The sequence below is a fragment of the Dipteris shenzhenensis genome, chromosome 28, assembly GCF_047967505.1.
Source record: "Dipteris shenzhenensis isolate YYH24624 ecotype China chromosome 28, Dip_SZ_1.0, whole genome shotgun sequence".
In the NCBI taxonomy this organism is placed as follows: domain Eukaryota; kingdom Viridiplantae; phylum Streptophyta; class Polypodiopsida; order Gleicheniales; family Dipteridaceae; genus Dipteris; species Dipteris shenzhenensis.
Window position 1 is genome coordinate 43,166,868 of NC_141623.1, and position 288,358 is coordinate 43,455,225.

The 288,358-nt window shown below is 45.7% G+C and overlaps 2 protein-coding genes and 1 pseudogene across 2 annotated transcripts; 2 read left to right on the forward strand and 1 right to left on the reverse strand.

Annotated features, from left to right (window-relative positions):
- The first annotated feature begins 4,119 nt into the window (after positions 1-4,119).
- On the forward strand, positions 4,120-7,327 carry LOC147883594 (pentatricopeptide repeat-containing protein At1g06140, mitochondrial-like). Its single transcript, XM_087399208.1, has 2 exons — positions 4,120-4,367; positions 4,564-7,327. Exon 2 carries the CDS (start codon positions 4,606-4,608, stop codon positions 6,952-6,954), a length of 2,349 nt encoding a protein of 782 aa, XP_087255334.1. The 5' UTR covers positions 4,120-4,367; positions 4,564-4,605; the 3' UTR covers positions 6,955-7,327.
- Positions 7,328-25,802: 18,475 nt separating this feature from the next.
- Positions 25,803-230,876, forward strand: LOC147883595 (uncharacterized). Its single transcript, XM_087399525.1, has 11 exons — positions 25,803-26,255; positions 27,748-27,807; positions 28,060-28,173; positions 28,291-28,371; positions 28,541-28,636; positions 72,926-73,028; positions 86,688-86,791; positions 118,426-118,482; positions 132,761-132,889; positions 164,948-164,995; positions 230,772-230,876. The coding sequence occupies exons 2-11, from the start codon at positions 27,790-27,792 to the stop codon at positions 230,874-230,876; spliced, it is 855 nt and encodes a 284-aa protein (XP_087255651.1). The 5' UTR covers positions 25,803-26,255; positions 27,748-27,789.
- LOC147883596 (uncharacterized) lies at positions 196,122-197,532 on the reverse strand (annotated as a pseudogene).
- Positions 230,877-288,358: the final 57,482 nt, after the last annotated feature.

A 288,358-nucleotide genomic window follows, 5' to 3' on the forward strand; every position in this document is an offset into this window, starting at 1 on the left:
GAACAGTGTGACTCACATGTGACCAAAGTCTAGCCATCATTGGCATGTCAAGTACCAATGACTAAGATGTGAAAAAAGTGTGACAAAGGTCTGATCACTCTTGACATGTTGCTCTAGAGACTAAGATGTGAACAAAGTGTGACCCAGGTATGACCAAGGTGTGAACAAGGTGTGACCTTGGTACGAGCCCTCTTGTGACTAATAAAAGTACAGCACAGGCCCTATGGACTGAATGTGTTCTCTGTTTTGTGGAGAGAAGTAAAGCAAAATGCTGTTGGGGCTTGGAAAACGTGCCTTGATATGATAAGATTTGTTCATGATTCCCTATAATGGTTGTAGGTTTTTATTTTGTGTCAAGATTGGTTGATGCTTGGAAATCCTGTGGCAAATTGATCAAGTAGAAGGGTAGGATGGGAATTAGGGGGGAGGCTAGCCTTCTTGAGGGGATGGAGTTGAGCCATCTTGTATCAGGAAAAGGTTGTGGCTTGGAAAAGGTTGTGGCTTGGATGGACTTGCAAGTGCCAAATCAACATATAAGAAGGGGTTCATTAGGCTGTGGTGAACTTGTGGAATCTAAGGAGGGCTTGCTAGAGAATGGCAGTGTCTGTCAGAGTTTAGTATGATTTGTCAGATAGGGAAATGGTGTTGATTGGGTAGTATTCTTGATGGTTGGCCAACTAACTATGTACACTAACTGTGTACAATCCAGTTCATGGAGGGTGAACCGGTGGATGGTGGGTAATACAGGATGAAGGAAATTTTTGCCTAGGGCAGTGTACAAGTCATTGATGGGTAATCAATCCTTAGTGGAGGCATTGAATTTGAAATGGAGTCTGAGGAATGGTGGAAACAATGGACTTTGAGCTTGTAGAGCAAGGCTCTCAAAATTGGGAGAGTAGGGTTTTTCATGTGGAAGGTGATGCATAAGTGGCTTCCTTTGAGAGGAAGCATCAAGAATTGGTCCAAGAAGAATCTTTGTGTCCTTTGTGTGGGAAATGTGTTGAAGACCTAATGCATTTGTTGTGGGCATGTCTAGTGACCAAAAGGGTTTGATGTGTGGTGGCTAGGGCAATTAAATAGGTTGGCTTGATGGAGAAGTTCTCTTTGTTCACAAAATGGAGGCTGGTGATCTTGGGGAATATCCAAGGGCTGTCGTCTACACCGGGTGCATGTTGGCAGCATATCCGTGCTACAGTGTTGTTGTCAATTTGGGGGCTGCAGGATGAGGTTGTGTTTAACCATCGAGTGGGGCTGGGTTATGAGGAGACTGTGATTTTAGGATATGCTAAATGCATGCTCGTAGATCTGGGGAAATGGGTGGGTAGAAAGGACTCTTTCGTGGGTGGGTATCTCAAAGATTTACATTTAGGGTGGGTTTAATTTTGCCTATATGGCATAGGTCCCTAGCACTTTGCCCATTTTAGGAGACCAAATTTTGTATATTTTTCCCTTTATTGTGATCTACTATAAGTCGGCCGATTTAATGAAAAAAACAAAAAAAGGTAAAAAGTTATCCAAAACATCTAAATGAGCTCATTTTTCATGGGTTTTCCCCACAAAAAAGTGTTTGGGAGTGGATGACAACTTTATGGCATCACATTGCATTAATGTTGAAGAAGTAAATAGACTCTACACTACATCTGAAAAGAAACGAGTTAGAACATAGCTTCTAGGGGGGTCGATAGGTTTTGTATTCCAATTCATAGAGGGCAAGGATATATAATGGAAAAACTCACATTTTCTAACACAAACTGAACTTCCTTGAACAAAAAAAACACAAACACTTTATTGTTGACATGAATGGCCATGGAAAAATGAAAAGGATTAAAAAAAGATGCAAAGCGAGAAGTCTGTCAACCAAATGTCACCAAATGATCAAACACTATTTTCATGCAATCAATACACACAAGATAGTTGCATGATTATGAAATGGATATGAAAAAGAGGCACATAATATGCTTGTGTTTTTTTTAAAGCTTGTGAGAAATTACACTAAAAATAGTCAACCATATGTGCCATAAAACTTTACTTCTGTCAATCATTTCTCAAGCATCAAAACATGAGCTTTCATGACTATGATATGTAAACAAAATAAGCCCTATGTAATGATCAATATGTAGACCACCATCAACGAATGCAAACATTATCTGTATTATGAACGAATAGATAAACACGATTGCGTTAAAATACTAATATGTAAAAAGATGGCATTCAAACATCCAACTTAACTTCCATTATGAAGAAATTGACCTCGTCGTAGAAGTTCAAATAACTACTACTATATACAACTCATGACTTGACCACATATGGCCTAACATGAATTCAAAATTTATTTCAAGTTGTGATTCATCACTCTATCACTTTCATATACATGAAAACATTATAGAGATGTTTTATTAACATTACATCATTTTCATATACATAAAAATATTATAGAGAGTTTTTATTAACACTACATCCTTATATGTAGTGCTATAATTGAAGATTTAGACATTTTGTGCTATAGTTGAGGATTAAAACTCATTTGTGAATTGCCTCATATATATATATTTTTTTAAAATTAATTAAGTTGTGTGTTTCAAATTGCCATTTATGGAGATCTTCCTATAAGATTGCCTTTTTATACCATAAAACATCACTTTAAAAATCATTTTTGCTTTCTCTTTTGCATCCAAAAGTACTTTCTTTATTGCTATACTATGTAGTGCCCATGCGCACTTTTACACTCTTGTTTACAATTACAACTAAGCAAGCATTATCTCAAAACATATTTCAAGTGCTTTCTTTGCCGCTATACTAAGAGGCAGTGCCCACACGCAATTGTGCACTCTTGTGTACAATTATAACTACACGAATTTCATCTCAAAACAAATCTCAAGTGCATGAAGAAATGCATAAAACTCAAAAAATCACCTTGTAAGTTGTATACAATTTTATAATGGTCAACAGGACCTATAGAAGTTTCTAGAGTCAAAGATATCAATCGGCAAAGGTGGGATCTAAGCCAAATTGTTCACTTGTCAAACTATGGCCCTGCTTTAATGAAAGGAAGAGTAGTTCAGGCAGTCCTTCAAAGAAAGGCAACCCATTAACCACTAAGTTGGTGCTTTTGGATGCAAAGGAGAAAGCATATGATTTTTTTAGTGCATTGGGCTATTAAAGGCAAGTTTAGTCGTGAAGGTTAAAGCGCCCCATAAAAGGTACTTTGAGATGCGCAAGTCGATTAACCCTTTTTAAAAATTACACGTGGAAATTCACAATATAGCACTTCCTCTTACAAGGCAATGCCAACAAACATCGGTCCAAAATTAGCGCCCAACTTTCCATAAACCCTTAGCAAGGCCACATTTCTTCTTTAGTTAGTTGAGTTGTTTGAGCATGCACGTCTTAATCAAAGGCTTGTGTGGTGGAGTTTAAATATCGGTCGTTCGATTTTAACTCTTTCTTAATAGTAATCTACACCTTGTCCTATCTCTATGTCTCAGCATCGGCTCTCTCAATGCCACCGATTCCTCAGTCTCACAATAGTTGGAAAGGGTGGGGAGGTCGGCCTCTCCTTGTTAGAAATGGGCTCATGAGCTTCGCATGCTTACCATTTTTCGCCTCCTCGCCACTCCATGACTCAACCAGTGTTCACAGAAAACTTGCAAACTGCGTACAATGAACCTACGATAATTTCATTGTTACCTATAAAAAATATTTTGTCAATTTGGTTAAATCTTTAAAACTTTAGGCAATTTAGTTATATTTTAGCTAAAAGATATATAAATTCTCAAGAAACAACCTTCAAGCTTTTGATAGCACAAGTTTTGTGCACTGCCTCACTAGGGGCAGGCTATAGCAACGAGAATGCAACCGACGTATTTAACATTAGAAAAGTGAATTTAACATTAGAATAGTAGAGTTTCCTCCACTGAATCCCACCCTCTCTCCCTCCATTGAGTCCCACCTCGCATCTCCCTTCTCGCCGTGTCTCCCTCTTTCAAGAGGTGTGAGCAAGAAAACCTATTTTTTCTAATTTTGCTAGACGGCAGTGTGCCGGGCTTCTTACTAGTATCTCCTCTAGTGCCTTTTTTTTTGTGCGTTATATTGAAATTGAAAGTGCCAATAGCAAGGGTGTTCCAAATGGGAGCAGACGTGCGTTTCAGGGTTTTGGGTTTAGGTGCTTGCACATGCACAGCGTTCCTCAATGCACATCAACATTCCTCAACAGTCGCCCTGCTCGGTGGCGATGTCTTCCCCCCGGCCTCCATGGTGGGCAAGCCAGGGAGGCAGTGGAGCGGTTATCCGCCAGGACAAGAGTTTTCCTACCCTTAAACCGATCGTTGAGGGCTCTACTCCATATACTTCAAAAAATTTGAGCTCAGGTATTTTAGAACAGAGCTCAGATTTCAGTTTTAAGCACCCAACGCACTCTGGCAAATGGATTTCATTCTGATCGTGCTTCGCAAATAGGCCAGAGTACTTCACGGATTCTGTTGCGAATGAGCACATTAAGTGTGGCAAAAAGCTCTAGGGATTTTCGTTCATATCACTAACGAGGTCTCTTGTAAACTATAACAGGCGTCAAATTTAAAGCATAAAACTACCAAGGAGTCGCTACGGATGGACAGCTGGTACAAGCCAGGTTTTCCTGAGGAGGGGTTCGGAAGCAAGGGAATGGAGGTGGCCAAAGCATTCACTGGTCAGGCCCGGCCAAACATTCAAGACTGTGGCTTCGTGGATATTTTCCTCAATCGCAAGGCCAAGGATAAGTTTGGAGTAAAGGTAAACGCAGCTAAAGCACAACCATTGCGAGGGAGCAGTGGCTGGGAGATCATCAGCTCAGAGGAGGCACTCACTTCTTTGGAATGGACGCCCCAGATGCCTTCGGTTGAGAACATTATGTGCATCTTGCAAAAGTGCAGAAAAGAGAAGAATCTAGCGTATGGTAAGCGCTTGCATGCCTACGTATGCAACAATGGGCTGGAAGTTCATAGATCTCTTGGGAATTACCTTGTCCCAATGTTGGTGGAATGTGGAAGCATGTGTGATGCTGTGCACGTTTTCAAGAGGTTGAATGATCCAAATGAGTATGCTTGGACTTCTCTCCTCACGGCTTATATCGAATGCGGAGAATCACAGCAAGCTCTGTACCTGTACCAGAAAATGCAAGAAGATTGTGTGCATCCTAGCAAGTATACGTTGGCGACTCTCCTTAAGGCTTGTGCTAGGCTGAAAGATGTGAAAAGAGGCCAGGAAATACATGCAGAGATAACCAGAAAGGGGCTGGAGAGTGATCCTTTTCTCGGGAACACCTTGCTCGATATGTATGTGAAATGTGCTTCACTTGCAAAAGCACGAGATGTGTTTGATAAGCTTGCAGTTCGAGATGTAGTCTCATGGACTGCACTAATGGCAGGCTATGCCCAACATGGGCTGGGGGAGGAAGCACAGAATTGTTTTCAGCAGATGCAACTGGAAGGTGTATCTCCCAATGTAGTCTCATGGAATGCACTAATTGCAGGATGTGCCCAACAGGGGCTTGGAGAGAAAGCACTTAAGTATTTTGAACAGATGCAACTGGAGGGTGTGTCTCCAAATGCTGTCACGTTTGTTTGCAGCTTGAAAGCTTGTTGCAGCGTGGGAGCCATAGACAAGGGCCGTGAAATTCACTTTGAGATCGCCAAGAAGGGACTGGACAGAGATCCTTTTGTTGGCAATACCTTGGTTGATATGTATGCCAAATTTGGCTCATTTGCAAAAGCAAGGGAATTATTTGACAAGCTTCCAGTTCGAAATGTAGTCTCGTGGAATGCACTGATCTCAGGATATGTCGAACATGGATTGGGTGAGGAAGCGCTGAACTGTTTGGAACAGATGCAACTGGCCCCAGATGCTGTCACGTTTGTTTGCAGCTTGAAAGCTTGTGGCAGCTTAGGAGCCATAGACAAGGGTCGAGAAATACACGACGAGATTGCCAGATATGGGTTGGAGAGAGAACCTTGTGTTGGCAGCACCTTGGTGGATATGTATGCCAAATGTGGCTCCCTTGCAAAAGCACGGGAAGTGCTTGACAAGCTTCCCATACGAGACGTAGTCTCGTGGACTGCACTTATCACCGGATATGCTGAACATGGGCTTGGTGAGGAAGCGCTGAGCTGTTTTCAACAGATGCAATGGGAGGGGGTGTCTCCGAATGCTGTCACGTTTGCTTGCAGCTTGAAAGCTTGTGGCAGTGTAGGAGCAATAGACAAGGGTCGTGAAATTCACGTGGAGATTGCAAGAAAGGGGCTGGAAAGAGATCCTTGTGTTGGAAACACCTTGGTCGATATGTATGCCAAATGTGGCTTGCTTTCAAATGCACAGGAAGCATTCAACAACCTTCCAGTTCGAAATGTAATCTCATGGACTGCACTGATCACAGGGTATTCCCAACATGGTCTCGGTGAGGAAGCACTGAACTGTTTCCAACACATGCAACGTGAGGGAGTCTCTCCCAATATAGTCTCCTGGAATGCATTGATTGCAGGATATGCCCAGCTAGGAGAAAGTGAAATGGTTTTTCATATACTTGAGCAAATGAGAGGAGAAGGGTTACAGCCAGATGGGGTCACATTCGTTAGTGTTCTTACTGCATGTAGTCATGCAGGTCTAGTGGATAAGGGCCAGAACTACTTCGAGGCCATGTGCAAAGACTATGGCATTGCTCCAAATATTGAGCACCACACTTGCATCGTTGATCTTGTTGGCCGTGCTGGCCAATTAGACAAGGCAGTAGCAATGGTGCAGAAGTTGCCTTTCCAGCCTGATCTTGCAGTATGGCATAATTTGTTGGGTGCTTGTCAAAAGTGGGGTGATGCGGACTTTGGAAGACATGCCTTTGAACACGCATTGCAATTAGATGTAGAGGATCCTGCAGCTTATGTCTTGATGTCTAACATCTACGCCGATGCTCACATGCAAGACAACTAAAAGTTTCAGGCAAGGAGATAGGTCCTTACATTGTTAGGTTAAGGACATTGTAATCAATTAAACTTTATTGGCTAGGAAATTAAAACTAAAAGATTTCATTGGTTGTGGGTGACAGCCAAGGTTAGTAGAGATGTTCCACGGACATCTGGACTGGTTGAAGCATGTCTAAGGCAAGCCATATGTGATTGCCACATGGACGTCAGAAAGCCTGCAAGCAATAGAGCCCCGAGCAAATGGGCAAAGCTGCAAAGCAAAGTCCGCATAGGGTCAGTAAGAAGATAGTGCATGTCGTGAAATGCACGGTAGTGGATGCAAGTAGTGATAGACCAAATAGGCATGCAGGCAGCATAGACTAAATGAGGCAGAACGACAAATGAAGCAGTAGTAGGTAAGTGGTTTGAAGTCATAGAGGACCACCAGCATGGGCAATAGGATAAAAGAAAGCCTCTGAAGCATTTTTTAAATCTCGATTGACATAGATGAATTCCACATAATTAAATTTATTGATGAGTGCCAAAGCTTGACAACAACCATCTCTCATGAATCAATCGAGCACTTGAAAATTGCATCTAATCTAATAAATCACCAACATGGAGTCATTGAAACTCGCATCTAATATGTGAAATCAAGAGCACAGTGTCATTGATGATCTTCAAACTCAAAATGCTTACCATCTTCACTAACCGTACTCTAGCCATCAAGGCCTTCCATTTGCTCATGTTATTAGTGTAATGTCACTAAGGGAAGATAAATTGGGACTTTTCCATGCTCAATAAGGAGGACAACTCCCATTGTACCTTCCTTATGAGTTCCCTTATATGCATCATTAAAGGATAAAATTGCGTCATATTTATAACACATACATGGCATAAATATTCAGAACTCGATTCTCTTTACATCTCATCCCCTTTCCATGTAACTAAACTCAAAACATAAATGATCATAATGCCTTGATAAATAAAAACCACATGTGTACATGAAATCATAAAAGAGAATACACAAATAGAAAAAGGACAAATATTGGCCCCTTGCCATAAGCTTTGGAATATCCTAGTTAAGAATCAAAGAAAGGATTAAGTCTCCTTTAATTGGAAGTCCATTGCTTTCTCATCATGATATTTCTTTGATTGCTTCTTCCAAGCAATAGCAATCAATTATGCTCTCTTTATTTGCTCATCTAGTGCATAGATTTAGAATATTTCTTTGCTTAATGTCCTTAGACTCTCCCAAACTATAGTTTGAAGTGTTGGAATCTGTATCTCGATAGGATAGGTGAGATTGTATGCCCATACTTTGAGGAATTTTTTGATCCCAAACCTTGAGATGAGGATTGACACTTTTTATGAGGATCAATCCAAGACCTTTCTTATGCTTTCCACCAACCCATTTTCCTTGGGAGTGTATGGTTTTACCGCTTGATGCACAAGACCCATAGATGTTTAGGTTTATGTAGCATAAATGCTTAAGTGTACTATCTAACTTTCATTGAAGACCACAATAGATATTCTTGGGTTGCTGAAGTTTTTGCTAGGTTTCAAGAGTTCATAGTCAAGATAGAGCATCGAATAGGCAAAAAGAGGAAAGTTCCAAGATTAGATCAGGGAGGTGAAATGAGCCCAGTGCTTGTTCATGTGATTGTTGGGTGATTGGGGTGATTGTTGTTGCCCAAAAGAGAACAATCACCACATACTCGAAAGGTGGTAGTGTCCTACATTTCTTTGAGATCCTTCCAATGCATGAGAGCAAGTTCACCCAGTACGTCAAACAAGTTCGACGAAGAAGGTTAGAGTTCATGGCCACAAGAACTTGTGGATTTTAGGACGCCCTCATGAAAGAACATAGGTCACAAATCAATGCCTTATACTAGGATGTGTTATATATCATAAATGCATTGGTGGCCTAAGTAGGAAAGTTGACATCATGCAAATCCATCAAAATGCACGCACAAGAATAAATGATGTACAACAATGTCGCGGATTAGAAGGCCGCCATCAAAGCATTCAAAATTTTGAGGAGAGTACGATATGATGAGAATCTAGCTATGAAATATATGGAAGAGATAGAGGTTGCACTTAGGCTAGTATCATAGGCTCTCTCTCTCCTTGTACATCGTCCATGGACCACATCTGTTGTAATGCTATTTTTACAAGATATAGTTCACTATTTGTCTTTTGGCAAGACTTCCATGTACACAACTTCTATTTCTTTTATAAATGAAATTTGTATTTGTTGATATCAATTTCTTATAATTTATCTATGGTATCAAATGTCTATGCAAATTTATCTAATGGTTTTATTCTTATTTGCAAAAAGTTTATCATAACCATCAATTTACATCTATCCAAAGTGGCCTCATGTGTGTGTTTGAATTTATTTATACATAGGTGTGTATGCATAGGAAATTCTATGGATCCTCCAGGACTACAAATGCAAAGTCTTTTCATCTTGAACCCTACGACACATGGAGTTGAAGTATGAATGTTCAATTTTTTGCATGTAGAATCTTTGTAATGTAAAGTAGCTTTTGCATGCCACATATGCATAGCCATGTCACAAGAGGAGGATCCTTCACATTAGTTGTAGGAGGTCAGGTAAGTTTCCACTAACACAAGAGGAGGCACTTGAGAATGAAAGACGTGCTGAGCAAACACTTCTATGCTTTGAAATAATGTGGAGAGTTGTAATTGCAAGTCCTAAATGGGTGCTAGAAACCATTACTCACACCTCCAAATATTTGTATCTTTCATGCTTGGACTCCTTCGGGTTTCAATTTCATAAGTAAATATTGAAATTATACTGAGAGCTTACACCATGTGTGCTGATGTTTTAGGCAAGCAATGGGAGGATGTCAATAAACTTGTAACAAAGCTAGCATTGTTGGTGATCTGGTCTTTCAAACTCAAGGATGATTTTAGAGCCCTAGGTGACAAAGGAGGACTTGGAAGGGACAAGAGGAAGCAGGTGTTACCCTAACCCATTTAACATGTGAGCATGGGAAGAAAGAAATCCTTGGAATAGATAAGAGAAAGTAGGTATTGCCCCCACCCAATTAATGATAGAGCATGGGCATTGGAAAATTACAAAGTGTTAAGATGAGTAGATCCAACAAAAATGATTGTGTCACAATATGACCTTTGTATTACACCCTAGTGTATCATTCTAGGGAATCTAAAATGGTTGTAACATTGTGAATTGGCCAATTCGGTGAAATGAAATGTAGACTTATGCATTATCTCCTAGGAGGTGTAGGAAAGGGTAGTATTTGCATGGATATTGTAGTAATTAATAGTAGGCATAATGTTCACTACGGCAACAACGGTTAACAGTTCATATGTTGTAATAGCAAGCAGAGATGTTGAAAAGGGTGTGAGGATTAGCTTATGCTATTTGCCTGGTATGGGCCCAAGTGTTTGTAACATGAGAATGAGAGAGGTACAAGAGAGTAGAAGGGTTAGCCCTCCCTTCAAAAGGTGGAATGTATGTAAGGCCAAAAGTTTGGCCTTGGTCTTCATTGTGTACTTGCAACATTGGAAATAGAAGCTCTCTCTTTCTCTACATTCTCTTGCATTTAAGTCTTCTTGTTTCATTTGCTAGTTGCCTTGTGATTGCCACTATCCCCCTCCCCCATGCCCTCCCTCTTCTCATTCTCATTCCCTTCTCCCATTCCCCTTCCTCTCTTTCCCCTCTCCCCCTTCTTTCTCGTGGAATCACTTGCACAAAATCCGGTAGACGCTTGGGTGACACACGTGTGAATTTCGCACATACGAAACTCCCACAAGGAGTTGTTTGGGAGTAGAGGCTTCGATAGCATTCTTCCAAGATCCCCACGAGACGTGAGTCACCACCGTTCTACACATTTTTGGCATTGTTGCTGGGGGCATCGATATATGCTTTTGTATTGCACATGCTCTCTACCCTTAACCACCCATTGCACAATGCTTCCAGCTTAACTAGGAGTGTTTAGGATGGGATTGAAGGAAGGAAGTGTGAGACTATCATTTTTGTCCATAGAGTGTTTTTTATGCATTTGATTGACCTTGTCTTTATTAGTGTTTTTTGCTGTCACATGGTAGGAATAGCCAGTTTGGACGATTGCTAAAGTGTATGTGGTGTTGAATCTCACTCAAAAATACTAAAAATTGAGGTTGGATCTGATTTAGTTGAGGTGTGAGTGAGTTCTCGTCCACCCCCTTTGAAAATTCCCATTTGTTGTTTTTGTGATTTGTTGGTTTGAGTATGTAGAATAGGTAGTATAGCATCCCATTGTGCTCACAAGCCTTGCACAAAAACTCAAAAATTCCTTGAGAGCACCAAAAACCAGTCGGCATCCTAGCCAGAATGTGAGTCATTGCTATAAGGTTAACAACACAACTCGGCCACAGTCGCGCTACTTTATAATCCTGCGACAATGACACATGGACTACCACTTGGCCAACCACCCCCCCCCACCTCACCTAACACCATGTGGCATTTAATGAACTCACAACTATCACTTCAAAGGTCAACCCTCACTTTAAGGTTAATATAGTGACTCTCAACCCGTTGCGTTAGGAGTCGCTGCTATATTTGACCCGCTGCATTAATCAATCATCGTCGTTGCTTTACCAGTCATCACTATTATACTATCTTTAACCACCCACTACATTAGAAGTTGTTGCTTTAAGGACCCGTCACGTTAAGAGTCATTGCTATAGAGCTAATGCAACGAGACTGTTGCTATAAGGCTCACGCAGTTGACTGGCAACGTAGTGACTCAAGGAGTCATTGCTTTAAGGCTAATGCAGCGATTGCTGTTTTAGGGCCAGAAAGGCACAGTGATGAGACTGACTCTAACTAGGCATCCACGCTGAATGCACTTGAGGTAGGGAAGGGTGATGGGTATTGAACCCAAGGTGGATCATAGTGCTTCAAAAAACTTCCTAACCTGTCCATCGGAAGCCACACTGACAGCTCCATCCGGGAACTCAACCTTAAGTTCCTATTTGGTACACGATTTTGCACACACAAAATCCTCGAGTTTAGAGGATGCCATGATCTTCGACACTGAAATGGGGGAAAACCCAAATCCTGGGGCCGCCATGGCTCCTAATTCTAGCTCTATAAGACCCCAATCCCCCACCCCTTCCATTACAGCCTCCCATGTGAGGGATTCATTCTCCAATTTTATGGGATGGTTCGACTGTCTGACCCTGACCTCCTGACCTAGTCAATCCCTTCACCAAGAAAACTAGAGTGACCAACTTTTGCATCAGGTAATGCACAAAGCAACCCCTTTTCCATCTCAGTTGAAGAGCCTACATGGCCACGTGTTTAGTTCTATGAGGGTGAACCATCCTTCACGAGAACTTCTAAGAAAAGGGTACCCAGGTTCTGGCCACCAAGTCCCGAAGGGTAGGGGAATGATCAAATGGACTTTGGGGAGAACACCTTACCACACCCTATGGCCCCTCGTCCTAATTTGTACACAACTTTGTGAGGAGCACTAGAAGGTACTCCCTTTCCCATGGCCACACCTTATAGGCCAATGGCTAACGTAAACATACCTATGCCAAGGCCCATAGCGGTGAGGCTAGTAAACCAAGCCCACCACACGTCCCGGCTCCAAGTCCCACGAGGCCAGGACTAGTGAGGACACAATTCCTATTCGATCGATAAACTTCTATAATCAACCCCAAGGACCACCCAACTATGGTACCATGCTAGCCCCTCAAATGCCTCCACCTGCATCACAGACAATACTTTATAGTGGGATTTGCTCCCACTAGCCCAAAATGGAATCCGATCAACCAGTTGTATGAGGTTAAGCAAGTGTTACTCATTCTCATATGGGCAAGACAATTGGCACAAGTGAGGCCAAAGATACAACTCTTCTGGCTAAGGGCACGAACATAGATGAGGCAGCCACAGACCTACTAAACCGAGTGGATCAATAGCTCAAGGGTGGACTGGGCAAAGAAGGCCCTAGTAACCTGCACTTATTTCTAAGATGAGACAATATGTGGTATATGCATGGGCAACCATCCTACAAATGAGTACCCTTGCCTACAAGCAAGGCCAGTGCTTTACTGTGCCCATTGTGCTAGATGGGAAAACCATGCAACTTCATAATGTCAGTACCCCAAGACAATGTCCCTGCCCATGTACTAGCAGAGGCAACCTTTGTCTCTAACTGTACCACAAAATCAATACAATCATGGCCAACTAGCTATACAAGGAGCCCCCTCGGCCAACCAAGGGCCACTATGGGCTCAAAACCTACCATTGCCACCATCGGTCCAAGGACCATGACCCCCATCACCACGGATCTCTACCATAAACCAAGTTATCAATGAAGAGCCATTAAGCAAGTGGGAGGACCCTGACTATGCCATACCGGCACCTGATCCATCTTCTTATGAAAGTCTTGTGTATTAAACAAGTCAAATAAGTCATTATGTCATGCAGGATGAACAATATATTCCAGTGTATCAAATGGCTCCCACAACACAATGAGCTAGGGACACGAACACCATAAATCGTAGATCGGCTATCCAATGCTACACTTGACAAGGTCTACACCGTGCAAGTGAGTGTCCTTATAAGGCAGTTGCCAATTAGACTATAGCCTACTACAAATGCCACGGACCTCACTTTCTTAAGGACTATTCATACAAGGATGACCAACCCATGCCTAGGACAACTGTGACCAATTAGAACACCCCATTATATTCGAGTTGCAGGGTGGATCATCTTAACCAGCATTATTTGCTGAGTATTGAGAGAGGCCGGTGTCCTCAGTGTCATTAAATGTGATCATGAGGGCCCAAGCTAAAGGAGCTCTGTAAATAGGCTAAGAGGGAAAGAGTAGCCACCTCTTAGTCTAAGGGTAAAGGCCACCCAAGTAAAATTAAGGTGGAAAAGGGCTCGGATCGAGTCATCATCCAGAGTGGGTGGATCAGATCAAGAGACCGTGATGGTCTCCACCTCCACATTATCAGGACCCGCCCAATTGATCATAGATGCTATTGCACCATGGCCTGAGGAGAAGGATAAGGTAAGTGAAGTACAGCCATGTAGACGGGATCTAAATCCAGTAGGCCAAAATGAATACCCCAATCCAGCCACTAAGAGACGATGCCTTACAGAGGTAGAGCAATTAGTCCGCGAATGTCAAGGAAGATTCGAGCAACTACTCAAGACTAAAAAGAGCATGGAGACCATCCATCCCAATCATCAAGCCCTACAAAGATCTCCCAAGCCCTTGCCTATCCTAGAAAGGGTGGACGAAATAGTCTCAAATAGCACATCGACAAGAAGATCACTTTTACGCCATAAGATGTTTGAAGAGGATCCTATATGGCACCAAGATGCAAAGGAGGACCATGTGTCCTTTTATGGATTTGAAGAACCACAATTTGAAGGGATATGGCAGGGCTTGCCGCATTCTTGTCCACAAAGGAAAGGATGCCCATAGCAGCCTTGTTAAGAGGGAACCCCATCCTTTGGAGGGACTTCTCTAGTTGGATGAATGGACAAATGGTCCCCCCGGAGGAAGTCGCCACCAAGGTAGTCAAAGCCCCTGTCAAAGAGCTAAACTTGTTGAAGTAGCAGTCAACAAGCTAGACCAGTACTTTGAAAGTGACGATATGAATGCTGTGATTCCGATCTTTTGCCAAAATAAAAAGGCCACTACAATATTGTATGGTAGAGTGGGTGTCAGCATTGTCACTAAGTAGAGCTGGGTGAAATGGGAAAAGCCTGAAATGGAAAGCACCAACCTAATCGTAAATTTAGCTAATGTTGCAATAGCACAGCCAGTGGGAGTCTTGAAGGACATAAAGATCAAGACCTTTGGTCTTACCTACCATGTTTTGTTTATGGTGATGGACTGCCACGGGCAGCCAGATGGTTGTGATGTCATCCTATGGAGACCCTTTATGCGCACTAGAGGTCTGGTGGGCCTCTAATAGAATTTATTTGCACAAGGATTACAAATTGTGAGGGTCGACCTACAAACATGGAAAGCCCACCCCATGATCGGCATATAAGGACTACCCCCATTAATGTGTTCCAATCCTATAACATATAAGGACATTGGAGAGGACCAGGATGAACACTGGTATGCATTGCTGGCCAAAACCTAAATTCTCTTAGAATTCCTAGCGACCATAGATGCGATCGAAAAGACAGGATCCAAAATGGTGGCCTATGATCCCAAGGTGCTAGGGACTATAGTTCCCCTAAACATGATAAATATCTTGAGGGCATTGGCGGATGATCAATGAGTGTAAAAGGTGAAGACGAATCTTCACTAGTTGAGATATGTGGGTGTTGTTTACAGTACACTACGAGTTCTCATCCAATTGGGGAGCTAGATTGGACAAAATTAAGACCCCCTTTGATCCCTTAAAGTAGAGTAAGCCCCTCTTATCGAGGCTAAGCTTCCTGGAGAAGAGAAACCACCCAAAAAGAACAAGGCCATGTGCCAAGGATACCAAGACTTCTCCCAAGGAGAAGCAACCTGCTCCAAAAGCTGTAGAGGACTATGGGGAGGAGATTTGCAGCAAGTCCGTAAGCATTTTAAGCCTTACACAAATTAGGAACGCAAGATACATCTAGAGGAGGTTAAACGGTCAGCAATTGGACCAATATGGTTATGATGGCCCAACTAAGGTCAAGGAAGTAGACATTGCTAATGAAGGTGAAGACCGTAAGCTGGTCTATATAGCCGCCAATGGCCTGACCCCTGAGCAAGAAGAGGCCTTGCTTGCTCTACTGCATGAATTTCAAGATTTCTTTTCCTGGAAGTACACGGACATGAAGGGTGTACCACCCGAGGTTGTATAGCATACTATCCCTATGATGGAAGATATCAGACCGGTGCGGCAGAGAACCTATGCAATGAACCCAAAGTATGCAATGATCACTCAAGAAGAAATACAAAAATTGATTTGACATAGGGTTCATCTACGAGATTGAGCATACAAACTGGGTATCCCCCATTGTCATAGTGTTGAAAAAGGACAACAAGATTAGAGTATGTGTTGATCTCAAGAAAGTGAACGCCGTGATTCGCAAAGACCATTACCCGCCACCGCCACTGCCCTTTATAGAGCATGTCCTGGAGAGAGTCATAGGCAAAGAGGCTTATAGCTTCTTAGAAGGATTCTATGGATATAACCAAGTGTCTATAGCATCACAGGATCAGTAAAAATCTGCATTCTCCATGGAAGGGGGGGTCTATGCATCCAAGGTAATGATCTTTGGACTCACTAAGGCTCTCGCAACATTCCAAAGGTTAATGATACAGACTTCAAAGAACACCTGAGGGATTTTCTAGAGTTTTTTCTAGATTGTCTTCATTCCAAATGGGATGATCATCTCAAATATCTGAGACTCGTGTTCGAGAGATGCCGTCTCTACCAATTCTCCCTCAATCCCTTGAAGTGCCAATTTTGGGTGAAACGCATGGTTATACTTGGTCATGTAGTGTCCAAAAATGGAATTTCCACGGATTATAATAATATTAAACTTATCTTGGAATTATCCCCACCCACTAATGCAAAAGGCGTACAAAGGTTCACGGGGCACATGGGCTATTATTACAGGTTTATCTACAATTATGCTAAGATTGCCCGCCCTTTGTACAAACTAATGATTGCATTTCATTGGATAGCAGAACACCAACTTTCCTATGAGACCCTCAAGCTAGTCTTGGCATTAGCTTCGATTTTGCAAGCACCTAACAAGGACTTAATCTTCCATGTCCATATTAATGCTTCAAAATTTGCAATAGGGTGTGTGTTGGCACAGCCAAGTGGGGCGTAGGAGATCAGACACTTCTTAGCTAATGGATTTCCTCAGAATAAAGCCCTCAACAAAGATAGGGCCAAGAAACTGATCAAGGATGCAGCTCCATATCAATTAATTACTAGACAACTCTATCAGATGGAGAAAGATGGCATTATGTGCCGTTGTGTCAGAGAGGATGGGTTCATGGAGGTTTTGGATGAAACTCATTTAGGCATTGCAAGCAATCATTTTGCTAGAGAGCTCACGGCTCATAAGGTATTGCAAGTCAGGTTACGGTGGCCTACGCTCTTCGTAGATGCGGCCAAATCTGTTAAGCACTGTGACTCCGACCAACGAGTCTCCATACCTCACAATCAGGATTATATGCCTTTAACCAAAGTTCTCATGGACCATCCCTTTGAGAACTGGGGAATTGATTTTGTAGGTCCAAGTAGTCCAGCCCCACAGACCCAAGCACGCTACATTATAGTGGCCACATATTATTTCACCAAGTGGGTAGAGACAAAGGCCACAAGGAAAGTGGATGCAAGAACAACCGCTAAGTTCTAGTATGATGGAAATATCCCGCTTCAGCCTCCCATTGGAAATCATTAGTGATAGGAAACACACTTCATGAACGACATGATTTGTATATTGATGAGTGAATTCCTCATTGTGCACCCATTGAGATAATGGTCAAGCCAAAAGCTCCAACAAGATCTTGTGCTGCACAATGATGTGCATGGTTGAGGCCAGTTCGTAATAATGACTGGGAGCACAAACTCACCGTAGCACCATGGGCATATCAAACAGCATACAAGGTCGCTACCAACTACACATCCTTTAGCCTAGCGTTTAGGGTAGAGGTAGTTATGCCGATGGAGTTTATTATTCCAAGCCTCAGAGTTCTAGTTAGGGATTGGATATCAAATGAGGGAATCTCTGAAAGGTTACTCAAGCTTGAAAAGCTTGATGAAACAAGATTGAGAGCAGCCTATGGCATAAAAAATGAGAAGCTACGTCGGAAGAAGTGGTTTGACTGCAACCTTTGAAAGAATGAGCTAAAGGAAGGTGACCTTGTGTTGTTATATAGCATAAGAAACACCAATCGTAAGTTGAAATATCAAGGAATGGGTGCAAAATCGGGTTGTCAAAATCACACCCATGAGGTCATGCAAAACCCTTGATGGTATCAAAATGGACGGTTACATCAATGGTAGTTAGGTTGAGCGCTACCATGGCCCATTAACGCTTCAAACATTAACTCAAAAAAGAAGTCGCTCAAATGAAGTGACAAGTAATAGAAGAAGCTAGGGTGCATCAAGACAAAGTGGGAGTATGGACACTCAAAGACAATTGCATGGAACACCAAAATATAACTCAACACAATGCCCTATCTATACAAGTTGGAGAGCTTCTCTTTATGCATGTAGGAATTGTAAGGCTCTCTCTTTGCATGTAGAACTTGCATCTAGGATGCACATGTAGGAGTTGCATGTAGAACATGTATGTAGGAACAGCATCTAGGACTTGCATGTAGAACATGCATGTTGGATTCCTAAGAGAGATTATTCCTAGCCATATGCATGTTCAATTGGATCTTTGTTTGCTACTCCACACACATTTTCTATGCTACTTAAGTCCATGTTGACATAGAGTTAACATGTTACATCACCCGAGATGAGGGGTCACTCTTGACATAGCTGATCGGATACAAAGGTCAAGGAGACCAACCCCTCTGCCACAGCGTGAGATAGCTCGATAGACATGGATTTGAGAGATCTTTGTAGTACATCAGAGAGCTACTACGGCACCCAGTTTCGATTTCCTATTCAAATCGCTCCAGCCTCTCTTATTTTTGTTTGAGCTTCTGAGTTTTAAGATTTATAGCTATAGCTTAAATTAGTATAACACTCAACAAAGGCCTTAGCGTGCCCTTTACTTCAACACTTTGAGACTTGTATGAGCTTCCTCTTCTATTTGGTGTACTTTGTCCCATAGGCCAACAAGGCGGGCGATAATATATCTTTCTTTATTTATTTATTTCTTTCTCTCTCTCTCTTCCCCATCACACATCTCTTGCTGTCTCTCTGTCTTTCTCTTTCTAGCCCTTTATCATCAGCTTGATCAAAGTGAAACCCAAATAGCAAACATATATAACCAGAGGCACTTGCATAATCCTTTTTACAAAGCTGCATTGAATATGTCCTCTTACCTTGTTAGTCTTTGACTTTGTAAAATTCGTTTGCACACTTTAAAATCTTTGATTTAGAACTGAGAGATACTTGATGTATTTGTTGAAAGAAAGCTCCTAGAATTACTAAAATTCTAATAAGGGAGGATTAGGATGTATATTATAATGATGCTTAAACTTCTATTAAGTAATTTGGCAAAGTCTTCCATTGATGTGCAAGATAAGGCTATGTCTTTCTTGATGTAAATAATAGCTATTTACTCACATATAGTTTCTTTCATTACATGGTATGAAGCTATCATTCTAATCGTTCATATATTTTAGATCTTAGTGTCTCTCTTAAAAAGGCATGTAGCTTGTGCAAGTAAGCATGTATTTAAAATACCACTAAACGTACATTTTTTCACATAATTTTTTTATCCTCTTTCTTATGTATACATATTTGGATATTGAATTTAAAGCTCCCCTCTACATATTTACAAAAATAATTGGATGTTGATGGACACCAAATGAATGTTAATATGCTTTTCTCAATGGACAACTAGATGAAGAAATATAGATGACACAACCTAAAGGGTATTCTCATTAATCTATTTTTACATAGCTAATGGAGTCCCATGCTTTCCCGTGCACCAATTCGTATTGGAACTTGAAAAGCGTTACAAAACAGGAGAGAATTAAGACACAGAATCTCATGAGAAAGAAAATGGAGAGTTCAAACAAAAAAGTATTAAACTTGTACACTTGTAAAGTAGTTTACACATATGACTTGGAGACGATGGACTATAAAGTACATTAGAGTGAAGAAGAAAGAGTATGTACTGTTGTTGCATGTGAACCCTATACAACTGAGCAATGTGCTCTTTGAAAGTTATCCTCCCTCACTCGGCCTACCATCAATCTTTTAAAGTAGAATGCCAAACATACAAAGGATTAAAATCCTTAGTGGCTATTTACATTAATAGACTGCTAAGCACGTTTACAATGATAATCCGGTTCAATTTCTTGTGGAATCAGGTAGGTCCAGTCCTTCCAAAGATGCCTTCTCTTGTACTCTTGAATATTCGATGGTTAGTCATCATGTCTCGCAAAGTACGAAACCCGTCAACATTCTCCCTTGTGGAATGTTGGGGCACTCATTGTGATAACGACCCTCATCTAAATATTGCTGCCCTTTTGAGATACCTTTACCCAAAAAGCTTATTGCAAGCTCATTTACCTATTAGCAAGTTTGACTTTGGTTATGTACCTTCAAGCCTTGGTTGCAATATGGGATATTTGTTGTGTCTACAAGGCTCAATCCTTGCTAATGCACTTATGGTTCAATTCCATAGCCTCTGGGCTAATTTTTTGTTTCTGGGCTTGTACTAGCTTGAGTCCTTTAATCTATACGGCGTGCCTCTTTAATGAGCGTTGTGAACAACTACCATGCTCTAAGCTAGAAATAATAAAGCTAAGGTGGAGATTTTTTCACCTTTATCCCTCTCTAGACGCTTTCTCTCCTTTGCTCTTAATATATCTAATATTAGATCTCTCACCATAAGATTGACTACTAGATCTCTCCCTTGCTCTTAATAAATTAGTTATAAGATCTATACCTTGCTCTTAATAGATCTATTATTAGATCTCTCCCGTGCCCTTAATAGATCTGTTATTAGATCTCTCCACTACTCTTCATAGATCTATTATTAGATATCTTTCTCCCCATGAGCTTCCTTGACACAAGCTATTGACCTCTTGAAGTAAGATGGGTATTCAAGGGTGTGGAAGAGGATGTATACAAATGTGTGGCTCCTAAGCCAAAAGAGTGGAACTCTTGGTCTCTATTAAAAGGGACTAAGAGAGACTTATCAAATATAGATTGAAATATCAAGATCAAGACTTTGTATAGAAAAAGTCTCATCTTATCCTTTATCTTCTCCCTCTCTCATATACGTTGACTTCTTGCTGTTCAAGTTCTTTCTATCTTTCACAGTTCCCGTTGTGCTTCAATCTTGCTTCTAGAGACTTAACATGGTTCTCCTCTCAAGTACTCTCCCCTCTCCTTAGTCTCCATTATAGGAGCCCATAGCCTACTCAAGTTTGTCTCCATTTTAAAGTCAGCTACTCAAGTAATTATTGCCTTCTCTAAATGCGGTTTCCTTTGAGCGAGTTGGCCTATTGCTAGTCCTCAATGCAAGAGGCAAACTAGCAAAGTTGTAGCAAAAATCAAGCAATAGTAGCCAACACAAAGCACATCAAAACAACAACAAGTTAGTAGGCAACAATATGAAGCACATCATAACATCAATAAGCTAGTAGCTAGCACAAAGCACATCAAAAAAATCAACCAGCAGTAGCCAACACAAAGCACATGAGAACAAGAACAAGTTAGTAGGCAACAATATGAAGCACTTAGAAGCAAGTAAGAAGCACAAGGCAACAGCAAAGCACCAAGCAAAGCAGCAAGTAAAGCTAGCAAGGAATCAATGCAACAAAGAAGTAGTGTAGCCTGGCAATGCAAAAAACAAAATCTAGCTATAAATAAGCAACGTGCAGTAGAGTCTAGTAGCACAAAGTAGCAACCATGCAATAGCAGAAGCAAAAACAAAGAGAAGCAATGCAACAAATAGCAACAAAATAAACAACAGAAACAAAAAAAGCAAAGAAGCAAACAAGGAGTAGCACAAGCGCAAGTAGTAGCAACCGTAGTTAGTAGCAATATCACAACATTAGATCGAAGCAAGGCAACAAAGGAGCAGTGCACATAAGCAACAAAACATAGCAACTAAGAAGCAATGAAGCCATAGCAGACAACAAGTTAGCATGGTGCAACCATGCCTCTAGCAAAAAGTATTGTCAAGATTGAGCCCCATATTCCTATATATGGCCACAATCCATGACTAAAATCAGTATATAGGAACCGTCCACATATATCACTCTAGTTAGTATTATTCATCCTACCTCTTCACTCCACCATGCAGGGTCTCTCCTAAACCATAAGTGAGTCATTAGCTAACCTGTTTAGCTAGGGATATAGCATTCTTCTCCTCTTCGAGTATTCAGATCCTCAGACATAAATCTAGAAAAGCTATTCTTTAGGTCAACAACCTCTCCCAAGTTGAATCTTCATTCAACGTATCTTTCCATTTAATACAATATGCAATACTAATGCTATTCTTGATTTGTTTTTATGTTTTAGGAAAAATCTTCCAACTCTATTAGGTATTCGAGAGATATTAGACTATCTCCATCTCCTCGCTTCTCCTTGATTCTTGATCAAATGGAAAGCTAAATGAACCTTGACATTGGAAGGGAGTTCTAAGTTCTTCTAACTTATAATACATCATATATTTTTTGAATGATTCAAAGAGAACCACAATACCTGTGGAAAATCTTTGAATACTTCTTAATCCTCAAAGTCTTAGAATCTTTTAGAATTCTAACATATACACACACCTTTCTTGGCAATCCTAGTGGTATGTTTCTAATTTACATTTTATAGAATCCATTTCTTACATATTTGTCAATAAATATTTAGCTATCTATACCTTCATATTCTTAAGGCCTAAGGCAATTGACAATCTAAGTTGGTGTCCATACATAAGTATAAATGGACTAAACCCTATAACATATATTTTCCATTTCTAGATAGGGAGCATAACGAGTTTATTAAGGCTATAAAAATATTTGAGAATATACTGAATGTTTCCTTAGCTCTGAATTATGTCGTAGCCTCTAGTCAAAGATGTGTTTTGCTGGGCTATGATTTTGATTAGGCTTATGATAGGGTAAGGTGGGATTTCATGTTAGCCATGTTGGACAGGATGGTAAGCTAGGATTTGGTTGGGGTTTTTGCAGGATGGTGAGTGCACTCTTCAATAATATGCTTTAGTGGGGGTTTTTGCAGGATGGTGAGTGCACTCTTCAATAATATGCTTTAGCTATTCTTTGCTTGAATGGGTGGACATGGAGGGCAGAGTTGATCTTCACATGTTAGTTCATCAAGGGTGCCCATTGCCCCCTTTTTTTACGTTGTATATGGTTCCTCTTATCAATTTGATGAAGAAGGGATTGGTTGTAGGTTCTGGTGCTCAAAATTTTCCATAATTATGGCATGGTAGCCCTCTCTTTGAAATCACAAAAAGAGTGTGCAAATTTTTGTGTAGTGCTGCAAAAATTCTATGTGGCTTTGGGCTTTGTTTGCATTTGGGTGAACACTTTTGGGATTGAGTCTAACCTGGATGCTCTACCAATAAAATGGGTTGATTGGGGCATGCTGGGCCAATATCTGGGGGCACCTTTGGGTGTACGTATCTCTTTAAGGTAGTGCTTGATTGGTTTAAAGAGAATGGCAGAAGAGTATAGCATGGATGGTGCTATGTTGGGGATGGAATGCTAGGGTACTAATTGTGAAGCACACATTGTCAGTAGCCACAACCTATCTAACCACTATCGGGCAGTCTAAAAGGAATTATTGGTTGGAAGTAGAGAAACAATTGAGGGGCCAAAGTAGGCATACATGGCACTATATTCCGTGGGATGCAATGAAGGTCTTGAAGGCTAATGGTGGTTTGGGCATTCTGGATATTGACTCCATAAACATTGCTCTGATTGGTAAGTGGATACTCCATTTGTTGAATGCCAAGCACCTAGGTTGAGTAATAAATGGTTTTTGGAGAATGCAAAAGGGAAGGGTGTTCGGATATGGAAGGATATGCCATGGCATGATACTTATGTTTGTGGTTTTCGGCTAAGGTCTCAAGGTCACATTTGATAGCGGGTTCGGTAGATGCCTGGAAGCTTGTAGTCATTCGATGTGTTGGAAGGGTAGGTTGGGCATTCGCGGAGATGCGAGCTTGCATGAAGGAATATGGTGGAGTTGGGCGGTCACACTATAGGGTAAGGCTTTTGCTTGGATTGATCTATTATCTGCTAGATTTGTGTATAGGAAGGGAATCAGGATGGGCCTCAGTTGTGGATGGTAGGAGAGCCTATTGGATGTCCAGTTTGTCATTAAGGGACTAGTTTGCGTTGTCTGCTAACAGAGAGGTGACTCTATGAAACATGGTGTTGAACAATATATGCGAAGGATGTCCTACTAACTCTATTCCCTCAACAAAATGGAGGGTGAATCAATGGAGTTGATGGGCTTGCCAGAGTTGTATGGTAGATCAATCTCTAGCTCCCAAATTGAATGAAAAGTGGAAGCTTAGAAGGTCTGGTGAGTGGTGGAAACAAAGGATAAGTGATATTTGGAAGGGATGCCAAATGGGTAAGGCCAATTTCTTTTTGTGAAAGGCTATGCACAAGTGGTTTCCTTTAAGAGGTTGAATGCTGAAGGAGTCCAAAGTTAATCTTTTCTGTCCACTATGTGGGACGTGTGAAGAAGATACTATGCACTTGATTTGGGCATGTGCAGTCTCTAGGAGAGTTTAGGGCCAAGTTGCAAGGAAGACAGGGTTCATGAGCCGGTCTTCTATTCGCATAAATTGGAAATTGATAATCTTGGGTGATACTAGTGGGCTACCATCTAACTTAGTGGCATGCTAGCAATATTTTTAAGCAACTATGCTCTTGGCTATTTGGAGTATTCAGAGAGTTTTTGTAATGACTTGGTGTTTAAGCAACGTTTTGGGATGGGGTATGAGGAGAAGGCTCTTTTGAGGTAACAAAAAGTCTGATGGTTGACTTGGGGAGTTTAGCGGGAAGGAAGGACTCCTTAGTTGGGTCTAGTCTTAGTAATCTGGTACTAGAGCTGTAGTAGCTGCTATGGAGTTTGTCGTGGGTATATACTTTGTGTCTGTTTTTTTAGAGCTATAGCCTATATGGCACAGGCCACAGGCAGTATGCCGTTCATAGTTGGCCACATTAAAAGCCGGCCGGCACTCCCCCTCCCCCCAAAAAGGAGAGAGCTCAACTAAAAACCCAAGCCACCTCCAATTAATATCCCCATGGAGTTCCTTTTGGCTCTTCTTTATTCTCCACCTTTGCCATGCCTAATAGGTTAAGGGCCAAGTCTGTGGTTACAATTGGCTACTTCACTCGTTTAACAAGAAAAATCATGCCAACAATAATTAATTGTGCAGCTGATGCTCAAAGCTCAATTATCAGAAGTGTGTTTGGCAGGTTAGAGGGCTTTCCCATGAATGGCTACCAAGTCATTTTGTAGCATATATGCCAAAGCTACAAACGAAACATGGTGAGGATCCCCAGGAGAGACGAATGCTCCAAATGTCTGCAAATGCCAGCAAATTTTGCCAAGAAGGGGCCCTCTGAAACAATCGGGGGATGCGACTCCCATTGTCAAGAATAGTCTAGCCCCGCAATGCCTAGTGGGAGATGGGATTTTCCCGTCTCCAACGAGGGGAAAATCCCATCTCCAAGCATAGTCTAATGCTCGGTTGGAGATGGGATATTCCCTTCTCCAATGAGCGGATAAGGGGTGGGGGGAGGGGGAGGGGGTTTCACATACATCCGTGACTTTGGCATTGAGAAAGACAGAATTTGCGGTGTGGGAACGATTGACGCGCCTGACCTGGCAACATTGGGTAGCACATATGCTAGCATGGGGAACGTTGGTTACCAAATACCACATGCCACAAAACTTTTTACTTTGAATGCACATACTATTTTTTGAAAAAAAAATCTAAACTTTTTACTTTGAATGCACATCTTACTATTTATTGGAAAAAAATTCTAACTAATGCCCTCCTAGTCAGCCCCCTCCATCTGTGCAAATTCTTGCAACCTTGGGAGGCGCAGAAAAAGCCACAGAAAAAAAAAAAACGTAACCGCCCTTTTGCTTCTCGCTCATTTCTCTGTTAATGTGGATACCGAAATTTCAAAATTTCAAACATCTGCACGATCACAGGAAGTAAGAACTAGAAATGTCTGTCGAAGTTTAACACAAGAACATGGAAATTTTTAGTCTGAGCCCTTAGCAATTGACATCCTACATTCTTTGAATTTCCAACTCAGCCTACTGGGCGCATGATTTCATTGCTCGTCTCTTTGGCGATCGAGACGCCAATTTTTTGGTTTCTCCTACCTCATCCATTCAGCCAAGTGTTTGATTGAGAATCGTAGAGTGCTAACGAAGATAATCCGCTCCGCGAGTGTGTTTCTGCGTATTTAGAACGCGGGCATTTTCCGTTGCAATCCCTGTGCATTTTTTAGCCGTACAAATTTGGATCTACTGTACAGTATTTCGCTTCTTCGTTCCCCAGGTGAAGCGAGACCGGCATGATCGAGAGGAGGTATAAGAACTGGCATGCCAGATGTGCGCGCACTCTCGCTTGTAGATGGGTGGGAGAGTTTAGGATGCATTGCTTCTCTAATTATAAATTCACATGAGGTATCTCAAACGCTCCAACCCATTTCTCTCTCTCTCTCTCTCTCTTCTCGAGGGACATAACAGACTGGCTGATATGCCACAGAGCGGGTCACCTCCAGCTTTAGGAACGTTTGTCTATAAGCTTTTCAAGCACAGGAACTCACCTAAGACATAAAGGTAGTTTCTCTTAATACCCTCCCCTCCAAGGGAGGAGTCTTTGTGTACGAGGATTTTGTATTGCTCAGGTCCCATAGGCCGATTTTTGGTCTTCAGAGGACGATAATATATTCTTCTTCTTCTTCTTCTTCTTCTCTCTCTCTCTCTATCTCTATAGAGAGAGAGAGTGAAAGAGAGCTCTATATATATAGATAGATAGAGAGAGAGAGAGAGAGAGAGAGAGAGAGAGAGAGAGAGAGAGAGAGCATATATATATATATATATAAATATATATATAGATAGATAGAGAGAGAGAGAGAGAACATATATATAGATAGATAGAGAGAGAGAGATAAATATATAGCTCTCTCTCTCTCTCTCTCTATCTATCTATATATAGCTCTCTCTCTCTCTCTCTATATATATATATATATATAGCTCTGCTATCTCTCTCTCTCTCTCTCTCTCTCTTGAAGTGGTGTGGACTTGACATTGCTGCTTAGCCAGGAAGCAAAGTATTTCAACCTCATGTACCATGTCTCTGGTCAACTCTCTCTCTCTCTCTCTCTCTCTCTCTCTCTCTCTCAAATGTACCATGTCTCTGGTCAACTCTCTCTCTCTCTCTCTCTCAAATGGATCATGAGACGTGTAAGTTTGTTTCAGAGATGGACGCTCTATGGTACCATTAGGTGATATCAGAATATAAGAAGAGAGCGTTCTGCTGGAGATCATTTTCAAGCTCAAATGTACCATGTCTCTGGTCAACTCTCTCTCTCTCTCTCTCTCTCTCTCTCTCAAATGTAGCATGTCTCTGGTCAACTCTCTCTCTCTCTCTCTCTCTCTCTCTCTCAAATGTATGGTCTCTCAAATGTACCATGTCTCTGGTCAACTCTCTCTCTCTCTCTCTCTCTCTCTCTCTCTCTCTCAAATGTATGGTACATTTGAGAGAGAGAGAGAGAGAGAGAGAGAGAGAGAGTTGACCAGAGACATGGTACATTTGAGCTTGAAAATGATCTCCAGCAGAACGCTCTCTTCTTATATTCTGATATCACCTAATGGTACCATAGAGCGTCCATCTTTGAAACAAACTAACACGTCTCATGATCCCTTTGAAAAGCTTAGTATTATGGAATCTGCAAATGTTTGTCAAGAAGTATATTATCTCGAGAAAGATGAGGCTGAAGTGTGGATTTACAGCTGGATTAAGACTTCAGACAAGCCTCTGCATTATAAACCGAAAGAATGACTATCTGGTGCTTCTCTTGTTTGGATGCATAGGATGAAATTAGCTGCCTAACCTTTGTAGCAATAAAGAACCCCCTGGTTGTACTGAACGTGTATGGATAAAAACATGCAGGTGTCTGACCTACAATAATTCTCTTGGCCTTTCAAGCAGACCATGGATGCGGACCAATCTGTAAATTCAAACTTTTGCTCAGTTTTGGAATTAGCTGCTGGAAATGCATCAAAGCCATACTATATAGCTTGAGAAATTTTACTCATCTCAGTGTTTCATTGCTTAGAGAAATCATGAGGATGGTGATAATTGACCATTAAAAGCAGGAATCCTTGACAGTTCAGAATGCAATAAAATGGCAGTTTTAGTGCGAGTTCATTTTTTAGAAGGATTATTGTTAGTAAAGGTTGTTTAAATTGGAGTTTCAAACAGGAAATCAATGAGAGTTTGGAGCACATCAAGGCATACCCCCTTTCAAATCAAGATGCCACATTGCCTGGGAAAAAACTTGGCCCACCATGTTGGAATTTGTTTGATTTTTTCTCTGTGAGTTTATTTGTCCCAAGAGAATTTCCAAAAAACTATTGCAATGTATTCTAAATCCGTGAGTTTGAATTATTGGGTACATATGATGACTCTTTCGTGGTATATTCCAAGCAACAGCAATCTTTCCTGGACTTACTTTTGAAACTAGCGAGGAATCAATCTGCAGATCTTCTAAAAATTCAGCATTCCTTTCAAAAGGTTGCTTCATTTCTTAAGTGTTAACTGCATCAGAATGATTGTTTTAAGCATCTCTTTTTCTGTAAAAAAATGCAACGGTTCCCCGCGACCACCCTATTTCGAAGAATTATCTGGAATTTTTTTGCTTCTAATTTTTATGTTCTACTTGGAATACACTTATTTTTTGCAGTTTAGGGAATTGACTTTTACACGATTTCACATGAGCTTAGAAGAAAAAGGTACTATTGATGCATATCACAACAAAATCTTCCAGCGTGAAGAGAAGGTATTATCTATTTCTAGATCTTGATTAATGATTCTGAGAAATGCCAGCAAGCATGGATCTTAAATTTGTCAAATCTCAATGCTCAGAACGTGTTCTGAATGCCCTCTCCCCCTCCCCCTCTCCCTCCCTCCCTGCTGTCCCCTCCCCGTCCCTCCCTGCTGCCCCCCGCCTCCCTCCTGCCTCCTGCTGCCCCAGCCCCTGCTTTGCCCCCATCTCTCTCCCCTCCCCCTCCTCCCCTGCTGCCTCTTCTGCCCCCCTTCTGCCTCTCCTCAACTTCCTCCCCCACTTACTCCCTTCCACCTCCTCTCCCCTTGCCCTGCGGGCTCCTCTCCCTCCCTTTTGCCTCCTCTCCCCTCTACTTCCTGCTCTCTCCTCCCATCTCCTCCCCCTTCCCCTGCTGCTCCCTACTCTCCCCTCCACCTCCCCTCCCCTCCTCCCTTCCCCCTAATCCCTTGCTGCCTCCCCTCGCCCCCCCCTTCCCTGCTGCCTCCCTTGCTGCCCCCACCCTCCCGCCTCTCTCCCTTCACCCTCTCAACCCTTTCAGCCCCTCCCCCTCAGCCCCTCCCCCCTGTCAGCCCCTCCCCCTCAGCCCCTCCCCCCTGTCAGCCCCTCCCCTCTCAAGTGACGGATGGATCTTCATTTTGTTTGAGTTGGCCTTCCACATTTGATTGGCGAATGGCTACCCATTCAACCACTTCCTTGGCCGCGTGAACATGCACATTCTCTAAAGACGAGTTGCTGCAACTTCAAAAGGATGTGGTGGTTGAGAGCTCCCCCACCCTATTCACATGCATCCATGGGTCCTATCCCTCTAGGAGTCATTCTAGGAACTAGATGCTTGCTGCCTTACCTCCAACCCTCATTTGCTGCTCATTTGTTGGGGCGAGGTTTCTTTTTGGTGGTTTTTTATTCTCGTGGAGCCAGGAGTACATTGGTCAAATCTAGCTTGGCACTTGGTTCCAGGAAGATCTTTTCCTCACCCTTCTCTTTAGGTTTCAACCTTGTGAAAAAGGGCAGACCGGTCAGTTCACTCCTCATCAAGTCCCTCGGTTTGCCTCCAGTCTACCATTAATTCCTCTCCATGATGAGAGCTTCTTTTTGGTTGGTCACATAGATCCCTCCCCTACCTAGTTTGCCCACTTCTGCAGTAGGCTATCAAGGTCCCTAGAGTTAGGGTCATTGTTAGTGACCCTAACATATCCGATGACCACATTATGCTCTAACATCCAGACGGCTCTCGTTTTTCCAGAGAGTTGAGATTGTGCGTAGGCAGGATTAGTGTGGGATTTGCAAGACCTTTGGGCACTTCGCTAGAGATTGCCCAATGAAAAGAAGAAAAGGGCCAAGAAGGCTTCTGGTAGGGGTCCCTCTTGTTAGAGTCATCCTTCAGCACCTCTTGCACGTTTGGCATTTGTTGTTCCTCGTCGGGTTGTGGTTAGAGTTGGCGCTCCTCCACTGTTAGAAGATCGGGTCTTGTTTCTGACCCTAGTTTGGTTGTGGCCAATAATGGCGTCCTTTAGCTCCTTCTCCGTAGCTTGGCCCTCCTCTTGAGAAGCCCCTATGGATTTTACGGATCTAGCATCGTGTTTGGTTCCGAGGAACTCTCTAGCTGATTTTGAAGAGGTAGAGTTTGTGCCGTCCACATTTGCTGATGATATTCTTCCAGTTTCTATGGATAGAGCATCCACTTCCACAGGTGCCAAGATCCTTTCCTCTTCTCTCCACTACTCTAGGAGATCTTCACAGGTGTTGTTTTTGCCACCAGTTTACTTTCTCCGGCCGATAAGGATTGCTAGCTGGAATATTCAAGGCTAGGCGGTATTTCTCATCGCCTAAGGTAGTTAATTCGTGATCTACTTCATCTAGGTGTCACTGGGGGTCTTATTGACATTCTCTTTATTCAGGAATACAAGTTGAATGTTAAAGACTATGCAAAGTCAAGTAAAGTGCTTTCTGGTTATACTTTTGTCTCCTTCCTACCGTGCTAGGGGAGGAACTTGCATTTCAGGTTCAGATTCTTTTGTTCCCCTTGTGGTTGGATATGGCATCATTACTCCCTCTAGAACACACTGGATTTTACTTCTTATTGGTGGATGTTCTCAATCTCTATACCTCCAACAATAGACATGAATGTGTCCTTTTTTGAAAGGAACTTGTTTCTTAGGTCCCAATTTCAACATGATGGAGTTTCCTTCATACAAAAAAAGGGAAGGGAAGGTGGCATTCACTTTCTTGAGAGAGTAGCTTTTCCAGTTTAGCGGTGGCAGAGCTTCTTGGAGAGACGATGCTTTTAACACTTTGCCCCACTCGCTCCTCTTCTCGTGGACTGTATAGGAGACGTCAAAAGCCCATCCATGCGCAGATTGATAGATTCTATGTTGATGATTGAACATTGGATAGAGGTGGCTTTGTTTGCATTTTACCAGAGGTTTTTCCTCAAATCACGTTCCGGTGTTTTAGATGATTTCTAAGCCTCGCTTGAGATCCCATTGTACCAATATTAAGATTTTGTAGACTTTGTATGTAAAGGAGGCTTCACAGCGGCTGTATTCTCAATTTGGGTCTCTCATATGCAAGGCAGAGTGCCTTATCCGTCACTAGTGGCAGCAGCCTTATCTTTGTCACTTGTGTGGCAGTAGCCCGATCTGGTATTAGTAATATTTATCATTCTATTGCTAGTATCAGCAGACATAAGATTTTTCGAAGGGAGGTTGGCCTTCGTCAGCAATTAGCAGCCCTAGAGATGGAAGAGCAGAAACAGCCTACAGATGTTTGGGTTCTGGAGTGCCTTGCTGCAGCAAGGGCTCATTAGCAGGTTCTTTTGGATTAGAGAGAAGAGTATGCCTTTCATGCATGGAGAGTTACTTTGGACTCAGATGGGAGGAAGAGTCAATAAACCCTTCTTCTCTACTCTTGCCCTGAGACATGGTAGAGAAAGTGTTTCTCAGCTTATTGACTCTGATGAAATATTATAGTCAGATCCCGATGCCATCTTATATATTGCTTCTGATTTTTCCTTCTTTCAGTAGATTCAGACACATGTGCCAGAGATGATGCCAGACATAGGGCTTGGCAGGCTATTCCAATATTGGTAAACTGGATATGAGAGTCTCACTTGATGTACCTTTTACCAATCTGGAATTTAGGACTGCTCTTTTTGCTCTTCACAAGGGCACTTGTCCGGACTCAGATGGGTCTATCTTCATTTCTTTTTGGGACATGATTGGGGACCACGTTACCTCAGCCATGCACAATGTTTGGGACTCTGGTGCTATGCTTACAAAGGGTCACATTTATCTTATCCCAAAGGGAGGTGGTACATAAATTGGTTTCTCATTGGAGGCCAATCACTCTTTTGGGCAGTTCATATAAGATCTTGGCAAAAGCTATCTGTTTGAGATTGCAGCCCTTTCTTCCCAATCTTATTCATGCTACGTAGACAGGCTTTGTACATGGCCAAAGCATTTTTATCATATTTTTTCCTTTTGGGAGGCTTTAGAATGGGCTATGTAGTATGGCCAGGGGTTAGTCATTCTACACTTGAATTTCGAGAAAGCCTATGGCAGTAGATAGAGGTTTATTTGGAGGGTACCCTTCTATGCTTTGGCTTTCCGAATGCTTGGATCACAGGGGTCTCTTCATTGTACATATCAGCCCACAACCAAGTGTTTATTAGAGGAGACAGAGGAGAGAGATTTCAGATTTTTAGGTCAGTCCGACAGGGATGTCCTCTTGCCCCTTTCTTGTACTTTTTAGGGGTTGGAACCCTGCACGTTCGCCCAACTGGCCACCATCAGTGTAGGAACGGTGTGGTCAGCCCAAATACTGGCCACGGTGTGTGAGGAGTGGACCTGAGATTCGTCATCTAAGGCCTCTGTGCATCTGGCCCTCCAAATCTGCCATGCAGTGGTGCTAGCCAGTATCTCCCAAGCGGTATCCCCATTAGCATATACTGGTCTATAGCAGGAGAGAGGCACATCCTCCAGAGAGCAAGTTTCGGCTAGGTGACATCGAATCGAAATGGCCCAAGAAGCATCCTGCCACTCAGAGAAGACCCGAGGCCCTGATAGGGAGAGCCAAGCCACTGATGCCAACGTCATGAAGGAACGAGAAGGAGCAAAAGTACTAAGGACCCTGGTAATTCCCATCCAAATGGCCCTTGCATGCTTGTAGTCCCATAGACAATGATGTATCAAGTCAGCAGCAGACAATCACCTAGGACAAGTGGGGTCTGCCCCAAATCTAGTGTTGGAGTTGCAAGAAGGGTTGAGCAAGTGAAGCAAAGGAGAGTTTATTCAAGAGAGATAGGCCCAATATATAGGCTACAGTTACATCCAGTAGTGACATCACATGTGAGCTCAGTAGAGTATCTAGATCCACAAATCTCTCAATCAGTTCCATGATTCTCTCAATCACACACCACACACCTAGATTCACTCAATCACACCTACTGACACCTATCCAGGCACACCATGTGTTCACACACTCACAACTTTAGACCTTAGGACTCTAGATATGACTCCATTACATCAATTTGTCCTTCATTCCCCCCCACAAATTGATGAGCTCAACCTTAGCATTAGTCCATGGGAAACTTCATGGCTTGCCCACCTCTAGTGGCAACACACATGATCCACAACCTGGTACTCACTCTAGTTGCATCAGCAGTAGACTCATTTGGGCATCCTCATCCCAACATGATCTCACTCTGACTTTGGTTTGTTGGTTTACAATTGGGAGATAGACAATGACTATGCATGGGAAGTCCCCATAGGTCTAACAAGGTAAACCATAAGACCAACAATCATTTGAGAGGGACATCCCGAGGCAGAGAACCCTTATTGACCACACACAAAAACACTCTAAGTGGAAGATGTGGGGAAATATCCCCCTTTATTGGCATATCTTGTCCTTTTCCTTCTTCTCTTCCAAGCTACCATAGTGTGAGGTTCATTGTCATTGGAGAGGTTCTTGGTGTATCCAATCTTGTAGCTTCTTTGCTCTTTGTCCTTCTCCACACTCGTTAATGTATCTTGTCCATATTATGCAATACAAGATCTTTGTAGTCCTTCACCTTCTTTGAGTGTCCAAGCCTTAAAAACATTTTGTGAATCATATGGACTGAAGAGGGTCTTACCACTTGTCATGCAAGGGCAATTTCTACTCTTGTACAAGAGGTGGTCATGATTGTATGGCAAGGTATAGTCAACCAAATGCGAGTACATTTCATACATCCTGAAAGATATTGAAACCATAACTAAGGCATCTTCAAAATAAGAATCATAATGGTTGTAGTTGAAACCTTTGTTCCAATCATATCCATTGGAAATCATCATGCAAGTCATGATATATTCTTCCTTCATGTAAGCTCTTGTGATGGTCAATCTACACTAGTCAACTAGTTAACTAGTCAACAAGATAGTATGACTCGAAATCCACTTCAAAGTATCATAATCTCAATCCTCAATATAAAAGATGAAAAAATGCATTCAACTAAACTTCAAAGAGCATTCTCAGAACTGAAAGAGCAATCTCTCAATCTCTGAATTGTACTTTAACTCCTCAAGCATCACCTTAGCATTTAGTGTAGCATCAAACTTCAAACTTTAAGAAATGTCTAGAAATGCTTGCAGAAAATAGAGGAACCTTGGAGGATTGCTACCTCACTCCACAAGGCATCAGGCAGAGGGCATTTTCTGCGCAATCAAAGGTACTTGGAAGTAGAAGACTCAGTGCAAGTCTCAGACCAAATGAAGCTTCACACCTTCAGGGGCAGCAGCATCTTCTCCACCTCCAAAAACATGTCTTCTTCAAAACCCGACTGGTTTTTCTTTAATTTCTCCTCATTACCTTGACCATTTGTTCACCAGCAGGTAGCCCATAGGGTCGCCTAAGTGCACCTCAAACCATTTTTGAAATGGTGGCTCCGGCAAGCTGAATTGACAGAAATGGCGCGGGATGAAGCGAGTATCAGCACGGGCTGTAGAAGGACAATTTCCAGAAACCCTATGGAGTAGAAGTGCGCCTATATGAGGGGAATCTATGGCTGAAAGGGTTTGGAGAATGGTCGCCTACATTGGGAGAACAAGCGCTTGGAAATTCTACTCAAAAGAGGGAAAAATGGAGAAGAAGAGAGTGTGAGGAAGAAGATGATGACATGGCACTCAAGGAGGTCTCAAGGAGAGTGAACCAATGCTCTGATACCACATGTTGGAGTTGCAAGAAGGGTTGAGCAAGTGAAGCAAAAGAGAGAGTTTATTCAAGAGAGAGAGGCCCAATATATAGGCTATAGTTACATCCAGTAGTGACATCACATGTGAGCTCAGTAGAGCATCTAGATCCACAAATCTCTCAATCACACACCACACACCTAGATTCACTCAATCACACCTACTGACACCTATCCAAGCACACCATGTCTTCACACACTCATAACCTTAGACCTTAGGACTCTAGATATGACCCCATTACATCAATTTGTCCTTCATCTAGACCTCCACCTGTTCACTGCAATCCCTCTGTGACTAGAAAGCCAAAAAAATAGAGTGACCTTTATATTCTTTGAGATCTCCAAAGCCTCTGCCAGAAGACCCTCTGCAAATCAGCGGAAACCTGGTAACTCTCCCAATGAGGGGCCCTGGAAGGTCTCCAACCTCTACAACTGATCTGAAACTTCTTAGCGTTACTGACTGTGTAACCAAAAAAAGGAAGGCTATTCTCTTGGTTCCCTGCAACAAATTATTCCCACTCTCCGAGGTCCCACTGAAGAAACTTTATGGGGACTCCTCCAGAGAGCCACAACATCACCATGCAGAGTCCTTGCCCTGATTCAAAAAGCTTATGATCCTGAGAGGCTGAAAGGGCATGCCCAAAAGAATATCTTCTGAAGAAATAACTAGTTTGCCACCTGCTTGTACATCAAAAACCAAGGCATCCTCGTGTGCTCCCAAAAAAGCTATAACCTGGAGAGGAATGCATGTCCTCAAGAAGGCCCCCATCCACACGGAACAAACAACGGGCGTGTCATTTGTATCCACCCAATCAAGGGAAAGGGCTGCATCAATCTGAAGTATCCTCCCTGCACATCCTCTGAGGTGACTAACCATTTGTTGTTGATGAACTTTTGGAAGCCTTTTGAAGGCTTTCCAAGAACTTACGGAAAAAGAGTCCAGATCTAAGCAAAAGACCTCCAAAAACTATTCAAAAATGCTTGAAATCAACTCCTGACAAGTCGTACGAATTCCTGGCAGCATCGTGCACCTGTCCGTACACGGCTGTACGGACGTTTGTACAACTGCACGAACAAAAAAATTTCGGTCAAAATGGTGCAGGACAGGTCGTTTGTATGCGGGCAGCTTAGAAATTTCAAAAAACGTTGAAATTGGACCTCAAAAAGTCAAAAAATAGTCTTGCTGGACTGTTTTTCTGCTCAAAAAACAGGTTTCTAGCAATGAAATGAGGCACCGGACTGAGCTAGAGCAAAACGGCAGGTAGGAGCAAGAGAACCTGCTCTAATACCACTGTTGGGTGCAAGAAGCAATGGAATAGGAGTGGAGTGCAGGAAGCAAACAACAAACTAGAACAAAACGTAGTACTGCTCAAATGGATAAGAGGAAAATACAAAGGGTGGCCTATATGGCCCCCAAGTCAACCATATGGTTGACCAAAGAAGTCAACTCATAGAGTTGACCTGACCTACAAGGCTCATACCAGGGCTAAGTGCTAAAAGTTATCTCTTTGTGGAAATAGATGGGGGTTGCTAGGAGCCTCTTTTGATGCTTCTATCTTTCATTGTTGACCTACATTGTTTAATAAATCGGTGGCCAACTCTTCCATGTTTAGCACCTTGGGCGTCATGCTTGCATCCTTAGTTGCTTCTGAGGTTGAATCCTTTGTCGTTTGGGACATATCAGAGGAAGCTAAGGATTTATCCTTTTGGGGCTTCTCCCTCATGTTATTCCCTAGGTGTATCGCCGTCATGCTACATAGCTCGAACGAGGTGGGATTCATAGCAAACAGATGATCATGCAACTTAGCATCCCCTAGCCCTATGAGGAAGCGGGGCAGAAGCTGCACATCACTCATCCTCTCGTGGGGTTCACATCGCACGAGTTCATATGTTTAATTCTGGCGATATAGTCTCTTAAGGACTCAATCTCCTTCTGCTTCACCTCATAATGTTGGGGTTAATCGCGCTCCACTTGGGACCATTGAGGGCAAACCCCATTATAAAAGATTTACGCAATGTGTCCCAATTTATTTTCTCCTCAGAGTTTAAGGCTCTGAACCATTGTCTAGCCTTGCCATCAAGGTTAAGCCAAAAGCATTGGTCTTGTCTAGATCTCCTATATCACCAAATGTCTCACGGATTTGTTCAAATCTCTCAACATGGGATTTTGGGTCTCCTTCTTCTACGAACTTAGTGTGATTAGCTTGGAGATTGTGATGGGCTTGCTCCTCAAGGGGTTGGCATCCCTTCTTGGAAAAGATGGAGGTGGTGTTGCGGCCCCCCTTTCTAGCGCTTGCACTAGGATTCTCATAGCTTCATCTGTAAGGACCGTTTGCGATACAGGAGGAGGTTGTGGAATGGTGGGCCGTGTCTCGTACATTGGTGGTCTTGATTCCATGTATTTGATGGCACAAGGTTGGGATGGGAGGATTCAAGTCCACTAGGCATTTGCATTGTGACTTGGGTCAAGTTGGGCCTAACAAGCTGGACTGTGGAGGTCCTCTGGGGAGTGGTATGTTCCCTGCAAGCGTAGGCCTATAAGGGGTGGTTGTTGGATAGGGAATGTTTCCCATGCCTTACTACCAAGGAGGAATCATAGAGGCTTTTGAGATGGAGGGTCTCAATTGTGGGCCTTCCAGGTTACTCCTATGCCCCCTTTGTTCTAGCATTTGGAACCGTTGTGAGAATCTGGGTCCAAATCCATCCCCATAGGACTGTCTATCATTAAAGAATTGATACAATGGGGGTTGATTGCCAGTAGGTATCGTGGGATTTGGTTCCTTGAGTATTGCTTGTGATATCGATGGTTGGGCTGGCATTTGAGACTCTGTCGTTTCCCTAGTCTGCTGAGCAAATGGGTTTAGCAATTCTATTGGGTCTGTCAATCCAAACCCTCCCTTTGATATTAGGAAAGGCTTCCCTTAATGTAGTTGCTGCTGTAGATGGGGATGGAGAGTGGAGATCATTGGGGATGGAGTTCAGAGCCACTGAGAGGGTTCACCCATGTCTCCGTCCTGACTCATGGACTTCCGAGCTGGATAATTCACCTGGTGGTGGTTCTTGCAAGGAGTGAGAACTGACTTTTGAGCTTGCCGACCCTGAGGCTAGGTATGAAGGTCGACAAGATGGTATTTGAGGCACTGTCTTCAGGATCAGGGTGAGCTTGTATGACTCTTTCTGATCTCAAGATCATGTGTTCATTGGCGCGGTTGAGGCTCCAATTCTAGGTTGAGTCCGCCTCGATGCGGGGTCAAGGGGTTTCAATTTACAGGTGCCAGATTACTCTTAGGTGGGATATAGCTAAAGCAACGATCCGGCGGGATAGCAAGTCAGCGGGATAGAGTTAAAGCAACGACCCAACAAAATAGAGCTAAGGCAACGATCCGGCAGGATGGAGTTAAAGCAACGACCCAGCATGATAATGTTATGGTGCTAGGTCAATGTCTGTTTGACTTGCGGGATAGCTGATTGACAGTAATTAATTAGGGCGGCGGGTTAGGTATAGACATGTGTCAGTCCGGCGGGACAGCGTTATGGCGCTAGGTCAGGTGGGATAGAGGCCTAAGGCGAAGGGTTGGCAGGATAGAAGCTCGTAATTTCACTGACTGGTTTTTGATAATTTTGAAGTTTTTGTTCAGTTTTTTTTGTGATAGGGGGATGCTAAACTACCTAGTCTACCTACTCAATGCAAAAAACAACAAAAAAGAACAACATTTGAATGCAAAATGAGAGATTTCTTAAAGAGGCGACTGTCAACACTCAAAACCACTTTGATTAAGCATGATTCCTCATTCTTGGTTGTTTTTCGTGAGTTTTGATAACATACACTCCTTAGCAATCTTCCAAACTATCTTCCCACCAACTCAAAATGCTAAAAAACATAAAAAACAAGCTTCAAATGATCCAAAATGCCTTCCAAAAGGAAAATGACAACTTCTAGTTTTCTTCCTAAACTCACACTTCTCCACTCATTCCTCTCCTTCAACTCCAATAACAAAGCTCCAAGTTAAGCTTGAAACAATGAGAAATGGGTAGATGACGAGAGAAAGCAAGTGCAATGCAAAAGCATACCTTGAACTCCCCGGCAGTGGCACCAAAGATGTGTCATCTCGATGGTGACTCATGTGTCGTGGGAATCTTGAAGGAATGCCCATGGAGCCTTTACTCCAAGCTACTCCTTGTGAGAGCAATGCAAAGCACAAGCCGTCCGCAAGTGTCACTCAAGCGGCTCTCGGATTGTTGCAATGTGTTTCCATGAGAGAAAGAGGAAAAGGGGAGATGGGAGAAGAGAGGGAGAAGAGAAGGAGAAGAGGAGAATGTATGGGGATGGAGTGGCAAACACCTAGGCACTACAAAGGAAACAAGAGAACACCCAAAAACACTCTTGGAAGAGAAGAGGGAGCTTGTATTCCAAACTTATGCATCCAACAATGAAGACCAAAGGCAACCACTTGGCCTTTTATACATGTCACCTATTAAAGGGAGGGCCAACTCTAATCTCGTTGTACCACTCTCTCGTCTCATTCTTTAACCATCCTCTTGGGCCTATTTGGATCCAAGGCACAATCCTAGCTCTATTGACTTGCCAATATCCACCATCAAATGACATTGCCAACTAGTGGTGGCATATTGTTAACCAATCGGTTAACAACCCCACTAGAGCATGGTCCTTTGATCTTACCACCACGTACTTCTACTATCTGCTGGGTATCTCTAGAACTTGAGCCCGCGTGCTCCACCTTGAGCGTATGTAGACTCTCCGTCCAAAGATCTCAGTTCCTTGCTGCCCTAGAAGACAGCCAAGGTACCAGCCCTGTTGAGCTCAGTCTGCAGCAACTCTTGCCCTTGCTTTGCCTTCTGGATGTAGGCCCAAAGGTGGGGCTTGTGCTGCTCCTTATGCTCCTGGATTTGCTGGAGTGCGGGATGAGTTATGAGGCTCCTAGCGTCCCCTTTTATAGGCCCCAAGGCCTGACAAAAAGGCCGACTGGATCAGGCCTCCTGGCCGACTTTGCTGCCCCCCAAAACCGACTGGGGGCTCTCATTTTGAGGCCCTTTTGCAAGGCACTTTGGCTGACCTGTCGGTCGGTTTGCTGACTGACCTGGGCAGCCTTTTTAGGGCTGCTCCCAGGCCCCAAGGGAGGCCTATATAAGGCCCCTCCCTTGGGCAGTACCAAGTCTAGGTGGCTGGCCTTCCATAGCCACCACCACAGCCCCCTTTACTGCTGCAACATCTGTCCCTCAAGGTGCCTCTTTGTCTGGCTTTCTCCAGCCCCATGACTTCGCTTCTTTGCTGCTCTTCCGTCACCTTGTGCCAGGCCAGATCCAAGGCTTGATGCTCCGCCATCTCTCATGCACATCAGCTCCTTTGATGCACCCTCTAAAGCTCCGGTTTGCTCTGAGGTGCTGCGGATGTGGCAGCCCCCTCTGTCTCTCTCTTCTCTCGGGAGATCTTGCCCTAGGTCTCCCTCCCCCATGCTCTCCTCATTTTGAGGCTTACAGATGGGGAGGTGACCTTTCCAATAACCCGTGGGTGTAGCCCACTATTGCACTAGCTCAAAGGCACTCTAGAAGTTTCATGAAGAAGTCTTGTATGCACTTTAACCATCAAAAGCTTCTTTCGAGATATGTTCCATCATTAACATAAGATTTTCCATGTTCTCTGCTGGCAGGCTTGAGTTGTTTTCCAGAACCTTCTCCGTCTGTGGAAGCTCTAAACGAACCATTCCCAGTTGTCGGGATTGAGATTTTCCTCTTTCTCCCTGCTGTGCCTTTTGTGATGAGGGGCCCTTGAAGGACTGACTTCCAAATTGGACAACACTGGCATAAGAGGATTTCGGCACTGCTAGCACAGAACTATTCCCTCTCATGTCTTCCTTTTGTGCGAGCATTCGATATGCTCAAGCCGCAAGATAAGCTTTTCCATATTCTCTACTGGCAGGCTTGAGTTGTCCTTCGACACCTTCTCCCTCTATGGAGCTTCTAAATGAACCATCCCCGGTTGTCGGGATTGAGCTTTTCTCCATGTTGTGCCTTTTGTCCCTTGACGGACGGACTTCTAGATTGGACCCGGCATAAGAGGACTTTGGCACTGCTAGCACTGTATGAGGGGGATGTCTACTCACTTTTGGAGGTGTTACCGGAGACTGACGTGAGAAGTGTGAAGTGGGTGATGCGTAGACCTATGACACAACTCTACCTCAGCTGCACTACACTGCGTGATGCGTGAATCTATGACACAACACTAGTTGAAGGTGCTATGGAGTGCTGAGTGCTAGACTAGGAAGAACAACCCCAGAAAGGAGATAAGAAGGAACAACGCTAATAACAGTTAACGGAGAAAGCGGTAGACAAGAGCACAACGCGATCAAGTGCGTATCATAGAATGAAGGGATCCTCATACGTTAGTCTCTCTGAAACAGAGATCAGAGATCACACAATGTCACCACAATATAAATATCCTAAGTCAAAGTATAGTTGACCATTTATTTGATCATAATTAAAGAGTTTTCATTTGTGTTAATTATGGTCAAAGAGCTCTTTTAATGGTCAAAGAATTGACTACAGTCGAAGATACTTGACTCTGGTCAAGTAAGCCTTATTTCGGTTGGGAAGACTTGGTTTATTACCAAGAGGGTAACTGCGGTTAACTAGAGAACCGCAGAGTTGACTACGGTCAGAGAGTGTTGACTTCGGTCAACGAGACGTGGCATGCGCCAAGAGGGTTAACTACAGTTAACCAAGTTGGCCAACGTTCGTTGGAGAGATGTGCCAACTTCAGTTGGAGAGACTTGGCCATAATTAAGGCACCACGACCATTGGTCAAAGCTCCTTAATTACGACCAAGAGGGTTGACTTTGGTCGACCAAGAATTGTGTTCTATGTTTTGTTCACATGTTTGTCCAGTGGGGACGCCCACTTATGACTAGGATTAGTCCACAGTTTATTATTTGCATGCAAAGCGCTAACAATTAATGGGTGCCATGGTGGTGCGCTAAATTAATTGTTGCAGGTACTATGAGGGGCTAAAGACCCAAGTAATTTGGAGCGTAGCAAGTATTTCGGAGGCCACCCGCGCGACCAAGTGCTACGAAGATCCTAGAAATTGCCCTTAGAGGCATGTTATAGGATTTTAGTCTAGATTTTTGACAAGTGGCATGTGGCCATTTTAAAATGAGCTTGAAGCTCTTGTAAAATCAATTCACGTTTAGAATTTAAACATACAGCTCTACGCTGAATATGTACTCAGAATTCTCTCTTCATGAATAAAAACCTTCGGGGGGTCCCAGCCCGACGATTGTCCTGGGCCCTAGTGTGCTTGGAGAAAGAAAGAAAGAAAGAAATTTTATTAAAGGTCCACGGAAGGCCATACATGGCCTATGGGACACAAAATCATCCGAAAGGAAAACACATCATCAACGATGCGCCAACTAGGTGGCCTCATCGTAATACCGCTAAGATGCCAAAAATGGCTACAAAAATCCTAGATACAAAATGAAATGAAATAGAGTACCAAAATTGCCTAGATACAAAATGTGAAATATGGAATATGAGGAACATCGTCTTCCCTAAGGGGTCTGTGATCCAAAGAAATGATGGAAGTCATGGCCATCGACCATGCCTCCTGCCATGAGTGTGAAGATCTGGGCAAGTGTCAAATGGGCTACTGGCGGTGCCAAGTCTCCATGGAGCAATCTCCTCCGAAAATCTGCCATCATCCTCCGTCGTCTAGAAATAAAGCGACGGGTACGGCCTCTGTGTAAGATCATCCTGCGGTGCTGCCGGATCATGTCATATGTACATCCTCGGGGTGGAACCATCGGTGCTCTCTGGCAAGATGGGCTATCTCTGTGCTCATGGTCCTGCGCCTCGTCCTGCTCCTCATGAATAACCAGGTCTCTGGCAGGGATGCGACGGTGCTCTCTGAGGAATCTCTCTCTGTATCTGGTGATCTCCCTGATGAACAACGCTAAGCAATACTGATCCTCATACTCCATAATCCGAGAGAGAGGTCCAAATCCGTGCCCAAATAAACAGTGAAATCTGCCACGGATCTCATAATATAAAGGGCATCTGCAAACAAAGTGCTCCTCAGTCTCCACCTCCCCCATAGTGCAACAAGGGCATATCCTAGTCTCTCGCCTGGGTCTATGTCCGGTAGCTGTACGACGCAGAGAGAGAGAGGGAGAGAGCGAGAGCAAAGAATTACATAGTTTCTGCAGTAATTTGCTGCGAGATTTTTCAAGGGAAGATTGCATTGGTATCGGAACATAAGGGTCATAGTTTTTCCAGACTATGACGATCCAGCAAAAGAGAACCTTAGAGATTGGAGTAGGTGTAGGAGAAGCGATGCCAGTGGATATCTTTTGCCTCGGGAAAGGATTCTTGATGTAAGAGCAAATGGAAGCAATCACGAGCGACGTAACTGTTTGATTATTGCGTGAGCACCGGTGGAATTATTTGGCACCATATAGAAGTCTACGCAAGCGCACGTTATGGCAAAGGAATCGACGGAGATGTCCCGAGTAGATAATTGCTTGATACCCTGGGCGGAGGGCTAGCAGGGATAACAGGTGCTTTCACGCGGGCGCTCATGGCGCAAGTCCGTTGCTTGATGGAGATACGACGGAGACCGTTGCCTTTTGATAAGCTACGCTTGGCGGAAGATTCATGATGGAAAAGCATTCGTCAGGTTCTTTGCGCCCGTGATGCGTGCGTGAAAAAGACGAAGAAATGGATTTATCATGGTCAACGGAGCTGGCGACGTTGACGCGATGACATACGATCCTCTTGATGGAGATTTTTGCAAAGGTTTGGGCTACCAGAGTTGGCGTGGCAGATAGCTAGAGCTTGCTGATGTGGCAGGTCAACCGACACGTGGCACACCAGCTGACGTGGTAGTGCATGCACAGAGTTGATGTGGCAGTGCATGCACAGAGTTGACATGGCAGCCAGCTCAGCAGATGAAGTGGTAGCCAACTTAACAGATGACGTGGCGAGACATGTGGCAGGCTGATGTGGCAAACCAGTGGTTAGTTACTTTTGGTTAGTTAAGCCTGGTCAGAGGTTCAATTAGTTTCTAACTAAACTAGACTGGTTAGACAAACCAGGTTTGACCAACTAATCTTGGCTGTAGTTAACCAGACCATAGCTGGGTAACTAGACTACAGTGGGTTGAGTTCAGTTGGGAGCCAACCAAACCAGACCAGAACTAGTCTGGTTAGTGTAACCAGCCGGTAACCCATCCAGTTACTGCAAAAAAAAAGAAAAAGACAGTTCTGGCCATCAATTTTAACTTATTTGTCAGACTTTTTCCTGTCTAAAAAACAGCAGAAAAGCAGAGAAATCAGAGATTTTCACAAGTAAAGAAATGCATGCCTTTGAGCAGTGAAAAAGGGGAAAAACAGATGCTTTTTGAATGTCATTTGCAATAGCCAGAAAAGGGGCACACAGCTTTGAGTTTATGCCTTGAGTTGACAGCCCGGCATTGGCACAAGTTGTGAATGCAAGACACCTCTTGTTGAGGCATTTTTATCATCCCACGAGGGAATGGCAGAGTCTAACCAGGTACAGCAGGCTGAGGCTATATAGATAAATAAAGAGAATGCCTACAGAGAGTTGATTACTCAGTTGGGAGAGGCAACAAGCGATCCCTTGTTTCGCAGGATGATACCACCTCTTTTTGAGGGAAAGCCAGAGAAGCCTCCCTTTGGAGTAGATCAGGAAGAAGTGGTGGGCAAAAAGAGAAAAAGAGCAGGTCCTCTTCCCAAGAAGAAAAAGACGAAGCATCATCACAGCTCATCCAGTTCGTCTCCTTCTTCTAGCTCTACCTCTTCATCCTCAACATCATCTCCTTCTTCTGGATCTTCAGAGCCAAAGAAGAAGAAGAAGAAGAAGAAGTCCAGCAGGAAGGCAGAGACTAAAGAATTCAAGGACGGTGGGAAGTCAGTAAGATTTGCCACTTACAATGGCCAGTATGGCCAAGCTGAAAAGGCTATGCAGTTCATAAGCAGTTTGATGCTGCTTTCAGCGTGGAAAATTTCAGTTAGTCCTCAAAGCTTCGTATGGTTGGTTTACACTTGACTGGTACAGCCGGTGCATGGTGGGTAGCTAAAACAGCCAACTATGTAGCCCCCAGGAAATGGAAGGACTTCAAGAAGCTTTCTATAAACAGTTTATTCCCCAATATGTCCTTGGTTGGGAGAGCATTCATATGGAAGCACAAGATACAGTCGAGTCTTACAATAAAAAATTTTGGGATGCATACTTACAGGTTTCGCCTTTCAAGAAAATTTCTGACAAGATTTAACTCAAGAAGTACCGGGCCGGACTCACTCCAAAGATACAGGCCCAAGTGAACACTAAAGATATTAAAGAAATATCAGATCTCATGCATTTAGCCAATGTGGCTAGTCTCATGTACTTGCAGGATCCTACTAGTGTGCCTTCACTACAGGCAGGGTTACTGGGGGATAAAAAGCTAGCGACCCCCAAGTTTGAAATAAGAGAGTTTCCCAAGGCTCAGAAGAGGGGATTTCAGCCTCAGAAGCCACGGGGAAACCAGGTACAAAAGCCCTATAAGGGAAGACCACTATTCAGTGAAAGATGGGTATCTAATGAAAGATGACTGCCTATGCATCATCCAAGAGATGAGGAAAAAGATTTTGGAAGAATGCCATGCACCTCCCTATGCTGGGCATAGAGGAATTATAGCAACAACTCAAGCACTAGAGAGGTATTTCTTTTGGCCAAGGATGCAAAAAGATATACATCAGTTTGTTACTGAATGCCTTAAGTGTCAGGAAGTGAAGTATGATAGACGGAAGGCGCCTGCCCTACTTATGCCTCTTCCCGTGCCTCAGGCACCGTGGAAAAGTATTGCAATGGACTTCATTTTTGATTTGCCAAGATCAAAGTCAGGAATGATGGGATTTGGACTATCATTGATAGATTCAACAAGCAAGCTCATTTCATTCCGTATTGCAATGGACTTCATTTTTGATTTGCCAAGATCAAAGTCAGGGAATGATGGGATTTAGACTATCATTGATAGATTCAGCAAGCAAGCTCATTTCATTCCGGTTCGCAAAACCATAAAGGCAGATCATATGGCTAAGCTTTTCATGGCACAGATCTTTAAGCACCATGGTATACCTAAGTCCATTGTCAGTGATTGAGATCCCATAATGACCAGTCTATTCTAGAGAGCTTTATTTGATAATATGGGAACGAATTTGAAATTTTCTTCTTCTTTCCATCCCTAGACAGATGGTCAAAGTGAAGTAGCGAATTCTATAGCATTGGATATGCTGAAATGCTACGTGGGTGACCAAGGTTCAGACTGGGAAAAGTACCTGCCATTGGTAGAGTTCGCTTACAATAATACAATACACAGCTCTACTACAGAAGCCCCCTTTGAGGTCATCTATGGGAAGGTGATTCTACCACCTATCCTAAGAACCAAAGATGAAATATTTGCAGTTGATCAGTTTGTGAGAGACCTCCAGACAGCTTTCAACCAAGTCCAGACAGCAATTGAAAGGTCTCAAGAAAAGCATAAAAGAGTTGCAGATAAGCATAGGAGACAGTTAGATCTCAAGAAGGGGATTGGGTACTTTTGAAGTTCGAGAAAGCTAGGCTCCGCAAGTTTAAAGGCAAACAAAAAGTGTATGCAAAGTTAACTTTCAGGTACTATGGCCCTTTTAGGGTTACAGAAAGAATAAATGAGGTTGCATACAGGTTGGCATTGCCAGAGCATTGGAGGATTCACAATGCTTTCCATGTGAGTCTTCTAAAGAATTTCCAGGGGCCAGAGCCTACAGAGCCAATATCAAAGGATCCACCAGAAGTGGATGAGCTGGAGGAGGTCCTTCAGCCAGAGCAGATTGTGTACCATACTGTACGGAAAGGCCCTCAAGGCAAGGAGTTTTACAGGTATCTTGTAAAATTCAAGAATTATACAGCATTGGATGCCAAGTGGATGGATGAAGACTATTGTTCGATCATCCACAGCTTTTGGATGTTTACAAAGAAGCTTTTCAGTTGAGGTCAACTGAATAGAAGCCGAGGGGATGTCACCACAATGTAAATATCCTAAGTCAAAGTACAGCTGACCATTTATCCGATCATAATTAAAGAGTTTTCATTTGTGTTAATTATGGTCAAAGAGTTTCTTTTAATGGTCAAAGAATTGACTACGGTAAAAGATACTTGACTCTGGTCAAGTAAGCCTGATTTTGGTCGGGGAGATTTGGTTTATTACCAAGAGGGTTAACTGCGGTTAACTAGAGAACCACAGAGCTGACTACGGTCAAATAGTGTTGACTTCGGTCAACGAGACTTAGCATGCGCTAAGAGGGTTAACTACAGTTAACCAAGTTGTGTCAACTTCCATTGGAGAGATGTGCCAGCTTCGGTTGGAGAGACTTGGCCATAATTAAGGTGCCACGACCATTGGTCAAAGCTCCTTAATTACGACCAAGAGGGTTGACTTCGGTCGACCAAGAATTGTGTTATATGTTTTGTTCACATGTTTGTTCAGTGGTGATGTCCACCTGTGACTAGGATTAGTCCACAGTTTATTATTTGCATGCAAAGCGCTAATAATTAATGGGTGCCATGGTGGTGCGCTTTAATTAATTGTTGCAGGTATTATGAGGGACTAAAGACCCAAGTAATTTAGAGTGTAGCAAGTATTTCGGAGGCCACCCGCGTGACCAAGTGCTACGAAGACCCCAGAAATTGCCCTTAGAGGCATGTAATAGGATTTTAGTCTAGATTTTTGACAAGTGGCATGTTGTCATTTTGAAATGAGCTTGAAGCTCTTGTAAAATCACTTCACGTTTAGAATTTGAACACACAGCTCTACGCTGAACTATGTACTTAGAATTCTCTCTTCATGAATAAAAACCTTTGGGGGGGTCCAGCCCGACAATTGTCCTGGGTCCTAGTGTACTTGGAGAGAGAGAGAGAGAGAGAGAGAGAGAGAAAGAAAGAAAGAAAGTGTATTATTGTCCACTAAAGGCCAAAATGGGCCCATGGGACATCAAGAACTCTGCATACAAGATAGCACAAAATCAACGTGCCACAAAGAAGAGGCATCGTGGAATATCATCTAAGTGCTACGCAATACAATGCAAGTGAAAGTACATAATGTCAAATCTGAGCCTAAATACAAAGTAAACTAGATGCAAGGAAACCGCCCCTGGGTGCAAAATGGGGGGATGAGTACAATATGCCAATGCAAAGATACAAGTCCAGGTGTCACGGAGTCTGAGAACCAAAATAATACTGGAAATCCTGTCCATCGACTCTGCCTCCTGCTATGAGAGTACAAATTTGAGCAAAGGTGAGGTGAGCGGCTGGTGGGGCAAGATCTCCATGAGTAAGTCTCCTCCGAAAAGCTGCCATCATCCTGGATCGTTTGGAGATGAAGCGGCGAGTACGTCCCCTATGTAACAAGATCCTGCGGCGTCTACAAACCATCTCATATGTACATCCACAGGGTGGAGGCATGTGTCCTGTGTGAGCTCTGACCTCCTCGTGCTCCTCCTGGTCTCTGTCCTTTGGTATAGCGTGTGCCTGAGCTCTATCAGGCTGGGCTCTATCACGCTCCGGTCTGTGCTGATGGTCTCTGAGGTAGTCTCGTCGAAGCATAGTGGCCTCCCTGACATAAAGAGCTAGGCAATGCTGATCCTCGTAGTCCATCACTCGTGAGAGAGGTCCAAAGCCATCCGTGAAGAGACAGTGGAATCTACCTCTGAGCTCATAATATAGCGGGCATCTGCAAATGAAGTGCTCCTCTGACTCCACCTCTCCCATGGTGCAACAAGGGCAGATCCTGGTCTCTCGGCCTGGTCGCCGTCCATCCTCCATGCGTCGCATCCTACCAGCCTCTATCTCGAGCTGATGCGAAGAGACTCTAAGCTGGCCAAGGGCAATCCTCAGTGAGTGGGACATGTGGATACCTGTATAGCCCGGTGGAATGACAAATCCATCCTCTGAGATCCGAAGGAAGTGGTCACGATATGTGGCCATCTTCGTCGGAAGCTGCGTGGGATAAATCCAAGTGCGATACGTATGAAGCTGCAGCAAGTTTGCTCTCGTGACCTGGCTAAGCTCGTGGCGAGTCAACTCGAGATGAGGGGCATCTATGCTGTATCGGAAGGGAGGCAGTCTATCCATGTCTAGTCCAAGAGATGTGAGCCACCTAGTGAGTCTGAAGTACCAGCAGTATCGGGCCCCAGATCGTGCCAACTCCATAGAAGATGCAAGTGCTAACCATGGCAACCGAGCTTTGCCTGCTGCTGAGTCTCCAAACTCCCTAAGCCTGTGCAAATACATGACCGACTGAAACGCTGCATCCAATGCAAGGGGAGTAGCTCCAAACTCTGCTAGCATGATCTCGTGCGGAAATGTAGCCTTGGCCCTAATGAGCCGAGAGAACATGATGATCTGTAACCTCTCTACTCGTCTCCAATCTGCAGCGCCGAGGTCTCCTGCCCAGAAAGGAGCTGCATACATCGCAGCTGGTCTCACCAATGTATCAAAAAGCAAGGATTTCGTATCGGGATGCTGAAAAGAGAGAGAGAGAGAGAGAGAGAGAGAGAGAGAGAGAAGGGGGGGGGGAGAGAGAGCAAAGAATTACATAGTTTCTACAGTAATTTGCTACAAGATTTTTCAAGGGAAGATTGCATCAAAGATTACTCATCCACAATAGCAATACACCATAACAATGCAATAGGCAAGCTCGTAGCTCTAGCCTCTCTCCTTCTCACTCTCAATGCCTTTACAATGCTGAATGAATCCCCATCCCCCTCATCTCCCCTCTTCACCCTCCCCTTCCGGATGGGAAATCCCCTCCCTCTTTCCTATTGTCTGTCCCCTCATCCTTAGCCATCCCGCCGCTGAGTCTCTTCATGTCTCTTGCAACGGCCAGCTTGCGCCGAGTCGGTGCGTTGTAACTACTCCGTGTGCACCGCCTGGAGCCACCTTGTGTCTGACAAGGCACCGCCAGATGAAACATCTATGCCACCAATGAGTCAGGTCTACAGAGGTTGGCAGAGCGTGACTGCGCGACATGAAGACCCTTGACGCATGACCATGTGCTTGGGTGATATGTCCTTCTGATGACTATGTCCCCATGTGACTATGCCATCCCGCTAATCATGTCCTCTCCATGACTTGTGTCATCCTGTGAGCATGTCATCGCCATGACTTGTGTCATCCTTGTTGTGACCATGTCATCACCATGATTTGTGTCATCCTTGTGACCATGTCATCCCTTGACTTGTGTCAGCCTTGTGACCATGTCATCCCCTGACTTGTGTTGTCCTTGTGACCATGTCATCCCCTCACTAAAGAGAGAGTGCCTAGAGTGAGAGTGTATCTAGAGAGAGAAAGTGAGAAAAGTTCTCCAAAGAAAGTGCATCCAGAGAGAGAAAAATGTCTCGAGAGAAGTGTATCTAGAGAGAGAAAGTGAGGAACTGTTGATACTATCACGTCTCGTCTCTCTCTGTCTATGGAAAGAAAACCAATGCACCATGGACTGAGTGTAGATATGAGATATTACATAAGTTGGTGGGTCACTTGCATATTGTATCCTTGTCCAAGTGATGCTTGTTGCAAGTCTTGTAACCTTGTCCCAAGTGATTGAGTCATGATATATGTTCCAAGAGATTGAGTCATGATATGACCTATGACCCAAGTCTTGTAAGCATGAAGCAAGTAGAACATGCCTTCACCTGTTCTACAGACCTATTCTGAAGCTTACAGGGAACCCACTGACACCCCATGAAATAACACGAAGGGAAGAAATTCCTAAAAAATGTAGTAAAAAAGTTGGACAGAGTGAAACCTAAAGAAAGCCAAATTGAACAACCAAACTTTTTTTTTTGGTTTGTTTTTTTTGAAAAGGGTATAACAAACTCCTCCAGAAGAGTTTACGCAAGCTGATATTTCTTCACTTTGGAACCGTTCACTGCGGCTGGGAGCACCATACCGTTCAAAGTGGCCAAATACACACCGCCACTGGGCAGAAGTTTGCAAATGAAGTAAAGTCCAGTCCACCCGCTAACAAATTTAGGTTTATGCTTCAAAATCTTGCTGAATACAAGAGAACCACATCACTCACTTTAAACGCCCGTTGTCTATTCTGCCAAACTTCCTGTGCAAGGACGGCCTCTCGTCGGTGCTCTTCTAAGGCTTCAAGATCCCACGGCCCACGGCCGTTCAAGGGTGCATGCCTCCAAGTTGTCATCCATCTTAGCAGTGACCCTAGTAGTCTTCATATGAAATTCATAATGCATAACTGCCTCCAAGCCGTAAACCAATCGACTTGTCATAAGGCATAACTGCCTCCAGACCATGTCATCCCCTGACTTGTGTCGTCCTTGTGACCATGTCATCCCCTCACTAAGTGATTGGACATAGCTGGTCCTGCATGATCTCTGTATAATAGTTCCCCCGCCACTATCATTCACCGTCTCGGTGAATAGGTCATGTTAAAAGATGTGTAGGAAGAATGCCTTTGCTAAATACAGGAATCATCATAGGTGAAGCAAAAAGTCCTATCGAAAACATATCAGAGTCACCCAACTTTCAAATGTATCACCAATCCCTATCCATTGTGTTTCACAAGAGTGGAGTTGAAAGAAAACCCGCCGAAAACTTTATTAAACCACTTGTTACAAAAATTTCCTGATCAGTTAACAAAAACTGTTTTACAGAAGCCATTGGCATACAAAAAGGTCTCCTGACATTACAAAAGTGTGCTGAAATCCAAGAAAATCACCCAGAGAATGCTGATTATGTACAAATTGCCTGAGCTGAAAGTGGAACCCAATACCAAAACCAGCAGAGAAGCCAACATGCTAACAAGAGATGCCACAGTGAGGAGGCAAACAAGCTAACTATATACAAAATCCTCCTGCTGAAACAAATGTCACTATTCATCCCTGCCCTAAGATGGTGCTACAGAGACCCCAAACACTTGATCATTCTCTTCCTCAATGGTGTCCATCACATTCTGGAGATTCTCATATTTCCTTTTGTATCGGTGATATTTTGATCTGTACAGGTCACGCTCGGACTGTAAAGTAGTATGCTCTGCCTATAGGGATAGTAGCTCTGCATTGACTGTGGCATGTGTATCTTGTAATGCAGAGTGTTGCTCCTGGATCTTCTTGAGGTCCTGCTCTTGAGTCTCAAGCTGAGACTCCAACTCAGCTATCCTCCGCTTTGCTGCTGCAAAATGTTAAGTGGCTTGGCAGTCATGGTTGGCTTGAAGTACACGTAGGTCTTTTGCCAGCCTATCTCTTTCTGTGGTATGCGTGCATAAAACCTCTTGGAGTTGAGAGTCCCTCTGATGCAGTTCCAGTTCATGTTGTGCTTTCAGCCTGTCCACCATCTCCGTGTTATAGGCTCTCTCCTTGCCCTGGAGCTGTTCGTTGTATTGTTGCTCATGAACGCGTGCTTCTTTTTCCATTTTGAGTTTTAGATGTTGCTTCTAGCACAGGAGCATTTGTGTATGGCCTGTTACATTAAAAACAGCAGCCCCTAACTGGGAAAAGGTGTCATCCACAATTCGCTGATGTAAATGTAACGACCTTTGAGCCCAAGAATACCTGTCATTGAAGGACATGCGGTCAGCCATATTGATAATATTGCCTAGCTCTTCAAAGCTAGCCTGCATACCTTTCTGCTCAACTGGGTCCAAGGTTGCAACACACGCTAGATGATCGAGCCCGATGTAGTCAGTAGGTGCTCTCGTGGTGCGGTTGTTTCATGCCAAGGTCTCATGCAGAGGAATAGTGAATAGCTTATTGACGTTCTCTTCTTTTGGGTTGACAAGAGACCTTTTCCTTTTCATTCCAGTGAGCCAACGCTTGTAATCTTCCTCTTGTCTACATGTTTGTGCCATAGTGGAGAATGATTGTCCAGATGATGAAGCATATCATTCTCATGCATAGGAGGACACTCCATAGACTTCGGCAAGACACCACCCTCAAAGAGATACCTTGGAATTGAGTCAACTTGTGTAGCAACACTGGTACACGTGATGTCGGAAGTTCTGGGTGTGGCATAACTAGTACATGGTCGGCGAGGAGGCACAAGAGTGTAGGAGAGGGGGGGGTGATTGCGTAGGGGGGGGGGGCTGCAGAGAAGGGAGCAACGAGGAGGGAGCAGCGAGGAGGAGGGGCAGTGCCCAAGGAGGTTGAGGAAGAAGGGGCTATGGATGGATGGAGGCGTTGAGGTTACAAGAGAGGAGGTAGGTAGGGGATGATTGAAGGCGCAAGATGAAGGCTTTGCTTGCAAGGAGGAGTGCATGGAAGGAGTGAGGGGGAGCCAAGGTAGAGGATAGGTTCTGAGTAGCCAAAGTTGCAAAAAAAAAGCAACTTTACTAAATTTAGCAGACTTGGTAAAAATGGCTTAAGAGAAGCGCTCACGAGGGGAGGTGAGGGAATTAGAGAGAGGTGGAAAAGAGGGGAGAGAGAGGGATGAAGTTAGAGAGAGGTGATGGGGGGAAAAGAGAAAGGCTGTGTAAGAGAGTGGTGGTGGGGTGGAGAGAGAGTGTGCTTGTTAGAAAGAGGAGGGTTCAAAGCCTTGTCACTACCGAAGCTAGGGCACATGAGTGTACCTTTTGCATCCACCACCAAGCCTAGAGTATATCGAACCTCCTTGTCCATCCTTCACCGAAGCTAGAGGACATCGAGCCTCCTTGTTCACTCCACCACTGAAGCTACAGGACACCGAGCCTCCTTGTTCACCCATCATCGAAGCTTAAGGACATCGAGCCTCCTTGTTTCCTCCACCACTGAAGCTAGAGGACACCGGGCGTCCTTGTTCACTTCACCACCGAAGCTAAAGGACACCGAGCCTCCTTGTTCACCCCACCATTGAAGCTAGAGGACACCGAGCCTCCTTGTTCACCCATCATCGAAGCTGAATGACAATGAGCCTCCTTGTTCACTCCACCACCGAAGCTAAATGACACCGAGCCTCCTTGTTCACTCCACCACCGAAGCTAAAGGACATGGCGTGTCTCTTTCACCCATGAGAGAGAAGACTGTTTTGCACCACAGGAGAGAGAAGGTTATTTTGTACCATAGGAGAGAGAAGGTCCTTTTGTACCAGGAGAGAGAAGAGCCTTCTGCACCACCAGGAGAGAGAAGGTCCTTCTGCACCAGGAGAGAGAACTTCTGCATCAGGAGAGAGAAGGTGTTTTGCACTACCAGGATAGAGAAGGTCCTTCTGCATCATCAAGAGAGAGAAGGGCTTTTGCACCACCAGGAGAGAGAAGGTCCTTCTGGAGAGAAAAGGACTTTTGCACCACCAGGGGAGAGAAGGTTGTTTTGCACCACAAGAGAGACAAGGTTGTTTTTCACCACAGGAGAGAGAAGGGCCTTCTGCACCACCTGGAGAGAAGATTTTTTGCACCACCTGGAGAGAGAAGGTCATTCTGCATCAGAAGAGAAGGGATTTTGCACCACCAGGAGAGAGAAGCTTGTTTTTCACCACAGGAGAGAGAAGCTTGTTTTTCACCATAGGAGAGAGAAGGTCCTTCTGCACCAGGAGAGAGAAAGGCCTTCTGCACCACTAGGGGAGAGAAGGTTGTTTTGCACCACAGGAAGAAAAGGTCCCTCTGCACCACGAGAGAGAAGGGCCTTCTGCATTAGGAGAGAGGTATTTTGGACCATCAGGAGAGAGAAGGTCCTTCTGCACCACCAAGAGAGAGAAGGGCCTTTTGCATCAGGAGAGAGAAGGTCTTTTGCACCACCAGAAGAGAGAAGGTCCTTCTGCACCAGGAGAGAGAAGGGACTTGTGCATAGGAGAGAGAAGGTGGCTGTGCATCTGTGCACCAAGAGAGAGAAAGTGGTTGTGCACATGAGACAGAGAGAAGGTGGTTGTGCACTAGGAGAGAGAAGGTGGTTGTACACTAGGAGAGAGAAGGTGGTTGTGCACCTGTGCACTAGGAGAGAGAAGGTGGTTGTGCACATGAGAGAGAAGGTGGTTGTGCATCAGGAGAGAGGTGGTTGTGTACAGGAGAGAGAAGGTGGTTGTGCACCAGGAGAGAGAATGTGGTTGTGCACAGGTGAGAGAAGGTGGTTGTGCACCAGGAGAGAGAAGGTCGTCGTGCACAAGGAGAGAGAAGGTAGTTGTGCACAGGAGAGAGAAGGTGGTTGTGCACCTGTGCACCAGGAGAGAGAAGATAGTTGTGCACAAGAGAGAGAAGGTGGTTGTGCACTAAGAGAGAGAAGGGTCCTGTGCACTAGGTTGGCTTGTAGAGAGAGAGCGAGTCTAGAGAGAGGGTGCGTTTAGAGAGCGAAAGTGAGAAAAAGTCTCTAGAGAGAGAGTGCATCTAGAGAGAGAAAGTAAGCAAAGTTCTCTAGAGAGAAGTGCATCCAGGGAGAGAGTACGTTTAGAGAGAGAAAGTGAGAAAAAGTATCTAAAGAGAGAGTGCCTAGAGTGAGAGTGTTTAGAGAGAGAAAGTGAGAAAAGTTCTCAAGAGAAAGTGTATCTAGAGAGAGAGAGAAAAAGGTCTCTAGAGAGAAGTGCATCTAGAGAGAGAAAATGAGGAAGTGTTGATACTATCACGCCGCGTCTCTCTCTGTCTATGGAAAGAAAACCAATGCACCATGGATGTGTAGATATGAGATATTGCAGAAGTTGGTGGGTGACTTACATCTTGTATCCTTGTCCAAGTGATGCTTGTTGCAAGTCTTGTAACCTTGTCCCAAGTGATTGAGTCATGATATATGTTCCAAGTGATTTAGTCATGATATGACCTATGACCCAAGTCTTGTAAGCATGAAGCAAGTAGAACATGCCTTCACCTGCTCTACAGACCTGTTGTGAAGCTTAAAGGGAACCCACTGACACCCCATGAAATACCATGAAGGGAAGAAATTCCTGAAAAATGTAGTGAAAAAGCAAGACAGAGTGAAACCTAAAGAAATCCAAATTGAACAGCCAAACTTTGTTTTTTTTTATAAAAGGGTATATACAAACTCCTCCAGAGGGAGTTTTTTTTTTCAAGAGGCTGCTGCTTCTCCCCGCTCCCTTGCTGCACCCTCTCCCTCAGCCCGTCCCTCTCTCTCTCCCTTGCCCTCAGCCCCTCCCTCTCCCTCAGCCGCCCCCTCCCCCTGCCTGCTCCCTCGCCCCCCTTGCTGCTCCGCCCCCTCCCTGCCTACTCCCCCGCCCCCTCTTTGCCTCTCCGCCCTCTGCCTCTCAGCCTACCCCCCTGCTCCCCCGCCCCCTCCCTGCCTCTCCGCCCCCTCCCTGCCTGCTGCTCCCCGCCCCCTCCCTGCCTCTCAACCTGCCCCCTGCTCCCCCGCCCCCTCCCTGCGTCTCCGCCCCCTCCCTGCCTCTCCGCCCCCTCTCTGCCCCTCAGCCTGCCCCCTCCTCTCCCTCTCCTCCCCCTTCCCTTCACTCCCCGCTCCCTCTCCTCCCCCTCTCAGCCTGCCTCGCCCCCTCCCTGCCCCTCCCTCTCCTTCCTCTACCTCTCCCTCTCCTTCCTCTACCTCTCCCTCTCAGCCCTCCCCCTCCCTGCCCGCCCCCCTTCCAGCTCCTCCTTCCTCTCCCTTTCCTATTCCTAGCCTGCCCCCTCCCTCCCTCTCAGCCTGCCCCTTTCCCTTTCAGTCTCCCGCAGCTTTTTTTTGGAGCGGAAGGAGCCCTTAATTTGTTAGAGTCGGCCTCCTCACCTTGATTGGTGATGGATACTCCATCAGCCAATCCTACTCCACCTCCATCGGCCGTGAAAACTATTACCTTTTCTAAAGATGAGTTGCAGCAGCAGCTCAAGAAGGATGTAGAGATTGAATGCTCTACCACATTGCTAGCACGCATCTTCGGGTCTCATCCCTCCAGATCCCAAGCCAGAGATTGGATGCTTGTGGCTCTCCCCCCAGACCTCACTCCACGATTGTTAGATGTTCGTCTTCTGGGACGAGGTTTTTTCCAGGTTGTTTTTGACACTCCAGAGGCTCCGAGCACTGTGCTCAAGGCTGAGTTTTTACACCTGGGACACAGGAAGATCTTCTTTGAAGCCTTTCATATTGGTTTCGACCCAGTGGAGGCAGATAAGAAAATCTTCTCGCTCTTCATCAGATTCCCCGAGCTTCCCCAGGTTTACCATTGACTTCTTTCTGTTATTGGGGAGCATTTTGGCGCAGTTGCTGAGATCCCACCCCTCCCTGGGTTGCCATTGACTGCAGCAGAGGCAACCAAGGCTGATGGGGTTCCTAGAGTTAGGGTCCTTTGCAAGGATCCTAACCTCAAGATGGATCATGTTATGATCCAGTGCCAGGATGGTTCCTTTTTTCGCCAGAGAGTAGAGATTTCAGGCAGACAGGACCAGTGCAGGATTTGCAGGACCTCTGGACACTTTGCCAGGGATTACCCCAGGAAGAAGAAAAGGCCCAAGAAGCCCTCTGGTACAGCTACCGCCCCATGGCCTCGACAGGGGGGACAGGGGGTTGGTATAGGTCCAGCACCTGCTCCTCGGCCTCGACAGAGGGGTGGTACAGGTCCAGCACTTGCTCCTCGACCTTTGCATGGCGGTCCTCCTCAGTTTGGTGATGGTACAGGTCCAACACCTGCTCCTCGGCCTCGACAGGGGGGTGTTACAAGTCCTTCACCTGCTCCTCGACCCCCTCCTACCTCAGGAACACGCGACGCTCTCCAGTTTGGTATCCCCTCACACAGGCCATTCTTGGTCGCATGGTTTATGCTGTGAGTTCTTATACTTTCTACCTCATGCTTTCACCATGCACAGTCCGAGACGCTGAAGCTTCGACCTCCTCCCCGGTTGCAGCTTCTTCCCTAGATCCAGCGGTGCCAGATGCTCTTCTTGAGGCAGGAGAGGTCTCCGCGGCTGGGCAGACACAGGATAGAGAGCATTCCTCACTTCCTCCCTTGGATAGGGGGAAGGGGATAGCTTACACTATTGATCCTCTTCCCTCACAAGGAATCCTTCGCACTCCGGTGTCTGGCTTGCTCCACAGGAACTCGTTTTCAGCCTTGGCAGAGGGTTCAGATTTCCCAGAGGAGTTTGTGCCCGCTACTTTTGGGGAGCCAGTGATTGGGTTTCCTGTTGACAGGGCTTCTTCTTCAGGTGCCAGGATTCTTTCCCCTGTTGATTTTCCACCACTTGGTTCCATCCCTCCCTCCTCGAGCAGGAGGTCTTCCCTTGTTGAGGGGTTTGTTTCCGCCACTAGGTCGGGTAAGGTGTTCCACTCTACATCCTCCCGTCGATGAGGATTATTAGTTGGAACATACTGGGCCTAGGTGGCGTCCCACATCGCCGCCGTAGACAGCTAATCCGGGATCAACTTCATCCAGGTGTTACTGGGGGTTCCATTGATATATTATTTATTCAAGAGCACAAGCTGGATTCTAGAGATTGTGCCAAGTCAGGCAAGTTGCTTTCTGGACATACTTTTTGGTCGCCTGCCTTGGGCACCAGGGGGGGCACTTCTATTTCAGTTTCGCAGTCGGTTCTCCCCTTAGTTGTTGGGCACGGAGTCATTATTCCCTCTAGAGCTCAGTGGATTATTCTTTTGATTGGAGGGCGTAAGGTTGGTTTCCTTAACCTGTATGCCTCCAACATAAGAGGGGAACGTGTTCTTATGTGGAAGACTTTGCTCTCCTGGGCCCCCATTGTGGATTCATGGGTGATTGGAGGTGACTTTAACATGGTCGAGTTACCGTCATACAAAAAAGGGGGTAGAGAAGGCGGACTTCACTCTTTGGAGAGAGCAGCTTGGGATGCCTTCCTTTTTCACTTCTGTGGCAAAGATACTTGGTGTGATGATGCCTTTCTTATTCAGCCACAGTCCCTCCTGTTCTCTTGGTCGAACAGGAGGCAACAGATGCCTATTCATGCACGCATTGACAGATTCTATGTAGATGACTGGGCACTAGACAGAGGTGGATCGGTATGCATTGCTGCTGGGGTTTCCACTTCAGACCACTTCCCTGTTGTGCTGGCTATCTCAGAGCCTCACTTGAGAGGCCGGTCTGCCAGCATCAGGATTCCAGATGCCTTTTACACAGAGGAGGACCTTACAGAGGCAGCCCTGCAGATATGGTTTGCTCATGTCCAGGGTGGGCAGCCATATCCATCACATGTAGCCGCTACCCTTTCTGGTATTAGCGACTTCTACCGCTCAGTTGCTTGTACCAGGAGATGAGATATTCTCAGACGTGAGATTGGTGTTCGCCAACAGTTGGCAGCTTTGCAGAGGGAAGAGCAGAAACGGCCTTCAGATGCTTGGATTCAGGAGCACCTTGCTGCAGCAAGGGCTCATCTGCAGTTATTGCTTGATCAGAGAGCTTGATCAGAGAGCAGAGTATGCCTTTCATGCACGGGAGTCCTTCTGGATTCAGATGGGTGGTAGAGTCAATAAACACTTTTTCTCTACTCTTGGACCTAGACATAGTAGAGAGAGTGTATCCCAGCTTATTGACTCACATGGGGTTTTACAGATAGAGCCTGACGATGTCTTACGCATAGCTTCAGATTTCTATGCCACCCTTCTTACTGCTGATCCTGAGACACACGATAGAGAGGATGCTAGACAGGCTATTTGGCAGAGCATCCCTGTGTTGGTGAATCCGGGTATGCATGTTCTACTCGACGCACCTTTCACCAACACAGAGTTCAGGACTGCACTTTCAGCCCTTCACAAGGGCAAGTGCCCAGGTTCAGATGGCCTCACCCCGTCTTTTTTCATTGCATTTTGGGATATGATTGGAGACTATATTACTTCAGCCCTGCAGGCCATTTGGGACTCTCGCGAGATGCCTGGGTCGCTTACAGAGGGTCTCATCCACCTTATCCCAAAAGGAGGTAGCAGAAATTTAGTGTCCCAGTGGAGGCCTATCACACTTCTGGGGACTTGTTACAAGATTCTGGCCAAGGCTATCAGCCTCCGATTGCAGCCACTTCTCCCTGATCTCATTCATGACACTCAGACGGGATTTGTGGATGGCAGAAGCATTTTTGATAACATTTTTTCTTTCTGGGAAGCTTCAGAGTGGGCCATGCAGAGTGGCCAGAATCTTGCCATTCTACTTTTGGATTTTGAAAAAGCTTATGACAGAGTAGATTGGGGTTTTTTGGAGGGCACCCTTCTACGCTTTGGCTTTACTGATGCTTGGATCAGAGGTGTTTCCTCTTTGTACAGATCAGCCCACAGCCAGGTACTTATTGGTGGGGTAAGGGGTGAGAGATTTCAGATTTCGAGATCAGTCCGTCAGGGATGCCCCCTTGCTCCTTTCCTTTTTTTGTTCGTGGCCGAAGCTATGAGTATCTATGTTAGATCTCAAGCTGACATCTTTGGGCTGAGACTTCCCATCAGAAGGGAAGAGGAGCTACTTGACAGTGAGTTGGCTGATGACACAGCAGTTTACTTGGATGCCACTCCACAGACGCTCACTTCTTTCAGGATAGCATTGGATTTATTTTGCTTGGCGGCAGGGGCGCAGATAAATTGGCATAAATCCAATGGCTTTTGGATCAGTGATGAGGACACTCCAGTTTGGGGGCTTGACATAGGATTCACTTGGGTTTAGAGGGGTGTGCCTATCAGGTATTTGGGCTGCCAGGTCGGCTTGGATATTTCTACCACGCAGCAGTTTGCTCCCGTTTTAGAGAGCATCAGAAGGAAGCTTCTTTTTTGGAGCTCAGCCAAGCTGGATCTTACCTCTAGAGTTGTGGTGGTCAACCAGGTCCTCTTGGCCACAGCCTGGTTTGTTTGTTCATGTTGGTGCCGTTCTAGGGACTGCATTATTCAGCTCAGAAGACCGATCAGAAACTTTCTCTGGAGTTGGGCTTGATGGCACAGCAGATGCCTTAGCCAGGGTGGCTTGGGAGACCCTCATCCTCCCTACACAGGAAGGGGGTCTCAATATTATTGATCCAGATTTACAGTGCAGAGCTTTACTTTGCAAGATGGTGGTGCGGGGACTTATGCCAGGGCAGGAACCGTGGAAGGACTTTCTTATCAGCAGCATACATAGGTGCACACCTTCTTCAAGAGGAGACTGGATGAGCAGTGTTAGATGGATCTTCACCACAGCACACCTCAGATCACCTTCGTCCCCTCTCACGGTTGCCATTCTGAAAGCTTGGGCCAGTTTCAGAAGCACTCTTCGGAGGATTCCTCCTTTCTCTCGGGAAGAGATTGATAGGCAACCCATCATGTGGAATGACAATATTTTAGATGATCATGGCAGACCACTGGGTGCCTCACTCTACATGCAGTGGTCCAGGTGGGAGAGGGGACCTGCATCTTCTATGGGGTCTTGGAAAGCTTTCCGCAGGCTTCCAGAGGAGACCAAATCAAGGTTGACAGGACATCTCAGAGGGAGTGCAAGGAGGATCTTGCAGATTGAGGCAGCCCTTCCAGAGGTTTGGGTAGACACAGATGATATGCCACTCACTTCCTCCACTTGGGCAGGTACTTTTTCGAGAGGCGGGGTTCCGCTTTAGGTTTTGGGCTTTCGAGATGCACAGGAGGATGCTTTGGTTTTTAGTGTCCAGGATGGTGGCAGATTGCTCAGGTCCACAGAGGACATCTTGCTTGAGTCTGCTTTTCAGCCTATCAGGGTTGTAGGCCTTTTGATGCAGGGATCAGATTCAGAGTGGTTTCTAGACCCAGACCCCCGGCTACTCTCCACCGGGTCTTGGAGGCTCTGGCTCTATGGGGGAGTTCCCATCAGGTATTTGTAGTGGGACCCCGGAGAGTGGGAGTGGATTGACGCAGGTCATCGAGAGAAGAGCATCCCCTTCTTTCGTTACACGGTCAGTAATGCCAGGAGATATCAGCTCAGTAGTAGAGGTTGGAGACCCTCCAGAGTTTCTCATTGGGAGACTTTTGGTATTACTGCGGATCAGCAGAGGTGCTTCTGGAGGAGACTCTGGAAATCCCACAGGAATAGAAAGATCACTATCTTCTTTTGGCTTTCTATCCATGGAGGGATTGCAGTGAACCTTTGGAGGTCCAGGTTCGGAGCCGACCCTACATGCCCTCGATGCCTTTCTGCTTCGGAGTCTATTCAGCATTGCTTATGGGATTGCAGACAGGCGAGGATGATTTGGATGGGGGTAGCCAGGATTTTCAGTCACTTTGCCCATTTACCATTTTTTATGACATGGGGCTCAGTGGCTTGGCTTTCTCTTACAGGACCTCAGGTTTTCTATGAGGGAGTTGACTCCTCTCGGGCCATTTCGGTTCGATGTCATCGGATTGAGTCTTGTTCGTTGGATGTGGTACCACACCTTCCTTTTACAGCTGTACATGCCTCTGTGGATACTTCTTGGGAGATTCTAGCGAGCATAGCATCCTGGCATATCTGGAGAGCCAGATGCACAGAGGCTTTGGAGGGTACTCAGGTTCATCCCTCGCACACATTGGCTAGTATCTGGACAGACAATCTGGACAGACATCGTACATACTTTGATGGCCGTATGGACGGGTATGCAGGGGGACTCCCGTGCAGCCTCAGCTAGGAGGGCTTCTTTCTTCAGGGAATGGAAGGATTCTCCTTTCTTCTCTGAAACTACTTCAGGGTTGAGGTGGCACTTTCAGCCTCAGCCTTGGTTGTTTTTTACCTCACTCTGAGGGGGTTTTTTATTTATCCTCATGATTTCATGATGTATTCCGCTTTGAGCTTGCTCTCGCGGGTTTTTTCTCTTACTTAATAGAAGTCTTTTTCTTGGGGAAAAAAAAACTCCTCTAGAGGAGTTTACGTAGGCTGATATTTCTTCACTCTAGAACCGTTCACTGCGGCTGGGAGCACCATACCGTTCAAAGTGGCCAAATACACACCGCCACTGGGCAGAAGCTTGCAGATGAAGTAAGGTCCAGTCCACCCGCTAACAAATTTAGGTTTATGCTTCAAAAACTTGTTGAATACAAGCGAACCACATCACCCACTTTAAACGCCCGTTGTCTATTCTGCCAAACTTTCTGTGCAAGGACGGCCTCTCGTCGGTGCTCTTCTAAGGCTTCAAGATCCCACGGCCGTTCAAGGGTGCATGCCTCCAAGTTGTCATCCATCTTAGCAATGAACCTAGTAGTCTTCATATGAAATTCATAAGGCATAACTGCCTCCAGGCCGTAAACCAATTGAAATGGTGAATATCCACCAGTACTAGACTTATATGCGGTCCCATAAGCAAAAAGAGCTGCAAGAAGCAAAATATCCAAATCCTCTAGAGAATTAAGACACAACGGTGTCATGATATGACACATGGTCTTATTGGAGCTCTTAGGCAAGCCATTGGCGGCGCGAGGGTAATATGAACTAGATGTCTTGTGAATTATTGGCATTTGGGTGGTGAGATCAGCAATGACATCATTTAGGAAGTGGGTGCCTCAATCGCTCATCAATTCCACAGGACATCCAAACCTTGAGATGATTTGATCATAAAGAGAAGTAGCTACTGTGGTGCATGCCTTTGCAGCCTTGGCCTCAACCCCTTTGGTGTCATAGTCTGTGGCAACCAAGGCGTACTTGTTCCCTCTTTGAGTGGCAGGAGAGATGGGTCCAACAAAGTCCAAGCCCCATCTATAGAAGGGGGCAGAGGGCTGAATGGCTTCAGAGGAAGGTACTCACTCACATCGGGTAGGCTTGGGACCACAGCTCATTGACATAAGTCACAACGGCGCACATGATCATAGCAATCTTGGAACAACTTCGGCCACCACAATCTTGCACGCATTATCTTCCGAGTAGTAGCCTCCGGGGCCATATGACCACCCCCCATGCCTGAGTGAGCCTCAATGGCCTGTGTTTCATGAGGGAGCGCGCATCATCGAAGGATATGGTCTTTACCTAGCTTGTACAATTGTCCAACAATCAATTTGAAGGGGGCAGCTTGAATGATATGTTTTCTCTTTTGGGCTGGGGTTAACCTTTTAGCAAACTCACCTGTGGACAACAAATGCACAATGTTTGCATACCACGGTGGAATGGAGTCCACTGCAAACAAGCAATCATCCTTTGTCACTGTCATTCCGAAGAGAGCCGCGCCTAGCAATTCATCCTCCACCCCTGTTGGTGCTTCACCTAAAGAGATCTGTGACAAATGATCTGCAAGTTGGTGCAAACGGCCTGCCCTCACTACAATGTCAAAGTCGAATTCTTGAAAAGAAGTATCCACCTGCTTAATCTACCCCCGAGTGTGGGTTTGTTCAGCAAATACTTGAGAGCTTGATGATCAGTGATGATAATAAACTTACTGCCCAAGAGATAGTGTTGGTACTTCGTCATGGCATAAACCATGCCTAGGCCCTTGCGCTTCGTGGTACTATAGTTGCGTTCTGCGCAGTTGAGTTGTCTATTGGCAAAGTAGACAGGCAGGTCCAATTTGTGCTCTGCATCCGGTCTGCATCCGGTTGAGCTAACATTGCGCCAATGGCCACCCCACTTGCATCGACATGGACATGAAAAATGAGATCCCATTGGGGCTGCCGTAGGATGGGCACCTTCACTAAATGGCCCTTGAGATTTTCAAATGCCAATTGTTGAGGTGTGGACGATAGGAAGGACTGTTTCTGGCGGCGGAGTTCTATCAGTGCTACTGCTATGTAGGCATAGAACCGGATGAATGTGCGATAATAACCCACATGTCCCAAAAAGAACTTGACCTTGTGGGGTGTGCAAGGAATGGGCAACATCAGAATCACCTCCACCTTAGCTGGGTCGGTGGTCATACCCTCGGCTGACACAATGTGACCTAAGAGAACCCCACGCAATGCTAGGAAAAAGCATTTGTCAGGATTCAAGCACAAACAAGCTTCCCTGCACTTGTCAAAAACCCATCTCAACTTATTGATATGATGAGTTTGCACAGCAAGGTTGAGATGAAAGGCGTTCTTACCATTGAAAGCTGAAAAATCGTCCAAGAAAACCTCAAGAAACCTTCCAATATTCTCTTGGAAGAGTTCGTTGGCGAGTCGTTGAAATGTTGCTTGGGCATTGCAAAGACCAAAAGGCATCATCCTGTAGGCATACGTTCCCCATTGGGTGATAAAGGTGGTCTTCAACTGATCTTGTTCTCGGACCCAAACTTGGTTGTACCCACTGTACCCATCCATGAAGGAGTACAGAGCATGACCAGCTACTCTCTCCAACACCCTATCAGTGAAGGGGAGGGGGAACCTATCTCGCCTTGTGGTGGCATTCAAACTGCGATAGTCCACACAGACTCAAAGCTTTCCTGTCTCCCTTTTGGGCACGATTACAATTCCATTGACCCACTCAGAGTAGTCCACGGGATATATTAACCCGGTTTGTTCCATTTTGTGGATGTCAGCTTGGACCGCCTTGCCATAATTGGGATTCATGCGGTAAGGGCCTTTGATCACAGGGTCTGCCTCTGGGTATAGGTCGATGCGGTGCTCCATGAACTCAGCCGGGACTCCCTTTAAATCTTTGTAGGACCAAGCAAACACGTCGACATATTCCTTGAAAAAATCAGTTAAAGCAGCAAGAAGATACTCATGCTCCTAGACCCGTCTTGCTACCTTCAAATGTCGAGGGTCGTCCTGGATCCCAATGTTGAGGTACTGCCAATCCCATGCCTGATCCACCTGGGGAATACTTGTGGATGTGGGGTGGCTGGTTGCTCCTTCCCCCAACCCTACATGTGCGGGAGTGTCTTCGAGGGAGAAGTCCCCGCTCACTTCCCTCAACCAAGATGGAGGAAAGGATGCTGATGTGGTCTTCGGAACTGGTTGAGATGTAGAAGGGGCATTAGTAGAGGACTTCTTTTTACCCTTGTGTGCCTGCTTAAGCATCCCATGGTATGGTAAGCCTTCCACCTCATAGGTGGTTTCGGGAACATCTTCTATCTTATTGAGATCCGCTTCAGAAAGGTATAGGTCAAGCAAGGTAAGGTCCCTAAGATTTTCTTCTTCAGGTGCAGGATGTGTCTGCCGGGTACTCGAGAAAGCTTTGACTCCAGTGCGTTTGTGAACTACTCCCCGTAGGTGCTCTCCTTGCTCTTGGCTCCGGCTATGTCCAACATCATGCCTGAAATTGCTTTGTGTCCTTGGAGGAGGTAGTGGCCACACCATTGGTCTCTGGTCAACACTAGTCATGTTGTTGTCAGGCTCGACTTCTTGATCAGACTGATCTGAATAATCATCCACCCAACTAGTACTCTCCAGGTCATCTGCGTCATTGTCATTGATCTCCACTATACTATTAGTATTATGAGCGTGCTCTTCTGCAGTGATTGTGAAATGGCCTCCCTGATGGTTGCTGCTTCCCATGTCGTATGTCAACATTGGACCTAGCTCTTGAGGGTTGGTGCTGCACATGTCGTGTGTCAACCTTTGACCTTCATGTTCACTGGCTCTGGTGACGCTGGTGATCTCAGCATTAACCTCCCCTATAGTTGTGCGAACCATCCGCTGATACATGTGAGGATTGTTGCAGAGACCAAAGGGGATTGTGTGATAGGTGAGCTCACCTAGACCAAGGGTCAAATATGTGCTTGTTGCTTGTTGCTGGTCCCTCTCACTTGGAGGCTGGTCATCATGATCTGGAGAACTGAGTTCCACCATGTTAACAGACAAGGAGCCCAAGGTGCCCATCCAATCTAAGATAGCAGCTTCATCCTCATCTTGGTTAGCATGATCCAACAAGTAGGTCAAGCTTTCAAAAGCCTCCACCATTTGTGCTTCTTCTATTCCATCTTGGTCATATGGGCCAATCCCCAAGAGCCCAACGCTCCTCTTCCATTCCAGCTTGCTCTTCAAAATCCTTTTCACCTAGTTCGATGGGTCGGGGTGCCATGCTTTTCCCGTGACCATATCTTTTTCCAAGGATGTAGATCCCAAGGGCAATCGAACTTCATCTGTGGACCAATCTTGAATGGCCTTTGCTGACCGCAACCATGGTCGAAAAAGAGGTAAAAGGTAGGTTTGTTCATCCTCGGTCATGTCCAAAACAACGAAGTTGGACAAGAATGTCACACTGCCAATCTTCATGTTAACACCCTTCACTTTCCCCATAGGCTTCACTCTGCGTTGATCAGCCATGCAGACTTGGAAAGAGACGTCACAGGTCAACTTCAAACCCAGTTGTTGTAGTGTACCTTTGGGCATGATGTTCACAGCTGCACCCCCATCCAAGAATACATCCTTTAGCTCCAAGCCATTAATATCCACAGTGAGCCTAAGACTTTGTTCACATGTTAGGGCAGCATAAGCCGAGCAGTGATCTCCGTCTTGAACCAGCCCGATCTCTAGTGCGGGCCCGTGTTGACAAGTCCCTTGTGTCGACCCCCTGGCATGCGGTTCAGGAACGCAATGGTCTGGTCCTTGATTTGTGGGGACAACAAACAAAGTTGACGTAGGGTAATGTTGGGCTTGAATTGGTCGTTGCCTTTTGTAACCTCATTCTCCTAGCTTCTGTCCGAGGGTCAAAGCTCACGCGAGGTGGAGGGTGCAAATGTGAATGTCCAGCCATTGACTCATGTGATGTCCCTTCCAGCACGCTGCTTCCCTTTGTCTTGTGCCGCACCATGTCTCAAATGTCCAGCATGTGACTCATGTAATGTTTCTTCTATCACTTTCTTCCCTTTGTCTTGTGCCATACTATGTCTCAATGGCCCTCTTTCTTGGAGAAGATTGGAAGGTTCTGGTTGCTCCTCCGTACCCTTGTTCTGTAGGGTTGTCACCTCCTTTGTGAACTGCACTGTTCTGAACTTTCGGAAAGGAAATTGAGGTGTGCTTCCCTCCTTCTCGGAACTACTAGTTTGAAGATCACTGATGACGCTCTACCACCGCCTAATACCTTGAAGGCATAGATTGGTCGCCGGAAGGTCGGCCACTTTTGGAGCTATTGATGGGCCTTGATGGTTGTGAGGAATTTGGTGATTTTTCTGATTGACTAACAGGAGAGGATGAGGAAGATGTATTCCTTGGCCCACTGTCCACCTTGGAGGGAGGAGGTGACCTTAACCTCGAAGGAGGGGGTGACTTCGGAGGGGATGCATTGCCAGGGATGGAGTTGATACTAGTTGGTGACGAGGCCGATGGCGTTGAGACAGAGTCATGCATACAATTGCCATCCTTTGTTTGTGACCTTGTCACAGCTCCCAACACTGCAACAATCAAATGGGGTGTGTCGCCCTCCCCCACCACTACCACATCAACCATGTTGACTTGGGATGTTGGTTCACTTCTGGTACTACTATAGTGATCATTTGTGTTGCACTATGTGCAAGATGGTGGTCCTCCAAATGGCTGTGGATAATCATCTTGGTAGTGGCCGTACTCTCCGCATCGATAACACATGATAGGTCTTCTAAGGTTGGTCCCTCTACCAACGCTCCCCGGCCTCCTCAAAAACCACCCCGTTGATCTCGTTGATACGGTCCATACCCACCTACGGGAGTAGGTGGTTGGTACGGTGCATAATAGGGCTGAGGGTAAAAGTATGGTGCCCCAACCGGATTGGGTGCAGGGGCTTGAAGCAAAGGGGGATTAGGAAGCAATGGGGGTGGAATGATAGGAGGGGAAGGTGGCTCAGATGCTTTTCTAGGAGCAGGAGGTACAAGTGCCGGGCTAGAAGCTACCGGCATAGCTTTGTTGATTGCAGCCACTAGGGGTTCCCTTGAAGATTACTCTGGTAGAAACTTCCTTAACCCTTTGAGGTACCTACACTCGGAAGCATCATGTCCATGGATTTCACAAAATGTACAAAAGGAGGTAGAAGTAGGTACCTTGCGCTTAGAGGGACACTCCCACTAACCATGGCCAGAACCCTTGCATTTTGTACACCAAAGACCACTTCTGATTTGGGCCTCACAGGATGATTGTCCATCCATCCTTGTTCTGTCTCTCAGACCTTCTTTGATTTCTTCTAATTCCTTCTTGAGTTGTTGCCATGTCGATGCTCTCAGGGGTTGGGTGGTCGAAGTCGGCGATGAGGCAAAACTTAATTGTGACCATTCCATCTTAACTGCTCCCTCAAGAAATCTTGTAGTGACGCATGTTCAGGGAGTTTGTCAACCAGCCTTATAGCAATGGTGGGAGGCAATGCTTTCAAAAACGACCCTTTCATGACAGCATCATTAGGTGGCACAGACATCTTGGCAGCCAAGACCCTCATCCTTGTGTACATCTCAGAGATACTTTCCCTAGGCTTCATAGTGTTAGTGGACACAATCAATGTTCGAACTTCTCCAATTTGAAAGTCTGTAAGAATTCCTCCCTTAGAGATGTCTAAGTTTGAAATTGGTCAGGGGGAAATTGACTATACCACACATCAGCTGCATCCTCCAATGACGATGGAAAGATGTGTAGGAAGGCATGCTCGTTCTCCACACCTTTAGCTTTGCATGCCGTGAGAAATTTCCTCACATGAGCTTCCGCATCCTCATGAAGTTGAACTTTGAACTTCTGCATCTTCACATGAACCTTGTTGAGTAACTCAAGAAGTCGATCTTTTTTTGGAGGATTAAGAACCACCATCCCCACCCCGGAGGTTGAAACGGGTGGAAGAGATGAAGGGCCTTCCGATAGAAGAGTACTAATTATGGGTACCATGGAGACATACGGTGGAGAGGTTGATGAGGCGACACCCCGTGCAGAGGACCACACTGGTGGTGAAGTCACAACTGATGTAGCCATAGAGGAAATAGATGGTACTACATATGTTGCAGGTGCTACTGTTGCAAAAGTAGATGGTGAGGACATAGGAAACATGGGGGTCAAAGAGGATGCAAGGGCAGTTGGGAAAGAGAAGGATGGGGTCGAGAAGCCATGTATGATGGATAAGAAGTGGGAAAGGACATAGATAATGGTAATGGCGACGTAGAGGGTAGGTACATGACCGGAGCAAAATGAGAGCCCACAGGCATCATGTATGTAAAAACGAGACTGGACGGAGCGGGGTTATGCATAATAGACGAAATAGTACCTTGACCATTGGATGTCAAGTCCGGTGTTGAAGTAGGCATTACTCCCATTGAAGTGGCTGTTGATGAAGACATCGTTTTGCAAGAGGGGAAGAGGTGTTGTCTTGACCTTGAAGAGCTCCTAAGGAGCCCTCGTCCTTCGTACTTTCCTCCTTCACCTGCTCTCCGCTTTGTAATTTCTCTTTCTCCAGAGTCCCGATCTGATCACCAGAGATCTTGTTAGTCTAGATCGATGAGAGTTTCGATGAATGTACTTGCTCTAGCCACTGCTCCAATGGGTTCACTTTGTGCCCGCCCTAAGGACTTCACAAAATTCCGTCTCACATAATGCTTTTTTTATCGAGTCTGGTCGGCAGGAAGTCTTCTCTCCACTCTCCTCAAGTACCTCCTAGTTCTCTCACTAGCTCCTTCAAGGGTATCAGAACTACTCGGCTTAAGAACTCTCCCCTCTAGGACCCTCAAATGCCACTTCACTCTTGCTACTCAACACCAGTAGTGTCCCACCGTGATCGCCATAAATTGTATGAGGGGGAGGTCCGCTCACTTCTGGAGGTGTTACCGGAGGCCTAAGGCCACTGATATGAGAAGCGTGAAGTGGGTGATGTGTAGACCTATGACACAATTCTGCACTACACTGCGTGATGCCTGAACCTATGACACAACACTAGTCGAAGGTGCTACGGAGTGTTGAGTGCTAGAACATGAAGAACAACCCCAGAAAGGAGATAAGAAGGAACAACGCTAATAACAGTTAACGGAGAGCCCCCCCACTTGGTTGTCACCCCCAATACCAGAGATTCCCTAAGCAGTGAGGTTTCTCTGGAACAGGCCGGTTCTTTCTTTCAGCCTTTTTCGGTTTTTTCCAGATTCAGCACCTTCAAGGCTGCTGTCTTGTATGAAATCTTTCAAGCATTAATAGAAGGTTCTTTTCTTTGGGGAAAAAAAAACAGTTAACGGAGAAAGCGGTAGACAATAACACAACTCGAGCAAGTGCGTATCATAGAATAAAGGGATCCTCATACACTAGTCTCTACGAGATAGAGATCAGAGATCACTCATCCACAGTAGCAATACACCATAACAATGCAACAAGCGAGCTTGTAGCTCTAGCCTCTCTCCTTCTCACTCTCAATCCCCGTACAATGCTAAATGAATCCCCATCCCTCTCATCTCCCCTCTTCACCCTCGCCTTCTGGATGGGAAATCCCCTCCCTCTCTCCTATTGGTTGTCCCCTCATCCTTAGCCATCCCACCGCTGAGTCTCTTCATGTCTCCTGCAATGGCCAGCTTGCGCCGAGTCGGTGCATTGTAACTACTCCATGTGCACCGCCTGCAGCCACCCTGTGTCTGACAAGGCACCGCGAGATGAAACATCTATGCCATCAATGAGTCAAGTCTGCAGAAGTTGGCAGAGCGTGACTGCGCGACATGAAGACCCTTGATGCATGACCATGTGCTTGGGTGATATGTCCTTCTGATGACTATGTCCCCATGTGACTATGCCATCCCGGTGACCATGTCCTCCATGACTTGTGTCATCCTGTAACCATGTCATCGCCATGACTTGTGTCATCCTTGTGACCATGTCATCGTCATGACTTGTGTCATCCTTGTGACCATGTCATCTCCTGACTTGTGTCATCCTTGTGACCATGTCATCCCCTGACTTGTGTCATTCTTGTGACCATGTCATCCCCTCACTAAGTGACTGGACATAGCTGGTCCTGCATGATCTCTATATAACAAGCACAGAACTAGTCCCTCTAATGTCTTCCTTTTGCGCGAGCATTCGAACATACACTCCATGGAGGGCCCCAACAAGCGTGACCTTGGCGCATGAGAGATTCTGGTTTCACCTTGGAAAAACCTCACTATCTAGAGCCTCTTCTTGAAAAAGCATGTCAAAATCATTTGCACACACATTACGGTCCCTTGCCTTCCCACTATAGATGGGCCTTAGTATTACATGGATCTCCCAGTTGCATTGGTAACTGCTTGTTCCACTAGAAGTCACCAGCTACTTCTAAGTGAGAAATTCGACGTCCCATCACTCAACCTTCTCGCCCATCACTAGACCTCCCCTCATATCACTTATCGTTCCCATCACTCGATTGAGAGAGGGATATTTCTTTTTTTTATTTTTTGTGGCAAAAAATTACTTCTATTAAGTATGAAAGAAAACTGCAGAGCAAGTTATATCATGTCAAAAAAAATATGAGAGAGATCAAAGCTCAAAAAGAGCTAGCAAATAACCAGGGATGAGGCTGAAAATGGCAAGTCAACCTTGAGACAGAATCACAGAAGAAAGATCCCCTCCAAACTCGGAAGAAATTGTTCCTCCTAGCAGAGGCTGCTCTCGATAACCCCTGCATACTCGCACAGATGGCCAGCAAGGTATGTATAGTATCAGTCCAAATACTATTTCTATGGAGAGAGAGAGATATGTTTGTAGAGAGGGATATTTTTATGGAACAAAATCTGCATTTTCACAATCTTAATGGAAAAAGTCTGATGAGAACAATGAGGAAACTCTATACTCCTTTCTCTCAGTGTTTTGAGTGCCACTCTTACTCTCTAGTGGATTTTGGTAGCTATGGGATCCTTTGTATTTGGTTGACAATTACTTGGTTATGGAGGAGGCCCTTTCTTTTAGCTAGATTCATGGTAGGTCCAACAATGTTCTTTTCATTTTAGATAAGAATATTTTTATTTGAAAGAAGCAGAGCTGCATTTTTCACAAGAGCAAAGTGTTCAAGGCAAAAGTACACCATGAATAGCATGAGAAAAACCTGAGAGGGCCAAGCCCTACTCAACCAAAAATCCCAGTAGAGATCCAGGGCTGAGGCTGAAAGTAAGGGCTGTATTTTTACCGAATGCCACTAGTTTAAATTCTAATGAGAAAGGGTGCGAGATCCTAGAGGATCATTTGTCATTGTTGACATGGTTGATGTACCCTGTTTTGTTGCACACTTGAAAAGGGTTTGGAATTTTAAATCTTCAAATCTCTCTCAACTAGTCTCTTTCTCTGTGAACACCATTTTTTTTTTCATGTTTTTTGAGCCTGATGGTCTCTAGAATTCTTATATTCTCTTATTCTAATCAAATGTTAAGGCCGATGCAGGCCATCAAAGACCATTCTGCCCTAGAGCAACAACTGCGGAATGAAAGGGAGGAGCGCTTAAAAGCATTCTCACGATTTCAAGTTTCTGAGCGCCGTTTGCAGCGTAATTTCTTTTTTCATAAATATCTAATGATAGGAATACCATTTACAGCTGTGACCCTTTAAGCTTCGTTCACTTAATAAGACATCATTCTTGGAGAAGCAAATGAGACAACCAAAGCATGCTGAACATGGGGCTGAGCATCAAGCTTGTATAGCCTTTATCTCATAAGTACCTATTGCCACAATTTCATATCCTTTCTTGGGATCCTTGATCCTGCATTGATCATCTTGAAACTCAACAAGCATGTGTTGATCATGGGAAATAAAAGAAACTGAAATTAAATTCTTTCTCAAATCTGGGACATACCAGACATCATGGATGCATTTTTTCTTGCCTGAATCCAAAAGGATGGGACTCCTGTGATGTCGCTGCCTTTGTTATAACTGGTACCACTATCTCAACTGTAACATTCATGATACTAAGCACAAATGCAAGGACTACATGCAGTAAGATCAGAGGTTGCATGGCTTTGTAAAGTCTTAGAAATGGCCCTCTGGCCCATCATGGTTGGAGCAAAGTTTTGTGGCTACATGTGTGTACATGAATGTAGAACTGATGTTTCTTAATGATACTTGAGAAAACAACAACAACAATGCAATGGAGCACCCCAATGGTAAGATTTTGAGATGAGAACCGGGGTATGGGAAGCCTTTGGATTGAAATTAGGGCTCCATTCCTTCTAGTTGGTGTATGGCACTGAAGTAGTTTGAGGTTGCATGGCTTCATAAAGTTTTACAAATGGCCCTCATGGTTGGAGCGAAGTTTTGTGACTATGTGTGTTGTGCACAGGAATGTAAAGATTGACAGTTCTTAATGAGAAAAACAGCAACATGATGGAGCACCCCAATGGTGAGATTTTGAGATGTTGACCCAAGGGTATACTTTGTTTCTTATCATCCAAGATCATAGCAGACCACTCTAGGGGTATCATGGTGAGCTTGCACCTTTTGGCCTCACCATCCAAAGTCGGTTGCCAAGACAAGCTCTCTCTCACCCCTCAGCCTTATTCATCTTCTTAATTGACATGACTATTTCAGAGCATAAAGTGGAGTAGAAACTCCTAACACAGATTAGACATGCCTTTGCTTGCTATACATAGACAAAGTGGTTCTATTTGAGGAGAGAGCAAAAGCATACTTCAACAAATCACAAGCCTATAACAACGTCTGAGAAATGTGACACTCAAGCAACTACGACTAAGTGACCTACAGCTTTGATACAAGGGGCAACAAAGCAACGCGGACTGACGCTCAAAATGGACAACAGGGCAATGCAAGACTCAACGAACTCCTACAACAACAGCGACTTAGATGAGCCAAACCCGATTGATGCGGTGATTGGCAGGAGCACAAGCATCACGCATGATAGTGTAACGAAAGAAGGGGAGGCCTTCTCTCGATGCTCTTCATCAATCCATTCTCACTCTCTTGAGTCCCACTACAAATACTTTATTGGAACCCCACCATAGAGCCACAACATCCATGAACCCAAGGCCAAGAGAAGTGGGTACCACTAAGAATCCAAGCCATACTCTACAAAACCAATGACCCTAATAAGATGGAAAGCAATCTCCAAAAGAACATCATCTGAAGTTATTGACAGCCTGCCTCTCATATCGACATAAAAAACCAAGGCATCCTCGTGTGATCGTGGCAAAGCAATAACCCGAAGTGGAATGCCCAAACCTGAGAAGGCTCCCATCCAAAGTGGAACAAGAAATAGGCATATCATCCGTTTCAATTCAATCCACTCGAATGGCTGCATCAATTTGCTGGATCCTCCTTACACTTCCTCTAAGACGACTTACTATTTGCATTCTACGGTCCTCAGAAAGCTTTTTAAAAGCTTTCTAGGATACTACAAAGGATCGTTGCATATAGGTGCCATGCTCACCGAGTATGCTATCATCCCACATGAGCAACTGTCTATCAATCTCTTCTAGAGAAACTAGGGGACTTTTCGGAAGAGCATTTTTGAAGCTGCTCCAAGCTTTCAGAATGGCCGCCATAAGAGAAAAGAAAGGAGGCCTGAGGGGGGATGAAGTAAAAATCCACTTGGTGCTACCCATCCCAGTCTCCGCCTGAAGAAGGGATACATGCCTGTATGCTTGGAATAAAGAAATCCTTCCAAGGCTCTTGCCCAGCAAAAGTTCCTTTACCACAAACTCGCAAATTAATGCCCTGCACTGCAATTCTGGGTCTATGATTTTTTTTGTGGGAAGGATCAACGTCTCCTAAGCTACCCTGGCCACAGTATCTGTGGTGCCATCTAGCCCATTTCCCCAAAAATTCCTTATAGGTCTCTTGAGGTGAGTAATGCAATCCTTAGAGATGCACTAATAAGAGAAAACATACCATGATGTGGCCAGAAAAAATTGGTTAAGAACCACCACCCTAGAAGCCAGGTCCAATTTGGCTGAACTCCAAAAGAGGATTTTCCTCTTGATACTCTCCAACATCCCCATACCGACCTAGCATCCTAGATATCTGATGGGAACACCCCTGTGAATCCATGTAAAATCAAAATCAGCCCTGCAATCAGGAGTGTCCTTTCATCACATTGATCCAAAAGCCATTGGATTTGTTCCAATTAACATGAGCACCAGCTCTACAGTACAAAACAAATCCAAGGCTACCCTGAAAGCAATGAGTGTTTGAGGAGTGGCATCCAAAAAACAGTGGTGTCATCTGCGAACTCATAGTCTATGAGTTCCTCATTATGTATCATGGGAAGCTTCAGCCCAAAAATATCAGCTTGTGATCTGAGAGAAATGCTCATAGCTTCAGCCACAAAGAAAAAAAGAGGGGGGCGAGAGAGTATCCCTGACGGACTAATCTAGAAATCTGAGATCTCTCTCCCTTGATTCCTCTTATAAGTACCTAGATGTGGGATGATCTGTACAAAGAGGATACCCCTCTAATCCATGCATCTGAGAATCCAAAACAATGAAGGGTGCCCTCTAGGAAATCCCAATCTACTCTATCCCAGGTTTTCTCGAAATCCAAAAGTAGAATTGCTAATTTCTGGCCACTTTGCATAGCCCAATCCGAAGCTTCCCCCAAATTTATATATATATAAAAACGCTCCTTCCATGCACAAAGCCTGCCTACGTGTCATGGATGAGGTCCATAAGATAGGATTGCAATCGTAAGCTGATTGCTTTCGCCATAATTTTATATAAGGTGCCCAAGAGAGTGATAGGTCTCCATTGTGGCATAGTACGAGAGTCCCAAACACCCTGCATGGCAGAGGTGAATCTCATTCCAACAGGCGATAAAGAATGCTTGGGAAAACCCATTTGAACCCGAGCACTTGTCCTTGTGAATAGCGAGTAGAGCAGTCATGAATTCCATATCGGTGAAAGGTACATCTAGCGAGACCCTCATATCCTGTTTCGCTAATAGTGGAATATGCTGCCAAATCTGAACCCTAACATCATCTCTGACCGGCGTGCCAGGTTCTATTGCTGCGAGAAGGAGGCATAAAAATCAGTAGCTATCCACATGACGGCATCTGGATCAGTCTGCATGACCCCGTGTCTGAGGGGGGGGTTCCTACCACTTCCGGAAGTATTACCCGAGGCCTAGGGCACTGGTGCGAGGAGCAAGCAAGACGTGCCAATGGTGTCACGGATGGTGCATGGGGCGAGTGCTGGACGATGGTGTCACCGATGTGCAAGCGATTCAAGTGCAAGAGTGATGTAAGCAAAGAGAAAGACGAAAGCGGAATGAAATCACAAGAGCCAACCCTCGACATGCGCGGAATAGAACTCAAGGCACATGACAGAGGGTCCATTATACCAGGTGAAGGGAGATGAGGGGAGGAGAACACAACAAGGAGAAGTGTTAGAGTAGCGAGCAGAGATGGAAGAAGCATAGTTCGTTTGGAGGAATGAATCATGCACCAATGAGAGTTACACTAGATGACGAATACACCCAGGAGAAGATATACACTAGGCGAGCTCTGGACTCTAGCCTCTCTCTCTCCATTCATGCTATATGCTCCAATCGGAATGCACCTATCCTGGAATGCCCCCTAATCCTCCCTCTTTTTCCCTCTTCACCTTCCCCTCGTCAGCTCCTCCTGCTTCCCTCCTTTCTATTGGTTGTCTTCTTGTATCTTTAGCCGTTCCGCGGCTTTGTCCCTTGATGGCTTTTGCAACTCCCCAACCTCCTCGGAGTCGGTGAGTTAAGTACTCCATGTGCACTCCTATCCACTCCATGTGCACCTGACACTAGTTGGTGGCGAGCTCAATTGGTGGTGCAACTTCCCATGTGCACCATCATGTGCACCACTTGTGCTCCCTTAACGGCTGGATTGCTTCCCATGGGCACCACCATGTGCACCACCTGTGCTCCCTTAACTGCTACAGTCTAGTGCGCCAGCCCTTCACTCTGACCAAGGGGGGCGAATGAGCTTTCACTCTGACCAAGGGTAGATGAGCTTAGACCAAGGTCGGTCCAGGCTCTTGAACATGTCCAAACATGTACTCCTCCAGTCATGTATTGCTTGAGTCATGTCCTAGTCATGTACCACTCTAGTCTCGTACTGAATGACCGAATCGTGATCGGATGTGACTAAAGTGTGACCAAGGTTTATCCATCCTTGACATGTCGCTCCACTGACCAAGATGTGAACAAGATGTAACCCAGGTGTGACCAAGTTCTGACCAAGATGTGAACAACATATGACCCAGGTGTGACCAAGGTTTGATCACCCTTGACATGTTGCTCTAGGACTGAGATGTGAACAAGGTGTGACCCAAGTCTTGCTCACCCTTGACATCTTCTCCAGTGACCAAGATGTGAACAAGGTGTGACCCATGTATGACCCAGGTTTGAATAAGATGTGACCCTGGTATGACCCCTTGTGACTGAGGTCCAACCAGTAAAAGTACAACAGCTCCCCATTCACCGTCCTGGTGAACGACCAAGGTTCTGTGCTATAAAGTTATGAGTATAGATTGTTCAAATAAAAATGGATTTTAGCCTTACATCCCAAAACTGAAATAAAAATGGATGTTGGCCTTACATTTCCAAACTGAAACAGAAGCCTTACATCTCCAAAACTGACACAAAAATGGCTTGTAGCCTTACATGTCTAGAGAACCCCATCATCTACATATTACACATCATGGTCTATGTACAGTGAAGTAGAATTAAAGAAAATACATTAAAAGTGCTAGATCTAGAATGCACGGAGCCGACAAAAAAGAAATGCAAACATGGGAGATTCAGGAGCCACTGCTTGCCGGATGAAAGCCAAGAAGGAGACGGGGGCGGTGGATGTGTGGAGGTCCTACGGTTGGTCTTCTCCCGCTCCTCGATCGCGTCCATAAGGTTGCACAGGTCTTCATACTTTGACTTGTAGTGATGGTAGCCAGACCTGTAATGATCATTCTTAGATCTAAGAGCAGAAATTTCAGTTTGTACAGATGGCAGCCAGATCTATAATGATCATTCTTAGATCTAAGAGAAGAAATTTCAGTTAGTAGCCTAAGAGCAGAAATTTCAGTTCGTAGCCCATGAATATCCCCTTGCAACCTTGAATGTGAAATCTAGAGAGTGTCTATTTCCTCTAGAAGCTGCTTCTGACTTTGTTCCATAGTAGATATGTGACTCTGTAACTCTACCACCTGCTGGTCAGCTTTGGTTTTGTCCTCCATCACGGAGGTGTAGCTGTCTCGTAGAGCTGCTAGCTCCTTCTGAATCTCAGCCTGGTGGGCTGAATGAAGGTCCTCCATAGCCTTTTTGTTGGCTGCCCACTTTGCCTCCTTCACCCGAAGATGTTGCTTGAGCTCATCTTGCTGAGCTTTCCACTGAGCCTCCCTGGCCTGTAAGGTTGTATCCCAGTGAACTTCCTTTGCCTGTAAGGTTGTATCCCATTCCCTACGTTGATCTGCAACAACAAGTTTTTCATTTCCCAAACGGAGATGTTGTTTCTGGGACAATAACTTGCAAATGTGGCCTGGGGTATTGAATAAGGCAGCACCCATCTGAATGAAGATGTCATCCATAATGCATTGTGCCATGTGAAGCGATCTTTTGGCCCACGCATATCTATCCCGAAATGTCATGTGATCAATCATGTCAAGGATCTCACCATATTCTTCAAAGGCTGCCCGCATACCTTTATCCTCTTGGGTCTCCAAAGCTCCAATCGCAGTGAGTGTATCTATGTCAAGGTAATAGCTCGGAGCCCTAGATGCTTTCTTGTTGCAAGCCAAGGTTTCTTGCAAGGGGATTGTGAAGAGTTGGTCTAGGTCCTTCAGTTCCACACAAACTGGAGACCTCTTGCGCTTTAGGACATACATAAGCTACTTGTGATCATCACTCTGCTCCTAGATCTGTACGTCATGGGAGAATAATTCTCCTGAACAGGAGGCAAGTATATGTCCAATGTATCATTTTCTGGCAATGGACGGCAATCAGTACGCAAAGGGTAACTTACCACTCACGAAAATAACCTCACTAGGTCACATATCGAGTGGGTTTTGCTCAATATCCTCCACACTCTGATTTGGTATCGCTCGTCGAGATACCTGGGGAGGTGTCCTCGTGTCAGCAATGGTCTTTAAAGAGAGATTCAAATCCAGCAGTCTGCTTCCCTTCGATACCTCTCCAGTATGAGAATATAAGACAAAGGTCACTGCACCCATAGCGGCTGCAGTGTTAGGAAATGGGGTCAAGTTGAGTCAGTTTTGGTTTGTTCTAGTGAGTCGTAGTGTGAGTTTTAGTCTAGTATGTCCTATGGATGCCACGTGTCACATTGGAAGTTATCCCATATGCATTGGTACTCATATGTGTGTGTGTGCTCTATATAAGAGTTCTACTTGTCACTTGTCACATCAATCAAGTATCAAGCCTAAAAGCTCTTTGGTCTACATGTGAGTACTTTCATTTTGTTCATTGCTCTTGCTGTTTCATTTTCATTTCATTATGTCTCTCTTTGAGTATCATTATCTCTCTCCCTAGCCTACTCTCTCTCTCTCTCTCTCTCTCTCTCTCTCTCTCCCTCTCCACCATGTGCCTTCATATGGTATCAGAGCCTCCTTTTCTACCTTTTCCTTCTCCATGCTCAATTTAGAGGATGAGGGAAGCTCACAAATGGAAGCCATCCTCTCCTCCATGATTGAGCTCCCTTCCACTCCTCTCTCTCCATCTTGTTCTCTTCTCACCCTTAGCCTCTCCATGATCTTCTCTTCTTCAACAAATTCAAGCTTGTTGGAGCTTATCTAAGGGGGAGTTCCACTCACTTCCATAGGTGTTACCGGAGGCCTAAGGCCACTGATGTGAGAAGCGTGAAGTGGGTGATGCATAGATCTATGACACAGCTCTACCTCAGCTGCACTACACTGCGTGATGCATGAACCTATGACACAACACTAGTCGAAGGTGCTATGGAGTGCTGAGTGCAGATGTACAGAGGCGATGGAGGGCTCCTAGGTTCACCCCTTCCAGTCTATGGCTAGTATATGGACGGATACTATACACACCTTGGTGGCCATCTGAGAGAGCATGCTGGATCGTCTAGAGCAACTACTTCTAGGAGAGGTATTTTTTTCAGAGGTTTGAGAGGACCTCCTTTCTTTCTTTGAGTCTCCTTCAAGGTTGAGGTAGCACTTTCAGCCTCCACCTTGGATTTTTGTTAGCTCGTTCTGACCTTTTTTTTTTCTCATTCATGGCATGATGTACTCCCGCATTTAAGCTTGCTCTTGCGGTTTACATTCATACTTAATAAAGTAATCTTTTTGGGGGAAAAAAGCATACACACTAGGTGAGCTCTTGACTCTAGCCTCCCTCTCTCCACTCATGCTCTGTGCTCCAGTCGGAATGCACCTATATTGGAATTCCCCCCAATCCTCCCTCTTTTTCCCTCTTCACCTTCCCCTCGTCGGCTCTTCCTAGCTGGAAATCTCTTTCCATCCTTCCTATTGGTTGTCTTTTCTGTCTCCTTAGCTGTTCCTTCACTTCGTCCCTTGATGGCTTTTGCAACTCCCAAACCTCCTCTGAGTCGGTGAGTAAAGTACTCCATGTGCACTCATGTCACCTGACACTAGTTGGTGGCTAGCTCAACTGGTGGCGCAACTTCCCATGTGCACTATCTGTGCTCCCTTAACTGCTGGACGCTTCCCATATGCACCACTTGTGCTCCCTTAATTGCTACAGTCCAGTGTGCAAGTATTTCACTCTGACCAAGGGCGGATGGGCTTTCACTCTGACCAAGGGTGAATCAGCTTTGGACCAAGGTTGGTCTAGGCTCGACATGTTCAGACATGTACTTCTCTAGTCATGTACTACTCCAGTCATGTTCTAGTCATGTACCACTCCAGTCTCGTACTGAATGACCAAAATGTGACCAAATGTGACTAAAGTGTGACCAACTTCTATCCATCCTTGACATGTCACTCCACTGACCAAGATGTGAACAAAGTGTGACCCAAGTGTGACCAAGGTCTAACCATCTTGGCATGTTGCTCCAGTGACTAAGGTCTGACCAAGATGTGAACAATGTATGACCCAGGTGTGACCAAGGTCTAATCACCCTTGACATGTTGCTTCAGTGACTAAGATGTGAACAAGCTGTGACCTAGGTGTGACCCAGGTCTGATCACCCTTGACATCTGCTCCAGTGACCAAGATGTGAACAAAGTGTGATCTAGGTATGACCCAGGTGTCAATAAGGTGTGACCATGGGTATGGCCCCTCGTGGACGGAGGTTCGACCTGTAAAAGCACAACACCCCATTTGAGTCAATGAGCTGAGTGGGACTCTCTCTACTATGTTTCAGGCCATGAGTAGAAGAAATGCTTATTGACTCTACCACTCATCTGAGTCCACAAGGACTCTTCTGCATGAAAGTCTGCTCTTTGATCTAGTAATGTCTGCCGAAGAGCCCTTGCTCTTGCAACAAGGCATTCTTGAATACAAGCATCTGTAGGCCGTTTCTTCTCGTTCCTCTAAAGGGCTGCCAACGGCTAGCAAAGAACAAGTTTCTGATCCAACCAAACATCTGTGCTACTAAACTAGAATAAAAGGGCATCCTAAGCTGCTCTCTCCAAGGAATGGATACCTCCTTCTCTACCCCCCATCTTATCAGAAGACAACTCCACCATGTTGAAATCATCTCCTATGACCCATGAATTTGCAATGGGGGCCAAGAAAGAAGTTCTTTCTATAGAAGGACCCCTCGATTATTAGGTGCATAAAGACTGAGAAAACCAACCTTATGTACCCCAAGTAAAAGAATGATTCATTGAGCCCTAGAGGGAATAATGATATTGTGTCATCCCCCCCCTTAGTACCCAAGACAAAAATATGTGACCTTAAAGCAATTTACTAACTTAGCACAATAGTCTATAGCATCCAGCTTGTGCTCCTAAACGAAAAGAATATCAATGGAGCCCTCTATAACACCTGGATGGAGTTGAGTACCGATAAGCTGCCTATGGTGGTGATGAGGTATACCAGTGAGGCCGTGTATGTTCCAACTAACAATTCTCATCGGCGGGAGTAGCATGGAATACCTTACCTGGCCTAGTTGCGGCAGCCCTCAATGGGGAAAGACCTCCTACTCGAAGAGCGTGGGAGAGAACCAAGCGGAGGAAATCTATGGGTGAAAGAACTTGTCCACCTGAGGAAGGAGCAAACCTGGGATCGAAAGTAATACCAACCACTACCTCACCAAAGGTGGAAGGCACAAAATTCTCATTAGGAAAGTCCGCTAGATCTTGAAGTTAAGGCCTAGGGTCGAGGTACATAAAATGCGTGTAGTCGAAACTGGAGAGATGGTGGCGACAATTGTTTGAATATGAAGCCAAAGTGAGTCTAAAATGAGTATTCTAGGTGATCTAGGAGTGGTTTTATAGTCTAGTGAGTCCTAGACATGCCACGTGTCAACATTGGGAGATATCCCATAGACATTGTGACTTTCTAGAGCCTAGTGGTACACTATATAGTGTTGTACTTGTCTATTGTCTAATATATCAGTCAACATCAAGCTATCAATACATTGTGAGTATTTTGGTTATTGCCTTGTACTTGTACTTTCCTTCCTTTCCATTTTGCCTTTCATTATGCTTTCCAATTTTAATTCCGTTTCTAGCTAGCTACCATGTCTCTTCATATGGTATCAGAGCCTTCCTTCCTAGCCCTTCCCTTGCTCCTTGCTTCTCCATGAGGTAGAGGGTGCCGGAAAGAGAAACTGCCCTCTCTTTTCTTGGAGGAGCTCCCCTTCCCTACTCCTCTCCATTGAAGACTTCATCAACATTGGGATTCTCCTCCAATGTTGTCTTCTCCAACTTGAGCTTCTGCCACCTCTCTTCCCTTTCCTTGGTGAGCTCTTCTCCTTCCTTCAGCTACAAAGACGTCTTGGAGTGGTGTTGTTTCTGTTGCTCTCTCTGTGACCTGCAGATGATATGACGCTTCTATCTGGATCTGGAGGCAGAATCATGACTTTGTGTCTTTAGGAAAGTTGTAGAGGACCTTGAGTACTACAATTTTCGTTCTTACATCATTGCAATCCGAGTTTTCTATGAAAAGATATAGCTCTTGCAAAAAGTGACGAAAATTATTCCTATGTGCGGATTTTGTTCTTGAGTTCACGAGATGATAGTTTCCAGCCTACTGTCACTATCTTGATCTCCACCTCTATCTTTTTCTGCTCCAATTGGTGCCCATGAAGCTAAGCTATAGCTGCCCACGCAGCTATTCTCTCTGCCCGCCATCTAGCTGCTCACGTTGCTTCTAGTTGCCCACGCAGCTGCTCCTGCTGCTCACGCTTCTCCTATTGCCCACGAAGCTCTATCTTCTTGCCATTCGAGCTGCCACATTGCACACCTCATCCACCTTCTATAACGGTGTGTAGACTCCACACTAATTTGCAGCAAGAAGATAAAGAAAAATAATCTTGATGTGAGGTACGGTTACTTCTTGGCCTCTTCGATTACTTCTCTGACTGCCTGTGGTGCTAGGCTGGCACATTGAGTGACTCTACTAGTCCTTGTGGCACCTCCGGCCTCTACATCGATTTTTAGGTGACTCTTCATCTTCTATCTTGAGAGTCATGCCATGACCGCTCCATGTAGCTACCCCATGGACTTCACCGACACATATTTTGGGACATCCATGCCTACTGCTTCATCAACATCATCATCGACTCGCAGGGATGTGCACACATGTGCAGTGGCTACTTGGAGGACATCTCTTACTCCTAAGAGATCTATTTTTATCATTCCTACAGCTTGATGTATTTTGGGGTCCTCTACCCTGGGTAGTCCCTCTAAAATGATATGTATTGAGTGTTTGGTTGTCATTGAGTCTAAAGGTCCTCTGCCTTGGATAGTCCTCCTAAAAAGATGTATTGGTTTTCCTATTTTGGTGTGTGGCTTTCTAACATGTCCTGTTATGAAGCCAAGGGGGGATGTACTGTGGGAGCCATGTATTGGCTTTGATAGGTTTAGAGGCGGATGTATTGTGGGAGCCATGTATTGGCTTTGATAGGTCTTGTTATCAGGCCTGGCCAAGTTCCAGGATGTTGGTGTATTCCTAGACCTATGAGTTGGTCATGTAGCCATGCTATAACGTGAGCCTCTGAGCATGTTGAATCTCAAGCCATGAGAGTGCTTGGATCAACCTCTGAACACGCTCAAACTTTAGCCTCTCTGAGTTACATAGGGTGCACAATTTGATGACTATCATTGTCATGTTCTGTTCTTGGTTCCATTCCAATAGTCCCTCACCTTAGACCGTCATTGTCATGTTCTGTTCTTGGTTCCATTCCAGTAGTCTCTCACCTTGCCTTCATGGGGGTTGTTGGAATATGAAGCCAAAATGAGTCTAAAATGAGTGTTCTAGGTGGTCTAGGAGTGGATAGTTTAGTGAGTCCTAGACATGCCACGTGTCATATTGGGAGATATCCCATAGACATTGTGACTTTCTAGAGTCTAGTGGCACACTATATAGTATTGTACTTGTCTATTGTCTAATATATCAGTCAACATCAAGCTATCAATACATTGTGAGTATTTTGGTTATTGCCTTGCACTTGTACTTTCCTTCCTTTCCATTTTGCCTTTCATTATGCTTTCCATATTTCCATTCCGTTCCTAGCTAGCTACCATGTCTCTTCAACAACCTCCTTCTCTATATCCAGGAGGGAGGATGTTGATGAAGGATGAGTCTGCTCGTAAGAACCATGACCACAAAGATCTGCAATAGGGTTAGGGAAGGGAGTTGCAATCGGGGCATTGTCTGTTACAACATCTTGAAGTAAGCAGGAAGTAATCTAAGGCATCATTGGAATGAGAGGGTGGACTGAAATCTTGGTAGCCTCTCGAGCAATAGCCTCCGGAACCATAGAAACATGCACATGAATAGTAGCCTCAATAGGGCCATCCACCAGAACGGAATGTCCATGGTCCCAATGGAAGCAACCTCCGGAGCAGTATTCGTCTGACTTGTTAGTGGCGGAGGTCAAAATGGGATCAAAGCCCACCATCGAAGGACATCAGGTGCTGGTCGTGTAGCACGTGAAGTCGGTGTTGGAGTACTCTGTCGTGGAGGATTTGTATCGGCACTTTGTCCTGGTGGATCACTTAAGGAGGTCGAGTAGCTATATCAGAAGGCCTTTTAGGCCTCTTCTTCCTTCTCGGGGCAATTCCTAGTGAAATATCCAAAGGTCCTACAAATCTTGCACTGATCTTGTTTGCCCTCAATTTTGACGCTTTGTTGAAAAAAGGAACCATCTGGGCACTGCAGGATGATATGATCATCAAATATGTTCGGATTATCAACAACTGACTCTAACTCTGGGTACCTCGTTTAATTTAATTGCCTTTGCTACTGTAGATGGCAACCCAGGGAGGGGGGATCTTAGTGACAACACCAAACTACTTTCCAATGAGGGCGAGAAGACGATGATAAACCGGAGGAAGTTCGGGGAACCTAATGAAGATTGAGGTGATGTGACACCAAAAATTGATATCTTTTATTTGGCATTGGCGTTGATTTTATCCATGTTTGATAAGAGTGTGAGTATCAAGTGATAGCCTAGTGGCTCTTACTTATTTTCATTTTCTAAATATTGTATGGGATTGAGAGGATGAGTGGAATGGATCATTGTAAATACCATGTATATGAATGATAAATACCTTGGTATGGGGTGAGAGTTATTTATGTATGGGATATTATGGGGTTTTTAGAAAATAGAAAGAGTGAATTATATAAAGAGGTGGGTCTCATGTCTATGTGTTCCAATAATGTAAGAGAGATCACATGCCAAGCATGTGGAAGGCATGTGGAGGAGTGTGGAAGAGTGGAGTCAAGAGAAATCCTTCTAGAATTCCTATGTGGAATAAGAAATGAGGTGGAAAAGGGGAAGGGGCGGGGTAGGAGGGAAGAGGAGGGGAGGAGGTAGGGTAGGGAAGGGAGGCGGAGAAGGGGAAAAGAGGTGGTAGACCCAAAACTCTAGCAAACCCCTTTTGCTTGTTTGCAATCCCATAAACAATGCTTGATGGACTCCTTAAAAATAAGCCAATGAGGGCAAATAGTGAATTCTCTGTTTTTTAAAATTCTATGTGAAAAACCTCCAAGTAGTTTATTTTTAATTACAACTTTACACATTTTTGTTTCTAAATCTATTTTATTTATTCATATGTAGAGGAAGAAGAGTTAGTGAAAGAAGAAGCAATTGAGACCAAACAACAACTTGAGATTGAATTCAATGCTTTAGAAGAGCAAGAAGTAAAGTGTTTTCTAGATGAGGTAATTCAAATTGCTTTGTCCTCATCATCAAACTAATCTTATTTTCGCTTTTACCACTAGGATTAGATGGCATGCGTTTATGATAATGGCTTAGATGTTTTGTACAATATTTTGCAATTTCATTGATATATGGATTAGTGATAGCAAAATGCCTTAGCAAGGCATGTTGATTGGTGACCCCACTGTGCGAGAAATGTTCTAGGTTTTATGTTCATTCATAGTGAAATGATGTGAACTATCTTGGGAGATCATAGTTGCAAGTGACTTCTCATCTCTTATCTCATCTGGAGCATATTTGCAAGCTACATAAATAGCTCGATCCAGTAGAAATCACTTATGGAGCCTTGCCTATCAACAACGATTCTTTCAAGAAAAATATTTGATATAATATAGCTCAAAATCTGAAGATTTCATGCAAGGTAGGGAGGCCTACTCATAGGAAAGTCCCCTATTTCATTCGAGTTTGCACCTAAGGTTAAGTTTTGGTTTACGTTGATACAGATTTGGACCACGTCAGATAGCTGAGACTTCCTAGGGAACAGCTGCAATGTGGGCTCGTAGATGATGAGCTTATGAACCAGATTCCAGAGTATGTGTCTTTGTAATAGGCACCAAGACAAACCCCCACAAAAAAAAAACTGACTGAACATGGATCACACAGACTCAAAGAGAGACAAAAGACTACACAGCCCGAAACAGACTGAACTTAGAACTGAACTTCCCCCCAAAACTCAGAAAACAGTCAGCCTCAGAATACTATGAACCCACAGCCCACACTCCTAAGCTTCCATCAAGAACAACAGCTCTTAATTCCTGCAAAGCTGCAACAGCGCCTCCTCCTCTCCCTCTCTATCAGTATTCAGAAATCTCCCGCGATCAAATCAACATAAGATCACAACCATGTCAAAGAGGCTTTCGATTCCTTTAGGATAACTTCTCTTCCCTCACAAAGCAGAAGAGCAGTGATTGACGAACATCTGCAGCAAGCATCAATTGCCTAACTCCTTTAGCATCAATTGCCTAACTCCTTTAGGACAACCCCCACAAAAAAAAAACTGACTGAACATGGATAACACAGACTCAAAGAGAGACAAAAGACTACACAGCCCGAAACAGACTGAACTTAGAACTGAACTTCCCCGCATAAGATCATAACCATGTCAAAGAGGCTTTCGATTCCTTTAGGATAACTTCTCTTCCCTCACAAAGCAGAAGAGCAGTGATTGACGAACATCTGCAGCAAGCATCAATTGCCTAACTCCTTTAGGACAACCATCATCGATGCAGGTCACGATCCATTGCGCCTTAGCCTGCGATTCCTTGGTCCCTCTATCTCTTTGCATACGGAGTTCATGGAGTCTCTGTCGCCCAAAATCCTTCAGCTAGCAGACAACGATACACAGCTATGCCTTAAGCTGTGTTAATCCATAGATCATCACCAACTATGCACAAACCCAACGGAAGACACTTCCAGCAATGGCCCTGCTGCCTTCATTTCTCACGGAGAAACTAGCTCACATTTATAGCATCACCCGCACAGCCACGTAGCTTCCTCAATCAGAAAAAAACAGAGCCCTTCCATATGATCTCAGCCAGACCACGATTCTCTGCATCAGCTCACGTGCAAACGATGACTGTCCTACCTACGTAGTAGCTATGCTCAGCCAACGAACAACAGCTCGTAATCTCTGGATATCCCCAGCGCCAAGGTCTTCTCAGCGCACACACCCTCTTTCATCTACGAGAGCCCCCTCCATTTTTCGTGGTTCAGCCTCCTCTTCTCGGAGCCCCCCTTGCATCGTAGATCCTTCCAGCGTAAAACTCAATCACCTCCCAGCCGCCATCTCCACGTAGCTCGAGCTCACAGCCTAGAAGCTCCCCTTCATCCATCACGTAGCCACCTTTGCATGAGTAGGATACCTTCCCAATCAGTCCAGCCACCTCAGCCTAATTTGCCACCTCATCAGTGACATTTTACCACTCTCAAGACATTTCCCCCAAATCACATTAAATGCACATTTTGGACCTTTAGTCACACAATTCCCACACACATTAGCATGCACATTAAAGCTTGCATGCAACCCCGTACACACCATAACATATCAGTAACATGCAAGTGCACATTGACTCAGGAAAATATAAAAAAACCCTTCATGACTTGACTTTACATGATCCCAAAAACATTTCACTTGATCACACACTAGACACCCTTGCTCTGGAAGTCTGGTACAGCCACATTGCATTTCATCATTTCCCACTAAGTCCCTGCAAAACATACTTTATTGTCTCAAAAAACTATACATCAGTCCATCGTGCTTGTGAAAGAAAAATCCACAAATGCCAAAAGCCCACACCTACCCTAGATGTGTACAGCTATGTGCCTACCCATAGCTATATACAGTGCTCAAAAACTTGATACGGATTTTGTCCTATCAACGTATATTATGTTGTTTCATCATGTGGAGCACTTGTTCTTGAACATCCCACTGTGTTTTTCTCATTATGTAGGTGGCCTAAGAAATCCTAGTAATCTAATATAATTAGTGAACTAAGGACCAAAATGTGTGACAAAAAGTAGTTTACCTAAATTTGCACAATCTTTGTCATCAAGTTTGTGTTCTTGAATAAAGAGAATATCAATAGGCCCCTCAGTACCACTTGAGTGGAACTGATTACGAATCATCTCCCTACGGTGGCGATGAGGCATCCCACCAAGGTCTTCAATGTTCCAACTAATAATCCTCATCCGCTGGAGGAGGCAGGGTGGAACACCTTACCTTACCTAGTGGGGCAGAAACCCTCTCCTGGGAAAGAGACCTCCTACCATAAGATCTAGCAAGAGGAGGGAAGTCCACTGCGGCGGAAAGAACCCCCATGGCTAAAGAAGGAGGCGCCCTCTGTCTGAGAGGGGGGGGGTTCCTCTCCCTTCCGGAGGTGTTACTGGAGGCCAAAGCCCATTGGTGTGAGGAGCATCAGTGTTGTAAGCTCTAATGCAATGGATCGCGCGGAGTGCACCGTGCAGTGTTGTGTGGGTGTCGTAAGCTGTGCTACAGTGAATCGCGTCGTATGAGTGAATGATGGTCAAATGAGAAATCCACAACATGAGCACAAGGAGAGACAGTCATCATGCACTAGTGAACAATTCCCATATAGGAAAGAAACAAGAAGAATGAGAAAGTGACCAAGTTGGCCGAAGTACATATCATTGGAACATCACCCACAAGTCACAAGTCACAAGAACCAAAACACACTGGTCTATCCCCATAGTGGACAGGGAGGTACAACAGGCGAGCTCATAGCTCAATCCCCTCTCTTCTTCACACTCTCCCTTCAGCGAGCTCGTAGCTACAGCCTGTATCTCTCCTCACACTCTCCTCTCTCTCTCTCTCTCTCTCTCTCTCTCTCTCTCTCTCTCTCTCTCTCCAATGCAGAACGCCAAATGCCAAATGCTCTATCCTGAATGCTCCCCTCTCCTTCATCCTCATCCCCTTGCCTTGGAGGGTCCCTTCTTGGCTAAGAATCTCCCCCCTTTCTCTTGATTGGCGATCCTCCTATCTCCTTAGCTGTTGAGGATAGCCGTTGCGCTGATGGCTCTCTTGATGACTTCGGCGACTTCCTGACTCGCTAGCCTCTTCTAGTCAGGGTGGTGTAAATACTCCATGTTTATGTGAGCTAGATCACCGCATCACTGAACCACTGTACACACTGTACACGTCTTCACCATGTGCAACTGTAAATACTCCTGACCGTTCCATGTGCGGAGCTCACCCTCTACGTGTCTATGCACTCAATGAGATCACCTTGGGCATGGTACTCCTTGTCGACCTGTGGTTGACATGTGTCGACGCATGGTCGCCTTGGTATGGTATTCTTGGGAAAACCTGTGGTTGACACGTGTCACGCATGATTGACATGTGGTCAACGCTTGACGTCATGTGGTTGACATGTGTTGACACATGGTCGACATGTGGTCAACGTCGAAGACTGCTTGGGTGTCTCTATTGTAACACCCAATCAATAGGAATACCAATGACTCTGTTGCCAAAGGTAGAGGGTACAAACTCCTCATCACCAAAGTCCTCTAAGGCTGAAAAAGAGTTCCTGTGAAACAAGCTTGGCGTTGTGTGGATAAAAATGTAAATATGTTTTCCACTTGTTGCATGCTGATGGCTAGGTGCATAGCTATGTACATAGCTAATTGGTGGTGTCTTTGAGCTATGGACACTCTCATAAAAGACTCTACACTGATGTAGATATTTTATTGAGATGGTAGATACTTCTACGGGGTTTTTTGGAAAATGATGAAATGCAATGTGGTTGTACCAGACCTCCAGAGCAAGGGTATCCAGTGTGTGGTCAAGTGAAAATGTTTTTGGAGTCATGTAAAATCAATTCATGAAGGGTTTTTTTTTAATTTTCCTGAGTCAATGTGGTCTTGCATGTTACGGGAATTTGATATGTTCTGGTGCCCATGTCAAGGAGATTTTCAGGTGGGTGCACGGGGGTGCATGCAAGTTTTAATGTGCATGCTAATGTGTGTGGGAATTGTGTGACTAAAAGGTCCAAAATGTGGATTTAATGTGCCTTGGGGGGTATTTGTATTTTTTTATGGGAGAGTAGTAAATTCCACGTGATGACGTGGCTGGAAAATATGGAAAGGAACGTGCACATGCAAGGTGGTGGCTTGCTAGAAGAAAAGATAGAAAGAGCAGGGAGCTTCTGGACGGGGGGGATCGCGATTGCAGGCTTGGGAAGGACGGTGGGCGACAAGAGACTGGGGCTCTTGCTGGAGGTGCCGGATGGAGGTTACTTGATAGACGATTGTGTATGGAGGCGGGGATACCTTGGATGAGGACGGTGTGTGCATCAGGTCAAGAGAGAAGACTCGGGCTGGAGTGCTTCGAGGATGCGGGAAGCTGATCATGGGCGGGCTTGCGGTCTTTTGGTAAGGGAGCTCGTGAGAAGGAGGACTACGAGGGAGAAGGAGCTGGGGATAGAGGAGGAGGGCGTCTCAATATACAGAGGCTAGAGTACCATGGACGTGGGGAGAGAGCTTCTTGAGATGACCATCGCTACTATACGGTCTGAGGACGGGAGTATGGAGGGATGTACGTAACGACAGAGGAGAACTACTGTGAGCTCGAAGGACAAGGGAGGTGGATTGTGTTGGCTTGGAACTTTTGAAGAGTATCTTGATTATAGAATCCTGAGGATCATGCTCGAGAGGCACTATGGAAGGGAGAGGTTGTAGGCAATCATGGGTGATGGTTTTGTGGAGGTGGCATCTCTACTATAGAGTGTTGGAGGCCTTTTGATAGAAGAGGTGGTCGCATGAGAAGAAGACAGATTTGTATGCAAGGGAAGGGATACGTACGTGAAGGAGAGGATGGGCAACAAAGTCTGTGAGCTCCACGAAATATGAAGGCATGGGTTGACTAGTATTCGGGGCACACGATTGCTACAAGATTGAGGCTAGAGAAGCCTTTGGCTAGGTGGGTGCTAGGTGCTAGCTGGTGAGATGTCGGTTGTGAGGATCTCCAGGAACGGTGGGCTATGACACGAGAGCTTGGCTCGATGGGAGCTTGTGGGCGACAGATATATGGTGTCTCGCTCTTGCATTGAGCTTGTGATAATTCTTGAAGGCAACGATTACTGACAGAAGATATCTGAGTCTCTATGAGGGGTGGTGTGTGAGACTAGAAGGGCTCATTGTTGTGATTGGACACATACGAGTAGTAGGCTAGTTTTAGAAAAGGAGGCAGCATAGGAGCTATGGTCGCAGGTAATTTGGAGCACATGCAGCTGGTATTGGCCATGTGTGAGTCAAAGAACTTTTGTAAGTGTTTGATAACACAAAAGAAGGATGGTGTCTTTGAGCATATGAGGCAGTTGGTTTACTTGATGACTAAGAAGCCAGGGGCAGTAGGAACTAGTGGTTGCAGTCATTTTCCAACCAGAGAGTCTTTCAGGCCAGGGAAAGACTGAAAAGGTTGATAACCTTGGTATAATTAGAAAAATGTTTTTGGTGTTTGAGATGAACCACAGGGTGGAGGCAATTATTATACCACGACATATGCAGTATGAAGTAATATACAATGAAGTTACAGAGGAGCGGTGGATTCTTATTCTACAGATAACAGATGAGGTAGCTACAGGATTGGAGTTTCTAGGAACTAGTGGCCGAGAGATCTGTTTTATGAGATAGATCTATATGATACCAAAATATAAATTTTTCTAAGACTAGAGTTTAGATATCATATCAGAGTGATTTGAGTGTGGGGTTTGATTCTGTAGATATTTTTGTGGAAGAAGATAGAGGAATACCAGTAGAGGAGTTACTAGTGGAAATGAAAAAAATAAGAAATGTATTTTTGTTTAGAGGTAGAATCACAGTATGATACAGTGTGCTTCAACTAGAACTTTTAGTATGAAGAAATCCTCAACTTTGAAGCACAAGGTGTGTGGCACCTACTGTTGTATGTAAATGATGAAGAGTGGCAGGGTGTTGTATTACCAGCAATGGAAGACCTCCCAGAAGAAATTCTCTGAATGAGTCTTTGTACAGATGTTGAGTCTGATGAGTGGATATAAATACTAAAGGAAAACAAGAAAATGTATATTCATGTACTTGATCTTGGAATTGGGTCTGTCTGTGCAGAGCATTGAATTTGGTAATAATGTACATGTAGAAATCTTATACTCTGAAGTACATGATCGTATTTAGATAGTAGTGTGTTTGCTTGTTGCTTTCCAGTTTTGTTGTGGTTGAGATAGGCCAGAGTATGGCAGTTGAAGGATTGTGAGTATGGCACGGGACTTCTCAGAGTACTGGGGAATGCCGTATGAGAATGCAGTAAGGTTCCTGGAAAAAATGGAATTTATAGCACTTATGAAAGATAGGGCAACCCCTGAGATTTTGTCATGAATTATTGTGCTTGCAGGGAGATGCAAAAGCATGTCTGCAGACTCAAGTTGCTATCTTCAGGATTGCTCATCCTCAGCAGCAATATCCGGAGTATACAGTGGTGAGAGCAGCTTTTCTAGCACGGTTTGCACAAGCCAGGAGCCCTAATGAAGTTTGGAAAGAGCTGTGCAAGGTGAGACAGGAGGAAGAGCAAGATGTGAATCAGTATCTAATCCAGTTTGGGAGGTTATGGAGTTTATGGTATGAAGCTCTTGTTCTAGAGGTGCCACCTCAAATGAGCAAGCGTGATCGTTTCATAGCTGGCCTGAAGCCTACACTCAGATTAAAAGTGGAGCTGAAGAATCTGGATAGTTTTGAGGATGTTGTCAAAGTGGCCATGGAGAAGAAATGGAAAATCCAAAGACTGAGGCAACTTGGCATGCAAGAAGAGCCTAAGAATATGATTGGAAGTCCATAAGTAATAAAAACTTATGGAGAGAGAGAGCCAGTGTGTGTTCCTATGCAAGATGACTCCCTGAAAAAGGACTTGCATGATGTTGTGGAGCTTATGAAGTCACTCAGCGTGAATTGGATGGAGACTGCAGGAAGAGGAAGAGGCCGAGGTGTGCAAAATAATAGGAGAGATATGTAGGCTAGGAGTGAAGGAAATTCAGCTAGAGTAGGTAGAGGATGGGGATACATGAGCAATGTGAAGTGCTGGAACTGTGGAGAGTGGGGACATATCAGCCCTCACTGTGACAAGCCAGCAAGAGTAGGTGGAGAAGTTTATCCCGTAATGCAGAAGACAAATGATAGGTCAGGAGACTTCAATGTGGAAGTGAAGGATTTGAATCAGCCCTTTACCAGGAGTCAAATGGGAAGATAAAGAAAAGGGGAAGGCAATCAACTTGATTAGGGTGGAGACTATTCCGGAGATCATGCCAGTGGCAAAGAGAACAAGGAGTGGAATAGGAGAAAATGGACCCTCTGCAAAAAAAGGGAAGCATGTGGAGTTTGATCTCAGCCCTCAGTCTCCTAAAAGTCGGAGGCCCAGGAAACATTACAAAACTTCATATTTGCATATTGGTCAAGGACAGGAGGAATACACACTGATGATTTGAAGGGGAGGACAGCCAATATAACTTTTGCACAGTTACTTGGTTTGTGCCCGAAGCTGAAGAGAGAATGGAAGAAGTTGGCTAATCCTTGGAAAAGTAATGAGCAGGAGCCTACGAGAGGAGAAATGGAGATGCTGTCCGTGGAAGATCTTCCAGATTTATGCCCTGTAGTGGATGCATGGTGTGGAGGTATGAGTGTTGGAGAGGCATATGTTGATGGTGATGCACAGATAAGTGTCATGACTTAGGCATGTATGGAGAAGTTGGGGATAAAATTGAATGCACATTCAGATTTTAGGCTCCGATTGGCAAACCATGCGAAGGTGAAGTGTCTGGGTATATGCACGGGAGTAGTAGTGGATGCTTTTGGAGTATCATGTTGCATTAATTGCCACATTATGCCTGCTGGTTTGGGAGCATACTCGCTGATTTTAGGTAGACCTTGGCTCAGACAGATGGGAGCAATACAAAACTGGAAGATGGGTACAATTACAGTGCATAATAAGAAGGGAAAGGCCAAGAAATTTGATATGAGCAGCAGACGGGAAATAGAAGAAGAACCAGAAGAAACAAGCATGGAAGAGGAGTCAAACAGTGAGACGGAAGAAGAAAGTACTACATCTGAGGAGGAGGGGCAGGTAACATTTCTGTTGAAGGAGTCTGATGCATATGAATTGCAGGCAACAAAGATACAAGAAGCTAAGGAGGAGAGTAAGCTTGAAGACATGAATAACTTGATGCAACCCCCAAATTCCCAGACAGAGAGAGAAGAGATATTGCTATCCATGCTGAATTCTAGTATGGAAGAAGTAGAGGAGGAGGAGTATATGAAGGTCATTCATTAGTATCCTCAGCTGTTTATTACCTCAGATGAAGAGATCGGGGGTTTCAGATGTGAGCCAATGCACATTAAGCTAAAAGAAGGTAGCAGGCCTGTTTTTCAAAAATTGAGGAGGACACACAGAGAGCTTTTGCTTGTGCTGAGAGAAGAGTTAAATAAGTTGCTCAAGGCTGGGTTGATATATCAAGTGGAGCATTCAGATTGGGGCAGTCCAATGGTAATCATTCCTAAGCACACAGGAGGATGGAGAGTATGCATTGATTACAAACCTCTCAATGCGGTAACAAAAAGCAATCATTATCCTCTTCCTTTTATTGATGATATATTGGATAGAGTGGCAGGATATGAAAAGTACAGTGTGCGTGATGGATATTCTGGATACTTTCAGATTTCAATTGTAGAGGAAGATCAAATCAAAACTGCATTCATCACACCCTGGGGTTGCTTTTGTTACAGAGTAGTGCCATTTGGATTGAAGAATGCACCGGCATGGTATCAAGAGAATATTGATGAAGTGTTAGTCCCTTTCATTGATAAATTTGTGAGAGCATTTCTGGATGATATATGTGTGTACAATTCCAAGAGAGAGCATGCATACAAGTTGGATCAAGTGTTCCACAGAATGGATAAAGCAGGAGGACAATTCAATCCACGGAAATGTCATTTGGGATGCTCCAAAGTGAAGTTATTGGGACATATAGTATCTCAAAATGGCATTGAGCCTGATCCAAAGAAGGTGAAAGCCCTTATCTTACTTCCAGCTCCCTCTACATCTAAACAGTTGCAGACTTTTGTGCAGAAAGTGAAGTATATGACAAGATTCATACATTTATGAGGCATGCATATTATGCTAGTAGAGTGAAAACAGAAGCAGAGAGGAGATATACAGAGGCAGAGCTGATTCTGTCAAGCTTGGTATATGCTTGCAGGAAGTTCAGGGCATATCTTATCTCAAAGCCATTTGTGGTTTTAACTTGCTACCCTTTATTGTCTCTTCTTGTTAATAATTCAACACTTTCTCGAAGCATGATGAAGTGGTTGGTTGAGCTACAAGAATATACTTTCTCATTTCTGGTGGAGAGCACTTCCAGAGCCACACTGGCAGATCTGTTAACATACAAAGAGGGTCCCATTTTGGTGAAGGAAGTGGAGAAGAAGATAGATAAAGAGGAGCATGCTATCATTCCACGAGCATCTATCTTGCATTTTGATGGCTCATACAAGAAGAGTTTACATCAAGCCAAAGGAGGTTATGTGATTACTGATTCAGAGAGCAAGCTGATTCAGGAGGGAGTTCTTTTGGAAGCCGGAAGCAATAATGAGGCGGAGTATGCAGCATTATATGAAGGGTTGCTGGCTGCACTTAAGCTGAAAATTCAGAAGATAATGATCAAGGGAGATTCTCTACTAGTTGTAAAGCAGGTCCTGGGAAGTTGGCAAGAAAGAAACCCGAGGTTGAGAGGGTATCTGGCCAAAGTAAGAAGGCTGCTTCAACAATTTTCAGAGAGCAAGCTGATTCAGGAGGGAGTTCTTTTGGAAGCCGGAAGCAATAATGAGACGGAGTATGCAGCATTATATGAAGGGTTGCTGGCTGCACTTAAGCTGAAAATTCAGAAGATAATGATCAAGGGAGATTCTCTACTAGTTGTAAAGCAGGTCCTGGGAAGTTGGCAAGAAAGAAACCCGAGGTTGAGAGGGTATCTGGCCAAAGTAAGAAGGCTGCTTCAACAATTTACAGCATGGAATATCCAGCATGTGCGAAGGGAGGATTAATCAAATGGCACATGAATTGGCTAAGGAGATGAGTGATCAAGATCCAATGATAGCAAGGCTTGAAGATCCACTGTACAGACGGAGAGAATTCCTGACTCAGATAGTGGATTTCTTACTTACTGGACATCTACCTCAGGAGCTTAAGAAGAGTAAGAAATATCACTTCATACGGAAGAGCAGACAGTATATGATGATTGATGATGAGCTTTACATGAGAGGGGCTGATCAGATTTTGAGGAGAGTGCCCTGGAGAGAAGAGATATATTATATACTGTCATCGAGTCATGAAGGAGCTTGTGGAGGACACTATGCTTTTAAGATAATGTTGCAGAAAATACTTCTGGAGGGTTATGTGTGGCCTTCGATACAGAAGGATGTGCAGCACTGGTGTAGATTTTGTCATGAATGCCAGAGGATGGGAAAAAGAATTCTTAAAATGGAGCCGAGAAATATTATGCTGGTTTATGATATTTTTGAGAGATGGGGGATAGATGCAGTTGGTCCTCTACCCAAAACTGCCAGAGGGAAATGTTATATGTTGACCGCCGATGTTGACCGTAGTGGAGTACTTACCGAAATGGGCAGAGGTGAAGGCAGTGAAAAGAGTGGACAGCAAACGGGTTGCTGATTTTATATATGAACACATATGCTGCAGATTTGGGATTCCCCTGGAGTTACTTTCAGATAATGGTCCTGGATTCAGAGCAAAAGTGATGGATTACTTGTGCAGTAAGCTGAATATAAATCATACGTACATCACTCCATATTACCCTCAGTGCAATGGGTTAAATGAAAGGTATCAAATATTTAAAAGTGAGTATTTTTATATGTGTACAGTACTTGTTCACATTGTTGCGGTAGTACTAGTGTGTCCTTCTTACTTTGCCAAAACTTTGTGGAGTCAATAGTTACAAAGCCACTTGCATGGCGTTTGATTGTTGCATTAGGACCTCTTTCCAGCACGTCCTTAAACCACTTTACATCCAAAACATGAAGTCTCATGATGAGGGGGGAGAGTTGGAAAATGCAAAAATTAAGAAAAAGAAAATTGAAGATGGAGACCTGGTTCTCTGATACAATAGCAAACTGGATAGTACTTTTCATACTGCTTTTCAGACCAAATGGGAAGGTCCATACAGAGTGGAGAAGAAATTTGAAAATTGAACTTATCAATTGCCTGATTTAGATGGTAAGAAACATAAGAAGAGAGTCAATGGTGTCCGGTTGAAAAAATACTTTGCACGGTTGATGGTAGCACTGAAAGAGGAGGATCATGAAGATAACGAGCTGTGGCAGAACCGGCGGAAGTCAAGTGCAAAGTGAAGAGGAAGAAAATTTGGATCTTTCATCTCTTTTCGGCTCACTGCTGGACATGAATATCACAGTAGCAGAAGGGGTTGCTAGAGATGTGTGGATAAAAATGTAAATATGTTTTCCACTTATTGCATGCTAATGGCTAGGTGCATAGCTATGTACATAGCTAGTTGGTGGTGGCTTTGAGCTATGGACACTCTCATAAAAGATTCTACACTGATGTAGATATTTTCTTGAGATGGTAGATACTTTTACGGGCTTTTTGGGAAATGATGAAATGCAATGTGGTTGTACTAGACCTCCAGAGCAAGGGTATCCAGTGTGTGGTAAAGTAAAAATGTTTTTGGGGTCATGTAAAATCAAGTCATGAAGGGTTTTTTTAAATTTTCCTGAGTCAATGTGGTCTTGCATGTTACGGGAATTTGATATGTTATGGTGCCCATGTCAAGGGGATTTTCAAGTGGGTGCATGCAAGTTTTAATGTGCATGCTAATGTGTGTGGGAATTGTGTGACTAAAAGGTCCAAAATGTGGATTTAATGTGCCTTGTGGGGTGTTTGCTTTTTTTTATGGGAGAGTAGTAAATTCCACGTGATGACGTGGTTGGAAAATATGGAAAGGAACGTGCACATGCAAGGTGGCGGCTTGCTGGAAGAAAAGATAGAAAGAGCAGAGAGCTTCTAAACGGGGGGGATCGCGACTGCAGGCTTGGGAAGAACGGTGGACGATGAGAGACCGGGGCTCTTGCTGGAGGTGCCGGATGGAGGTTACTCGATAGACGAGTATGTATGGAGGTGGGGATACCTTGGATGAGGAGGGTGTGTGCATCAGGTCCAAGAGAGAAGACACGAGTTGGAGTGCTTCGAGGATGCGGGAAGCTGATCGTGGGCGGGCTTGCAGTCTTTTGGTAAGGGAGCTCGTGAGAAGGACTACGAGGGAGAAGGAGCTGGGGATAGAGGAGGAGGGCGTCTCAATATATAGAGGCTACAGTACCATGGACGTGGGGAGAGAGCTTCTTGAGATGACCATCGCTACTATACGGTCTAAGGACAGGAGTATGGAGGGATGCACATAACGACAGAGGAGAAGTACTGTGAGCTCAGAGGACGGGGGAAGTGGATTGTGTTGGCTTGGAACTTCTGAAGAGTATCTTGATTATGGATTCGTGAGGATCATGCTCGAGAGGCACTCTGGAAGGGAGAGGTTGTAGGCAATCATGGGTGACGGTTTTGTGGAGGTGGCATCTCTACTATAGAGGATGGAGGCCTTTTGATAGAAGAGGTGGTCGCATGAGAAGAAGACAAATTTGTATGCAAGGAAAGGGATACGTACATGAAGGAGAGGATGGGCGACAGAGTCCGTGAGCTCCATGAAATATGAAGGCATGGGCTGACTGGTTTTCGGGGCACACGATTGCTACAAGATTGAGGCTAGAGAAGCCTTTGGCTAGGTGGGTGCTAGGTGCTAGCTGGTGAGACCTTGGCTGTGAGGATCTCCAGGGATGGTGGGCTATGACACGAGAGCTTGACTCGATGGGAGCTTGTGGGGGACATGTATATGGTGTCTCGCTCTTGCATTGAGCTTGTGATAATTCTTGAAGGCAATGATTACTGACAGAAGATATCTGAGTCCCTATGAGGGGTCGTGTGTGAGACTAGAAGGGCTCATTGTTGTGATTAGACACATACGAGTAGTAGGCTAGTTTTAGAAAAGGAGGCAACATAGGAGCTGTGGTCGCAGGCAATTTGGAGCACAGGGAGCTGGTATTGGCCATGTGTGAGTCAAAGAACTCTTTGTAAGTGTTTGATAACACAAAAGAAGGATGGTGTCTTTGAGCATATGAGGCAGTTGGTTTACTTGATGACTAAGAAGCTAGGGGCAGTAGGAACTAGTGATTGCAGTCATTTTCCAACCAGAGAGTCTTCCAGGCCAGGGAAAGACTGAAAAGACTGATAACCTTGGTATAATTAGAAAAATGTTTTTGGTGTTTGAGATGAACCACAGGGTGGAGGCAATTATTGTACCACGACATATGCAGTATGAAGTAATATACAATGAAGTTATAGAGGAGCGGTGGATTCTTATTCTACAGATAACAGATGAGGTAGCTGCAAGATTGGAGTTTCCCAAGAATCAGTGGCCGAGAAATCTGTTTTATGAGATAGATATGAGATAGGTAGCTACAGGATTGGAGTTTCTAGGAACTAGTGGCCGAGAGATCTGTTTTATGAGATAGATCTATATGATACCAAAATATAAATTTTTCTAAGACTAGAGTGTAGATATCATATCAGAGTGATTTGAGTGTGGGGTTTGATTCTGTAGATATTTTTGTGGAAGAAGATAGAGGGATACCAGTAGAGGAGTTACTAGAGGAAATGAAAAAAACAAGAAATGTATTTTTGTTTAGAGGTAGAATCACAGTATGATACAGTGTGCTTCAGTTGGAACTTTCAGTATGAAGAAATCCTCAACTTTGAAGCACGAGGTGTGTGGCACCTACTGTTGTATGTAAATGATGAAGAGTGGCAGGGTGTTGTGTTACCAGCAATGGAAGACCTCCCAGAAGAATTTCTCAGGATGAGTCTTTGTACAGATGTTGAGTTTGATGAGTGGATATAAATACTAAAGAACAGGAAACTGTATATTCATGTACTTGATCTTGGAATTGGGTCTGTCTGTGGAGAGCATTGAATTTGGTAATAATGTACATGTAGAAATCTTATACTCTGAAGTAGATGATTGTATTTGGATAGTCTTAGCATATGTGAAAGAGGAAGAGTGGATTACTCTGCCATTGCCACCAGCAGGACCTCTTTTGGATGATGTGTTTTGCTTTGAACTTGTCCGGAATGAAGACTTTCAGGGTTGAGGGAGTCTATGGTGTCTGGTGTTTGGGGTAGGGGTGAGGATACGAAAGAGATTGTAGTAGATATAAAGATAGTATAGTGCTCTATCTTTTTTGCAATCAGCGTCAAAGAGCATAGAACCCCCGTACTCAAAAAAGGTTAAGAGGCAAAAGTCACATCCTTTCCTTGATCAGTGAAAGGGAACTAAAGAATGGAAGAGGGAGGGGTTTGCTTGGATGAGGTACCACAACCACGAGGAAGACTTGCTGAACACTAACACTGCCCCTATCCAAGATTGGATTTGGAGAAACTCTATCCACAACCTAAGAAGGAACTGGGCATCACTCGTCTTGACCAGGACCAGAACATGAGAAGCCCCGATCGGGATTGATGGATTGGTTGCCATCAGTCAATAAGGATGGAAGGCTGATTCAAACCGATGATGATTCATCAATAAGGATGGAAGGCTGATTCAAACTGATGATGTTTGGAGAGGAATGAGAGGGAGAGGAGGAGGAGGGATGCTTAGAACCTAAGGGAATTCAAAGGGACAAAAGGAGGCAAGGAACCCAAGAATTTAAGGCGGTAAATCTGGAAGGAGAGACTGAGAAGGGAGAGGAGAGGGCTGAGGGGAAGGGGGAAAAGCTGAGAGCGGAGAGGTAGGGGCTGAGGACGGTGGGGGAGAGGGAGGTTGAGAGGGGCAGGGAGAGGGGGGACTGATGGCGGGGAAGGCAAAGAGAGGGGCTAAGATGGAGGAGAGAGAGAGACAGGATAGGTTGAGAGAGGGTAGGAGGAGGCCACAACTAGCTGAAGTTGTCTCGAGGAAAGCCATAGTTGTTAGAAAATGAACTCAAGTTGAGTTTGTTTTAGTGTGTTCTACTAGGAGTTCTAGTAGAGCTTATGTGTGAGTGCCACATGTCATATTGGGAGATATCCCATATACACTTTGGTATTCTAGTGTGTACTTGTGTGTCACATCAACACACATCAAGGAGTCTACATCAAGCTTATCAATGTGAGTCTTTCTAGTGCTGTACTCAAGGCTAATGCGGCTATTTTGGCCAAGATCCATGAGCAGCAGCAGTCCCCTTTTCCTCTTGCTCCTTCTTCACCTATGACAGAGGCAAGGGGATTATTGCTTCTACTCCTTCATCCGCAGGGATCCTCCGCACACCTATGCCAAGAGCATCTTTTAAGAACTCTTTTGTAGTTCTGGAGCAGACATGGCGAAGTTTGATTTAGAGGAGTTTGTACCCTCTACCCTTGGGGAGCACCTCATTCAGAGCACCATGGATAGAGCTTCCCCCTCTACAGGTGTGGGAGTACTTTCCCCAGTTGATTTCCCTCCTCTTAGTAGGAGAAATTTTTCCCACGAGAGGAATATCTCCGCTACCAGGTCGGGTAGATTTTTTCATCCGGCCTCTTCCTCTCGTTGATGAGGATTGTCAGTTGGAACATTCAGGGCCTTGGAGGTGTACCTCCCCACCGCCGTAGGCAGCTGATACGTAACCAACTTCATCCATGTGTTACTGGGGGCCCCATTAATGTCCTCATGGTTCAGGAACACAAAGTGGATGTCAAGGATTGTACCAAGTTGGGTAAGCCTCTTTCAGGGCATACTTTTTAGTCACCCACCTTGGGCAGGAGGTTCTTGTATTTCTGTTTCTTCTTCTATGCTACCCTTGGCGATTGGACATGGGATCATAGTTCCCTCTAGAGCTCAGTGGGTCATTCTTTTGATTGGTGGACGTAAGTTTGGTTTCTTAAACCTTTACGTCCCCAATTCAAGAGGAGACCATGTCCTTTTCTAGAAGGAGCTGCTTTCTAGAGAGCAGCCTGGGATGCCTTCCTTTTGAAGTACATTGGCAAAGATGCTTGGCATGATGATGCTTTTCACACTCAGCCGCAATCACTCCTGTTTTCTTGGTCGAATAGGAGGTTGCAGATGCCTATCCATGCACGGATTGATAGATTTTATGTGGATGAGTGGGCTCTGGACAGAGATGGGACAGTATGCATTACACCTGGGGTGTTCACTCAGATCACTTTCTAGTTGTTCTGTATGTTTCAGATCCTCAGGCGAGGAGTCGCTCTGCTAGTATCAAGATTCCAGATGCATTCTACGTAGAGGAGGGCCTCACAGAGGCAGTGTTGCAGACTTGGCTATCTTGCATGCACGATGGGTTGCTTTCCTCATCAGATATAGCAGCAGCCCTCTCAGATTTTAGCGACTTTATCGCTCAGTTGCTCGGTCCAAGAGAGGTGAGATTTTGAGGTGAGAGATAGGTATCCGCCAGCAGTTGGCTGCTCTTCAGAGGGAAGAGCAGAAGGGACCTATAGATGCTTGGGTTCAGGAGCGCCTTGCTGCAGCAAGCGCTCAGCTGCAATCATTGTTGGATTAGAGAGCAGAGTATGCCTTTCATGGTAGGGAGTCATTTTGGACCCAAACGGGAGTTAGGGTCAACAAGCAGTTCTTCTCTACTCTTGGCCGTAGGGAGAGCGTTTCACAGCTTGTTGACTCAGATGGAGTTTTACAGACACATCTTGATACCGTCTTGCAGGTAGCTACAGATTTCTATGCCTCCCTTCTTACAACAGATCCAGACACTCAGGCCATAGATGATGCTCGAGTTATTATTTGGCAGCACTTACCTATGTTGGTGACTGGAGATATGAGAGTCTCACTTGATGCACCATTCACCAACATAGAGTTCAAGACTACTCTCTCTACCCTTCACAAGGGCAAGTGTCTTGATTCAGATGGCCTCACATCCTCTTCTTTATTTTATTTTAAGATCAGATTGGGGATCACATTACCTCACTTCCGCAGGGCATTTGAGACTCGGGTGAGATGCCAGACTCAGTTACTGAGGGCCTCATTCATTTTAGTCCCAAAGGGGGTTGCAGGAATTTAGTGTCGCAATGGAGACCGATCACTTTGTTGGGCACTTTGTACAAAATCCTAGCAAAAGGAATCAGCCTACGTCTACAATTCTTTCGTCCAGATCTTACATGATACGCAGACCGGTTTTGTACATGACAGGAGAATCTTTGATAATATTTTCTCATTCTGGCAGGCTTCTGAATGGGCCATACATAATGGCCATAGGCTTGCCATTCTACTCCTGGACTTTGAGAAAGCTTATGATAGAGTAGGCTGGGGTTTTCTAGAGGGTACCCTCTCTCGTTTTGGATTCACAGATGCATGGGTCAGAGAGGTGTCAATTCTCTACAGATCAGCCCATAGCCAGGTTCTCATTTGTGGAGTCAGGGGAGACAGGTTTCAGATTACCAGATCGGTCTATCAGGGATGCCCTTTAGCCCCCCTTCTCTTTTTATTTGTGGCTAAAGCTATGAGCTACTGCCTTAGAGGTCAAGCTGATATTATAGGGCTGAGTCTTCCATTGAGGAAGGAGGATGAGCTTTTGGATTATGAGTTGGTAGATGATACAGCTGTTTTTTTGGATGCCACACCCCATACACTCACCTCTTTCAGAACAGCATTGGATTTGTTTTGCACTGCAGTGAGGGCCCATATTAATTGGAACAAATCCAATGGCTTTTGGATTAGTGATGAGGACACTCCGGAGTGGGGGATTGACATAGGATTCACTTGGAGTCAGAGGGGTGGCTCCATCAGGTACTTAGGATGCCAGGTTGGGGTGGGCATCTCTCCAGCAGCACAATTTTCTTCCATGTTGGAGAGCATAAGGAGGAAACTCATTTTTTGGAGTTCTGCCAAACTTGACCCTGCATCCAGAGTAGTGGTTGTGAACCAGGTATTATTGGTGATAGAACATACAATGGTATGGTATTGTAGACTAGACTTGGTCTAAGTTATTCTAGTCTAGGGTTTTCACTTTATACTTGGGTTTCATATATATCCCAAGTCTTGTACTTCTATTGTTGAACTATTCGTTGAACTATTCAGTGGAGCTTTGTGTGTGGACTACACTCTCGTGTTCTTTATACACTTCGTGTCTCCCCACAGTTCCAACAGTTGGTATCAGAGCTTGGCTCCTGCATTGCCTCCCGTGCTTCTACCACTCCCAGGTTTCAGTTCTCTCGCGAAGAGTCACTTCTGTCGCAAAAAAATCAGTCCAGCCAGCTCGTTTTTGCCTGTAGCAGCTTTCTGGAGATCTCCTGTAGATGGGCGCCTTCACCAGGGTCACTACTGGACCTAGGCGACTATAGACTTGCTGTTTTTGGGATCTTTCGCAGCCAGACATCCTCAAAATCAGCTCCATTTGCTGATTTACAGCACTGCATTTTTTTCCAGTCGCCTATCTTCAGGAGCTCCATCTGGGCTGGGCGACCACATTTTGGGCACTTTTGCTGCTGATTTTGTCAGTTTCCAGCCCCTACATCAGCTTGAACTGCTTCTTGGAACATCCTGTGCCTGGACAACTTCAGATCTGGCATTTCCTTGCTGTTTTTCATCAGTTTCCAGCCTATTTTCAGTTCGCATTTCTCTAGGAGGACCATCTGGGCTGGGCGACCTCATTCCTGGTAGTTTTGTTGCTGATTTTGGACTGCTTCAGCTCCCAAAATCTGGTCGACTTCTTTCTGGAGTCATCTTGAAGCTATTTTGGACTGGGAGATCACTTTTCTTGTGATATTTTACACGCAGCAGACAAAAATCAGAATTGGGGGCAAGTTATTGGATGAATATTGAGCCAAAGGTTGGCTAACAGTGAATGCTATCATTGGATGCCTTTTAGGCAAACATTTGCTTCAGATTTTATACCTTTGGTTGATGCTTATCGAGCCTTTGTTGGGCTGAAAGTTGAGAATACTTACAGAGCAAATACTATTGCCCATTTTGCCTTGTGATTCCGGAAGGGAATTGTGCTTTGTGACAATACCTTTGTATATTTGCATTTTATTTTCAGGTTACTTGTGAAGTGCAATCATGTCTCTTTCTAAGAAATTTGGCACCCTGACTAAAGCGGATAAGTTGGATGGATCAAACTATGCCTTGTGGTCTTTTATGCTGAGGAATATTTTGGTTGGAAAAGGCCTTTGGGATATTGTTAGTGGAGATGAAATTAGGCCTGTGACTGCTCCTAGTACTCCTAGCAGTCAAGGTTCTATTGCTAGCTCATCTCATCCTCTTTCTGAGGAGCAAAAGAAGTTTGACCGTCGCAATGCTCAAGCACTTTCTTTGATTTCCTTGTCAGTGAAGAGGCACATTATGAAGACTATTAAGTCTTGTACTTCTTCTAAGGATGCTTGGGACAAGTTGTCCCGTATGCATAATGTTAAGAATATGGCCAGGGTGATTGCACTCAACAATCAGCTTAAGGATCTGAAAATGACTGTTGGTGAAACCATCATAGAGCATGTAGCAAAAATTACAGATTTGCGAGATCAGCTTGCAAATGTTGATGAGGAGATTGAAGAGAAGAGATTGGTCTCTATCACTCTTAATAGTCTTGCTCCTTCATATAGTACATTTGCTACATCATTGAGCATCACTCTCAGGGCTGCATCTATTTCTTTTGAAGAATTGGTTGGTTTGTTATTGCAGGAAGAAGAAAGAGCTCATAATTTTTCTCGTGGCTCTCATGGCAGTGAGCAAGCTCTAGCCACTGGGGAGAGGGGAAAATTTCAGAAATATAAGCCTAAAAACAACCAGCCACAAGGGGCAAATAATAGTACCAAAAATGCCGGATCAAGCAAAGATGCTAAGGTGAAAAAGGACAGATGCAATTACTACAAGGACCCAGGCCATTACATTGTAGAATGTCAGAAACGCATTGCAAATGAGAAGAAGAGGCAAGGCAACTCAAACAGTAATTTTGTGGCTCATACTGAAAACAATGCATCTGGCTCACATGCACACTTTGCTCAGGATGATCTGGATTTTGTATTTGCAGCCACACTCTCTGAGATATCTTCCAAGGGGGATTGTGATTGTGATCATGCTATTGCTCATAGCAATAATGATGATGCCTATTCACTTAATGTGAATGAGAATTGGTATTTGGATAGCGGTGCTTCACAGCATATGACTCCTCATAAGGAGTGGTTTGAGAGCATCAAACCTGTGTATGGGCGGCAGGTTACTTGTGCCAATGATGCTTCTCAAGACATCATAGGAGTGGGACATATTCCCATTAAGCTTGATAATGGAAAAGTCAAGTATATTCGTGATGTTTGGTATGTTCCAAAGTTGCGGAAGAATCTTATTTCAGTTCCATCCATAGCTCATGATCAGCACATGCTTGTGGAGTTTTAGGATGATCAATGCCAAATTAAAGATCCTAGAAAGGGATATGCAGTGGTTGCCACTGGCACTTATGATAAGGGTCTTTATAAGTTGGATGCTAAGCCCCATGTGCAGCATGCCTTGGCTGTGTCTAATGCATCTTCATGTGATTTATGGCAGCTAGATTTGGTCATGCACATCATAGAGCATTGGCATACTTGCAGAATAATCAAATGGTTGAAGGGATGCCAAAATTGCAGCAACCATCTAGCTCTTTTTGTGAAGGGTGTATTATGGGAAAGTTACACCATTTGCCTTTCAAAAAGGATGGATCAATCAGAGCCACACATATACTGCAGCTTGTGCATAGTGATGTATGTGAGGTGAATGTGCGGTCACATCGTGGTGCCAAGTATTATGTGTCTTTTATTGATGATTACTCCAGATTTACATGGATCTTTCTCATGAAAGAGAAATCTGAGGTGTTTCATTGGTTTCAGGAGTTCAAAGCACTTGTTGAGAACCAGATTAATGCCAAGATCAAAACACTCAGGACAGATAGAGGAGGGGAGTACATGTCTCATGCCTATAAGAATTATTTGGCTCATCATGGGATTCATCATTAGAAGACATGCCCTTACACACCAGCTCAAAATAATGTTGCTGAAAGAAAGAATAGGACTCTCATGGAGATGACCAGATGCATGCTAAGCTACAAAAAGATGCCTAAAGTATTTTGGGGTGAGGCTGTAGTTACAGCCACATACATCCAAAATAGATGTCCAACGAAAGCATTAGTAAATCAGACTCCGTTTGAGGCATTCTATGGATATAAGCCAAAGGTTAGCCACTTCATAATTTTTGGATCAGTGGCATATGCATTAGTACTAGATCAACACAGATTCAAGCTTGATGATAAGGGAATCAAATGCATATTTGTGGGTTATAGTACTGAAAGCAAGGGCTATAGGCTTTACAATCCTGAAACACGGAAAATTATCATAAGCAAAGATGTTGCTTTCAATGAAAATGATTGCTTTATGCCTAATGATTTACATATGCCCATTGAGGACACTACACCTTTGGTTATTGTTCATTTTGAGTCAGAAGATATGCCATCACATGCGTCTAACACACCAAGTTCTTCCTCCACTACATTTGGAAAAATTCCCCATACTAATGAAGGTAGCACTTCTGAAATTTCAGTTCAGAAATCAGTCAATGAAAATCAGCCTATTGTCTATGAAAGGAGGAGGGTAAAATTTGCAGATCAGTCTCAGCCTGCTGCAGCTAGTCAGCCTCTTCCTAGATGGTGGGCTCGGGCTACCATTCAGGATGCACAAAATCAGCCTGTGTTGGGGAGAACAAGGTCTAGTACAAGGCAAGCACAAAATCAGGTCAATTATGCCTTGATGAGCACAGTTATGGAAGCTGAAATTGAACCTCAGTGTTTTGAGGATGCTCAGGGACACCCATTATGGAAAGATGCTATGAAATCTGAAATTCAGTCCATTGAAAAGAATGCCACTTGGAAATTGGTTGATCTCCCTGTTGGGAAGAATGTAGTTGGCACCAAGTGGATTTATAAGTTGAAATATCATTTTGATGGCACAGTTGAGAAACATAAAGCCCGTTTAGTTGCCAAGGGGTATAGTCAGGAGGAAGGAATTGACTATGATGAGACTTTTGCTCCTGTAGCCAAGATGACAACCATTGAGACTGTCATTTCTCTTGCTGCAAGTTACGGTTGGCCTGTTTATCAGATGGATGTGAAGAGGGCCTTCTTGAATGGAGACCTAAAGGAAGAGGTCTATGTGCAGCAGCCCCAAGGTTTTGTGGTTGCGGGATAGGAACAAAAGGTATGCAAGCTTCGCAAAGCTTTATATGGGCTGAAACAAGCACCTCGGGCTTGGTACCATAAAATCCATCAGTTCTTGTTATCACAGGGCTTTGTTAGCACTCATACTGAGCCAAATCTCTATGTGCTTCAAGAAAAATCAGAAATCATCATTCTTATTCTTTATGTGGATGATATCATGCTTACTGGCAGTGATGAGGGAAATATTGCATCAGTAAAATCAGCTTTGTCTCGGTCATTTGATATGACAGACTTGGGTTTACTGCACTATTGTTTGGGCATTGAGTTTTGGCAAACTCAAGATGGTATTTTCATGTCCCAAACTACGTATGCCAGGAGTATATTACAGACATTTCACATGGAGAATAGTAAGCCTGCAACTACACCTCTTGAGAAGGGTCTCAAAATGTCTAAGTATGATAAGGCTAAAAAGTTTAATGGCACTTTGTACAGACAGTTGGTGGGGAGTCTTATCTATTTGTGTTCCATAAGGCCTGATATTGCTTATGCTGCAGGAGTATTGAGTCAGTTTATGCATTGTCCCACTATCACTCATGGAATGCCGCCAAGCGTGTTCTCAGATATGTGCATGGCACTATTACTCTTGGGATGCATTATACCAATGCTTGTGATCTTGATCTATGTGGCTTCACAGATTCTGATTGGTCAGGGGACATTGATGATAGAAAATCCATTTCTGGCTACTGTTTCTCTTTGGGTTCCGCATGCATATCTTGGTTAAGTAAGAAGCAGGCCAGGGTCTCTCTTTCTTCTAGTGAAGCGGAGTATAAGGTAGCAAATGCAGCTACTACAGAATGCATATGGCTAAGGAAGCTACTTTATGACTTGCATCATTCACAAGATGATCAAGCCACCTCTATCTTGTGTGACAGTAAGAGTTGCATAAGATTGGTAACAATCCTGTTTTTCATGCTCGCATGAAACATGTGGAAAATCACTATAACTTTATACGGGATTGTATAGCAGATGGCATCATTAGCCTCATCTATTGTCCATCTGAGGACAATGTAGCAGATATCTTCACTAAGAGCCTGTCAGCAGAAGTGTTTGTACGTCATCGAACACGCTTGGGAATCAGAGACATTACAACAATGTCAAGGGGGGTTATAAAATGGCATTGTTTTTCTTGTAATACTCCCATAGGTTGCTATATCCTATTGGATAAATTTATGCAACCATGGTACTTTAGGTACCCTAGGTACTTCTGAGGAGTTCCCAGAGTACTTCAGCCATACCATTGAGGGGGGATTTGATAGAACATACAATGGTATGGTATTGTAGGCTAGACTTGGTCTAAGTTATTCTAGTCTAGGGTTTTCACTTTATACTTGGGTTTCATATATATCCCAAGTCTTGTACTTCTATTATCAGTGGAGCTTTGTGTGTGGACTACACTCTCATGTTCTTTATCCACTTCGTGTCTCCCCACAGTTCCAACAATTGGCTACTACGTGGTTCGTTTTCTCTTGTTGGTGCAGATCTAGAGGTTGTTTATCTCAGCTCATGAGACCTGTCAGGAACTTTATTTGGAGTGGGTTGGATGGTACCTCGCATGTAGTAGCCAGGGTGGCGTGGGAGACCCTCATTCTCCCCACTGGGGAAGGAGGTCTCAATACTATTGATACGAATTTGCAGTGTATGACCTTGGTCTACAAATTTGTAGTGAGAGGACTGAATGCCTAGACGGGAGCCTTGGAAGGATACAGCATTCAGTCTTGTACACCTTCTCACGGGGAAGATTGGATGGACAGCTCTAGATGAACTTTTACTTAAGCCCATCTTAGATCTCTCTCTTCCCCTCTCATGGCTTCCATTCTGAAAGCTTGGGACAGCTTCAAAGACACTCTTCGGAGAGTTACATCCTCCTCTCGTGAAGAAATAGACAAGCATTCAGTTATGTGGAATGAATCCATTTTGGATGAGCATGGCAGATCACTGGGTCTGTCACATTATATGTAGTGGTCTAGATGGGAGAGGGGACCTATTTCCATTGTAGGTGCCTGGAAGGCTTTTATTTAGCTTCGAGAAGATCAGAGACTATTATCAGTTGGCCACCTCAGAGGGACTGTAGTTAGGATGCAGCAGATAGAGCCAGCCATACCAGCAGAGTGGATAGATACAGATGACTTACCGATCACAGAGTCCAATTGGTTGGGAGCCTTTACGGGGATGGGTGTTCCATTACAGGTTATTGCCTTGCGGGATGCACATGAGGAGACCCTTGTCTTTGATGTTTAGTCAGGAGTTTAGTCAGGAGGTAGACTTCTCAAATCTTCAGATGATATTCTTTTGGAGGTTGTCTTTCAGCCTGTTAGGATTGCAGGTTACATGGAGTGGGGCACGGACTCATAGTGGTATCTTGATCCTGACCCCGTTCTTCTAGCACTTGGGTCTGTTGGAACATGAAGTCAAAGTGAGTGTTTCTAGTGTGTTTTTATTGAGTTATAGAGTAGTACTAGACTACTTTATATCCTAGAGTGCCAGTGTCACTATGGGACTTATCCCATATACATTTGACACTTTAGTGTGTGTGTTCCTATCCTATAAAGGCATCGTACTTTCATTGTCATATCACTCAATACATTCAAAGCCTTTTGGGCCATGTAAGTACATTTGGTCTATTGCTCATTTCCATTTTCCTTTGCTTTAATTGTGCTTTCATTTAAGTTTTATTTCCTCTCTCCCTAGCCTACCCTCTCTCTCTCCCTACTACCACCATGCTCCAACATGTGGTATCAGAGCCATGCCCACCTTTCCTCCTTTCTTTCTCTCATCCCCTCCAAGCTCAAGCTCAACCTAAGGGATGAGGGAGGCCCACAAATGGAAGCTATCCTCTCCCTATGGTAGAGCAACCGTTCCTTAGCCTCACCGGATGCTGTTCGGGACGTGATTTTTTGCTCGGGGGGTGATTACTACTGCTTGTCAACACGCTGGTCTGCGCAGCTCTTCTGGTTTGCAGTTCATGCTTCCTCAATCTACATCGAAGAGCTGATGTGTGTTGCCCACGCCTCAGCAAACAGTTTCGCCTTTGCTCAGCTTGACTGTTTGGTCCATTTCCTTGCTGTGAACTCGGGGTTATGTTGCACGTACGTCGCCTCTCTACGCAGCTTGTTTTCTGAGGCGCACATATTTCTGGAAGAGAGTAGCATCATGTGTGAATGGCTGATTGAAGTTGAGCTGTCCATGAAGTATCTTGCTGCCACAACTCAATCACAGCTGCCCGTGTCAAAATTGTCAAAGAAATAGGGTCGCACACCTTGTGATACCTCTGCAGGACAAACGACAATGAATTTGAAGTCGAGATAGAAGACTAAAATGTAGATCTTGTTGAGAGTTACATTTTTGTCTTTTACAGCTCGTCAATCCGACATCTCTATGGGAAGATATGGGTATTTGAAGATCTGTATGCCCAAATTACGATTTTTCAGATTTCTGTCTAATCTCTCAGAAAAGTTTAGGGTTTTTGGCATATACTAGGGATTACAGTCCTGCATGTTTCTGAGAAAATATCAGAAACCCTAATTTCAAAAATTAGGGCTTTTCTGATTTTCTGATTCCTGCAGTTGGATGACAGCCTCTGCTTTGTAAAACTCTTTAAGGCTTGTCAAAAATCTTGTAATTTCATCAGTTATTTGCACACATTTTCGGATTTTGCTCCCTTGAGCATTTTCACTCAATTTTGGGACTCTATTCCACTTTCGGGGACTTTCTCATCGGCACCTTGAGAGTCGTCATGTGATTGCCCTTGGTGGCTGCTTCTATGGTCTTCATCGACACATCTTCCAAGGCATCCTCGACATGAGCATCTTCGACACATCATCGAAGAGCAGCATGTGCACACTTTTGTGCGGCAGCTACTTCGGGCACATGGGTTCTCTGCCCTTGCTATGCATAAAATGAATGAAATATATCTTTAATACTTTCTTGTTTGAGTCAAGGGTACTCTACCCTAGGTTGTCCCCCAAAATGAATGGAAATAAATCATGTGTATTGAGTCAAAGGTTCTCTGCCTTGGATAGTCCTCCTAAAACGATGTACGTTATCAGGCCTGACCGAGTTCCAGGATGTTGGTGTATTCCTAGACCTATGAGCTGGTCAAGTAGCCATGCTATAACGTGAGCCTCTGAGCATGTTGAGTCTCAAGCCATGAGAGTGCTTGAATCAACCTCTGAACACGCTCAAACTTTAGTCTCTGAGTTACATAGGGTGCACAATTTGATGACCGTCATTGTCATGTTCTGTTCTTGGTTCCATTCCAACAGTCCCTAATGTTAGACCATCATTGTCATGTTCTGTTCTTGGTTCCATTCCAGTAGTCTCTCACCTTGCCTTCATGGGGGGGTATGTTGGAACATGAAGTCAAAGTGAGTGTTTCTAGAGTGTTTTTATTGAGTTATAGAGTAGTACTAGACTACTTTATATCCTAGAGTGCCACATGTCACTATGGGACTTATCCCATATACATTTGACACTTTAGTGTGTGTGTGCTATCCTATAAAGGCATTGTACTTTCATTGTCATATCACTCAATACATTCAAAGCCTTTTGGGTCATGTAAGTACATTTGGTCTATCGCTCATTTCCATTTTCCTTTGCTTTCATTATGCTTTCATTTAAGTTTCATTTCCTCTCCCCCTAGCCTACCCTCTCTCTCTCCCTACTACCACCATGCTCCAATATGGTCTTGAAGACTCTGGTTATATGGTGGTTCTCCCATCAGGTTCTTGCAGTGGGATCCAGGGAGTGGCTAGGACTGATGAAGGGCACCTAGAGCATCCCCTTCTTTCGCTACACTGTTAGAAATGTTTGGAGATTTCAGCTTAGTAGTAAAGGTTGGAGGCCCTCCAGAGCTCCTCGTTGGGATAGTTTTCATATTTTTGCAGAGGTGCAGAATTTTTTTTGAAGGAGGCTTTGGAAATCCTTCAGAAATAGAAAGATCACTATTTTCTTTTGGCTTTCCATTCATGGAGGGATTGCAGTGAACCTACGGAGATCCAAGTTCAGGGCTAACCCTACTTGTTCTCGATGCCACATAGCAATTAAGTCAGTTCAACATTGCCTTTGGGAGTGCAAACAGGCGAGGACGACGATATGGAAGGGTGTTGCCAGGATTCTTTGCATATTTCATAGAGCACCCTTCTTCATGACTTGGGGATTAGTAGCATGGTTATCTCTTACTAGACCTCAGGTGTTTTTCGAGGGACAGGACTCAGACTCATCCTTCATTATACAACAACACCACTCTGTGGATCACGCTCTCTCCAGGATGTTCCTTTCACTCCTTTCAGAGTTGCTCATGCTTCAGTAGACACAGCTTTGGGAGATTCTGGCTAGCATAGTCATGTAGCCATGCTAAGACATGAGCCTCTCAGTCATGTTGAGTCTTAGGCCATGAGAGTGCTTGGATTAACCTCTGAACATGCTCAGACTTTAGCCTCTGAGTTACTTGGGGTGCACAGATTAGTAGTCTGTTATTGTCATGTTCTATTCTTGGTTCCATTCCAATAGTCCCTTACCTTTCCTTCATGGGGGGGTGTTAGAAAATGAAGTCAAGTTGAGTGTGTTTTAGTGTGTTCTACTAGGAGTTCTAGTAGAGTCTTATGTGTGAGTGCCACGTGTCATTTTGGGAGATATCCCATATACACTTTGGTATTCTAGTGTGTCTATCCTATATATAATTGTACTTGTCTGTCACATCAACACACATCAAGGAGTCTACATCAAGCTTTATCAATGTGAGTCTTTCCATTTTGGTCTATTGCTCATTTCCATTTCCTTTCACTTTCATTATGTTTCCATTTGAGTATTATCTTCTCTCTCCCTAGCCTACCCTCTCTCTCTCCCTCTCCCTCTCCCTCTCCCTCTCCCTCTCCACCATGTTCCTTCAATAGTTTTCTACAAAGCTTAGAGCCTCAAGAATGAGGCTGGACATGAAAACTTGCAGGTACAACAAGGAGCTGAAAATTTCAGTCAGTTCCAGCTCTACGATGCAAGCCATATAGTCGGGATTGCAGGCAAGACCCATACAATGCTATACGGCCTACTATAGGTCAATGCTCGGCCCTATGAACAGTAAAAAGAGCAGCAATCAGGAACCTTCCTATGAATGTCCACGAGAATGTTGACGAAGATTCCCTCAAGGATGAGCACATAGTGCCAACAAAAGGGATGAGGTTGAGGCAGACTCAGGTGATGGGGCAATGGCTATGATACCAACTATGGGGAGTCACGAAGTGGACACAAGAAATGAGTGTATTCCATTGAATAGTTTCACAAATGAAAGTACAACAACTAGATTATATATGTAACCCAGATATGAAAAATAACGTAGACTAGAATGACTAACCTAAGTCTAGCCTATATAACCATATCATTGTAATGTTTGTACAAACTAATCTTCCTCTTTCTCTTGATCGTCCATTCTCTTCCTACAATCCTTCACAAGGTCTCTTGGTTGTCAGGGTTATAGGTCATGTGGAGCAGCTTGTCATTTTCCATTTCAGCTTGTGAGAGTTATAGGTCATGTGGAGCAATGTTTCTTGGCTTCAAGGTGGTATCTAGACCTAACCTAGGTCACATTCACTTGGGTTCATGGGAAATTTGGCTCTATGGAGGTGTCCCCATATAGCATTTGCAGTGGCCTCCCGGGGAGTTGGAATGGATTGGGATAGGGCACCGAGAGAAGAGCCTCCCCTTCTTTTGATATACATTCACTAATGCCAGGAAGTTTCAGCTTAGCCTCATTGGGATAAATTTCAGATTTCAGGAGACTTAAAGAAATCATTTGGAAGAGACTCTAGAAACCCCTCCGGAATAGAAAAATCACTCTTTTCTTTTGGCTTTCTATTGATGGAGGGATTGCAGTGAACCAGTGGAGGTGTAGCTCCTGGAGGTCCAAGTTTGGAGCATATTTTATGTTAAATAGTCTATTCAACATTGCTTATGAGACTGCAGACAAGCAAGGATCATTTTGCAAGGGATTGCTAGGTATTGAGCACTTTTATGTCCTCTCCTTGTTTCATGACCTAGGGCTCACTAGCTTGGCTCTCTCTTTCTGGGCCTTAGGTGTTTCACGAGAGACATGACTCTTCCTAGGCTCTTTCGGTTTGACGGCACTGCTTTGAGTCATGTTCTCTGGATGATGTTTTTGGCCTTTCTTATAGACCTCATGGAAGATCCTGCAAGTACATCAGCGTGACATATTTGGAGAATCCTCATGGAAGATCCTGCAAGCACATCAGTGTGGCATATTTGGAGATCTAGATGTGCAGAGGCTTAGGATGGTTCAAAGGTCCACCGTGCATACGGTACACACTTTCGTGGCCATTTGGGGAGCATGAAGGGGCCTTTACGAGCAGCCTATACGAGCAAGATTGTTTATTTCAGGGAGTGAAGTGGCTCCCCATTCTTATCGAAGTCCCCCACAGGGTCAAGGTGGCACTTTCAATCTCAACCTAGTATTTTCTCTAGCTCTTTAACAAGATCTTGATTTGACCCTATTAGGATATTTGTTTTTCTCGTGCCTCACATGATGTACTTTTCCGTTGAGCTTCGCTATCGGATTTTTTATTTAGAAGAAAACATGATTTTGTTTTTGTATTTTGGTGTATCTCTAGGTGAGTTGATGATGTGTCATATAACATTGTGTTCCCATCCCCTCCATGCCGAAACGTTCCCACTTTCCCATTCCCTAGTAACTATGCCTAGGACCCATGTTTAAAAAAATAAAAATAAAAGTTTTACCTAGGATCCATGTTAGAACCAGAAAAACCATTCTGGAGGCTCTAATCTGACAATCAAAGCTTTTAGAATAATTCCCTTCATCCTATGCAATGCCCCGGCCACATTTGGGGCAAACATGGCAAAGCTATGGAACATGGTTGAGGAGGAGGGATTTCAAGCTATGAAGGATGAAGAGGATTGTGCAGAGTTGAGAGAAAGACAAGCGAAGCAACATAAATCGGAGAGGGATAACATAGGAGAAAGAAAGAAAAAAAAGTCTATTGTAGTCTATAGGAGACCGAAAGTCTATGAGATTGGAAGAATCCTAGATACAACAGAAAAAACTAAAGAGTGGAGTCTCTAAAAGGGGCATCCACTCCCAAACCTACTTGTTTAAATCAGTTATAGACTGACAGTCTTTAGATTTCAATTTGAATTGCCTAATGAGGGCCTTTCCTTCATGGTAGACTACCCCCTTACCCTCCTTTCTTGCTGTCTTCACCTTTGCTAACTCAGTGACCTTTGCTACTTAAGTTGGAGCCTCTAAAACGGGCACCTGCACCCAAACCTACTTGCTTACATCAGTTATAGACTGAGAGTCTTTAGGTTTTGATTTGAATTTCCTAATAAGGGCCTTGCCTTCACGGTAGACTACCATCCTTTCTTGCTGTCTTCACCTTTGCTACTCAGTGACCTTCTACTTAAGTAATGACCTTCTAGTTAAGTTGAGATCTCATGAGTTCTTTCCTATCCATACTTAAGTTGAGATCTCGTGAGTTCTTTTCCTTTCCGTTTGTTAGATTGTTCTCAAGCTCTTCATTTTTAAAGACTTTTTGAGTGGTATTTTACCACAGTTTTTCATGAACCTCATGATGTATCTATGCCTTGAGTTTCTTCTCTTAGATGTTTCTTTCTTTCTAATAGAAGTCTATTTCGAGGAAAAAATACAAATATTCTTAGACACCTTTCCTTGATGTAAAGGCACATAATATCAAATCTGAAGATGACTATTTTGTTTTTATAGGAATCTAATCTTGTTGCACAATGCACACAATTAAAAGACGATCTCAAAAGATTACAGGTATTGTGCAGTTTCTATTTATGAAAAATAAGCATTATAGTAGTAAGATATTTTGCATACATGACCTCGACATATTATAGATATTACTAATTTATATGGTAAATTAATGATGTTGATTTAAAGTTAACAGATTCATTCAAAACGTGGTTTCCATCGGTGATACCATTGACACATCCCTACTTGCTCCTCACACCAATGGTCCTCGGCCTTCGGTAACACTTCCGAAAGTGGTAGGAACCCCCCCACAGACAGTTTATGGCGATCACCGTGGGACACTGTTGGTGCTAAGTAGCACGAGTGAAGTCTAGAGGAGTGTTTGCTCTTTCCCACGGCTTCCGTAGGAAGAGTAGGATATTCTGAGTATGCAGGGTTCCGAGGCTTTTTGTCACCTACAGATATATCGGTGTTGTCGTTTGTAGTATAAGTGTAGCTTAGGACCTCGGGTCGTATTCCGGTGAGAGACGTAGGCTTAAGTGTGGTAAGCAAACATAGTGCAAGCATGTGTGAAAGGAAAGTGCATCATCATGATTGGGATAACGAAGGCTTTCGCCTTCATTGGGGGTTGAAGGGTTTAGGAGGATTTTAAGGGCTAGAGGGAGGTTCAGGGCTCAGAAGGAGGTTTCAAGGTTTAGAAGGAGGTTCTAGGGTTTAGAAGATGTTCAATTTTTAGAAGGAGAATCTAAGGTTCAAGGTAGAGTACATGGCGGAGAACTCGTCTCCCTCGTAGATCATGGAGGTCAAGGGTTGAGAGACTAAGAGTTTACGGGGAGCATAGGAGTGGGAGACAAAGAAGGTGTTAAAGCAGAAGGGAGGAGGAGGAGGAGGAGGGAGGAGAAGGGAGAAGGATAGGGTGGAGAAGGAAAGAGGAGGAGGAGGTGGGAGGAGAAGGGAGGAGGAGAGGGAGGAGAAGAGAGGAGGAGGAGGGAGGAGGAGGAGAGGGAGGAAGGAGGAGAGGGGAGGAGAGGGAGAGGATGGGTTGCTGGAGGAGAGGGAAGAAGGAGTTGCAAGGTTAGGACATGCTTTTGGACGTGGAGTGCAAGGAAGCATGGACACTTAAACACAATTGCTTGGAATACCAAAGTAGAACTCAACACAATGCCCCAAAGAGTGTGGGCTTCATTCCATTATGGGGTATTTATACAAGTTGAAGAGCTTCTCTCTCTGCATGTAGGAATTGTAAGACATTCTCTCTCTACATGTAGAACTTGTATATAGAAGTTGCATGTAGGAGTTGCATGCATGCATGAGTTGTATGTAGAACTCACATGTAGAACATGCATGTAGGAATTGCATGTAGAAGTTGCAAGTAGAACTTGCATGTTGAGGATTCCTAAGAGAGATTATTCCTAGCCTTATGCAAGTACAAGCGGAGCTTTGCCGCTACTCTACACACACATTATGTACTACCTAAGTCCATGTTGGCACAGAGATAACAAGGAGAGAGGTCTTATGCCGAGTAGTTCTGATATCTTTGAAGGAGCTAGTGAGAGAACTAGGAGGTACTTAAGGAGAGTGGAGAGAAGACTTCCGGCTGACCAAAGTCTATACGAGAAGCATTATGTGCGATGGAAGTCCTTGAAGTCCTTAGGGCGAGCACAGAGTGAACCCAGTGGAGCAGTGGCAAGAGCAAGTAACTTTATCGAAGCTCTCATTGACTTGGATCATCAGGATCCTTGGTGGTGACATCATGAGTCTGGAGAAGAAGTACAAAGTGAAGAGCGTGTGAAAGAGGAAGGTACGAAGGATGAAGGCGTAAGGGATGAAGGAAAAAGGCTCATCGTGAGCTCATCTAGCTCAAGACAGACCCCCTTCTCCTCTTATAAGGATATCTTTATCAACAAGTGCTTCTGATGGGGTTGTGACTCCTCCTGCATCGGACTAGACATCCGCGGTCCTATCAAGTTTGCTTCTACATTCATCCTACTTGTGGCTACTCATTTTGCCCCGGTCTTGTCCTTACTTTGAGTGAATGTTCTCTCATCTACTTCTATGCTGCATTTCCCACTCTCACTCTCCTCGCCCACCCATCAAACGTGGCTTCGATTCCGTCCCCTCTTTCCCAACTTCTCTTCCAGCTTCTCTAACCCCCACATCTTCTATGTTCTCACCATCGGCTTCTGTAATGCCGGTCCCTTCCACGTATGCAGTACCATCTCTATACACTCCTTCACCACTGTGGTCCTCTACCGGAGGCGTTGTCTCATCAGCCTCACCACAGTACTACACATTGTTTGACATAAACCTCTTCCAACAAGTCCGCTGTTTTAATGTCCAACTGATACATTCCATTCAAAATTTGCAGCCATTGCTATAACTAACCTGATGGTGGTCATCCTGGATGTAGGAGCAAAAGTCTCCTCATAATCTATGCCCTTTTTCTGAGCATATCCTTTTGCAACCAGCCTTGCCTTGTACCGATCAATGGACCCATCTGGCTTTCTTTTGACTTTGAAAACCCAACGTGTACCTATGGCATTCTTGCCTGGTGGAAAATCCACGACATCCCAAGTCTGATTTTTATGAATGGACTGCAATTCATCGTGCATGGCATTCATCCAATGCACATTATGTAGGCCATCCTCTGGTGGTTCTAGTGATGCCCTATAGGCCATGGTATGAGCCTTGTAGGCATAAATAAAGACACTTATAGTGTTAGTGTCTTTTAGGCCACATAGGACACTTAGTCCTATGTGACACCTAGGACACTTAATCCTAGGTCTAGGTACTTGTACCTTGTACTCCTTTGTTTTTTATTATCCAACTTTGACGTGACGGCTAAGGCGTTTATCATCGACTCTTTTACTACCTGCACTCTCTCTCTCCTAAGCGATCCTTAGTAATCCCTTAGGAGGTCCTTCAACTCTTACACATGGTTCAGACCCTGGAGTGGGTAGGGGTGTCACATCCGCCATGGTGGCTCTCAATCTTACGAAAAGAGGTAGACTTCTTGAGTTGCTCAACAAAGTCCATGTGGAAACTCAGAAGTTCAGAGGCCATCCCCATGAAGACACTGAAGCTCATGTCAAAAAATTTCTCACAGCATGTAAGGCCAAAGGGGTAGAGAATGAACATGCCTTTCTCCATATCTTCCCTTCATCTTTGGAGGATGAAGCGGACGTGTGGTACAACTAGTTTCCCCCTGATCACTTCTAGACCTGGGCAGGCCTGAGGGAGGAATTTCTCCGGACCTTTAAATTGGAGAAGTTTGAGTACATAATTGTACAAGAGCTGTCCACTGACACTATGAAGCCAGGGGGAGCATTTCAGAAATGTATACACGAATGAGGGTCTTGGCAGCAAAATGGTCCGTACCACCAAATGATTGTGATGAAAGGGTGGTTCTTGAAGGCCTTACCCCCTACTATTGCTATTAGACTTGTGGACAAACTTCCAGGGCGTGCCTCCCTACAAGAGTTCTTGAGGGATGCCATGAAGATGGAACGGTCACAATTGAGCTTTGCGCCAATACAACTTCCAACTACTAACCGCTCAAGAGAGGAGGACTCGCCAGAATGGAAGCATCTTAAGGAGTTGGAAGAAATCAAAGAGGGACTTAAGGAAAGAATTAGGGCAGATGGTCCTCATCCTTTTGAAGCCGAGATCAGAAGTGGTCTTTGGTACACGGAATGCAAGGGTTCTGGCCATGGTCTCACTGGGAGTGTCCCTCTAAGCGTAAGGTACCTACTTCTATCTCATTTTGTACATTTTGTGAAGTTCATGGACATGATGCCTCCGAGTGTAGGTATCTTAAGGGGTTCAGAAAGCTTCTACTAGAGTATCCTATTGGAGAACCCTTGGTGTTTGCGGTCAACAAAGCTACACCGACCACTTCGGGCCCGATACCCGCACCTCCTGCCTGCCCATACCACCTGTCTACCTCTTAAGAACCTAGAGTTTTGATGTATTTTCTTTAATTCTACTTCACTGTACATAGACCATGATGTGTGATGTGTAGATGATGGGATTCTTTAGGCATGTAAGGCTATGAGCCATTTTTATTTCAGTTTTGGAGATGTAAGGCCACGATCCATTTTGTTTCAGTTTTGGATATGTAAGGCCAAGAGCCATTTTGATTTCAGATTTGGGATGTAAGGATAAAGTCAATTTTCTATTTGAACAATCTATAATTGTAATGAACTTGGTTCTGTCCTTCCACTCCAAAAAAACGCTGCGAGCTGCTCCTCTCCCCGTGAGCTGCTGCCCCCTCCCCTCTCCCTCTCTCAGCCAGCCCCCTCTCCCTCTCTCTCCCTCCCCCTCACCCTCGCTGCCCGCCCTCTCCCTCCCCTTGCTGCTCCTCCTCTCCCTCCCCTTCGCCAGACCCCTCTCCCTCCTCCCTCCCTTCCTCCTCCCCGCTCTCCCTCTCCCCCCCTGCCAGCCCACCCGCCCCCTCCCTCTCCCTCCTCGCCCTCCCTCTCCCCACTCGCTTCCCTCCCTCCCCCCCCCCTCTCCCCCACCCGCTGCCCCCGCCCCCTCCCTTCCCCGCCCCCTTTCTCCCCCACCCTCCCTCTCCCACTGCCCCCCTGCCCCCTCCTCCCCCGCCCCTTCCCTCCCCTTCCCCCTCCGCCGCCCTCCCTCTCCCCCTCCCCTCGCTGCCCCCCCCCACCCCCTTCTCCTCCCGCGCCCCCCACCTTTCCCCCCCGCCCCCTCTTTCCCCCCCCTCCTCCCTTTCCCCCCCGCCCCCTCCCTCCCCCGCCCCTTCCCCCACCCTTCCTCTAACCCCCCCACCCCCTCCCTTCCTAACCTGCCCCCTCTCTTCCTCTCCCCTGCCCACCTTCTCCCTCCCCGCCTTCAGCCTCCTGCCTCCCTCCTAACCCCCCCCTCTTTTCCTCTCTGTTGCCTACCCTCTCCTTCCCCGTCAGTCCTCTCCCTTCTATCCTATCTCAGCTCCCCTCCGCTTCTCCTCTCCGTCCCTTCCCCTCTGTCCTTCTATCCTCTCACTGAGGATTGCCCTTGGCCAGCTTAGAGTCTCTTCGCATCAGCTCGAGATAGAGGCTGGTAGGATGCGACGCATGGAGGATGGACGGCGACCAGGCCGAGAGACCAGGATCTGCCCTTGTTGCACCATGAGAGAGGTGGAGTCAGAGGAGCACTTCATTTGCAGATGCCCGCTATATTATGAGCTCAGAGGTAGATTCCACTGTCTCTTCACGGATGGCTTTGGACCTCTCTCACGAGTGATGGACTACGAGGATCAGCATTGCTTAGCTCTTTATGTCAGGGAGGCCACTATGCTTCGACGAGACTACCTCAGAGACCATCATCACAGACCGGAGCGTGATAGAGCCCAACCTGATAGAGCTCAGGCACACGCTATACCAGAGGACAGAGACCAGGAGGAGCACGAGGAGGTCAGAGCTCACACAGGACACATGCCTCCACCCTGTGGATGTACATATGAGATGGTTTGTAGACGCCGCAGGATCTTGTTACATAGGGGACGTACTCGCCGCTTCATCTCCAGACGATCCAGGATGATGGCAGCTTTTTGGAGGAGACTTACTCATGGAGATCTCGCCCCACCAGCCGCTCACCTCACCTTTGCTCAGATTTGTACTCTCATAGCAGGAGGCAGAGTCGATGGACAGGATTTCCAGTATTATTTTGGTTCTCAGACTCCGTGACACCTGGACTTATATCTTTTCATTGGCATATTGTACTCATCCCCCCATTTTGCACCCATGGGTGGTTTCCTTGCATCTAGTTTACTTTGTATTTAGGCTTAGATTTGACATTATGTACTTTCACTTGCATTGTATTGCGTAGCACTTAGATGATAGTCAACGATGCCTCTTCTTTGTGGCACGTTGATTTTGTGCTATCTTGTATGCAGAGTTCTTGATGTCCCATGGGCCCATTTTGGCCTTTAGTGGACAATAATACACTTTCTTTCTTCTTTCTTTCTTGCCCTCTCCTTTTCTCCTCCTTCCTACGCCCGTTTCAGGGCGTCCTCGGCAATAGTTTCACGGACGGAGCTTTAACAGTGTTGGAATCGGCCTTTTCACTTCGATTGGCGAATGGATCCCCATTCAGCCAATCTCCGTCCACTTCCACCGACCGTGAGAACCGTTAAATTTTTAGAAGAGGAGTTGCAGCAGCTCAATAAAGATGTGGAATTAGAGGGCTCCACATCACTTTTCGCCCGCATCTTTGGGTCACATCCTTCCATATCACAGGCTAGAGACTAGATGCTGGCGGTGTTACCAGGAGATCTCGCCCCACACCTCAGGGATATTCGTCTTCTGGGACGTGGATTCTTCCAAGTGATTTTTGACTCCCACGAGTCCACAGCCCTTGTTCTCAAAGCTAATCCCATGGCTTTGGGTTCGAGGAGGATTTTTCTTTTGCCCTACACCTTGGGCTTCGATCCGGTCGAGGAGGACAGTCAGGTCACATCACTATTCATTAGGTTTCCTGGTCTTTCTCAGGTTTACCATCAACTTCTTGCTACTATCGTAGCCACTTTCGGAGTGGTCACTGAGATTCCCTCCCTTCGTGGCATGCCTTCTTCCTCGGCAGAGGCAGTCAGAGCAGACGGGGTGCCTCGAGTTAGGGTCATTATCTCTGACCCTAACATCTCAGATGACCACATCATGATTCAGCGTCCAGATGGCTCTCTCTTTCGACAGAGAATCGAGATTGCAGGTAGACAGGATCAGTGCAGGATTTACAGGACCCTTGGGCACTTTGCTAAAGATTGCCCAAGGAAGAGAAAAAGACCCAAGAGGGCTTCTAGTGCGGCTCCTTCACGTACTACCCCGTCTGCACCTCCCCTACGGCCTATACCACGCACTCCAGGACTACCAGGAGCAGCAGGGCGCCTTGCTTCGCACACCCCAGGACCACCAGGGGCAGCAAGGCGCCCAAAGCCTGCAGCACTCCGAGTACCACGTTGGAGAGCGGTCAGAGTGGCTCCTTTACCTCAGGAGGAGACCTTTGATCTGGTTCAGACAGATGCCATCCAGACTCCAGAGGTGGATGTTGCTGCAGCCCCAGATACTACAGTTCCACATCAGAAGGGGCCTTCAGATGCACCAGCCCTAGTCATTTTGGTTTGTGATCACGAGGGGGCTACCGATACTTCTCCCCCTCAGATTGTTCATGCCATAGCTGAGGGAGTGTATGCACAGATGAGGACTCCAGATCCTTCTTCAGCCCAGCCACAGGCCTCCTCAGCTCCCAGCTCCAGATCTGCTGATAGAGGCTTGGCAGGTCCGGCCATACTTGCTTCTCAGGAACTCTTTTTCGACATTGGCTGATTCGGCGACTTTCATGGATGATGAGGAGTTTGTGCCCTCCACCTTAGGGGTCCCGGTCATTGGGATTCCTTTTGACAGGGCCTCCCTCTCAGCAGGTGTAGGGATCCTTTCACTTGTTGAGTTTCCTGCCCTCAGTAGGAGTGTTTCGGCCAGAGGAAGCTGGTCTCCTCTACTAGGTCGGGTAAGCCTTTCCATCCAGTATCCTCCTGTCGATGAGGATAGTCAGCTGGAACATACAGGGCCTAGACGGAGTTCCACACCGTCGCCGTAGGTAGCTGATCCGGAATCAGCTTCATCGAGGTGTCACTGGAGGTGCTATTGATGTCCTTTTTATCCAGGAACACAAGTTGGATGCTAGTGATTGCTCTAAGTCTGGCAAACTGCTTTCTGGTCATACTTTCTGGTCGCCTGCCTTGGGCACCAGAGGGGGCACTTCTATTTCAGTTTCACAGTCAGTTCTCCCCTTGGTTGTTAGACACGGAGTCATATTGGAGGTGACTTTAACATGATTGAGTTACCGTCAGACAAAAAAGGGGGTAGAGAAGGAGGACTTCACTCTTTGGAGAGAGCAGCTTGGGATGCCTTCCTTTTTCACTACTGTGGCAGAGATACTTGGTTGGACGATGTCTTTCTTATTCAACCACAGTCCCTCCTGTTCTCTTGGTCGAACAGGAGGCAGCAGATGCCTATTCATGCACGTATTGACAGATTCTATGTAGATGATTGGGCACTTGACAGAGGTGGATCGGTATGCATTGCTGCTAGGGTTTCCACTTCAGTCCACTTTCCTGTTGTGTTGGCTATCTCAGAGCCTCACTTGAGAGGCCGATCTGCTAGCATCAGGATTCCAGATGCCTTGTACACAGAGGAGGACCTTACAGAGGCAACCCTGCAGATATGGGTTTCTCATGTCTAGGGTGGGCAGCCATTGCCATCACAGGTAGGTGCTGCCCTTTCTGGTATTAGCGACTTCTACCTCTCAGTTGCTTGTACCAAGAGACGAGATATTCTCAGACGTGAGATTGGTGTTCGCGAGCAGTTGGCAACTTTGCAGAGGGAAGAGCAGAAACGGCCTTCAGATGCTTGGATTCAGGAGCGCCTTGCTGCAGCAAGGGCTCATCAGCAGGTATTGCTTTATCAGAGAGCAGAATTTGTCTTCCATGCATGGGAGTCCTTCTGGATTCAAATGGGTGGCAGAGTCAATAAACACTTTTTCTCTACTCTTGGCCCTAGACATAGTAGAGAGAGTGTATCCCAACTTATTGACTCACATGGGGTTTTACAGACAGATCTTGATGATGTCTTGCGCATAGCTTCATATTTTTATGCCGCCCTTTTTACTGTTGATCCTGAGACACGGGATAGAGAGGATGCTAGACAGGTTATTTGGCAGAGCATCCCTTTGTTGGTGAAACGGGATATGCATGTTTTGCTTGATGCACCTTTCACCACCACAAAGTTCAGCACTGCACTTTCAGCCCTTCACAAGGGCAAGTGCCCAGGTTCGGATGGGCTTACCCCTTCTTTTTTCATTGCATTCTGGGATATGATTGGAGACTACATTACTTCAGTCCTGCAGGGCATTTGGGACTCTGGTGAGATGCCCGGCTCGCTTACAGAAGGTCTCATCCACCTTATCCCGAAAGGAGGTTGCAGAAATCTAGTGTCCCAGTGGAGGCCTATCACACTTGTGGGGACTTGTTACAAGATTCTGGCCAAGGCAATCAGCCTACGATTGCAGCCCCTTCTCCCATATCTTATTCATGACACCCAGACGGGATTTGTGCATGGAAGAAGCATTTTTTATAACATTTTCTCTTTCTGGGAAGCCTAAGAGTGGGCCATGCAGAGCGGCTAGAATCTAGCCATTCTACTTTTGAATTTTGAGAAAGCTTATCACAGACTAGATTGGGGTTTTTTGGAGGGCACCCTTCTACGTTTTGGCTTAACTGATGCTTGGATCAGAGGTGTTTCCTCTTTGTACAGATCAGCCCACAGCTAGGTACTTATTGGTGGGGTAAGGGGTGAGAGATTTCAGATTTCCAGATCAGTCCGTAAGGGATGCCCCTTTGCTCTTTCCTTTTTTTGTTCGTGGCCGAAGCTATGAGTATCTATGTTAGATCTCAAGCTGACATCTTTGGGCTGAGACTTCCCATTAGAAGGGAAGAGGAGTTACTTGACAGTGAGTTGGCAGATGACACAACAGTTTACTTGGATGCCACTCCACAGACGCTCACTTCTTTCAGAACAGCATTGGATTTATTTTGCTTGGCGGCTGGGGCGCAGATAAATTGGCATAAATCCAATGGCTTTTGGATCAGTGATGAGGACACTCTAGTTTGGGGGCTTGACATAGGATTCACTTGGGTTCAGAGGGGTGTGCCTGTCAAGTATTTGGGCTGCCAGGTCGGCTTGGATATTTCTTCCACGCAGCAGTTTGCTCCCGTGTTCGAGAGCATCAAGAGGAAGCTCCTTTTTTGGAGCTCAACCAAGCTGGATCTTGCCTCTAGAGTTGTGGTGGTCAACCAGGTCCTCTTGGCCACGGCCTAGTTTGTTTGTTCTTGCTGGTGCTATTCTAGGGACTACATCACTCAGCTCAGGAGACCGATCATAAATTTTCTTTGGAGTGGGCTTGATGGCACAACAAATACCTTAGCCAGGGTGGCTTGGGAGACCCTCATACTCCCTACATAGAAAGAAGGTCTCAATATTATTGATCCAGATTTACAGGGCAGATTTACAGGGCAGAGCTTTACTATGCAAGTTGGTGGTGCGGGGACTTATGTCAGGGCAGGAACCGTGGAAGGCCTTTCTTATTAGCAACATACAGAGGTGCACACCTTCTTCAAGAGGAGACTGGATGAGCAGTATTAGGTGGATCTTCATCACAGCACACCTAAGATCACCTTCGTCCCCTCTCATGGTTGCCATTCTGAAAGCATGGGCCAGTTTCAAGAGCACTCTTCGGAGGATTCCTCCTTCCTCTCGTGAAGAGATTGATAGGCAACCCATCATGTGGAATGACAGTATTTTAGATGATCATGGCAGACCACTTGGTGCCTCACTCTACATGCAGTGGTCTAGGTGGGAGAGGGGACCTGCATCATCTTTGGGGTCTTGGAAAGCTTTCCGCAGGCTTCGGATGCTTTAGTTTTTAGTGGGCAGGATGGTGGCAGATTGCTCAGATCCACATATGACATCTTGCTTGAGTCTGCTTTTCAGCCTATCAGGGTTGTAGGTCTTTTGGTACAGGGATCAGATTCAGAGTGGTTCCTCGACGCAGACCCCCGGCTACTCTCCACCGGGTCTTGGAGGCTTTGGCTCTACGGGGGAGTTCCCATTAGGTATTTGCAGTGGGACCTTGGAGAGTGGGAGTGGATTGACGCAGGGCATCGAGAGAAGAGCATCCCCTTCTTTCGTTACACGGTCAGTAATACCAGGAGATTTCAGCTCAGTAGTAGAGGTTGGAGACCTTCTAGAGTTCCTCATTGGGAGACATTTGATATCACTGCGGATCTGCAAAGGTATGAAGTACTTAACTCTCCGACTCGAAGGAGTGTTACAATGGAGACACCCCACGCAGTTGTTGCTATCTTTAGGTGTTGACTACATGTCGACAGGCATAGGTCGGTAGGCCTTGACCACATGTTGACTATGTGTCAACACAAGTCAGCCACACGACATGAGGGATTGACCACATGACACATGTCAACCACGGGTTCATCTAGGAGTACCATATCCAAGGCGGTCATGCGTCGACACATGTCAACCACAGGTCAACCAGGAGTACCATGCCCAAGGTGATCTCATTGAGAGCTGCGCTCATGGAGAGTGAGCTTAGCACATGGAGCAGTCGGGAGTATTTACAATTGCACATGGTGAAGACGTGTACAATGGTTCAGTGGTGTGGTGATCTAGCTCACCTGCACATGGAGTATCTACACCACCCTGACTAGAAGAGGCTAGCGAGTTAGGGAGTCAAGAAGTCGCCGGAGCCATCAAGAGAGCCAGCGGCGCAACAGCTATCCTCAACAGCTAATGAGAAAGGAGGATGACTAATCGGGAGAAAAGGGAGAGATTGTTAGTGAAGAGGGGACCCTTCAAGGTAGGGGATGAGGGCGAAGGAGAAGGTGGAGAGGGGAGGGGGGATTTAACATTCAGCATTGAGCATTCGGCATTCGGCATTGGAGTGAGAGAGAGGAGAGTGTGAGTAGAGATAGAGGCTGGAGCTACGAGCTCGCCAAGGGGAGAGTGTGGAGAGACCTGTATGTATGCCTCTGTCCACTATGGGGATAGACCTGTGTGTTCTTGTCACTTGTGACTTGTGCCTGTTGGTGCTGGTCCAATGATATGTACTTTGGCCATCTTGGTCACTTTCTCATTCTTCTTGTCTCTTTCCGATATGGGTATTGTTCACTAGTGTATGACGATGTTTCTTCTTATGCTTATGTTGTGGAGTTCTCATGTGATTGTCATTTTGCATAGTGCACTCGTACGTCGCTGTTCACTGCAGTACAGCCTACAACACCCGCACACCATTGCAGGGTGCACTCTGCGCGATCCACTGCATTAGAGCATTGCAACACTCATGCTTCTCACGCCAGCGGCCTTTGGCCTCCGGTAACACCTCTGGAAGGATAGGAACCCCTCCCCTCAGACAAGGAGGTTGGGAATGGCAGAAGCCATCAAGGGATGAAGCTAGGGAATGGCTAAGGAGACAGGAAGACAACCAACAGGAAGGAGGGAAGCAGATTTCCAGCCAGGAGCAGCCGACCAGGGGAAGGTGAAGGGGGAAAAAGAGGGAGGATTGGTGGCATCGCAGCATAGGCACATTGGAACTGGAACATAGAGAAGGAGTGGAGAGAGAGAGGCGAGAATCAAGAGCTCACCTAGTGTGTATCTTCTCTTGGGTGTATCAGTCATCTGGTGTAACTCTCCTTGGTGTATGATTCATTCCTCCTAATGATTTATGCTTCTTCCTCCATCTCTGCTCGCTACTCTAACACTTCTCCATGCTGTGTTCTCCTCCCCTCAGCAAGTAGGACGTCCCAATGGTGTCACCGATGGTGCATGATGCAAGTGTCGGACGATGGTGTCAATGATATGCAGGTGATATGAGTTCAACAGTGATGTAAGCAGAGCGAAAGACTAGAGTGGAACGAAATCACAAGAGCCAACCCTGGACATAAATGGAACAGAACTCAAGCCACATGACATAGGGTCCGTATACCAAGTGAAGGGAGAAGCTTGCAAAAACCTCACAAGTCTTCATTGGAGAGCACAAGAACATCAAACAAGGATATGGCAGCTCAAGATCGGGTACAATCTCCCTTCTGGATGGGCTGGTCAGGCTTCCCCATCTAGAGTACATTTCTTAAAGAAGACCTATATTAAGTATGAAAGAAACCGATACTTGAGTAAGAACACTTATGCCATGCACAGTATGCAAAAGCCAAGAAGGTGACTGAAAATTCCAAATCAAACCGTGAGGGGGACTTGAAGAAGAAGTTGGGTGTGTCCATTATTCGAGGAAGTGTACCCTTTTTGAAGTTGCCGATCTGAAAGAGCCCTAGATACTCAACCAAGCAGCCATCATGTATGTACAATATTCATCCATATGCAAGAAAAGGTCTGACAAGGATGGACCTGTGTGTGAGCATTAGCCTCTTCTCCAAAAGATTTGCCAGGCATTGATACTGGCAATGATCTCTCAACTTGTATCCCAAAGGCCCTTGGGGAGCTTTGAAGTGGGAATATAGAACTGTGTCCACCAAGGAACAATTTAACATGACAGTGAGAATAGCCCTAGAAGAGTCTCTTCTCATTAAAAACTTAGGCCCACTCAATGATAGCCAGGCTTCGGAACCCAGGTAAGGTAAAGAATGGAAGGAATAAATCTGCCCATAAGCCTTGCGCTCAACAGCACCAAGGATCTACTCCAAAAGTTTGCCTCCATTTATTAACAGCAATCCTGCCATGAATATCTTAGCCAAAAGGAGGGAGAGTTCTTCCTATTATTAAGAGATCTCCACAGAATTCTCCAACAAGACTCTGCAAATCAATAGAAATCTGAAACCTCTCCCAATGTGGTGGTCTAGAGGGTTTCCAGCTGCTAGCATGAATCTGAGATACTATTTATTTTAAGCACCAAGAGTGAAAAACAAAGAGAACAAAAATATCCCTTTTCTGTGAATTAAAGGGATTGATACACATAGATTGTTGAGTGAAAATTATCATAGGCCTTATAAGTTCTCTCAAAAAAACATTGCCCATGACATAGTATAATTATTCAAAAACCCATTTCCATATAACTTATTGGACATCTCAATTGGTATCCGTGCTTTTCATTTTTGATGATCTGATCATGTATTCAAGTCTCAAGATACCAATCATGTTAGTAATAAAAATTGAATGGTCCACTATACCAATTAAACCCAATGTAATTATGTTTGACATGTAAATATCTCACACACACAAGCATACGAGGATCATCAACCTCAATCATATATCACTCACGATATTGAACAAGCTAGCGTGGCAAAACAAATGCTAAATCAGGCATCCCAAACTAAATCCCACAAAATGAATCCTCCAGATCCCCATCGCACCTGGTGTGGCTCCACTTTGCAATATGTTTCTCATTTGAAGCAAGAAATATGACGTAAGATAATTTGTATGAGAAGACCATCTTGGTGGAGACAAGGGATGGGGGTGGGGAGGCTATGAGACAATGAAGGCAACAAAAATGAGTAAGAGGAAGGGAAATGACAACAATAAGGATACGAGGGACGACACAGGACAAATAACAGAAATGATAGAGAGAAGGCATCAAGGGAGAGGAGAGGAGGGGAGTGAGGACAGATAAGGATTTGGGCAAATGCTATGGTGGTAACAAGCTTGGGATGGTGTAAGCTGTAGGGTGATAACCAGAATTTTCCACTCATGCATATTTACTCATCATTCATATATTTAAGGCTTCATCAGAGTCTAGCATTCTAAGCACTTTGTTTTCTTTTTGCTAGAAAGAGAATAGAGAAAGTGAGCTGACTTCACGTGGAAAGAAAGAACAGAATGCTGAAGAAGTAACAAACCTACTCCGAGAGTATGACCAAGACATCAAAACACGCATGGAAGTTCTAGAAAAACTACAAGTAAGATGTAAGAAATTCTAAGATCACGTTTAGTTCAAATGGAATGGTTAGTTAATAAGTGGATTCCTTAAAATCTCCCTACGGACCTAATGTGAAATCTCTGAATCCTTTTATGTTTGTTTTTCTTTCTTCTTCTTTTTTTTTGGGGGGGGGATGTTAGAATATGAAGCCAAGTTGAGTCAGTTTGGTGTGTTCTAGTGTGAGTTCTAGTCTAGTGTGTTCTATGGATGCCACATGTCATATTGGGAGTTATCCCATATGCATAGGTGTTCATATGTGTGTGTGTGCTCTTATATAAGCGTTGTACTTGTCTAGTGTCAAATCAATCTAGTATCAAGCTACAAGCTCTTTGGTCTACATGTGAGTACTTCCATTTTTGTTCATTGCTCTAGTCATTTCATTTCCATTTCATTATGTCTCCTTTTGAGTATCACTTCCTCTCTCCCTAGCCTACCCTCTCTCTCTCCCTCTTTCTACCATGTTCCTTCATGTGGTATTAGAGCCTCCCTTCCTACCTTCCCCTTCTTCTTGCTCTATCTAGAGGATGAGAGAAGCCCACAAATGGAAGCTCCCCTCTTCTCTAAGGTAGAGCCTCCCTCGCCATGGTTTCTCGCCATCCGGTGTCCTAGTGATTGCTCCTGGTTCTCGTTTGTGAGTTTAGCTCACTCCCGCATCAGTTCGTGGTTCTCCCTCAGCATTGGCGGACATTCCTCATCAGTTGGTCGCCACAAACTTGTTTTGGAGCAATCCAACGGCTGTTTTTGACCTTTTGAGGTCCGATTTTGACCTTTTTTTACATTTTGGCACTACCCAAACATAAACGACCGTGTCCTGCACCATTTTGAGGGGGGGGGGAAATAAATTTTTTGTTCGTACAGCTGTACGGACCTCTACAAGCGGATGCACGATAGTGCCAGGAGTCCATACAACTTGTGAGAAGGCGATTCCGAGCAGTTTTAGGCTATTTTTTGGCATTTTTTGCCCAGATTTGGACTCCCGTGACCTCCAACAGTGATTTGAGCTTCCTAAGCTTACCCACAAGTCATTTCGACTGTACCGACACTTCGGTACATTGACTTGAGGCTTCCGACAGCGGGAATACTCTTTTCACACCTCGTCATCTCCTACAATACATTTTCGCTAATTTTTTTTAGCACTTTCGCTCATTTTTTTTAGCCTCTTCTATGCATTCGGTGACTCTTTGATCGGCACATTGAGAGTCATGAGGTGATCTCCCTTGGTAGTTGCTCCTATGGCCTTCATCGACACATCATTCGAGGGCATTCTCGCCTGGTTCTTAACCGACATACCTCTTTGCATCAGGATGTGCACACTCTTGTGCGGTAGCTACTTTGGGCTCATGGGTTCTCTGCCCTTGCTATGCATAAAATGAATGAAACCTTTTATATTTTTTATATGTTTGAGTTAAAGGTTCTCTGCCTTGAGTAGTCCCTCTAAAATGAATGTTTGAAGAGTCAATAAAGGTCGTCTGCCTTGGATAGTCCTACTAAAATGATGTATTTCTTTTACATTTTTGGTGTGTGACTCCATGTTTCTAGTTAGTCCCTGGAGTCAAGAGGGGGGATGTACTATGGGAGCCATGTAATGGTATTGATAGGGTCTAGTTATCAGGCCTGGCATATGAGTTCCATGGTGCATTGGTCTTCTAGACCTCTGAGTTGTTCATGCATCCATGCTGAGACATGAGCCTCTGAGTCATGTTTGGGACGTAAAGCCATGTGAGTGCTCAGTCCGACCTCTGAACCATGCTTAGACTTCAGCCTCTGAGTTGGCATGGGAGCCATGTCTAGTCCAGACATTGCACAGTTTAGTAGTCCTGTCACTATCATGTTTTGTCCTTGGTTCCATTCCAGTAGTCTCTCACCTTGTCTTCATGGGGGGATGTTAGAATATGAAGCCAAGTTGAGTCAGTTTGGTGTGTTCTAGTGTGAGTTCTAGTCTAGTGTGTTCTATGGATGCCACATGTCATATTGGGAGTTATCCCATATGCATAGGTGTTCATATGTGTGTGTGTGCTTTTATATAAGAGTTGTACTTGTCTAGTGTCAAATCAATCAAGTATCAAGCTACAAGCTCTTTGGTCTACATATGAGTACTCTCATTTTTTGTAGGAACAAAGTGGAGACAGGTTGTGAACACAAGTGAGCAAGAGTGCACACACAAGAAGTACTTGGTATATATAGTACCCAAGTACTACTGGTCAACCATAGGGTTGACTTTATGCCTACAACACCATATCTTTGTAATCTCTTACAAATCCCCCCTCAAAGATATGGCTGAAAGTATTCTGGAAACATCTCAGGTGTACCCTGCAATACCTAAAGCACCATGGTTGCACAAATGCATCCAGATGGATATGCAACCTATGGGAGTACATGAAAACAATGTCATTGTGAATCACTTCACAACCTCTCTTGACATTGTGAGAATGTCTCTGATCCCCAAGCCATGTCGATGTCGTAAGAAAAGATTTGTTGACAGGGCTTTGGTGAAGATATCCGCCACATTGTCCTCAGATGGACAATAGATGAGATCAATGAAGCCATAAGAAATACAATCCCGTACATAATGATAATGATTTTCAATGTGTTTCATGCGAGCATGAAAGACATGATTGTTGGCTATGGCAATGCAACTCTGGCTGTCACCGAAAATAGAGTTTGCTTCGCCATCCAGTGCATGATGCAAGTCATGCAAAAGCTTCCTTAACCAGCAAAAGCTTCCTTAACCACATTAACTCCGTAGTGGCTTAATTTGCAGCTTTGTACTCTGCTTCACTAGAGGAAAGAGAGACTCGCTCTTGCTTCTTACTGAGCCATGAGATACAAGCTGAACCCAATGAAAAGCGATAGCCAGTAGTGGACCGTTTGTTGTCAATGTCCCTTGACCAATCTGAGTCAGTGAAACCACTCAGCTTTAGATCACAATCTGAAGCATAATGCAAGCCAAGAGAGAGAGTGCCATGGACATATCTGAGAACCCTCTTTGCTGCATTCCAATGTGTGATCGTGGGACAATGCATGAATTGGCTCAAAAGCCCTGTGGCGTAGGCAATATCAGGCCATGTGAAGCATAGATATATCAAACTACCAACCAACTACCTGTACAAAGTGCCATCAAACTTTTCAACAGCGTCATGCTTACTCAACTTGAGTCCCTTTTCCAATGGAGTAGCCACAGGCTTACAGTTCTCCATTTTAAATTTCTGCTACAACCCCTTCGAATATTTTGTTTGTGACATAGAAATCCATCATGGGTCTGCCAAAATTCAATGCCAAGACAATAGTGCAATAGGCCCAAATCTGTCATGTCAAAGTTGTGACATAAAGTGGATTGCATTGCTGTAATTTGCTGCAAATCACTGCCAATGAGTATAATGTCATCCACATATAGTACCAACATGACTAATTCTGATTTTTGCTGCAGAACATACAGATTTGGCTCTGTATGAGTGTTTACGAAGCCCTGGGACAGCAAAAACTGATGTATGTTCTGATACCATGCACGAGGTGCTTGCTTCAGCCCATATAGAGCCTTCATGAGCTTGCATACCTTGTGCTCTTGTCCCTTCACCTCAAAACCTTGGGGCTGATATACATAGACCTCCTCTTTAAGATCTCCATTGAGGAAAGCGGTCTTGACATCCATCTGGTATACTGACCAAGCATAAAACGCAGCAAGAGAGATGACAAAACGAATGGTGGTCATCTTGGCCACTGGAGCAAAAGTCTCCTCATAATCTATCCCCTCCTCTTGTGCATACCCCTTGGCAACCAAACGGGTTTTGTATTTCTCAACTGTGCCATCTGCATGGTATTTCACCTTATAAATCCATTTCGTGCCAACCACATTTTTCCCAATGGGCGCATCAACCAAGTCCCATGTGGCATTCTTCTCAATGGATTTAATCTCAGCTTCCATAGCTTTCTACCATGCTGGATTATGCTGAGCATCCTTGAAGCTCAAAGGCTCATTTTCAGCTTCCATCACTGAGGTCATCAAAGCAAAATTGACATTTTTATGATTTTTCTGAGTGCTGGCCGTGGTTTTCCCCAAAGTAGGCTGATCCTTAGCATCTTGAATGGTCAACCTTGCCCAACATGGAATAGATTTCTTTGCTGTACCACTCGGAGCTGCATCAACATCTTTAGTGGCCTCACGACGTTGATAATGCCTCCAAACATGTGGCTGTCTATTCTCATTAATTGGCTGCAAATCTGAAACATTTAAGGAAGAGCCATTCTCAACATGTGGCAAGCCATCTGAACTATGAGAAGTAGAAGGGGAAGCATCAGGAGACTCCCTCTCATCATCCTCAAACTGGATGATGTCCAAAGAGGTGTCATTGTATGGTGGCAAGTCTGCACTAGCAGGCTGCATGCACTCATTCTCAGCAAAGAGAACATCTCTGTTGATTATTACCTTCCTGGTAGCGGGATAGCTTGAACTGCTTGCATTTCCCTCCTTGGGCTGAGTTGTATGGCTATGTTTTGACTCAAAATTTTTCTGAAATTTGCCCTTTCCACCCATGGCAAGCGCTTGCTCACCCTGACGAGAGGCTTTGGCAAAATTTGAGCATCTCTCCTCTTCCTGCAACAAAAGCCCAACTAACTCATCAAACGAGAGTGGGGCTACCCTGAGAACAGTGGTCGACGAATGTGTCATATGAGGGCACTAAGCTATTGAGAGTAATAGAGACGAGCTTCTTGTCTTCTATTTCCTCATCAATACTTGCAAGCTGATCACGTAGATCAATGATCTTGGCAATATGATCAGTGATGGCCTGGCCTTCCTGCATCTCGAGATCCTTGAGCTGATTTGTCAAGGCAATGGCCCTTGCCTCATTCTTAACATGATACATGTTTGCCAATCTTTCCCATGCTGCCTTTGCATCCTTGCACGACTTGATAGTCGTCATAATGTGCCTCTTCACATTTGTGGCAATCAAAAACATCGCTTAGACACTGCGGCGGTCACCTCATCCCCACTAACAATATCCCACAAGCCCTTACCAGCCAAGTTGTTCTTAAGCATGAATGACCACAAGGCATAGTTTGGTCCATCCAGCTTGTCACCCTTGGACAAATTGCCAAAACTGTCTGAAAGAGTCGACATGATGCAAAATGGGATACCCACAAGCTGCAAATGTATCTGCAAAAAGAACTACAAGTCCCAAAAGTGCAACTGGCTGCAAATGTGCCTGCAAATCCCAAACTAATATTGGCTGCAAATGCAAAGTACGACTGGCTGCTCTGAAATGCCATTGACTGCACAATGCAATCACTGCAAAAATGGCATCAATCAATCACTGCACTCTGCTGCAATCTGAAGTGCAATCCCAAACTGAAAATGCACAACCCAAATCTGAAAGAGCGCACCCACGAGTGCTCAAATGCATCCAATGGAGCTCAAAAGCATCAACAACTATAAAGTAACTGCAAATGCGCCAACAATGCAGAGTATCTGCAAATGCACCTGAGAGTATAAGAGTATGGGCTGTAAAAACAGTCCCGAAGCAAAATACACAGCTCAAAACACTTACTGAAAGTGCACCTTGGCCCAAAACACCTACAAAACAGTCCACAGTCTGTGTGGGCAAGCTGGAGATGACAAAGGAGTTGAAGTGAGCTGTTTGGAGCTGAATGAAGCTATCGGGAGTACTTTTGAACACAATACACGTGTAGAGAAGAGCCTGGAGAGACGCCTGGAGTTGCTAGAACACACCTGGGAGAGAAGGTCCATATCTGAGCAGAAACGCCCAAAAACAGTCGAACATTGCTCGAATCGCCTTCTAACAAGTTGTACGCGCTCGAAATCAGGTTCCGACAAGTCGTACGAACTCACGGCACTGTCGCGCAACTGTACGGATAGATCTGTATGGACTGTACGGACGGGAAAAAAAACAGAAATTTTTTTTTTGCCTAAAATGGTGCGGGACAGGCTTGTTTGTATGTGGGCAGCTCCGAAATTTCAAAAAATGTCGAAATCGGACCTGAAAATGTCAAAAAACAGCCGCTGGACTGTTGGAGCTACCTCAAGCAAAAGCTGGAGAGCTGAATGTGAGAACCAGAAACGTGCACTGGAGCACCAAGCTTGCGGGAGTCTTGAAGCAAGCGCGGGAATGGGTTCTAGAGACGGAAGCGCTCTAATACCAAATGTAGGAACAAAGTGGAGACAGGTAGTGAACACAAGTGAGCAAGAGTGCACACACAAGAAAGCTCCAATAGAAATGTTCCAATGAAACAATGCAAGTACTTGGTATATATAGTATCCAAGTACTACTGGTCAACTGGTCAACCATAGGGTTGACTTTATGCCTACAACACCATATCTTTGTAATCTCTTACATTTTTGTTCATTGCTCTAGTCATTTCATTTCCATTTCATTGCTCTAGTCATTTCATTTCCATTTCATTATGTCTCCTTTTGAGGATCACTTCCTCTCTCCCTATCCTACCCTCTCTCTCTCCCACTTTCCACCATGTTCCTTCAAGGGATATAGACCTCTATTAAGTATGAAATAAATAGCCAAGAGAAGAAATTTATTTCAAGACTATTTGGGGTGGTTTGTGGGTTTTAGGGACATTGGTGCCAATGGCCATACTGGGATTTTTTGTAAACCCACTTTCACTAATAAATCTAATTCATCCTACAATTAGGAAGCCTCAGTTATAGAGGTGTCCACATGGAAAATTGTAGTGAAGCGTTCCATCTTCACTTATCCAGCCCTCTATTATTTTAATAGTTCTTTAGGCCTCTTTTGAGTCTTGACTCCAAAACTTTAAATGTAATGAAAGTCATGTATTTCTCATACATTGGATTCGTCTTGCCAAGAGCAAAGTCCACTCCCATGGAGATATAATCTCCAAATAAACATTTGTACAAAGCATTAAAACCATGACCCACCACATTGTCTAGGAAATGTAGGAAGTACGACACATAGTGGATGACAACCTTTGCTACTTTCTTTGTCTCTGTTCAGAAACAAATTCAAGATTATGTTTTTTAGATAGTATAGAGAAATAATGAAAGATAGTGCCATAACATATATACCACCATCAAAAAATTTGGACCCCCTCTTGTGTTTTCTTTGATCTCCTCTTGTGTAAAACTATAAAAAACAATCAAGTCCAATTGTGTAGATGTAAATATTAAATCCACTCAAAATAACCTAGTCAAATAGCAATGTTCATGGAAGAAAAATAATGTATTATCTGCTCCTCCACTGGAGTCCTTTGTTTACTCAAAATAACCTAACCAGATAGTAATTTCCACGCATGTAAAATCATGTATTAGTTGTTGCTCCAGTAGAGTCCTTTGTTTGATGTGTAGACCGTTCTTTCTTTACTTTTCTTCGATGCTATGATCATACTCTCTTCTAAAGACTTGTCCAACTGTGAATTCCATCCATCATGGGCAGTTGGCAAGCTCCCATTATGAGAGTGAATGCATTCTAGGCAAGCTCTTATTATGAGAGTGAATGCATTCTAGGCATATGCAAAATGTGGGATTTGCAATCTCTATCCACCCCTTGCACTGTCTTGTTATCTCTATATCGTTTTCTCTTTCACCAAATGGAAGAGGTACCTTGAGAACAATCATGTAAACAACATTACAATAAACCATGACGTCCTAAACAGTGTGCATGTTTTGGAACAAGGAGCTACACATTGTTACTATGACATGAAGAGTCAAGAACAGTCACCAAAAATCACATTGAGGGCTATGATGAGGCAAGGAACTCAAACAAAACTTTAGAGTAACTCTCAAATATATTATTTGCATTGATAAGGCATTCCTAAAGCTTGTCTTAATTATAGCATGCTCATTAAGTATGCTATAAAAATGTAGGATCTATCTAAGCAATAGAAAGAAAAGATCAAGACCTGAAATTGAAAGCTTTTTTTTTCATGAAAAAGACTACTATTAAGTAGGAAAGAAACCCATGTGAGCAAGCTCGAAGTGGAAATACATCATGCTGGGCATGAGGGGAAAAAACACTCTAGAGGAGTAAATAAAAATTCAGAATGAACTGGAAAGAAACCAAGGTTGGGGCTGAAAATGCCACCTCAGCCTTGTTGTAGTCTCTGAGAAAAAGTCTGAGAAAAAGGGGGAGCCCCTATATTCTGTGAGGAATATAACCCTCCTAGCAGAGGCTGCCCGAGAGGACCCCCACATGCACACCCAACTGGTTATCAGAGTGTGAATGGTATCAGCCCAAATACTGGCCAGGGTGTGAGAAGGGTGGACCTGTGATCCATCTATGGCCTCTGTGCATCTGGCCCTCCAAATCTACGAAGCCGTAATACTAGCCAATATCTCCGAAGCTCCACACCAGCGTGTACTGGTCTATAACGGGAGATAGGCACATCCTCCAAAGAGCAAGGCTCGACTAGGTATTGTAGAATGGAGATGGCCTAGGAAGCATCCTGCCACTCATAGAAGATCTGAGCTTCACATCCTAGGAAAAGGCCCAAGGAAGCCCTTTCTACTGCTCCTGTCTGCTGTAAACTGCTACTCCAAAGAATGTGATGATCACAACACCTTGCTGCCCTAGAACACAGCCAAGGTCCAGCCTCTAGGGAACTCAGTCTGCAGCTCACCTTCCACTCTCCTTCACCCCCAGTGTGAGGCCCAAGGGAGTGGCTTCTGGCTGCTCCTGCTCTGGCTGAATGTTGTTCCAAGTGATGATGATCACAGCACCTTGCTGCCCTAGAAGACAGCCAAGGTCCAGCCCTTCCTGGCTCAGTCTGCAGCCCTTGTTGCACTCTCTCACCTCCTGTACATAGGCCCAGAGAGTAGGCTTCCTACTGCTCCTTTCTGCCCAGAATTGCTGGCTATGCTGGATAATGAAATGAGGCAAGTGCCTCTCCTTTTATAGGGCTCAAGGCCCTTTCAAATGGACCGACCAGCCAGCCCAAAATGGGCCGACTGGACAGACCTGGTTGGCTGGCCCAACCGACCTGGTTGGCCCAGCCCAACCAGCCCTATATAAGGGCCCTAGCCAAACCCTTTTGGGCTGCTGCTAGGCTCCCCTTTGCTGCTGCTGGGGACCCTGCTGCAGGCTGCATACCTGCCCATAGACCCCCACTATGCTGCGCTATTTCTTGGCTCCCTGATCTGCCCACACGTGTGCGCCTCAGCTCCGTACTGTTCCGTATTGTTGCTGACGTCATCCGTGAGCTCATGGCCTCTTCTCTTGGGTCCCTACTGCTGTCCTCTGCTCCGCCTGATGCTCCTGCAGATCAGCCAGGTACCCTCCTCTCTTCTTTTGGGGCACATCCTGCCCTAGGTCTCCCTCCCCCATGCTCTCCTCATATGGGGGCTTACAGATGGGGAGGTGACCATTCCAACACCCCCTCTCACCGACACATCCAGGCCCAATGCCAACACGTCAGTGAAGATGCTCCACTGGCTCCTTGGTCGTAGTCCTCTAGAACTTTTTGATGTCGAAATCTTTTCTTGGCTTTTCATCCAGTGGCTCCTACTCCACTAGGTCTGGTTCCGCTTCCGCACACCATCCTAGTACGTAGGTCCATCTTTGGTAGCACCTCCTGGCACCACCTTCCGTCACATTCCTGCCTTCGAACTCGAGCAATCCAGCCATCACGATCTTCCACCAGTTGTCCCCCTCATAATGAGTGAACAACCTGGATTCTTCCAGGCACCATGCTCTTAGGGTCTGTTTCAACCCGTCCTTCCTTTGGCAAGGTCTGCAACAAAAGTACATCTCCTGATGGCCTAGACCACGAACATTAAACGCACCTCACTGAACCTGAGTCACCCTCCTTCTCGCAAGGGCACAATCCTCCAGTCATGGAAGTCGATTCCCAAGAGCTTCTGAATTAGGTTCGTCCTTCAGCAAGGTCCCTACCTTCAGGCTCCCACACCTGTGAGCCTCCTACTTGGGCTCTGATACCATGTTAGACAGTGTGTGTGTATGGTGTGGAATCACAAACTTCTTAACATAAAATAGATGTGCAGACTCATCAATAGACGATGAACCAGCCAGACAGAGAAACCACCAAAATAATATATTTCTGTCCAAAGCTATGGACACAATACAAAAGAGATAGATCCAGAGTCCCACCAATGGTGTGGTCCTCTGATCTTACCACAAGGTACTTCTCTTATCTGCTGGCTATCTCTAGACTCGAGCCCGCGTGCTCCACCTCAAGTGTCTGTAGACTTTCTGTCCAGAATGGTTCTCTCTACCTTACTGCCTGTAGATCAGCCTAGGTAGGCAGCACTTACTAGCTCAGTCTGCAGCACTCTTTAGGTCTCCTTCACCTCCTAGGAAAAGGCCCAAGGAAGCCCTTTCTACTGCTCTTGTCTGCTGTAAATCTGCTACTCCAGAGAATGTGATGATCACAACACCTTGCTGCCCTAGAACACAGCCAAGGTCCAGCCTCTAGGGAACTCAGTCTGCAGCTCACCTACCACTCTCCTTCACCCCCAGTGTGAGGCCCAAGGGAGTGGCTTCTGGCTGCTCCTGCTCTGGCTGAATGTTGTTCCAAGTGATGATGATCACAGCACCTTGCCGCCCTAGAAGACAGCCAAGGTCCAGCCCTTCCTGGCTCAGTCTGCAGCCCTTGTTGCACTCTCTCACCTCCTGTAGATAGGCCCAGAGAGTAGGCTTCCTGCTGCTCCTTTCTGCCCAGAATTGCTGGCTATGCTGGATAATGAAATGAGGCAAGTGCCTCTCCTTTTATAGGGCTCAAGGCCCTTTCAAATGGACCGACCAGCCAGCCCTAAATGGGCCGACTGGACAGACCTGGTTGGCTGGCCCAACTGACCTGGTTGGCCCAGCCCAACCAGCCCTATATAAGGGCCCTAGCCAGACCCTTTTGGGCTGCTGCTAGGCTCCCCTTTGCTGCTGCTGGGGACCCTGCTGCAGGCTGCATACCTGCCCATAGACCCCCACTATGCTGCGCTATTTCTTGGCTCCCTGATCTGCCCACACGTGTGCGCCTCAGCTCCGTACTGTTGCTGACGTCATCCATGAGCTCATGGCCTCTTCTCTTGGGTCCCTACTGCTGTCCTCTGCTCCGCCTTATGCTCTGCAGATCAGCCAGGTACCCTCCTCTCTTCTTTTGGGGCACATCTTGCCCTAGGTCTCCCTCCCCCATGCTCTCCTCATATGGGGGCTTATAGATGGGGAGGTGACCATTCCAACAGTTTCATCATACACTTATCTTGGGGTCATCTTTTCCAAACCTATCTTCACTATGAAACCCGCGATGCAGGCACGCTTGAGAAGAGGATATGCTTCATTGGCTAGACTAGAGAGGTAGTTCTTCCGCTCTCACTTTCAAGATCCACGGACCAAAGGGTTGCTTTTTGACTCCTTGGTCCGTCCAACGAGGATGTATGGCAGTCCATGTTGGGGGTCAAACTTGTCGGCTACAGAGTGGGCCCGTGTGGAGTGGCTACAGGTTCTCGTGTTATCACGGATGATCTGTGGTAAGCCATCCGTTCCTCACCAAATCATTCGGGTGGAGTTTGGGTCACCCCCATTACAGCTAGATGCTGCACTTTTAGTCGTCACGTATCTGTACCGAGTCAGGGAGTATGGGGATTACACCTCTGGGCGTAGCAGGTTACCATGGCTAGCACTGTCCTCTTCTATGGCACTTGCAACAGGAGGAGACTAGAGGTGCTGGTATGGACGCACAGAGAGATGGTTTGAGGGACTAGGGCTCCATATGGACAGACTACCCCCATTCCAGTACAGCAGTACTAGCTAGGTGGCTTTACAAGAATGAGCGTGTCCCATCAAGGAATAGCCCCCTCCTTTTATAGCCAAGAGAGGGCCCGAGTGATCTTGGAGTGAAGCTGGGCTTCTACAGAGATCACTTCTTACATATCACAACGGAGGGTTTCATTGACCCACCAGGGTACACTCAGATTTACTTACCCCACTCACTGAGGATCTCTCTTGGGTAGTTTCTGGTCTCTTCACATAGACTTTGTATTGAGAGCGGTAGAGCAAAGCGACTACCTAGGGAGAGGCGCATATGCACTTTGTTTGACATATGCAGGAGGTTGAGACAGAGGTGCACTTCATCTTCAGGTGTCTGGTTTACTATGAGATCCGTGGACGTTTCTACTATCTCTTCAGAGACAGCTATGGGGTTTTGGCCCGATTCATCTCCTACCCAGACTAGCGATGTTTGGCAAGTTTCGTTCATGAGGCACTCAGACACCACGAGAAGATACTTCACACCACGAGAAGATACTTCGAGCACGGAGACAGAAGCAGACTTTTTCCTTGGCTGATCCCTCTCAGAGCTTTATCACAGAGTTTTTCCAGCGATATCACATAGACACCCACGGGACGAGGCCTTGACATGACCGTGGCCTGGAGCCTGTGACCCGACAGCTCAGACAGAGGGTTGACACACATATCAGACTTGGGGACATCCCCTCCATGTTTAGAGTCGGGTCTCGCCCAACGGGGGTCACAGTAGCCCTGGTTAGACGCAGAGCTATGACCAGGAGACATGCAAAGGCTGCACCTTTGAGTGGTCAACAACACTCTATCGCCGATTTCATGCCCCCATTGCCACATCCACCCTGATGTCTTGATGGTGATGATGATGATGATGATGATGATGATGAGATAGTCGACTACCAACATGACATGACTATGTTGTACTTAGGATTTAGTACTGACATTCTGCATATTTTACATTTGCATTGATTTGGATGCTAGCTCCACCACCACAGCTCATTTGTACCAGGTTTTTCACAGTCTCATAGACCCATCGGTCTTCTGAAGACTTTAATAAACTTTCTTTCTTTCTTTCTCTCTCTCTTTCTCCACTCCCTCAACCCCCTTCCCTCCACTTCCTTCTACTCCCTCAAACCCCTTCCCTCCACTCCCTTCTACTCTCTCAGCCCCCTTTAGCCCCCCATTCTCTCCACTTTCTCCATCTTCTCTCAGCCCACCTCTCTCAGCCCCCCCTCTTCTCAATGGCTCCTCCCCGTGGCCTCAACCAAGACCACAAATCTGAGTGGTGGAAGGAGGTGACACCTGGACGCATCTATGACAAGTCAAAAGGAGGAGCAGGAAAGTGGGATTTTTCCTATTGTGGCGAAGAAAAATCTGGAGGCTCAAACCGACTGCGGAATCATTTATTGAGAATAATAGTATTCTACAGTCTACTACGCTTTATTCACATATTGCAGACATGTACATTTCTGTTTTGAGTATTCTAAGAGTGTCTTTAAATGTCTAAAGCTGAAATGGAAAGTTTAGAGCCTCTAAAAGTTGTTTTCTTTTCATAATTTGTATATTTTTATATAAATTGATGACATGTCATATGACGTGGCGTTCCAATTCCTGCTCCCCCGTTCCCCTTTCCCCGAGCGTTCCCGTTTCGGCACTTGAGATTTCGGAATGTTCCCATTCCCTAGTAATTATGCTGCAAGGATCTGCTGAGAGAAGAAGGCATAAAAGTATGTAGCTATGCGCATGATGGCATCTGGATCTAACTACATAACTTCGTCTAAGTCAATGAGCTGAAAAACACTCTCTCTACTATGCATGGGGCCATGAGTAGAGAAGAAATGCTTATTGACTCTACCTATCATCTATATCTAGAAGGAATCTCATGCATGAAAGGCATACTCTGCTCTCTGATCTAGCAAAATCTACTGATGAGCCCTTGCTGTAGCAAGGCGCTCCTAGATCCAAGCATCATGGGGCCTGTTCTACTCTTTCCTCTGCAAGGCTACCAACTGCTAGCAAACAACAATATCTCGTCTAAGAATCTCACGTCTCCTGGTACTAGCAACCAGATGGTAAAAGTCAGATCTTCAAAGCTACCTCTATAAGGTCCTCCTTTGCATAAAATGCATCAGGAATCCTAATATTGGCAGATTGTCCTCTCAAGTGCAGGTCGGAAACCATCAATACCACCGGAAAGTGATACGAAGTGGAAACCCCAGGGGCAACGCATATTGATCCTCCTCCATTCAAGGCCTAATCATCAGCATAAAACTAGTCAATCCGTGCATGGATAGGCATCTACGGTCTCTTGTTCGACCAAGGAAACACGAGTGACTGTGACTAAGTTTGAAAGGCATCATCAAACCAAACATCTCTGCCCCACTAAAACTGAAAAGGAAGGCATCCCAAGCTGCCCTCTCCAAAGAATGGATGGAGCCCTCTCTACCCCCTTTTTTATTTGAGGGTAACTTCTAAAGTCCCCTCCAATGACCCAGGAATTTGCTGTGGGGGCCCAAGAGGCAACTCCTTCCGGAACAGGACACAATCCCCTCTATTATTGGGAGTGTAGAGGTTGAACTCCTCAACCTTACATCCCCCAATCAAAAGAAGAATCCATTGGGCTCTAGAGAGAAGGGGATGTAGGCCGCACACGAACCGGAACCCATCGGGGGGAAGCAAGTGCCAAGAAAACAGGTGGAGGCGGTACCGAGGTGTTAGGAAATGGAGTCAAGTACTAGTGAGCCCTAGTGTGAGTTTTAGTCTAGTGTGTCCTATGGATGCCACGTGTCACATTGGGAGTTATCCCATATGCGTTCGTACTCATATGTGTGTGTGTGCTCTATATAAGAGCTATACTTGTCACTTGTCACATCAATCAAGTATCAAGCCTACAAGCTCTTTGGTCTACATGTGAGTACTTCATTTTGTTCATTGCTCTTGCTATTTCATTTTCATTTCATTATGTCTCTCTTTGAGTATCATTATCTCTCTCCCTAGCCTAGCCTCTCTCTCTCTCCCTCTCCACCATGCACCTTCACGTGGTATCAGATCCTTCTTTCCTACCTTTCCCTTCTCCGTGCTCAATCTAGAGGATGAGGGAAGCCTGCAAATGAAAGCCATCCTTGCCTCCATGATTGAGCTCCCTTCCACTCTTTCTCCCCATCTTGTTCTCTTCTCACCCTTAGCCTCTCCATGAGCTGCTCTTATTCAAAAAATTAAAGGTTGGAGTTGCTGCCATTGGTGAAGCTACTAGTCTTGAAGCTCTTCCTTGCGAAAACTTCACTCTAACTTTTTCAGCAAATTTGTGGCCTCTATCAGCTGCCGCACTGTTTTGGACGATTTAGGGTTTGCTTGAGGTCATTTTTAAGCTACTTCCTTTATCTCTACAGTCTCCCACCTCTATTACTGCTAGACGACACTATGAACATCACATCCATTGATCAAATCTGAGAAAAACAGTCAAAACTGTGTTTTTTAACCTAAAAGTCGAGTTTTGAAATATCAAGTTGGATACTCAGTTTTTTGGGGACTTTCATGATCAGAGAGCTCCTGAGTGTTGCTAGGATACTTTCTTGCAATAAATTTTAAAAAGCTCTAAATTTTTTAAAACCCTAATTTTTGACAAAAACCCTAATTTCCAGAATTTAGGGCTTTTCTGACTTTTGCAGTCCTTTGCCATAATTGAATCCTCTTACATGTAGATTTTTTTAGGATTTCCCAAAATTGATGTAATTTCATTACTATTTGATACATTCATTTGGGCATTTTGCCTCCTTTGGGCATAATTGATCAAATTTGAGGCTCTACTCTAATTTTGGTGACTCACATCGCGACATTTTGAGAGTCATCATGCGATTGCTCCTTGTAGCTGCCCCCATGGATAACATCGACATATAATTCAGGGCATTCTTGCCATATTCTTCACCGACATACTTCTTTGGATCGGGATGTGCACTCTTATGTGCAATAGCTACTTCGGGTCATTTATGGATTCTCTGCCCTTGCTATGCATAAAATGAATGAAATACATTTTTATTTTCTATGACTGGGGTCAATAAAGATTCTCTACCTTGAGTAGTCCCTGTAAAATGAATGTTTGAGGTTCCAATAAAGGGTCTCAGCCTTGGGTAGTCCTCCTAAAAGATATGGCTGACGTACTGTCAAATGATCTCAAAAATACCTGAAGTACCTAAAGTACCATGGTTGCACAAATTCATCCACATGTGCATATAGCAACCTATGGGAGTGCAAAGAAAAACAATGTCATTTTACAACCCCCCTTGACATTGTTTGAATGTCTCGTATCCCCAAGATGTCGTGTAAAGAGAGGCATTGACAGGCTTTTAGTGAGGGTATTTGCCACATTGTCCTCAATGGAACAATATGTGACATCAATGAAGCCATCTGTGATACAAATCCGCACATAATGATAGTGGTTTTCAATGTGTTTCATGCGAGCATGAAATACGGGATTGTTGCCAATAGCAATGTAACTCTGGCTGTCAAAGAAGATTGGAGTTGTGTTACCATCCTGAGCATGATGCAAGTCATGCAGACGCTTCCTTAACCACATACATTCGATAGTGGCTGAATTTGTAGCTTTGTATTCTGCTTCACTGGAGGAGAAAGAAAGAAAGAAAGAAAATAAATTTTATTAGAGTCTTCGGAAGACCGATGGGTCTATGAGATTGAAAGAAAACCTGATACAAATCACAGTAAGGGTGGAGCTACTAAACGAGCATCATCACCTATGCTGAATCCTAAGTCTGATCATACATAATCAAATACATCTGAGTGTGACAATGAAAAGAAAAAAGACTGGAGCGGAGCGGAATCCTCCGTATGTCATGTTGCCATGAGATGCACGCTGAGCCCAATGAGAAGCAATAGCTGGAAGTGGACCTACGATCATCGATGTCCCTTGACCATTATGAGTCAGTGAAGCCACTCAAAGAAATGTCACCATCTGGAGCATAATGCAGCCCATAGGAAAGTGTACCCTATACATATCTAAGAACCCTCTTCGTTGCATTCCAATGTGGGACAATGCATGAATTGGCTTGCTTCAGCCCATACAAGGCTTTCTCAAGCTTGAATACCTTGTGCTCTTGTCCCTAACAACAAAACCCTGGTGCTGATGCACATAGACCTCCTCCTTGAGATCCCATTGAGGAAGGTGGTCTTGACATCCATCTGGTACACAGACCAACCATAAAACGCAGCAAGTGAGATGATAGAGCAAATGGTAGCCATCTTGGCCACCGGAATAAAGGTCTCCTCATAGTCTATCCCCTCTTCTTGTGCATAACCCTTGGCAACTAAACAGGCTTTGTACTTCCTAACTATACCATCTGCATGATACTTTATCTTGTAGATTCATTTGGTGCCAACCACATTCTTTCCAATGGGCACATCAACCAAGTCTCATGTAGCATTCTTCTGAATGGATCTAATCTCAGCTTCTATGGCTTTCTACCATGCCGGATTGCCTTGAGCATCCTCAAAGCGATGAGGCTCAGTTTTAGCTTCCATCATTTGGGTCATTATGGGAGAAAAATTCACCTGCTTCTTAGCATTCTGAGTGCAAGCTCTGGTTCTCCCTAATACAGGCTGATCTTTGGCATTTGCAAGTGTCAACCTAGCCCATCTAGGAACTGAATTCTCAGCTGTCCTGCTGGGAAAATTATTTGGAAGTGTATCTGACATTGCATCCTTTGCACGGCGCTGATAATGCTTCCAAATATTGGGCTGTCCCTCCCCATGAGCTTGCTGCAAATCTGAAACATTCGAGGGAGAAGAACCCTCAACATGTGGTAACCCTGCTAAAATCTGAGAGGTGAAAGGAACATCAAAACTGGTGAACCCAAGTCACTTGAAGCACCCAAATCAGCATCATCCTCAACTTGAACAATATTCAGAGGTGTATCATCATATGGAGGAAAATCCTTATTGATGGGCTGCATGCCATCATGCTCAGTATAGAAAACATCCCTGCTTATGATTACTTCCCTTGTGGCTGGATCATAAATCCTGAAGCCTCTACTTTCAGTGCTTTACCACATAAAGATGCATTTAGTGCTTTTATCATCAGGCTTGGATCGATACTTAACTGGTACCAAAGCATATGCAATAGAACCAAACACTCTGAAATGATTTACCTTGGGCTTGTAGCCATAAAATGCCTCAAAAGGCGTCATGTCAACCAATGCTTGTGTAGGGCATCGATTCTGAGTATATGTGGCTGTAACTATTGCTTCACTCCAAAATGCTTTTGACATTTTCTTAAATTTCAGCATACACCGTGTCATCTCCATGAGAGTTCTGTTCTTCCTCTTTGCAATCGGATCATGTTGAGGCGTGTATGGTTTTGTTCTGTGATGCTTTATCCCATGCTCTTTCAAGTACTCTTGAAAAGCATGTGAAGTATACTCTCTCCCATTGTCAGATTTAAGCGTTCCAATTCTAAAATTGGTTTGGTTTTCAGCCAATGCTTTGAACTCCTTAAACCAATTGAACACTTCAGATTTTCTTTTCATGAGAAAGAGCCAAGTGAACCTGGAGTAATCATCGATGAATGTGACAAAATACCAATATGCTCTATGGGTTGTGACATTCATTAGTCCAGACTCCACAAACATCACGTTGCACAATTTGCAAAACCCTTTGTGCTCTTATTGAACCTGGACAATCGTTTTGGAACGGTAGGCGATGTAACTTTCTACACACATCTCTTGAGCGGGCTGCTGTAATTAAATCTTCAACCACATTATGATGATGCAAATATGCCAAAGCTTTGTGATGTGCATGACCAAACCTAGCATGCCATAAATCACTAGGAGTAGCATACGAGACAGCAAAAGCATGCTGATTACAAGGCTGAGCATTGAGCTTGTAAAGACCCATGCTGGTCTCATAAGAGCTTGTAGCCACAATCTCATACGCTTTCTTTGGATCGTTGATCCTGCATTGATCATCCTGAAATTCCACAAGCATGTGCTGAGCATGGGCCATGGACGGAACTGAAACAAGATTTTTCCTCAAGTCAAGAACTTAACGGGTATACTTTTTCTTTCCTGAATCTAGAAGGATGGGAACAACTCTCACTCTTGTGATGTCCTAAGTTGCATCATTAGCACAAGTGACCTGTCTTCCATGAACATGTTTGATTTCTTTAAACCACTCTACCCTGTGAGTCATGTGCTTCGATGCACCACTATCTAGATACCAAGTATCTATGGCAGCAAATGAAGAATCACCAAATGAAGCATGAGAATCATCATGTGCAATTGAATCCCCCCTGGCACCAAAGCTATTCTAAATGCAGTAAATACAAAATCCTTTCCCTCTTGTGCAAAATTTGCATGAGATGGTGAAGCATTTGTATTCTCAACTCATCCAACACAATTACTACTTGTGCATTGCCTGTTGTGCAAAATTTGCATGAGATGGTGAGGCATTTGCATTCTCAGCTGGTCCAACATAATTAGTACTTGTGTATTGCCTCTTTTTCTTATTGGCAATCCTTTTTTGGCACTCTGCAATGTAATGTTCAGGCTGAAGGTGGATGGTGGAGAGGGAGAGAGAGAGGGTAGCGTAGGGAGAGAGATAATAATACTCAAAGAGAGACATAATGAAATGGAAATGAAATAGCAAGAGCAATGAAAAAAATGAAAGTACTCACATGTAGACCAAAGAGCTTGTAGGCTTGATACTTGATTGATTTGACACTAGACAAGTACAGCTCTTATATAAGAGCACATACACACATATGAACACCTATGCATCTGGGATAACTCCCAATGTGACACGTGGCATCCATAGGACACACTAGACTAGATCTCACACTAGAACACTAGAACACACCAAACTGACTCAACTTGGCTTCATATTCTAACGTAGGCTTCTTGCAATAATTGCATCTGGCTTTCTTCACCTTTGCACCTTTATATGCATTCTCTGCATTTTTGTTTGCATTTTCCTCCTATGGGGAGAGAGTTCATTGATCTCGACCTTCTCAATCTTCAGTCTCATGTTAAGTTGCTAATCGAAATCTTTGAGTTCATTGAGCCCGACCTTCGCATTCTTCAGTCTCATGTTAGTTGTCTAATCGAAATCTTTGGTCCTCACATTATTTCACTAATAGAAATCTTTCTGTCTCACATTAGTGATCTAATTGAAATCTTTCATCTCACATTACTTGTCAAATCAAAATATTTCGTCTCATTATTATCACCGTGCTGGCATGGATCAAAGGACACTATCTAGTCACATAGCTGAGAAAACATTGCCCAAGTAAACTCTGGAGAAGATTAACAATTCAATATATTACACACATATTATATAGATTACAATCTCAAAGACTCCTTTACTTCAGATTACATCTCAAGGACTCATTGTTGAGCTCCCCTGATTGCACACTCGGCCCTCCTTGCTCCTTTCCAAAATGGGCCTGGTTCCTAAAAATAATCTCCTGCAGGCTGAAATCTATCCTTTCCATGGGTGGCAAGTGCTTGCTCCCCCTGACTAGAAGAACGGGCAACATTGGAGGTCCTCGTTTCTTCCCATAAGAGCAAGCCAACTAACTCATCAAATGTGAGTGAAGCAGCCCTGAGCATAACGGTCAAGGAGGTAACAAATGTGCCATATGAAGGAGCCAGGCTGTTGAGAGTAATAGAGACCGATTTCTTGTCTTCTAAGTTCTATGTATTCATCAATAGCTGCGAGCTCATCTCAAATATCAGTAATCTCAGCAATGTGCTCAGAAATGGTTATCCCAAGTATTCTTTGCATGCTTATACGACTCAATGGTAGACTTGATGTGCGTCTTCACTGATAATGCAATCAAAGACAAAGCTTGGGCAACCCTGCAATCAAACCTCTTCTGATCTTCCATGGGAGCTACCGGAGTAGAAGCCTGAGTGGTGGTGGAAGATGCACTAGTAGATCTAGCAGATCTAGTCTCACCACCATTCATGATATCCCATAAACCTTGCCAATGAAAATATTCCTGAGCGTAAGTGACCACAAAGAATAGTTGGGTCCATCCAACTTATCTGCCTCAGTCATTGTACCAAAATTCTCATTGAGAGACATGACTACAAGCTCAAGAATAAAGGAAAATGTACCTGCAAAGAAAAGACAGCAAATGGACAACTGAAAGACCATTGACTGCTATGCAATCACTGCAATGGCATTCACTGACAGTGGCTGTTCTAAAATAGCAGTAAATCTTCCCCAAATTTTTTTCTTAAACCTCAATCCCTTCCGGGATATAAAATGCAATCAAGCACTATATTTATGCCCCAAAAGTTGTCCTCAACCACACCAAGCACGGGCTGAAATGCGATGTACTTCTGCCCCAAAAATCAGCTTCAATCTAAGCCAAACAATGGCTCACAATGCGATAGCAAACTCTTGATCAATAGGCATCCAAAAGTTCATAACCTTCAGCCAACACTGGGCACAACTTGAGAAATAGATTGAGCTGAATATGCAGCCCCAAATCTGTCCCAAATGCACATGCTCAAACTCCAAATGCACCTGTACTCCAAGTACTCCAAGAACACTTGTGCAAGGTAACTGAAAGCACGGGCTGCAAGTACAAACTGGAGCTGCAAATACAACCTGGAAGATGTTCGAAATGAGTGGATTCAAGGGCAAAGGCATGAGCTATGCTTTTGCAAGTGAAAATGGTGAGACAAATGTCGAGCTGATGGCGAGGCAGGTCCGGGAGCTGATGGCGGGTGTACGGTTAGGGCAGGAATAGGATTCTGTACATTTGTACAGATTGTACAGATGACGAACCATACAAAGCTGTGGCATGTTGCAGTATAGGCAGAAATTGGAGACCGTAGTGAGATGAGGGAGCTAGCAAAGCTGAGCTCTCAAGATCTCACGAAAAGTAGGTGAGCTGAAACAAAGTCACCCAGCAATGAAACATTATTCTCCATGACGGAAGTGCAACAGGAGCATGTGGTAGAGCGGGAAGGAGGTGGGTTGCATCAACGAGCTTTGATACCACATGTAGGAACAAGAATGGATATGGATTGTGAAAACAAGAAAGAAAGAAAGAAAGAAAGAAAGAAAGTCTATTAACGTCCACTGGAGACCAAAAGGTCTATGGGACAGCAAGAAACCCTCTAGTACATCTGCTTTAGGGAGTGCAAAAAGCAACCCCAATTATTTAGAGTACCTACATGATATTTTGGAAGAGTAAACAGCCATACATCAGTTTAAGACTGAGAGTCTTTTGGTTTTGATTTAAACTCTCTGATTAGTGCTACCCCTTCACGGTAAAGTGCCCATTTTCCATCCTTTCTAGCAGCCCCGACTTTAGCTAATTCAGTTGCCTTAATCTTGAGTTGAGTTTGTGTAAGCTCCTCTGCTATCCATACTTTGGTGCCCTTCAGCTTGTAAGATTGTCGAAGAAGCTTGATCCACATATCTTTTGACTTCAGTGTAAGGATTGCATGACCTCTATAGTGCAAAATAGAAGCTGCCTGGAGTCATCATCATTCACCCATTCGATGTTGGGCAAACTTGATTTGATCTTTGTCAATATTTCACTATATGTATCCTCCTATTTGTACCAATCTTTTGGGAGCCCCCCTATTCTAATCTTCAGCGCATTATCACATCTAGCTTCGTGTTCTTTAATCTCTGCTTGGATATCAGACTTACTTGCTGTGTTGCCCACTTCCACAAACACTTCCTTCCTAGCAGTTTGTACTTCAATGTGAACAAGATCTTTGACTGTAGAGACTAGCTACGGGGTAGGGGGGGAATCCTTACAAGATTTTACAGCCTCATCAATTATTGCCTGCTTACTAGGCCTTTCCAAGATGTGAAGTCGGGCCTTTACTTCTGCCAACTCCAATCGTAGCTCTCTCACTGCCTGCTACAGATAAAAAATCTGATCCTATTGCCCAAGGATGGGCCGTTTTGAGCCTTCTTGTTGGTAATTCCGTGCGTATGGAGAGGGTGTCATGGCTACAAGTGTAGAGTACCGAGTCCTAATGGATGTTGAAGTAGTAGAGGGGGTTGAGGGCGACTTAGAGGAGAGGGTAGGCCAATCCATAGTTGGCTGTATGATGAACCCCCCATCATAACCTAACCCCCAGGTTGGGTTGGGGGTTTTTCCCAACTCGGGGTTAGGGAGGACTAGAACTAGACTAGGATTAGACTAGGTACGGACGGGAGATATTGAGGATGGAGAGGTGTTGATGAGTAAAGGTACGGTTGTACGGGAGGTACGGTTGTACGGAAGGTACGGCTGTACGGAAGGTAGGGGAGAGACTGTACGGGTGGTACGGTACAAAAGGTACAAAGGTTGTATAGGAGAGAGGGTGTACGGGAGAGGTACGGAGGATACGAGGAGGCTGTGCGGAAGGGAAGGTACTGGAGAGGCTGTACGGGAAGGTACAATGGGAGAGCTATGGGAGGCTATGTATGGAAGGTATGATAGGCTACGTACGGAACATATGGAAGGTACGGAAGCTACGGGAGGCTACGTACGGAAGGGAAGGTACGGGAGAGAAGGTACAAGAAGCAACCACAAGTGAAGTCCACAAGGTTCCGATTCCATCCATGGCTCATGATGAACACATGCTTGTGGAATCTCAAGATGATCAATGCAGGATCAAGGATCCAAAGAAAGGGTATGAGATTGTGGCTACATGTTCTTATGAGGCCAGCATGGGTCTTTACAAGCTTGAGGCTCAGCACTATAATGAGCATGCTATGGCTGTCTCTTTTACTACTCCAGGTGATTTATGGCATGCTAGGTTTGGTCATCACATCACAGAGCTTTGGTGTATTTGCATAATCATAATATGGTTGAAGGTTTGCCAAAATTACAGCAGGCCACTCAAGAGGTATGTGAAGCTTGTGCTCTTGGAAAGTTGCATCGCTTACCGTTCCAAAAGGATGGTCCAGGTTCAATAAGAGCACAAAGGGTCTTGCAGATTATGCATAGTGATTTTTGTGGACCAATGAATGCCACAACCCATAGAGGGTATCAGTATTTTGTTACATTTATTGATGATTACTCCGGGTGCACTTAGCTCTTTCTCATGAAAAGCAAATATGAAGTGTTCAATTAGTTTAAGGAGTTTAAAGCATTGGATAAGAACCAAACCAATTTTAGAATTGGAACACTTAATTTTGATAATGGGTGAGAGTATACTTCACATGCTTTTGAAGGGTACTTGAAAGAGCATCGAATAAAAGATCACAAAACAATGCCATACATGCCTCAGCATAATCCGATTGCAGAGAAGAAGAACAGGACTCTCATGGAGATAACACGGTGTGTGCTGAAATTTAAGAGAATGTCAAAAGCATTTTGGGGTGAAGCAAATATTACAGCCACATATATTCAGAATCGATGGCCTACACAAGCATTGGTTGACATGATGCCTTTTGAGGCATTTATGGGTACAAGCCCAAGGTGCATCATTTTAGAGTCTTTGGGTTTGTTGCATATACTTTGGTACCAGCTAAGAAGATCCAAGCTTGATGATAAGAGCATCAAATGCATCTTTGTAGGCTATAGCACTGAAAGCCAAGGCTTTTCGATCATAGAGTTCACTTGGATGGGGAGCGTTCTCAAGGACGGGCATTCCGTTACAGATTATTGCCCTGCAGGATGCACATGAGGATATCCTAGTCTTTGATGTTCAGTCGGGAGTCAGTCGGGAGGTAGTCTTACCAGATCTTCTGATGATATTCTTTTGGAGGCTGCTTGTCATCCTATCAAGATTGCAAGGAGTTGTATGGTGGTTCCCCTATTAGGTTCTTGCAGTGGGACCCAGGGGAGTGGAAATGGATTAATGAGGGGCACCGAGAGAAGAGCATCCCGTTCTTTCGTTATACAATCAGAAATGCCCGGAGATTTTAGCTCAGCAGTAGAGGTTGGGGGCCCTCCAGAGCCCCTCATTGGGATGGTTTTTGAATTTTCGCAACTGTGCATAAAATCTTATGGTGTAGGCTCTGGAAATCCCTCAGAAGTAGAAAAATCACTCTTTTCTTTTAGCTTTCTATTCATGGAGGGATTGCAGTGAACCTGTGGAGATCCAGGTTCGAGGTTGACACTACTTGTCGTCGTTGCCACATTGTAGTTGAGTCACTACAGCATTGCCTTTCGGAGTGCAGATAGGTGAGGACGATCTGGAAAGGTGTTGCTAGTATTTTCAGTATGTTTCATACAACACCTTGGGGAGGGACAACCCAATATTTGGAAGCATTATTAGTGCCGTGCGAAGGATGCCATGGCAGATGCACTTCCAGATACTATTCCCAGTGGGATAGCTGAGAATTCAGTTCCTCGATGGGCTAGGTTGACACTTGCAGATGCTAAAGATCAGCCTGCATTGGGGAGAACCAGGGCCAGCACTCAAAATGCTAAGAAGCAGGTGAATTTTTCTCTCATGACCCAAGTGATGAAGCTGAAACTGAGCCTTAGCACTTTGAGTATGCTCTGGGCAATCCGGTGATAGGACAAAATCTGTATCAAGTTTTTGAGCACTGTATATAGCTGTGGGTAGGCACATAGTTGTACACATCTAGGGTAGGTGTGGGCTTTTGGCATTTGTGGATTTTTCTTTCACAAGCATGATGGACTGATGTATACTTTTTTGAGATAATAAAGTATGTTTTGCAGGGACTTCATGGGAAATGATGAAATGCAATGTGGTTGTACCAGACTTCCAGAGCAAGGGTGTCCAGTGTGTGATTAAGCAAAATGTTTTTGGGGTCATGTAAAGTCAAGTCATGAAGGGCTTTTTACATTTTCTTGAGTCAATGTGCACTTGCATGTTACAGGAATTTGATATGTTATGGTGTCCATGTCAAAGGGCTTTTCATGTGTGTGTACGGGGTTGCATGCAAGCTTTAATGTGCATGCTAATGTGTGTGGGAATTGTGTGACTAAAGGTCCAAAATGTGCATTTAATGTGATTTGGGGGAAATGTCTTGAGAGTGGTAAAATGTCACTGATGAGGTGGTAGATTAGGCTGAGGTGGCTGGACTAATTGGGAAGGCATCCTGCTCATGCAAAGGTGGCTACCTGATGGATGAAGGGATGCTTCTCGACGACGAGCTGGCATGCTACGTGAAAGGAGGCTACTATATGATACGAGCTGGAGACCTCTAGAAGGGGAGCGTGCCGCTTATGGTAGATTAGGAGGAGCGAGTGGAGATTGGAGATGGGGGGGATACGGGAGATGGTGAGCAGGAGAGGCTCGTAGTGGAGACGAGGAGAACCGTAAGCTTGAAGGTGGCCTAGTGGAGAATCGCAAGAGAATCGCAATACGCTGATGCGGAAGGAGGGCGAGCTGTAGAGACAAGAAGAGTGGAGCTCAGAAGGAGCTTGGAGAGCAGGGGTGGCATGACTACAGGGGCTGGAGGCTCTCGGACAGCAGGGGGGAGCTCTGAGTCTGCTGCTGCTATTGTGGAGCGGGAAAGGCCTACACCGGAAGCTAGGAAGGAGGTTAAGGTTTGCGCAAGGAGGAAGGGAAGACGTGGGTAAGGAATTGCCAGGAGGCGGTATCCGACGGGTTGGCTGAGGAGCAGCTATGGGAGGCGACAAGGCAGTTGGGCGTGGGCGCACGTAACTCTGGAGGTGGCACCTCAACTGTGGAAAGCCGTTGATATCTTCGCGGATAGGAGGTTGACGACTGAGTGGCAGTGGCAATTGGGTGAGACAGGAGCTTTGGGACCAGCGGGAGGCATGAATGGGGAGCAACCAAGAGCGACTTGGCGCGTGAGCTCGAGGATATTGGAGGAAGCTGAAGACCAGAGATGAGTGGGGGAAGGTCGATGGAAGCTCGGTGGGAGAGACTTGTGTGAGAGAAGAAGCAGATGAGGATCGCAACTGCACATTGCTGGGAGGGAGAATGAGGTAGCTAGCTGGTGTTGCTCTAGACATCAGGGCACGGAGCACGAGCAGCAGTATTGAGATGCTACCTTCCAGTACCTAGCGCGAGGAACATGGAGTGCGAGACAGAGAGGCTGGGGATTGAATTGTTGGATGGGATGAATGATACAAAGGCTACAACAATGGAGAGTCACGCAGTGAGCTTCACAGGGGAGTTTTCTTCGTAGTGTGCAGGATTGATGAATTCTTGGTTGGAAGGAGGATGCAGAGAGAGAGAGGAGATAGCTTCTCGTAAAGGAGGAGTGGCTTTTAGTAGGAGATGGTATAGACAATGGGTGGGTCTGATGATGGCTGGAGTTTTTTGAGGAAAGGATGGGTGCTACTCTATGGTAGGGAGCATGCTTAGGAAGGAGGTTACGAGCTATTGCTTAGTGAAAGCTTGAGGCATAGCTGTGGCATCATTTCTGCTGTCTGGAGGACTGTGGCGACATAAGCTATGAGTATGGAGTACTCTACGAGCAAGAGAAAGATACAGACGCTGGACGTAGTCGTGTAAGAGCAGAGATGATCGATGCAATCCACTAGCCAGTCCCTCTCACTCTTTGGTCACTGACTACAGTTTTGGGGAGATGTATGGAATGCTAGAGCTCAGTGTTTGAGAAGGAGATGCTATGGAGCAGTTATGATCACGTCAAGAGTTATGAGCTGTTGCTCTTGATGGAGGCTTACGAGTCTTGGCTGTGGGATCTTGATTGTGGGTTGATGTCTTGAAAAGTCCTAAAGATAACCTTCATGTGGGCTGTGGGTTCGTAGTATTCTGAGGCTGACTGTTCTCTGAGCTGTTGAGGAAAGTTTAGTTCTAAAGTCTAGTTGTCTCGGGTTGTGTAGTCCTTTGGTTCTCTCTGAGTCTGTGTGATCTATGTTCAGTCAATTTTTATGGGGGTTTGTCTCGGTGCCTATTACAAAGACATACTCTAGAATCTGGTTCATAAGCTCATCATGTACGAGCCCACATTGCAACTGATCCCTATGAAGTCTCAGCTATCTAACGTGGTGAAGTACATAATTCTTGGTTGTCTTTCCATTTTTTCCTTATCACCGGCATGGCAGAAAGCCATGGAAGCTGAGATTAGATCCATTCAGAAGAATTCTAACATGGGACTTGGTTGATGCGCCCTTTGGCAAGAATGTGGTTGGCACCAAATGGATCTACAAGATGGTTCAGTTGAGAAATACAAAGACCATTTAGTTGCCAAGGGGTATGCACAAGAAGAGGGGATAGATTATGAGGAGACCTTTGCTATGGTGGCCAAGATGACTACCATTCGCTCTGATATCTCTCTTGCTGCATTTTATGGTTGGTCTGTGTACTAGATGGATGTCAAGATTGCCTTCCTGAATGGGGATCTCAAGGAGGAGGTCTATGTGCATCAGCCCTAGGGTTTTGTTGTTCAGGGACAAGAGCACAAGGTATGCAAGCTCAGGAAAGCCTTGCATGGGCTGAAACAAGCGCCTCGTGCATGGTATCATGAGATACATTAGTTCTTGCTGTCCTAGGATTTTGTCAACACTGATACAGAGCCAAAATTTATATGTTCTGCAACAAAAATCAGATTTGGTCATGCTTGTGCTTTATGTCGATGACATCATACTCAATGGCAGTAATTTGCAGCAGTTCAGTCCGTCTTGTGTTAGACTTTTAACATGACAGATTTGGGCCTCTTATACTACTAGCTTGGCATTAAATTTTGGCAAACCCAAGGGGGGATATCTATAACAGAGACAAATATTCGAAGGGGTTGTTGCAGAAATTTAAGATGGAGAATTGTAAGCCTAAGGCCACTCATTGGAAAAGGGAATAAAGCTGAGTAAGCATGATACAATTGAAAAGTTTGATGGTACATTGTACAGGCAGTTGGTTGGCAATTTGATCTACTTATGCTCTACACGGCCATACATTGCCTATGCCACAACGCTTCTTAACCAGTTCATGCATTGTCCCACAATCATGCATTGGAATGCAATAAAGAGGGTTCTCAGATATGTATACGGTACACTTTCCTATGGGCTGGATTATGCTCTAGATGGTGACATTTCTCTGAGTGGCTTCACCGTGGTTAGGGGACATCGATGATTGCAGGTCCACTTCCGGCTATTGCTTCTCATTGGGCTCAGCGTGCATCTCATGGCTCAATAAGAAGAAAGACTATGTGTCTCTCTCCTTCAGTGAAGCAGAATACAAAGCTGCAAATTCAGCCACTATGGAATGTATGTGGTTAAGGAAGCTTCTGCATGACTTGCATCATGCTCAGGATGGTAATGCAACTTCGATTTGCCGTGACAGCCAGAGTTGCATTGTTATTGGGAACAATCATGTATTTCATGCTTGCATAAAATACATTGAAAACCACTACTATCATTATGTGCGGGATTGAATCACAAATGCCTTCATTGATCTCACATATTGTTCCACTAAGGACAATGTGGCAGATATCTTCACTAAAATCCTTTCAGTTCCTCTCTTCACACGACATCGACCTGGCTTGGGGATACTAGACATTCAAACAATGTCAAGGGGGGTTGTAAAATAACATTGTTTTCTTTTGCACTCCCATAGGTTGCTATATCCACATGTGGATGAATTTGTGCAACCAAGGTACTTTAGGTACTTCAAGTACTTCTAGATCATTCTAGAGTACTTCAGCCATATCATTGAGGGGGGATTTGTAGAGATATATACAATGATATGGTGGTGTAGGATAGACTAGGACTTAGCCTATTTTGGAGTTTTAGTGTGTTCTAGTACTTGGACTATATATACCAAGTACTTGTACTTCATTTGGTCTAACATTTCATTTGAGTTCACTTGTGTTCACTTGTTCTCTTGTGTTCACAATCCATCTTCATTCTTGTTCCTACAAAATGTACGGACAGGAAGATGGTACAGAAATCCATTAAAAATGTATGGCGGATTGTATGATAGTTATGTGGAAATCTGTATGAAATGTACGACAGCTGTACGTATTGTTGTACGACTGATGTACGGCTTGGATCGGGTGGAGCACGAGCTATACAGTGACGAAAGTGCTCCCATGAAGGTGCCTTGAAGTCCACGAGCAAGCTAAGGTGATCGGAGCAACACACGAGGACACCGGTGAACTTGTTGGGTAATAGAAAGCAAGGCAAGAACATGGTACTAGTAAGAGAGGCTCAGATACCACATGAAGGAACAAATGGCGAAAGGTTGTGAACACAAGTGAGCAAGAAGTGGTCACACAGAAACTCTAATAGAATGCTCAATGAAAATGAAGTGCAAGTACTTGGTATATATAGTACCCAAGTACTACACACCAAAATAGACCAAGTCCTAGTCTATCCTACACCACGATGTCATTGTATGTGTCTACAATTTTTCTATTCCTGTAGGATTTCTAGAGTCTCCTTGAAATGTTTTTCTGCAAATCAGTAGTAATACGAAAACTATCCCAATGAAGAGCTCTTGAAGACCTCCAATCTCTACAACTGAGCTGAAATCACCTGACATTACTGACAATATAATGAAAGAAGGGAACGCTCTTCTCTCAATTCCCTTCATCAATCCACTCCCACTCTCCTAGGTCCCACTGGAAGAACTTTATGGGAACACCTCCATAAAGCCATAATATCCATTATCCAAGAGAAATGAGAAAAGGGTCAAGATTCAGGTACTAGTGAAATCAAGACCAAACTCCACATAACACACAATCCTGACGGGCTGAAATGCTCTCTCTAGCAAGATGTCATCTGTGGATCTGGACAGCCTGACTCCCCAATGCATATAAAAAACTATGGCATTCTCATGTGCATCTCAAACTGCAATAACTTGAAGTGGAATGCTCGTACTTGTCGTGAACACGGCCATCCAAGTGGAACACGTAATAAGCATGTCATCTGTATCCACCTGATCCACTAGCAAGGTTGCATCGATTCTCCCTACACTCCCTCTGAGATGACTAATCATCTAAGATTTCCTATCATCTATAAGATTTCAAAAGCTTTCAAGGATCCCACAATGGAGATAGGCCCCCTCTCCCAACTGGACCACTGTATGTAGTGAAAAGCACCAAGTGGTCTGCCATGCTCATCCAATATACTATCGTTTAACATGACAGGCTGCCTATCATCTCTTCACAAGAGGAAAGGGAAACCGTCTGAAGAGTACTCTTGAAGCTGGCCCATGCTTTGAGGATAGCAGTCATAAGAGGGAAAGAAGGAGATCTGAGATGGGCTGAAGTAAAGATCTAGCAGCTGGTACTATCCATCTAGTCTCCTCCCGATGAAGGTGTGTAGGCATGTATGCTGTGAATAAAAAGTCCTTCTGTGGCTCCTGCCCAGGCATAAGTCCCCTCACACCATCGACATTCCATTTAGAATACATAGTTTGGTGACTATACATAAAAGTGTCTAAACAAATTCTTTATCATGTTGGCTGAGCAACTTCAAAGAATATTATCAACATGTCGAAAGTTTTATTTGCATTTCTCTCTTTTGGGTCACTATATAACGTATTCACAAAGGCTCATAATTTTTTTAAATCATGATTGACACCCCCATGATGTCCATTATAGTGCCAAATTAAATTGGAAAATTGTGAGCTTGGCAATCGGTGTCAAAGAGGGATGAAAAAGATGGTGCAATCATGATGTTTGATTTTTTCCCCCATGCCAATAATTTTCCCATGATTTCTTGGTCATGTAAATTGAGCATAGAAAAGGGAATTTGAAATGAAATTTTCCTTAAAAGGAAGGAGGCTCTTTCCAAACCGTCCCTATTTTTGTCCTCATTATACTGACCTCTACTTAGGGTAGTGTGCATGATGTATGCTTTCTTTACCATGCCAATAAATTTTCCACGATGTCTTGATTATTTAGATTGAGAGTGGATGAGGAAACCATCAAATGATTTTTTTTCCGGAGAGAGATTGACATTTTCATACCTTCAAAGTACACATTCATGTTTTGTAACTATGAAGCATGCTACATACAATTTTCAAACTATCAAATTTATCATACAATGAATAGGTCAATGTTGTGAAGTTGGTGCTAGATGAATATTAACCATATAACATCTTGTAAGTGAAAAGGGAACAACCTTTTGATAAATGTGTATTTTGTATGAATCATCTAGAAAGTGAAAAAGGAAACAACCTTTTGATGGGATGTGTATTTTGCTTCATTTAATTTTAAATAGGGTGACCACAAGAACATAGAAAGCCAACTATGTACATATCAGAACTATTTTCAAGAAAAAGAAGAGAAGGTGAGACTTGATTACTTTCATGCCTTTTCAAAAGTAGACAATAGATTACAGTGTAAAGGTAGAATAGAGATACACTAGATTTGTGCTTGTATGGCTTTAAAAATAACAAAAGTTTGTTCGTGTGTCTTAGGAAATGAGGAAGAAAGAGGAAGAAAGGTTGAAGATAGATTTAAAATTGGTAAGGCTGTCTTAAATACATCATACCTTTAATTTTTTTTTTAAAAGAGAGCTATTTGGTTACTAAGATGATAACTTAGTCTATTTAAGGTTGTACCTATATCTGAACAATGTTATTTCCTTTTTAGATATAGATATGTGGCTAGCTTCATTGGTTTTGGTTCCGAGTTAATGTATTTGCAGACATCCCATTTTTGAACTTATGAAACCAGTGAATAACCTCTTTGGTTAGGGAATGCTCCCTTTATAAACTTTTTTTTTTCCCGAAAAAACAGTGCTGATTATATTACTTCGAAAACAAGATACATGAGGTCAGTTTTGCAGCTGATGGGGCTGCATTCACAAATCAGACGCAGCCCTAAAAGGAAACAGAAAGCTCTCTCTCACGGAGGGATCAGGCGAGTGTGAATGAACAGCCAGAGAGGTGGTGAATAGCGCCACTGAAGGCCCTGAGAAGTATGCTCGAAGAAGAGGCCCTGCGTATCCCAATCACGGAGGAATCGTCTCCGCTTCTCCCGGCCAGCCCAAGAATCTCCCTGTATCTGGTCCCACTGGCCTCTGAGTGTGTGTATAATCTCACTCCAGATGTCGGTCATGACCTGGGCAGTCGAAAGAGAGGTGCCACCGAGGATCTACGCGCAGCGCAAGGTCCAAATGTGCCATCCAACGATGCTGCTAATAATCTCCCAAACTGGCTGCCTCTCCTGAGATCCTGTGTCAGCCTCTGCCAGGTGCGGCGGAATGCCCTCTAGCGGCCCCCAAGTCCCCTGGGTGATAAGGAACATGGGGTCCTGCGGGCCTGCCTCGAACAACTGATGAAAGCCAGGTGTGGTGCTGCACCAGCAGAACGCGCCCCAAGTGATCAAACCTAGCTCCAGTGCTGCGTGAGTAAGGATCCCGAAGGTCCACCTCCACACTTCCTGGGCGCGAGTGCAGCTCCACAGGCAGTGTTTTGGTGACTCCTCGATCCTCATGACAGATTTGACAAAGTCCATCCTGACCAACCTGCCGCAACCAGCTCCCCACTGGAAGACCCTTGTGGGTGAGTAGCCAAAGGAAGTAGGAAATCTTCCGCGGCCGCCAGCTCTCCCACAAGGCCTTCCAGAAGGCCTGCAAAAATAGCCTGGAGATACCCTGAGCATACCAACTGGGCCCCTGGGTGGGCGGGCGGCTCTGCATCCTCCCGAGAAAAAGTGTCAAGCATGTCATAGGACGACCTATGATCAATGCAATATCCTCAACCATTGCGATAGTGCTGACAAGACAGCTGTTATTTACTTGGTCCTTAAATGATTTTATCAACTTATGGGGGTTGGTTTCCTCCTTAACAAGGGAGGATGATACATTGCTAAAAGCTAATAGACTAAGTCAAAGCAAGCCAGTCTTAGATGCATTTTTCTTTAATATTAAGAAGATATAGACTTAGAGCTAGAACCATCTAAGGCTGGTTAGGTCTATCAAAATGGTGTACTCATGTAGGTCAGTTTATAAAGGGAGCGGGACCCAGGTGAGTGGAGATGGCCAGAGGTTGTGACAGGCCAGGGGCCGACCCCTTTCTTCGCTTACAGCATGACATTGGGCAAGAGAGTTTTTTTGCCGAAAAAACAGTGCTAATTATATTACTTCGAAAACAAGATACAAGAGGTCAGCATTGCAGCTGACGGGCTGCGTTCACAAATCGGACGCAACCCAAAAGGTAACAAAAGTAAAGCTCTCTCTCACGGCAGGATCAAGCGAGTGTGAATGAACAGCCAGAGAGGTGGTGAGTAGCGCCACTGAAGGCCCTACGAAGCCTGCTCGAAGAAGAGGCCCTGTGTGTCCCAAACCCGAAGGAAACGTCTCCACTTCTCCCGACCGGCCCCGGAGTCCCCTGTATCTGGTCCCACTGGCCTCTGAGGGTGTGTATAATCTCGCTACAGATGTCAGTCATGATCTGGGCAGTCGATAAGGAGGTGCCACCGAGGATCTGCGCGCATCGCGAGGTCGAAATGTGCCATCCTGCGATGCTGCTAATAATCTCCCAGACTGGCTGCCTCTCCTGAGCTCCTGAGCCGGCCTCTGCCAGGTGCGGCGGGATGCTCTCGAGCGGCCCCCACGTCCCCTGTGTGATAAGGAATGTAGGGTCCTGCTGACATGCCTCGAATAAGTGATGAAAACTAGGTGCGGTGCTGCACCAGCAGAACGCGCCCCAAGTGATCAATCCTAGCTCCGGTGCTGCGCGAGTAAGGATCCCGAAAGTCCACCTCCACAGTTCCTGGGCGCGAGTGCAACTCCATAGGCAATGTTTTGGTGACTCCTCGTCCTCATGACAGATCTGACAACGTCCGTCCTGGCCTATCTGCCGCAACCAGCTCCCCACTGGAAGACCTTTGTGGGCAAGAAGCCACAGGAAGTAGGAGATCTTCCGCGGCCGCCAGCTCTCCCACAAGGCCTTCCAGAAGGCCTGCAAAAAGAATCTGGAAATACCCTGTGCATACCAACTGGGCCGCTGGGTGAGAGGGCGGCTCTGCATCCTCCCGAGAACTCGCCTGCCCAAAGTCGTGCTGTAGGCAAAGAAAGAGGTCGGCCCCTGACCTGTCACAATCTCTGGCCATCTCCACTCTCTTGGGTCCCAATCCAGCTCTGACAAGGCCTGCCCCTCCCAGAGCCAGAGTCGCCAAAGCTGCAGCTGATCCTGCTCTATGCTAGGATCGGTCCGCCAAACCTTCCCCATGAGGCCTACGACCCGAACCCTCTGCCATGGGAGTAGGGGGTCGATGAGCACATCCTCTCTCCTGAGTCGGCCATCCCCCATAACCGCGAAGAAGGAAACAGAGGAGTCGTCCATCCGCCCTGCAACCACCAGTGGGATGCCACGAGGGGTGAACTGTCCCAGCCAACGGTCATCACCAGGCATGAGGATCTGAAGCTCGGGTGGAACCAACCAATCAGCTGGAATCGCGCCGTCTATCTCCGTACGTCTCGCCTGGGCTCCACGGGCACCTCCAGCTGCGTCTGCAAGATCAGCCGTCTCGAAATGTCTGTACGTGTCCCTCCAAACTCGAAGGGACCGGGCTGGCCCCCGCATCCAGCCGTCCCACCTGATGTGTGATCTCTCCCCCAGCTGAAGGCCCTCGGCATCTCTGACCTGATCGTTCGAGATAAGCGGCTGGCGATCGATCTCCTCCTGACAGCTAGGAGGGGACTGTATGAGACTGAGGCGGAGCCGCCTCCAAACCATGAGGAGGCTACGAACGAGTGGGGAGCGGGGCTGAGTGAGCGGGGCGGAAGTGAAGATCCACCTGAGGGACGGTAGCCACTCTCCACCTCGGCGCGGGACACAAGAGCCGACCCCCTGCTGAAGTAACATCTTCCACGTTTGCCCCCCCGGGGTCAAACCGTGGATAACTAGCTTGCCCAACAGGGCCTGACTCTGAAGCTCTGGATCGATGACCCCCAGGCCACCCTCAGCCTGCGGAAGAATGACTGTCTGCCAAGCAACCCTGGCTCTGGTATCTCTGAGGCCATCCTCCCCGGACCATAGGAAGTTCCGAACCAGCCTCCTAAGCTGTGCCACGCTGGATCTCGAGAAACACCAACAGGATGCCACATACCAAGCCGTGGCTAGGAGGACGTGGTTGACTACCAGGGCACGACCTGCAAGGGAGAACTTAGCAGTGCTCCAGAAAGCCAGCTTCCGTCGAATGGAATCTAGCACCGGGAGAAACTGCTGAGCTGGCATGATATCCAGGCTGACCTGAAAACCGAGGTATCTAGCTGTCTGTCCCCGCGGGATCCACCTGAAACCCAAAAACCTCCCCCATTGAGAGCATGCCCCGGGGTCTGTGAGAAAGCCAACTGATTTGTTCCAGTTGATTTTCGCACCGGCTGCCGAACAGAAGACCTCGAGGGCCATCCTCACCCTCTCCAACATCATCTCATCATCCTGGACATACAGTGTTGTGTCATCCGCGTACTCCGAGTCCAAGAGCTCCGTGTCCTCCCGGAGTGGAAGGCGAACACCCCTGATCCCAGTAGACCTCGCCCGAAGGTAGTATGTCATAGCCTCGGCGAAGAAGAGGAACATGTAAGGAGCAAGGGGGCAGCCCTGATGCACTGATCTCTCCAAACGAAAATGCTCACCCATCTTGCCGCTAATGATGACCCTGCTAGAAGCTGTCCTGTATAACGCTGAAATACCCTGAATCCATCCTGCTGGGAAACCTAGTCGCTCCAGAGTCCCCTCCAGAAAGGACCAGTCCACTCGATCGTAGGCCTTCTCAAAGTCAAGAAGTAGGATGGCTAGGTGTGACCCATTGTGCTGGGCCCACTCCGCTGCCTCTGAGAAGGTGAAGACATTATCCAGGATACTGCGATCCTGGACAAAGCCAGTCTGGGTGTCATGAATGAGGTCTGAAGTAGAGGCCGAACTCTGGCGCTGATCATCTTGGCAAGGATTTTGTAGGCAGTGGTGAGGAGGGTGATCGGGCGCCACTGACGGATCTCCTGTCGATCTCCTCCCTTTGGGATGAGGCAAATCAATCCCGAGGAGAGGCTCTCTGGCATATAGCCGCTGCTGAAAATCCTCTGAAGAGCTGCTAGGAGGGGCTGATGGATCTGATCCCAGAAGGAGGTGAAGAATGCTCGGGATAGCCCATCCTCGCCCGGGCATTTCTGCCCGTCGATGGCCATCAAGGCCTCCAACATCTCGTCCGTAGTGAACGGTGCCAACAACGTCGCCTGCATGCTGGGTTGGACCAGGGATGGAATGTGCCTCCACACCTCCTCACGGGAGCGTCGGGTGCGAGGGGCAAGCGGCTTCTGCTGGAAAAGAGTCCTGTAGAAGTCGGTAGCCAACCCCAAGACCTCACCCGGATCCTCGGCTGTCCTAAGACTCCGAAGCTGATCACCTTGCTGCTCTCTGGCCATGCGTCTTGAAGAACTCCTTGCACATCCGGTCGCCCTTCCGAGCTTAGAAAGAGAGAGAGGCGTGATAGGAGAACTCTGAACGACGCTGGAGGGTCTCCTCAAGAAGGGCTCTGGCTCGAAGGGTCTCCTCCGAAGAGCTCTCTCTCTGCCCCACCACTCCTGTCGAACCTGTAGGGCTGCGAGCTGGCAAATCTGGCTGGACTCGTGCAAAGTCTGCGCCATCGAATCAACCAGATCCACGCACTCGCCCCAATCTCTGTCTCAAAGACTGCCGATACTACTGCGCACGTCCTCCCTCGAGAAAATGGAGTCGGGAATCCGGCATGAACGGGGGGGAAGGGCCTGAACTGCCGAGTCTAATGATAAGAGCACAGGCGCATGGTCGAAAAGTGTCGTCCCTGGAACTATACCCGCCTGACCGCCTCTGTTGATGGCCCAATCACTGACATAAAATCTATCCAGCCTCTCCAGGAGTCTGCCTCCTTCCCTGCGGAAGCCCCACGAGAAGTCCAAGCTCCCGTGCCAACGACGGAAGGACGGGTCTCTCCAGCTGTCCCTACCTCCTGTCGCGAAGATAAATGAGTCCCAAGCGGACTGCTCTGCCTGAGACATACCTGTAAACTCTGGTCCTCTGCCCTGCTAGTCCTCCAAGGTCTCCAGATTGTTGAAGTCACCTCCAACAATCCAAGAATCCATGTCTAGGAGAATCCCTGTGAGTGTCCTCCAGAAGGTGGCTCTGCAACGGAGGTCTGTGGGAGCATAAATGTTGAGGATTCCTATTCTGGAACCCTCCAGTTCCAAGCCTACCCAAAGGGCACGGCCTGGGATCAACGTGCCATGACCGAAAACTCCCTGGGCTAACTGCGCGCACACGGAAGTACAGACACCTCCACTCCTCCCCTGTGCGCCGATCGAGGGCTCCCAATAAGTGTGAGAGCGTCCAGGGAGAATCTTCCCACAACTACGGGAGTGAGCCGCAGAAAGCTTGTGCTCCTGGAGCAGAAGTACATCCAAACGACCAATCACTGCTGGTTGAAGTTCCTGTCTCAAAATGAGCTTCCTAGGACCACGGGTGCCAGACGAACGTAACCCGTTCACATTCCAGGATACAAGGTGTAGGCTCATGGTGAGGACTGGGAGGCTGCGAACAACTGTCTGCTCGCGGCCGATGTCGATGAAGAAGCTGACATTTCGGAGTGGAGGCGCTGACGCTTATGAGAAGGTTTGGAGGGGGAGGCGGGGTCGTCCTGCCCGTTCTTCAACACCTTCAACAAAGGCGAGAGGCCTTTGGTGCCATGAGCAAATGCCTGGCTCGAGATCTCTGAAGTAGTCATCCCGTAGAAGGCTCGGAGTTTCTGAGGGGTCCAGGCTCTGACATCCTGGGGGAGGGGCCATGACAGAGGGGGCCTGAGGATCACGATCAGTCTGAAGCGTTTGGCAGCGCAATGCCACCGCAGGCGCACGTCACCCTCGGACCACTGAGTCTCGAGAAGCTGCCCACCGGACGGGCCTATCCAGGAGCAAACCTGAGCGTGCGTCTGCTCTCTGAGGGCCTCCCAAACCGAGTCATCTGTCCAAGTCTCGGTGCCGTCGCTGAGGAACGTGAAAGCGAAGCTAGGGCCATCCCTCGGGGCCAAGGCGGCTATCTTCCCATCCACCCCTTTGTGGAGCAGGAAGATACTGATGTCGAGACAAGCAGGGAAGGTCCCGAGGTCGGCCACATCCAAGTAGTCCCAAGGGCCAGATCTGTAAAAGTTGCGAGGAAGCTCTCTCTCCTGAAGCTGAGGCCCACTAGAGTCTGCCACTGAGGGGCTAGCGGACAGGGAAGCCTGCTCCAGTGGTGGTGTAGACTCAGGGTGTCCTGCCAGTGGAGGGGAAGGGGGGGGAGGCTGGGGAGTATGCGACTCAGACTCCACGGAGGCGACTAGCGGGGGAGGTGGAGGAGGGGGAGCGGGGGCTGCCCTCGGCTGAGGAACCATCGGTACAGCTAACTCTGCAGGAGAGCTGAGAGAGGCGGGGGGGGGGGATGGGGATACACCTGGAACTGGGGCTGAGAAGGAGGAGGAGGAGACTGGGGAGGAAGAGGCGGGGGTTGAAGATGCGGGTCGGGAAAAGGGGGGTGCGACTGGGGAAGGGGCTGGGACTGAGTGGAAAGGGGCTGGGGAGCGGAAGAGAGGGGGACCTGAGGCTGTGGAGGGCGGGCTACCGTCGAAGAAGAAGCTCTCCCAGGACCCTGGGGCGGCTACCTGTCATGTCTTTGAGGTGCTGCTACAGTTGGGTAACCTCTGCCTCCTTGCCTTTATCAGAAATCTTCTTGTTCTTTCCTCTTTTCCTTCTAACCTCAGTCCAACCGCCAGCTAACTCTGGACGGCTACCTCTGCTCCTCCTGACGTGGCTGCCCGGAGGGGGGGGGAGGGGGCGGAGGGGGAGGGGGCGGGGGAGGCTGAGAAGAGCTGGCGAATTGTGGACAAACAGCCGCCAGGTGCCCAAAGCCGTGACACCTCAGGCACTGGCCTGGCTGTCCGGTGACTACCATGCTCTAGGTGATGCTGCCGGCATCTGTCACGATCTCGATCACTGCAGGGAGAGTCGCAGGGTCCGCCACAGCCACACGGACTCGGGGGGCTCCTGCCGTAGTCACCGCGTCGGCGAAAGTGTCGTGCATAACCCAGTCAAAGTGGGATCCCAGGTCCCTGACAATCGGACGCAGCTCAGCAGCAAGACCTGGGAAAACTAGCGTCACTGGATGGCGAGGTATACGGAACCGAGCATCAAAATCCGCTGCGCTGAATCCACGGTACCACGAGACTATCATAATAATCTTTCCATCCACCGACGTGGGGGAACCAGCAATCAGGTTGCTCGCAGCTTTCGCATTGGAGAGTTTGAGCCAGAAGATGCCCCTTCCCATAAGGGCCACCTCCTCAATATGGCCGTCCTCTAGCATGAGAGTGGACTGGAGCCAGTCCCTGATGGCTGATCTGGAGGGGGAATGTCCAATGACTCTGCCATAAACAGAGGTAAGGGCAAAGTCATTGGAAACCTCCTGAACCCGAGACGATTGTTGCTCTGTTAGGATGACGCGGTAGGCATCTGGAGAGGGAGGGTCCGACTGGGCCTCCGGTTCCGGGCAGGGAGCCGCCATACCGCCAAGACAAACTGCGAGGCTTCCGATGAAGAAGAGGCTGCCACCCAAAAAGGGGGGGGATAGATGCGGGAGGTGGAGCCTGGGTGTGAAGAAGACGGGTGAGGCGAACCGGGGCGACGTGAGTCGGGCGGGGGAAGCGGAGGCGCAGTAGTCGAGAGCCGAGGCGGAGGGAGGCTGGGAGGCGGAGGTGACGTGGGGTGAAGGGTGAGGATGGAGAGCGGGTGAGGTGAGGAGGCGGGAGCGGGGGAGGGGCGGGGCGGGGCGAGAGGGGGCGGGGTGGAAGGGCGGGGCGGAAGGGGCGGGGCGGAGCGGAAGGGCGGGAGGGACGGGGGGCGGTGTAACGAGGGGGCGGGGGGGTGAAGCGGGGGGGCGGGGGGGGAGCGGAGTGGGGGGGCGAGGGCGGGTGAAGCGAGGGGGCGGGGGGGTGAGGCGGAGAGGCAGGGGCGGGTGAGGCGAGGGGGTGAGGCGGGGGCGGGTGAGGCGAGGGGGCGGGGGGTGAGGCGGGGGCGGGTGAAGCGAGGGGGCGGGGGCAGGTGAAGCGAGGGGGCGGGCGGGTGAAGCGAGGGGGCGGGGGGGCGGGAGCGGGTGAAGCGAGGGGGGGGTGGCGGCAGCGGCGTAGGTGAGGCGGAGGGTGAGGGGGGGTGAGGGCGGAGAGGCAGGGGGTGGGGGTGGTCGAGGCGGGGAGGAGCTAGGGGGAGGTAGAGGTTGCAGGAGGGGAGGGGAGGCTCGCAGGAGCACGTGCAATTGCACTTATTTGTACAATCAACCTCAAGAATCAAGAAAGGACGATTTCTTGCACCTTTTGTTTTCTTTTTGTGGCATAGGTGTGTCATCATAGGTACTTGGCTTCAAAGGATGGACAAAACTATGCTCATCTAATGTTGCCTTCCTTTGATGTAGAAAACAAAAGATTGCCAATTTTTAAACATGCTTGGACTTGTGTGAGTAGTACCTCTCATTCTGATCTCTCTCCGTACCTCGTCCGTACCTCCCTCTCTCTCCCACTAGCTAGCCCCTCTCCATACCTCATCCATACCTCCCTCTCTCTCCCGCTAGCCCCCCCTCCGCTCAGCCTCTCTCTCTCTCTCTCTCTCTTCCCTCCCCGTTCGCACCTCGTCCGTACCCCCGTACCTCCGCAGTACCTCCACACCTCCGTACTTTGTCCGTACCTCCAAACTGCCGTATCTCCGTCGTCTATACCTCTCCCCCGTCCGTACAGCCCGTCGGCAAGCAGCCAGTACCATACAGTCCGTCAGCAACAACAGCCCGTACCTCTCCCTCCGTACCGTTAGAAGCAGCCAAACTAACCCTAACCCCGAGTTGGGCTAAACCCCCAACCCAACCCGGGGTTAGGTTAAGCTAGGGGGTTTAACAGACAACCAACTATGGACAAGCCTACCCTCTCCTCCAAGTCCCCCTCGACTCCCTCAACTCCTTCAACATCCATCAGGACTCGGTCCTCTACAGTTGCAGCCATGACACCCTCTCCATATGCACGGAATTACCAACAAGAAGGCTCAAAACGACCCATCCTTGGGCAACAGGATCAGATTTTTTATCTGCAACAGGCAGTGAGAGAGCTACGATTGGAACTGGCAGAAGTAAAGGCTCGACTTCACATTCTGGAAGGGTCTGGTAAGCAGGCAGTAATTGATGAGGCTGTAAAATCTTGTAAGGATTCCCCCCCTACCCCGTAGCTAGTCTATACAGACAAAGATCTTGTTCACACTAAAGTATAAACTGCTAAGAAGGAAGTGATTGTGGAAGTGGACACCAAAGCAAGCAAGTCTGATATTCAAGTAGAGATTAAAGAACACAAAGCTAGATGTGATAATGCGCTGAAGATTAGAATAGGGGGACTCCCAGAAGATTGGTACAAAGAGGAGGACACATTTAGTGAAATATTGACAAAGATCAAAGCAAGCTTGCCCAACATTGAATGGGTGGATGATGATGAGCAGGATGATGACGACTCCAGCTTCTATTTTGCACTATAAAGGTCATGCAATCCTTACACTGAAGTCAAAAGATATGAGGATCAAGCTTCTTCGACAATCTTACAAGTTGAAGGGCACCAAAGTATGGATAGCAGAGGAGCTTACACAAGCTCAACTTAAGATTAAGGCAACTGAATTAGCTAAAGTCTGGGCTGCCAGAAAGGATGGAAAATGGGCAGTTTACTGTGAAGGCATAGCACTAATCAAAGAGTTCAAATCAAAACCAAAAGACTCTCAGTCTTAAACTGATGTATGGCTGTTTACTCTTCCAGACTATCATGTAGGTACTCTAAATAATGTGGGTTTTTTTTTCCACTCCTTGGCAGCTACCATGTGCCCTCCCTGAAGCAGATGTACTAGAGGGTTTCTTGCTATCCCATAGACCTTTTGGTCTCCAGTGGACATTAATAGACTTTCTTTCTTTCTTTCTCATGCTTTGAGCTGTGTGAGTAGTACCTCTCATTCTCCTCCCAACCTTGTGAGTGGAGCCCTTTCCCATGTTTCCTCTTCTCTTCCCTTGAAAAAGGCCCTAGAAACTCCAAGTAGCTATTATCTCATACAACCCCTAGCACCAAGGGTTATTTTTATTAGCTTAAGGGCACTTGCCCTCTAGGGATTTTAGTAAGGTACCCCCTCACTAACTTCTAGTGCTCACTCCAACCTCCAAGTTAACATACCTATGCGAACTTACAACATTGCTTTTATCCATAGTTCATTGTTCTTATAACCAGTTCTAGAATATAACAACTTTACATAGGATGTTGTCACCCTAATCACTTTTATGGGTGACATAGCATCCTGTTTCCTCAAACTCCGTTTATGTTCTTGGAAACAATGTCTTGAAACCTTTCCTATGTTTGCTTACACTTTCCATGTAGCATTTTCTTCTAAACCATCCTTTTAGGTTTGAAATGGTGCCCCAACTGCTGCTGCTCCCCGCTCCTCCTGCTCCCCTCCTCTCCCTGCTCGACTGCTACTCTCCTCTCCCCGCTCCTCCTGCTGCTCCTCCTGCTCCCCTCCTCGCTGCCCCCTCCCTTCCCTCCTGCTGCTCCTCCTCCCTGCTGCTGCTCATCTCCCCGCTCCTCCAGCTGCTTCTCTCCCCGCTTCCTGCTGCTCCTCCTGCCCCCTCCTCACTGCCCCCTCCCTTCCCTCCTCGCTGCCCCCTCCTACTTGCCCTCTCCCCCGCACTGCCTCCTTCCCCCGCGCTGCCCTCTCCCCTGCGCGCTGCCCCTCCCTCCTACCTGCTGCAGCCTCCCCCCCCTGCGCTGCAGCCTGCTCCCCCCCCACGCCTGCTGCTGCTCCCCCCCGCCGCAGCCTGCTGCTCCCCCCCCCCGCACCTGCTGCTGCTCCCCCCCCGCTGCAGCCTGCTGCTCCCCCCCCGCTGCAGCCTACTATCCCCTCCTCTCCCCCCCTGCTCTTCCTTGCTTCTCCTCCCATCTCCTCTCCTCCTCTCTCCTTCCCCTCTCTTCTACTCCTCTTCTCCCCCTCTCCTCCACGCCTCCTCTCCTCTATCCTCCCCTCCTCTCCCCTCCTCCTCCTTGCTGCCGCTGTCTCCCCTTGGTTTCTTCTTCTCTTTCCCTTCTTCTTCACCCACTCCTTCATCTAGAGTACCCCTATTCTCTTATAGGGGTCTCCTGGGTTTCAGGAAAGCAGACGGAGTTTTTATTTTTTGTGTTTGAATCAGCCAACACACCTCGATTGACGAATGGGTTCCCATTCAGTCAATCCGTCTCCACTCACACCGGCCGCGAGAACTGTCACTTTTTCAAAAGACGAGCTGCAGCAGTTGCAAAAGGATTTAAGGCATGAGTGTTCCACAACTCTCTTTGCACACATTCATGGCTCACACCCCTCCAGGTCACAAGCTAGAGATTGGATGCTGGCGGCGCTTCCTCAGGACCTCGCCCCCCACCTCAAGGATGTTCGTTTGTTGGGACGGGGTTTCTTTCAAGTGTGCCTAGATTCCCCGGACGTCACGAGAGACCTGCTACAGGCCGGGTTTCTACCTCTAGGCTACAGGAGGATCTTTTTGTTTCCTTTTCAACTGGGATTTGACCGAGTTGAAGAGGACAAGCAGGGAGTTTCTATTTTCATCAGGTTCCTTGGTCTTCCCTCAGTTTATCACTGGCTTCTTTAAGTTATTGGCGAGAGGTTTGGTGTGGTGGCAGAGATCCCCCCTCTCCCTGGCGAGCCCTCTTCGGCTGCTAAGGCGGTCAGGATTGACGGGGTACCCAAGGTTAGAGTCATTGTCCAGGACCCCAATATTTCAGATGACCACATCATGCTACAGCGACCTGATGGGTCTTTCTTCCGCCAGAGATTTGAGGTTGCAAGTCGGCAGGACCAGTGCAGGATTTGCAGATCCTCGAGGCACTTCGCCAGAGATTGCCCAAGGAAGAAAAAGAGGCCCACAAAGCAACCAGCTCGTACTAGCTTACGACAGAGAGCTGGAGCAGGACCTACCGCTCCACAGACACGGGCTCCCCCCTCTCCTAGGGCTACTCGAGTCCCTTCGGCACCCCGCACCACCTCTGGCCCACGGTGGGTTCCGGTCGCGGCTAGGCCCTCTACTTTAGTTCACTCCTCCACCTCTTCGGAGGCTACCCCCTTGGAGCCTCAGGAGGAGACTACTGTTCAGGAGCCTTGTTCGACTCCACCCTTGGTTTAGGCTGTACCTTCCTCAACAGCGCAGGATGTTGGCACCTCGTCCGCACCACTTTTTGATCAGGATCCAGTACAGGTGCCTCCCTCTTTGGACAGAGGGAAGGGGGTTTTACATTCTCTTTCTACTTCGGTAGGAATCCTTCGTACCCCCTCCCCAGGACTAGCTCAGCGGAACTCTTTTTCCGCTTTGGAGGACCTCTCTAGCCTCCCAGATGATGATTTTGTACCCTCTACTTTTTGAGAGCCAGTTATCGGCATCCCTCTTGAGAGATCCTTCTCTCTCTCCGTGACACCTGGACTTGTATCTTTGCATTGGCATATTGTACTCATCCCCCCTGCACCCAGGGGCGGTTTCCTTGCATCTAGTTTACTTTGTATTTAGGCTCAGATTTGACATTATGTACTTTCACTTGCATTGTATTGCGTAGCACTTAGATAATATTCGACGATGCCTCTTCTTTGTGGCACGTTGATTTTGTGTTATCTTGTATGCAGAGTTCTTGATGTCCCATGGGCCCATTTTGGCCTTTAGTGGACAATAATACACTTTCTTTCTTTCTTTCTTTCTCACCCTGTGGACTTTCCTCCCCTTGGACCTCGTGTGTATGGCAGGAGGTCTGCTCTGGTAGAGGTTTCTATTTCCGCCACTAGGTCAGGTAAGGTATTCCAACCCACTTCCTCCCGCCGATGAGGATAATATACAGGGATTGGGCGGCATCCCTCATCACCGTCGCAGACAGCTGATCAGGAATCAGCTCCATCCAGGTGTTTCAGGTGGTTCCCTAGACATTCTTTTTCTTCAAGAACACAAACTGGATATCAAAGATTGCTCCAAGTCAGGTAAGCTGCTCTCAGGATAGACTTTTTGGCTTCCTGCCTTGGGAACCAGAGGAGGTACATGCATTTCAGTTTCAGACTCTATTCTCCCTCTGGTCATTGGACACGGTACCATAACCCCCTCTAGGGCCCAGTGGGTTTTACTTCTGATTGATGGACGTAAGGTTGGTTTCCTCAACCTTTATGCTCTGAACAACAGAGGGGACCATGTTTTGTTTTGGAAAGAGTTGCTTTCGTGGGCTGACATTGCAGATTTGTGGATTATTGGAGGTGACTTCAACATGGTTGAGGCACCTTCTGATAAGAAAGGGGGCAGAGAAGGTGGTATCCACTCCCTTGAGAGAGCAGCCTGGGATGCCTTCTTGTTCAGGTTCAGTGGCAGAGATGTTTGGTCAGATGATGCATTTCTTGTTCAGTCTCAGTCACTTTTGTTTTCATGGTCAAACCATAGGGTGCAAATGCCTATCCATGCTCGGATTGACAGATTCTATGTGGGTGACTGGGCTCTTGATAGAGGGGGGACAGTTTTTGCATTGCACCCGATGTTTCCACTTCATACCATTTTTCGGTAATTTTGTCCATTTCGGAGCCTCATCTGAGAGGACGGTCTCACAGTATCAGGATCCCAAACGCCTTATACACGGATGAGACTCTCAGAGAGGCAGTGTTGGAGATCTGGGTTTCTCATATGTAGGGGGGGTGGCCGGTCCTTCACATGTGGCCACAGCACTTTCCAGTATTAGCGACTTCTATCACTCCGTTGCTAGTGCTCGGCGAGGTGAGGTACTCAGGCGAGAGATCGGTATCTGCCGGCAGTTGGCAGCCCTACAGAGGGAGGAGCAGAAACGACCATCAGTTGCTTGGATACAGGAGCGCCTTGCTGCGGCAAGGGCTCACTTGCAGGCCTTGCTTGATCAGAGAGCAGAGTATGCCTTCCATGCACGGGAGTCCTTTTGGATACAGATGGGAGGGAGAGTCAATAAACACTTTTTCTCTACACTTGGTTCCAGACATAGTAGAGAGAGTGTCAGGCAGCTTATTGACTCTGACAGTGTTTTGCAATCCCATCCGGGAACCGTCATGCATTTAGCGACAGCTTTCTATACCTCCCTACTTTCTGCAGATCCGAACTCACAAGCCAGAGAGGTGGCTAGAGATGAAGTTTGGCAGAGTTTACCTGTGTTGGTCACCCCAGAGATGTTATGCTCACTTGATGCACGCTTTACCAACACAGAATTCAAGACTGCTCTCTCAGCCCTTCATAAGGGCAAATGCCCTGGTTCCGATGGTCTTACTCCTTTTTTTATAGCCTTTTGGGATATGATAGGTGATCATATTACTTCAGCCCTGCAGGGCGTTTGGGACTCGGGTGAGATACCTAACTCACTGACCGAGGGACTCATTCACCTTATCCCGATAGGTGGCAACAGGAATTTTGTATCCCATTGGAGACCCATCACTCTTTTGGGCACTCTTTACAAAATCCTTGCCAAGGCGATCAGCATCCGATTACAGCCCCTTCTTCCAGACCTCATCCATGATACTCAGACAGGCTTTGTGCATGGCAGGAGCATTTTTAATAATATCTTTTTCTTTTGGGAAGCCACAGAGTGGGCTATGCAGAGTGGGCAGAGGCTAGCAGTTTTACTCTTGGACTTCGAGAAAGCCTATGACAGAGTAGATTGGGGTTTTCTTGAGGGCACTCTTCTACGGTTTGAATTTTCAAATGCTTGGATCAAAGGGGTGGGCTCCCTTTACAGATCAGCCAACAGCCAGGTTTTGATTGGAGGGGTAAGGGGTGACAGGTTTCAGATTTCCAGATGAGTTCGTCAGGGATGCCCTTTAGCCCCCTTCCTCTTTCTTTTTGTGGCAGAAGCTATGAGTATCTTCCTTAGATCTCAGGCTGAGCTTCTTGGGCTGAGATTGCCCTTGAGATAGGAGTAGGAGCTTTTTGACTGTGAGTTGGGTGATGACACTGCTATTTTTATTGAGGCCTCCTTGCAATCACTTGATTCTTTCCGGACAGCCTTGGATATTTTTTGCTCAGCTGCAGGGGCACACATTAACTGGCATAAATCCTTTGGCTTCTGGATCAGTGATGAGGACACTCCAGGCTGGGGAGTTGACATTGGTTTTTCCTGGATTCAGAGGGGTGTTCCTATCAGGTATTTGGGATGCCAGGTAGGATTGGACATCTCTCCAGCACAGCAGTTTGCCCCAGTACTAGAAAGTATAAGAAAAAAGCTCCTTTTCTGGAGCTCTGCCAAACTCGACCTTGCATCTAGAGTTGTGGTAGTGAACCAAGTTCTCTTGGCGACCTCCTGGTTTGTGTGTTCTTGATGGTGCCGGTCTAGGGATTGCATCACTCAGCTCATCAGACCAGTCAGGAATCTTTTATGGAGTGGACTTGATGGCACAGTAGATGTTGCAGCAAGGGTGGCCTGGGAGACCATTATTCTCCCTACATGTGAAGGGGGCCTTAATGTCATTGACCCGCATTTGCAGTGCAGGGCATTGCTTTGTAAGGTGGTGGTGAGGGGACTCATGCCTGGGCAGGAACCTTGGAAGGATTTCTTTTTTGGACGCATTCAGGCTTGCACACCAACCTTGGGAGATGATTGGGTGGACAGCCCTCACTGGATTTTCACTTCAGCCCCTCTCAGATCTCCTGCCTCTTCTCTCATGACTGCCATCCTGAAAGCTTGGGGGAGCTTTAGGAACACTCTTCGAAGGATTCCACCTTCTACCATCGAAGAGATTGATAGGCAGCCGATCATTTGGAATGATAGTATTCTTGACGAGCATGCCAGACCACTGGGCACTTCCCATTACATGCAGTGGTCTAAATGGGAGAGAGGCCCCGCCTACACAGTAGGCACTTGGAAATCTTTTATCAGGCTACCTGAAGATCAGAGATTGCAGTCCGTGAGTCACCTCAGAGGGGTAGCACGCAGGATTCAGCAGATAGATGCAGCCATCCCGGTGGAATGGACAGTTGAGTTGCTTATTCCTTCCACCACTTGGATGGGGGATTTTTCGAGGACATCAGTTCCTTTACAGGTGATCGCTCTCCGAGGTCTCGGGGAAGACGCACTGGTCTTTGATGTTGGGGATGGAGGTTTACTTTCTACATCCAAGGATGGCATTCTTCTTGAGGTTGCCTTTCAGCCTGTCAGGATTGCTGGTTTTGTGGACCATGGAGTGGGCTTGCAGTGGTACTTAGACCCCGACCCTCTGCTCTTGGCCTTGGGATCCTGGAGGTTGTGGTTATATGGGGGGGCACCTATCAGGTGCTTGCAGTGGGACCCAGGAGAGTGGGAGTGAATAGATCATGGGCACCGAGAGAGGGGGATTCCCTTCTTTCGTTTCACGGTTGGTAATGCCAGGAGATTTTAGCTGAACAGTAGGGGTTGGATTCCCTCCAGAGCCCCCCATTGGGAAAGCTTCTTCATCACCGCAGATTTGCATAGAAATTTCTGGAGGAGGCTTTGGAAATCCCTCAGAAATAGAAAGATACCTCTTTTCTTTTGGCTTTCTATTCATGGAGGGATTGCAATGAACCTGTGGAGATCACGATTTGGGGGGCTGATCCCATTTGTCCTCGTTGTCATTCTGCAGAGGAGTCAGTGCGACATTGCCTTTGGGACTGCAGTCAGGCGAGGACTGTTTGGAAAGGGGTTGCTCGGATACTCAACATCTTTCACACTTCCGCTTTCTTCATGACTTGGGGCTCGGTCGCATGGTTATCTCTTACCGGGTCCCAGGTGTTTTATGAGGGTGTACCACTTACTCCCTTCAGAGCTTCTCATGTTTCAGTGGACACCTCTTAGGAGATTTTGGCTAGCATTTCCTCTTGGCACATTTGGAGAGCCAGATGTACTGAGGCCTTGGATGGCACCAAGATACACCCATCACAGGTGTTCACGGGTATTTGGACTGACACGGTCCACACTTTGATAGCCATATGGGCTAGCATGCATGGCTCTTCACGGGCAGCCTCTTCTAGAAGGACTATATTTCTTCGAGTTTGGAGGGGTTCTCCCTTTTTCTCGGAGGTTTCTACCGGATTGAGATGGCACTATCAGCCTCAATCCTTTCTTTTTGGCTCTTGAGCTTTTTGTGCATTGCATGATGTATCCCGTATGGAGCTTGCTCTAACGGTTTTTCTTTAATACTTAATAGAAGTCTCTTTTTGCAAAAAAAAAAAAACCATCCTTTTAACTAACTAATTAATCTTGACTAGGTTGGGCCTCTGGCATTTCCAAAATTAGTTTTTCCACCATATTATCTACAATGTTTGCTACACTTTCCATGTAGCATTTTCTTTTGAACCATCTTTTTACTAAACTAAGTATTCTTGACGAGGTTGTGCCTCTGGCATTTTCAACCTTAGTCTTGCCACCACATTGTTTCTGTGTAGCATTTTCATCTAACCATGCTTCTTCTTCTTTTCAATGAAAAGTGTTCTACTATGTATGAAAGAAACCCCCAAGATTGAAAGCTCATGATAGAAATATATCATGCAAACAAAACATCCTAAGTGGGCAAAAAACATGCTTATCAAAGAGAACTAGAAAAGCACTGTAGTTGTGGTTGAAAATACCACCTCAACCCTATGGTGCACTCTAAGAAAAAAAGGGCGCCACTCCACTCCTCGAGGAGAATTATCCTCCAAGAGGAAGCCATTTGGGAAGAGCCTTGCATGCTCGCCCAAATAGCCATGAAAATGTGCACATTATCTGTCCAAATACTAGCCATTGTGTGTGAAGGGTGGATCTGGGAGCCATCCAAAGCCTCTGTGCATCTAGATCTCCAAACATGCCGCGCTAACATGCTCGCCAAAATTTACCAAAATGTATACATTGCAGCATGAGGAGGTCTATAAGGAAAACAAGGAACATAGTTCAAAGACCATGACTTAACTCATTGTCATTGAACCAAAAGAGACCCAAGAAGAGTCATGCCTCTCATGAAGACTTGTAGGCCAAAAGAGAGAGCCAAGCAGGTCATGAAGAAGGGAGAAGAAACAAAGCTGCTCAAAAGGCTAGCAATCCCTTTCCAGATGATCCTTGCATGTCTGTAATCCCATAGACAATGCTGAATAGACCCTTGATAAGAACGACGACAAAGGAAAGGGCAAGTAGAGGCTGCTCCAAATATGGACCTCCACTAGTTCACTGCAACCCCCCCGTGAATAGAAAGCCAAAAGAAAAGAGTGATTTCTCTATTCCCGATGGATTTCTAGAGTCTCCTTCAAAAGGATTTCTATAGGTCAGAAGAAATCTGAAAATTCTTCCAATGAGGAGCTTCAGTGGGTTTCTAGCCTCTAAGCCTGAGCTAAAATTTCATAGCATTACTAACTGTGTAGTGAAAAAAAGGGAGTCTCTTCTCTTGGTGCCCTACATCAATCCACTCCCACTCCTCAGGGTCCCATATTGTAAATACCTTTATAGGGATACCTCCATAGAGTCAAATCCTCCATGAACCCAAGGCAATGTGATCTGAGCTAGGGTCTATGTGCCATTCTGAAGCAAAGAAATACTACTCCACATGACCTAAAACCCTAACATACTCAAAATCAAATTCTGCAAGGATATCCTCATGTTTGGGCTTGGATAACGTGCCATTAGACTGAACATTAAAAACCAAGGCAATGCATTCTCATTTCAGCAGGTGCTTTTGCATCCAATCATCACCCTGTCATCCCCCTCATCAGATACTTTTTACGAACAATATCCCTTGCTATGAGTATTAGGATTTTGGACTCCATGTACTTGGATGATGAGATCTTAGAGCAAATCGTGGATGTCTATAGCTGCTAGGACTAACTACCAAAAAAGGCTCCACAGGCCTTACCACTACACTTTAGGTTACTACAGATATTGTAGGTTAGGAAGTTTTTCAAATAGACCCACTGGTAGTCAGATAGATTGCCGCGGAATCCTACACCCCTCTCTATTCAACCGAGGCCTCTACCCTAGCCAGATGCAAAGGTTAGTACAGAGTTTGGGATTACGTGTCTAGCTTGGTCACTGCAAAGCTAAGAGGCTAGTCGGATGACCCTTTTATGACACATAAGCTTTTTACAGTAGTCCTTGCCTTGCCAAAAGGCAAGTGCCAAGGATATGATGGCATTGTACCTACCTTCATTGTCACTCTAGCCTTTCTAGAGATTTGGGACAGCGGTATCATGGCTTCCTATCTCTTAGAGGGGGATAAGTCTCTTATTTCCAAGTCAAGGTGTATCACCCTTTCTTTGTGGTCTTGGCAAAACCAGTAAGCCTCAAAACTTAGCTTATCCTTTGTAAAGAGCATCTTTGATAACATCTTATTTTTTTGGCTGGTAGTGGAATGAAACCATCAGCCCTCCCCATCCTTTTCATCAACTTTGGCGAGATATATGATGGGTGGAGTGGAGTTTCCTGGAAGGAACGATATGAATCATGGGATTCTCTCATCAGTGGGTATTAGGAGTCTCCTCACTCTCTCATTAGCTTAGAGCACGTTCTCATGCAAGGTGGCAAACTCTTAATACCCACATTAGTGGGTGTTAGGAGTCTCTTCATCTATCATTAAGCTCGGAGCAAGTTCTCATGCAAGGTGGCAGAGGAGAAAGGTTCTAGATACAAAAATTTGTTAGGCTGCCTGCTTGCACCCTTTCTCTACCTCTTTGTGATTGAGGTGACGAGTCATTTCTTTTATTTTCTTGAAATAGAATTCTATTAAGTATGAAAGAAATAGCCAAGAAAAGAAACCCAAGGCATTGATACATCCCCTGACATGTTGTGGCACTCTCTGGTGTTAGTGATTTTTACCGTACTATTGCTAACACCATTCAGCCAAGAGATTGGCCTCCATCGTTAGCTAGCAGCCCTACAAAGGAAAGAGCAGAAAGAGCCTACAGATGCTTGGATTCAGAAGCTCCCTGTTTGCAGGAAGGGATCATATGCAAATTTTGCTAGACCAGAGAGTAGATTGTTAGAACATGAAGTCAAGTTGAGTGTAATTTAGTGTGTTCTATTAGGAGTTCTCGTAGAGTCTTATGTGTGAGTGCCATGTGTCATATTGGGAGATATCCCATATACACTTTGGTATTCTAGTATGTGTCTATCCAATATATGATTGTACTTGTGTGTCAGATCAACACACATCAAGGAGTCTACATCAAGCTTATCAATGTGAGTCTTTCCATTTTGGTCTATTGCTCATTTTCATTTCCTTTCACTTTCATTATGTTTCCATTTGAGTATTATCTTCTCTCTCCCTAGCCTACCCTCTCTCTCTCCCTCCACCTCTCCACTATGTTCCTTCATGTGTATCAGAGCCATCCTTCCTCCTCCCTTTCTTTCTTCCTCCATCCTTCCTTGTCCCAGTCCTTTTCCTCTTGCTCCTTGCTCTTCCAAGGGATTGAGGTGAGGGAGGCCAAGAAGGAGGAGCTACTCTCCCTCTTTTACCTTGGAAGGCAGCCCGTCTTCCTTCACTCTTAGCCTCTCCCTGAGTTGCGGATTGTGCTGGACATTGGAGCTGATTTGTGGACTTGGGATGTTGCGTGATTTGCTATGGATTTTGCTATGCCATCAGCCTCAAGTTTGCTGCAGATTTGTGCTTAGATTTGGAGCAACTTGGTCACCATTCTTGTGGGCATTAGTGGCTGTCTTTGTAGAGGAAAAGAAAGCTTGTTTTTTGCTTAAAAGCAGCCCGTGTTTTGCTCAAAGACAGCTCGTTTTTGCTGTGTTGGCAGCATTTTTGTGAAGGAAATAATTTCTTACTGTTGTGGAGACGTTTCTACTACTGATCTCCCTAAAAAAAACTTCATTTGGAGCCCATTTTTGAAGAAATGACCTACTTGAAGAGTGCTGCTGCTACTGTTGCTATTCACACCTCAAGAATGCCACCATCTGCCCTGACTACAACATGAGCTACTACCTACGCTATTCCAGCTGGTCTGATGCCTTTTCTTGGCCGTTTTCTACTCCGACTGCAAACTAAGTTGCTGCTACAGCCCAGGTTATTCTAGCCTTTGCTCCAAGCTCGCACTTCAGCCCATATTGTTGCAACATTTGAAGCAGACATGGAGTATTCCAAAGCCGGAATTGTCATTGAAAAATTTTATGGTAAGAACTTTCCAACTTGGCAAACCAAGCTAAGGCTTCTGCTTAGGAAGGTGTGTGGAAGGTGGTTAGTGGCAAAGACAAGAAATCTGAATTTGATGAAAAGAAAATTGTAGCATGGGAAACTCTCAATGACAAAGGTCTTTCTATCATTGGTTTGGGTTTGTCTGATGACGTTATTCATCACTTGGATTTTGATGACACTACACATGAATTGTGGGACAAGCTAGAGCGCTTATTTGGCAACAAAATTATCAATTCCAAAGTATTTCTCAGACAATAATTCTTTAAGCTCCATATGAAGCATGAAGATTCTCTTAATACTCATTTGAATCATATGGAATCCCTCATCCCCCCCGCCTATCCTCCTTCGACCCCATGATTTGCTTCATCCTTTGTCTCACAAGCCAATCATGCCCTGGTTCACCCTCTATCATGGACCAATCCCACCTCCATATCTTTCATCACAGGGGTACCTTCTAAGCCTGTGTCTGCTCACGCTTGCTAAATCTATAGATATGAGTAGCTGCCTATGCCCTTGTCCTACGGGAGCTACTATGAGCAGCTCCTAGGCACCTGTGCCTGCTGCATATGCTACTGAGAGAAGTCCTTAAGGCATTGTCGAGACTCTGTCCTATGTGAGCAGCTCCTAGGCATTGCCTAGGCCCCACCCTGGGGGGTGGGTGAGTTGCTATGGGCAGCACGAAGACCCAAGTGTAGGAACAAGAATGGAGAAGAGTTTTGAACACAAGAGAACAAGAAGTGAACACAAGTGAACTCCAACTGAAATGTTCAAATGAAACAATACAAGTACTTGGTATATATAGTATCCAAGTACTGGTCAACCATATAGTTGACTTATGGCTTTCACTACCATATCATTGTAGATATCTCTACAAATCCCCCCTTGATATGGCTGAAGTACTTTGGACTCTAGTCTCAGAAGTGGTTGCACAAATTCATCCACATGTGGATTTAACAACTTATGGGAGTACAAAAGAAAACAATGCAAAAATTTAGTTACTTTGAGCCAAGAGCTGCTGCTGCTCCTCGACTCCCTTGCTTCCCCCTCTCAGTCTCTTCCTGCCTTCCTCCCCGCCCCTCTCTTCTCCCTCCCTTCAGCCCCCTCCCTACCTCACCTCTCCCTCCTCCCTCAGTCCGTCCTTGCCTCCCTTCCCCTGCCCCCTCAACCTCCTTCCCCAGATTTGGATATCTCACATGCACGATGGGCAGGTTTTGCCATCAGAAATAGTAGCAGCCCTCTCATATATTAGCGACTTTTATCACTCAATTGCTCAATTCAGGACAGTTGAGATCCTCAAGCGAGAGATAGGTATCTGCCAGCAGTTGGCTGCTCTTCAGAGGGAAGACCAAAAGAGGCTTACAGATGCTTGGGTTCAGGAGCGCATTGCTACAGCAAGGCCTCAGTAACAGTCATTGTTAGATCAGAGAGCAGAGTATGCCTTTCATGCCAGGGAGTGATTTTGGACTTAGATGGGAGGTAGGTCAATAAACAATTCTTCTCTACTCTTGGCCCTAGACATAATAGGGAGAGTGTTTCGCAGCTTGTTGACTTAGACAGAGTTTTACAGACACATCCAGATACCGTCTTGGAGATAGCCACAAATTTCTATGCCTCCCTTTTTACAATAGATCCTGACACTCAGGCCACAGATGATGCTCAAGTTGTTGTTTGGCAGCACTTACCTATGTTGGTGACTAGAGATATGAAAGTCTCAATGCACCATTCACCAACATAGAGTTCAAGACTGCTCTCTTTGCCCTTCATCACAAGGGCAAGTACCGTGGTTCAGATGGGCTTACACCCTTTTTTTTAATTTCATTTGGGGATCACATTACCTCAGCCGTGTAGGGTCTTTGGGACTCAGGTGAGATGCCAGACTCACTTACTAAGTGCCTCATTCATCTTATCCCAAAAAAAAGTTGCAGGAATTTAGTGTCTCAGTGGAGACCGATGACTTTGTTGGGCACTCTATACAAAATCCTTGCAAAATCAATTAGTCTACGTCTGCAGCCCTTTCTTCCAGATCTTACACATGACACGCAGATGGGATTTGTGCATGGCAGGAGCATCTTTGATAATATTTTCTCATTTTGGGAGACTTCTGAATGGGCCATGCATAATGGCCATAGGCTTGCCATTCTACTCTGGACTTTAAGAAAGCTTATGACAGAGTAGGCTGGGATTTTCTAGAGGATACCCTCGCTCGCTTTGGATTCACAGATTCATGGATCAGAGGGGTGTCGGTTCTCTACAGATCAGCCCATAGCCAGGTTCTCATTGGTGGAGTCGGGGGAGACAAGTTTTAGATTACCAGATCGGTCTGTCAGGGATGCCCTTTAGCCCCCTTTCTCTTTTTATTTGTGGCCGAAGCTATGAGCTATTACCTTAGAGCTCAAGCTGATATTATAGGGATGAGTCTTCCGTTGAGGCAAGAGGATGAGCTTCTGGATAGTGAGTTGGCAGATGATACAGTTATTTTTTCGAATGCCACACCGCAGACACTCACCTCGTTTAGGACAACCTTGGATTTGTTTTGCACTGCAGCAAGGGCCCATATTTATTGGAACAAATACAATGGCATTTGGATTAGTGATGAGGACTCTTCAGACTGGGGGATTGACATAGGATTCACTTGGATTCAGAGGGGTGTTTCCATCAGGAACTTAGGATGCCAGGTTGGGTTGGGCATCTCTCCTAGCACAGCAGTTTGCTTGCTCCCGTGTTGGAGAGCATTAGGAGGAAACTCTTTTTTGGAGTTCTTCCAGACTTGACCTTCCATCCAAAGTAGTGATTGTGAACCAGGTATTATTGGCGACTGCCTAGTTTGTTTGCTCTTGTTGGTGCAGATCTAGAGGTTGTATATCTCAGCTCATGAGACCTATCAGGAACTTTATTTGGAGTGGCTTAGATGGCACTTCAGATGTTGTAGCCAGGGTGGCTTGGGAGACCCTTAGTCTCCCCACAGGGAAAGGAGGTCTCAATATTATTGATCCGAATTTATAGTGTATGGCCTTGCTCTACAGAGAGGATTGATGCCTGGACAAGAGCCTTGGAAATATTTTTTCCTACGTAGCATTTAGTCTTGTACACCTTCCCCTGGGGGAGATTGGATGGACAGCTCGAGATGGATTTTTACTTCAGCCCATCTTAGATCTCCCGCTTCCCCTCTCATGGCTTCCATTCTGAAAGTCTGGAGCAGCTTCAGAGACACTCTTCGGAGAGTTACACCCTCCTCTTGCGAAGAAATAGACAGGCAGCCAGTTATGTGGAATGATTCTATATTGGATGAGCATGGCAGATCACTAGGAGTGTCACATTAAATGCAGTGGTCTAGATGGGAGAGGGGACCTGCTTCCACTGTAGGTGCCTAGACGGCTTTTAGATAGCTTCCAGAGGATCAGAGACTCTTATCAGTTGCCCACCTCAGAGGGAGTGCAATCAAGATGCAGCAGATAGAGGCAACCGTATCAACAAAGTGGATAGATACAGATGACTTGCCAATCACAAAGTCCACTTGGTTGGGAGCTTTCATGGGGACGAGTGTTCCCTTACAGGTCATTGCCTTGCGGGATGCACATGAGGAGACCCTTGTCTTTGATGTTCAGTCTCGGGAGGCAGACTTTTCAGATCTTCAGATGATATTCTTTTGGAGGTTGCCTCCAGCTGTTAGGATTGCAAGTTACATGGAGTGGGGCACGGACTCACAGTGGTATCTTGATCTGACCTTGTTCGCCTGTCACTTGGGTCTTGGAGACTCTGGTTATATGGTGGTTCTCCCATTAAGTTCTTGCAGACTGCAGTGGGACCCAGGGGAGTGGGAATGGATTGATGAAATGCAGCGAGAGAAGAGCATCCCCTTCTTTCGTTACACAATCAGAAATGTCAGGAGATTTCAGCTTAGTAGTAGAGGCTGGAGGCCCTCCAAAGTCCCTTATTGGGATAGTTTTCATATTTCTGCAGAGGTGTAGAAAAACTTTTGAAGGAGGCTTTGGAAATCCCTTAGAAATAGAAAGATCATGGAACTCGAACAAGATTTTTCCTCAAGTCAGGAACATACCAGACATCACAGATATACTTTTTCTTTCCTGAATCTAGACGAATGGGAACATCTCCCACTCTTGTGATGTCCAGAGTGGCATCATTGGCATACGTAACATGTCTGCCATGAACAGGTTTGATTTCTTCAAACCACTCTTTCCTGTGAGTCACGTGCTTCGATGCACCACTATCTAGATACCAAGTATCTATGGCAGCAAATGAAGAATCCCCAGATGAAGCAAGAGAAGCATCAAGTGCAACTAATTTTCCCCTGGCCCCCAAGACTTCCAAAATGCAATAAACACATAATCATTTCCCTCTTGTGCAAAGTTTGCATGAGATGGTGAAGCATTGGCATTTTCAGATGGTACCACATAATTACTACTTGTGCCTTGCCTCTTTTTCTCATTGGCAATCCTTTTCTGGCACTCTGCAATATAATGACCAGGCTTCTTGCAATAATTGCATTTTCCTTTCTTCACCTTTGCACCTTTATCTGCATTCCCAGCATTTGTGTTTGTGTTGCTCTCCTTCCCGGGTTGATAAGCATGGCTGGTCTTTTTCTGAAATTTACCCTTTCCATGAGTGACAATCACTTGCTCACTCGAACGGGCTGAATTGGAAATCTGCATTTCTTCCTATAAGAGCAAGCCAACTAACTCCTCAAAATTGAGTGGAGCAACCCTGAGCATAATAGTCAAGTAACAAAGGTATCATATGCGGGTGCCAGACTCTTGAGGGTGATAGAGACCAATTTCTTTTGTTCTATATCCTCATCTTTTGGCTTTCTATTCATGGAGGGATTGCAGTGAACCTGTGGAGATCCAGGACCCTAATTGAGTTGAGTCAGTTCAGCATTGCCTTTGGGGTGAGGACGATCTGGAAGGGTATTGCCAAGATTCTTTGCATATTTCTGGCAATCCTTCAACCATATTATGATTATGCAAATATGCCAAAGCTCTGTGATGTGATGGCTAAACCTGGCATGCCATAAATCACTTGGAGAATCCTCATATTCATGCAAGTAGATCATGTTCTTGCTCAAGGGTTAGGTCGTTGGCTATATAGGCCGGTTTAGGGTCTTTGCCTTCATTGGCAAGGACCATCATAACCGTACTGGTTCCCTTGCTCTGCCATTCTTTTAGCTTGCTCAAGAAGTATTTTGTGGTCTTGGACCATGTAAGCTTTGAAGTTCCTAGGGACTTGGCATAAATCAGCTCTCTTCCTTGTCATCCTCCAAGGCTTTTAAGGTGGGTTGCTTCTCCTTCAAAGAAATCTTAGTGGCCTTGGCCTTTGAGGCCTTTCTTTCTCAAGGTGAAGAGAGCCATAGCATGCTGATTATATGGCTGAGCATCAAGCTTGTAAAGACCCATGTTGGCCTCATAAGAACCTGTAGCCACAATCTCATGCCCTTTCTTTGGATCCTTGATCCTGCATTGATCATCCTGGAATTCCACAATCATGTGATGGTCATGAGCCAGTTGCGAGCTCATCCCGAATGTCAGTAATCTTTGCAATATGAGCTGAAATAGGTTGACCTTCCTTCATGGACAAGTCATTGAGCTTATTATTCAAAGCAATGCTTCTTGCTTCATTCTTCACATTCCACATACTTTTCACTCTATCCCAAGTTGCCTTTGAAGTCTTGCAAGACTTGATAGTGGACTTAATGTCTATCTTCACAGACAATGCAATCAAAGACAATGCTTGGACATCCCTGCGATCAGACCTCTTCTGATCCTCTGTGGGAGTGGTAGTAGAGGACTAAGTGGTAGGTAGTGCCAGAAGTGGAAGATGCACTCGTGCTAGATCTAGTAGGTCTAGCCTCATCACCATTCACAATATCCCATAAGAAGCCTTTCCAACCACGATATTCTTGAGTGTAAATGACCACAAATCATAGTTGGGGCCATCCAACTTGTTGGCCTCAGTCATGGTCCCAAAATTCTCTGAAAGAGACATGATGCTGGCTCAAGAATACATGCAAATAAATCTGCAAAGAAAGGCAACAAATGGGTACCTGAAATGCGACTGACTGCTATGCAATCACTTCAGTGGCATATACTGATAGTGGCTGCTCTGAAATAGCAGTAAATTTGTCCCAAAAATTGCTTGCACTAAGGCCAATCCCTGCTGGGATAATAACTGCAAAAATCTGCTCAATCACAATCTCCTTCCGGGATACAAAATGCAATCAAGCACTGTACTTCTGTCCCAAATTCTGCTAAATTGCAGCCAAACAATGGCTCAATGCAATGCCAAACAATGGCCCAAATGCAAAGTACTTCTGCCCCGAAAATCAGCCAAGCACTGGCTCAAATTGCAATATTCTGAAGCACTTCACGTGCTAGAATGCAATCCCAACTGCAACTACCTGTCAATCAGTCTCAAGACTCATAAATGCAAGCTGTACCACAAATCTTGCACCCAACACAATGGGAATCCAAATGCAAGTCTGGAAAGCTGCAAACAACTTGTAGAAGTTGTGCCCACTAAAAACAAGTGCCTAAAACAGCCTCAAGTTGTGAAACAATGCACCTTGCAATGCACTTGCAATATGGGCAAGAGAAGTTCCCGAAATTGTCCTAGAACTAAAAAGATTCCTGATCTAAGCAAAAACAGCCAAAAAATGCTCGGAATCGCCTTCTGACAAGTCTTACGGATTCAGAATCGGCTTCTGACAAGTCATACGGACTCCTGGCACTGTCGCGCAAATATCCGTATAGAGTTGTACGGGCGTCCGCACAACTATACGGACAAAATTTTGCAAAAAAAGAAATTTCGCCCGAAATGGTGCGAGACAAGTTCGTTTGTTTACAGGCAGCTGTGAAATTTTAAAAATCGTCGAAATAGGAGCTCAAAAAGTTGAAAAACATCCGTTGGCCTTCTGGCTATGAAACGAGGCACCGGACTGAACTGGAGCAAAATCTGGGCTGCCAGGGTCGAATGCGAGCTTTGGGAGCTCAAACGGAACAGAATGTGGGCAACCAAGAACAAAACTAGAGCACCAAGCTTGCGGGAGTCTAAAAGCAAGTGCGGGAATGGAATCTAGTGACGGATGCTCTGATACCACATGTAGGAACAAGAATGGAGAAGAGTTGTGAACACAAGAGAACAAGAAGTGAACACATTTGAACTCCAACTGAAATGTTCAAATGAAACAATACAAGTACTTGGTATATATAGTACCCAAGTACTAGTCAACCATATAATTGACTTATGGCCTACAACACCAAATCATTGTAGACATCTCTACACCAAGGCCCTCCAAGAAGAAGACTGTTGGGACACATTGGGCAAGCATCCCTTTCACGCAATCTCACGGACCTGCAAGCTACCAAGAAACAATCAAAGGCATCTTCAACCCCATCAAAATCTGCACCGGCTTGCCATAATGCACACCTCACCCATACCTTAGACACACTTGTGTCAGTGATCCATGATGTTGCCATCAGATCATTCCCCACGACCCGATTTACAATATGTCCTTCAGTAGGAAAGATGCCCCAAAATCTGTGGTTTAATGATGAATGCCGAGAGATGAGACACTTGACGAGGTCTGAGGCACTTCAGTCCATAGGATGGATGAGGTGATTAAATCTTTCCTTGGAGGCGACCCCACCTTTGCATGGGGGATCCTATCTGAGGGAAAACCACCTATTCGCATCACAAACCCAGGTGTGTGGATATGCGACATCTCTCTGTGATGTCTTGGTGAAGGAACCACCTGATATGTCCTCCCTTCCCTAGGCCCATAGCATGCATTTTTGTTCACCGCACAGAATGTATAAAGCTGCATGATGCCGGCTCCTTCACAACTAGAGAGCCTAGGATCATGAGGGAATGCAGACTGAGCACTTTGCACACGGACAGGAGGTCTTGGCCCCAATCTTAGCACAAATGTTCAATCATGTTGTATGTCATGGCTTCCTTCTTGCTCGGAGTACCACCACCATTGTACCGATACACAAAGCAGGGGATCCAATGGACATTGGGAGCTACTGTACTCTCATGATTGGTCATACACTGGCCAAGATCTATGGGTCAATACTAGAGAGAGAGAGAGAGAGATCAGCTCTATAAAGAGACACACGGACAATGGGCTTTACGAGACAAGTTGGGTTCCAGAGACAACATTCCACTCTTGATCATATCTTCACTTTGTAGATAGTCATCGAGTAGGCAGTAGGGGAGATTGAGATCCCAAAAAGGCTATACTTGCTGTATACACTTTTGGAAGGTGTTTTGACACAATCCCACAATCCTGCATTGTTATGCGACTTCAAGAGATACACATCCTAGGAGACATGATTTGGGAGGTGATGAGTGGGTACGATTCAGTCAGAGGGAGAGTACATTCCCCTGGAGGCATGCTAGATTGGGTAGAGAGCATGATAGGAGTGAAGCAGGGATGCCCCCTCTCACAAACACTACTTGGACTCTATATTGATGAGATCACAACTTTCATTAACCACCTAGGAGATAGGGATCGTCGTTGCTGGCCTACTTGATGATACATATACTATTGTATGCAGATGACAATAGTCCTTATATCCTCTTCAACAACAGCCTTACAATGACATTTAGAGGCCCTAGAGGTGTTTGTAAAGAGAGAGACTTGACAGATAATCTTGTAAGACCACGGTTATGATTCTCAACACCTCATGAGGAGTAATTCATCGACATGGCTTCACTTATCGAGGGGATCCGGTGGAGATTGTGCAGTCATACACCTATCTAGGGGCAATTTTTGCAAGGCCAATCGTTTTGACTTGCATGATGACGTGGAGCTCTAACTCGCCTAGAGTGATAGTTCTTTGAGGCACACTTTCAGGACCCCATGGCAAAGGGATGGCTATTTGACATGGGATCCAGGACGATTTGGAGTAAGCCCTCAGTTTGTCACCAAATCATACAGGCAGAGTTTGCAATGACACCACTCCAAAGCATAGTTACCAGGGAACGGGGATGTTTCGGGAACCGGGGGGGGGGGGTCGGAACAGGAACGTTTCGGAAAGGGGGAACGGGAATAGGAATGCCACGTCATCAAATCACATGGAAAGATACCAAAATATGCTAAAAACCAGATGTAGCAGCTTTAAGATTTCCATTTGATCTTTAGACTTTTAAAGACACAAAATCCTTAGAAAACTGAAATATAAATCAATGCAAATTGCAATGTCCATTGTGCAATGTGCATGAACTTAGTTTAAAGCTTTAAGTTATAGAATTGCAGATCATAGAGGCTCGAGCATATAATATGCAAAATACAACAAAATGAGGCCATGCCTGAAGCCTGAACAGAAGGCCTCAATACCAAATAGTAAATACAAAAAAGGACTCTAGACTCTCGAGTCAAGTACATGGTATATAGGAAAATAGAGAGTCAGGCTTGCCGCCTAATGGTCTACCGGAACAGAGGACTCGCCCTCATCTTGCTGAGCCTGATCTTCAGCCTCGACCTGGGGGTCATCATCCTCATGCTCATCCTCCTTAGCCTCAGGAGCACCCTCTGCATCACTGTCGGAGTCCTCATGTGGTCGAAATCCAAGATACGGTTCAGGAGTGCAATCTGCCCTGAACTTGTTAAGCAAACGCAAGTTTGCATTAACAAATACAAGATCATTTGCCTTCTGAACCCTAAGCGTGTTCCTCTTTTTTGTTGCAATGTTCCCAAAATTACTCCACAACCGCTCAACGGGCGAAGAGCTAGCCCCCTGGCTGAGTATATGAATGGCCATATTCTGCAACAATGGAGTATCTGCCCCATAGTCCTCCCACCAACAAACGGAGGAAATCTTGAACCTGTCTGCCTGTGCATCCTCCAATCCAAATAACCCTTTTCCTTGCCTATAAAATGACAGATCCTCCCGCACCTTCCTCCTATCATCTGCACTTGGGACAAGTCGTCTCAATATTTGTTCCTATCCTTGCACCACCTCCTTATCTGTTTCTTGCCCCTTCCCTTGAAATTCTGGATCCAAAACAAAGGCTTCAGCCTCTAAAGGTGAATGATATTCCATCCACCGAGAGGTTGCAAGTGCCCTAATCTCCTCCTTCCTCCAAGCATATAAGTCATCAATGCCCTGAATAGTCTCAATCATCCTATCCAGTCCTTCATACACCTTCCCAATGCAAGGACTATCCCCATCAATAAGCCTCAACATCAAAATAATAGGCTTTGAAACCCGAAGCAAGAGGCGAACATCATCCCAAAATATGTCATCCAAGACAATGGTCTTGCATCTCTGAGTCCCTACAGTGCTACGCTCACGCCATGCATCCCATTCACTCGAAACAACAAGCTGTCTCATTTGAGTTTTCAGCTTAAAAAGACGCCTCAACATGATGAAATTATATGCAAAGCGCGTCTCTCTCAGAATACTTTAGGAGATTCTTGTTTGGGGATATCTTCCGAAAAACAGCCAAGATGTAGTGGTGGCGAGTGATGAAAGAGACAATATGATTACCCATATCAAAGATAGGATCCACCCAATCCAACTTACCAATATCCTTCAGGAGATTATTCAGCCCATGTGCCATGCAAGGAGTGAAGGTAAGATGAGGGTACTTCGCTTCAAGAATCCTCCCCGCTGCCCTGTTGGCATTCTCACCATCTGAAACAAATTGGATGACATCTTGTGCACCCACATACTCAATGGCCTCCATCCAAATGCTAGCCAACCTCTCGGCTGACTTTCCCACCTCTGAATTATCAATAGCTTTAATGAAAAAGCTAGCCCCTCTGGAGTATGCAATGATGCCCTGAATAGAGCGGCTTTTAGTGTCACTCCATCCATCTCCCATCAATGTGACATTGCATCTCAGCCATATGTCTTTGATGGGAGCCAAAGCATGCTCTATGGCCATCTTCTATGTCGCCAAGATCGTGGTGCATAGCGCCTCACATGAGGGGGGAGTGTAAGATGGACCAAATGCTGCAATCTCCTTCACCATATCAATGAAGTAAGGATTGCGGGCCTTCACTGTGGGCACATCTGCTCCATAAAAGAATCGGCCCACTGCTGCATCTACCTGTGCCCTCCTCCCAGGATGCCACAAGACTAGCTTGCACGACTCTCGAAGCCCCTGAATTGGCAGCCCCTAAAGGTGTGGATGAAGCTCTACTCCGGAAGGAGGCAGAAATGGAAGCAGCAAGAGTTGCTGCACTTGGGGCTGGTGGTGGCACTGGTGGTCGACCTTGAGGATCAAGAATGGCAGGTTGCTTGTTTACCTCCATGTCCAACTTCTCTGCAAGTGCCACAAAACGTGCATGCTCATGATAAAAAAATAAATAAAAGAGTGATATATTCCATTCAAAACAAATCATACAAGAGGTGGGAGAGAAAGTACTCTATCCCTAGCCTCAACAATGTGGCAAAAAAGCCATGGAGGTGGTCTAAAATGCCACGACATCCCAAAAGGGGTCAAATGAAAAAATAATGAGCAGTCCCATATCCTCATGAAGGATATAAGTCTCCCACGAGCTGCCAAAGAGGTGCCTGTACACCGCTCCCATTGACTGCTGAGAGTGAAGATAATCTTCGCCCAAATGGAAGCGAGAGTGTCAGCCTCCGTGCATAAATGGCCCCCAAGGACAAAAGAACATCGCGAACACCGTATCCGCCATAGGGTAATGCTGGAAATCACCTCGTAGGTTGACCCTGCAGCTGAAGTAGGCATGGAATCCTGAGCTAGTACCGGTGCCAAAAGTAAATCCTACGGCTGCATGATGCTGGCCTCTGTGGGACCCCATCTCTACCGACTATTGTACTCAAAGTTTATGGCGACCCACCAAGAGTCACACCTGGGTCACGTCATGGTCACCTCAGCAACATGCCAAGTTGTTATACCTTGGTCATACATCGTCGCAGCATGTTCACATATGTTCACATCTTGGTCACATAGAACAGACTTGGACATGACTTGACATGGAACAGACTTGGACATGACTTGACATGGACTTGACCTGGACATGACTTGGGTATGACGGAAGCAATACATGACCGAAGAGTGCCAAACCTCAACCTCGACTCACCATGGTCAAAGTCAATCAGAGGGAAGTACTGGTGCAATGGTACACGGGATACACCTGTTGGTGCACATGGGAAGCAGTCCAACAGTTAAGAGGCATAGGTGGTGCACCAACCCTCTCAACCAACTAGTGTCAGGAGCGCATGGAATAGACAGGAGAACACATGGAGCACGGGATTCACTGACCCAGAACAAGCTGGAGTGTTGCGGAAGCCATCAAGGACAGAGCGTACCACAAACGGTGGAATGGCTAAGGATGGCTAAGGGTGCAAGAAGACATCCAATAGGAAGAAGGAGAGGAGATTGGTAGCGGGGGGTGGAGCAGAGGAGGAGAAGGTGAAGAGGGGGAAAGGGGAAAGGGGGAGGGGGACATTGGGGAGGGACGAGAGGCGTGAGTGAAGGAGTGAGAGGCTAGAGTCAAGAGCTCGCCTCGTGCGTATATTCGGGGGTGTATCAGTCATCTTGCTTTCTAATGAGTTATGCTACTCCCCATCTCTGCTCGCTACTCTAAAATCTCTTTCCATTGTGTTCTCCTTCCCTCCTCTCCCTTCACCTGGTACAACAGACCTGTTTCATGTGGTTGAAGTTCTTTGCCGTTCATGTCGAGGGTTGGCTTTCATGATGTTGTTCCGCTTTGGTCTTCTTCTTACTCACATCACTTCAGCACTTGTACCGCTTGCACATAGTTGACACCATCTACCGCTTGCATATAGTTGACACCATCGACAAGCACTCGCCTACGTACCATCAGTGACACTTATGGCATGTCTTACTCGCTTCTCGCACGAGTGGCCCTAGGCCTCCGGTAATACTTCCGGAAGTGTTAGAAACCCCCCCCCTCTCAGACAGTTTTTGGCGATCACGGTGGGACACTGCTGGTGTTGAGTAGCATGAGTGAAGTGGTGATCTAGGGTCCTAGAGAGAGGTCTTATGCCGAGTAGTTCTGAAACCTTTGAAGGAGCTAGTGAGAGAACTGGGAGGTACTTGAGGAGAGTGGAGAAAAGACTTCTGGCAGACCAAACTAGGTACAAGAAGCATTACGTACGACGTAAGTTTGCGAAGTCCTCAACTCGAGCACAAAGTGAGCCCATTGGAGCAGTAGCCAGAGCAAGTAACTTCATCGACACTCTCATTGACTTGGATCAACAGGAACCCTGCAGATCCGGACTCCGGAGAAGAAGAAGCGGAGAACAGGTGAAAGAAGAGGGTACTAAGGACGAGGGCTCCTTAGGGACTCGTCAAGGTCAAGGCAGCCCCTCTCCTCCTCCTGCAACGATGTCTTCATCAACCACCTCTTCTACCGGAGTGGTGACTCCATCTGCTCCCGCCTCAACCTCTGCTCCCGCCTCAACCTCTTCTACCGGAGTGGTGACTCCATCTGCTCCCGCCTCAACCTCTTGTGGACAAGCTGCTACCTCATCTGTTATGCATAGCTCCGGGCTCCTAGCTAATCCTTCTTCTACATCTATTCCATTGGGGGGTACTTTTGCTCCGGCCATGCCTTTACCTGCCATGATGGTTTCATCTCCCTTTTCATCCACACCGCTGTTGCCTTTTCCACCACCTCCTTCCTTTCCTTCTGCCTACTCATCCATGACTTCAACTCCGTCCCTCTCTTTCCCAAATGCTCTCCCATCCTCTTTCACCCCCACATCTTCCATGTTCTCACCCTTTCCCTCTGCAACACCGATACCCCCCACTTACGCCCTACCATCTGGGTACACTTCCTCTATGACTACACCGAGACCCCCCACTTACGCCCTACCATCTGGGTACACTTCTCCATTGTGGTCCTCCACAGGAGGAGTTGTCGGGGTGGTCTCCTCCTTGGGAGCACCAACACTCATTACAGCCCCATCGGGACTCCCTCCAACTCTTGCATCCTCTCCAACCTCTCGGGTGGGGATGGCCGCCTCTCCAACCTCTCGGGTGGGGATGGCCGTTCTCAGTCCTCCAGACAGAGCTAGACTTCTCGAGCTACTCAACAAGGTCCACGTGAAGACTCAAAAGTTCAAAGGCCACCTCCATGAGGATGCGGAAGCTCATGTGAGGAAGTTCCTCACAGCATGTAGAGCGAAAGGTGTGGAGAATGAGCATGCGTTCCTTCACATCTTTCCCTCGTCATTGGAGGATGCCGCGGATGTATGGTACAGTCAATTTCCTCCAGACCACTTCCAGACGTGGACAGACCTAAGGGAGGAATTCTTACGCACTTTCAAGTTGGAAAAATTCGAACACATGATTGTCCAAGAGTTATCCACTGACACCATGAAGCCTGGAGAGAGCATCTCTGAGATGTACACAAGGATGAGGGTCTTGGCGGCAAAGATGTCGGTGCCACCCAATGACGCCGTCATGAAGGGGTGGTTTTTGAAGGCTTTACCCTCCACCATTGCTATAAGGCTGGTTGACAAACTTCCTGAGCATGCCTCACTACAAGAATTTATGAGGGAAGCAGTGAAGATGGAACGGTCCCAGTTAAGTTTCGCCTCAACACCCGCCCAGACCGCCCAACTTCCGAGAGAAGAGGGCTCACAGGCATGGCAGCAACTCAAGAAGGAATTAGAAGAAATCAAAGAAGGTCTGAAAGACAGAACAAAAGTGGATGGACCGTCACCCTTTGAAGCTTAGATAAGAAGTGGTCTCTGGTGCACCGACTGCAAGGGTTCTGGCCATGGCTACTGGGAATGTCCATCGAAGCGTAAGGTACCCACCTCGACCTCCTTTTGCACATTTTGTGAAATTCATGGACATGATGCCTCCGAGTGTAGGTATCTTAAGGGGTTGAGGAAGCTTCTACCGGAGTATCCAATTGGAGAACCACTGGTGGCTACAATCAACAAAGCTGCACCGACCACTTCAGGGCCAGTATCCCTAGCTTCAGCGCCTGTGAAGGCACCTGAACCACCCACCCATCCTATCATTCCACCTCCACTACTTCCTAATCCTCCTTTGCAGAAAGCTCCTACTCCTAGTGAATTTGGGGCTCCATACTTCTATCCTCCGCCCTATTATGCACAGTATCAACCACCTATGTCAGGGGGTGGATATGGACCCCCTTATATCTGCGGTCGACGGGGTGGGTTCCGAGGTGGATGTGGAGGCAGAGGTACCAACTTTCGCAGGCCCATCATGTGCTATAGATGTGGCGAGTACGGCCATTACCAAGATGATTGTACACAACCATTCGGGGGACCCTCTTGTACACAGTGCAACACAAATGACCACTACACCAGAGATTGTCCCAATGGCAGAAGGGAATCAACATCGCAAGTCAACATGGTTGATGTAGTAGTGGCAGGGGAGGGTGACAAACCCCATTTGATTGGTGCAGTGTTGGGAGCTGTGACTAGGTCACAAATGAAGGGTGACAATAGTAAGGATGACTCAACATCAATATCGGAGGCCTCATCACCAACTAATACCAGCTCAGTCACTAGAGGAGCATCCCCACCTCCTTCCTCCAAGGTGGAGAGTGGGCACAGGACTGCATCACCCTTGTCCTCTCCTGTAACTGGATTAGAAAGGACCCGAAGGGCCCCACAGCCATCAAGACCTATCAATAGCTCTAAAACTACCTCAGCTCCAAGGGAGCAATCTATGCCTTCAAGGTACCAGGAGGTGGTCAGGAGTGTCACCAAAGATCTTCAATCTAGTTCTGAAGATGAAGGCGTCACACCTCAGTTCCCTTCCCGCAAGTCCAGAATAGTGAGGTTTGCAACGGAAGTGACAACTTTAGGGCAAAAACGTGAGGAGTCACAGGCAGGCCCATCCACTTTCCACTCAGGAAGCACAATGAAACAAGAGAAGGAAAAAGGGGTGAAGCCTAGTAGTGCCCGAGAAAAGGGGAAATGGGTGATGGGAGAGTCACCACAGGAAATATTGATTGAGAATCCAGAGGCACCTCCTCTTCCTCGTGTGAGCTTCGACCCTCGGCCAGAAGCTCGGCGGATGAAGGCACAAAAGGCTGCTGCTACTGGCCAGCCCTATTCTTTGATGGATGACTTGATGGATTTTAGGCCCAATATCACCTTACGACAACTCTGTCAATTGTCTCCACATATCAAGCATCAGACTATTGCATTTTTGAATCGCATGCCAGGAGGGCGCCAAAGGGGATCTATTCAGGGCGGGCCCACACCAGAGACAGTAACAGTTCAAGATGGAGTAACACTAGACAATTGCTCAGCCTATGCTGCCCTCACATGTGAACAAAGTCCCAAGCTCGCAGTGGAGATCAATGGGGTGGAGCTGAAAGATGTTTTCTTGGATGGTGGAGCAGCAGCAAACATCATGCCGAGAGGTACTCTTCAACAATTGGGTTTGAAATTGACAACTGATGTACATTTCCAAGTACGCATGGCGGATCAACGCAAGGTGAAGCCTATGGGGGCTGTCAAAGGTGTTCACATGAAGATTGGGGGAGTTACATTCCTGTCCAATTTTATTGTACTTAATATGACGGAGGGTGAGCAGACTTATCCTCTACTTCTTGGTAGACCATGGTTACGCTCCGCAAAGGCCATTCAAGATTGGTCAAGTGATGAAGTTCGACTGCCTTTGGGATCCACATCCTTAGAAATAGACATGGTTATTGGAAGGGCCCGCTGTGGAACTTGGGGAAGAGGATTTGGAAGAAGAAGAAGGGGTGGAAGAGGAGCGATGGGCACTTGGGGATTGGCCCCTACAGAAAGAAGAGTTGGCCTATGTGGAGGACTCACCCTTCCAAGGTGAAACCTATGTAACAGCAGCACGAGATGATGGTGAGAGCTTGACGTACTTGTTGGAACATGCTGGACCAGATGAGGAAGAAGCTGTCATCTTGGATTGGATGGGGGCCCTGGGATCCTTAGCCATCAACGTGGTGGAGTTGTGTCCAGAAGAGGATCCTAAAGCCCATCTTGGTACTTCACGGAATGCGCAAGAGGTGAGCCAAGAAGCCTCTTCACCACCTGGTTTGGCTGATCTCATGTATGAACGGATGCCTTTTGGTCTTCTTAATAATCCCCACATGTATCAGCGAATGATGTCCGCAAGTACCAAACCAAGTGGTGGGGAGGCCACCAGGGTGACTCAAAGACAAGACCATGAAGCAGCAATGGAAGCAATGGAGGCACACGACATGGATGCCTCACACCAAGAAAATGACCATGGGGTCACAACAGAGGAGGAAGAGGATGCTATGCAAGAAGATGCTGAGCTGGCAGAGCATAATGATGGTACTGAAGAGAACACTCATGAATCTATGGAAGAAGAAGATGACCACATAGATCATGGGCTGGCTGAGCACAATGATGGTATTGGAGAAGACACTCATGGATCTGCAGAAGAAGAGGATGACCACCTACTTACTGATGTCATTCAAAGGCAGGCGGTGCCGGAAATGACTCTTGGAAGGGTTATTGAATCCATTGTGCAACCTGACCAACCTAGGAGGGGTCAAGAGACCGGACAATTTGACGGAGCCGTCCACATTCACACTGGAGTCTGGAACTTCATACCTTCAAGGCAAGCCCACAACATACAGGGAGAAGAAGATGTTGCGGACCTTGTTCTACTCGACTTATATATGTCAGAAGCTGACCCCCCAACGACACAGGAGGTTCATGAAACTACATACGAGGTGGTTGGACTACCATACAGAGGAATGCTCAAGCAAGCACAAAAAGGAAAGAAGAGAATGGGCCCAAGTGCTGCCTCTACATTTCAACCATTTCCAGAACACACCCAACCGTCCTATCCGAGCTCTTGGATGGAAGAAGTAGTGGGGGATTTTTCTCTGGATGATTCTCCTGCGCACCCAGCAGTGGGAGTAGAAGAACCGAACAACTCCACATCAGGAAGCATACCTCAGGTTGACCATCCCAGGGATTGGAGGTATCTGAACATTGGGACAGAAGACCAACCAGGACATCTTAAGGTAGCCAGTTGGGTCTGGGAACATGACTATCTCCTTGCTGCATTGTCTGATTTTTTTCAAGAGTATGTTGATGTCTTTGCCTGGTCATATAAGGATTTAAAGGGAGTACCCACTGAGTTCATGGAACATCGCATCGATCTATATCCGGAAGCAGAGCCGGTGATCAGGGGACCATATCGCATGAATCCTAACTATGGCAAGGCTGTCCATGCGGATATTCAAAAGATGGAGCAAGCAGGGTTGAAGGGTTGATCTACCCTGTTGACTACTCCGAATGGCTTAGTGGCATCGTAGTGGTGCCCAAAAGAGAGACTGGAAAACTCCGAGTTTGTGTCGACTATAGGAGTTTGAATACCGCCACACGTCGGGATAGGTTTCCTCTCCCCTTCACTGACAGGGTGCTAGAAACCGTAGCTGGTCATGCTCTCTACTCCTTCATGGATGGATACAATGGGTATAACCAGGTTCGGGTGCGAGAGCAAGATCAGTTAAAGACTACCTTCGTCACCCAATGGGGAACTTATGCTTACCGGATGATGCCTTTTGGTCTATGCACCGGCCACGTTTCAACGTCTTGTCACCAAACTCTTCCAAGAGAACATCGGAAAGTTCCTTGAGGTATTCTTGGATGACTTCTCTGTGTTCAATGGTAAGAATGCTTCTCACCTCGAACCTGCTATTCAGACTGATCACATGAGTAAGTTGAGGTGGGTTTTTGATAAGTGCAGAGAAGCTAGGTTGTGCTTGAATCCGGACAAATGCTTCTTCCTCGCCTTGCGAGGGGTTCTCCTTGGCCACATCGTCTCGGCTGAGGGAATGACCACGGACCCAGCAAAGGTGGAAGTGATATTGACCTTGCCTATTCCTCGAACACCCAGAGAAGTCAAGTCTTTTTTGGGACATGTGGGTTATTATAGAAGATTCATCAGGTCCTATGCCGACATAGCGGTGGCGTTGACGGAACTCCTTCGGCAGGAGCAGTCCTTCAACTGGTCGGCACCTCAACAACTGGCGTTTGACAACCTCAAGGATCGTCTAGTAAAGGCACCCATCTTGCGGCAACCTCAATGGGATGTCATTTTTCATGTGCATGTAGATGCAAGTGGGCTGGCGATTGGGGCGATATTGGCCCAACCAGATGAAGAGCACAAACTCGACCTACCTGTGTACTTCGCAAGCAGACAACTCAATGGAGCATAAAGAAACTATAGCACCACTGAACGCGAGGGCTTGGGCATGGTCTATGCCATGACAAAGTATCGGCACTATCTCTTTGGGCAGTAAGTTTATCATCATTACTGATCATCAAGCTCTCAAGTACTTACTGAACAAACCAACGCTTGGGGGGAGAGTGAGCAGGTGGATTCTTCTATTTCAAGAGTTTGACTTCGACATCCTAGTGAGAGCAGGCCGATTGCATCAACCAGCAGACCACTTGTCAAGGATCTCTTCAGGTGAAGCAGCCATAGGAGTTGATGATGACCTCCCAGATGCGGGCCTCTTCCGTGTCGATGCCACAGTACCAAAAGATGACTGCCTGTTTGCTGTGGACTGCTTTCCCCCATGGTATGCAAACATTGTACACTTGTTGTCTACAGGGGAGTTCCCCAAAGGGTTAACTCCAGCACAAAAGCGGAGGCAGATTGTTCAGGCTGCTCCTTTCAAACTGATCGCGGGTCAGTTGTACAAGTCGGGGAAGGACCACATTTTAAGGAGGCGTGTGCTCCCTCATGAAACACAAGCCATCCTTCAGGAGGCTCACTCAGGAATGGGGGGAGGTCATATGGCACTAGAGGCCACTGCTAGAAAGATAATGCACTCTGGGTTGTGGTGGCCAAAGCTATTCCAAGACTACTATGCTTATGTGCGCCGCTGTGACTCATGTCAAAGAGGGGGGCCGAAGCCTACCCGACGGGAGTACCTTCCTCTTTAGCCATCCATCCCTGTAGCACCCTTCTATAGATGGGGATTGGATTTTGTTGGACCCATCTCTCCTGCAACTCGAAGAGGGAACAAGTATGCTCTGATTGCTACTGGTTATGGCACTAAATGGGTGGAGGCTAAGTCAGCGAAGACCTGCACTACTCAAGTTGTGGCCTCATTCTTGTATGATCAAATCATTTCTAAGTTTGGATGTCCTGTGGAATTGATGAGTGACAGAGGTACCCACTTTCTCAATGATGTCATCACTGACCTCATCACCCAACTGCAAATTGTTCACAAGACCTCTAGTTCATACTACCCTCGAGCCAATGGTTTGGCCGAGAGCTCCAATCGGACCATGTCTCATATTGTGGCTCAGTTATGCCTTCATTCCTAGGCAGATTGGGATATTCTACTACCAGCTGCTCTTTTTGCTTACAGAACAGCATACAAGGCTAGCACTGGATATTCACCCTTCCAGCTAGTTTACGGCTTGGAGGCGGTTATGCCCTATGAGTTCCACATGAAGACCACTAGGGTCATGGCAGAGATGGATGATAACTTGGAGGCATGCACACTTGAGAGATTATGGGATCTTGAAGCCTTGGATGAACATCGTCGTGAAGCGCTCCTTGCTTAGGAAGTCTGGCAAAGAAGGCAGAAGGCATGGCATGACAGAAATCTCAGGAAGAGGGAATTCCAAGTTGGCAGCTTGGTCTTGTTATATTCCAGTAAGTTCCTGAAGCATAAACCCAAATTTGTCAGTGGCTGGACAGGTCCCTTCTTTATCACAAGGATTATTCCCAGTGGAGGGGTTTATTTGGCCACCTTGGAGGGCAAGAAGTTACCAGCACCTGTAAATGGCTCAAGGGTAAAGAAGTATCATCCACATTGACTCTCTCTCTTTGGATAAGGATTTCCATTCCTATTAGTTGAATTTCTATTTATTCAAAAAAAAAAACAACAACAATGTATTCCCTTTCCTAACCCTGTCAAGCTTCTACTCTCTGCCCAGTTGCACTCTTTGGTGGCAGACCAATAAAAACTGAGTTTCTCCTTCTCTGGCAAGATGGAAACAGCCCTTGCCTTCTCTGACACACACTTCTCCTTAATCCCTCTTCACCCCTGTCACTCAGGTTGAGCCTCTGTTCACCCATGTTCACTCCTAGGAAACCCCTGTTCACTCCTATGTCAACTCCCCATGTTCACCTCTCTGTCACCCATGCTCACTCCTAGGTCACCCCTGTTCACTCCTAGGTCACCCCTGTTCACTTCTATGTCACCTCCCCATGTTCACCTCCAGGTCACCCATGTTCACCTCCAGGTCACCCCTGTTCACTTCTAGGTAACCTCCCCATGTGACCTCCTCATGTTCACCTCTCTATCACCTATGTTCACCTCCAGGTCACCCCTGTTCACTCCTCGGTCACCCCTGTTCACTTCTATGTCACCTCCCCATGTTCACCTCTCTGTCACCCATGTTCACTCCTAGGTCACCCCTGTTTACTCCTAGGTCACCCCTGTTTACTCCTAGGTCACCCCTGCTCACTTCTAGGTGACCTCCCCATGTTCACCTCTCTGTCACCTATGTTCACCTCCAGGTCACCCCTGTTCACTCCTAGGTCACCCCTCTTCACTTCTATGTCACCTCCCCATGTTCACCTCTCTATCACCTATGTTCACCTCCACGTCATCCCTATTCACTCCTAGGTCACCCCTGTTCACTCCTATGTCAACTCCCCATGTTCACCTCTCTGTCACCTATGTTCACCTCCAGGTCACCCGTGTTCACTCCTAGGTCACCCCTGTTCACTTCTATGTCACCTCCCCATGTTCACCTCTCTATCACCTATGTTCACCTCCAGGTCACACCTATTAACTCCTAGGTCACCCCTGTTCACTGCTATGTCAACTCCCCATGTTCACCTCTCTGTCACCCATGTTCACTCCTAGGTCACCCCTGTTCACTCCTAGGTCACCCCTGTTCACTTCTATGTCACCTTCCCATGTTCACCTCCAGGTCACCCATGTTCACCTCCAGGTCACCCCTGTTCACTCCTAGGTCAACCCTGTTCACTTCACTTCTATGTCACCTCGCCATGTTCACCTCCAGGTCACCCATGTTCACCTCCAGGTCACCCCTGTTCACCCCTGTTCACTTCTAGGTCACCTCCCCATGTTCACCTCTCTGACACCTATGTTCACCTCCAGGTCACCCCTGTTCACTCCTAGGTCACCCCTGTTCCCTCCTATGTCAACTCCCCATGTTCACCTCTCTGTCACCCATGTTCACTCCTAGGTCACCCCTGTTCACTCCTAGGTCACCCCTGTTCACTTCTATGTCACCTCCCCATGTTCACCTCCAGGTCACCCATGTTCACCTCCATGTCACCTCCCCATGTTCACCTCCAGGTCACCCATGTTCACCTCCAAGTCACCCCTGTTCACTTCTAGGTCACCTCCCCATGTTCACCTCTCTGTCACCTATGTTCACCTCCAGGTCACCCCTGTTCACTCCTAGGTCACCCCTGTTCACTTCTATGTCACCTCCCCATGTTCACCTCTCTGTCACCTATGTTCACCTCAGGTCACCCCTATTCACTCCTAGGTCACCCCTGTTCACTCCTATGTCAACTCCCCATGTTCACCTCTCTGTCACCCATGTTCACCTCCAGGTCACCCATGTTCACCTCCAAGTCACCCGTGTTCACTCCTAGGTCACCCCTGTTCGCTTCTAGGTCACCTCCCCATGTTCACCTCTCTGTCACCTATGTTCACCTCCAGGTCACCCCTGTTCACTCCTAGGTCACCCTTGTTCACTCCTATCTCAACTCCCCATGTTCACCTCTCTGTCACCCATGTTCACTTCCTGGTCACCCATGTTCACCTCCAAGTCACCCCTGTTCACTCCTAGGTCACCCCTGTTCACTTCTAGGTCACCTCCCCATGTTCACCTCTCTGTCACCTATGTTCACCTCGAGGTCACCCCTGTTCACTCCAAGGTCACCCCTGTTCACTTCTATGTCACCTCCCCATGTTCACCTCTCTATCACCTATGTTCACCTCCAGGTCACCCCTGTTTACTCCTAGATCACCCCTGTTGACTTCTATGTCCCCATGTTCACCTCTCTGTCACCCATGTTCACTCCTAGGTCACCCCTGTTCACTCCTATGTCAACTCCCCATGTTCATTTCTATGTCACCTCCCCATGTTCACCTCGAGGTCACCCATGTTCACCTCCAGGTCACCCTTGTTCACTCCTAGGTCACCCCTGTTCACTTCTAGGTCACCTCCCCATGTTCACCTCTCTGTCACCTATGTTCACCTTCAGGTCACCCGTGTTCACTCCTAGGTCACCCCTGTTCACTTCTATGTCAACTCCCCATGTTCATCTCTCTGTCACCTATGTTCACCTCCAGGTCACCCCTGTTCACTCCAAGGTCACCCCTGTTCACTTCTATGTCACCTCCCCATGTTCACCTCTCTGTCACCTATGTTCACCTCCAGGTCACCCCTGTTTACTCCTAGGTCACCCCTGTTGACTTCTACGTCCCCATGTTCACCTCTCTGTCACCCATGTTCACTCCTAGGTCACCCCTGTTCACTCCTATGTCAACTCCCCATGTTCATTTCTATGTCACCTCCCCATGTTCACCTCGAGGTCACCCATGTTCACCTCCAGGTCACCCTTCACTCCTAGGTCACCCGTGTTCACTTCTAGGTCACCTCCCCATGTTCACCTCTCTGACACCTATGTTCACCTCCAGGTCACCCCTGTTCCCTCCTATGTCAACTCCCCATGTTCACCTCTCTGTCACCCATGTTTACTCCTAGGTCACCCCTGTTCACTCCTAGGTCACCCCTGTTCACTTCTATGTCACCTCCCCATGTTCACCTCCAGGTCACCCATGTTCACCTCCATGTCACCTCCCCATGTTCACCTCCAGGTCACCCATGTTCACCTCCAAGTCACCCCTGTTCACTTCTAGGTCACCTCCCCATGTTCACCTCTCTGTCACCTATGTTCACCTCCAGGTCACCCCTGTTCACTCCTAGGTCACCCCTGTTCACTTCTATGTCACCTCCCCATGTTCACCTCTCTGTCACCTATGTTCACCTCAGGTCACCCCTATTCACTCCTAGGTCACCCCTGTTCACTCCTATGTCAACTCCCCATGTTCACCTCTCTGTCACCCATGTTCACCTCCAGGTCACCCATGTTCACCTCCAAGTCACCCGTGTTCACTCCTAGGTCACCCCTGTTCGCTTCTAGGTCACCTCCCCATGTTCACCTCTCTGTCACCTATGTTCACCTCCAGGTCACCCCTGTTCACTCCTAGGTCACCCTTGTTCACTCCTATCTCAACTCCCCATGTTCACCTCTCTGTCACCCATGTTCACTTCCTGGTCACCCATGTTCACCTCCAAGTCACCCCTGTTCACTCCTAGGTCACCCCTGTTCACTTCTAGGTCACCTCCCCATGTTCACCTCTCTGTCACCTATGTTCACCTCGAGGTCACCCCTGTTCACTCCAAGGTCACCCCTGTTCACTTCTATGTCACCTCCCCATGTTCACCTATGTTCACCTCCAGGTCACCCCTGTTTACTCCTAGATCACCCCTGTTGACTTCTATGTCCCCATGTTCACCTCTCTGTCACCCATGTTCACTCCTAGGTCACCCCTGTTCACTCCTATGTCAACTCCCCATGTTCATTTCTATGTCACCTCCCCATGTTCACCTCGAGGTCACCCATGTTCACCTCCAGGTCACCCTTGTTCACTCCTAGGTCACCCCTGTTCACTTCTAGGTCACCTCCCCATGTTCACCTCTCTGTCACCTATGTTCACCTTCAGGTCACCCGTGTTCACTCCTAGGTCACCCCTGTTCACTTCTATGTCAACTCCCCATGTTCATCTCTCTGTCACCTATGTTCACCTCCAGGTCACCCCTGTTCACTCCAAGGTCACCCCTGTTCACTTCTATGTCACCTCCCCATGTTCACCTCTCTGTCACCTATGTTCACCTCCAGGTCACCCCTGTTTACTCCTAGGTCACCCCTGTTGACTTCTACGTCCCCATGTTCACCTCTCTGTCACCCATGTTCACTCCTAGGTCACCCCTGTTCACTCCTATGTCAACTCCCCATGTTCATTTCTATGTCACCTCCCCATGTTCACCTCGAGGTCACCCATGTTCACCTCCAGGTCACCCTTCACTCCTAGGTCACCCGTGTTCACTTCTAGGTCACCTCCCCATGTTCACCTCTCTGTCACCTATGTTCACCTCCAGGTCACCCGTGTTCACTCCTAGGTCACCCCTGTTCACTTCTATGTCAACTCCCCATGTTCATCTCTCTGTCACCTATGTTCACCTCCAGGTCACCCCTGTTCACTCCAAGGTCACCCCTGTTCACTTCTATGTCACCTCCCCATGTTCACCTCTCTGTCACCTATGTTCACCTCCAGGTCACCCCTCTTCACTCCTAGGTCACCCCTATTCACTTCTATGTCACCTCCCCATGTTCACCTCTCTGTCACCTATGTTCACCTCCAGGTCACCCCTCTTCACTCCTAGGTCACCCCTGTTCACTCCTATGTCAACTCCCCATGTTCACCTCTCTGTCACCCATGTTCACTCCTAGGTCACCCCTGTTCACTCCTAGGTCACCCCTGTTCACTTCTATGTCACCTCGCCATGTTCACCTCCAGGTCACCCATGTTCACCTCCAGGTCACCCCTGTTCACTCCTAGGTCACCCTTGTTCACTTCTAGGTCACCTCCCCATGTTCACCTCTCTGTCACCTATGTTCACCTCCAGGTCACTCCTGTTGACTCCTAGGTCACCCCTGTTTACTCCTATGTCAACTCCCCATGTTCACCTACAGGTCACCCATGTTCACCTCCAGGTCACCCATGTTCACCTCCAAGTCACCCCTGTTCACTCCTAGGTCACCCCTGTTCACTTCTAGGTCACCTCCCCATGTTCACCTCTCTGTCACCTATGTTCACCTCCAGGTCACCCCTGTTCACCCCTAGGTCACCACTGTTCACTCCTGTGTCAACTCCCCATGTTCACCTCTCTGTCACCCATGTTCACTCCTAGGTCACCCCTGTTCACTCCTAGGTCACCCCTGTTTGCTCCTATGTCAACTCCCCATGTTCACCTCTCTGTCACCCATGTTCACTCCTAGGTCACCTCTGTTCACTCCTAGGTCACCCCTGTTCACTCCTAGGTCACCCCTGTTCACTTCTATGTCACCTCCCCATGTTCACCTCCAGGTCACCCATGTTCACCTCCAGGTCACCCCTGTTCACTCCTAGGTCACCCTTGTTCACTTCTAGGTCACCTCCCCATGTTCACCTCCAGGTCACCCATGTTCACCTCCAGGTCACCCCTGTTCACTCCTAGGTCACCCCTGTTCACTTCTAGGTCACCTCCCATGTTCACCTCTCTGTCACCTATGTTCACCTCTAGGTCACCCCTGTTCACTCCTAGGTCACCCCTGTTCACTCCTATGTCAACTCCCCATGTTCAGCTCTCTGTCACCCATGTTCACCTCCAGGTCACCCATGTTCACCTCCAAGTCACCCCTGTTCACTCCTAGGTCACCCCTGCTCACTTCTAGGTCACCTCCCCATGTTCACCTCTCTGTCACCTATGTTCACCTCCAGGTCACCCCTGTTCACTCCTAGGTCACCCCTGTTCACTCCTATGTCAACTCCCCATGTTCACCTCCATGTCACCCATGTTCACCTCCAGGTCACCCATGTTCACCTTCAGGTCACCCATGTTCACCTCCAAGTCACCCCTGTGCACTCCTAGGTCACCCCTGTTCACTCCTAGGTCACCTCCCCATGTTCACCTCTCTGTCACCTATGTTCACATCCAGGTCACCCCTGTTCACTCCTAGGTCACCCCTGTTCACTTCTATGTCAACTCCCCATGTTCACCTCTCTGTCACCCCTGTTCACTCCTGGGTCACCCCTGTTCACTCCTAGGTCACCCCTGTTCACTTCTATGTCACCTCCCCATGTTCACCTCCAGGTCACCCATGTTCACCTCCAAGTCACCCCTGTTCACTCCTAGGTCACCCCTGTTCACTCCTATTTCATCTCCCCATGTTCACCTCTCTGTCACCCATGTTCACCTCTAGGTCATCCATGTTCACCTCCAGGTCACCCCTGTTCACTCCTAGTTCACCCTTGTTCATTCCTATGTCACCTCCCCAAGCTCACTCTCTGTCACCCATGCTCCTCCCTATGTCACCCCTTGTTCCTCCCCTGTTCACCCTCGGTCACTCCTTGCCGCTCCTTGTTCACCCCTCAGTCACCCATGGGCACACCAATGTCACCCCTTGTTCATCCTTGGTTCACCCTTGGTTCATCCCTCCTTCAGCCTCATTCACCCCTATGACACACTCGTCCACTGGCCTATACAGGAGAAATTCAAATTCAAATTCAGATTTCCCCACCGTTTTCATTCAAATATTTCCTCTTGCCCACACCGCTTTTTCTCTCACCTACCACCTCCCACCAGGGCTATATTTAGCCACCAAATTCAGCGTAGGTCCTTCATCTCACCTCCCAATTCCGACCAGTGCTATATTTAGCATTTGGCTAAACTCAGCGTGGATCCTTGGGATCAGCTCATCCATCGCATCTTACAGCCCACTCATGCTATTTTTGGCTTACTTTCCTAAATTTGGCTCTCTTTGGCTGTGTATTTGTGGCCGTCCCCCCCTCCAACGAAATCATACGCAGCCCCCTCTCCCTCCATCAGCGAATTCTCCTGCAGCCTCCATCAACGATAGCAGCCCCCTCTCCCTCCATCAGCGAATTCTCCTGCAGCCCTCTTCAACGATAGCACCCCCTTCTCCCTCCATCTACGCATTCTCCTGCAGCCCTCTTCATCGATAGCAGCCCCCTCTCCCTCCATCAGGGAATTCTCCTGCAGCCCCCTTCAACGATAGCAGCCCCCTCTTTCTTTCTCCCTCCATCAGCAAATTCTCCTGCAGCCTCCCCTCCATCAGTGAATTCTCCTGCAGCCTCCCCCTCCACCAACGATAGCAGCCCTCCCTCCATCAACGAATTTTCCTGCAGCAGCTCTCCATCAACGAAATCTCTGCAGCGCAATCTCCTTGCAGCCCATCTCGCACCCTCTTCTTGGATCGCATCACTCCCAGCAGCACCCTCTCTTTGATCGCATCTCTCCCGGCAGCCCTTCTTCCAGTTGCGCCTCACTTTCCCTGGCAGCCTGCAGCAAATCGCCTCTTCCTCGTGGGCAGCCTGGGAGCTTCTCCCTCTTGGACAGCCTCTTCCTCGTGGGCAGCCTGGGAGGGTCCTCGGAGCGCTTCTCCCTCTTGGACAGCCTGCTGCTTATTGCCACCTTGCTGTCCTCTCGAACTCAGCTCCTTCTTCTGATCTGCCCTTCTCTGCTCTACTCCGCGCTTTTCCATCAGCTCCCCTTCTCATCGCCATCAGCTCCCCCTCTTGTTATCACGTGCCCCACTCTCTTGTTATCTCTCAGCGAGCTTGCCAACACCTCGACAGCAGCTCCCCTACTTCGTCATCAGCTCCCCCTTCCTTTCCTGCTTCCTTTCTAGCCTCGTCATCAGCTCACCTCCTGCTTCGACATCAGCTCCCCTTCCTTTCCTTGCTTCCCTTCTTGCCTTGTCATCAACGCCCCTTCCTTTCCTTTCCTTTCTAGCCTCGTCATCAGTTCACCTCCTGCTTCGACATCAGCTCCCCTTCCTTTTCTTGCTTCCCTTCTTGCCTTGTCATCAGCTCCCCTTTCTTTCCTTTCCTTCTTGCCTCGTCATCAGCTCCCCTTCCTTTCCTGCTTTCCTTCTTGCCTCGTCATCAGCTCCCCTTCCCTTCCTGCTTCCTTTCTTGCCTTGTCATCACTCACCTTCCTGCTTCGTCATCAGCTCCCCTTCCTTTCCTTTCCTTCTTGCCTCGTCATCAGCTCCCCTTCCTTTCCTGCTTTCCTTCTTGCCTCGTCATCAGCTCCCCTTCCCTTCCTGCTTCCTTTCTTGCCTTGTCATCACTCACCTTCCTGCTTCGTCATCAGCTCCCCTTCCTGCTTCGTCATTAGCTTCTACTTCACCTCTTGTTTCTTCTTCATGCTCGAGAAGAAGTCCAAGTATAAGCCACGGTTGCCCAGAGATAAGCTCTTCATCCCTTTCTATACCGCCATGACGTCTCAGGCAGCCTCTGCAGTGCACATGACCTCACCCATGCCTACAGCCTCTACAGCAGGGCCGACTACATCAGCTAGGCCGACTTCATTAGCAGATCTAACTTCATCAGCAAGGCCAACTTTATCGGTAGGGCCGACTTCATCAGTGATGCATCCCCATCTTGGTCCGGACATCACTATCATCTCGGATCGAGAGCCACCGCAATCAAGACAGCAACGGGGGGTTCTTTTCCACTCTCAGAGCTCCAGTGCCTCTTCTTCCGACCATGGGGGCTCAGATTACACCCCCTCTGCACGGAGACGACATTCAGAAGGGTCGGGTGGGCCAACAGAGATACAGAGCCCTTCGATAACCACCCCTCCTCTCTCCCACATTCGGGTTATGTTTAAACCTCTTCTTGATCCAAACGTCAAACTATCCTCGGTATTGACATCTTCCGAGATCCAGACCCTGTGTCTAACTGAGTTCGACAAGGTCATCTTCCCTCCTGTGGATGTGGAACTGTGTACAGGATTCATCAGATCTCATGACTCTGTCACATACACTTTTGAGTTCATGGGCTCCAGGCAGCTTCTCACACCCAATTTGGTCTCACAGTACATGGGGCTCCCTGCTCTCCCTATTCAGCCTCCTTCCGACGATTCACCACATCTCCTTTCATTCCTTTCACAGTGCAAACCCAATAGGAGGGGATATGATTGCAAAAAGGTTTGGAAGGTGGAATGAGAGAAGCAGTGATCACACGCTACTTCTTCACTCGCTTCTATTCAGCACCCGAGCATTACTACATCACGAAAGGTATCCGTCCTGCTCTCAGTGCTCTCTTCACCATCACTCAGTATGATTTTGCATCCCTCTTCTATTCAACATTCCGGGCCACTGTTCAAAATTGCACACGCAGAGGCACACACACCTGTACTTGTGGACCTCACCTCACCTACCTCTTGCACCAGTGGCGGGCTGCAACGCCTGCACTTTTTCCTCCACCTTCACATACTTCATCTTCTCCTCACCGCCCACCTTCCGCCCCTATGATCCCCCACTTGAGATCAGCTCCACTGGCTCTTAGTGCGGCCCCAACATCCTCGGCCTCTGCTGCATCAGTCTCTGTCCTCTCTTCCTCTCCAGTCTCCATACCCACTCTTGCTCCACCCACATCTGCAGCACAGGTTTCTGAGCCATCCCCTCTTGGGCCAGCCTCTGGAGCTTTGTCATCCGTTGCTCATGCAGGAGTTGCCTCTCCATCCATCCCCTTCGAGGTAGATTTTGATTTCCCTGATGATGTTCTTCCGGTCACTCCCCTTCCCTCCTCAGGTCTCACCCACCATGGCATGACATTACCACTTACCTTCCCCGCAGTCATGACCATTCCCCCTCCGATCATCTCATCAGGGTCAGTAGGGTGCAAAGATATGCACATTGGCCCCCCAACTCAGGGGGATCCATCGACAGAAGTTATGGCAGCAGGGACCTCTGCCTTGGGATCTCTTGATGGAGAGGCATCAGAGCGACACAGGTTATTGAACTTGAATCTTACTTTGGGAGCCACTGGTGACGCAAAGACACCACCCCGGGTGTCTCGACGACTGACCCCTGAACCGAGTATGGAGGCTGCTGAACAGGACCTACTGGAAACTCGACCTGGCGAGGTTATTTTTGCTGGGGGTAAGATACCTTTTCAAGCTGATTGTCCTCCACTTCCTCAAAATGATATGTTGGATACCTACTTCGCATCCTCCTCAGGAGATCTATTCACCCATGAGGCCCAGATAGAGGAACAGAGCCAGGAACACAAACGGCTGCTGTATGCATTAAAGCGGAAGCGGTCTCCTCTTTGCATGGAGGAGGAGGACCTCGACCAAATTTTCACACTTCCCTTGCAAGAGACAATCGCTTCCAACAAGAAAGTATCCCAAGCTCCAAGTTGTTACCTAGACATCGACACACTGGCTCCAGTGGCAACTCTCGAGGACCCAGAGCAAGAGGGGATGAAAGCAACCTTCGAGGAGTATGGCGAACTCATTGACATGGCTGACCGAATGACCTATCGGGATAGGTATGCATGGGCTAAAAGATCCCTTCATATGGCTCAGCGCATTATAGATGACAGCTTCATTCAGATGGGTGCCTCCCTCTTTAATACTACGGGTCAGGTTTGCAAGTTTCTATCACAGAAGCAACACCTCCGCTTGGAACATGAGAAGCAGGTAGCCAGCATGCATAAAGAATGGGATACAACATTGCAGGTGAAAGAAGCGGAGTGGGGAGCAACTCTACAAGCAAGGGAGGCTGCGTGGAAAACTCAGCAGGATGAGTTTCAGCAATGTCTTGCAGCGAAGGAGGCAGAGTCGACAGCCAGCAAGAAAGTTTTGGAGGACAATCATTCAGCCCAACAGGCTGAGATCCAGAGGGAGCTTGCAGCCCTACAGGACAGATACACCTCACTCGCAGAGGATAAGCATATCGTGGATCAACAGGTGGAGGTGGTGCGGAGTCAGATGAAGCAGATTCTCGAGGAGGAGGACCATCTCCAAGTTTCACATTCCAAGTTGCAGGACAACTTCCATGGGCTGCAAGCTGAAAATGCTGCTCTCAAATCTCGATGTGATCATTATAGGTCTGGCTACCACAGATATAAATCCAAATATGAGGACATCCGCAACCTCATGGACACAGTTGAGGAAGAGGCACGGATCAGCCCCGGAACATCAGCACACCCACCACACCCACCCCCTCCCCCTCCCTGACCTTCATCCAGCAAGTAGTAGCTCCTAGATCTTTTAGTTCAGCATTTCTTTTTGCGAGCTCTGTACATTTGGATTCTGCAGTTCTCATGTAAATAAGGAATTTTGGAGTTGTATGGCCATGAGCCAGTTTTTTTTTTCAGTTTTACAGTTGTAAGGCCATGAGCCCTTTCTTTCCAATTTTGGGATGTCAACCACAAGGTCACTTTCTTATTTGTAATTTATACTTAACTTTCTCTCACACAGATCTTCAGTCGTTCACCGGGACGGTGAATGATAGTGGCGGGGGATCTGTTGTACTCAATTTATGGCGACCCACCAAGAGTCACACCTGGGTCACGTCATGGTCACCTCAGCAACATGCCAAGTTGTTAGACCTTGGTCATACCTAGTCGCAGCGTGTTCACATATGTTCACATCTTGGTCACATGGAACAGACTTGGACATGACTTGACATGGAACAGACTTGGACATGACTTGACATGGACTTGGACATGACTTGGGTATGACGGAAGCAATACATGACCGAAGAGTGCCAAACCTCAACCTCGACTCACCATGGTCAAAGTCAATTAGAGGGAAGTACTGGCACAATGGTACACGGGATACACCTGTTGGTGCACATGGGAAGCAGTCCAACAGTTAAGAGGCATAGGTGGTGCACCAACCCTCTCAACCAACTAGTGTCAGGAGCGCATGGAATAGACAGGAGAACACATGGAGCACGGGATTCACTGACCCAGAACAGGTTGGAGTGTTGCGGAAGCCATCAAGGACAGAGCGGCCCACAAACGGTGGAATGGCTAAGGATGGCTAAGGGTGCAAGAAGACATCCAATAGGAAGAAGGAGAGGAGATTGGTAGCGGGGGGTGGAGCAGAGGAGGAGAAGGTGAAGAGGGGGAAAGGGGAAAGGGGGAGGGGGACATTGGGGAGGGATGAGAGGCGTGAGTGAAGGAGTGAGAGGCTCGAGTCAAGAGCTCGCCTCGTGTGTATATTCGGGGGTGTATCAGTCATCTTGCTTTCTAATGAGTTATGCTACTCCCCATCTCTGCTCGCTACTCTAAAATCTCTTTCCGTTGTGTTCTCCTCCCCTCCTCTCCCTTCACCTGGTACAACGGACCTGTTTCATGTGGTTGAAGTTCTTTGCCGTTCATGTCGAGGGTTGGCTTTCATGATGTTGTTCCGCTTTGGTCTTCTTCTTGCTCACATCACTTCAGCACTTGTACCGCTTGCACATAGTTGACACCATCTACCGCTTGCATATAGTTGACACCATCGACAAGCACTCGCCTACGTACCATCAGTGACACTGATGGCATGTCTTACTCGCTTACCGCACCAGTGGCCCTAGGCCTCCGGTAATACTTTCGGAAGTGTTAGAAAACCCCCCCCTCTCAAACACCGACACTGCATGAAGAAACCGTGGTCTCCTGGCTCTGACTCAAAGAGAGTAAAGGCTCCAGATCCTATCCCCCAAAGGGCAGCGCCCCAAGTCATCAGAAAGGACTCAGATGTAACATATGAGAACAACCTGAAGATACCTGTCCAGACCACTCTAGAGCTGGTGCAACTCCATAAACAATGCTTGCTAGATTCCTCTGCAAGCTGACAATGCATACACAAGGAGGGTCTACCCATCTGCTGAAGCCAAGTACCCACAGGTATGCCCCTATGTATAGTGAGCCAAAGAAAGTAGGATACTTTCCTGGCTCTACTGATGCCCCAAAAGTGGGTCCAGTAGCTCTGCAGTAAATCCCTGTGCGTGCCAATGTGCGTGCCAATGCTAGGAAGCAGATGGAAGGTGATGAGAGTCTCTCTGCTGAAGCCTGTAACCTGCCCCCGTCGAGTACTGGAAAAATGAAAGAGGACGAATGCCTGCCACCGGAGAAGGCCATGCCCACTCACCTGGGTCCCAGTCAAGCTCCGCAAGAGGTCAACCCTGAAAATCCAAAGTCTCCATCTAGTATCCTCTGCAATGGTCAACCTGGAAGGATCTGTGGCCCATTCCTTACCCAAGCAACCAATGACCCTGACTTTCTGCCAAAGGAGCTCCTGTCGATCTAGGGGCTGAGTGGGATACAATCTGTGAGAGGAGTCCTAAACGAACTCCAATGCATAGCCCAGCCTCACTAAAACAACCTGACCAAGTAGAGATGGGATGAACATAGGCTGGATCTGTAAGTATATCCCTCCACTCCTAAGGAATAGCTCTCATGATTAGTAATCTGGTTGCAGCAATCTGTCCAAGTGGCCCATGTCTATCTCTGATCACCTCCTCTGACATCTCCACACCTCCCCTTAACCAATCTCCGCCGACTGTCACAACCCCCTGAGCATGCCATCTGGCCAAGGGAGTCCGAAGTTCTGTACCAAGGGAAGATCCCTGGTACCGAACCAGGGGGTTATGGTAAAGTGGCTGTCTTGCAATTTCCGTTCTGGAGGAGGGAACTGCCCTGATGAGGTGCTGTCGAAAATGATCCCATATCTGAATAAGCCTTTTCACAAGTGGTGAGGAAGGCTGAGAATGCTGGTCCGTCAGGAAGATCCAACTGACTCTACCTGCCCACTGACCTGCTGCTCTGGGAGTGCACTTGGTGAATCCCATGCAGTAGGAACTGCTTCCACGGCTGATCTCCTGGAGTCAAACCTCTAACAAGAAGTTTGACTAAAAGGGCTCTGCTCTGGATCTCCGGATCAGAACCCCAAGTCCTCCCTGCGAGAAGGGTAAAGTGATAGTATCCCATGAAACTCTGGCCCTAGTGTCCTCAGAACCATCACCACCACTTGACAGAAAGTTCCGAAGCAATCTCCTCACCTGACGGATCGAGTCAGCATGAAAGCACCAACATGACGCAACGTACCACATAGTTGCTAGTAGAACCTGGTTGAGTACCAACGCTTTTCCGGCCAAAGAAAGTCTAGCCGTACTCTAGTAGGCTAGCTTTCTCCGGATACTCTTAAGAACTGGGGCAAACTGTTGCGTCGGGGACACCTCAATGCCAACCTGGAAGCCTAGATATCTCGTGGAGGTGCCTCTGGGTATCCATACAAAGCCTCTGTCTCCTCCCCATGCTAGGATATCCTGCTGAGCTCCAGTCCAGATGCCTTTTGATTTGTTCCAATCGACAAGTCCCCCTGAGGCTAGGCAGAACTTGTCAATTGAATCCGCAGCAGTAGCAAGACTATATGCATCTCCTCTGACTGTCAGTGCCGTGTCATCAGCAAACTCAGTGTCCAAAAGCTCCTGCTCCTACCGGATAGGCAGATGAAGGCCCAAAGTGCCATGACTGGTAGCCTGCATAAAGTATCCCATAGCCTCCGCTACGAAAAGGAAAAGGTAAGGTGCAAGCGGGCATCCCTGTCGTACCGATCTGGATAGCTGAAAAGCCGGTCCTCTGCCTCCACTGACCACCATCCTGCTAGAGGAGTGAGAGTAAAGTGAGGAGACCCATAAGATCCATCTATCACTGAAGCCTAGCCTCCTCATAGTGCCCTCCAAGAAACCCTAGTCCACCCTGTCATAAGCCTTCTCAAAATCGAGAAGGAGAACTGCAATCTCCTGCTAACTCTCCTTCGCCCAGTGAGTGGCCTCCCAAAAAGTGAAGATGTTATCCAAGATACTCCGATCTTGGACAAATCTTGTCTGAGTAGCTCTGATGATATCTGGCAACATAGGCTTTAAGCGAAGAGCCAAGGTCTTCGCTAGGATCTTGTAGGCTGTCCCTAGAAGTGTAATGGGTCTCCAATTACGTAGGACTGTCTTGTCTCCCCCTTTCGAGATGAGACAAATCATACATGTGCATAATGTCTCGCCCAAAGATCCTGTATCGAGAGCCTCTGAAAAGACAGAAAGTAGATGAGGCCCCAATCGTATTCCAAAGAGCTCTAAAAAGAAGTGGCGACAAACCGTCCTCCCCCGGGCATCTGTCTCTGGGCAGCTCATGTAACGCATCTGTGATCTCCAGGAGTGATAGTGGGCTATCCAAAACATGACTCATCCTGTCTGAGACCATCTGGGGGACATGACTCCAAATCTCCTCTCTGGCTCTGATCATCTCCTCAGTGATTGGATCGGCGGTGTAAAGAGTGGAATAGAAATCAGAAGTGATCTCAACAAGACGGTGAGGGTCCGTCTGAAGAGACCCGGCCTCGTCCACAAGTCTACGAAGACTGTCCAAAGAGTATCTCAGACCCACTGCCCTGAAGAACTCTGTAGAGCATCTATCCCCCTTCTGGATCCAGAAAGTCTGCTGGGAGTAAAACCTGAACTGGGCCCTTCTGCCCTGAATCTCCTCTAGTCTCTCCTGGGCCTCCGAAAGCTGCCCTCTTATGAAAAGAGAATGAGGAAAACTCTGAATCTCAATCTCTGAAGTCTGGATACCTCCGCCCTTGCGTTCCGATCTCCGATTTTGAGCTTTTCCTTCTCTTTTGCCCTCAACTGGCAGGCCATGCTGTCTCTAGCCAAAGCCCCCTCTACCCACATCAACCAGCCCTGATCCACAAGAGTGTCCTCTGACAACCAAGCCTCTCTCAACCGTTCCATGAACTCTGTGCCCTGAAAAACAAAGTCCGGAACTCTCACAGAGCCTGTGCTCTCTAATCGAGAGGTAGGGAGAATCTGTAATAGGACTGGAGCATGGTCAGATAAAACATAACCCGGGCGGATCCCAATCTGTCCTCTGGTGGCCCCATTGGCCAATATAAAACATGTCAAGTCTGACCAAAGAAAGAGAGCCATGGCAAACCCCGGACCAAGAGAACTGAAGACTGTCAGCCAAGTGACGAAAGTCGTCCAATCGAGCTGCATCATGAAGTCGAGCATGCAAAACAAAACTATCCCACTCCACTCTCTCCCTATCAGAAAGGCCACCCTCTGTTTGGCCCGACTTGTCTTCAGAGAATTCAACCATGTTGAAATCTCCTCCAACAATCCAGGTGAAGGGACTCTCTGAGCTGTCTCCAAAAAGCCCGTCTGTGGGCTGGATCCGTGGGAGCATACACATTGAGAACACCAACTGCTGTGCTCTCAATCTAAAGAATAACATAGCATGCCCTGCTCTCCACTAGTGTACCCTCTTGGTGATCTCTGAGGCCCACCTAGCTGAAACTGAAATGCAAACTCCCCCCCTTGTGCCATCCACTGGGCTCCAATATGTCCGGCTCTGTCCTCTGAGTAAGGATCTGCATCTGTCAATCCTGCCTTGGGAGAGCTTATGCTCCTGGATAAGCACAATGTCTAGAGGGGACCTTGAGGAAATAAACCGAAGGGAGTCCCTAAGCAACTGCAATCTAGGAACTCCCGATCTACGACCATTTGCATCTGAGGTAAATCTGCGGCCGTTCAGTCCTCTCACATTCCAAGAAATGATGGACAACCTAGACATCGGATGGAAGTGAGGGGGTGCCAGTGGCAGCGGCACAAATCACTCTCTTTGACGGCACAATCCAAATTCGGTCTCTGATCAAACTCCAAATCTGCCCCAACTCATGTAAAATGGCTCCATCCAAAGGAATAGTATTTTGGTGCGAACTGAGGGGCTGAAAGTCAAACCAACCAGCACTCCTAGGCAAATCAAAGTCTCCCTGAACCTCAAAAAACAGAAACAGAAAGGCCCTGCCACCGAAGCCAGGTCGAAGATTCCTAGGGCAAGAATGAATCTGCGAGCCGACAATACGGTGAACCGAAGAAAACTGAGTCATGCTCATGAGCTGTCTAGCAATCTCGCTGTCAAGTAACTCAGCTGACCAGCTTTCGCTCCCCTGAGATCGAAAGCTGCCTACGGAGAAACGAAGAATGTGCCCCTCTCTGGAGAGAGTACTAGATCCCAAGTACTCCTCTACCTCCTCTGACCGTCGACAAAATATCGGAAGAAGTTCCAATCGAGTGAGGGAGTCTGTGGAAACCCCTCGAGCCAAAAAGGGTCAAAACTCAACGGGCAAATCTCTGTCAACCATCCTGGGGTCAGGTCTAGGAGTCAGAAGAGCTGAAAAGGGCTGAGCCGTCCTAACTCTGCTCCTGGAATAGGTGAGAGGGAGAGGAAGAATCTACGACGAGGTGCCTGTAAGCATGGGTGACTGATAATCTCGCTCGATCTCATCTGCTAGGATCTCCCAACCCTCACGCGTGTCTAGGTACTGAGCAAAATCTGTGACCGCACTCGCAAAAGATTTGGATAAACCAGGGGTGAAAAGCTGCGAGGACGAGGCTGTACTGGGAGGGGTGTCTAAAAGGACACTCCGCATAGCAACAAAAGAAGGTACTGTGCGACGGGGAAGAGAAAGAGGTCTCGAGGGAACCTCATACAGGCGCATGAGATCCTGGGACAGGCTCTGACTCTGACCTGTGTCGTGAAATACCACTCTCTCAATGGACTGCTGGAAAGAGGCATCTGTCACCGTAACTGCAGCCTGAGCAGTCTCCTGCTGGATAACTGTCTCAGTAACCAAAATCTAAACCTCCGGGGTAGTAGTGTCAAGAGTCATCAAATCCTGAGCTACTGTCTCTTGCACAGTGTGAAGACCTGCTTGCGGATGGTCCTCTGCATCTCCCCTTTTTGGGGTCTCCTGCACGTGTGTCTCGACTCCCTGAGCTACCATCTCCTGCACAGTGTCAAGACCTACCTGCGGATGGTCCTCTGCATCTCCCCTTTCCGAGGTCTCCTGCACATGTGTCTCAACTCTCTGCCATCTGTGAGCTCGTACCTGGGGCTGCGCGTACTGTTGACTCTCCCTCTGTCTCCATCTCCTCCGAGCTCTCCGTGAATGCTGTTTCGTTGGAGGCACCTCCAAGTCCTCTGAGTCCACTGGACAGAAAAGACACTGATCAGGAAGACCCTCATACAAAACCCTCTGCTGCATCTGGATCCCATCTCCCGTGGAGTACGAAATCAAAGTAGGCAAAGGTCAAGGAGGGGGGAACTCTGAAGTGAGTCTGACCCTCGTAACACCTGTACCAGCAAGTGACTGAGCATAGGAAAGTCTAGCACCTAATGGGATGACTGTACCTGCCACACTAGCCATATGATCTACAGCTCTGCGACAAGAGCTGACCTCATCAGGAAGTCCAGGGAAAAGCATCCAAAAAGAGACCTGGCGCGGTCCAGGGGAAGTAGAACTGAAGTGCTTCCGCCAAGGCCACAAATGGATGACTCTACTCTGAAACTGAATCGGTAAGCTCATAAGTACTCTTTGAGCCTACTCTGCAGACTGAAGGCCAAAACAAAAGTACCCTCTGCCAAGCAATCGGAAAACCGTAACTGAGACACCCAATGAGGCCATGCTGGTGTACACCCAATCACGTAACTGTTGGCCTCTATCGGATAGAAAGCCAATGATGCGCGTCAAATGAAAACCCTCCTCTGCTTCCTCAATCATCTGCACAATGTCGGGAGGAAAAGAAACTGTGACTTCAATCTCCTCAGGTTCGGCGATGGGAGTGGCATTAGTGTCCTCCATTGTCTCAGCTTGCGCTGTCCTGAGGGGAGGAGCTACCTCTGCTGAAAATACCCACCAAGAACTCGCAACCAACCACAAGTAAATCCCCAAAAACCTGTATAATGAATGCCCCGAACTTCAGCCTGCGTGGGATGAAAAACAGGCTGCTCAATGCTGAAGTAGAAAGCTCCGCCAATGTCTGGAAACAGCCCAGGAACTCAGCTCCCCGGAACACGAGCAGAACAGCCCCAGAGAGGGCCCTGAAGCAGCCCAGCCTGAAACGCAAGGGAGGGGCGGGCAACAGCAAGGGAGGGGCCTGAAAGGCGGCCTGAAGGGGCGACCTGAAGGGCAAAGGAGCGCGACCAGTAGGGCGCGGCTAGACAGCAGGCTGAAGGGGGGGGCGCGACGCGCGGCCAGATGGGCTGAAGGGGGGGGCGACCTGAGCAGGGCGTTGCCAAGGGAGCCTGCGCGGCCAAGGCAGCAGGGCGCGGCCAAGGCAGCTGGGCGCGGCCCTTGGTCTGGGTGATGGCGACGGGCGGTGGCGGGCAGCTGCAGACGGGAGCTCCTCCAACGATTGAACAGTCTCGTTAGATTGTTTCTTCAATAAAAATATGCTTGTGATTGGGAATAGCAGGGCAACAATTAATGCCTTTATTTGGAACTTTGCATAGATGATCTCGCACTCGGTCTGCCCCTCCACTTTTTCCTTTTTTACAAAAGCGGCAAAGCCACTTGCATGCTCCTCCTCCTTTCGAATTGGCGTACTTGGCCACACGATCTACCTCCTTCCACCACTTAGATTTCTGGTCCGTGTCAATGCCTCTTCGAGGAGTCATTGAGTGGGCTCGAGAGAAGAGGGAGGGAGTGTGGAGAGGGGGGCGCTGTTGGTGGAGACTTGGAGAGGGCTGAGCACCAAGTAGTGAGCAATGAGAGAAGGGGGCTGAAGGGAGTGGAAGCAGTAGAAGGGAGTGGAAGGAGAGGGGGCTGAGTGGCTCAGTGGAAGGGGGTGGAGAAGGGAGTGGAAGGGGAGGGGGTTGAGTGGAGAAGGGAGTAGAAGGAGAGGGGGCTGAGTGGCTGAGTGGAAAGGGGTGGAGAAGGGAGTGGAAGGGGAGGGGGCTGAGTGGAGAAGGTTCAAGGGAGTAGAAGGAGAGGGGCTGAGTTGAAGGGAGTGGAAGGAGAGGGGGCTGAGTGGAAGGGAGTGGAAGGAGACAGAGTAGAAGGGAGTGGGAGGGGAGGGGGCTGAGTGGAAGGATAGGAGTAGAAGGGAGTGGGAGGGAGGATGGAGAGTGCGAAAACCCCTCGTCGGCGGCTATACATGTTCCTGCGCAACCCTAAACTAGGAACGCCAAACCCTAGACATTCTTGGACGTTCCCTGGCGTTCCCAAAACTGGGAACGTTCCATGGCGTTCTCGGGCGTTCCCGGTATATGCGCTCCACCTAGGAACAACGTTCCCATGTTCCAGGAAGACGAAATGCCGTTCCCTGGTAGCTATGCTCCAGAGTGGCTTATTCAGTTACTTTTTGTGATTGTACTTTGTCTCATTGGCCCGCAAGGCCTCCAGAAGACGTAAATACATCTTTTTTTCTTTCTTTCTCGATATGGTCAACAAATACAAAGATGAAGGAGACTGCGTCTTGCGCCACAGCAAGAGATGACCTAACAGACACGGATACGAGATATCTTCATAGATTCACAGGAGAACCACCATGGCACCTAGCTATGTGTCGAATCTGAGATTGAGTACTAGTTTTGAGTTTTGAGTTTAGTTTACTCAACAAAGGACCTTAGCGAGCCCTCTGCTTCAGCTCATAGTGGCTTGTATGAGTTACCCTTGGATTGTACTTCATCTCATAGGCACGCGAGGCCTTTCAAAGACAATAACATCTCTCTCTCTCTCTCTCTCTCTCTCTCTCTGTGGCAAGGTTGCCCACCCGCCCCCTTTCTTTTCCTTTTCCTAGTTGAGGCATTGGGTTACTTTTTACGCTCTTAGAATACAGGACTCACTGGGATGAGGCTTCCAATTTGATAGGAGGAGGAGCTATTGGATTCAAAGTTCATAGATGACACAACCCTCTATATGGAGGGTTCACCAGAGTTCCTTGAAGCAGTCAAGAGGACCATCAATATCAGGCCTGTGCGGCTAGGATCAATTGGACCAAATCAGTTGGCTTTCTGATAGCGACAGAGGCGGTTCAAGAGATTGGTGACTGGGGGTTGTTGCCTTAGGTTTTTGGCGGATTCCAAATAGGCAGAGACACTGAGATACCTTGGTTGCCAGGTGGGCATGGATATATGAGCAGAGCAGTAGATTATGCCGGTACTAGAGAGCATGTGGCACGAGCTTCTCTATTAGAGCTTGGCCAAACTCTCCCTAGTAGGAAGGGCCTTGTTGGCCAACCAAGTCCTCCTCGCCACAATGTAGTACATAGCCTCTCGTTGTTGGTGCTTTCATAGGGGATGCATGGGGTAGCTCAAGCGCTTGGTGCGCAACTTCTCGTGAGTAGGATCGGATGGAATGAGGAACTCTAGAGCTAGATTGCATGGTAGACAATTATCATGCCACCCTAGGCACTGGGAGGCTTGGGCATCATTGACCTAGAGATGCAGAGCATAGCCCTTCTAGGCAAGCTAGTTTTTCAAGATCTCACCCCATTGGCAAAGCCCTGGAAGCTCCTACTCCAGCAAGATGAGAGATTCTTAGAAACACCACATGTACCAATGGTGGCTAGTGGCAACAATCTCATCGGTTGATCTTCTTTGAGGCCTCCTCACGGGGAAGGGCTCCCTATTGAAGAGGAATCTTCACAAGATTTGGTTGGCCTGCCAGGTATATTCTATATTTTCATGATGCAAGGGATTCACTAGTTGTATAGTTCTCCTCCTTGGTCGTAATATGTCAGAAGAACAAGGTCTATCACTAGAAATAGAACAAGGTAAAAGTATGAGGGAACATAGTTATGGAAGTGGTAAGTCATTCGGCGAATCTTTTGGGAACATAGTTATGGAAGTGTATGTCATTGGTTGAAACTTTCCCCAAGCTACAAGCTACCATTTTCAAGGCTTCAATGGTTTTAAGTATACTTAAATTTCATACACAGGCTTTTATAAAGTTAGAATTTGAAACCTCTAACCTTTTAGATGGGTCTAGATGACTTATGCAAATTAATTTGAATGCTTGGAGGCTAAATTCAGAGCTTGTATGAAAAAGTTATGTTAATTTTTTGGTACATTTATCCAATTTAAAGTTGGAGAAGGCTCTAGATTTGCCATCGGGCTAGTATTTGTCCCTAAATCTTTCCTTAAAATAGACCCTGCAAAGTCCAATTTTGAAGACACAGAAGTCTTATTGAGACCGTTATGTCAGAATATGCAAAAGATGGAACCAATGCCAATAGATTTGGCATGACATCCATATGCAATATAGTAGAAAGACAGAGCATCACGTCAATTTTTTAAATTGTTATAATAAACATGAGAAAGAAATAGAGAAGAAAATGATCCCTCTAATACAGTCAAGTCTTTTACAAAAGCAAGATAGAAAATAAGTAACATTAACTTGCTAATGTTTTGCTTTTGCCACAAGAGTGTTGGACAAAGCAATACAATTAAGGTCAAAAGACATTGATAGAAATCACACTGATCAAGCCAATTGAAACTTATGCAAACATGAGACAAAGGCCATACATGTCAAGCAACAAGTAGCAAAAGAACATGGACCCGATGGATGACAAGTTAGACCTTGCACTATTGAAAAGTTATGTGATCTAGAAGAGCAAAAGAGCACCAACGGGAGGCAAACTTTGCCCAGCAATTGTGGTGAAAACTGCTACCTACTATTATTGCTACTACCACTGCCATTGTTATTGCTACTACTACTGCTACTACTAACTCTAGTATCACCACCAACCACAAATCAACACGGCGATGATGTGCAGTTATCATAATTGTGGTAATGAGAATAGTGGTGTTGATGGTTGTCAGCATTTAATTGCAACTACTGTGTGTGATAGCCTCAGGGCGGTCACTCTATAAAAAATCATGTATAAGAAAACACACAGTAAAACACTCATTTAAACTTTTTTATTTTTTGGGTATAATTGTTATTCCCTCTTTTGTACGTAAACATAATATTGCAATAGTATTTTGTAAACCCCCTCATGTCCGTAAATGGTTCGTAATTTCTCCAAATTAAAAAACCCCTTTGACTTAATGAACCTACTATGTCACATGTGTATAGAGTGAATGCTCTAAGGTGATACCAATGACGATTGCATGAGAGAAACTACTATTGTGTGACGACAATTGCAAACGTTATTATGGGGATAATGGTGGCCACCACATTAGTGACCATGACCATGACAATGACCACACTTGTGATTGATGTCAATGATGGCTACCATTTTCCCTCTTACTCAACGATCACATCCATGGTGTATGTTTGATATATCATCACTAGATTTGACTGTTTGATTGATTTGTGGTCTTACACAGGATAGAGTAGGCATGTAATTTTAAAGTATTTATATCTAATTTTTGGAGGAGACGTGCGGCATTGTGGTAACATACATTGGCATCATTGCTCATATAATTAAGGAATCCTACTTTACTATATACAACAATTTCAACAATGGTATCAAACTAGCTTTTTGATTTAACATTTTAAAGAGTCACGTGAAAACATCAAGAGAATCTCAATAGTTTTATCCCTTTAAGTCAAACTTAGTGTATAATTCAAAGTTGTGATTTTTGTTGCATCAATGTTCATAATTTAAGAATAGTGTTTGGATAGGCCAAAGAGAAAAAAAAGGAGGATGCAACAGTATTTATCCAATATGCATGGCGTAGACATCAAAGAAGAAAGAAGGTCAAAGGAACACAAGAGAAAAAGGTGTGAATAATGTTGAATTTTAATCAGATTCCCAATTGTATATTTTGTAAATATCTATAAGGCATAAACTCATAGAATACCTTGTTAGGAAAGGTTTACATATCAAGGATTTTTGTAGCCATTTTTGGCATCTTAGCTGTATTACGATGAGGCCACCTAGTTGGCGCATCGTTGATGATGTATTTTCCTTTCAGATGATTTTGTGTCCCATAGGCCATGTATGGCCTTCCGTGGACCTTTAATAAAATTTCTTTCTTTCTTTCTTTCTTTCTCTCTCTCTCTCTCTCTCTCATGGCTTTGTATGAGAGGGTCACTGGTCGGGTTCGGACACGTGAGGGGCTCTCAGAGGAGGTATGCAGCACGATTGGGGTGAAGCAGGGTTGCCCGCTCTCTCCTACTCTCTTTGGATTATATATTGATGAGCTAGAGATGTTTGTACAGATGACAGGCGGTGTGGGCTAGGCGGTGTGGGCTCTACTCTCTCATGATCCTCCATTCCTATCCTCCTGTATGCGGACGATGTGGTTCTCATTTCCTCTACTGCTCAGGGCCTCCAGGCACATATTGAGGCACTCCACAGGTTTTACCAGGACAGGGGGTTGACCGTAAACCTTGGCAAGACTAAGGTTATGGTTTTCAACACCTCTGATCGTATTTACAGCACGGATGAGTTTTGCTTCACTTATGACGGACAACCCATTGAGCTTGCTTTTTGATACGAAATCCTTGCTTTTTGATACATTGGTGAGACCAGCTGCGATGTATGCAGCTCCTTTCTGGGCAGGAGACCTCGGCGCTGCAGATTAGAGACGAGTAGAGAGGTTACAGATCATCATGTTCTCTCGGCTCATTAGGGCCAAGGCTACAGTTCCGCACGAGATCATGCTAGCAGAGTTTGGAGCTACTCCCCTTGCATTGGATGCAGCGTTTCAGTCGGTCATGTATTTGCACAGGGTTAGGGAGTTTGGAGACTCAGCAGCAGGCAGAGCTCGGTTGCCATGGTTAGCACTTGCATCTTCTATGGAGTTGGCACGATCTGGGGCCCGATACTGCTGGTACTTCAGACTCACTAGGTGGCTCACATCTCTTGGACCAGACATGGATAGACTGCCTCCCTTCCGATACAGCATAGATGCCCCTCATCTCGAGTTGACTCGCCACGAGCTTAGTCAAGTCACGAGAGCAGACTTGCTGCAGCTTCATACGTATCGCACTTGGATTTATCCCACGCAGCTTCTGACGAAGATGGCCACATATCGTGACCACTTCCTTCGGATCTCAGAGGATGGATTTGTCATTCCACCAGGCTATACAGGTATCCACATGTCCCACTCACTGAGGATTGCCCTTGGCCAGCTTAGAGTCTCTTCGCATCAGCTCGAGATAGAGGCTGGTAGGATGTGACGCATGGAGGATGGACGGCGACCAGGCCGAGAGACTAGGATCTGCCCTGGTTGCACCATGGGAGAGGTGGATTCAGAGGAGCACTTCATTTGCAGATGCCCGCTATATTATGAGCTCAGAGGTAGATTCCACTGTCTCTTCACGGATGGCTTTGGACCTCTCTCACGAGTGATGGACTACGAGGATCAGCATTGCCTAGCTCTTTATGTCAGGGAGGCCACTATGCTTCGACGAGACTACCTCAGAGACCATCAGCATAGATCGGAGCGTGATAGAGCCCAGCCTGATAGAGCTCAGGCACACGCTATACCAGAGGACAGAGACCAGAAGGAGCACGAGGAGGTCAGAGCTCACACAGGACACATGCCTCCACCCTGTGGATGTACATATGAGATGGTTTGTAGACGCCGCAGGATCTTGTTACATAGGGGACGTACTCGCCGCTTCATCTCCAGACGATCCAGGATGATGGCAGCTTTTCGGAGGAGACTTACTCATGGAGATCTCGCCCCACCAGCCGCTCACCTCACCTTTACTCAGATTTGTACTCTCATAGCAGGAGGCAGAGTCGATGGACAGGATTTCCAGTATTATTTTGGTTCTCAGACTTTGTGACACTCGGACTTGTATTTGTATCTTTGCATTGGCATATTGTACTCATCCCCCCATTTTGCACCCAGGGGCGATTTCCTTGCATCTAGTTTACTTTGTATTTAGGCTCAGATTTGACATTATGTACTTCCACTTGCATTGTATTGCGTAGCACTTAGATGATATTCGATGATGCCTCTTCTTTGTGGCACGTTGATTTTGTGCTATCTTGTATGCAGAGTTCTTGATGTCCCATGGGCCCATTTTGGCCTTTAGTGGACAATAATACACTTTCTTTCTTTCTTTCTTTCTTCTCTCTCGGATGAGGGGTTTATTGAGCCACCAGGGTATACACGGGTTCACTTGCCCCATTCATTGAGGATCTCCATTGGGCAGTTTCAGGTCTCTTCACATAGACTCCGCATTGAGAGTGGTTGAGCTAGAATGGAAAGGAAAAGCAAGACTAGGAAAGCATAATGGAAATGAAATAATGCGAGAAAGAAATATACAACTAAGCAAAGTACTTACATGATCAAGAAAGGCATGAGGCTTGATGAAAATGACAATGAAAGTATAATGCCTTTATAAGATAGGCACACACACTCTAAGTGTTAAATGTATATGGGATAAGTCCCATAGTGACACATGGCACTCTAGGATATAAAGTAGTATAGTACTACTCTAGAACACACTAAAAGTCACTCAAATTAACTCCATTTCCTAACACCTCCCCATGGAGGAAAGGTGAGGGACTATTGGAATGGAACCAAGAACAGAACATGACAATGATGGTCATTAAAATTGTGCATGCCGGGCTAGAACTACACATGGCTCCCACACAATCTCAGAGGCAAGTGAGCATGGCTCAGAGGCTAGTGAGCATAACATAGAAATCTCATCTAGCATGGCTCAAAGGCTCATCATGCATGGATGCATGATCAGCTCAAAGGTCTAGGAGACCAATGCACCAACAAATAGACCTATCAAAGCCAAAAACACATGGCTCCCATAGTACATCCCCACCTGGCTCCAAAGACTAATGTGGAACATGGAGCCACATACCAAAAATATAAAAGAAATACATCATTTGAGAAGGACTATCCAAGGCAGAGGATCTTTATTGACACAACACACATGATTTATTACATTCATTTTTGGGAAACACCCCCAGGGCAAAGTACCCAAATATATTATGATTTCGAAAGCAAAATCATGATCTCCATCATCCTCTAGATGCAGGAGATAGACTGTAAGAGCGTCGACGGGTCATCTTCATCTGCATCATCACTAGTGGCGGATGCCACCCAACTGGCATGATCCTTCGATTGTTGTTGAGCAAGCTTCTAGTAACACCTATCCTCCATATGACTAAGCTTGTTGTGGTAAGTGCACTTGAATGGCTTAAATGTCTTTCCTCGTACTGGTGGAGTCGATGGCCTAGGTCTCCATTTGGTGGTGGAGGCAAGTGCTGCATGCGTAGTATCCGATGAACAGGATGCAGATTCTTTGTTGCGGCGATCCTTTTCAAGCAAAAGAGACACCATATCTTCGATTGCAGTCGATGCAATGCGAAGTACTTCAAGGGTATTCTCAAAGCGAGAAATCCCTTCCATACTTGTCATCATGATAGCCATTTTGTCCTCGTCATCCGGGCAACACTTCAAATTGGAGAGTTGTTGAACTAAAGATTGAATTTTTGCTATATGCGCACTCAAAGTATCAAACTCTTCCATTTTCAGCTTATAAAATTGCATTTTCAGAAATACCTTGGAGTTGGTGATCTTGTTACCAAATATATTCTCGAGGCGTGCCCAAATCTCCTTTGCCTTGGACTTGAAGTCGATGTGATGAATCAATGAATCATCTAGGCAAGGCCCGATGATTGCGATGGCCCTCGAATTGTGTTGCTTCCAAATCTTTCGTGTTTGAAGCTCCGTTGATGCCTCAAGTGCCTCATCTTCGATGGCATCCCAAACATTCTCCTTCATGAGGAGTTACACTTTTGTTTGCCATGTGGGAAATCCGTCCCCCTTGAATTTGTCCACAAGGAGAGAGTTGGTGGAAAGCGAACCCATAAAGCTGGCAACTAGGAGAGAGAAGAGTGATGGATAGAATGAAGGGCACAAGCGAGCTGAGGGAGAAATGGAGGGTTGAGGAAGAAATGGGAGAAATGGCGGGCAAAAGGGGGAAAAAATGGTGGGCACAATGGAGATGTAGGAGAGGAAGAAATGGCAGGCAGAATACGGGCACCAACTTGCGCGGGCAGCAGCTCCAAGAGAATGTCAGGCAAAAGAAGCAAATGGCAGGTTGGGGAGCAGAGGTCAACGATGCATTGGATGGACAACTCCACATTGCACTAGCTACATCATGCTTGGGCTGTCAAATCATTGAGCTTCAGAACAAAATTCGCGCGTAGAAATAAATTTCATCACTTCTTGCAAGGGTTGTAACTTTTCACAGAAAACTCAGATTGCAATGATGTAAATTTTTTTTTTTATAGTACTCAAGGTCCTCTACAACTTTGCTGAAGACACAAAGCCGTGATTCTAGCGTCACATCGTCCGCAGGTCACAGAAAGATGTAGTTAAAGGAAGGAGAAGAGTGGTGGCAGATCATGGCATGGAGAAGAGAGCTCTAGATGGAATTAGAGAAGCCATTTCTCCAAGGGGAATGAGGGAGAGAGGCTTCAATATCCTCAATCTCTTACCTCAACCTCTTGGAAGATAGTCTAGCTCCGATACCATATGAAGATGCAAGACATGGAATGAAATGGAAAGAAAAAGCAAGACTAGGAAAGCATAATGGAAATGAAATAATGCGAGAAAGAAATATACAACTAAACAAAGTACTTACATGATCAAGAAAGGCATGAGGCTTGATGAAAATGACAATGAAAGTACAATGCCTTTATAGGATAGGCACACACACTCTAAGTGTCAAATGTATATGGGATAAGTCCCATAGTGACACATGGCACTCTAGGATATAAAGTAGTATAGTACTACTCTAGAACACACTAAAAGTCACTCAAATTGACTCCATTTCCTAACAGAGTCGGAGGAACATTTCATCTTTAGATGTCCTGTTTACTATGAGATCAGAGGACGGTTTTATTGCCTGTTCAGAAATAGCTCCGGGCTGTTGGTGGATATGGGCTAACCCCCTTGGGTGTCCCCTTGTGTGGCTCAAATGGTTAATTGGCAAATGGGTAATTTGGGCTCATGGAGATGCTTGAGGATGGGTGGAATTTGGCCTACTAATCCCATACGCAATGAGGGAGATTGATGGGCCTTGGATATATAAGGTGGTAATCCCTCCTGGGACCTTTTGTGAGAGAGAGAGGCTACAATGTGGCTATGGGATAGGGAGTGGGACCTCTGCACCAGGCACTGTCCTAGTTGATACATGGCACTGTCTGCGGGTTTTCCACATGGTATCAGAGCCAGCGCTGACGACGACGGAATGTATGTGGTATGGTGGTTTGTGCACCCGTGGTTGAAGCGTGGCAATGGCTATCTCTTTCTCAACCTTTGGGGAGGGTCGTGATTCACAGCAACACCTGAAGTGCGACATTTGGCAGGCATTGGTATTGATGTGACTTTGTAAGCAACTTTGGGGGCGGCTTTGATTTGCACGACCCCGCGTGCGGTTTGTCACATCACATTTTTGTGTGGTTGGCCTTTGATTTGGCAACTCACCTTTCAAGGTGCTTAGCCCACGGGGGGTGTTGGATATGGGCTAACCCCCTTGGATGTCCCCTTGTGTGGCTCAAATGGTTAATTGGAAAATGGAGGCGCTTGATGACACGTGGAATTTACCCTACTAATCCCATAACCAATGTGGGGGATTTGATGGGCCTTGGATATATAAGGTGGTAGAAACCCTCTCTCTCTCCCAGGACCTTTTGGGAGAAAGGCTACAGCGTGGCTGTGGGACCCCGCACCCAGTTGACACGTGGCACTCTCTGTGGGTTTCCTACAGCTGCTATCTGGTTTTCTCTCTTTTCCGTATGAGAGGTGCTGGCTGCGTTCATTCATAAGGTTGCTAGGCCTCATGAGCGCTTACTCTGATCTCAAAGACATGAGGAGCATACCCTAGTGGACTCTTCTCAAGGGATGATCACAGATTTCTTCCAACTAGACCATATAGACCCCCCCTTTACAAGTCATAGATGAGCGAGAGCCAGAGCCAGTGACATGGTAGCTCAGATAGAGGACTGATGCATTGATTACACTTGGGGACATTCCCTCCATGTTCAAAGTGGGGGTGAGACCGGCAAGGGTGATTGTCGCCCTTGTTAGGCGTAGAGTTGTGACCAGGAGATAGCAGAGGATTGCATCCACAGGGAGTCGGTAGAATGATTTCATGCAATCATTTCCTCGATCTTGACGAGGGAAGGGACCATGCTGACCTTGGAGCACATTTCACTTTGTATTATGTTTTATGTATTATGATGTCCTCTCCTACCCAGACCAGCGATGCTTGGCTGGTTTCATTCATGAGATGCTCAGACACCGTGATAGGATACTCCGAGCACGGAGACTGGAGCATCCTTCTCCCTCGACTGATATCTCTCAGAGCTCTATCACGGAGTTCTTTCAACCAGATCACATAGACTCCCTCGGGGCGAGACCCCGACACGACCGTGACCCGACAACTCAGACAGAGGGTTGACTCATAGATCACACTTGGGACATCCCCTCCTTGTTTAGAGTCGCGGAGCCCGACCGATGGGGGTCACAGTGGCCTTGGTTAGACGAAGAGCTATGACCAGGAGACGTACCAGGACTGCACCCTTGAGGGGGTGACAGCGTTCTATTGCTGACCTCGTGCCTCCACTTCCATAGCCTCATACATCCTAATGTCCTGTTGCTGACGACGATGATGATGATGATGATGATGGTTATGGTGATGCCGACGATGATGCTAAGATGGATATATATATAGTCGGGATATGACTATGTTGTACTTAGGACTTAGTACTGCCATTTTGCATTTTTTTGCATTCTGCATTGGTATGGATGCTCGTTTAGTAGCTCCACTACCACACAGCTCATTGTATCAGGTTTTTCAATCTCATAGACCCATCGGTCTTCCGAAGACTTTAATAAACTTTTCTTTCTTTCTTTCTTTCTTATGTTGATGCTGATGATGATGATGATGACGTTGTAGATGACTACTTTCCTTGGATATGACTATGTAGGATACAATTTTTTTGGCTTTTGTATGGATGTGGATGCTCGCTTAGTAGCTCCACCTCCCCAACTAGTTTGTATCAGGTTTCTCCCAGTCTCATAGACCCATCAGTCTTCCTAAGACTTTAATAAACTTTCTTTCTTTCTCTTGCTCTCTCTCTCTCTCTTTTCAGCCCCCTCCCCTCCCTCAGCCCCCTCATCTCCCCCTATCCCGTTTCACGGCACCCTCAAGCCCTCTCTACCCCGTCTCATGGCACTTTCAACTCCTCTCCACCCCCCGTCGGGTGGCATCCTACTCGGGGCGCTGGCTGCACCGCGTCCTAGGCCCCCATTGGAGACTACCCTGTGCGTTGCACCATCACCAAGTCCCCCGTAGTGGCTGCTACTGCCTCGGACTGTCCTAGGCCCCTGTTAGGGATTGTTGATGCTGCGTGGCAGGCCTCTATAACACGCCTTCCACCCAATGCCCTCATCCGACCCCCTCATAGGGGCTGCACAGTAAACAGGGTACCCATGCCTATCCTAGGTCCTAGAACTGCTGCACCAACCTCCCGGATCAAAGAAGGATGTGTTGGATTCACAAGGATCTGCAGAAAACGTCATCGGAGTATGGGGGCCTCACGAAATCTGAAGAAAACAACAGGGCACATGTGAGAAATCTCAAGGTGTCTCAAAGGTGGTGAAATGGACAACACCTCACTGAAAGATCATAGTGTTAGGGAGAGAAGCAAGCCTATACTAGGAATGGAAAGGAAAGATACCAAGCATAATGGAAATGAAAGTGTGACACTAGACTCTAGAAAGCCATAGTGTATATGTGATAACTCCCAATATGACATGTGGCATGTCTAGGACTCACTAGACTATAAAACACACCTAGAACACTCATTTTAGACTCACTTTGGCTTCATATTCTAACACCCCCCCATGAAGGCAAGGTGAGAGACTACTGGAATGGAACCAAGAACAGAACATGACAATGACAGTCATCAAATTGTGCACCCCACGTAACTCAGAGGCTAAAATCTGAGCGTGTGTTTAGAGAGATTGATCCAAGCGCTCTCATGGCTTGAGACTCAACATGCTTAGAGGCTCACGTTATAGCATGGCTACATGACCAGCTCATAGGTCTAGGAATACACCAACATCCTAGAACTCAGCCAGGCCTGATAACGAGACCTATCAAAGCCAATACATATGGCTCCCACAATACATCCCCCCTTGGCTTCACAATAGGTCATGTTAGGAAGCCACACACCTAAAAATAGGAAGACCAATACATCTTTTTAGGAGGACTATCCAAGGCAGAGGACCTTTAGACTCAATGAAAACAAAAAATTCTTGATACATATCATTTTAGGGAGACTACCCAGGGCAGAGGACCCCAAAATAACATCAAGCACGTAGTAATAGATCTCTCAGGAGTAAGAGATGCCCTCCAAGTAGCTAAGGCACATGTGTGCACATCCCTGCGAGTCGACGACGATGTCGATGAAGCGCTAGGTAGGAATGCCCCAAAATATGTATCGGTGAAGTCCATGGGGTAGCTATATGGAGCAATCACATGATGACTCTCGAAATGTCGAAAGGAGAGTCACCAATGTCGAAGTAGAAGCCTCAGGCACTACGACCAATTGGAAAGTCAATCAATGCAAAGTACTTCAGACACCGATTAAATAAGCAATGTGAAGAAGTCACTTGTTGATGTAGAGTGGTCTATATCAAGCTCGATGTAATGCACTAATCAGAGAGATCACTGTAATGGAGTGTGTCAGAGTAGTATCGGAGAACTCACATCTAGCTCGAGAAGTCTTCACTAAAGTTTGGAGTAGTCACATGAAGGAGTCACCGCAATGTAATGTCAAGAGCTCACATCAAGTGACAGGCAGAGAAGACAGAGGCAGCATGGAGCTTCTTCATGGCAGACAGAAGTAGAAGGACAGCAGCTCCAAGAGAATGACGGGCAGAATACGGGCACCAACTTGCGGGCAGCAACTCCAAGAGAATGTCGGGAAGAAGGAGCAAATGGCCGCCTAGAGCAGAGGTCAACAATGAAGAGGATGGACAGCTCCACGTTGAGCTGGCTGCATCATGCTTGGGCTCTCAAATCATTGAGCTCCAGAACAAAATTCGTGCGCAGAAATAAATTTAGTCACTTCTTGCAAGGGCTGTAACTTTTCACAGAAAACTTGGATTGCAATGATGTAAAAACGAAATTTATAGTACTCAAGGTCCTCTACAACTTTGCTGAAGACACAAAGCCATGATTCTACTTCTAGATCCGGATAGAAGCGTCACATCGTCTGCTGGACACAGAAAGATATAGCTGAAGGAAGGAGATGAAAGGTAGCAGATCATGGCGTGGAGAAGAGAGCTCAAGGAAGGAGAGAAGAGGGCAGCCTTCCAAGGAGGAGGAGGTAGAGTAGCTTCATTGGCCTCCCTCACCTCAACCTCTTGGAAGGGAAAGGGAAAGAGAGAGTAGGGCAAGGAACATAGCTCTGATACCACATGAAAGATCATAGTGGTAGGGAGAGAAGCAAGCTAACACTAGGAATGGAAAGGAAAGATAACAAACATAATGGAAATGAAATGAAAAGAAAATGCAAGCAATGGACAAGTACTCACATGATACCAAAGAGCTTGATGTTGACTGATATAATAGACAATAGACAAGTACAACACTATATAGTGTGACACTAGACTCTAGAAAGCCATAGTGTATATGGGATATGGGGTAACTCCCAATATGACACGTGGCATGTCTAAGACTCACTAGACTATAAAACACACCTAGAACACTCATTTTAGACTCACTTTGGCTTCATATTCTCTAACTCACCTGATAAAAAAACTAGAGAAGAGGAGGAGAGAAAGTACAGCTCGGTATGGATGGGTATTCAAAAGATCAATGATCAGAAAGGCAGTGACCAGCACATCAAATCATGCCTCACCACCTTGAAAGACGTTTCAAAAATGCAGGATACAGAGATTGAGAACTTGCAGAAAAAAGTGAAGGAAAGCAATGAAGAGACCACGCGTAGATTACGTGCCTCCATGGAAGATGAGATGAGCAAATGGAAAAATGAAATGCAATTGCAATTGGGTATTCAAATAGGCAAAATGCAGGAAGAAATGGCTCGGATTAAGACCAGCCAACATGCCCTAAGGATAAAGGAGCTGGAAATTTAAGTTATCAACATATAAGCAAAAAATGATTCCCTAAAAGCACACCCCCAAATGGAAGATGGTGAAATCCAGCCCCTCTTGAACGAGTAATTGAATATTCTCAAGGAACAATCTCGAACCTTACAAGCGCTAGAGGGGAAGGAGACTAATGCATGCAAGGCACTAGAGGAATTCAAAGCTCAAGAAGGATATTGCAGCCTTACAAGTCACCATGCAAGGGAAAGATGAAGAAATCTCTCAGCAAATAAGTGAAGGGAAAGCAAAGATGAAAGAGTGAAGTGGTCAAGAAAGGTACATCAGCTCCAAAAATAGAACTTATTTCTGATGCACTAGAGGAGGAGAAAAGAAGACATCATAAAGCATTGAATGTCCTGGTCAGAGGCCTACCAGAGGGAGACACTGTTCACCAAATTGGGCATCAATCTCATCTTTGAAGGGGCATGGAGAGTAGGCACCATCGAGACCTATGATTGTGAGATTCAGGACAGCAGCAGATAGGTCCACTTTTATGAGCATCAGAGCATCACTGAAGGGAACAAGGACATATTTAGATGATGATCTCACACTACTGTTACAACAAGAACACCGTAGAGAAGGGATGGTTCGAGTTGTGGTAGCAAGATAAGAAGGGAAACGGGCTGTTTATAGAGATGGAAAAAGTTATCATAAGGGAGTAGGCAGAAAGGGAGGAAAGGAAAGGGATGCAGGTAGTACATGATGGTGTCGGGCTTAGAGGATTGTGTCACATAGCAAAGTAAAGATAGCTGTATGGAATTGTAAGGGCACTCTTTGGTTGGATCCAAGAGGCTTTTCAGAGACATACACTGATAGAGATACCATTTTTTACACGGAGACACATGAGAGTCCAGAGAGAGGGCTGCCTACAGTAATAGGATACACATGGGAATAACATCACAGAGTTCTCCAGGCAAGGGGAGATCCTCTTATTAGGTGACTTCAATGCACGAACGGGGAACAAACAAGTTAACTTGCTTGACTTCGAAGATGACCTGCTTAGAGTGCTGGAGATTCACCTAGTAGAGCATAATGTGATGCATAGGTCATGGGATATTGCTGACACCTAATGGAGATGGGAGCAATGCACAACTTGATCATATATAATGGCCTTGTTAGAAGGCCGTCATCTAAAGGACTCACTTCCCACATGGAGGCGGCACGAGCACAATGGATTATCTGATGGGATCGTGAGCCTTTGTGACACATTTGCATGACTTCATGGTCCCTACCCCCCACTTGGCACGGACCACTCCTATTTGACATTTAGCATATCAACCACCTTGTCAGTAGTAACAGGATGGGACCTACCCGTATTCAGATACAATTCAGATACACTTTGACCATGCTTTGGATGCATTGTATATGAGCCACTTGTCACGTGAGATACCGACCCGCGTGGGAGATGACGCAGATCTTTCACATGCTTCAAATACTTTGGTATTGGTGGTCTAGGTGCTTGAAAGTCTAGTCTTGCTTTGTAGACTTTCGGAAGGCCTTCGAGACTGTCCTACGCTCCCTTCCGATCAAGAGGCTTCAAGAGATGCAGATCCCAGAGGTCTTGATCTAGGGGGTGATGAGGTTATACGAGTCCATCAGAGGGAGAGTTTGTGCCCCAGGAGGTCAATATGTTTGGGTTGAGAGCACCATTGGTGTGAAGCAAGGATGTCCTCTATCACCGACTCTCTTCGGGATCTACATCGATTAAATCACATCTTTTATTACAGATTTTGCTATATGCTGATGACATAATCCTTATATCATCCTCAACAGAGGGACTGCAGAGGCATCTGGAGGCATTGGAGGTGTTTTGTAGAGAGAGAGACTTGACAATCAAGCTTGGGAAGACCAAGGTCATGATCTTCAACACCTCATGCTATACATTCTTGGGGGCTGTTTTCTTAGGGCCAATCTTCATTCAACACCTCATGCTATACATTCTTGGGGGCTATTTTCTTAGGGCTAGTCTTCAAGATGACTCATGCAGCCAACACATGGATAAGGTGCTTTGGCCTGACTTGAGAGGCAGTGTTTTGAGGAGCCGTTGAGAAAGGGCTAGCTTTTCAACATACTAGTGAGACGGATTGCCATGTATGCAACATCTTCCTAGGGGAGCGACGTTTTAGCAACGGCAGCAGAGTGGAGGAGATTTGAGAGGCTATAGGTGATTATGGATTCTAGGATGATTCGAAGTAGCCCTCAGTCCACCACTAGATAGCGCAGGCAGAGTTCATCATGACACCTCTTTAGGTTGATGCCATTTTCCAAATAATAAGTTTCCTCCACAGAGTATTAGCTTTACCTTGTTGGAGATTACCAAGACTAGCACTAGATTCATCCATACGGTTAGTAGAGAGTGGGCAGAGGCAGCAGAGTATGCACATGTATCCACATGGTTTGCTAGTCATGGTATCTAGATGGACCAGCTCCCCCCCTTCCAATACAGCATGGATGCAACACCCAAGTCGATCCCTTGAGATGAGATTAATTGTATCATATGGTTAGACCTCCTCCAATCACATACATCACGGGCTGGGGGGGGGACCAGGAGATCCCTATCGAGGTGCAATTCTATCGCGACCACTTCTTGAGATTATTAGAGGATGGACTCATCATCAGACACCAGTACGTTTAAGATAGAGGAGTCTCACATGCACTGTGGATTGCCATCGGAAAGATGCAAGTCTCATCACATCAGCTGGGGATTGAGGTAGGTAGAGCTGTAGGTATACCTAGAGAGCAACGGATCTACAGGCTATGCACACTGGGGGAGATTGAGACAGAGAGCACTTCTTATGTGTCTGCCTAGCCTACTATGAGATCCAAAGGTGATACCACTTTGCCTCTTTTAGGAGGGACATAGCTTTGGTCCACTCTCATCACGACTGATCCATTTTCAGAACCAAGTCTGCAGTGGGCTTTATTTTGATCTAGATGAGACTGAAAATAGATATGCAACTACGACAGATCAGACATCAGGAGGCAGGTACAGCATCACAGGATGTGGTGGATGACCGAGCACTGAGTGACATGTTACATATTTCTATGCCTTTGCGTCGGCTCCAGGAGAAAGTGGTATGGAGGAGTTAGCTAGCCTACGAGTGTTGTGGATCAGTGGAGAGAGGTGACATGATACTTCTGATCAAGGGATCCTCCCGCGGACGTTAATATATCTTTGTTTATTCTCTCTCTCTCTCTCACCTTGACCAATATAGCTTGCCATGTTTCTTACTCTTTTTTTGCGGGAAATGTTACTATTATTTTATATATATATATATAAAGAGACAGCCTCGTAAATGGTAGTTACAGTGCACAATGGCTTTTCTCTATTATCAGGCTCAGAGACCTTAAAGATCCATTGCGCTACTCTAAAAAACCATCCTAATAGACTTATCTAGCTCCTTGATAAGGCTTCAAAAAAACCTTTTTGTTTTAGGCCTTCCAAATGCATGATATAACTGCTCTCACCGCTTGCCACCCTTTCCACAATTCATCATTCATACCACCTCTATCTCCTAAGAAGGCGACCTTCCATCTCAATGGAAAACATATCTGCATCTTACTGAACCAACACATAGTTCTCCTCCACACTGGCATCACAACAGGGCACTCCTACAAGATGTGAAAATGATTCTCCTCCTTTGTTTTACAAAAAAATGCAATACAAAGAAACTCTCGTGGATTCCATTTGGAAATCCTAGTCTTCACGGGAAGCTTGCCAATCAACAATTTCCAGAGCATTACATTATCTTTAAAATAAGGTGCAGCATTCCAAACTAGGTCGAGTCTTCTCCAAATCTCCAATCTCTCCCTCGGCACCTTCATTAACCATTTTTTTCTTGCTATCTCTGCTACCCATGGCCCTTGATCTTAAGGTGCACTTTTGAAGTTCCTTAACTGCCTCATTTACAAAACCTTTCAAAATTTCTTTGTCAGCATAAATCTGATTTGTCGTCCAATCAAACCTCAAATTATTTAAAACACTTTGCATGATCAACTTTTGCGCATTGGAAAAGTTGTACATCCTGTGAACCTCATAAGAATTCAACCATGCCCTTCTACAGGGTCCCAGATACTTCTAAAGGTGATCACACTTGTATTGCAGAGGTTCTTAAACTACCTGGCTACAACCACCAATGGTTTAAAGTGCCCTCTATAAGCTGAGCTTGTCAACCAGAGAGACTTGCCTCCACGAGAAGCATCTCCTTGCATCAAGCTACTTCCAATCCATGAGGCATGAGTAAACATCGTCTTCATAAGTCTACTAGCTTTCAAAGCAGTTCTGATTGCTGTATCTTTTTTTTTTTTTCAAAAAAATTACTGCATTAAGTATGAATGAAAACCGTGAGAGCAAGCTCAAATGCGAGAATACATCATGCTATGCATGAGGAAAAAAACAGCTCAAAAGGAGCTAATGGGCGGAGGCTGAAAATGCCACCTCAACAATGAGGGAGACTTAGAGAAGAAAGGAGATCCTCTCCATCTTGACTTCATAGTCACTTTATACTATATCTTGCCACCACGGAGCAACAACCCCCCAAGTTCCATTCCTACATATCCAAAATCTTGCAATAACTGCCCACGGCTGATCACAGTGTTACTTTAAGAACCCCTTAGCACACAACCTTTTGCACTTTTGGGTCATGCTTTCAAGGCCAAGACCTCCATCTTTTTGGCTAATTGTTACAATACGCCACTCAATGGAGTGCCATTGACCTCCATAAATAAAATCTCTAGTTATCTTGTCTATCTTCTTTAAACCATTCTCTGGAAATGGAAACACTGATAAAACATACATCGAGATAGAGGATAAAATCTCTTTAGCAATAATGACCCTCCCAGAAAAAGAGATCTTAGCATTCTCCTACACAGCAAACTTTTGCTTCATTTTGCTTAGGCACCATTCAAATTTATCCTTCATATTAACTATAAAACCAACCAGGCATCCCAAATATCTAACCAGTTCTCCTACTCTCAACCTTTTAAATGAGAAGGATGCAGTCCATAACACTGCAAATTCTTCAAACACAGAAAGAAGATTCCTAATATTTTCCTCCGTGCCCACCAATACACAGCATAATAGGGGTTCAGTGACAATAGCAAAAAGCAAAGGGGCCAAAGGGCACCCCTGCCTAATTGACCTCTTAAAATTCAAAGAGTACCATTCAGTGACAATCTAGCAAATGTATTTGAGAAAAGCACACGCGTCATAGTGCAAAATTCTTCTCCAAATCCCAGCTTCTCCATGGCAATAATAATAAACTTCCAACTTATCCTATCATATGATTTCTCCAAATCGAGATTTAGAACTACAAATCTCCCATTATGCCGTACCGCATCATCAATGGCTAACAAAACATTAAGGACAGCATCATGGATATTCCTTCCAAACACAAATCATGGATATTCCTTCCAAACACAAACCCGTATTGTCTGGCATGAATAATTCTAGTAATAATAAATTTAACCCTGCTTGCCATCACTTTTGCTATCACCTATACACACAGTTCAGCATTGTGAGTGGCCTCTAGTACCCTAGCAGCATCCTATTCTGACTTTTCGGAATTATTTTAACAATCCTTTTTTTTTTCAAAAAGATTACTTCATTAAGTATGAATGAAAACTGCAAGAGCAAGCTCTACTGTGGGAGTACATCATGCCATGGATGAGAAAAAAAATAGCTGAAAAAGGGCTAACAAAAATCCAAAGTGGAGGCTGAAAATGCCACCTAAACCCTAAAGGAGACTCAGAGAAGAAAGAAGAACCTCTCCAAACTCTGAAAAAGGGCTAACAAAAATCCAAGGTGGAGGCTGAAAATGCCACCTCAACCTTAAAGGAGACTCAGAGAAGAAAGGAGAACCTCTCCAAACTCTGAAAAAAGTCTCTCTCCTAGCTGTAGCTACTTTGGAGGATCCTTGCATGCTCGCCCAGATGGCCATCAGTGTGTGTATAGTATCAGTCCATATACTGGCCATAGATTGGGAAGGGTGAGCCCTGTGAACCCTCCATCGCCTCCGTACATCTGGCCCTCCAAATATGCCAAGCTGCAATGCTAGCCAGAATCTCTCATCATGATGTATCTACCGAGGCATGAGCAACTCTAAAAGGAGTGAAGGGAACATCCTGGAGAGAACATCACTCCACAGAGTGTCATCGTATAATGCAGGTTGAGTCTAAGTCATGTCCATCGAAAAACACTTGAGGGCTAGTAAGAGATAACCATGCCACTGATCCCCAGGTCATAAAGAAGGATGTTTTATGAAATATGCTAAGAATCTTAGCAACACTCTTCTAGATCGTCCTCGACTATCTACACTCCCAAAGGCAATGCTGAACTGACTCAACTGCTGCGTGGCATCAAGGACAAGTAGGGACAGCCGCGAACCTAGATCTCCCCATGTTCACTACAATCCCTCCATGAATAGAAAGCCAAAAGAAAAGAGTGATCTTTCTATTCTTGAGTCTCCTCCAAAAGTATTTCTACACCTCTGCAGAAATTCTATGGGCATCCCATCAGAACCAGGAGACGTTCCTTTGGCCATTGCAAACATAGTGAACTTTATTTCTTCCTTAGAAAATGGTCTCTGCAGCAGCTGAACTTCTTCGTAAGGCATTACACATCTCTGAACATTCATCTAACGTCCGTTCATAATCTGGCACCAATGGTGGTTCAGATTCAGCTATACCAGCCAAATGTTTAACAAATATTTCTGCAATCTTCTTCTCTTGGTACACCTTTACCCCATCACTATCAATGATTGACAATATATTCTCTCTTACTGCTTTAAAGAAAAAGGCAGTCGATCTATCGCCATCTTGCATCGACCTTAAGCCTGATTGAATCTTGAGGGCAGCAGATCTCATGTGTCAAACGACCTCATAAACAGCTCCACAGAACTTAATAGTGGTAACGTGCTGTCCTCAGGCGTCTCTGATATTGCAACCAACAAATATCCTCTAGCCCAAACTGCATCTTTCTCCTGACTTTTCAGCATTCAAGGTCTATTACGACCAAAATCTTTAGCTAATTGAGTTATTGCTTTAATACATGCATTCCATCGTGCCATAGGATTCTCATACGTTCTTGATTCATTATTCCACTTCTCTTGAACAACATGATCAAAACTTTATAATCCAATAAAAGAGGTGTTAAACTTGAACGAAATTGGACCTCTGTCCATCTAACCAACCGTGCTATGTCAAAGTAAACCGACAATGGGAAATGGTCTAATGACACAACATCCATTAGCACCTCTCCACAGCTCCGGCTTTAACCACCATCCACCCTCAGCGAAACAAATTCTGTCAAGTCTATCAACTCTCCACAGCTCTGATCAGCTGCTTATTGTGCCATGTAAATCTTCTATAGTCTTTAGTGGTTTCATAATCCACCCAATCAAACCTCTTGCAAAATCCTTTGACAGTCTCCCTGCGTGCTGCACCCCCTCCCCCCCCTTCTCTCCCCGGCCTGCTCCTTGCATTCGCGCTCACTGCGGGAGCCTGGGCGTTGCACATTCTATTTGCAAGGGGTTGCGCTGAGTTCGTGGTCCCCTTCTGCGTTCCTTTGCGCTGCCACAGCTAGCGCAACCAGTGGCTACCGTATGGAGTAGCTGCCTCCCACGAGCTAGTCGCAGCCAGCTTTCGCCTTCAATGCCAGGAGGCTCGCCAGTGCCCACGAGCTGCCTTCATACCGGGGTGAACAGTAGCCTCTTATCATTGGTGCATCGAGAGTCAGCAGCCTTCACATCTTGATATCGATCCTCAGCCTCTTGCACCAGGGCTAGCAAGATGTGACCAGCCAGCATATTCTTCTCATCGGCAGAGCTCCAGTCAGCCTCTTTCGAGGCCTCAGCCATTGAACGCAGCCCCAAGTGCTTATCGTGCTTCAAGGTGCATTTGCAGCTCATGTTGTGCACTTCATTACCTTCCAAGATTGTGAGCTCGAGCTTGCTTGTGCAAGCACTCTGGGGCAGCTTCCCCTTCAACATTCACCTCTATTGGACAGCTTTTAAGTTATATCGTATCCCAAGGTTCAAGTAGAGGCTCCTCCTGGGCAGCGAAGAGGTCGAGGCGTTTCTTGGCGAACCTTCTTCTCACTGCGCTTTCTTTCCCTCTCTTTTCACCTTCTTTGTGCCTTTTCTCGCCTTTTCAGCGGGAGGTGCTGTCTATTGCTTATCCCAGTGATTCGTATTTTTGGCGGCGACCTTTGGTGTGGCCATAGCGGGTCTATGGCAGCACCCTCAATCTCCACAGTTGTCAACGTTCTTCTTTCACCATCGGATAAGCGACAGGTACATCAGGCACTTAACCTTCTTCAGGAGAGGACTATTGGCCTCACTCCCTCAAGGAGATAGATTAGGGATTGGATCTAGGCTATAGCCTGGCACCAGATGGGCACCACATCCAAGAGGTCACCATCTATGGATGCGGTGTTTTGCTCCTCTAGCTTGGTTCCCCAGATATTGCTCTAGCTCTCTTTGAGAGGAGTCCTATTCTCCTGGGCCCTCATTTGGTGTATCTTATACCCTGGTATCATGGATTCATGATGGAGAACATGGATTCGACGACTCACCATGTTCCTCATTTTCCTATGACGCTCCACTTTCCGAGGCTTCCGAGGGAGTACAGATCCATCCTCCCCTCTATCGGGCAGGCTTTTGGCACTTTCTAGAGTACCCTTCAGAGTCAAAGGCAGCGATGGTGATAGACGACGGGGTCCCTCGACTCAAGCTAGTGGTAGAGAGCCCGGGCACCCTTCCAGAGGTGATTCTCTTGGAGACCTTGGAGGGAGGTACTTTTTGCCAATGATTGGAGGTCCCCGGTTTACCAGGACAATGTTTGAGGTGCAGGCAGAAGGGGCACCTAGCGAGAGATTGTACAAGAGGCCTAAGTAGGGTGCATACCCCCTCACAGGAGTCACATGGACAGCATAGCGATGAGAGAGGGTGGAACTCAGAGGCCACCCAGGCAGTCACAGCAGTAGCCTCAACGACAGCAGGTCGAGTCTCAGACCCCTTGGGTAGAGCCTTCAAAGGGAAGGTAGACCAAGGTGGGGAAGAAGAAGCGTAGCCAAGGGGCTTGAAAGAATCAACAACAACGTGCCAATTGCAAGAGGTGAGCACAAGTAGTTGCGTAGGCACAGGGAGATCAGACTGGTGGCTTGCAGATAGGCGTACCACATGATCCGGAGAGAAAGCCTTCGACTTCAGGACTTTCTTCAAGCCCCTCTGGAGGAGAGGCTTCCTGCCCACCCCACAGGATCCCCTATAGCAACAGTAGTAGGCACTAGAGACCCCGAGTTCACGAGTGCCCACGGCCCCTCCTCAGAGACCGGAGGGGAAGCCCCAGAGGATGCAGCTGCCACCGCCACCATAGAGACCCTCTACTATGACATCGGTAGACCCCGCAAAATTGCCTTCCCCACCCTTTCCTCGGGCCCGCCTACCCCCTCTCTGCAATCCCCTTTTGCACCTCCCCCACCCTCGCCTTTGCCACCTATCCCTCCTACGGTGATTACCCTCACCACCCGCCCCCTCTCCTTCCCCTCAAATAGCCACCACAGCCTCTCCCGAGGCCTCTTCCTCGCACACCCTGCTAGGTCCGATAGTAGACCCCTCTTCTGTGAGCAAGGGGAAGGCAAAGGCTTCCACGCCGACCCCTCCTCAACAACAGGTCAGCACTTTGGGCACACATGATTCAACTTCTTCTCACACTTCCGGGGAGAGGAGTTCGGAGGTTTAGTCCTCAGACCTCCGCATGCGGGCAGGGGAGTTTTGGAGGCTAGGGCCTTGGAACTATTTGGAGATACCGGATATTTATCCCATGCCCCTAGAGCTGACCATTCTGGTCTTGCAACGCTAAAAGGGGGCATCAACGTGGTGGGATTTCGCACCCACCTAGTTCGGATTCTTCATTTCGCCTCCACAGGGGTGAAGTGGACTCCAGAGCTGCTCGACGTGATGATGGAGCATCAGGTGTACTAGATGATGGACAAATGGATGGGACCTCAAGGCATGGATCTTTGGCTGGCCCATGGTAGTTCTGCTTATTTTCAGCTTGGTTTTCCTCCTGAAAAACCCGAGCCAAGCCTGGCCGTAGCTGTGATCCGTTTGCCACCAGAGACGGCTTTCACACAGCTTGACTACTGGACGCTATAGCAATGTGCTGATCTCTTTATGCAGTACTAGGCTCTCGGAGGGTTGGGATTGAGCCAATGGCGATGTTGGCTTGTCGACGCACGGACATAGATTACTCGCCTTCCAAACCCCCAGCAAAGTCACTGAAATCCAGTTTCCTAGAGTAGGCTCCCATGCACAGGCGAGCCTTGTTCACTACTGCCCATCTCCATGAGCCTGACGGTGGTGAGTTGGAATGCACTTTCAGCCTCAGCCTTGGTTGTTTTCCACATCACTTTGAGGGGGTTTTATTTATCCTCATGATTTCATGATGTATTCCGCTTTAAGCTTACTCTCGCAGGTTTTTCCTCCTACTTAATAGAAGTCTATTTCTTGGAAAAAAAATAAATTTGTAATTTTATAGCACCAAACCTCGTTTATTCATGGAGATGGTGATGATAGTGGCAGGGGAACTGTTGTACGCTTATTGATTATTGATCGGACGTTGGTCACGAGGGGTCATACCATATTCATACCTTGTTCACATCTTGGTCACTAGAGCAAATGTCAAGGGTGATCAGACTCAGTCACACCTTGTTCGCATCTTGTTCACTGGACAACATGCTAAGATGGTTAGACCTTGGTCAGACCTTGCTCACATCTTGGTCAGTGGAGTGACATGTCAAGGATGGATAGACCTTGGTCACACTAGTACGAGACAAGACTGGTACCATGACTGTAGCAGTACATGACTGGAGGAGCACATGTCTGGGCATGTTGAGCCTGGACCGACCTTGATCAAAGCTGATCCGCCTTGGTTAGAGTGAAATACCTGGCGCATTGGACTATAGTAGTTAAGGGAGAATAGGTGCTGCACATGGGAAGCAGTCCATCAACTAAAGGAGCACAGGTGGTTCACATGGTGGTGCACATGGGAAGTTGTGCCACTAGTTGAGGTCGCCACCAACTAGTGTTAGGTGCACATGGAGTAGACAGGAGTACACACGTGATTCTCCGCCACCAGGAATTGCGACGGGCTCTGGTAGTCAGACCTGTATGCCACTAGAGATGGTTTTCACACAGCTTCACTACTAGATGCTATAGTAGTGCGCTGACCTCTACCCTTCCCTACTCCTTATCCATTCTACATGGCTTCGACCCCTTCCTTCTCCTTTCCAAATTCTGCCTCCGCATCCCCATTGACCCCCACGTTCCCCATGTCTTCACCATCTACTTTCGTAACAATAGTGCCTGGAGCATATGCAGTACCGTCTATCTCCACTATGGCTACATCAGTAGTAACTGCACCAGTGTGGTCTCGTGCATGGGATGTTGTCTCATCATCCACTCCACCATATGTCTCCTTAGTACCCACATTGAGTATTGCTCCATGGGGAGGCCCTTCTGCTCTTCCTTCTGCCTCAGCTTCCACGGTGAGTGCGGTGGTTCTCAGTCCTGGAGAAAAAGCCAAAGTTCTTGAGTTACTCAACAAAATCCATGTGAAGACTCAGAAGTTCAAAGGTCACCTAAATGAGGATGTGGAAGCTCATGTGAGGAAATTTCTCACAGCATGCAAAGCCAAGGGTGTGGAGAATGAGTACGCCTTTCTCATCTTTCCTTCGTTATTGGAGGATGCAGTCGATGTATGGTATAGCCAATTTCTGGCTGACCATTTTCAAACTTGGACAGCCCTAAGGGAGGAGTTTCTACGGACTTTCAAATTGGAGAAGTTTGAACATATGATTGGAGTTGTCCACTAACACCATGAAGCCTGGGGAAAGCATCTCTGAGATGTCCACAAGGATGAGGGTCTTGGCGGCGAAGATGTCTGTGCCACCTAATGATGTTGTCATGAAGGGGTGGTTTTTGAAAGCATTACCCCCTACCATTGCTTAAGGATGGTTGATAAACTCCTTGAACATTCCTCACTCCAAGATGTCCTAAAGAAAGCTGTCAGGATGGAACGGTCATAGTTAAGTTTTGCGTCATCGACGACTATGACCACCCAGCTCCTCCCAAGAGAGGAGGGATCATCCGCATGGCAACAACTCAAAAAAGAGTTAGAAGAAATCAAAGAAGGTCTAAAGGATAGAATAAAGGTGGATGGCAAGTCATCCTTTGAGGCCCAGATTCAAATTGGTCTTTGGTGCATAGAATTCAAGGGTTCTAACCATGGTCACTCGGAGTGTCCCTCCAAGCATAAGGTACCTACTTCTACCTCATTTTGTACATTTTGTGAGATCCATGGACATGATGCCTCTGAGTGTAGGATAAAGGAAGCTTCTCCTGGAGTATACTTCGGGAGAACCTCTAGTTGGTGGAGTCAACAGAACGGTACCAATAACTTCTAGCCCAGCACCAATACCTCCTCCTCCTCTTGCACGAGCATCTGAGCCACCTTCTTCTCCTGTCATGCCACCTCCATTACTTCTGACTCCCCCTTTGCTCCAAGCTCCTGCACCCAATTCAATTGGTGCCCCTTATTTCTATCCTCAGCCTTACTATGCACCGTACCAACCACCTATGTCAAGAGGTGGCTATGGACCCCCCAACCACACTCAACAAAGAAAGGGAGATGGGGGTAAGACCTAGTCTTGTCGAGGCAAAGGGGAAAGGGGTTATGGAAGAGACACCACAAGAGACAATGACTCACAGTTCAGACGTACATCCACATCCTCGCGTAAGCTTCGACCCTCGGCCAGAGGCTGGGAGGATGAGGTTGCACAGTGAACATTATGCCGAAAGGTACATTCCAAAAAATGGGGTTGAAGTTGACAAGTGATGTTCACTTTCAAGTACTCGTGGCTAATCAATGCAGAGTGAAACCAATGGGCGTAGTCAAAGGTGTTCACATGAAGATTGGCAGAGTAACTTTTCTCTCCAATTTCGTTGTCCTTGATAATATGAGCGAAAATAAACAAACTTAGCCTCTACTTCTTGGTCGGCCATGGTTGTGGTCCGCAAAGGCCATTCAAGATTGGTCAATTGATGAAGTTCGGTGGCCCTTGGGATCCACATCCCTCAAAATAGATATCGTCACAAGAAAGACAAGGCACATACCAATAGAGCTGGGAGAAGAGGATTTTGAAGAGCAAGCAGGAGCCGAAGAGGAGCATTGGGCTTGTGGGGACTGGCCCATGGGTGGTGACCAACATAACAAAAACAAGGGGACAACCCTACAAGGATTCGAAAGTTTGACCTACTTGTTGGATCGGCTTGATCACGAAGACAAGGAAGCTGTCATTTTGGATTGGATGGGAGCCCTGGGCTCCTTAGCCGTCAACATGGTGGTACTATGCCAACAAGAAGATCCCGAAGAGCACCTTAGCACTTCAAGTCGAGTATTGGAAGTCCACCAAGAACCATATGCATAGGGTCTAGTTGAACCAGTTTACGAAAGGATGCCTTTTGGTCTTTGCAATAGTCCACACATAGTCCACACATGTATCAGAGAATGGTGACTAGGGGTACGGCACAAGTTAGTATCGAGGGTACTACAATGGACACCAATGATCGTACCGAGGACAATGATGGTACTGCAGTGAACACTGATGTTCATCCAGTGACGATGGCGGTAGTGCAATGAACACTGACAGTGATACAGTAGACGTCATGGAGGACATTGGTCAAAATGATGCTGATGGTACTATAGCATACAATGATGGATCTACTGTATACGATGGCGGTATTGCACAATCCACCAATGGTACTCCAGTGTATAATGATGGTACTATGGAGTACAACCATGGTACTACTGAGTACAATGATGGTCATCTACTGTATACGATGACGGTATTGCACAACCAACCAATGGTACTCCAGTGTACAATGATGGTACTATGGAGTACAACCATGGTACTATTGAGTACAATGATGGTCATACAGAAGACAGTAACACTAGTGCAGAAGAAACTGATGGTGATGGTGATTTAGAAGAAAGTGACACGGTCATTGCTAAACTTGAGGAGAATCAACACCAAGTGCTTGAAGTCTTGGGCAGACCCAGGGTGCATTGCCAACCTCACTCTACTTGACCTTTACTTATTAGAATCCAACCACCCCTCAGTTGAAGACCTTCTGGAAACCACTTATGATGTGGAAGGCTTACCTTACCAGTGCATAATGAGACAAGCACCGAGGCATCGAAGGCACACAACATCTACAGACTCTACATCTCAGCTTGTGCACGTGCCAGAGAACCCACCAGTTACTTATCCCCTATCTTGGCTGAGAGAAGTGCAGGGGGACTTTCCCCTTGAGGATACTCCAGCACATACAGGACTAAGCACAGGTGAGCCAAGTACCTCAACATCCCAATGCATTGCCCTTGTTGATGAGGCACAGAACTAGCGGTACCTCAACATTGGGACTGAGTACCAACCTCGGCATTTAAAGGTAGCCATTTGGGTCTGGGAACATGATTATCTTGTAGCAGCAGTGACATATCTTTTTACAAAATTTGTAGATGTCTTTGCCTGGTCCTACAAGGATCTGAAGGGGGTGCCAGCTGATTTCATGGAGCATTGGATTTTTCAGGGCCGACCTCTTGCTGCAGAGCTTGACTGGGACCCAGGTGAGTGGGCATGGCCTGCTCCGGTGGCAGGCGTTCGTCCTCTTTCATTTTTCCAGTACTCGATGAGGGCAAGTTACAGGCTTCAGCAGAGAGACTCTCATCACCTACCATCTGCTTTCCAGCATTGGCACGCATAGGGACTTACTGCAGAGCTACTGGACCTACTTTTGGGGCATCAGTAGAGCTAGAAAAGTCTCCTACTTTCTTTGGCTCACTATACATAGGGGCATACCTGTGGGTACTTGGCTTTAGCAGATGGGTAGACCCTCCTTGTGTATGTGTTGTCAGCTTGCAGAGGAATCTAGCAAGCATTGTTTATGGAGTTGCACCAGCTCTAGACTAGTATGGACAGGTATCTTCAGGTTGTTCTCATATGTTACATCTGAGTCCTTTCTAATGACTTGGGGCGCTGCCCTTTGGGGGAGAGGATCTGGAGCCTTTACTCTCTTTGAGTCAGAGCCAGGATACCACGGTTTCTTCATGCAGCATCGCCAAAGATGGGGTCCCACAGAGGCCAGCATCATGGAGCCGTAGGATTTACTTTTGGTACTGGTACCAGCTCAGGATTCCATGCTTACTTCAGCTGCAGGGTCAGCGTGGGAGGTGATTTCCAGCATTACCCTATGGCGGATATGGTGTTCGCGATGTTCTTTTGTCCTTGGGGGCCATTTATGCACGGAGGCTGACACTTTCGCTTCCATTTGGGCGAAGATTATCTTCACTTTCAAGAGTTAGTGGGAGCGGTGTACAGGCACCTCTTTGGCAGCTCGTGGGAGACTTATATCCTTCATGAGGACATGGGACTGCTCATTATTTTTTCATTTGACCCCTTTTGGGATGTCGTGGCATTTTAGACCACCTCCATGGCTTTTTTGCCACATTGTTGAGGCTAGGGATAGAGTACTTTCTCTCCCACCTGTTGTATGATTTGTTTTGAATGGAATATATCACTCTTTTTATTTATTTCTTGGAGCATCGCATCGACTTATACCCGGAGGAAGACCCTATGATTAAAGGTCCATACCGCAAGAATCCCAACTATGGCAAGGCAGTCCAAACAGATATACAAAAAATGGAGCAAGCAGCATTAATCCTCCAAGTGGATTACTCGGATTGGGTTAGCGGAATTGTCATAGTACCCAAAAGAGAGACTGGAAAACTCAGAATATGTGTTGACTATCAAAGTTTTTGAATACTACAACATGACGTGATAGGTTGAGGATAGGTTTCCCCTTCCCTTCACCGATAGAGTGTTGGACACAGTGGCAGGACATGCTTTATACCCAAGTCCGCGTGAAAGAACATGATCAACCCAAGACTACCTTTGTCACTCAATGGGGAACATACGCCTACCAAATGATGCCCTTTGGATTATGTAATGCCCCCCGCAACATTTCAACGACTTGTAACCAAACTCTTTCAGGAGAATATCGGCAAGTTTCTTGAGGTATTTCTAGTTGACTTCTCTATTTTTAATGGTAAAGCCACCTCCCCGGCAATACAAAATGATCATCTACATAAGTTAAGATGGGTCTTTGATAAGTGTAGAGAAGTGTGCTTGTGCTTGAACCCTGACAAATGCTTCTTTCCCACACTCTGAGGTGTTCTCCTTGGTTATATTATTTCTGCTGAGGGCATGACTATTGACCCCACCAAGGTAGAGGTGATCATCTCATTGCCTATCCCTCATACACCCAAAGAGTTGAAGTCTTCCTTAGGGCATGTGGGCTATTACCAAAGGTTCATATGTTTCTATGCCAACATTGCTATTGCACTAACAGAACTCCTACATCAAGACCGATCTTTTGTTTGGGCCACCCCACAACAACTAGCCTTTGATGATTTGAAGCATTGCCTCGTGAAGGCCCTCATCCTCAGGCAGCTAGATTGGGATGTTATTATTCATGTCCATGTGGACGCTAGTGGGTGGGCAGTAGGTGCTATACTAGCTCAACCTAACCAGGATACCAAGATTGATTTGCCCATCTACTTCGCCAGTTGACAACTCAATGGAGCAGAATGCAATTACAATACCACAAAAAGGGAGGGTCTCGGCATGGTTTATGCCATGACCAAGTATCGTCACTACCTCTTGGGAAACAAGTTTTTGATCATCACTAATCATCAAGCTCTTAAGTATTTATTGAATAAGACTACTCTTGGTGGTCGGTTAAGCAGATGGATTCTTCTTTTTCAAGAATTTGAATTTGACATTGTGGTGAGGACTGGTAGACTGCATCAACGTGCAGACCACTTGTCCAGGTTACATTCTAGGGAACCAGCCAGTGGTATCACAAATGAATTACCCGATGCGGGCCTTTTTGGGGTGACAGCACTACCTGATGAATGTCTGTTTGCGGTGGAATGCTTTCCACCATGGTATGCCAACATAGTACAACTGTTTTCTACATGTGGCTATCCTCCAAGTCTGACTCCAACAGAGAAACAAAAGAGGATCCTTCAAGCGACTCCTTTTAAGTTGATTGCAAGTCAGTTGTACAAACTCGGGAAGGACCATATCTTAAGACGGTGTGTGCTTCCCTACAAGACAATCCATTCTTGAAGAGGCACACATTGGCATAGGTGGAGGGCATATGGACTTAGATGCTACTGCTCAGAAGATCATGCATGCTAGGTTCTGGTGGCCCAAGCTCTTCCGCAACTGCCATGCTCACGTGACCCGATGTGATTCATGTCAACGAGCAGGACCCAAGCCTACAAGGCGTGAGTACCTTCCTCTAAAACCATTCACTCCAGTGCCCCCTTCTATCGTTGGGGGTTGGATTTCATTGGGCCCATCTTTCCTGCCACACGCTGAGGGAACAAGTATGCTCTACTTGCCATTGACTATGGAACCAAATGGGTAGAAGCCAAGGCAATCAAAAACTGTACATCCCAGGTGGTAGCCACATTTCTATATGACTAGATCATCTCTCAGTTTGGCTGTCCTGTTGAGTTGATGAGTGATAAGAGGATCTCACTTCCTCAATGACACCATTGCTACCTTGGTTCATATGTTAAAAAGAGCACAAATTTTCATCCCCCTATTACCCATGTGCCAATGGTCTAGCTGAGAGCTCAAATCGAACAATGTGCGGGATCATGCATCGTCTTTGTCTCCATTGTTTAGCAAATTGGGATGACATACTTCCAGCTGCTTTATTCGCCTATCGAAAGGCTTACAAGGTGAGTATTGGGTATTCACCCTTCGAGTTGGTCTATGGGCTAGAGGCTATCATGCCCTACGAATTTCATCTTGACACCCATAGGGTGTAGGACAAGGATGATAACTTTGAAGCTTGTACAATGGAATGCTTGTTGGATTTGGAGGCACTAGCAGAGCATCGATGTGAAGCAGTATTCGCTCAAGAAGTGTGGCAGAAATGACAGAAAGCATGGCATGATTGAAACCTTGGGAAGCGGGAGTTTAAAGTTGGTGATTTAGTACTGTTGTATTTGAGTAAGTTTCTAAAAAACAAACCTAAGTTTGTAAGTGGTTGGACAGGCCCATTTTTCATTTCCAGGCTTATCCCAAGTGGAGGAGTTTACTTGGCCACTTTGGAAGACAGACTCCTACCTACACTAGTGAATGGATCACGAGTAAAGAGGTACCATGTTCAATGAGGAAACAACCTCCTCCCCCATTGATATACACTGTTGCCTTCTCCTTCTCCCAAGGGCACCTTCTCTTCCTACCTGATTACCACTTTATCTCTCTCTACATGGGTCCTCCTACTTTCACCCGTGCTACTTTCTCTCTCTAATTGGGTCCTCCTCTTTCCACCCAATGCCACTTTCTCTCTCTAATTGGGTCCTTCTTCCACCCTAGTGTCACTTTCTCTCTCTAAACGAGAACCCCCTTTTCCACTCTGGTGTCACTTTGTCTCTCTAAGTAAGGACTCCCCTTTCCACCCCTTGTCACCTTCTCTCTCTAACTTCAAACTCCCCTTTCCACTTCGATGTCACTTTCTCTCTCTAAGTGAGGACTCCCCTTTCCACCCCTTGTCACCTTCTCTCTCTAACTTTGAACTCCCCTTTCCACTCCGGTGTCACTTTCTCTCTCTAAGTGAGGAACCTCTTCACCCCATCCCTTGCCACCTTCTCTATCTAACTTTGAAGTCCCCTTTCCACGGCGCTTTCTCTATCTAATTAAGGACCCTTTTCACCCCACCCCTTGTCACCTTCTCTCTATACTCAAACTTCGAACTTCCCTTTCCACTCCGGTGTCACTTTCTCTCTCTAAATGAGGAGCCTTTTCACCCCACCCTTGTCACCTTCACTCTCTAGCTTCGAACTCCCCTTTCCACTTCGATGTAACTTTCTCTCTCTAAGTGAGGACCCTCTTCACCCCACCCCTTGCCACCTTCTCTATCTAACTTCGAACTCCCCTTTCCACTCCAGTGTCACTTTTTCTCTCTAATTGAGGACCCTTTTCACCCCACCCCTTGTCACCTTCTCTCTCTAGTCTAACATCAAGCTCCCCTTTCCACTCCGGTGTCATTTTCTCTCTCTAAGTGAGGACCCTTTTCACCCCACCCCTTGTCGCCTTTACTCTCTAACTTCGAACTCCTCTTTCCACACCGATGTCACTTTCTCTCTCTAATAGAGGACTCTCCTTTCTGCATAGGTGTCACCTTCTCTCTCTAGTATGGACTTCCCTTTCCCATGCAACCTTCTCTCTCTTAATGGGAGCTTCTCTTTCCACCATGTGTCCATGCCCACCTCTCTCTTACAAACACCTTCTCTTTCCACCCTTTGTCCAATCCCCACCTCTCTCTTGCAAACTCCTTCTCTTTCCACCCTTTGTCCAAACCCCACCTCTCTCTTACAAACACCTTCTCTTTCCACCTTGTGTCCAACCCCCACATCTCTCTTACAAACACCTTCTCTTTCCACCCTCTATCCAACCCCCACCTCTCTCTTACAAACTCCTTCTCTTTCCACCCTCTGTCCAACCTCCACCTCTCTCTTACAAACACCTTCTCTTTTCACCCTCTGTCCAACCCCCACCTCTCTCTGACAAAATCATTCTCTTTCCACCCTTTGTCCAACCCCCATCTCTCTATTACAAACTCATTTTCTTTCCACCCTCTGTCCACCCCCACCTCTCTCTGTCGCTCTGAGTAAAGGACTTTTGTTTAGAGTTTATATCACATGTGAGTTGTTTGTGAGGGAGGATCTCGTATGATTAGTTGATATCTTTCCAATAGTTGGTATCAGAGCAGTGTTTAGAGGAGACTGGGAGGGTAAATAGAGGCATCCATGTCCAAGAGGATATTGTGGAGCCAATCAAGGTTTCATCCATTGCCTATTGTGCCAAGGGAGCTGAGAAGACCACGGAGTAATCGGGGTGCTACTAGGAGATGTTCCGCATTAGTTCTATTAGCAGAGGCATGCTTCCTGGAGAGTTTGAACCAGTGATTATGGAGAACGAAAAGGCTGGAGGGATACTATTGCCATTCAATGGTAGAAACTTTCCTTCTTGGCAACTGGCAACTCGACTTTTATTCATACAGAAAAACTTGTGGATTGCAGTTGCTGGGACAGAGAAAAGACCGAAGGAGAGGTCGCATGATGCTGACAAAATCCCAGCATGGGAAACAAAGAATGAAAAAGCCATTGGCTACATGTGAAGAGCTTTGGGTTTTGAATATTTTCATCATCTCGACATGAAGCTAACAGCACAGCTGAAAATTGGCAGATTTTGGAGTCTCGATTCGGAGTCCGGTTAAAGAATTCAAAGGCTAATATCAAACAAGACTTGTTCGATTTGCAAATGGATCACTCAGAGTCACTTGGAGTATTTCTCAACCGCATGCAAGCTTTGCTATGATAGCTGAACAAGCTAGGATCCAAACTCAAAGATGAGATAAGAAAGCAATTCTGTTGAAGACCCTACTAGTCAAAGAGTTTGGTGACACAATATACTACGTTTGGATGATAGCATGGATTTCCTAGACTGTGTAGGATTGTTACTTAGCAAGGAGAATCGTACCAATGCAACTATCCACTATGACTCAAGAGTTTATTCAGTTACTGCAACAAGAAGAAGAAGGTGGCTTGTGATACTCAAAAATGTACCTACTGCGGTAGAGAAGGTCATATTGAGAAGTACTGCTATACTAAGAAGCATGATGAGATCACAAAACCAGATAAAGAAAAAGAGAAGGCTATGATGGAAGGTGAAAATGAAACATCTATGCTTGTAGAAACTGAATTCGTGAAAGATCAGGATTGGGCTTTTTAGAGTTGTGGGAGGGCAATGTTTACTGCCTGTTCTTGAGCTCGTTGTGAGTAGAATGTGATCATGAGACACGGTTGGTTCTTTGTGGAGGCTTCTATCTTGGTACTCTTTGTGAGTAAGTTCTAGTTTGTTGGGATCTTTGTGAGCATTGGTTATTCAAGCTCTTTGCGAGCATGTTTGCAGTTGTGTTATGGTTTCATGTTCTTTGTGAACACGAAGCAATAGTTTTTGGTTTTATGTTTCAAGGTCCTTTGTGAACGAGAAGCATGATTAATCAAGCTGCTCTTTGTGAGCATGAGTTCTATCTCCCCATTTCGGCTCAGGGAGGGATTGTTAGAAATCACCCTTATGGGGACATTAACTCTAACCCCATGCAGATGTGTTGCTGGAGGGTCGCCTCTCATTGGCTACAAGACTCAGAGTTTCGTGGTGGACACCTGGCAGTTGACGGTGCACCTGGCAGTTGAAGGTGCATGGTGACTCATAGAGCCTTCTAGCTCCTACATAAGCAGATGGGCGTGAAGGTGATCTTCTGTCTCGGTGCCAACCGGCATGGTGGTAGCTCTCTCATGAGAGTCGGTTAGTGTCAGCAGTAGCGCAGTGAATAAAGGTCGCCAAGCTTCATGGCTGGCTGTGGTCAGTTTAGGTGAGGTCTTCGTGCCTGAAGTAGTTCTTAGATACAGCTACGGCTGTTCTATCGATAGGGTCCTTAGTTGAGTCCGCTGTACTGCCAACAAGCTCAATAGAGGTGAGGCTTTTCTTGTCAAGGTCTTTTGATGATAATCTACTTGAATCTGTGTTGTCTATTTCATTCGTCTCTCTGTCGCTCTAAGTAAAGGACCTTTGTTTAGAGTTTATATGACATGTGAGTTGTTTGTGAGGGGAGGATCTCGTATGATTAGTTGATAGCTTTCCAACATCTTGCAAACACCTTCTCTTTTCACCCTCTGTCCAATTCCCACCTCTCTCTTACAAACTCCTCTTTCCACCCTCTGTCCACCCCCCACCTCTATCCTACAAACTCCTTCTCTTTGAACCCTCTGTCCACCCCCCATCTCTCTCTTACAAGCTCCCTCTCTTTTCACCCTCTTTCCATCCCCCACGTCTCTCTTACAAACTTTCTTTCCACCCTGTGTCCACCCCCACCTCTCTCTTACAAACTCCTACCCTGTGTGCAACCTCCACCTCTCTCTTACAAATACCTTCGCTCTCCACCCTATGTCACTCCCCCACCTCTCTCTTACCAACACCTTTTCTCTCTACCATTTGTCACACTCTATCTCTCTCTTACTACCGAAACCTTCTCTTTCCACCTTCCATCACCCTTGCGATGGCCCTTCCAATCTATTTTTAGCACCTTCGCTAATTTTGGCAGATTTGCTTTTTGGCCCTCTTTTAGACTTCATCTCTCTATCTCCTCCGTGGTTCTCTCTTCCCCCCCCCTTTTCACCGTAGCCACATCACACTCTAGTGGGCTATTTTTAGCACCCTGCTAATTTTAACTTTCTTGCTTTTTGTCAACTTTCCTCCCTATTTATCGCGCCTCTCCTCCATCAGTTCTATCGCTACCAGCCTTGCACATCTCCTGCTAGCACCATCTCCTCTACAACATCTCCTCCCTCCATCTTCTCTTCCATTTGCTCCCTCTATCCTCTCCTCCTTCGGCCTTCCATCACCTCCTCCTTGGGCCTCTTCTTCCTCTGAGGCCCTCTCCTCAACCAGCCTCTCCATCCATGCAATCTTTCTAGAGTCCTTCTGGCTCCTTCTTCACAGCCCCTCCTTCAGCCTCTTTGTGCGGGCTCTCCTTGCTTCCACGTCAGCCCCCTTCCTTCTACCCGACTCCCTCCTACCCCCTCATCAGTCTACACCCGCCTTTCCCTTGCTACCCTATGCTGCGCACCCCCTTCTTCTACCGGCCACCCTCTACGCACCCCCTCACCCACCTCCCCCTACCCTCTACACAACCCCTCTACCCGCCACCATCTACGCACCCCCTCACATGCTTGCTCCTACCTTGTACGACCCTCCCGTCCTACTACCCTATGCACCCCCTCGCTCCCTCTACCCTGCCCCTTCTACCCCCCCCCCCCCCCCCGCTACCTTATGCAAACCCCCCTTCTACCCGCCTACCCCCTCCCCCCCCCCCACCACCTCATAATCGGGTTCTCCTCTTTCCACCGAGTGCTCTTTTCTCTCTCTAATTGGGTCCTCTTTCCACCCTGGTGTCACTTTCTCTCTCTAAATAGGACCCCCTGTTCCACTCTGATGTCACTTTGTCTCTCTAAGTGAGGACTCCCCTTTCCTCCGCTTGTCACCTCTCTCTAGCTTTGAACTCCCCTTTCCACTCCGGTGTCCCCTTTCCAGCCCGGTGTCACTTTCTTTCTTTAGCAAAGGACTCCCCTTTCCACATAGGCGTCATCTTCTCTCTCTAGTAGGAACTTTCCTTTCCCATGTAACCTTCTCTCTCTTAATGGGAGCTTCTCTTTCCACCCTATGTCCAACCACGACCTTTCTCTTACAAACTCCTCCTCTTTCCACCCTTTGTCCAACCCCCACCTCTCTCTTAAAAACACTTTCTCTTTCCACCCTGTATCCAACCCCCATCTCTCTCTTACAAACACCTTCTCTTTCCACCCTCTATCCACCCCCACCTCTCTTACTCCTTATCTTTCCACCCTTTGTCCAACCCCTACCTCTCTCTTACAAACACCTTCTCTTTTCACCCTCTGTCCAACCCCCACCTCTCTCTTACAAACTCCTTCTCTTTCCACCCTCTGTCCAACCCCCACCTCTCTCTTACAAAATCCTTCTCCTTCCACCCTCTCTCCACTCGCACCTCTCTCTTACAAACTCCTTCTCTTTCCACCCGCTGTCCACCAACCCCCACCTCTCTCTTACAACCACTTTCTCTTTTCACCCTCTGCTCACCCCCCACCTCTCTCTTACAAACTCCTTCTCTTTCCACCCTCTGTCCACCCCCTAGCTCTCTCTTACAAATACCTTCTCTTTCCACCCTCTGTCCAACTCCCACCTCTCTCTTACAAACTCCTTCTCTTTCCACCCTCTGTCTAACCTCCACCTCTCTCTTACAAGCACCTTCTCTTTCCACCCTCTATCTAGCCCCCACCTCTCTCTTACAAACACCTTCTCTTCCCACTCTCTGTACAACCCCCACATCTCTTTTACAAACTCTTCTCTTTCCCTCCACCCCCATCTCTCTCTTACAAACATCTTCTCTTTCCACCCTCTGTCCAACTCCCACCTCTCTCCTACAAACTCTTTCTCTTTCCACCCTCTCTCCACCCCCCACCTCTTTTTTATAAACTCCTTCTCTTTCCACCCTCTCTCCACCCCCCATCTCTCTATTATAAACTCCCTCTCTTTCCACCCTTTGTCCAACCCCCACCTCTCTCTTACAAATACCTTCTCTTTCGAGTCTCTATCTACCCCCCACGTCTCTCTTACTAACGCCTTCTCTTTGCACCCTCTGTCCACCCCCACCTCTGTCTTACAAACTCATTCTCTTTCCACCCTTTGTCCAACCTCCACCTCTCTCTTACAAACATCTTCTCTCTCCACCCTATATCACTATCCCTCCTCTCTCTTACTAATATCTTCTCTATCCACCATTTTCACACTCTATCTCTCTTACCAAAACCTTCTCTTTCTACCTTCCATCACCCTTGCGATGGCGAGGATTAAAACTCATCTGTGAATTGCCTCGTATATATATATTTTAAAAATTAATTAAGTTGTGTGTTTCAAATTGCCTTTTGCATCCAAAAGTACTTTCTTTATTGCTATACTATGTAGTGCCCATGCGCACTTTTACACTCTTGTTTACAATTACAACTAAGCAAGCATTATCTCAAAACATATTTCAAGTGCTTTCTTTACTGCTATACTAAGAGGCAGTGCCCACACGCAATTGTGCACTCTTGTGTACAATTATAACTACACGAATTTCATCTCAAAACAAATCTCAAGTGCATGAAGAAATGCATAAAACTCAAAAAAATTCCAACCTATTTTCAGCACCTTTGCTAATTTTGGCGGATTTACTTTTTGGCCCTCTTTTAGACTTCATCTCTCTATCTCCTCCATGGTTCTCTCTACCGCCCCCCTTTTCAACGTAGCCATCACACTCTAGTGGGCTGTTTCTAGCACCCTCCTAATTTTAGTTTTCTTGCTTTTTGTAGACTTTCTACCCTATTTATCACGCCTCTCCTCCATCAGTTCTATGGCTCCCAGCCTTGCACAACTCCTGCTAGTAGCATCTCCTCTGCAACATCTCCTCTCTCCAGCTCCTCTTCCATCTGCTCCCTCTATCCTCTCCTACTTTGGCCTTCCATCACCTCCTCCTTGGGCTTGGGCCCTCTCCTCCATGCAACCTCTCCTTCCACGCAGCCTCTCTGGAGTCCTCTCGGCTCCTTCTTCGTAGCCCCTCCTTCAGCCTCTCCGTGCAAGCTCTCCTCGCTAGCACCCCTCTTCAGCCAGCCTCCCTCCCTCCCTCGGGAGCCCCTCTCCCTGCTCCCTCATCACCTCTCTCCGTCTATGAAACCCCCTCTTGCTCCCTCGTTAGCCCCTCTCCCTGCGCCCTCATCGCCTCTCTCCCTCTACGCAACCCCCTCCCACCGCGCTTTGTGTAGCCCCCCTCCTTCTACCCCCCTCACCCGTCCGCACTTTATCACCTACCTTTCCCTCGCTATTGTCTACTGCACACCCCCCTTCTTTTACTCGCCACCTTCTAGACACCCACCTCCCCCTACCCTCTACGCAATCGCTCTCCCTGCCACCCTCTAAGCACCCCCTCACACACCTCCACCTACACTCTATGCACCCCCTCTACCCTCCCCTCCCACTAGCCTCTGCGCCCCTTGCTTCCTCTACGTTGCCCCTTCTACCGCCTCCCCCCGCTACCTTCTGCACCCCCTCCTTCTACCTGCCTCCCCCGCTAACCCCCCCCCCCACTTTCTAATTGGGTCCTCCTCTTTCCAACCGGTGCTACTCTCTCTCTCTAATTGGGTCCTCTTTTAACTCAGGTGTCACTTTATCTCTCTAAATGGGACCCCCTTTTCCACTCTAGTGTCACTTTCTCTCTCTAAGTGAGGACTCCCATTTCCACCGCTTGTCACCTTCTCTCTCTCTAACTTCGAACTCCCCTTTCCACTCCGGTGTCACTTTCTCTCTCTAGGTGAGGACCCTTTTCACCCCACCCCTTGTCACCTTCTCTCTAACTTTGAACTCCCCTTTCCACTCCGGTGTCAGTTTCTCTCTCTAGGTGAGGACCCTTTTCACCCCACCCCTTGTCACCTTCTCTAATTTTAAACTTTCCTTTCCACTCTGGTGTCACTTTCTCTCTCTAAGTGACAACCCTTTTCACCCAACCCCTTGTCACCTTCTCTCTCTAACCTCGAACTCCCCTTTCCACTCCAGTGTCACTTTCTCGCTCTAAGTGAGGACCCTTTTCACCCCACCCCTTGTCACCTTCGCTCTCTCGCTTCGAAATCCCCTTTCCACCCCGGTGTCACTTTCTCTCTCTAATAGAGGACTCCCCTTTCTGCATAGGTGTTACCTTCTCTCTCTAGTAAGTACTTTCCTTTCTTGTGTAACCTTCTCTCTCTTAATGGGCGCTTCTCTTTCCACCTTGTGTCCATTCCCACCTCTCTCTTACAAACACCTTCTCTTTCCACCCTTTATCCAACCCCCACCTCTTTCTTACAAACTCTCTCTCTTTCCATCCTTTGTTCAAACCCCACCTCTCTCTTACAAACACCTTCTCTTTCCACCCTCTGTCCAACCCCCACCTCTGTCTTACAAACTCCTTCTCTTTCCATCCTCTCTCCAACTCCCACCTCTCTCTTACAAACTACTTCTCTTTCCACCCTCTGTCCAACCTCTACCTCTCTCTTACACACACCTTCTCTTTCCACCCTCTGTCTAAGCCCCACCTCTCTGTTACAAACTCCTCCTCTTTCCATCCTCTGTCCAACCCCCACCTCTTTCTTACTAACTCCTTCTCTTTCCCACCTCTGTCCACCCCCACCTCTCTCTTACAAACTCCTTCTCTTTCACCCTCAGTCCCACAAACTCCTCTTCCCAGCCTCTGTCCACAAACACCTTCTCTTTCCAGCCTCTATCTATTCCCCAGCTCTCTCTTACAAACACCTTCTCTTTCCACTCTCTGTCCAACTCCCATCTCTCTCTTACAAACTCCTTCTCTTTCCACCCTCTGTCCAACCTCCACTTCTCTCTGACAAACACCTTCTCTTTCCACCCTCTGTCCACCCCCCACCTCTATTTCACAAACACCTTCTCTTTCCACCCTCTGTCCAACCCCCATCTCTCTCTTACAAACTCCTTCTCTATACACCCTCTGTCCATCCCCACCTTTGTCTTACAAAATACTTTCTCTTTCCAGCCTCTGTGCAACTTGCACCTCTCTCTTACAAACTCCTTCTCTTTCCACCCTCTATCCACCTCCCACCGCTCTCTTACCAACTCCCTCTCTTTCCACCTCTATCCAAACTCCCTCTCTTTCCACCCTCTATCCAAACCCCACCTCTCTCTTACAAATACTTTCTCTTTCCACCCTCTGTCCACCCCCCACCTCTCTCGTACGAACTCCTTCTCTGTCCACCCCCATATCTCTCTTAGAAACTCCTTCTCTTTCCACCCTCTGTCCAACCTCCACCTCTTTCTTAGAAACACCTTCTGTCTCCACCCTATGTCAGTCCCCCATCTCTCTCTTATAAATACCTTCTCTCTCCACCATTTGTCACACACTCTCTCTCTCTTACCAAAACCTTCTCTTTCCACCTTCCATCACCCTTGTGATGGTGCTTCCATCCTATTTTAGCACCTCCGCTAATTTTGGCAGATTTGCTTTTTTGCCCTCTTGTAGACTTCATCTCTCTATCTCCTCTGTGGTTCTCTCTACCATCCCCCTTTTCATCGTAGCCATCACACTCTAGCGGGCTCTTTTTAGCACCCTGCTAATTTTAGCTTTCTTGCTTTTTGTCAACTTTCCTCCCTATTTATCACGCCTCTCCTCCATTAGTTCTATTGCTCCCAGCCTTGCACACCTCTTGCTATCGCCATCTCCTGTGCAACATCTCCTCCCTCCAGCTCCTCTTCCATCTACTCCCTCCATGCTCTCCTCCTTCGACCTTCCATCACCTCCTCCTTGGGCCTTGGGCCTCTTCTTCCTCCCGGGCCCTCTCCTCAACCAGCCTCCCCAGAGTCCTCTGGTGCCTTCTTCACAACCCCTCCTTCGGCCTCTCCGTACGGGCTCTCCTCTCCAGACCCCCTCTTAAACCAGCCTCCCTCCTGTAGAAAGCACCAGGAAGACCCAACTCTCTTATAAACACCTTCTCTTTCCACCCTCTGTCCAACCCTCACCTCTCTCTTACAAACTCCTTCTCTTTCTACCCTTTGTCCAACCCCCACCTCTCTCTTACAAACACCTTCTCTTTCCACCCTCTGTCCAACTCCCACCTCTCTCTTACAAACTCCTTCTCTTTCCACCCTTTGTCCAACTCCCACCTCTCTCCATGTGCATTTATAGGATAATTAAAAGATCCCTACTTACGATTTTTAGACTCGTAAGAAATCGTACAATATTTTCCAAACGAATAAAATAAAGTATATGCAACAAGTGCCATTAGAAACTCTTCTTTTATTGAATGCATACTTAAACTACAAGTGGATGGATTCCAAGGATGGAAAGTTGCTTGCAAAATCTATTGAAATAATATCAGTATTTTAAGATTATGATAAGAAATCTTAAAACTGATATGGTGGCAACATCTACCTTAGTCCTAGATATGATATTTGTTCAGTATTCGTGTAGTACATGTAGGCTGAATTCATGTTCCACATAACATACTTCTTTCCATTGAAAGTAATTTAAGATGGAGTAAATAAGATGAGATATGAATTTATAAAATTGGTCCAACATTAGACATTCACAACTAAATAATATTGATATTTGGGGAGTAACTCATACATAGGCTATTGGATATGCTCTTGTATTCACATTTGTGGAAGAAGGCATAAAGTTATTTAATGTAGCTCAAAACAAAGCCGAAATATTCAAGGTCCAAGTTGAGAATGAAATGGGAAAGTAAATCAAACATTGAGATGTGTTAAGGTGGAGAATGCAAGTGACATGAGCTCTATTCATTACGTAAGTACCATGAGTTAGAAGACAGATTATATACAATTGGGTATGTAGTTAGAATGGTGTGATTGAGATGAATCATCAAAGAAGTAGCTAGATGCATGCTAAAGGAGAAAAATATGCTAGATTTATGTTGGATACAAGACTATAATGATGCACCCTCTTGATGGATATGGTTGTCATGCTACAAAGTTGCATGAGTGGACTTACTAGAGTGAAGGCAAGAGCCAAGCAACTATAGATTTGGATCACTAGCATATGAATTTCATACTTGTTAAATATAAAGGTAGTGGCAAGAGAATCATTTCGATAGATATCTACCCCACCTCTTTGGTTGGGCCATTGTAGATGGGGGACAACATAGATCCATCAGATGCTGTATATGGGCCTTTTCTAGCATCAACATTCCTTCACAGGTCATTGGACTTTTGTGGAATAGAGGTGGAGATGCCACGGTCTTCACAATGCAATTAAGGAAAATATTGGTGTTATAAGAAAAAAGTAGCCTAGGGAAATGTGACGTATTAAAAGTTGTGTGTCTGTATGTGGCACTATGGGTATAGAATGTTGTGTGCCAAGTGCCCAAGGTTGATGTGGTAGGGTATGTGTAGTCCATGGCAATAATAATGTAGTATGTAAAAGGTGGTTGAGAAGGCAATGCATCTCCATGTGCCACCCCTCCATGCAAGCATTAAGTGAGATATGGCTCAAGGTTAGTGGATAGTATAAAATAGGTGTGAGAGGTAGAGGTGGCAAAGAATCTTGCACAAACCCTTTCATGTGGGTTGGACCCATGTGGGGTGGTTGTGCATACTCCAAGAGAGAATATTGAATAAGGGAAAAAGTAGGATGAGGTGGCAAGCATCTTAGGTTCAGCCCTCCCCTTGTCCTCTTGGATGCTTGTGTATATTATAAAATTAGGAAGGAGCCATGGGGTATATTAGCCTTAGGATATGGGAGTTTGATTTATGTGGAAAAATGAGGCATGGAAATTGCCACAAACAATTGAGAAAGTGTGCACCCTCTTAGCTCACATGGAAGATGCCTCAACACACACCATGCATGTGGGAGTATGCATTTATTAGGAGAGCCCTCTTTCCTTTTTTATAAAAAGATGGTCTATTCATTGATGCGACTCATTCTTATAGAGCTACATGCTAACAAATTAAGCCATATTTCCATTTCTTCTCCTTCCTTGATGTTCATACTATGCCCCCCCTCCCTTTCCTCCTTCATTCTTATGCTCTATCCCCCTTGATGTCTATATCACTCCCCCTCCACTTCTTTCTTTCATTTCAAATACTCCTTGTCCCTTGATATTCATATTATTTTCTCTTCCCCCTCCTTTCTCTCCCCCCCCATTTTCTTTCACCCATCTCACAACTCTCCAACCTCCTCCCTCTTCTCTGCTTTGGTTGTGTGGTATAAAAATACATTGTGCTCAATGGTCCATGGTGGGTTTGAAATCCCACAACAATTTGTTAGATATTTGGATTAGATGTGATTTTGGATCCACTTCTTGAGCCGATCACAATTGTGGACCAAGTGAAACGTTGCTTTTACACTACTAGCTAGTACATTGACCCCCATCCAATGACCCCCATCCAAAGGGGATCTCCCTTGGTATTTGGAGGCTATAGCTTTATGGTAGCGTTCTTGTAAATTTTCACCAAGAGGACCAGGTGAATGGGAGTGGCGTGATGGAGGCCATCCAAAGCCCCTCACTAGTAGAGCTTTGAACTTATTCTAACTAGTAGAGCTTTGAACTTATTCTAAATGTGCAGAAATATTTTTGAAAGACGCTTTGGAAATCCCTCAAGAACAAGAGAGTCATTATTTTCTTTTAGATTTTCATTCATGGAAAGACTGTAGTAGATAAGTGGAGTTTGGAAATGACATTTCTTGCCTTGGTGCTTCAATGTCCTTTAGTCTATTTAGCATTACCTTTCGAAATGTAGGCAGACCAAGATCATTTGGGCTGGGATTGCAAGGACTTATGGGTAGGTTTTGTACCTCCACCTCCTTCATCACTTGGGGCTGCCTTGGATCTCATCACAATCATTAGGCCAAGAAGAAGTACACCAAAGCCCAAGGAAGAGCCTTTGTACATTTTCTTTCTTGAATTGGTGAACATGAGTTGTAAGATTGTTGCCAGCATCTATACTGTCACATTTAGAGGTCAATCCATACATTGCTATAAATAGCACATAGGTTCACCTAGATTTTATTTTGGCTAGCATCTAGACTGATATTTTATACTCTTTGACTACCATTTGGTCCAAGATGCAGGGGAATTTGAGCTGTGCATGGGCCAGTAGGATTCCTTTTCTTTTAGAGTAGAGGTAGTCCTTTTCTTCTTTACATGTATTCTTGGCTTAGTGTGGCACTTTCACCCACAATCTTGGTTTATTTTCACGCCTTGCTTATCTTTAGACTCTTTCAAAGGTACTTTTTTCTCATGCTATGCATGATGTAGTTGTGCCTTGAGTTGTTTTTTCTTGAACATTTCTTTCATACTTTATACAAGTGTTTTTTGGGGGGAAAACAAAGCCTATAGACTTATAGAACCTCATATAAGGAGATCACTTATTTTTAGATGCATCATTGTTGATAGCATTAAATCTTATTATGCTCAACAAATAAAAAGTCAATATCATTTTATGCAATGGAGAATAAACTTTTACAAGCATAGCACAGAAGAAAACCATTTAAGAATAGGTGATAATGCGGATTTACAAATTGAGCAAACACCAATTTCTCTTTACATCCACAAGATTTGTGAAGAGAGAAAATAAATGAAATCTTAGCATAATATGATGTATCATGTTATAGAATTAGATGATCTTGATACACATCAAGAAGTTTTGAGAGCTGAGAGTCGAAAGGAGTGCAAGATAATAGGGTTATCATTTTCTTGTGCCATTTAGGATTTTCTAAATCACCTACAAGATTTGTGAAGAAAGAAAAGAAATCTCATGTCTAAACATAATGTTATGTATGATGTTATAGAATTCGATGATCTTGATACATATCAAGAAAGTTTGGAGGTGAGTGTGGAAAAAAGTGCAAGATAATAGGGCCATATATAGGAATTCTAAATTAACATATAGGGAAATATATTGGAAAAAAGTGCCAGATAATAGGGAAATATATAGGAATTCTAACTAAGCATTTGGCATTATATAGTTAACTTATCTTTCAAAAATGATCATAATGGATTTATAACATCTCCCAAGTTTCTTGCTCCTTGTATAGATTATATCCATGTCCAATCTAATAGGCTCACAAAAAGGTGATCATCACTATGCAATGTGTCTACATCCAAAATGAAAATCAATGTTTAATCTCTTTGAGCCAATTCATAGTAGACATATAATTTCACAAACAGATGACGTTAACTCTACCTTCTACCTATGGCATTTCCATATTTTTGGACTATACTCCATGATATAATAATGATCAAATCTATTTCGTAGAGATCATAATGCTACCTTTTGTAGAATCCAAGTTTAGGCTTAAGTGGAACCTATGGATTATACATAATTAGGATCTTTCAATGATTATAAGGGGCACGAGTGATTACTAGTGATAATAAGTGGAGAGTATATTGGGGACAATAGGAAGACACGTTTTGAAGCTAAGCTAGTTAAGACCAAAAGGCTACCTTAAATGTACAAAAGAGGAGATCTAGTTCTACTCTTGTGCTCAAATAGGGAAGAAGCAAGAGATGATTGCTGATGTGAATGGCAAAGTGAACAAAGTTGATCTTTACAACAAGGAAATGAAAGAGCAAGGATCTCGGATGAATAATAGAATGATCCTACGTGTTGGGGGTTTAAAACATGGATGCCTTCATGATGATGCAAAGAAAGACATAGATGATATAATCCTATGCCTTAGGAAGAAAATACTATTGAGCCCTTTCCTCCTCTGTTGGATCCTTCTTCTAGCTAATTATGTTCTTCCTCTCCCTAGTTATGTATTCCTCCTCTCCCATCTACCTCCCTTCTAGATTATGGTGCTTGACTTTGCCCTCCCCATATATGAGTATGGTGACTTACTTTTGCCCTCACATTACTTGAGTATTAGTGTTATGCACATAGCAAGTGGGGAGTAGCTCATGCCCTTAGTAGTAGTGCATATATCTTTCAATGTGAGAGCAAGCATATGATGGTTGGAGTGTGTCTCTCAGTTTTCTCCTCCTCCTTTGAGTTAAGAATTGTGTTGATGGTGCAAGTGGTATATGGCATTATCCTCTTCTACTTTCTAGGTTTAGGGGATGGCTATCTAATATTACACTTGTGCATTGTGGAAAAACCCCACAATATATTCAGAAAAATAATCTTCTGCCTCATTTGTTTTTTCGTAACACATCCTAATTGTTTCTCCTAGAGATACAATGAATGTCACACACAGGCTCGATTTTATCCTTTGTTTTGTGCTAAATATTGTTTAGTTCCTATAACCTTAGTCTATCCACTAAGGAAGAAAGTAAATTCAATCATGATATTTGTACCAACAATATTTCTAATATTTTGAACCAAATTTCATATCTACAAATAATCATATATATATTTTTAAAGCGTTAATATTTTAAAATAGTTGAGTAAATTTTTTATTGCATATGTAATTAGATGTACTAAGTCTTCAAGGAGATCATAATTTCACAAATAATATACTACCCCATATCCTTTTTCCTATCACATCCTAATTGGTTTCTCTTGAAAATACAATGAATTTCACACATAAGCTCTATTTTATCCTTTGATCTGTGTTGAATATTCTTTAGTTTTTGTGATGTTAGTCTATACACTAAGGAAAAGTAAATTAGATGATATGTTTGCAATAACAATATTTCTAATGTTTTGAATCAAGATTTAATACCTAAAAATAATAATACATTTTTTTGAGAGGGTTGAAATTTTAAAATAGTTTTGCATAAATATTTATTGCATATGTAATTAAAAATACTAAGTCTTCAAGGAGAACATGATTTCTCCTAATTGGTTGTTTAGTTCTTGTAATCTTAGTCTATACACTTAGGAAAAAAGTAAATTAGATCATATACTTATACCAACAATATTTCTAATATTTTGAGCCAAGATTCATACCAACAAATAATCATGCATTTTAAAGAAAAGGTCGATCTTTTAAAATAATTTTGAGTATAGTTTGATTGCATATGTAATTAAGGGTACTAAGGTCTTCAAGGAGAGCACAATTTCACAACAAGATTCTAGTGATAAGCGTGAATTTTCAAATTATAAGAGTAAATATATTATCTTCCATGAGAATAGGTCTCACATTTGCTTAGACATCACAACCTATGCCAAATTTACAAAGTTTTTTTTACTTTCCAAGTATTGCAAACCCTATGTTATCTAAGAAACAATGCCTTTATGTTTTTATTTTGCCTTTTTATTTAAGACAATGATTGCAATTTTAAAAAGACTTCCCCACTCAGATGTACATGCTAGCTCAAATTATGAGAATAGTTACATCTTTCTTTAAGTTTTTAGTCTTAAGTAGGAATGAAGAATAAGCAAGTCATTTAAGCTCATAGATAAAAGATATATGCTAATATTTGTCACTTTCATCTACCCGTGTGTTTGATAATAAAATTAGTATCAAGCTCATCTGTATCCATTATTATATTCAATAAGGTCAAACTTCAAAGGAGCAAAAGAAATAATACACACTTTGTGCTTTACTAGTTTTATCTCATTAGTAGAGTATTTATTTGCTTATAACTATAACTTTTAAAAAAACTAGTAAAACATAAGCTCCATGAAATGTTTTTGAAACTTTTGTAGGAAAAGAAAAAACAAAGCCAAGATGGGAAGAAACGATCAATATCACCATCAAAAAAGAAAAAAGCCAAAGGGATATCTACTTCAAAATCCAAAAATATAAAGAAAAAGAAATAATTTTTGGTGAAAAATATTCAAGACAAACACATTACAATGATCTATTCAATCATAAGTAATATGTACTTTAGAGGCGATCAACATCTTCCTTTATCATAAAGGATAGTTTGCCAAAGTTCTTCAATTTTCTTGAAACAATTGTATGTAGTCATTTGTATTTCTATCTTTGATATAAATGGATACTTGATAGTTTTCAAACAAGATTAAGTGGTTCTTGCTGGATATTATATGCATCTTCTATTAAGTTATTGTGATTAAAAATGATCAAGTTATTCTTGTTGGATTGTATATACATCTCATTTGTTAAACAAATGCATGAGGAAAAATATGCCTTTGAATAAACTAAAAAATAACACAATAGGGAGTACCAAAATTATGAGATTTGAGAATTTAGGAATATTAAAGCCAAAGGAAACTTTTACTATTCATCTTAAGGAAATTTTCTTTATAGTTTTAGAACTTCTTGTGTTATTGGGAACTAAAGCTAAAGATAACATTTATAGATTCTACAACATGGTACAACCATGCTGCATTACTTCATCTAATCTTGTGAGTGTCCAATAACTCCTAGCTTCCTTACTAAATTGTAGATTCATATATATCTACCCTATATCCATAATTGACACTGCTTAAGTGGGCACAAAGCGGGTGACCAAAATATCACAATACTATATGCTAACTATTTTTACTTCATATTGTGAGTATATAATTTCAATCTTAAATTGTTTGAGAAATATTGTGCGTGCCCTCTTCTATGTTGTCCACCAACCATTTAACCTTAAATTTTTACTTTCCCCCATCTGGCTTATCTGACTTTGCCTTCACAGCAGGTTTTGGATTTGATAAGTATCTTCATTGCAAGTTTTCAAGAAAGTATATGTAGGAAATGTGTCAAAGTAAAACTTGTAATCATTGTTAAGTATTCTTAAAGATAATATATTCTAAATTTCTATTTGAAGTAAGCTAAGAAATCGCTTAATGGATGAAGTAGAACTTCCTAGGAGCATGTCAAGTAATAGGTGGATAGCCAGTTTGGGAAAAGACACTAGTCTACATCTACTAGTCGATGTTGGTTGCAATGACATGTAATGGGAACATAAGCAAGGTGACATCCCACGATAGTTGTTTCCTTCCCATGTTTCACCCTACACCTTGAGGAAAAGGAGCTCTGGAAAGGATCAAAAGAGGCTAAAGCTTTCAAACTCTTTTGAGCTAAAAAAAGCAAGCAAATCTACGAACCAAAAAACAACTGCAAAGGAGACTTGCAAATAAAAAGATTCAAAGAGTGGAGATGGATACACGCAAGAAGGCATTAGAATGCAATAAAAAGAGGAAGATGGCATAGGGAAGAGTTCTGTGCAAGATGTGCATGGCCGCCCCTCTTATGTTGGGGCGGTGGTCCAGAGATGAAATAGGAGCTTCTTCAAGACCCCTTTAAGCCAATAGACCTCAGTGGGAGAAGCCCTCATCCCTAGTGGTAGGAAGCTATTTTCCCTCTCCAAAAAGGAAAATGATGTTTCAAGAGAGAAAAAACCTAACGGTTCAAATGCAAGAGATGCTAAAAAATGTTCTAGAAAAACTATCAAGTCAATATCGTTTGTGAAATTTGATACATTTCTACTGAATGAAATGACTGTTCACGAACCTAACTGACCTTGGTAGAGGGATGGGTGAGCTATTTGGGTCAAGAAGGGCTTACATGTCTCCAACATTCATTTTCTCTGCAAACGAAACTTTTATTTCTCTATTTGGGAAAGTAGAGATAGCCAACACTGTGGTGGAGAACAGCACCTGGACCATTACCAAACGAGGCCCTCTCTATTCAACTTTGGGATCCAACCTTTTTTCTTGGCACATCTCTCCCCTCAAAGGCACCCATATGGGTACAAATTTTTTATCTCTTTAATGCCCTTTTTCCTTAGATCAAAATGTTGCGCACTCTATCAAGGTAATTCCTTGGATTGGAATAGCAGAAAATCATTAGTCAGTGAGACAATTACAAGCTTGTGTATCGACCCATCTAGTGCTGTAAGAATGAAGTATGGGTTGGGAATGGGGCGAGTTAATATTAAAATTCCTTTTCAAAGATATTCCCAAAATCATGTTTCTTGTGTGGAATAGGACATTTTATTAAAGATTGCTCAAAACAATCTAGTTGTAGGAATTTTTTCAAGAAGGGAGATGAAAAACAACAAACAATCTCAGAAAGAAAAACAAGAGACAAGGAACAACAGTGAGAAAGAGGTTGTACATGCTCAGTAGGATGTCAAAGGTAAAGGTTTTGAATGTCCAAATGTTTTCAAGGTATTATGGGATGAGGAAATGGATACGAAAGACAAAGACAAAGAAGAGGAAATGCCGAACAATCAAAGCTTTCAGGAGTAACTACTTACAATAGACAAAGACCATTTGGAGAATAAAGAACCTCCTTTTATAAAGGTAAAACTTAGAGTGGGTCCCTTCCAGATAAGGTGGGATTAAAAGAAGTAGCAAACTTAGATACAAGGGAGAAAGGAAGGCTATTGTGACATGAATTACGGGTAATAAACTTCACGCATCTCTTTACTTTCTACTGCTTTTGACTGAGTGACAAAGATATTTATCATTGAGAAAGGGACATTAAAAATAATCTTTTATGCCAAGATACCACACCATACTTTCCTCCCTTAGATGAGAATGAAGATGGTAACATCCCAAGTGATGTTGTACTCAAGCATAGGGAGAAGGAAAGGATCAACAGAGGCCATAATCTCAGCAAGCCGGTCGCGCCAAAGAGAAGAGTGATACGTTGTTGAAAGAAGATCTTGTGGCTCAACATGACATGAACCGATATATATCGAGGAGTTTGAAGGGGCTGATTGGATTGGATGGGTAGGTTCCGAGGAAACATTGCACCTCCTTCATAGATACCTTTACACTTAGCTCAAAACACTCTGCAAACTGTCATTAAACACAAAGGCCTATAACTTCCAGTAGAGACATGATACCAAAGATTAAACACATATAGAGATGCGCCTTGAGATGGGCTTCGCACTGATATAAGTTTCGTAAGAAACAAAGAAGCGACCAGAAAGTTATGGGCGGTTTACTAGATGAGGGTAAAAACTACAATGAAAACAGACTGTCAAACACAGAGACTCGTAACTTTTTACTGTAGTATCTGATTCAAGGTCTGATAACACAAAGACATGCACCTTGAAGATATCTTCGCGCTGATATAAGTTTCATCAAAATCGGACTAACGAGCAGAAAGTTATGAACAAAACACTAACAGGGGGTCAAACTATCATGAAAACAGACCGTCAAACACAGAGACTCATAACTTTTTGCTGTAGTATCTGATTCAAGGTCTGATAACATAGAGACATGCGCCTTGAATAGAACTTCGCGCTGATATAAGTTTCATCAAAATCTGACTAACGAACGAACGAAAAGTTATGAGCAAAACACTAACAGGGGGTCAAACTATCATGAAAACTGCCCTCCACCCATGCTAATTTTGCCTGAGCAGGATGCTCCCTCAGGACTCCACCTTTATCAACGATCCACCACTCATAGATTTTGCCTAGAATAGGATAAGTAACTCCCTTGGTGGCTCAAGAAATGGATGGATCATGTGTGTGCAATGAGCGGCCGAATAAAAAGAACTTTTAAGGCTTTGAAAGAAAGAAAAGGGAGGAGAGACTCAAGAGAGGGAATACGAAGTGATCTTCATTGTCAATAGAGTGAGACTCCACTCCAATGCAACTCAAAATACTATAAACACAAGGGAGAAGAAGAGGTTTCATATGTACAAGAGGGTGCAGAAGCTCCAAGACTACTCATAGAGAGAGAATGAACTAGAGAGAGATGGACTCAAGAGTCTAGATAAGAGAATATCTACAAGAGGGAGAGAAGGCTCATGGAAGAGGCTTGAGGAGACTAGAGCTACAGCAACATGAGCCCTAATGGTGAAGAGATGATGGACAAGGGAGAGGAGGGCTCCTTTTATAGAGATTTTGTCACCCTCCTTCACCCATTTACAATTGCTGCCTGTAGATTCTTTTCCCCATCAATCACATAAGCCTGTATGTCACCATCCATGTCCTTTTTGGCTACTCTTGCCATGTGTCCCATCAAAAGATGCTCAAGACTCTTAAAATATTGAGAAAGTCAAGAGTCTCCCCACATGGAGCCCATAGGGACTCTCTCTTTTCCATATGTCCACATCCTCATTATTCCACGTGGAAATTCTAGAAGAATTCCTCTTGACTCCACACTCCTCCACATGCCTTCCACACGCTTGGCATGTGGCATCTCTTATATTATTGGAACACATGGACATGAGCCCACCTCTTTATATGACTCACTCTTCCTATTTTCTAAAAACCCCATAATATCCCATACACAAATAACTCTCACCCCATACCAAGGTATTTATAATTCATACCTATGGTATTTACAATGATCCATTCCACTCATCCTCTCAATCCCATACAATATCTTAGAAAATAGAAATAAGTAAGAGCCGCTAGGCTATCACTGGATACTCAAACTCTTATTAAACATAGAAGAAAACAATACCAATGCCAAATAAAAAATATCAAATTTTGGCATCATATCTTTCCCCCCTAGTAGATCCTCTCTAGTGACAGAGAGGGTCTACTGGCCCTCAAGGTGGTCAAGCATAGAAGAATTTAAGGTGATACTCATTGGTGCATCCGGGTATCACCATGCCATTAACATCCTCAAGATGATAGGCTCCATTGGTGACATTCATCTACATCCTTATGAAGGCATGGCCAAAAGTAACCAATCTCTGCTTCTGTTGTGGAGTTAACTCTCAAGGAAACATGCCTTCTTTCACATATTGCTGAACATCTTGCAGTTCTGGCCATCCAGTGTCTACCAAAAAAACCACCCCCCAGTCTTGTAATATAATGGCTTGAGTAGCCAACTCATCTGCCCTTTGATTTTCTTTTTTGTTTATATGAACAAACTTACAAAAATCAAATTGACTACATAGTGCCATAGCCTTTTGATTAAGCTCCTTCAAAAGAGGACTTCTTGTCTTGTAATGCCCTTGCATTTGCTTTATAATAAGCTGAGAATCTCCTCTTACTTCCAATTCTTTAACTTGACTTTGAAGACAACCCTCCAAACCAAGAATCAAAGCATTATTCTCAGCTGCATTGTTAGTTGTGATACCTGGAAGCTCTTATCCTCTTGCCCACACCTCTTGACCTTCAGAATTCATCAAGACTATCCCCCCAGCTCCTTGTTGGCGTGAAGGACTAAAATCCCCATCAAAATACAAGATAAAAGCTGTTGGTGGCATCTCCCTTTCATCATTAATGCCCTCCTTATATTTCTTTTCTTCCCTTAGATCCTGCCTTCCTGTGAGCAAATCTGCCATAGTGGACCTAGTGGTATTTTCAATGACAAAAGAGAAAGAGAACTCTTGAAGTTCTAACAACCATTTTGCAAATCTCCCCCAAGGATTAGGCTTGTGAACTAGATATGCTAATACAAACTGAGAGGTAAGGAAGAAAAATGGTCGACGTAATAAATAGGAGCGAAACTTTCTGACTGAAAACACTAAAGAGAGAGCTTGTTGCTCCATTTCTTCATACCTTATTTCCACCTCTGTAAGCTGTCGACTGGCATAATAGATGGGTTGCATTCTACCTACCTCTCCTTTTTGTAGCAATACAACACCAACTGAATGTAAAGATACACTTGGATTTACATAAAAGTCTTGAGACCAATCAGGGGGCTTCAATATTGGGCCCTTACTCATGGCCTCCTCAAGTTGTTGAAAAGACTCTTGTTGCTCCACACCCCATTGGAAAGAAACTCCTTTTCTTGTCAACAAGTTCATGGGATGCACTATCTCTGTGAAATCATCACAAAAGCATTGATAATACTTGCTCTTTCCTAGAATTCTGCGAACACCAGTGACACTCTCAGGACTTGGCAATGCCATGATTGCTTGAACCTTGTCAGGATCCATTTGCAGGCCTTCTTCAGACACAATATGCCCCAACAAGACTACATTTGTTTGAGCCAAATGACACTTGCTAGGATTTAGACACCGGCTTCATCAATCCTAGCTAAGGCCATCTTTAACTTCTCCATGTGATCTATGCGCCGAGAATAAATGCAAAGATTATCCAAAAACACCCTTATGAACTTTCCGAAGTAAGGCTCGAGCACTTGATTCATGAACCTTTGAAATGTAGCCAGTGCCTTGGTCAACCCAAAAGGCATCACTCTGTAAGCAAAAACTCCCCAAGTTGTGACGAATGATGTTTTCTTTTGATCTTCCTCCCGAATATGAATTTAAAGTACCCAGAATACTCATCACATACAGAATACATTTCATGCCCTGCCACTTGGTCTAGTATTTCATCTTGGAATGGCAAAGAAAAATGATCCCTCTTAGTGCATACATTCAAAGGACGAAAGTCCACACAAACCTGCCACTTATTTCCTTTCTTTGGTGTGACAACTACAGGAAATATCCATTCTGAATCATCAACAGGAAAGATGAATCCTGCCTCTGAATCCCGCCTCAAGTAGTTGTGTTACCTCTTTCTTTAGTGCCTTAGCTTGGATCACCTCCAATCGCCTTAAGCATTGCACAACTGGCTTGCTTTCTGGCTTCAACTCAATCTTGTGCTCCATTAGAGAGACTGGTCAAACCTGTGAATAGCTTGTTGCAAAGAGACATGGAAAATCATCTAACATATCTAAGTACTGGAGCTTCTCACTACCTAATAGAGAATCACCAAGAAGCTCTTCATTGCATTGGCGTTGTTTAGTGTGCTCCACATCCTCCACATGAAGTGTCTCTACAGGATCTTCTTGTACCAGCACCTTGTTCCCTCCTGACTCATCCCGATCAGCACCAAGACAAAGACCAAAGGCCACTCCTTCCACCTCACCCTCTGAGCTGGACTCCTCGGAGCTACACCTTATCTCTTCTTCTTCATCGGTTAAGTCAGAGCTCGAACTCTCTGATGTTGAAGACTCCTCCTTGACAACTTCCTTTTTGCGAATTTTAATGTTGTAGTGCATCTTCTTATCATTTTCCTGCAAAATTAATTCTCCAGTATCCCACTTTTGAACAGCCTTCACCTTGCGTAGCCAAGGCCTTCCCAAAATCAATGGATAGGCACATGCATCTGGCTTGGTAGGGATCACCTGAAAAGTATTCGGCACAGAAATTCCACATACATCCAGTTCTAGATTCTTCACAACTCCCAAGGTCTTAACCCTAGTGTTGTCAGCCAATTTGATGTGATAAGGAGAGGTAGTACTAGAGTATTTTAAATCAGCATCTATCATGGTCTTCTCACTCATGACATTAATCGATGCACCTCCATCAATGTAAACATTAGAAATCACTTGACCATCAGTGATCACATCAACCACATGTACATCATCACCAACATCAATATCTATCTTTTTAACAACGGGAATGACACTTTTCTTCTTTGACACTCTTGTGCTTGCTAGCTTTCCCCATTCCTTTCGTAGTTTTAGAGACAAAGCAAGTAATTGACCAAAGGTGATATGAGCTTCCTTTTCTTTAAGGTCAGACAACAAGTCATGGCTTCCAATGCCTTGTCCTAAAGGAAAGTCTGACTAGCTCATTCTCCTTCTAGATGCCTTCTTTTTCTTACTACGGTGTTCCTCTTCTTGATGTTCCTCATCTACTTCTTCCTTGCTTTCTTCTTCTTCTTTTGCTTTACCACGCCCCCATTTAGCCATCATTACCTCTCTTTCCTCATCCCCTGAAGAAGCTTCTAACAAGGATACTTGTTTTTCTTCTTTCTTTCTTAATCTAGGACAGTCGGGTCGATAGTGACCTTTTTCATTACATTCATAGCAAGTAACCCCACTCTTATCTCGAGGCCTATCTTCACTCTTTGGTGCTCTAGGTTGTTGTGCATTGACTAAATGCAAATTCAAATCAGCAAACTCTACCATCAATTGGGAGATATTATGATCTAACTCAGAGGACTTTGGTACCTGAGGAGTGCCCCCATTACCTCCACCTTAGAAGTTGAAGCTGTTGAAGACACAAAAGAGGATTCAATCTTTAGAGAAGCTTGTTTCTTGGTCGCAATACGAAGTGCCTCCATATATGTTGTTGGATCTTTACTCATTACTTTTGAGCGAAGATGAGGCTCCAAAGCCATAACAAATTTGCTCATCTTTAAGTGCTCCATCCCTACGAGACTTTGAGGGGCCGATGATGCAAATGCCACATCTCACAAAGCTGCCCTTTCATACTTTGTCCATAAAGTTTCATATCGGATTGCCAACACAGAGACCATCTCACCCTCTTCTTGATAGAACCGGTCCAATTGCAACATCAAAGCATTTGGCAACTCCACTGTCCCAAATCTCTGCTTCATTGCAACCACCACTTGGTCCCAGCCCTCCTTGGTAGAGTCTGGCATGCCAACTCGAGGCTACAACTTCAAGAAAATTAGGCAAAATCTCCAACCAATCCTTCATGAACTATCCAAAAAGCTAGGATCCTCGAACAAAATCCCGAAGATAAGACTCCGGGTCTTCCCCTTGGGTCCCTCGAAACACTGGAATCTTCACCATGATGAAACATAAAAAGGAAACACCAAGATCCAAATAATATCCCAAACAAGATCCAAACAAGATCCCACAGAGCCTTAGTATACCATGACCAACTTATTATGCATAACCACTTGTTGAAAATCCTCCACAATGTGATCCTCAACAAAATCTTCAAAAATAAGTGACCAACTAGCACCATGAAAACGTTGTGTATACATGCATTCAAGAATCACCCTTCTCACAATTAGAAGTGCACATAACAGCTTCAAGATATTGTACTCTTCATCATTTGCATAGCAAAAGAAGTTGAAAGTATTGAGAATCACCACTCAACTCTTATAGTAGTCAAAAACTACCCAAAGACTCAATTCTTCTTCACACCAAGCTGCCAGTGCATGAAACATTCCCCAATCTATCATTGTGCCTACTGACGACATTGTCAATTCACCAACATATTCAAGAGTGCAAACATAAAGGATATGATCATTATGACCGTGCAAATCGCTTGAGCATCACCTTCATAATCTTCTAGTTCTCTTAAACAGGCTGCAATCTCTTCTAACGGAGTTCGTCCAGGCATCTTCTTTATCACATCAAAAAACATATGATTATACTAGGCATAACATGCAATCAAGTACACCCGAGACCGTTTAGTAAGATGGGATGAATCCAATACCAAACGTACCCAGCGTCTCCACCAAAAAGATGTGACATGAAGTTGGGGGTAATAAACTTCACACACCTCTTCACTTCCTACTGCTTTTGAACTGAGTGACAAAGATATTTATCATTGAGAAAGGGACATCCAAAAGAAGCTTTTATGCCAAGATACCACACCATACTTTCCTCCCTTAGATGAGAATGAAGATGGTAACATCCCAAGTGATGTTGTACTCAAGCATAGGGAGAAGGAAAGGATCAGCAAAGGCCATAATCTTAGTAAGCTGGTCTACACCAAAGAGAAGATCGATCCGTTGTTAAAAGAAGATCTTGTGGCTCAACATGACATGAACCGATATATATCGAGGAGTTTGAAGGGGCTGATTGGGTCGGATGGGTAGGTTCTGAGAAAACATTGCACCTCCTTCATAGATACCTTTACATTTAGCTCAAAACACTCTACAAACTATCATTAGACACATAGACCTATAACTTCTAGTAGAGACATGATACCAAATATTCAAATAGATATAGAGATGCATCTTGATATGGGCTTCGCGCTGATATAAGTTTCATTAAAATCGGACTAACGAGCGGAAAGTTATGAGCAAAACACTAATAGGGATCAAACTGTCATGAAAATAGACTGTCAAACACAGAAACTCATAACTTTTTATTGTAGTATCTGATTCAAGGTCTTATAATACAGAGACATGCGCCTTCAACGGAGCTTCGCGTTGATATAAGTTTCATCAAAATCGGACTAACGAGTAAAAAGTTATGAGCAAAACACTAACAAGGGGTCAAACTGTCATGAAAACTACCCTCCACCCATGCTAATTTCGCATGAGTAGGATGCTCCCTCAAGACTCCACCTCCTTCACCCATTTACAATTGCTGCCTGTAGATTCTTTTCCCCATCAATCACATAAGCCCGTATGTTACCATCCATGTCCTTTTCGGCTACTCTTGCCATGTGTCCCATCAAAAGATGCTCAAGACTCTTAAAATATTGAGAAAGTCAAAAGTCTCCCCACATGGAGCCCATAGTGACCCTCTCTTTTCCATATGTCCACATCCTCCTTATTCCACATGGTAATTCTAGAAGGATTCCTCTTGACTCCACACTCCTCCACATGCCTTCCACATGCTTGGCATGTGGCCTCTCTTATATTATTGGAACACATGGACATGAGCCCATCTCTTTATATGACTCACTCTTCCTATTTTCTAAAAACCCCATAATATCCCATACACAAATAACTCTCACCCCATACCAAGGTATTTATAATTCATACCTATGGTATTTACAATGATCCATTCCACTCATCCTCTCAATCCCATACAATATCTTAGAAAATAGAAATAAGTAAGAGCCGCTAGGCTATCACTTGATACTCAAACCCTTATTAAACATAGAATAAAACAATACCAATGCCAAATAAAAAATATCAATTTTTGGTGTCACACTATCAAGAGGTTTTGTAATTTCACCATGTAGAGTCTAGCTAGTTTAAGAAGAAGAGGAAATAATAGTTAACCTTTTGTCAGAAAATAACTAATCATCATTTACTTTTCTAAGTCTAAATGTGCAAGGACTGATAAATGACATGAAGACAATCTTGTTAAAATGATGGCTTTGAAAATGGATATTAGATCAATTTTTTTGGCACTATAGGAGTTGAAAGTAGGTGGAGAGCGCTAGTAGCTATAACAAGTTTGATAAGGACATAAAATGGTTTTCAACTTCCCATGTGGATGGAAGTGGGGGTTCATCAAAAGGTATAATCTCAAAATTGAAAAGGTGTATGGACGTAGCATTCCATCCTTGGTCATAAATGGGAAACATTTAGAGTTTAAACTTGCTAATCCACTGTAAAATTTGTTCAATTTATGCTCCAAATTCTATAAGAGATAGAATCCTCTTGGGAGACTCCTACCTTTGTCACGGTTCTACAATTATAATGGAAGACTAATATATAGTTGAGAATAGGTGGAAGGGAATCTGAAGTGTGATTAAGGTCAGTGAAGTTTCTTCTTGGCAAAATATCAAGGAGGTTGTTGAACTCATTAATGTCTTAGAAGAGACATTAATGTTCATTTTGTGTAGGCATAGTTCTTGTTTTTCTCTTCCCTTTTTGACCATAACCTATTCTCCCAGATTCGATATGTACAAGATTAGCATATGGGTAAATGCCTTTAAATGCACAAATTTAATAACTAATAAATGGATCAGAGCCATAGAGAGCACTAAAATTTTCTTAAAAGCTATAGAAAAAGAGCAATTGTGGCTAGAAGCTAAAAGAGGCAGACGTTAGAAGAACAATTGCTCTCTCTTTCACTATGGCTAGAAGCTAAAGGAGGTAGATAATAGAAGGACAATTTATTGATGTGGCTAGGAGACAAAGGAGGGAGATGTTTGAAGAACAATTACAATTTTTTCTAAATAGGGCCAGACTCAATCAAGGGTGATTAGAGAGTAATCAAAACCAGAAGAGCTCATGGCGGCTTAACAAAAACTTTATACAAGGGAATGGTGGGCAAGTAAAGTGCATAGGTCCAATGATGAGATGTTTTGGAGCATTCAAAAGAAACATGCCCAAAAATGTATATCTTAGCCTAGAGAATATGATAAAGTGGTGATAGATGTTACAAGTTGTGATGACTAACTATGAACAATTATTTAGTGAACCAAAAATTTTATCAACAAAGAAGCTAGTACCAAGGACTAACTATACTTAGAAAAGGCCAAAGGTGTTGTCCAGGTTTGACTCAAGTTTTTTTAATAAAGACTTCACCATGGAGGACTAAAA

Bases quoted from the DNA above. Each gene is read 5' to 3' on its own strand.
- LOC147883594 (XM_087399208.1), top strand. From the start codon at position 4,606: ATGGACAGCTGGTACAAGCCAGGTTTTCCTGAGGAGGGGTTCGGAAGC.
- LOC147883595 (XM_087399525.1), top strand. The intron at 73,029-86,687 runs GTAATTTCTTTT...ATTCATATGTAG, and splicing joins TTCTGAGCGCCGTTTGCAGC to AGGAAGAAGAGTTAGTGAAA. The intron at 132,890-164,947 runs GTAAGATGTAAG...CGTGTGTCTTAG, and splicing joins AAGTTCTAGAAAAACTACAA to GAAATGAGGAAGAAAGAGGA.